The sequence below is a fragment of the Bufo gargarizans genome, chromosome 2 (genome assembly GCF_014858855.1).
Source record: "Bufo gargarizans isolate SCDJY-AF-19 chromosome 2, ASM1485885v1, whole genome shotgun sequence".
NCBI lineage: Eukaryota > Metazoa > Chordata > Amphibia > Anura > Bufonidae > Bufo > Bufo gargarizans.
This window is the reverse complement of record NC_058081.1, coordinates 194800432-195076738: the sequence shown is the minus strand read 5'-3', so window position 1 is coordinate 195076738 and position 276307 is coordinate 194800432. Positions and strand designations below refer to the sequence as shown.

Sequence of the window (276307 nt, the reverse complement as noted above, 5' to 3'; positions counted from 1 at the left end):
TCAAATAATAATCCCCAGTACCAGCTAGACTTAAGTCTCCTTTACACTGCCTGATGTTCCGAGCGATAATCTGCCAATGAAAAAGTGTCGCCGACTACCCTAAGAATGAGCAAACCGCTCATGCATCGGGTAATAGGATTTTTGGTGCGGACAACTAAATCATTGTTCACCGACAGCACATTGGCAAACAATGAATCTGTATGGGAACACGCAATGGAACTAGCGATCTCTCCGACCCATACTGTGGAGGGGATTGCTGCATATAAATGCAGTGGTCTCCTCCACTGATGAGCAAGCGATTGCCAGGAAGGAACGCTTCCTTCCTGACAATCGTTTGCTTTATCAGGCCATGTACAGGGGCCTTTATACATGTATGTAAATGTATGTGATGTTTTACACTTCTGCATTAAAATGGACAATGTATTATAGCAGTGATACTTTTATTGGCTAACCATAAAAAATATATTTGAAAGCTTTCAGAGCACAAGGCATCTTCCTCAGGCAATATGCAAATGAATAACCCAAGAGAAAATGACAGCTTTTAAAAGATGTTACAGATATGTGTATATGGAGTGATACATCATTAATATAAGCCAGAGCAATAAAACAGAGGTTTTAATTTCATATAGACAGACAGTAGGGGTAAAGACTAAAGGCTCCTATACCCAGGCCAATGATCAGGACAATTATAGGCAATGAGCGTTCCTAGGAACTGTCCCGTGTAAAGGTGTCGCCGATAAACCGGCACATGCATGTTCATAGGTTGAAAGTATTGCTGATGCTGTCACCTAAAGACCTCTTTACAAAAGCCAACACAGGCAATTATCTGGAACAATCCACTTATTCCTGATAATTGCATACTCCGTCAGAGGAGGTGAGAACTGCATTTATACGCACCAGTCACCCCTACTGTATGTGGATGAGGAACAGCTGTTTAGACAGCACAATCTGCTACCCAGAAAGGATGATTTAGGTGACTGATTCAGTGATGCTGTCACCTGATCTACAATCGCTTGCTTGTTCATCAGGTGATAAGCGGCACCTTTACACAAAGCAATTATTGTTGTTTCTGGGTAGTAGAATGTGATATCTAAACAGCACTGCTCAGAAGCAATGATTCTCTACAGAGATGACCAACTGAACTGCAACAGCTATCCCTTGCCACCATACAGTGGAGATGATTACTGTATGTTACTGCAGCTCTCACCTCCTCTGATGAGCAGGCAATTATTGGGAACAAACGGAACATGCTTGATAATTGCCCGCTTTGTTGGCTGATGTAAAGGGGCCTTTAGGAACTTAGGAGATCGGAGTCTAATGAGGAAGGCCAGGTGTTAGAGTGATTCCTTGTGTCCATGACTGGCATGTTATCGGGCTGAATACCCATTTTTTCTCTCCCTGCTGTTCTTAAAATTGCTTTACAGTATTTAGACTTTTAAGTCTGCCCCCTCCTACCCTATTAGACTGACTCTAGATCTCGTAAATTCCTAATGGCCCCTTTACAGATGTTCATAGGAAAGCTTGTTCCTGATAATTGCCCTGTGTAATTGTGCCACCTTTTGCTCATTCATTGGGAGAAAGCAGTACTGATGTCTGATGCATCAAACTAAATAGTGTTTTCTGAGCAACCGGTTGTCTTATGTAAACAGGGATATGCCGCCCAGAAACATTGAATCTATATGTTATACATTGTGAAAGTATTCACCTACAGATGTAGCAGGGTTAGAACTCAAGCTCTTAATTCAAATTCCTTAACTCATCACGTTATCTTGATATAAAAGCCATTGAAAAGCAATTGAAGGTGTTTGCTTAACGCATTTAGTTTAGATAACACGTCTCATAAAGCATGTGTGTTAACTTCATTACAGGTTTTGCTTGTTTTGTTGCATTACAACCTGGAATTAAAATGGATTTTTTAGAGCTTTGCACCATTTCATTTCAAGGTGCAGTTTTTTTTTTTTTACGGTCACACAAACAATAATTAAAACAAAAAGAAATGAAAGTCATTTGTGCAGCTACCTTTTACTGCACTTACAGATGCAGTTCTCTTGGGGTTGATTTCTGTAAGCTTAGCACATCTAGACACTGGGATTTTCATCTTTTGTTCCTGGTAAAACTGTTCCAACTCCTTCGCGTTACATGGGTTACATTGGTGACAGCAGTCTTTAAGTCGTGGTACAGATTCTCAATTAAATTGAGGTCTGGGTTTAAACTAGGCCTTAAGACATCTATAGATACTTCCATCTCCTCTTTGGTTCTTTGAAGACACTTATGTGTTATTGTAAACAGTTGAATCACTGATTAATTCTCTCCTTGCCCGGTCTGTGAGTTTTGGTGGGCGGCCTTCTCCTGTCAGGTTTGTAGTTGTGCCATATTCTTTGTATATTGTTATAATGGATTTAAAAGGGTTTTCCAAGATTTTTTTACTGATGACCTATCCATTTGAATGGGGCTGAGCTGCTCCTAGGCCATGTGATCGATGACCGTGTCGCCACTCGGCCTAGGAAAAGCAAAGAGAAGGCTGCGGCACTCACAGGAGCTGATCGGCTGGGGTCTCGGGTGTCAACCCCCATCAATCAGATACTGATGACCTATCCAGAAGATAAATCATCAGGAAAAAAAAATAATCTTGGAAAACCCCTTTAAATTTTCTCTTTTTTTTTAATTAGCCATCCCTTATCTGTACTTCTCCACAACTTTGTCTTTGACATGTCTGGAGAGCTCCTCGGTCTTCATGTTGCTAGCTTAGTAGTGTTGCAGACTCTTGCAGAACTTTCAGGGTGGATTTGTACTCATATTATGTGACAGATCATGTGACACTGCATGCACACAGGTGGGCTTTATTATGTGACTTCTGATTGGTTGACCTTTAGTGATTTCATAGCAAAGGGGACGAATACACATGCACTTAAAACTTTTCAGATTTTATTTATTTTTTAAACAAGGTAGTTTTTATCAATCCACTGTAATAATTTGGACTATTTTACTAGTTCCATTTCATAAAATCTAATTTAAAATTAATTTTATTTTTAGATTCTAATACAACAAAGCAGGAAAAACAGAAATAGAGGGGTGAATGCTTTTGAAAGGCACTGTACAGTACATGTTGGCTTCATGTCTTCTTCCATCTTGACAACCAGGTTAACAATATTAGGATGAATGGCAGACAGGGGCTATCAATACATGTAGGTTGAATTTCCATATTACTTTTTCAATACAGTTTTTCAATACAGTGAGTTCTAAAAGAGGAGACGATTCAGTCTTTCCTTTATCCATTTTGTTTATAATCCGTCAATGGCTTTGGTTTCGAACACTGCATAAAAAAACCTGAAAGTGGAAACTCAGTCATACAAACCAAAGAATTTTAGAAGTAACTGTGATTGGAGACACCTGCCTTCTAAACCAAATACCACTGCCTCAGGATTTAAGCATCTTCTATAGTATACAGTAGATATGTTTCAAAATGCTTCACAGAGGTAGTGCAAAGTGAAATATTCTGACAACTAAAATTAAAATAACACCTGGATACAAGAAAGCTACACTTATCATTATCAGTGAAAAGTTCATTAGCTATATATTAAAGGGAACTATCATGTTGGCCATGCTGTCTGAACTGAAGGCAGCATGCTGCCAAAGAAGAAAAGCCGAGCAGATTGTGGGAAATTATTTAGTATAACTTGGATTTTATTTATTTGAATTATTTATTCTTCTAGGCTGAGGAGTCCAGTGGGCAGTCCTGCCAGTGATTGCCGATCTTCCTTGTATAAGTGTACATATAAGGATATGAGAAATTTTACAGAATCTTTTCCCAGAACACTGTATATCAATCTGCTGAGCTCCTCCTGAATGACTGGGACTTTGCTCACTTGGACAAAAATTGCTGCCCATTACGCATCCAAGTTGCCACCAACATCTTCCCAAAGATTTCATTAGTTTTACGTAGATGTTTTAAAAAACTCAGCAGAAGTTTCATGTCACTTCTTAGAAGTTTATTTTATTTTGAAGTCAATTGGAAAGGGGTTAAATACATTGAGTAGGAGGCATACAGTATATGGAATATATTTGGTGGAATTTATGCCATTAAAAATACAAGCAATCAGAGGCAAATTTCCATTCCCATCTGCCACTGATTGTTCAGCTTTGTTTTTTAGTTCAATCATATTTTATTGAGACAAAAATGAAAATGAGACACATTATCACAAAGCAAGTGAGGGAAAGGACAATAAAACCTGTGCCCAGTTATAAAGAAAACATGGCTATTATATTAAATAAGTGTGATGAGTCTGAACATATAAGACTAAGACAAGGGGCTGGAAAACGGGGGGAAGGAAATACGGTGGGGGGGAGGGGATCTGTAAATAAAAAAAAAAACTAAAAAAAAAAACTGAACTTCACCAGGTACAACTACCAGTCCCTAGCCAAGTGTCAAATCGGGGAGAGCTCCTGAATTGCAGCCAGGGGTCCCATGTTTGCGAGTAGGAACGCGTCTGATTGTGGGCCTCAGCTCTTCCATCCGGACCAGGGTGTCCAGTGCGTGGACCCAAGTAAGTCTCCTCAGGCTCTCTGCTGATTTCCACTGGCGCGGTATGATCTGTCTCACAGCCTGCACAAATAGCCTCTCTTGACATGCTGAATTCTACCCGGATAGATAGAAAGCAGAGCTATCTGAGGAGACGGTGGTATAGAAGTCCGGTACAGAGCGTTATAGAGTGCAAAAACATCCTGCCACAGAGGGGCAACCCCAGGACAGTCCCACCAGATGTGGAGCATGGAGCCCACTGCAGCGTGGCATCGCCAGCATGTGTTGGGAAAAGAGGGATAAAACTGATGTAGCTTGACCGGAGTCCTATACCACCGTGTAAGGATTTTATAGTTTAACTCTTGCAGGCGGCAAGATACCGTCGACTTATGAGTGAACAGAAGGGAGCGATTCCAATGTTTAGCGGAAACGGTTAACGTGCCATCCCCTACCTCCCCGGCACCAATCAGACCGTAGATCAAGGATATGCCATGACAAGGGCCTGACGCTGCTGTGCAGAGTTTTTAAAAGTTAATCAGAGGGGCGGATAGTTGCGATCCAGGAGCCAGGGAGCTTATGAAATTGCGGAGTTGGCAGTATCTGAACCAGCGACCTGGGGAGTCGGGAGAGATATGCGATAGATCACCGGGTTGTAAAAAGGTTGAATCCCTGAATATGTCTTTAATTAAGATCTGTGAAGGGGAGGAAGCCTAGAAGACCGGTAAGGACCCAATATAAGAAGGTGGTCCATGGTGTATGGCAATAACCGTGAGAGGGCCTGGTACCGTGGCTAGGGCGGTTTTAGAGGCAAATCTCCCCCAGGAATTCACCAATGTTTGGAGTAACGGTGATTGCAGGGTGTGCGTGACAGTACCACTCGCGCCGCTAGGGAGCCAAAAGATCCCAGGTAGAAGGTGTGGAGCCAGGGTATGCTCAATGTCAACCCACAACTTTGGTGCCCGGTTGTGGATTAGGTCTAGTATACCATTTGCTATAGACGCCCTGTAATAGGACAGGAAATTGGGAAGGCCCGTCCCCCCCCCCTCCCCCCCCAGGTGTTTTGCCCTAGAGAGAATTTTATAACTAATCCTGGCTCTGGGGCCGTTCAAAATAAAACGGGATGCTATGGATCGAAGTTGAGAGAAAAATCTATTAGGAATATTGCACGGGGCCGTCTGGAACAGATAAAGTATTTTGGGTAAAGTATCTACAGTCATGTGAAAAAATTAGGACACCCTTTGAAAGCATGTAGTTTTTTGTAACATTTTTAATAAAAGGTTATTTCATCTCCGTTTCAACAATACAGAGAGATTAAAGTAATCCAACTAAACAAAGAAAACTGAAGAAAAGTCTTTTCAAGATCTTCTGTAAATGTCATTCTACAAAAATGCCTATTCTAACTGAGGAAAAAGATAGGACACCCTTGCCCCTAATAGCGAGTGTTACCTCCTTTGGCTGAAATAACTGCAGTGAGACGGTTCTTGTAGCCATCTACCAGTCTTCGACATCGGTCTGAGGAAATTTTACCCCACTCCTCAATGCAGAACTTTTTCAGCTGTGAGATGTTTGAGGGGTTTCTTGCACGTACAGCCCTTTTCAAGTCACCCCACAGCATCTCAATGGGATTCAAATCTGGACTTTGACTTGGCCATTCCAGGACTCTCCATTTCTTCTTTTTCAGCCAATCTTTGGTTGATTTACTAGTATGTTTTGGGTCATTGTCATGTTGCATGGTCCAGTTCCGCTTCAGCTTTAATTTTCTAACTGATGGTCTCACATGTTCTTCAAGCACCTTCTGATACACAGTAGAATTCATCGTGGATTCTATGATGGTGAGCTGACCAGGTCCTGCTGCAGCAAAGCAGCCCCAAACCATGACACTTCCACCTCCATGCTTCACAGTTGGTATGAGGTTCTTTTCTTGGAATGCTGTGTTTGGTTTACGCCAAACATGTCCTCTGCTGTTGTGTCCAAATAATTCAATTTTGGACTCATCTGTCCAAAGAACATTATTCCAGAAGTCCTGGTCTTTGTCAACTTTATCTCTGGCAAATGTCAGTCTGGCCTCGATGTTTCTCTTGGAAAGCAAAGGTTTCCTCCTTGCACACCTCCCATGCAAGTTAAACTTGTACAGTCTCTTTCTGATTGTAGAGGCATGTACTTCTACATCAACAGTAGCCAGAGCCTGCTGTAGTTCTCGAGATGACACTTTAGGGTTTTTGGAGACCTCTTTTAGCATCTTGCGGTCTGCTCTTGGGGTGAACTTGCTGGGGCGACCAGTCCTGGGCATGTTGGCAGTTGTTTTGAAAGCCCTCCACTTGTAGACTATCTTCCGGACAGTGGAATGGCTGATTTCAAAATCTTTTGAGATCTTTTTAAATCCCTTCCCAGACTCATAGGCTGCTACAATCTTTTTTCTGAAGTCCTCTGACAGCTCTTTTGCTCTCACCATGGTGCTCACTCTCACTTCAACAGTCAGGAGCACACCAAACTAAATGTCTGAGGTTTAAATAGGGCAAGCCTCATTCAACATGCAGAGTAACGATCTACTAATTATGTGCACCTGGTGTGATATACCTGTGTGAGATCTGAGCCAATTTAAGAGGGAATACATGTGAGGGTGTCCTATCTTTTTCCTCAGTTAGAATAGGCATTTTTGTAGAATGACATTTACAGAAGATCTTGAAAAGACTTTTCTTCAGTTTTCTTTGTTTAGTTGGATTACTTTAATCTCTCTGTATTGTTGAAACGGAGATGAAATAACCTTTTATTAAAAATGTTACAAAAAACCACATGCTTTCAAAGGGTGTCCTAATTTTTTCACATGACTGTATCTTTAGGGCGTTTATCTTGCCGAACCAGGATATGTGGAGAGGAGACCACTTCCGGAGGTCCGACTTGTTCAGATTTGTTTTTGCCATGGTATTATACAAGTACAGTGAATAATCCACTCTTAGGCCACATGCATACGGCTGTAGCCATTGTTGTGTTCCGCATATTGTAAACCCGCAAAATATGGATACTCGCCATATGCATTCCACATTTTGCAGATCGGTACTTCCCGTCCTCTATTATAAATGCCTATTCTTGTCCGCAGCACGGACAAAAATAAAACATGTTCCACTTTTTTGCACGGTCATGGAATGGAAATATAGATTCGGACAGCACACAGTGTGCTGTCCGCATTTTTTGTGGTCCCATTTAAATTAATGGGTCCGCATCCGATCCCATATTCTGTTTTAAATTGCGACTTGCGACTTGCAACAAAATGTACGACTTTTCTAAGGGCGTAGAGTCATAATAACTCTCCCTATATTTGTTTAGGTACTGTAAATAATGCTAAAATAACAAAGCACCTATAGAGGTTTCATCTGCAAATATAGATGGCACTAACATTGTGTCCCTGAATAAGAACCTGCCACATGGATCTGGGAAATATATGGCCATTTTAAGGATTGGAAAAAAATCCATACCATGTGTAAGGCAGAAGATAGGGTGAAAACTGTGGCAAATCTGCATTCAAAGTGGAATAGCCACAAAATCAGCAGAGGATTTTCCACTACAGAATATCCACCTCACGTGGTCCTATCCTACAGAATATCGCTTGGATTTGATTTTAGTCTTATAGGTGGAGGTCCAACCACTTGGTTGTGTTTCCAGCAGAAAAGTGGCCATGCATCACAATGTACATTACTTGTATCTGTTGCATGTATGGAACCAGGTACCTCATTCTCGAGATGGGTGGGGGATGATGGTCTCTTTTTTTTTTTTGGGGGGGGGGGGGGATTGGTTTAAGTGTTACATGAAATGTTACACCATTATCTGGATGTAATTGATATATTTTATATATGTAGTGACTGAACAGGTTTTATCTACTCTTGATTTCTTTTATATGCAGTTGTGAATATATAAGAGACTGTTGATGGTTTACAAGATCTAGAAGCAGTATGTTTTTTTTTTTTTTTGGTTGTTTTTTTTATTTATTTTCATTGAAACCTAAAAAGCTTTCTTTCCAGAGAGTGCTAAAGGCTTGGACCTTTGGGAGTCTGTCATCAGACGTCAAACTAAAGGATGTTATTCCAGTCTTTAGAGGTGTGAACCCAGTTCCCTGACAATCTGAGAAGAATGAGTCTCTTTCCTTTTGCAGAGCACCTGAAGATGACACCATTGTGCACCACCTAAGAGCATGCACATAGAGCTATGAACATTTTTAGATCACATGAAATAGAACACTATCGTCATGGGTTAGGGAGCCTGTAAGGTAAGTGAACCCTGTCACAAGTACAGTACATGACATTTCCATACCCCCGAGAGCTGCAGGTATAAAAGTTATTATATTCCCGTGAGATACAGTACAAGGCAACATCATGACAGATGAGCGACAGTAAATGCGATATCAAGGGATGGGATACAAGGCAGCCACAGCAAAGTGAGACACCAGGTAACACCAGCACAGGTAGGTGGCATTTGACAAAAGATTGGATAAAGATCAAAGGAGGAACTATCATAAGCTAAAAGAAGGTTACCAGAACAGGTGGTTGGCAGAATAATGGATACCATAAAATGGGGTGGCTTTTCGTAGATAGGTAAATCAGAGGAAAAGCTCTCATAGCTGGATAAAATAAAAATGCTTGTATAACTGGGTGCAATCTGGGACACTGGGAATATTGGTTAGCGTGGGTGAGGTGTAAGGAAATGCAACTATAGCTTTTTAAGATGCGATATTACTGTCATAGTTAGTGGAAGGCGAAGACACACTAGCAGAGCTTGATGAGATAACTGAATATTATTAAAAAACGGTTAAGACACAGGGGAAGATGCTTGCAGAGCAGGAGAAGATTCAAGGGATAGTATCACATGAGATAAGAGGCAATGTAATTATAGCTAGGGGACACTCATGGGAAAAACATCATACTTTGGTGAAATGCATAGGCAGTGAATTAAGGTGGAATTGTTTGGCTCGGTAAGAAGAAATGGTATTTTGTCTGTAGTAACAGGAAAAGACATAGATTCTCTTTCAGGTAAGATTTATAACAATGTTGTCATTAATGGATAAGTTAGAAAAGAACTATGTAAGACAAATTAGATAAAAAGCTTTCTTACTACCTAAGATGGGAAATCTTTTTACTACTAAGAAGAGAAAAGAAGGAAAATCTTGTGTAGATACTTTCACACCTCCGGCACGGCTGTTCCCAGCAGACAACCGGAGATTTTACAGGACACAAATCGGAGCATGCATCGGTTTGTGTCCAGCCCATTCTCCACTTGTCTACCGGAATGCGTACAGATCTCTGCCGGACCCCATTATACTTAATGAGACCGGCGGACATTCCGGCAGTGCCGGATCCAGTGAATTTCGGCAGTGCCGGATCCAGTGAATTTCGGCAGGCTGTTCTCTGCCGAAACAGCCTGCTTGAGTTCACACCAGAGGTGTGAAAGTGGCCTAAGACAGGAGAGCACTATTGCATACAAAGATGAAACTTGAACAAGATGTGATAAAAGAAAAAATGTCTTGTGTGACATATGGGAAGGAAGGTAACCAGGGGTAAGCCATGAAGGTGCGAAGGAGCAGAATTCTGTAATAACTGGGAAAGACAGGAAGAAATATGCTTGTATGTGTAAATGGTTTTCACACAGTCAGTGTTTGGTCAGTGATTTTCATCAGTGATTCAGAGCCAGGTGCAGGTCCAAAACATGGAACAGGAACAAATCTTTTCATTATACCTTATCTCTGTGTGGACTCCACTTCTGGTTTTGGCTGACGATCACTGATAGGAATCACTGATCATTGAAACAATGACTGTGTGAAAGTGGCCTATAGGTGGATTTACACGAGCAAATTATCGGGCAGATTATCAGGAAAGACCTTTCATACGAACGCTCGTCCCCGACAATCTGCCCATGTAAATGCGCCGCCGATCACCCGATGAACGAGCAAAATGCTCATTAATCGGGTGATCCTATCATTCGTGCAGGCACACCAATCATCAAGGGATAATTTGCACAGTTTTTCTCATGGAGCTTTGGCCGTAAGTCTCCATACACCACCAGGATCTTTTTTGAGTAATTTATACCAGTACCCCCTTAGTTAAGAAAGAAGAAAACATACCTTTGTGAATTATCTATTATTGTCTATAACTGGGATCACCTTCAATGTGTATTCCAGTGGCAACAATCCACTGGATAGGAGCTGTTAGATCAGTAGGGTCTGACTTCTGGAAATAGCACCAATTACAAGAACGGGAGTCATCCAGTCCCCCCAATTCAATAGAGTGGCAGTGACGCATGTGCACTGCTGCTCCATTCAGATTTTATGGGACTGCTGGAGGTTGATGAGCTCTGTATATAACTCCTATTTTTCTGTAGAAAATGTAAGTGCACCGCTTACATTTTTGTAAATATTTTATTATATTTTTTCACGAGACAACACTGATGATATGACACTTTGATACAATGTAAAGTCACAGCTTATATAACAGTGTTAATTTGGTGTGCCCTGAAAATAACTCAACACACAGCCATTAATGTCTCAACCGCTGGCAACAAAATTGAGTACACCGCTAAGTGAAAATCCTCAGAGTGTGCCCAATTAGCCATTGTCTCTCCCCGGTGTCATGTGACTCATTAGTGTTACAAGGTCTGAGGTGTGAATGGGGAGAAGGTGTGTTAAATTTGGTGTTATCGCTCTCTCGCTCTCTTACTGGTCACTGGAACTTCAACATGGCACCTCATGGCAAAGAACTCTCTGAGGATCTGAAAAAAAGAATTGTTGCTCTACATAAAGATGGCTTAGGCCAGTGGTGGTGAACCTATGGCACCAGTGCCAGAGGCGGCACTCAGAGCCCTCTCTGTGTGCTCCTGCACCGGTAAAAAGTCTATGGTGTACCAATATGCCTTAGACTTTTCCTGCCATTCATCAGCGCAGGGCGCACTATGAACGGTCCACGCAGCGCATTGAATGTAGGCAGCTGTTATAGCTAAATGATGAAGTACATGGAAGATACACTGTATTGGACTGTAGTATTCAGGTTAAATTGCCGTGTTGGCACTTTGCGATAAATAAGTAGGTTTTGGGTTGCAGTTTGGGCACTCGGTCTCTGAAAGGTTCGCCATCACTGGCCTAGGCCATAAGAATATTGCTAACACCCTGAAACTGAGCTGCAGCACAGTGGCCAAGACCATACAGCGGTTTAGCAAGACAGGTTCCACTTAGAACAGTCCTCACCAAAGAAGCTGAGTGCACGTCCTCAGCGTCCTATGCAGAGGTTGTTTGCAAATAGATGTATGAGTGCTGCCAGCATTTTTGCAGAGGTTAAAGAGGTGGGGAGGGGGGTCAGCCTGTCAGTTCTCAGACTATACACTGCATCAAATTGGTCTGCATGGCTGCCGTCCCAGAAGGAAGCCTCTTCTAAAGGTGATGCACAAGAAGGCAAGCAGTTTGCTGAAGACAAGCAGACTAAGGACATGGATTACTGGAACCATGTCCTTTGGTCTGATGAGACCAAGATAAACTTATTTGTTTAAGATGGTATCAAGCGGCAACCAGGTGAGGAGTACAAAGACAAGTGTGTGTTTGTGTGTGCAAAGCATGTCAAGCATGGTGGTTGGAGTGTCATGGTTTAGGGCTACATGAGTGCTGCATTGGGGGAACCATGGCATGATCCCCTCCCTTCAGAAACTGGACCACAGGGCATTATTCCAACATGATGACAACACCAAACACACCTCCCAGACGACCACTTGCTAAGGAAACTCAGGGTAAAGGTGCTGGACTGGCCAAGCCTGTCGTCAGACCTAAACCCTATTAAGCATCTGTGGGGCTTCCTCAAATGGAAGGTGGAGGAGAACAAGGTCTCTAACATCCAGCTCCGTGATGTCATCATAGAGGAGTGGAAGAGGATTCCAGTGGCAAGCTGTGACGCTCAAGTGAACTCTATACCCAAGAGAGTTCAGGCAGTGCTGGAAAATAATGCTGGCCACACAATATATTGACACTTTGGGCACAGTTTGGCCATTTTTACTTAGCAGTGTACTCACTTTTGTTGCCAGCAGTTTAGCCAGTTATTTTGAGGGCACACCAAATTTACACTGTTATACAAGCTGTACACCGACTACTTTACATTGTATCAAAGTGTCATATCTTCAGTGTTGTCCCATGAAAACATATAAAAAATATTTACAAACATTTCCTGGGTGTACTCACTTTTGTGAGATACTGTCAGGGGCGGACTGGGAGCTTAAAGTGGCCCTGGAAAAAATACTGAAAAGGGCCCCGTTTTGTAGTCTGGTCCAAACTGATGGGCGGCAGGGCCAGCAGTAGCATATTGTGGCACATTATACCATCCCAACGGAGCCAAATACCACAGTACATCACAAAATACTGGCAGCAGCACAAAATACACCCCCAAAAACTTCCGCCGGCCATGAGGAGGGCCCAGGCGGCCCCCTGTGCATCAGCCCTCCGGAAAATTTCCCTGTAAGGTATTTGGCCAATCCGCCCCTGGATACTGTACATGTGCAACTGAATGATGCCTCTGAACGAATCTTTTAAAGGGAGATCAGCATGCTGCCTCCATATGAAACAAAAGATAAAAAGTGAGAGTCCTCAGTAAATAGCTTGTAATGGCTAACTAAAAGGATGAGACTACTTAGGTATTTTTATTATTAACCATGCCTGATGAAGACACCTAAGTAGTCTGAAAGTTTATTATTTGTCATCAGTTTTTCAGCTAGCCAATAAAAGGTATCCACAACTGAGAACTTTTACTTTTTATCTTTTCTATCTAAGATGCAAACATAGTTTTTCCTATAAAAGAATATGCTACAAAATGCCATCGATGTCAGATAGGACCAGACTCAGAGGTGGGACCCGCACCTATCTAAGTGAAGACGAGCATGCCATGAATGCAAGGTTTGTTCTCCATTCAGTGGTGTGGAATTTACTAAAATAGCTGAGCGAGTGCACTCGCCTATCTTTAGAAGTCCCATAATGGTAAATGGGGAGTGCAAGGCGCATGTGCGGCCCTCTCTCCATTCACCACTATGATACTGCCAGAGTAAGCCGAGCCAGAGCTCTGCCATTTCTGCAACTCCCATAGCAGTGGATGTAGGATGGCCATATTTGTACAGTGCACTCTCCTTCACTTTGGCAGCCCAGTTCTGGAGATAGGAGCAAGTCCCAGAGGTGGGACTTGCACCTATCCGAAATTGATTGCATATCCTAACAATATGCCATCAATCTCTGAGATGGGAATACATTTGAAAAGAAGCATCCATAGTTACAGTATGATTGAGAAGGCTTCACTACATAAAACTTGGAGCTTGTACGGAGACACAATACAGCTATGTGCATGAGGCCTTACACCGTACAAACTTCAGCGTATCAGCTACTCATTTTTTTATAACTAGAAATATAGGTAACAGAGACATAACTTGCGCCCCATTTAAAGTCTGAAACAGGACAACCTGCTATTACACATGTTTATAGGGCACAAGGTTTTTTGTCCCCCTCAATATCCAAAAGCTCAGTTATGACTGCAACCTCTGCACCCTTTACAGTTACACCTCTGCTATCTTATCTAACCTATCTTGTGAATGGGTCGTAAGTATCTGATTGGTAAAAGTCTGACTGTTGGCAGTGCCGATTTTGCACAAAATGTGGTCCTGGGAAAAATCAAAAGTGGTGCCCCAAATCTTGTAATAATGTACTAACAACACAGTTACATTCTGTTGATTCTGGCCCTCCCTCACAGATTTACACCCCATAAACCTCCTCACACAGTTCTTCACCCTCATGGCCCCAGAATACGCCACATGCTCCCTCCCCTCACAGCAATGAGTTACTCACGGCATTTAAGAGTGTTAAAAACCGGAAGCGTGGGATTCCTCTTTAGCAGCGCTTTCCCCCCCGCAGAGATCAGGGAAAGCACCCTGTTCTAAAAATGAGCCGCAGCCTGTACTAGGCTTCCAGGCTCATTGTTAGTATATCCCAGTTCAGGCCACTAGATGGCAGCACTGAACTGTGATAGAGTGATTTATATACAGAACAATGGAGCAATTTACAAAAAGTAAAAAAAAACAGTTTTGAAAATATATTAAAAAAATATATATTAAAATCACCCCCCATTCCCCAAATAACATTATGGGCATCACGGCTTGCGAAAACGCCCAAACTATTAAAATATATAAAAAAGTTAGCCCATATAGTGAATGGCGTAACAGAAAAAAAAAAAAAAAGTAATTAGCATTTTTTTTCATCACTTTATCTTCCAAGAAAATTGAATAAAAAGTGATCAAGTCATGCACAACCCAAAATGGTATTTTCAAAAACGACAGATCGTCCCGCAAAAAATGAGCCCCCACACATCTCCGTGGACATAACTATAAAAAGTTATGAGGGTCAGAATATTGCGATGAAAAGAAAAAAAACATTTTTTATAAAGTGAGTCCTGATGAGGCTTAGCTTGCTGCAGTGATCAGGCCTATAGAGGTCCTGACTGGGGGTGCTGTTAGGGTTGCCACCTTTCCAAACAAAAAATACTGGTTACACAAGTTAAAAAAGTTTGTGTGGGTTAATAAGGGTGTTATTTGATCATATTTTACGTTTTGATTTTTTCTCTCTTTAATACAATCAAACTTTTTATTGTTGGGGACACCTTGTGTATTTAAGTTTTATTTAGCCTCTATTTTAAAAAAAATTCTGTGGGGATTCGTACGCGCAACCTTTTACATTAAAAGCAAAAACCTTAACCGCTGGGCTGTAGAGCTCAATGCTAAGTCCTTGCTGAAAAACCTTATAGAAGTTTCCCTTGTATTATACAAGAGAAACTTCTATGAGGTTTTTCAGCAATAACAGCATTGAGCTCTATAGCTCAGTGGTTAAGGTTTTACCTGTAATATAGAAGGTTGTGAGTTTGAATACCCACAGAAACATTTTAAAAATACTGATACACAAGTTAAAATGGTAGGTCTGGGTTAATACGGGTGTTATTTGATCATATTTTACGTTTTACTCCTTTTTTTTCAATAAAATAAAAATTTTAACTGTTGGAAACAACCTGTGTATTTAAGTTTTATTTAGCGTCTATTTTTAAAAGGTTTCTGTGATGATTTGAACTCACAACCTTCTAGATTAACCCTTTAAGGACTCGCACCGTACATGTACAGCGCTGGTGGACGTGACTAAAAGGCCAAGCTCCGTACATGTAAAACAGCCTGATCGGGCGGGTGCAGGAGCTGCACCCGCCCAATCAGCGGCAGAGGTCTAGCAGTCACTGATAGCTGGACCCCTGCTGTATGTATAAAGAAGTAAATAAATGACGTTTTACAAAAAAAGTTAAAGTTTCAAGTAAATAAAAAAAAGTCCTTTTCCTAAAATAAAGTTTAAAAAAAATTGTAAAAAATAGGGAAAAAAAGAAAAGTAGGTATCGCCGCGTCCCTATAAACCGGCTCTATAAAAAAAAATCACATGACCTAACCCCTGAGGTGAACATAATAAAAAATAAAAACTGTGCTAAAAAAAACTTTTTGGTCACCTTACATCACTAAAAGTGCAACACCAAGCGATCAAAAAGGCGTGTGCCCCCCAAAATAGTACCAATCTAGCAGTCACCTCACCCTGCAAAAAATGAGCCCCTACCTAAGACAATCGCCAAAAAAATAAAAAAAAAACTGGCTCTCAAACTATTGAGACACTGAAACATGATATTTTTTTTTTCAAAAATGCTTTTATTGTGTTAAATGTAAAAAAAAAAAGTTTACATATTAGGTATCGTCGCATCCGTAACAACCTGCTCTATAAAAATACCACATGACCTAACCCCACAGGTGAACACCGTAAAAAAGATATCAAACAGTCTTCTCATCCTGCAAAAATAACACCCTACCTAAGACAATCACCTAAAAAAATAAAAATAATATGGCTCTCAGACTATGGAGACACTAAAACATTTTTTTTTGTTTAAAAAATATTATCGTGTAAAACTTATATAAATAAAAAAAGTATACATATTAGGTATTGCCATGTCCATAACGACCTGCTTTATAAAAATATCACATGACCTACCCCCATAAGTGAACACCGTAAAAAATAAAAACGGTGTCAAAAAAGCCATTGTTGTTACCTTAAATCACAAAAACTGTAATAGCAAGCAATCAAAAAGTCATATACACCCCCAAAATAGTGCCAATCAAACCGTCATCTCATTCTGCAAAAATGACACCCTACCTTAGACAATCTCCCCAAAAATATAAAATCTATGGCTCTCAGACTATGGAGACACTAAAACATGATTCTTTTTGTTTCAAAAATTATATTATTGTGTAAAACCTAAATAAATAAAAAAAAGTATTCATATTATGTATTGCCAAGTCCGTAAGGACCTGCTCTATAAAAATATCACATGACCTAACCGCTCAGGTGAACACCGTAAAAAAAAAAGTAAAAAAAGCAATTTTTTGTCAACTTACATCACTAAAAATTTAATACCAAGCAATCAAAAAGTCATACACACTCTAAAATTATACCAATCAAACCGTCATCTCATACCTTAAAAAATTGAGCCCCTACATAAGAAAGTCGCCCAAAAAAAAAAAAAAACTATGGCTTTCAGAGTATGAAGACACTAAAAAATATTTTTTTTCAACAATGCTTTATTATGTAAAACTGAAACAAACAACCAAAAAAAGTATTCATATTTGGTATTGTCGCGTCCATAACAACCTGCTCTGTAAAAATACCACATGATCTAACTTGTCAGATGAACATTGTAAATAACAAAAAATAAAAACGGTGCCAAAACAGCTATTTTTTGTTACCTTGCCTCACAAAAAGTGTAATATAGAGCAACCAAAAACCATATGCCCAATAAAATATTACCAACAAAACTGCCACCTTATCCTGTAGTTTCCAAAATGGGGTCCCTTTTTTGGAGTTTCTACTCTAGGGGTGCATCAGGGGATCTTCAAATGTGACATGAAAACTTAAAATTATCCCAGTGAAATCTGCCCTCCAAAAAACATATTGCGTTCCTTTCCTTCTGCGCCCTGCCGTGTACCCGTACAGAAGTTTACGACCACATATGGGGGTTTTCTGTAAACTACAGAATCAGGGCAATAAATATTGAGTTTTGTTTGGCTGCTAACCCTTGCTTTGTTACTGGAAAAAATGGATTAAAATGGAAAATCTGCCAAAAAGTGAAATTCTGAAATTTCATCTACATTTTCCTTTAATTCTTGTGGAACACCTAAAGGGTTACCAAAGTTTCTAAAATCATCTTTGAATACCTTAAGGGGTCTATTTTCCAAAATGGGGTCACCTTTTTGGAGTTTCTACTCTAGGGGGTGCATCAGGTGGTCTTCAAATATGACATAGCAACTTAAAATTATCCCAGTGAAATCTGCCTTCCAAAAACCATATGGCATTCCTTTCCTTCTGCGCCCTGCTGTGTGCCTGTACAGCAGTTTACAACCACATATGGGGTGTTTCTGTAAACTACAGAATCAGGGTAATAAATATTGAGTTTTGTTTGACAGTTAACACTTGCTTTGTTAGCATAAAAAAATGGATTAAGATGGAAAATCTGCCAAAAAAGTGAAATTCAGAAATTTCATCTACATTTTCCTTTAATTTTTGTGGAACATCTAAAGTTTTAAGAAAGTTTGTAAAATCAGTTTGGAATACCTTGAGGGGTGTATTTTCCAAAATGGTGTAACTTTTTGGGAGTTTCTACTCTAGGTGTGCATCAGAGGGTCTTCAAATATGACATGGCAACTTAAAGGGATTCTGTCATTTTACCCCTATAACCTAAGCATATGCTCGTGTCCGGAGTAATAAGAATAATCCTAAACTGGCCTTATTAAACTTCACTGTGGCTCTATTTGGCCAAAAAACAGGTTTTTATAACCTGTCAATCAGTCACTTAAGGTGCCCAAGGGGAGGTCCGTTAATACAGGGTGCCCGGTCGCACTCCTCGGTGTCCGTTGCCCAGCTCCGCCTCCGCAATTCTACCCGACCTTCTGCCGGATCCTGCGCACTAGGCTCAGCCTGATGTGCCACGGACTCCTGGCAGCGGCTTCATTGAGCGAAGTGCGCATGCGCATCAGGCCGGTGTATGGAAGGGGAGGGAGCTCCCTCCCTCTCCCATCGGGGGGCTGCTGTGCCTTTGCAGCCCCCGGACAGGATGGGGTCACAGAGGGAGCCTCCCTCTCTCCCCTTCCCCGTCTGCTCAGTTGTGGCAGATGGGGAAGGTTCCCCGTCTGCCACAAGGTTCCCATGGCAACAGGATGCCTTCTCAGGCATCCTGCTGTCCATGGTGCTGAACAGATCTGTACTAAAGGCAGAGATCTGTTCAGACAAAGTGTAAGTGAAATACAGTACAGTACCCTATATATGTACTGTACTGTATTATATTATACAGACATCAGACCCACTGGATCTTCAAGAACCAAGTGGGTGTGGGTAAAAAAAAAAAGTAAAAAAACATTTATCCCTGATTAAAAATTAAAAAAATAAAATTCCCTACACATGTTATATATTACCGCGTCCGTAGCGACCTGATCTATAAAACAGTCATGTTACATTCCCTGCACGGTGAACGCCATGAAAAAATAAAAATTAGGATGAAATTTTAATTTTGCCCACCTTACTTCCCAGAAAAGGTAATAAAAGTGATAAAAATAAGTCGTATGTACGCCGAAATAGTACCATTCAAACCGTCGCCTCATCCCGCAAAAAATGAGCCCCTTCTTGAGACAATGGTCCAAAAAAAAAAAAAAAAATATGGCTCTCAGACTATAGAGACACTTAACCCCTTAAGGACTCAGCCCTATTTCACCTTAAAGGGAGTCTCTCACGCCGATACAGGCGCGTGCGCATTGAATGACCACAGTCTAGCCGGGGCATCACAGTTTACTGTGTGCATGCGCCGGCCCCGGCCTAATTTACGTTCTTGCCGTGATGCGCTGTGATCACGGCAAGAACGTAAGTTAGGGCGGCGCATGCGCACGGTAAACTGTGATGCCCCGGCCAGACTGTGGTCATTCAATGCGCACGAGCCGATTTTGCGGTCATCGGCGCATGCGCAGGATTACAGACGGGAGGAGGGAGGTTAGAGCAGACACCAAGGGCGGGCAGACGCGGTGGAGGGGGAGTGGATTCGTATGAAAATGACCCAGGGGCCTGGGCACCTTCACAGCCTAATTTGCATATGGATTAAAAGTGTTTTTTGGCAGAACGATGATAGCAAGCAACATACGGTAAGCACAGTTTTAATAGGGGGGTGCCGTGGACATAAGTATGTTGTTAGGTTAATACGGTGAATCGGCATTGAAAGACACCCTTAAAGGACATTTTTTGCAAATCTGACCAGTGTCACTTTAAGTGCTGATAACGTTAAAACACTTAAAACTTATCCAGGCCATTCTGAGATTACTTTTTCGTCACATATTGTACTTCATGACAATCGTATAATGAAGTAAAAAAAAATCCCTTCTTTTTAATTAAAAAATACCAAATTTGCCAAAAAAATGTAAAAAATTCCAAATTTTCAAGTTTCAATTTCTCTACTTCTATAATACATAGTAATACCCCCAAAAATAGTTATTAATTTGCATTCCCCATATGTCTACTTCATGTTTGGATCATTTTGGGAATTATATTTTATTTTTTGGGGCTTAGAAGTTTAGAAGCAGATCTTTTTTCTGAAATTTTCAAAAAACCCATTATTAAGGACCAGTTCAGGTCTGAAGTCACTTTGCGAGGCTTACATAATAGAAACTGATTTTACAAACTTTGTTAACCCTTTAGGTGTTTCACAAGAATTAATGGAAAATTGGCAGATTTTCCATTTTAATAATTTTTTTCCAGTTACAAAGCAAGGGTTAACAGCCAAACCAAACTCAAGGAAAGGAATGCCATATGGATTTTGGAAGGCAGTTTTTGCAGGACTTGTTTTTTGACACCATGTCCCATTTGAAGCCCCTCCGATGCACCACTAGAGTAAAAACTCCAAAAAGTGACCCCATTTAAGAAACTACACTCTTCAAGGTATTCAAAACTGATTTTACAAATTTTGTTAACCCTTTAAGTGTTCCACAAGAGTCAATGGCAAATGGAGATGAAATTTCAGAATTTCTATTTTTTGTTACTTTGCTTTACAAAAAGTGTAATATAGAGCAACCAAAAATGTACCCTAAAATAGTACCCAAAAAACTTCCAGCTTATCCCGTAGTTTCCAAAATGGGGTCACTTTTATGGAGTTTCTACTCTAGGGGTGCATCAGGGGGCTTCAAATGGGACATGGTGTAAATAGACTAGTCCAGCGAAATCTGCCTTCCAAAAACCACACGGCGCTCCTTTCCCTCTACACCCTGACGTGGGGCCGTACAGTGGTGTACGACAACATATCGGGTGTTTCTGTACACTACTGAATCAGTGCAATAAGTATTGAGTTTTGTTTGGCTGTTAACCGTTGCTTTTTTAGCGTAATTTTTTTTTATTAAAATGGAAAATCTGCCAAAAAGTAAAATTCTGAAATTTCATCTACATTTTCCTTTAATTCTTGTGGAACACCTAAAGGGTTAAAAATGTGGTCACTTTTTTGGAGTTTCTACTCTATGTGTGCATCAGAGGGTCTTCTAATGTGACATGGAAACCTAAAATTATTCCAGTGAAATCTGCCTTCCAAAAACCATATGGCATTCCTTTCCTTCTGCGCCCTGCCGTGTGCCCATACAGCAGTTTACGACCACATATGGGGTGTTTCTGTAAACTGCAGAATCAGTGCAATAAGTATTGAGTTTTGTTTGGCTGTTAATCCGTGCTTTGTTACTGGGAAAATTGATTAAAATGGAAAATCTGCCCAAAAAGTGAAATTCGGAAATTTCACCTACATTTTCCTAAAGGGTTAACATAGTTTGTAAAATCAGTTTTGAATACCTTGAGGGGTGTAGTTTCTAAAATGGTGCCATTTATGGGTGGTTTATATTATAGAAGATTCACAAAGTGACTTCAGACCTGAACTGGTCCTTAAAAAGTGGGTTTTGGAAATTTTCGGAAAAATTTCAAGATTTGCTTCTAAACTTCTAAATCTTCTAAAGTCCCAAAAAAATAAAATGTAATTTACAAAATAATCCAAACATGAAGTAGACATGGGAAATGTAAAGTAATGACTATTTTAGGAGGTATCACTATCTGTTTTAAAAGCATAGAAATTAAAATTTTGAAAAGTGCGAATTTTTTATAAATAAAAATGAAATATTTTGACTCAAATTTAAAACTGTCATGAAGTACATTATGTGACGAGAAAACAATCTCAGAATGGCATGGATAAGTAAAAGCGTTTTAAAGTTATCACCACATAAAATGACACATGTCAGAATTGCAAAACAAATGGCCTGGTCCTTAAGGTGGAAAATGGCAGGGTCCTAAAGGGGTTAAAGGCGAGAACCTTAACGAAGAGCTTAATTCTTTAAAGGGAACCTGTCACTTGCAAAAACGCATATTAAAACGACCACAGTACCTTACAGTATCCCACAGTGTGTTGCTAATCATGTTTTTCTTTCCTCTTTGTGTTTCTTCGAACTTGGCGCTCTCTTCGAGTCAGGCTTGAAGTCAAGGGGGCAGAGAGCGCCAACCGTCATTAAAACAGCGTTTTTAACAAGTATGAAGAAACACAAAGAGGAAAGAAAAACATGATTAGCAACACACTGGGGGATTCTGTAAGGTACTGTGGTCGGTTTAATATGCGTTTTGCAGGTGACAGGTTCCCTTTAAGTCGTTGCTGAAACACCTCAGAAGTTTTTCTTGTTGTATTATACTAGAAAAACTTCTATGAGGTTTTATAGCAATGACCTAGCATTGAGGTCTATAACCCAGAGGTTAATGTTCTTGCCTTTAACCTCCTCAGGACTGCCGAACGCAGGATTGCCTCCTGGCGGCGGCCCTGTTATTCCTCCTGGACGCATCAGCGCGTCCTCTAGCGAGAGGCGAGATTTCCTATGAACGCGCGTTCACAGGATCGGGAGGTAAACGAGTGGATCTACAGCCTGCCAGCGGCGATCATTCGCTGGCAGGCTGTAGATGCGATTTTTTTAACTCCACAAAGGTATATTAGACGCTGTTTTGATAACAGCGTCTAATATACCTGCTACCTGGTCCTCTGGTGGTCCCTTTTACTTGGCTTGACCACCAGAGGACCAGGCAGCTCTGTAAGTAGCACCAAACACCACTACACTACACCCCCCCTGTCACTTATTAACCCCACAGTGTGTTGGGGTTAATATAGACTCCCTGATCACCCCCCTGTCATTGATCACCCCCCTGTAAGGCTCCATTCAGACGTCCGTATGTGTTTTGCAGATCCATCTGCAAAACACATACGGACGTCTGAATGGAGCCTAACAGGGGGGTGATCACCCCATATAGACTCCCTGATCACCCCCCCTGTCATTGATCACCCCCCTGTAAGACTCCATTCAGATGTCCGTATGTGTTTTGCGGATCCAAGGATCCGTGGATCCGCAAAACACATACGGACGTCTGAATGGAGCCTTACAGGCTGGTGATCAATGACAGGGGGTGATCACCCCATATAGACTCCCTGATCACCCCCCTGTAAGGCCCCATTCAGACGTCCGTATGTGTTTTGTCCGCAAAACACATACGGACATCTGAATGGAGCCTAACAGGGGGGTGATCACCCCATATAGACTCCCTGATCACCCCCCTGTCATTGATCACCCCCCTGTAAGGCTCCATTCAGACGTCCGTATGTGTTTCGCGGATCCGCAAAACACATACGGACATCTGAATGGAGCCCTACAGGGGGGTGATCACCCCCTATAGACTCCCTGATCACCCCCCTGTCATTGATCAGCCCCCTGTAAGGCTCCATTCAGACGTCCGTATATGTTTTGCGGATCCGCAAAACACGGACACCGCGGATCCGCAAAACACGGACACCGGCAATGTGCTTTCCGCATTTTGCGGATCCGCACATTGCCAGAACTATATAGAAAATGCCTTTTCTTGTCCGCAATTGCAGACAAGAATAGGACATGTTCTATAGGCCCTACAAAAAACGCAGTGTTCCCCCGTTCAGACCTGATCTTGTGCGCACACTTGCGTTCAGTCCACCCCACCGCAGTGACAGAAATATATTTTTTCTGATCACTGCAAAAACACCGTAAAATCGCTGCGCCGCTATAAAGATCACTTTTGAAAGGCATGGCCATAGAACAAGTTAGCGGAAATTGATTTGTTTTTTTGTTTTTTTCCTTACAAAGTCTCATATTCCACTAACTTGTGACAAAAAATAAAATCTCACATGAACTCACCATACCCCTCACGGAATCCAAATGCGAATTTTTTTTTAGACATTTATATTCCAGACTTCATCTCACGCTTTAGGACCCCTAAAATGCCAGGGCAGTATAAATACCCCACAAATGACCCCATTTCAGAAAGTAAACACCCCAACGTATTCGCTGAGGGGCATATTGAGTCCATGAAAGATTGAAATTTTGAGACTTTGTGATAAAAAAATTAAAAAATCATTTTCCGCTAACTTGTGCCCAAAAAAATAAAAAATTCTAGAGACTTGCCATGCCCCTCACGGAATACCTTGGGGTGTCTTCTTTCCAAAATCGGGTCACATGTGGGGTATTTATACTGCCCTGGCATTTTAGGGGACCTAAAGCGTGAGAAGTAATTTGGAATCCAAATGCGTAAAAAATGCCCTGTGAAATCCTCAAGATACTCATTGGAATTTTGGCCCCTTTGTGCACCTAGGCTGCAAAAAAGTGTCACACATGTGGTATCGCCGTACTCAGGAGAAGTAGGGCAATGTGTTTTGGGGTGTATTTGTACATCTCCCATACTACTAACAAATTCCTACTTACATTGCTATGTAGCCCTATAGCCCTAACCAGGGTGGATTTGATTTAAATCAAACTGATTTAAATCACAATTTAAATCACTAGTCAGTAGGGCTTGATTTAAATCATAGTTTTCTACATAAAGACTCATTCTTGCTGGTATAACTTATAATATGCAAGTAGATGAAGATTTTTAGAATAACAACTTTTCATATTAGTTTGATTAGGTTGATTCTGTATTCATAGATTTGTAGAAGTTAGGATTAAGGTCTTTTTCTCAACTCTGTTCATGTTATAACATTTTTGCCGTGAAGAAGAGGCATGTGATCTCTGCTGAGTCAAATTCAGTTTTGAGAACTGCAAAAGTAAACCAAGCATCTGTGATAATATCTTGTAGGCAGAGAAACTGCCCAATAATCTTACAAATACCTCTGAAAGAGCATGACATTGTGAATGGATTAATGGAATGTATTTACCAAAACAATTAAACATTTACAGCCTTATTCTACATAATAAAAAAACTAATCTTTATTTCATGATGGAATAACCTTTGAATGGTAATATATTTTCCTCAAAAAGCATTTTATATAAAAAAAAATCTGATTTAAATAAAAAAAATCTGATTTTAATATAATGCATACTGTTGGATTGTTAATTCTGTTATGAGGCTACAATGCTCACTGCACTCCGGGAACGCCCAGAGCCGCTTACCAAAACCTCGACGTGAGACACGCAGACTGGTTACTCAAGAGTAAACCCCGGCGTCCGTAGACTTTATCAACTCCGGACTTAACAATGTTAGTACATAACTGACTGCACTTCTCACTGCACTTGAGGAACGCCCAAGCCGCTTACTAAAACACAGTCATGAGACAAAATACCAGTTGCCCGTGACAAACCCTGGTCTGTGGAGACTGTCTCAACTCCACATTGGCAGCTTAATGTTAAACCAACATCACATCAATATCACAGTTCTTTGGACAGGACAATAATAACATGTAAGACTCACCCAGATCTTAGCAGTCAACACAGGAAGGGACAGAGGGTCATTTTATAAGAATAACAATTCTTACCATGCAGCTGCGTTATGGTCTGTCCATCCTGGTGGAGCACATGCCGTTGTTGATCCGAATGGCCTTACTAGATGTCCTGCCTCTGTTCGGGCACCATTTTCTGTGGTCGCATACCAACCTTCTGACGTGATGCGGTGTCTTAATAGTTCTGAAGTTTAGTGAGCTGGCTCAAGGTCACGACAGAGACACAGCAACATGTGTTTCTCATAATGGCCTCTTTATTGTAATGAGCAGTGCAAGTATTTATATACAGACAGACGCAATAAAAACTGTCCTAGTGTAGACAAGCTTCGAGTTTGGTTTGAGATAAGAAAATGAATGGTCAGCATGGATGGATTAGGGGCCCACCATGGACTTTGTAGTTCTGCCGTCCAAGGCTAAATCCCCCTCTTATGTAAGTGCAGGTTATACATAGATATAAAATGCATACAAAATAACACCAAAGACAGAACCCTTTTGCCATTCTCAGCCCTCTAAGAGTCCAGACACAAGATAGTATTGGCTTCGTCCTTAAAGAGAGTCTGCCTCTTCCCTAAAGCACTATTAAGGGGGTTTTCCAGGACTTAGATGGCCTATTTCAAGGATATGTCATAAGTATCAGATTGGTGTGGTCTGACATTTAAAAGGTATTCATATAAACCAATCCTACCTGACCCACAAAAATGGTGGCTAGAATCTCATGAGGTGTTATGAACAGAATAGCTGCTTGTTTTTTGCCATGTGTCTTCCTCCTAGCATGGCTATATGTTGCGTAGCCGAATAGGATATTTGATCTGTCCAAAAGTTAAAAATCCGTGAAAAACAGGGAACAAAGACAGGCAGGAGGAATAGAGAGCAGAATGGTTTAATGTTATCAAAGCCTAATATGAGTAGCAAGTGTTCCATAGCCAGGTAATGTGAATGAAGTGCTCCAGTGCCTGACAGTATGTGAAAACCGTCTACCTGTAGCGTTCTGAAGAGTGAGAGGCATTGTCACTGCAGGCGATAATCTGGTAAAAAAAAATGCAGAATGCTGTGACTCAACACTGTGATCAACATTTCTCTTCCGTAAAGCTGCAAAAGATGCTCTGGACATTATTTAGGGTAATTATTAGATGAAGATGTTGAATGTCTTTAATTGGGCTCCTCCATACAATAATAAGGCATCAGAAGAGATTGTGTGAAATAATTGCAGTTTATTGAATGAGTTACTATAAGGTGTGTGGTTCTTCTGTCACATTCCCAAGAGAGATGATAAACGGCTTGCTGACAGATAAGCGTCTCACTTCATTACTTCCAGATGGTAAACAGGTCAGTCTGCTAATTGTGGGTGTGACTAAGGAAGAGCCGCTATCGAATGCTACCTGCTCGGCAGCATGGACGAGGGGACGGGCCACTTGAACTAATCAATAGGAAATAAGTGCCACTAATTAAGCAAGAGGAATGCTAACGAGGTGAAAAGAAGATTCATATTTTATGAGAATCCCTCCCATGGATGTGCTAAACGCAGAGGCCTGAAACAAAGACTGTATCACTAGGCACAATCTAGTCTACCATTTGGCACAACGACTCCGCATCTCCCTATCTGCAGCGCTGCTGTTACCGGTTATTATCCATATGTAAGGTTCAATGCTGCGTCTTAAAGGTGTTTAGCATAAGCAGCTAACATCTCCTAATGTAATTGAGTTCTTATCTTATCTCCGAGCAGACAGCTCTGATCCTTGTTAGTGACAGATCACAAATGACTGTCTGGCATCTTTTAGCAGAGCTTAGTGACAGCCACACTTGAGCAGTAGGGGTGGCTGAGGTGCGTCTTATGTAACGTGACATATGGGGATGTAGGTGCAGATATAGTATACTGAAAAAGGAGTAAAGTAAGTAGGTATATAAGTGGTAGCTCAGAAATGTCTCTTGTAAAGCTGGCCATAAATTCACAGTAGATTTCAAAGTTGAAGGAGTTACTTCATGAGTATATTTTAATGTACTCTGTTGAATAATCCAAAACATAAGTTTTTAATTGGATTTATTTTTTTCAATTTGTCTAGGAAGTGCTGATATATACTTGTTTTGGCATCCCCTAGTGTCCCCTTCTCCACCTAATGCTGATGAAAAGCAGCTGCTTCTAGTGCAGTTCTTACTGCCTGGTCACACACAAGAGGATGTGAGTGGTGGGACTGAGCCACTGGGCATGTGTGACCTCATGCACTGGACACATTTGGTGGACATTGTGAGAAGACATCAAGAGAACACCAGGGGACAGTGTTATAAGTATGCAGCAGCTGTATCTATTGCTTAATTATGAAAGATTGTTAAGTTGTAAATAGTTTACTCTTTGGATATCCCTTTAACCACTGTGGCCACAGTGTTTGTGATCAATCAGTTGCGTAAAAGATTAGAAAAAAACTCTACTGATGTCCATGGGCTGTGTCTGCTTTTAAAGCTCATCAACACTTAAAGGAGTTATGCCATGAGTGAGATAAAAATAATGAAAATCGGATATCATATAGTACATGACAATCTATTTCTTCTAAAGCTAAAACCAGCCCTCCACCTCACATGGATCCAGAACTCCCTACATTCATTACTCCGGTTGCTCCCCTACATTGGCAGCTTAGAGGTTGTGAAGTTTATCAGGGGGCAGGTCATTTGTGCTGCAGCTCTCTCCCTATCACAGCTCAGGGGGCTGTAACCTCCCTGTAACCTTCACAGTGTCTAACAGAAGATATGGCTAAGTCGAAGGATGGAACTGAGCATGTGTGACCACCTCAGTAGATGGACTTGCACATTGCTATACTGATTAAACACAACATGGAACCAGTCTTATGAAGTAAACAGAACATCTCGTAATTGGAGCATTTTTGTAACAAAGTAAATTACAAAAGAAACACATTTTTATAATTATATAAAAATAACATTTAATGGTGGCACAACAGAAAAGGAACATTTTTCTTTCACTGAAGTTTACCACACAGCAGTTAATATTCCTAGGCTTCTTAGCCATGGACTACATATCACGTTTTAATAGCAGCGCAGCTGACAAGGTGGCTGCTGTTGCTAAGGTGCTGCTGACAAATCATAAATACCATGCCAGAGAAAAGAGGCTCCGATGCAATGAAAAAACAAAACCAAAGTAGATATGTTCTAACACCAATAAGAGAAGACATATCCTACCCCGGCAACACAATTGTGGCTATTTTATACACTCCTTCTGATACCATGGTCTGAATAAGAAGGGTCATCTGAAGATTAATGGCCTCTCAAAATTCAATCAGGGCATCCTTGAACTACTTCTACTCTGTTATTGATGGCAATTCACAAAGGATCATCCTGAAGGCCACAACAGAGTTGCCACCTAGTCTCTGCTGCTTCCCCTTAGACCTCCAGCAGGTAAGAAGGCTATCTACTATGTCTGCAAATATAAAAACCTACAACACCAGGACAAGCACAAAATATACAATGTGTACATCCCTTCCAAGACAAAAACATAACCACATTAAGTCACATATTTCTTATAAAACTTTCTATGGCCAACTGCATATTACTCTCCCTTTAACAGCGTGCCAGCGGTGATAACTATCAAAAGATACATATTTTAATAACATATGAGCTAGCATACATCACAAACAGCTGACCAAAATGTAAATCAGTGGTACAAGTAATCCAAGGATACAATGATAAAGTACTGAAATCACAGAGCTAATTTTATGAGGTTAACTTTTATACCACACCAAGCAACATTTCCTCTAAAATCCTTATATATGGCACTAGCTATGCATCTATGACCTTGATCGCATAGTTATAAGAGATATGTCTGACCACTTAAAATATACTTTCATTATTTGATCTGTATCACACTCTGCAAAGCAGCTTTTTTTTTTTTTGGGTTATTTATATAGCGGCAACATATTCCACAGTGCTGTACAGAGATTCTCATCACCCACTCTCCCCATTGGGGCTCACAATCTAAATGCCAAGTGCACCTATCAGTATGCCTTTGGAGTATGGCAGGAAACCAGAGTGCCCGGAGAAAACTCACACAAACACAGGGAGAACATACAAACTCCATGAGATGTTGTCCTTGGTTGGATTATTAGAACCTAGCACCTAACCACTGTTCTGCCTGCCATGAGGTGCACAGCATGTAGGACATATTTTAATAAATCAGAGTTCGTTTTATTCTAATCACTTTACTTTAAGTAAACTCTGTCTTATCAATAGGGGGAGACAGGGAAGAAGGCAAGAAGAAGACAAAAAATATTAGCAAAATTCTGTGTAATTAACATCATGGCAATTCATCAATAAGCACTGAAAATGCCAAAGGGAATATGTAGAGTAAGAGAGTGTACATGACAAACATGTCCCTAAAGGGTTATTATTGCTGACAATTTGTAGCAGAACTCACACAGACTGTATTAAACAGGACCTGTCCCCTTTTTTCCCCTGAAAGTGAATACACAGTTAACAACGGCATAGCAGAGTTGCTTCGTGTCAGGGTATGGCTAGATAGCACAGCTGGCTGCATGTGACCAAGCCAAGTCCATCTTACTGCTAAGTCATGCAGTCCCTGTCTGCTGCAAGTGGACATGTGTGGCCAGCCACGCCGTCTGGCCATACCCTAAGGCTTTAAGGCTGAAATCACTGCAACCAGTCTCTTGAAGCTACACTGCAGGGGGACTGCAACCGTAACTAAAGGATGCGCATCTGGAGGCTAAGTGCCTTTTGGAGTCCTGCTACACACGTATGCTGCAAGTTTGTCATAGCAAATTTTCTGAATATGGAAACATAAGTGGATTCTTTTTGGCCAGGGACCTTAGAAGGCAATTATGTCAATGACATATCCCTAGTCTAAAAACTTCCTCTGCCAGAGTGGTCCATACAACCCAAGAAATTGTTGCTGTTTTCCACTCTTTGTATTCCAACCTGTATAATTTGTCTGCTCCCACTCCTCCCAGGGGTAGTCAGGTACTAAGTCCTTACCTCCCAAACACTTCTCTAGAATCTATGTGGAGAATTCCTCTGAGTTCAAAGACACTTTTACAGAAGCTGTATTATGGCTGGCTATTAAGACCTTACCATAAGGGAAGAGCCCCAGACCCAATGAGTTCACTGCAACGTTATACAAAACTTTCTTCCCCCACATTGCCCCATTACTGATTTACATGCTTAACATTGTCTTTTCTAACCTTCCCAGCCTAATCCACTATCGCACATGTTGCAGTCCTTCCTAAACTCTCTAAAACCCTCCAGTGTGCACTAGTTATCGACCAATCTCTTTCAAGATCAGGTGGGCTTTGTGCCATGCAGGGACATTCCTGATAACAATCTTTAGATGTTAAACATTATCTAGTAGGCTAAGACACACATTTCCCTTATGATCTCCTCACTCTCCTCCTCACTGTGCACCACTCATAGGTTTCCTGGTTCTCTTCCAAAATTATGAGTCTCCCTTTGATCTCCTAAAAGGCTATGTACACCTTTGGGCTGATTTTTTTATTATTGCATTCTACTCATTTTGAACAAAAAAAAAAAATCTTTTTTCAATTGGTCTTTGTTAAAAATTTTGAACCATGGTCTTTCTGCACCTTTAAGTTTCTCTAGTAGCAGGATCAGAATTTTCACTCTGTTCTATCAGGGAGCTCAGCTGAGAGGCTCCTTATCTCTGATCTCTGACTCTATAAACACTCATTATAGCTCAATTGTTATCTTACATAAAATACTATGAATGTGGCTTAAATAGGTGTTTATGTATACCTTTTAGTCATTTAGCGATACGGTTTATTAGATGACGGCACAAAGTAAAAGTAGGGATTTACACAGCTAGAAAAACAGCTAACCCTTTGTGACAGAATGGCTCAATATTTTTAATGAAGACCAATTTAAAAAAATGATTTTTAACCCAAAATGAGTAAAATGTGATCATAAAAAAACTCCCCCGAAGGTCTACATAGCCTTTAAAGTCAATGGCTCACTTTCTCCCCCATTTTGCACCTCTACTGCACTTCCCAGGGGTGCCCTCTCTAAACTTTGTTTTATGTTTTGGTCATGTAACATCTTATGTCCGCTATATGGGCTAACTCAGAAATTGGGGGGCGGGGGGGGGGGGGGGTCACCATTAGTGGATAAGAATATAAATGCTCTGCCTTTTTGGATGATCTCCTAGTATACATTACCAATCTTTCTTTGCCTTCAAATTTTAAGATGAATATGGCCAAATCTGAGGCTTTGAATGTTTCTCTCCCCCTGTCTATGGCAACTACGCTTGTTGTAGGGGCATATCAAAAGTTTAGATCGGTGGGGGTCTGTGTGCTGAGACTCCCACCGATCTATAGAACAAGGGGAGAGAAGCACACGTATCAAGTTTGTCTAAAGTACAGTGCCACTTTAAAGGGTTTCTGTCACCAGAATTAACCCTATTAAACTAGCTGACAATAGCGATGTGCTAATGTCAGCTGAATCTAACTAGTCTAATTCTACTTTTATCTATGCCTCCGTTACTCCAGAAATATAACTATTATAATATGCTAATTAACCTCTAGGAGCATAGGGGCTTTCCCTCTGCTCCTGGAGGCTCCTTTCCCCCACTAGATTGATAGGGCCAGGCAGCCTTCACCTCCAACTGCCGGGCCTGTGGAAATCTTGCGCCGTTCAGTATTTGGCGCAGGTGCAGTGAGGAACGGTGCAAGATTTCCACAGGCCCGGCAGTTGGGGAAACAGTTTTATTCTTGGGGAAACTGAGTTGGGGAAACAGTTTTATTCTTCTCAGTGGGCCAAATGCCTTTACCCATTTCATAAGGCGGTGATTGCGACCAAATCACAGGACACTTGCTATAAAGTGCTATCCCATTGGTAAAGGGTTCCAACCCTTCTCCACCAGTGGTTTCCCTCTATCTCTGACCAGTGTTGGCACTGTGGCTTAGCGGAAGGCACTATGAACCACATTTGGTGGGAGTCCAGATTGATGCTCCACTTTTGGGATGCTGTCCTCTGAATCATCTTAGAGGTGACGGACATCTCGGTTCCAAAGTCTCCGGAATCAGTTTTGATATTTATGTTTGAATTGCCCCAGGCAGCCTATAAAAAATCTCTGCTTAGACATCTTCTTCAGGCTTCAAAGATGGTCATTCCATCTCACTGGAAATCTACTAATCCCCTTCTTTAGATGAATGGTTTGAGGAGATGGCATTGATAAAGATAATGAAAGTGATATTTTCTTCTTCATTCTACAAGGAATATAAAGAGGAAAATAGTGAGGTTAGACTCACATATACCAAAAGAACTAAATGATGTATTTTTGTAAGTATTTATTTGATTGAGTGGCAAATAAAGGTGTTTATGGCAGTGAGAATTATGATAATTAAAAGTATTGTATTATATTTTTGATGTGATGTTATTAGATCTATTGTAATGTGTATATATACTTTGCTATAAATACCTAACCTTCTCTTCCTCACGCACGCATGAGTAAGTAGGCAGATTCTCTCTAAGGGTACATGCACACGTTCAGGATTCATGTGCGGAGAATTCGCACTGAAATCCACAGGTGTTCACAGGCAAATCCGTGCGGTCAATCCGCATCAATTGGTGCGGATTTTCCGCATGAGGATTTTACTAAGTGAATAAAATAAATTAACATGCTGTGAATTTTAAAATCCGCACCGCAGGTCAAAATCCGCGTGGAAAAAATCTGTGCATTGAGAATTTTGAATTCTCATAGAATACAATATACATGACCTACGGTGCAGATTTTCCGCGCGCAAATCTGCACGCAATCCTTATCGTGTGCATTTAGCTTAAAACTGCATGGTAAGGGAGGATGTCACAGTGGTGTTGGACTCCACATCCCTTGTGTCTTGTTATACTTCTCTGTGAATATGGAATTTTCTACAAATTAATAAAATGAGTTGTGAGTATAAAACTGATTGCTCACTGGAAAACATAGAAGTAACTTTTTATACGAATCTACACATATTGAGAGTCTGTGATTGCCAGGAGAAGTGGAGCTCCCAGCGTGGACCCAGTGTTGTGTGTACAGGTGGCTGATTGCTGCATTTTGTATTAAGAGTTCCCCACATAACACATTTAAGAGCTTCCCATGGAATACGGGGAGGGGTGGATTCCCCTGCATGATCAGAGTAGAAGTACTTGATAGTTTGAATGACATCTGCTACACAGACAGGATCAAGAATAAGGGATCTGTTCAGTCCCCTAGTCCATTGCTCTTTAGAAAGGGAGCTGGAGGATGCAGTAAACATGGGCATGGTCCAACCACAGGATAATTCCAATTTAAGAGGACACTAGGTGAGGGAGGGCATGGTGTTATAGCATAATGTCCAAGTGACTATATGAAGTATGGGTAGAAGGTATAGTTTTTGTCCTAGGGATGCTGAAGCCGTCAAGCATCACATAACTGCAGTCGCAAGAAGGCCCACTTAATCCCCCTAATGGCAGAGTAAGCCAAGCTGGTGCACCCAGAGGAGTTATCAAAGAGTGATTGAGGTTCAAGTCCCCATAGAGGAGCACAGTCCCACGAATAAGAGGTAGGGCATGATCTACCACAGGGATCAGCAACCTCTGGCACTCCAGCTGTTGTGAAACTACAATTCCCAGCATGCTTCATTCATTTCTATGTGAGTTCTTAGAAGAGCAGAGCAAGTGTGCATGCTGGGAGTTGTAGTTTCACAACAGCTGGAGTGTCGGAGGTTGCTTACCCCTGATCTACCAAGTCTAGGAGTAAGAGAACCTGGCCCTGATTTAGGACATGCACATTAATAATGGAAAAGTCATGGCCACTGATATCTAAAACAATAAGGTAGCGAGTGTCGGCATCATACAACTGAGCACTTGCTGTGTAATGGATTTATTATGTGGGTTATTTCCAAAATACCAAGTTGTGTAATTTTGTGTCAGACTAATATATGTGTAAAAGATAAAAGAGGATCACCAATCCTGTGTGGGAACCGCAAACTTATAGGGGGAGGTGACAACTAGGAGAGCAAGCCAACCAAACTCCTTCCAAGGTGATAACCTGCTAGGAAGGATTTTCTTAATCGGACCCCCCAAAAAACGTGAATAGGGGGAAAACTGGATCTAATTAGCATAAATATAATGCAAAGTAATAGATATACAAGGTCACAATATTAATGAAGGTGACAAAAACAGTGAACCAATCTTTACGTCAGGTCAAACAATGCGGATCAACACAGTCATAGAGCATCCCCAGCTGGACGAATTGCGGTGTGGAAAGAGGAGAATGTCCAGAAGAGTTTCTGTTCTGTTTACGGGGACCTCAAGGAGGGAAACCAGAGGTAGAATCTATAGAAGCTCGAGGAGGCGGAGACCATTGAGGCAGGCTATAAGAAGGGGGCAATAATGAGGACCAAAGCTCCCATGGAAACAAAAGGCAGGTTTAAGTCCTGTAGACAGGGGCAGACTAGCCATAGACCCTATAGGAAAATTTCCCAATGGGCCAATGTCCAAAGGGCTGCCCGAGCTCTCCTCAAGAGCACTGGTCAGGTACATAATCTGATGCTCTCAGCATTAAATAATACTAGGAGCATCAGGTACTTATGCACCTGACCTGCAGCTGCAGGTGCCCTCCTGACTTCCACTGAATCACCATCTTCAGTATGGTAATAGGGCAGTATTTTATGCTGCACTGTGGTATTTGGTTTTTCTGGTGAGGTATTTTGTGCTGCACTATGGTATTGCTGGCCCCACCTACTGCTGTTGTCTCTGTCCGCTTGTGGCTTGTGTTGGCCCTGCCTATTTGTGTTGCCCTGCCTTCTGTCAATTTGGACTTGCCTACAACATGGGGCCACTTTTAGTTTTTTTCCAGGGCCACTTTAAGTTCCCAGCCTGCCCCTGGGGGCAGGAGTAGGTGGCCTCTCACATAGATTATATCATCCATATTGCTTCCTTTACTGTATTATTTCATTTTTCCATCACATTATACACAGCTTGTTTTCATGGTTACGACCACCCTGCAATCCAGCAGTGGTGGTCATGCTTGCACAACATATGAAAAAGTGCAGGCCTAAGCTTGCTCCTGCTGTCAGGCCAACAGAGGGGTCAGAACTTTTTCCTGTAGTGTATAAGCACGGCCACTGCTGATGGATTGCAGGGTGGTCGTAACCATGGAAACAAGCAGTGTATAATGTGGTGGAAAAATGAATGAAGCCAGCAAAGGAGGCAATATGAACAATCACAATACATTAGTAAGTGCCTTGTATTAACTTTGTCTACATGATAAATGCTATTTGCTGAAGTGAGACAACCCCTTTAAGACCGGGCATGTAAAACGCTGTTCTTGATAAAAACTTCCTTATAACGCGTACTACAAACAGTGTAGTATTTCTGTGCCATGTTAAATTTATTTTCTTTTTTTTTTGCTCGTATATTTTTTTAAACATGTTTTCTTTTCCATCCACACACCAAAAATTTTAATCTCGTTTTTCAGCAGGCCACAAAACAAAAAATTATGGGGCAGATTAAGTAAGATTAGCATTTTATATACCAGTCTTAGTAAAAGTTAGCTGGAGTAAGATGCACCAAATTTATTAAGAGGCATCTTAAACAATTTGACCCTTCATTTGTCTGCTCCAACATTTAATACTATGCTATGAACTTTAACCTTTTTGCCTGGAGATGTTACAATTTTTCTATGCCACCACCCACTAAAGTGAGACTGAGACTTTGTGCCTAATTAACATAGCTAATCACACCTAATTAACCTCCCCCATTTTTCAAAAGATGCAAAAGTGATGCAAAACAAACATAGCATGCACCAAAAATTGCAAAAGGAATAATACATTTGCCCCTGTAAATTGGACACCAAAAAGATCTTTCAGTAGTGTCCTTATACCGCTGCATTCATAAAGAGAGATTATGCATTTGCATCTATGATTAAATTTTTCAAACTTGGAAAACTGTCCCTAATAGAAAATCAACCTAGACCGAGCATCATGATTGAAGAATCTCCCCCCTGCTGGGAATATTTCATTTTAATTGCTTAAAGGGGTTCTCTGCGAAGTAAGAAAATAAAAATACTTAAATATAACCTTATTATAAATATATTCCCAAATACCTTTCATTAGTTATAATGGCTCGTTTTGTCTGAGAAGAAATCAGCAGGAGAAATAAAGTGGCCGTCATCCTATTAGTACACACAAAACCTGTCCTAATCACACAGCAAGACAAGTTACTTCACAACACTGAGGTAAAGAGCTGCCTCGTCCTCCTCTCTGCTCTACTTGTCAGGAATTATGATAAGATCTTTAGCTGAATCTCTGTGGAAATGGAGGTCATGAGGAGACATCAGGTACAGAGAGGACGGACAAGACAGACTGTGGTAATGTGGGGCTGTGGTAATGGAGACTGCATACAAGTGCTGCTGCTCATTATCCACATCCCCACCACCTCTATGTACTTCATGTCTCCTAATGACCTCCATTCCTACAGAGATTCAGCTGAAGAGCTTATTAAACTGTGTTGAGGAGCATAATATCTGACAAGTAGAGCAGAGAAGAGGGTAAGGCAGCTCTTTACATCAGTGTCCTGAAGTAACTTGCCATCTTGTGTAATTAGGACAGGTTTTGTGTGTACTAATAGGACGGCGGCCATTTTATTTCTTCTAATGATTTCTCCCTTGGCAAAATGAGCCATTATAACTAATGAAAGGTATTTAGGAATATATTTATAATAAAGTAATATTTAAGTATTTTTATTCTATTAATTCCTGGAGAACCCATTTAATAATCCATACCCATATGGAACAAGTCTGTTTGTGAATGTTCCCTAAGATTACTTCCATAGAAATTGGCATAAATCATCTGTAGATCTAAGGCCTTTTTCACACGAGCGTGACGGATTGGCTCCGGATGCGTTCAGGGTGCATTCAGTGAAACTCTCACCATTTTGCAAGCGAGTTCAGTCAGTTTTGTCTGCAATTGCGTTAGTTGTTCAGTTTTTTCCGAACATGTGCAATGCATTTTGATGCATTTTTCATGCACGTAATAAAAAATTTAAGGTTTACAAGCAACATCTCTTAGCAGCCATCAGTGAAAAACGCATTGCAACCAAACGTTTTTCACTGAAGCCCCATTCACTTCTATGAGGCCAGGGCTGTGTAAAAAACACAGAATATAGAACATGCTGCATTTTTTCACGCAACGCAGAACTGATGCTCCCCAAAAAACACTCATGTACACAGACCCATTGAAATTAATAGGTCAGTATTCAGTGCGGGTACTATGCGTTTATGTAACGCATTACACCCGCGCAGAAAACTCGCTCATGTGAAAAGGGCCTAAGAGTGGAGGAGCGCCCCTTTGGTCTTGCAAAGAGAACAAAGGTTAACCTAAAAAATAAGGGATCCTGAGTCACAGTGTAAGCAGGGGCGTTGCTAGGTCAAAACATTCGGGCCTGGGCTCCTGATGTTTTGTCCCATGCCCCAAATGTCCGCCTGCCAGCTAGATACAACTGTATTGCCGTCCTCAGAGAGGCAAAACAATTGAATCTAATGCAGTGGAAGAGCTGAAGGACCTGTGGTGACATCACAAGTCATGTGACCAGTAAAACAGGCAGTGGTTGAGAAGGACCTGTGATGATGTTACCATCATGTGACCAGTGCAGGAGAGGACGGCAGTGAAGAGGAGAAGACCTGGGGGAAGAAGCTGTGGTAATGTCTGCTACATGAAGAGAGGTAAATGAAGGGAGAGGCAGAGCAATGCTGGGAGTTGTAGTTATTTAACTGGGACTGTATGTGAGGGCTGAAGGGAGGGATGTTATTTACATGGAACTGTGTGTTGGAGGTGGCTGGGGAGGGGGTCATGTAATTTACATTGGACTGTATGTTGATAGTGGCTGTAGGAGAAAATGATGCTATTTACAGGGGACTGTATGTTGGAGGGGGCTGTGGGAGGGAGTGATGTTATTTACATGTAACTGAATGTTGGAGGGGGCTGTGGGAGGGAGTAATGTTATTTACATGGGGCTGAATGTTGGAGGGGACTGGGGCAGGGTGATGTTATTTACATGGGACTGTTTGTTAAAAGCGGCTGTGGGAAGGGATTATGTTATTTACATGGGACTGTATGTTGATGGCGGCTGTGGGAAGGAGTGATGTTATTTACATGGGACTAAATGGTGGAGGGGGCTGGGCAGGGTGATGTTATTTACATGGGACTGTATGTTGAAGGCGACTGTGGGAGGGGATTATGGTATTTGCATGGGACTGTATGTTGAAGGCAGCTGTGGGAGGGAGTGATGTTATTAACATGGGACTGAATATTGTAGGGGGCTGGGGCAGGGTGATGTTATTTACATGGGACTGCATGTTGAAGGCGGCTGTGGAAGGGATTATGTTATTTACATGGGACTGCATGTTGAAGGCGGATGTGGGAGGGAGTGATGTTATTTACATGGGACTGTATGTTGATGGCAGCTGTGGGAGGAAGTGATGTTATTTACATGGAGCTGAATGTTGGAGGGGGCTGGGGCAGGGTGATCTTATTTACATGGACTGTATGTTGAAGGCAGCTGTGGGAGGGATTATGTTATTTACATGGGACTGCATGTTGAATGTGGCTGTGGGAGGGAGTAATGTTATTTACATGGGACTGTATGTCGGAGGGGGCTGGGGGAGGCAGTGATGTTATTTACATGGGACTGTATGTTGATGGCAGCTGTGGGAGGGAGTGATGTTATTTACATGGAGCTGAATGTTGGAGGGGGCTGGGGCAGGGTGATTTATTTACATGGACTGTATGTTGAAGGCAGCTGTGGGAGGGGACTATGTTATTTACATGGGACTGCATGTTGAAGGTGGCTGTGGGAGGGAGTGATGTTATTTACATGGGACTGTATGTCGGAGGAGGCTGGGGAGGCAGTGATGTTATTTACATGGGACTGTATGTTTATGGTGGCTGTGGGAGGGAGTGATGTTATTTACATGGGACTGAATGTTACAGGGGTCTGAGGGAGGGAGTGATGTTATTTACATGGGACTGAATGTTGAGGGGGTGATGTTATTTACATGGGACCGTATGTTAAAGGTGGCTGGTGGGGGGAATGATGTTATTTACATGGGACTGAATGTTGAGGGGATTGCATGTTGGAGGAGGCTGGTGAGGGGGTTATATTATTTACTTGGGACTGTAGGTTGAATGCGGCTGGGGAGGAGGTGACATTATTTACATGGGACTGTATTTTGGAGGGGCTGTAAATAGAGAGGGATGTTATTTACATGGGACTTTATATTGGAGGGGGCTGGAGAGATGGTGTGATGTTATTTACATGGGACTCAATGGCGGAGGGAGGGAAATAGTGTTATTTACATGGGCCTTATTACTACTGAGGGGTCTGTAGAGAGCTTTATTACCACTGAGGAAACAATAGGGGGGCCTTATTTCTACTGGGGGCTCTGTGAGGGTATTATCAATACTGGAGGGCTCTTCTACTAATGGGGGCACTTTTGGGAGCAGTCTTTTTTCATCAGGATAGTATTTGGGGGTATTGGGGGGCACAGCGAGCAGCAGGATGACACAGTTGGGACTCCAGGTTAGGAGATGATGATAGAAAAGTGAGGAAGCTAAGATGTCTGTGTCACACTCTGCAGAGACGATGCGCGGCTGAAAGAAGCTGTACGGACTAAATGGAGAAGATGATGAAAGAGAAAATCTACATCAGAGGAGACGTCACCTGGAGGCCCTGGATGTGAGAGGTATGTGCTGCTGTATAGCAAGTACAGCAAAATGAGGTGTGTGGGGGAAGGGGAATGGCGACTTAGAGAACTGGGCCATATTCATTGGGGCTTGGCCCTGGATATTTTGAGACTCCAGCTACGCCCCTGGTGTAAGGGCTCATTAAGACGACCGTATCCATTTTTGCGGGTCCACAAATAGCAGGCCAGTAAAACACAGCGGCCGTGTGTTTTCCGCATTTTGCGGAACAGAACGGCCAGCCCTATTATAGAAATGCCTATTCATGTCTGCAACTACGGACAAGAATAGGACATGTTCTATCTTTTTTGTGGGGCCATGGAATGTATGGATGCAGACAGCACACGGTGTGCTGTCTGCATCTTTTGCGCCTCCATTGAAATGAATGGCCCTGCATCCATTCTGCAAAAGTGCAGAATGGATGCGGACACAAATATATGGCTGTGTAAAAGGGTCCTAAGTCCAGGAGCGTTCATTATACGAGAGGGATCCTTCACAGCATAAAAATGGATTGGACAAATGACATCTTGTGGTCTAAAGCCTTCTGGGTTGGGAGCTCTGTGGGCTCTATCCAATGTATCTCTATGTGTGTAGAAGCAGGATGTCCTAGGATATTATTGAATCTTAGAGGTGATAGTAGAACATGGCAGGTCCTGAATGCAATGTTTTTACATCTGCATCTGTTCTCGGTATCATCTAGATATTGCTGTAAGGTGAGTTTTTGAGTATGTTGGGTACTAGTCGTCTCTTGTAGGGCAGCAATGCTAAAGGTGGTAGCGGTGTGATCCTGTGTCAAAGTGTTCACTTTACCAGTAAGTTAAGATAAATCCATGTGCAGGCAAGTGAATTCCTGTTTGCATTCTTGAAGGCTATCCTAAGTCTTCCCTGGCGGGTAGAGCTTTGATCAAATAATGAAGTTCTGCCATAATAGGTGGCCTAGTATCCTCTACGGCTTGAAAAGCCTGCATAAACTGAAGTGGTATTGTGAATGCAGAAAGTGGTAAGGCATCCCCGTTATATGGCGCTGGGATCATAGGCACAGTGTGCTCCAATGCAGAACTTTCCTGGGGAAAGGAGAATCTGGGACTGTCCAAAGAGGGTCTGTAGGGGAGTGGGGGTCATATCACAGGGGGCCCTTGGAGATCCAGGAAGCTGAGGGAGTTTCAAAGGAAGGACTTGAGGAGAGGGTGATGTCATGCCCTCCCATCCCTCTAGGGTGCTACTAGATAGTATGGGACTCCTATGAATATCTAGAGAAATAGAGGGACTTTAGGTGGAACCATTGTTGATGTGTCAGCTTCTCCAGAAAATCCCTGCTGACCAAAAGATGATCGGGCCACCAGGGAGGAAGGCGCTGTTGAGTTTGGAGAGGGAGCCCAATGAGGATGTTGGCTGTAGACTAGTTCCCTGTCGAATTGGCTGATGATCAGGAAATGGAACCAGGGAAACATCCAGAATATTGCCACCATATGATACTGGTACTTCCACTTTGCGTAAAATGGCATTGGGAACACACAGAGATTTTTTGTAAGATGACAAAAAGAAGTCTAGATCTAGTCATGTGATCATCGTGTGACCAGGACAGATTTTTATCTTCAAGAAGTGAACGATGAAGGTGCCCACTGAATGACTAAATTGAAAAGTATATTAGTAAACTGTTTAACTTTTCATTATACAATGAGAATATCCCTCAAACTCTTATACTCTTTGAACTGCCAGTCCCAGCCACCTGCATCATAGCAGCAGAGTTCTATCACATAGACATTAGGAGTCAACACTTTCACCTCTGGTCACCTAAAAACCAAAAGGATTCAGGTAATGGAAAGGAACCTCTGATTTTTTATAAATGCTGACTTGCACAGATACCAAGTGAACCATACACTTTCATACTAATTTTACCTTGTACAGAGTGGCCCACGAAGAAAAGTGCCCCCCCCCCCCCCCCCTCCAATTTCCCCAAATCAAACTGCCTAATAGTAAATCTGTGTTAGTTGGCCATGGCAACCAATCAGAGCTGAGCTTTGAGTTCCTACAGGGCTCTGAAAAAGAAAGCTTAGTTCTGATTGGTTGCTATGGACAACTAGGAAAGATTTTCTATTAGGCAGTTTGATTTGGAGATATTGGAGGTGGGCTACTTTTTCATGGGCCAACCTGGTACTATACTTTGTTAATACTTTTCTAAAGAAATCAGCATGTTCTTGGCACCATCTCTAGGCTTTGAATTTAAGGGTACCTTCACACGCTGCAGATTTTGTTGCAGAAATTTCCACGATTGAAAATCAATACAATTCATTTGAATGAGGTGGTAAGCACATGGATTTCTGCAAATCCCATTCAGATGAATGTAGCTGATTTTCAGTCACAGAAATTTCTGCAACAAAATCCACAGCATGTGAAGTTCTGAAGGGAATAAGTATCTGATTCATGGGGACCCAGAAGTTGGTTCTGAACAGATCCCAAGAATGCGGGTCCCATTCCACTAATCGGAGGGAGCTGCAGGTCTCTGTGGGACTGACGAAGATAGGTGAGTACAGCACTCTGGTGTCTCTGGGCAATCCCATAGAAAATGAATGGAGTGGCAGGGCACATGGTCAACCTGCCTCTCCATGAAATCAGGAGAACCGGATTCCCATTCACAGGATCATGGGGGTGCCAGTGGTTGGACCCCCACCAATCAGTTCCTATCCCATATCCTTCTTGGAGGATCCATTCTGCGCTTCTGTCACAGAAAAGAAAGTATAAAAACAGGTTTCCGAATAGACTCCACTGTACTCAGATGATTCAGCTCTGTTCATAGGTATGTTTAGAATCCGCCATTTTTGGTTTTCTTTTCATACAGCAGAAAAATTGAGTTAAAGAGTTATTCCAGTAGGTAAAAGTTATTTAGGATAGGTGATAACTATCAGATTGGTGGGGGTCCTACCGCTGGGACCCCCACCGATCACGAATATGGGGGCATCGTACCCCCTGCAGGCCCCCTCTGTTTCTCCCCTGAAATGACCGCAGTGGTGGGTCGCTCATGCACGCTGTTGCTCCATTAATTTCCAGGGGAGTTCTGGAAACAGCCGAGTACAGTTCTCACCTATCTTCAGAACTTCCATAGAAATTAATGGTGCTGCTGTGCGCATGTGCAACCAGCCGCTTCGGTCATTTCAGTGGCGCAGCAGGGGGCTTGCAGGGGGTATGGTGCCCCCGTTCTTGTGATCGGTGGGGGTCACAGTGGTAGGAACCCAACTGATCTGATAGTTATCCCTTTTCCTGTGCACAGGGGATAACTTTTACCTACCAGAATACCCTTTAAACTAGTGGTGGTGTGAACTCACCCTAATTACATTTTTCTATTCCACCATGGAACAGAAAAACAAAAATGACAGAGAGCCACATTCGGCCCATAAAAGACACCAACAGCACCCAGCAGAGCACGCTGACTTACAATGGAGTCCATTGTGGTGACCAACGTATTCATGGAAAGAATAGTGCTACTAGCTATGCGATTCTTCCAGCCAAGTAGGTCAAGATCTGTGATGAAAGCTCATAACAGATCCTCCGACGCAGATGTGAACTGTCACCAGTACACAGAGCAACTGGCACAGGGATCTGTGTCTACTTTGTATGACTGAGTTGTACATTGCTGGTAATCCAGGACTCGGGCAAGTGACTGGATTCTACAGGATCCTGATAATATGTTTTGTCACTGCATAAGAAGCTCTATATATGCAAATGTAAGCTATCCTTCAGGTAGGAGTTTTGTATTTCTGAAATACTCTCTAGAAGACTAATGGTTAACAGGAACATATTTGAGAAGAGAAAATAAAACCATGATGAAAATAGATAATTGTGATTACAGTATTTGTTTCCATCAGATCTGTGGTTTGCTAAATAGAGTTAATGCTTATAATCTAGCATGGTGGAATAATTTCCTGTTACTTGTTTGTTAGCATTCTGCATAACTTAAGTGTTTGATGCCACCGGCGCTTAGCATTAATTAGCATCTTCATACATATTAAATTAGGTGGTCACCATTGCTAGTCACAGACAGAACAAAACAGTGAAAAAAGGGGTAATATAGGGTTACCATTTTTTAAGGATACAAAATGTTATTAATATACTCGTGTTCCTGCAGTTTGATGGGGCCAAGTTGCTTGTAGTGATTATGCCTGTACTTCTACAAAGGAACCCATTGTCCATGATAGAAAAGAAACATACCTTCATAGAAATCCAAATGAACTGAGCAGGTGTGGAACCACAACTTTGACTTTGGGCTACTCCTAAGGTTTTTATCCTGGAAGTCCCCTGGTGTGACGACCGCTCAAAGCGGGACTGCAGAGTAGGCTAGATAGGACTTGGTTCTTGAGTGGTCGTCACGTTGCCCTCCACGTGCACCGGGTTGTACTTAGCGCAACAGATACAGTACCCGAGTGCAGCGCGGTTGGAGAGAGCACGCATACTATACTGTTAATGCATCTGGGCCTCTTAGGGATGATGATAGAGCCCTGAGTCTCTGATACACATTACCATGTGCACGTTGATACTTTAGTGCAGGGATGGCCAACCTGAGGCTCTCCAGCTGTTGCAAAACTACAACTCCCACCATGCCCACACAGCCTACAGCTATCAGCCTACAGTAGGGCATGGTGGGAGTTGTAATTTCACAACAGCTGGAGAGCCGCAGGTTGGCCATCCCTGCTTTAGTGCAACAGTTCTAGTGCTATATATAATAATAATAGAACTGCTACACTCTGTTACCATTTTATTGGTTTGATACTTTTTAGGTGTATAAATTGAATATTGGAATGTCTTAAAATATATCTTTAATAATATCAATTAAAATGATAGGCTCAACAAAAATATCAAAAAATCTCACTAGGAGGTGAAAAATCCCTGCCAACCACAGTGAACTGGTAGGAGAAGAAAAAATATGGAGCCAGGAGGTGTGTACACTGGCCGACTCAGAGGAGTGAGTTGGGAAGAAAACAGGGATAGCAAAAAGAAGAGGGAGACAGATGCTGGGTCTCAACCCCTAAACATATCCCTGTGTTCTATCAGTAGATGAAGACTCCATCTGTCTGACCCTAGATGGCCCTCAGACCTATCTTTTGACTGCCCAGCTTCGTCGGAAGCAAAAAGACCAGTCACTACTTGAGAAGTCAGATGAGAAAGAAAAATAATAAAAATAATAAACTATGACCCTACGCGTTTCACTGGCATTCGCCAGATCATCAGGGGACCTGAATATCACCAGGACCATAGGCAGACAGTGACAAGCAGTGTGTGCCTATCACAGCCTAAAATAGAAAGCTGAGGCAATTATAAACACAATCCGATCAATATGTGAGGATGTACTTAGCTTGCCCAGTAGTCTGCTCGGGTCCAGGGTCCGCACCTATCCTGCGTATGGCAGTGGGAGCGGATCATTCGCGCTGGCGTCCTTTTTAAACCACGCGCGTTACTTAGACTCCTCCCCCCGTAACATGTGATCGGTCACATGACGTGTGACGTGTAGGGTAACGTCACAAACTACCGTCATGTGATCGAGGGCGGCCCTAGGCCGTCCATGCTAATGCGGCCAAATCCCTCTAAGAGGTGATTGGTCTCGCAGCTGGGCAGTCAAAAGATAGGTCTGAGGGCCATCTAGGGTCAGACAGATGGAGTCTTCATCTACTGATAGAACACAGGGATATGTTTAGGGGTTGAGACCCAGCATCTGTCTCCCTCTTCTTTTTGCTATCCCTGTTTTCTTCACAACTCACTCCTCTGAGTGGGCCAGTGTACACACCTCCTGGCTCCATATTTTTTCTTCTCCTACCAGTTCACTGTGGTTGGCAGGGATTTTTCACCTCCTAGTGATATTTTTTGATATTTTTGTTGAGCCTATCATTTTAATTGATATTATTAAAGATATATTTTAAGACATTCCAATATTCAATTTATGCGATTATATACTTTGGGCGTCATTGTATTTAGTGTGACCAGCTTTCTACTTAGGTTGTGTTCATATACATACTTTTTAGGCTACTTTCACACTTGCGCTTGATCGGATCCGTTCTGAACGGATCCGATCATATTAATGCAGACGGAGGCTCCGTTCAGTACGGATCCGTCTGCATTAATAACTTAGAAAAATTTCTAAGTGCGCAAGTAGCCTGAGCGGATCCGTTCAGACTTTCAATGTAAAGTCAATGGGGGACGGATCCGCTTGAAGATTGAGCCATATGGTGTCATCTTCAAGCGGATCCGTTCCCATTGACTTACATTGTAAGTCTGAACGGATCCGCTCGCCTCCGCACGGCCAGGCGGACAGCTGAACGCTGCAAGCAGCGTTCAGCTGTCCGCCTGGCCGTGCGGAGGCGAGCGGAGGCTGAACGCCGCCAGACTGATGCAGTCTGAGCGGATCCGCTCCATTCAGACTGCATCAGGGCTGGACGGAGGCGTTCGGGTCCGCTCGTGAGCTCCTTCAAACGGAGCTCACGAGCGGACCGACGAACGCAAGTGTGAAAGTAGCCTTAGGTGCTATAATTTATTTAGCTCACTAGTATCGAACTCCTCATTGGTGAGTAGCATCTTAGCAAAGTGTATGCCACTGTTCAGATGAGGATCTTTAACGGTCTACTAACATATACTATAGGGGACAGCCCTTCTTTTCTCTTTTTTTTATTTTTATGAATAACAATCAATAAAGCATTTTTTGTTTTCTTTTACCCGTCCTGAATTAGACAGTGAGCTTACAATGATTAAGTACCCAATTTTTTTTTTTGCAAGGGATAAAAGGAGAAAAAGCATACGGAAATACCCCAAATGGTGCCATAAACGCCATATTATCAAAAGACTAATAGGTTTTGATTCAAAGAAATAGACAGTAGTGGCACTGTAGTGTCTCCAAAGCCAGCTGCAAATGTTTTGTTTACTCCTGGACCTTTGGCGCTCACTATGGTATCAGAGCCTGGGCCCACAGGAGGAGCCTCTGGTACTCTGGTGGACCAGTCTGACACTGATTTTAGGGAACTTCTACATATTATTCATTGCAGAATAATAACTTAAAGGGGTTGTCCCATTAAAAAATATTCTACAGTTTTCAAACCAGCACCTGGATCTGAATACTTTTGTAATTAAATGTAATTTAAAAATTAGCATAGCCACTGAGTTATTCAATACAATGTATCTGTATAGCGCCACCTGCTGTCTGTTTTTTTTCTTTCTTATTTCTTTGTCCGGCTCACTGAGATGGCCGCACATGATCAGTTTCATCCTTCAGATTTCATCCTCCAGCAAAAAGGACACGCCCCCTGAGCTGTGATAGGGAGAGCTGAGACACGCCCCCTTAGCTGCAGCAGAAAAGACCCTCCCCTTGAGCTTCCAGCTTGATATAAATCTAGCAGAGCAATGAATGTGGAGATCTCTGGATCCATGTGAGATACAGGGCTGGTTCTAGCTTTGTTATAAAGAGATTAGTGTTTACTAAGGGCTCATGCACACGACTGTTGGTTGTTTTGTGGTCCACAAATTGTGGATGAACAAAACACAGATAACGGCCGTGTGCATTCCGTATTTTGCGGAACTGAATGTCTGGAACATAATAGAACTGTCCTATCCTTGTCTGTAATCCGGATAATAATAGGACATGGTCTGTTTTTTTTTTGCAGCATGGCCATGTGGACATATGGAAACGGAATTGACACAAAATCATTTCTGCTGTTTTTGCAGCCCCATTAAAGTGAATTGTTCCGCATGTGGGCTAGAAAAAACGGACACATAAAATAAAACATTGTGTGCATTAGCCCTTAGGCTAAGGTGCAGAAAAGTCTGATCTGATCCAACTACTGTCATACCAGACACTAAAATACATGAAACTGCTTGCTCCATTACCAACAGGGATGTAATTATAGAGAGCTCTGGTGTTTGATGGGCCCCTCTACTGAAAAGCTAAAAATGATTCTTTATATTTGAAGGATTATTTTTCAGGTTTTGGAAGTGTATCAACTTAAAGGATAACTGTCATATATTTTTTTATTTGCTAGTTTATTAGAGCTAGGCATGTCTACTTCAGTAAGTCTGTCAATGATTGCGAAAAGATCTGTAATTACCTTATAATAACAGCTTTCATTAATGTCCTCTGTCCCTTTCCACTGCTCCCTTAAAAGACCGTTACTAGGGCTCATCTGTCTCTGGCTAGGAAGACAGAGGGGCGGTCCTTCACGCTGCATGCCTGCATTAGGCTTCAGAGTGAGGAGGCGTGTCTTTCAGTAATCCAATCTGATTGGCTGGCAGGAAGCTGCTGGCTACAGCAAGTTTGTATGTGACCTGAGGGAATACAGTTTTGGCCTCAGACAACTGGCAGAGGAGCCATCTTGAGAAGATCCTCATAATGTAGGATTCAAAACAGCTGTAACTAAGGGGGAAACTCAAGGAAAGCAATAGTATGTGAAGAAACTAAAGATTGCTGTATGCATAATGCTGCTGTAGCAGTAACATATGCTAAAATTGATTTTTTTAAATGAAAATATTACAGTTATCCTTTAAATTTCAAGCCAGTCATTACTCAGAATGTACCTTATGCGTATTCTATGTAAGTTTTTTGTTCACTTTAACTGGCAGCAAATGTTTATACTATTGTTGTACTCCTTGTATAAAGAAAATGTAAATGGAGTTAATCGGCAGTTTTGACCATAGGTAGGGCAGTACAAATACATATTTTGTGGAGCTTTATTATCAGGAGTAGTGTGAATATTAAGTTTTATTCTGCCAGATTCTGGTTCTGCACGTGCACAGAAGACTGAGGTTCACTGGGACTGCTCTCTGCATTGAGCTGCTTCATAACGCCTCTCTGATCTGAGTGACAACTGTACTGGTCTCCTGGTTGGATGCTACAGCTGTCACTCAGAGCAGAGGGGAAGGGCTGTGAAGCAAATCAATGCAATGAGCACTTCACAGTGAAGCTCCTCTTCCTGTGCACATGCTGGACAAATTCTGGCTTAATAAAAGTTCATATTCACACTACTCCTAATGATAAAAGTGCCACAAAAAGTATGTTTGTACTTTTCTCCCCATCCCCTACCTAGTTCTGTCAGCAGGTTATCATTGTTTATTCTGCTGACAGACTCCCTTTAATAAGATATTTTTTTTGGGGGGGGGGGACACAAAACACAATCCAAAGCATTATAGCTGAGGCCAAAATAAAGATATCAAGCAAAACTGGGATTTGTGGAAAAGCAGCAAATTAGTAGCCACTGCTATCCAGAGTAACAGTGCTAATTTCACAACTTGGTGATCTTTTTATCTCTTAAAACTTGCAATGTAGGAGATTTGATTTGATGAAACTGTTCCCAAATAATTTGACAGTAGAGACAAGAATATAAATAAAAAATTGACTATCCCAGTCACCTGATGATGTAAAACCATGTCTATCAAGAAGTCACTTTATAGAAAACAGCCAAGGGAGGTTCTAGACAAAAAAATCTAAAAAGTGATATTTTTAAGTGAAATATGTCATTTTATAATTTGGGAATGAGGCCTTTTCTGCACAGCCAGGCCCCCTTCCTCAATGGGCCTCTAGGAGTTGCATGGCCTGCCCCTATTGGAGATACGCTAGTGCTTTCGACCCTTGAGAGCTCTGGTATTGAGGGATGGAATATGGAAAAATATTAATGGCTCCCTTTTCACATGAAATAATAGAACATTTTTAACCAAATCAAGCCTAGTCTCTATCTTGAAGGATAAAAGGTCACACAAAACATAACAAAGAAATACTATTCATATGTTGACCAGTAGAGGAAATTGACATGATGGTACATGAGGTTTTCATGGTTTCTGTCAGTGCTGCACATGAAGAACTACATACTGAATGTTTTTTTTTTTTCAATGTCATAATTATGTTGCAAGAAAATACAATTAAGAATACTTATGATCTATCTGGTACTATACTTATTCCCATAATAATGCATCACTGCAAGAATGTAGTTGCTTCTACATTGCCATGGGACACCAAGTTAAAATAGTTAGCAGACACTATATTGACAAACTTGAACTATTATGATTATTCTGTCAATGTATATCCACTTAGTTGGTTGAGATTCAAGAAGTGTGCTTATAAATGTTGGATAATAATACAGTTTTGCCTAAGGCATTTGTCAAAGCCCTAAACTAAGAATTTCAATGAAATGTTGAACCAAGGGAGAAGCTTTTCTGGTATTTAATTGCTTACACCATTGGGGGAATACATTATGAACTCCTATACAAACTGGTTGTTAATGGTTTTCAGGAGATCAGTTGTGTATTGATCACTTGCTCTGAGAAGCCAATCCTGTTAACATTGGCTAGAATACTTCTTGTGCCACACGAGACATTGAAGAAAGCCATAGTTTATTTTGATTGCTGGACAATGATAATAGTCACTGATACTTGACGCCAGCATTTAAATGGTCAACTCAGTCATGGGAATGTAAAATTGAAATGGTACACATACACAGTGCCACTAAAAATATTTATCCCCCTGTTAGTGTCGTAGTGTAGGTGGAGGAGAGGAACACCAGAATAACAACAGAAGGAAAATGACCAGGAACTAGGCCTCAAGGCTAGGGAAAGGGAAATGGTGACCACCTAAGAAAACCCTAAACCTAGCCCTGACTCCTGTCAGTATGAATAGACCCTGAAGGTAGAAATATTCTTACACCATAAACCTAGGCCCTAGTAACCCTGAAAATCCCTAGGATTAGTGACAGGGTCTGAGACTACTGGTTCCTTCCCAGATGAACGAAACAGCGTCTCCCTGAGGCCTAGTATACAATGAGCAAATGGAAGTAACAAAATACCAAGATAAGTACACTTATCTTCAATAGAAAATGGATGAGCAGGAACTCAGATGAGGACCACACACCAGCTCTTCCAACTCCAGGCAGAGAATATCAACCGCATGGTATGAAGTGTGAGTCCAGACTAAATAGAGGAGCAGTAATGACCACAAGCTACACCTGAGACAAGAGGTGTGGCCATTACCAACAACAACACTGCAACAAGTGAAAACAGGCTTTCAGGTGACCTATTGTGCAGCCAGCCTCTCAGATCTTCTAACCTCTGTCACTGGAGGGACAATGACAGTACCCCCCTTCTACAGGTGACCTACGGACACCCAGGACCAACCTTTTCCGGATGGGGCCTATGAAAGTTTATCACAAGGCGACTAGCATTAACGTCGGCCGCTGGAACCCACATTCTCTCCTCTGGACTATAGCCCTTCCAGTGAACGAGGTACTGAAGGGATCTACAGAGAATTCGTGAGTCCACTATCCTGGCGATCTGAAATTCAAGATTACCGTCCACCATGACAGGAGCGGGAGGCAAGGGGGACAGTTTAGAAGGTTCGACATATCTCTTCATCAATGATTTGTGGAAAACATTAATTTTTAAAGCCTGTGGAAGTTCAAGACGAATGGCTACCAGGTTAATAATGTCAGAGATCTTATATGGACCAATGAACCTTGGACCAAACTTTCAAGAAGGTACCTTCAACTTAATGTTTCTTGTGGACAGCCACACAGAATCAACCACTCTCAGGTCCGGACCACTCATACGTCTCTTGTCAGCCATCCATTTATACTTGTTGCCAATTTTTTAAAATTATTTTGAATTTTCTGCCAAATAGATGACAAAGAAGAGGAAAATCTTTCTTCTTCAGGTATACCAGAAGTCTCAGTACCAGAAAATGTGCCATACTGCGGATGGAACCCATATGCCCCAAAAAACGTTGACTTATCAGTGGACTCCTGCCTACGGTTATTTATGGCAAACTCAGCCAAAGACAAAAATGAAGACCACACCTCCTGATTCTCTGAGACAAAACATCTCAAATAAGTCTCCAGATTCTGGTTAGTGTGTTCAGTCTCTCCGATTGACTGAGGACGAAAGGGCGAAGAGAAGGACAATTGTACCCCCAGGCGAGTACAGAACGGCATCTAGAATATGGAAACAAACTGAGTCCCCATCAGACACGATATCAGAAGGAATACCATGTAGCTTCATGATGTTATCGACAATCACTTGTGTGAGAGTTTTAGCATTAGGTAGACCTGATAATGCTATAAAGTGCGACATCTTGCTGAAGCGATCAACAACCACCAGAATCACAGTTTTTCCTGAGGAATTCGGCAAATCTGTGATTAAGTCCAAGGTCAGGACGGTATGTTTCACCTTAGCACGTGCACAAGTACCACAAGCTGACACATAGCCCTCAACACATTTACGCAACCCCGGACACCAGAATCTACGAGAAATGAGATCGACCATGGATCTGCTCCCAGGGTGTCCTGTAAGAACTGTACAGTGATGTTCCTCGAACACCTTATGTCATAATTCGGAAAGAACCAACAACTTCCCCGGTGGACAAGACTCCGATGCATCTCCCTGGGCCTCCCACACCTCTGCCTCAAGGTCGGGAGAAAGGGCGGATATTACCACCCCTTTAGCCATTAACGTACCAGGATCTTCCGAATCACCCCCCAAGGAAAACTACGCGACAAAGTGTCCGCCTTGACATTTTTAACCCCAGAGCGATAGGGGACAACGAAATTAAATCTGGTAAAAAACAACGACCATCTGGCCTGGGCGCCATTTACTAGGTGAAGGGCCCTGCAACAAGACTGCTCCTACCCCTACCTCGGATAGGTCAACTTCCACAATGAATAGCTGTGACACATCTGGTTGCACCAGTATAGGAGCAGAAGCAAAACATTCCTTCACCGCTGAAAAGGCTTGTAATGCCTCATTAGACCAGACTGAGACATCCGAACCTTTCCTAGAGTCATGTCCGTTAAAGGCTTAATCACAGTCGAGTAGTTTAAAATGAATTTACGGTAGTAGTTGGTGAACCCCAAAAACCGCATAAACGTTTTCAGTTTTTCGGGTTGATCCCATTCCAACACAGCACGGACCTTCTCTGGATCCATATGAAAACCTAAAGATGAGAGTAAGTAACACAGAAATTGCACTTCCTGAACTGCAAATACACACTTTTCCAACTTAGCATACAATTTATTCTCTCTTAGGATCTGTAACATTTGTCTCACATGATCCTGATGCGTCTCCATGTCAGGAGAATAAATTTGAATATCATCCAGATACACCACCATAACCTGCCCACTAGATGATGAATGATGTCATTGATGAAATGTTGACAAACCGCAGAGGCATTGGTTAACCCAAAAGGCATGACCATATTCTCAAAATTACCTTCAGGGGTATTAAAGGCTATCTTCCATTCGTCCTCCTCCTTGATCCTTACCAGATTATATGCCCCCTCAATTCCAACTTAGAGCACACCTTGGCACCAACAATCTGATAGAACAAATTTGGGATCAAAGGAAGGGGATAAGGATTACGGACAGTAATGCAATTACGCTCACAGAAGTTCAAACATGGCCTAAGAGTTCTGTCCTTTTTCGTAACAAAGAAGAACCCTGTGGCCACTGGGGATTTGGATGGTCTTATATGACCTTTAGCCAAACTCTCGGTGATATATTCTCGCATGGCTGCTCTTTCGGGTTCAGAAAGATTATACAACCTAGACTTGGAACTCCAGGAACAAGGTTGACGGGGCAATCATAATCTCGATTTGGAGGTAACTCCTGATTTCCACTTTCAGAGAATACATCAGAAAAATCTGAAATAAACGAAGGTACAACTTTAGTGGTTACAAAAGAAAGCGATGTGCTAAGACAGTTGTCTATGCAATAATCAATCCAATCAAGAATCTGTCTCGCTTGCCAATTGACGGTTACCATTGCTTAACCATGGTAACCGTAAAATGGATTCTTGATGACAATCACCCACGGATGTCCTGCACCATTTGTGACAAACATTTTTGTGTGAGTGAAGCGGAATCAATTGTAAACACCAAAATATTTTTGTCTAATGCACTTGTTGTCAACTAGAGATGCCTTGCGGTTCGCCTGGCGGTCGTTTCGCAATGAACATTGCTCGTTCGCGATTCGCCGAACATGCGAACATATGGCGATATTCGCATGCGCCATATTTTTTTTTGCATAGCGCCGAACTTTGACCCATGACACATCCATCAGGTGGGACAGGACAGCCAATTGAGACGTTTCAGCACACGGAAACACCCCCAACCCTATAACAGAACCCGATCTGGCAGCCATTTTATATTATGTGTTTTGCCAGTGTAGGGAGAGGTTGCATTTTGGAGCAGGGACAGTTAGGGAAACCAAACGCTAGCTAATAGGGCCACAAAAGTCCTTTTAAGGACTGGTATAGGTGTGCTATTGATAGGTGTGATATACTTATAATATACTTTCTAACATAGAAATTATATTATAGTGTATTTGTATTGTGAAGCAATTGTGTGCGGTTCTGCTGGGATACCGCAGCTAGATAGAGGGACAAACGCTATTGGAGTAACTAATTGCAACAGGTACGATATACCTGTTGCCCCCCAAAATACTGGTTGAGGTCTGCGATATACCTTCTTCCACAAAATCCTGATTGATGGGTGCAATACAACATTTTACGCCAAATACTGATTGAGAGGTGTCATATACCTTCTACCACTAAATACTGATTGAGGGGTGCTATTGCTATATATCTTATTCTACCAAATACTGATTGAGCTGTGCAATACACCTACTTCCACAAAATACCGATTGAAGGGTGCCATATTCCTGTTTCCGTCAAATACTGATTGAGGCGTGCTATATACCTTTTTTCGCCAAATACTGATTGAGGGGTGCCATATACCTTCTTCCACTAAATACTGATTGAGGGGTGCTATTGCTATATACCTTCTTCCAACAAATACTGATTGAGGGGTGCAATACACCTGCTTCCACAAAATACTGATTGAGGGGTGCCATATACAGTGCCTTGCAAAAGTATTCACCCCCCTTGACTTTTTTCATATTTTGTTACATTACAGCCTTTAGTTCAATGTTTTGTTAATCAGAATTTTATGTGATGGATCAGAACACAATAGTCTAAGTTGGTGAAGTGAAATGAGAAAAATATATAAATAAAACTATTGTTTAGAAATAGAAAAAAAGAAAATTGGCACGTGCATATGTATTCTCCCCCTTTGCTAGGTAGCCCATAAAAAGCTCTGGGTTAGGTTATAAAAAAAATCCAAATCTTTGATGATCCCCAAGAGCACCATCAAATCTATCTTAACCAAATGGAAAGAACATGGCACAACAGCAAACCTGCCAAGAGACGGCCACCCACCAAAACTCACGGACCGAGCAGAGAGGGCAATAGTCAGAGAGGCAGCACAGAGACCTAAGGTAACCCTGGAGGAGCTGCAGAGTTCCACAGCAGAGACTGGAGTATCTGTACATAGGACGACAATAAGCCGTACGCTCCAGAGAGTTGGGCTTTATGGCAGAGTGGCCAGGAGAAAGCCATTACTTTCAGCTAAAAACAAAAAGGCACATTGTGAGTTTGCGAAAAGGCACGTGGGAGACTCCCAAAATGTATGGAGGAAGGTGCTCTGGTCTGAGGAGACTAAAATTTAACTTTTCGGCTATCAAAGAAAACGCTGTCTGGCGCAAACCCAACACATCACATCACCCAAAGAACACCATCCCCACAGTGAAACATGGTGGTGGCAGCATCATGCTGTGGGGATGTTTTTCAGAAGTCGGGACTGGGAAACTGGTCAGAGTTGAGGGAAAGATGGAAGGTGCTAAATACAGGGATATTCTTGAGCAAAACCTGTACCACTCTGTGCCTGATTTGAGGCTAGGATGGAGGTTCACCTTCCAGCAGGACAATGACCCCAAACACACTGCTAAAGCAATACTTGAGTGGTTTAAGGGGAAACATGTAAATGTGTTGGAATGGCCTAGTCAAAGCCCAGATCTCAATCCAATAGAAAATCTGTGGTCAGACTTAAAAATTGCTGTTCACAAGTGCAAACATCCAACTTGAAGGAGCTGGAGCAGTTTTGCAGGGAGGAATGGGCAAAAATCCCAGTGGTAAGATGTGGCAAGCTCATAGAGACTTATCCAAAGTGACTTGGAGCTCTGATTGCCGCAAAAGGTGGCTCAACAAAGTATTGACTTTAGGGGGGTGAATAGTTATGCACATTGACTTTTTCTGTTAGTTTGTCCTATTTGTTGTTTGCTTCACAATAAAAAAATATATATCTTCAAAGTTGTAGGCATGTTCTGTAAATTAAATGATGCAAATCCTCAAACAATCCATGTTAATTCCAGGTTGTGAGGCACCAAAATACGAAAAAAGTCAAGGGGGTGAATACTTTTGCAAGGCACTGTACCTGTTTCCGCCAAATACTGATTGAGGGGTGCTATATACCTGTTTCCGCCAATTATCGATTGAGGGGTGCCATACACTTGTTTCCGCCAAATACTGATTGAGGGGTGCTAAATACCTGTTTCCGCCAAATACTGATTGAGGGGTGCCATATGCAGTAAGCCGGATTGGGACTAATGAACACTGGCACAAGATTAATAGTTTTTAGTTTGTGACGCCAATTGCAATGTGTGCAGGTTATAGTCTCAGGGCCCTTTAAGGTGTTATAGCTCATGTACCAGGTGAGGAATGCCAGAGAGGGATAATGTCTCTGTATAGCAGATATGGTAGTGTCAACGGTGTCTCCTACCTTGGTACGGCTGGACTCCTGGATCCTGGCTCACTTGCAATCAAATAAGTGTTGTTAATAGGAGTAATTGAGGAACTTTGGTAGCAGTAAATAAGATCCAAACAGGTAATATGATCCAACTTGTCTTTACTGAATGGCAGCTTTAAATCCATATAAGTTACAGCAATAGTCTTGGGTCCCAGCAGGTATAGGCAATGTATGACAGGGATTAATATCTCTTCTGCTCCTATACTATGTGCCTGGAGAATCTGGCAGGTATTTATCTTCTGCTCTGTCTGTCTTCTGCTTTCTAAGGACCTGACTAGCTGAGGAGAAATTTGGCTTATCCTGGACTCTGGATATGTACTCACAGGACTGCTCGCAGGGAATGACTCTTCCTGGAGATCTGTAGTTCTGGAGGTGTTGCTTGGTTGTCCACAGTCGAGGCTGAAGGGCTCAGACTGGGAGGAGGGATCATTGGCCTCAGCCAAGGCTGGATCCTAGGTTGGGATCCCTGTAGCTGGGAACTCCTACTAACACAGCCTGCCCCTGGCAGGGGGGGCTGGTACACTAACTGAACTTCCTTCTCCTACTCATGAGAACGGACATGGGAACAGCCCACTTCTGCTCACACAGGGGAGACTAGACTGGAATGAACTATTCCAGCCTAGATATACTAAACTGGCTAAGGTATGCTGAATACATTGCTGCCACCTGCTGGTGCACATGGAAATTACAGGATAATATATCAAATAGGCCTGAAAGTATATATACAGGGAAATGCAATGTTAGATTACACAAGATGACAATAAATATACACCTGACATGTAGTGGGGAATCAAAGTTTAGTAACATACTCTGGGATATTACATACCCCCTTACTTTAAGTTAAGCCATCCTCGGCTTACGCTAGGAGGGTGAAGGAATCAGCTCTGGGTACCCAATAAATACAAAGTGCTGCATGAGTTACATATAATGACATAGACAAAACATTTAACGGCTTTCCCCAGGTTCCTGCCCGCTAGAGTAAGGTGTCCAACACACAGTTTCCTTCTCTTGGTATAACCAGGTAACCTAATACTGCACAAAGCATACATCACTGACTGACTTCGTATGTTCTGGATCCTTTAAACACCAATGAAAGCATGGGGGTGTCTTTACTCCGTAATCCCACCATTATGTAATGAAATACTGGCAAACGGAAGGGTGGCATTATCCTGTATTCCCTTTCCTGCACCATAGCCTTTGGCTTGTAGCACGATCACTATGATGACTGAGGGGAAGCTAAAATATGCCTCTAACGCTTGAGGTACCATACCTTAGGCAAAGGCTCAGAAGGGGAGGTAGCTATCGTCTTCGTATACTTCTGGCAATGTCACAGGAGGAGGGTAGCATAATCCCGTCGCTCTCTCGGAAGTGAGACACCTCAGGATGGGAACAATCCTGAACATTTAACAAGCGGGAAGGAGCAGCCTAGGGCTTCTAACGATTCCCGAAGCAGCAGGGGTACCTGTGAAGTTACTGGATCTGCCTGGACTTACCACTTGGTCCTACCCGGGTGTAGGCCATTAGTATTAAGCTTCCAGATAGGCAGTCCGTACAAGGGGGGAGAGAACAAGAGCTGTAAAAAGGCACACTTTAAGTAAGTTGCTACAATTTTGTTAAGTGCTATGGTTAAGTGCAATCATTGGAAACAGTGCATAAATTCACATTGTGGCATCCAGAGAGAGAATACACACAATGGGCAGGTTATCTTGAACGTTACCAAATTTGTAAACTGGTACAATAGTACAAAATTATTACAGTATGAAATCACAAAGAGCTCAGGTACACGTTTGAGTCCTTTCTTTGGGTGCAAGCTTGTAACATTGCAATAAAACATTTTATAAAATAGTGCAAGTTTTAATACGGGGATAGGCTCAACAATAACTTGAGTCCTTTTTCCTGGAAGTGCTTAAAGTTGTAGAATCCTCTGGAAACTGATAAAAGTCAATTTGTAATCCACAGGGTAAAAGTTAATTGTAATACAAAGGGTTAAAATGTCATATAATAGCAAACAGACTATCAAGTAACCTGAGAAAGGGGATAAAACACTGAACTTGTACATGAGGGGTTAAGTGCTGATGGGGGGAGTCCTAACTGACATGACCATCTGGATGAGGACTAAAACAGGCAACCTGTAACAAAAACTTTAAAAGCACACAAAAACTGCCAACAGTGGTCGTGCCCGGTGGTGAGCTCCTTCTGGACAGAAATTCAAAAACACATAAATGCACTTATGCCGTCGATAACTAAATTGTCGGCTGAGTTGGTATTACTAGCTCTCCCCACACCGCAATTTAGACCATCTAAGAAATCATTGATAACCCACCTAGTGGCAGCGGCTAAGTGTCTTATTCCGCTGCTTTGGCTGCAACCGCAACCACCATCAACACAGCAGTGGTTCCAAAAGGGGCATCAGGTATGCCGGATGGAGGAGCTGACCAGCTGGCAAATGAACAAATATGAGTCCTATAGGAAAATTTGGGATCCGTGGTTGAAATACACTGATATGCTACATGTTTGACGGCCTTGTAAAGGCTTATCTAACTGATTTCAATGCAAATGTGTATCCTATACTGTGCAAGCTAGTTGTGCAAGACCTTATCATCATCATTATTATTATTATTTACTCTTATTATTTATTATATGTTACTTATCTTCACTTTTGGGGTCATTTCGCCTCTTATTGATGTCCGTAGTGATATTCCGAAATTGTAATTGGCTGATTGTAATGGTCATTGATCATAACTTAATGAAGGTACAGACAAGGTAACAGTTTGTATGTTTTTGTACTTTATTTTTGTACTTTACTTATATACGTTGTTTATTTGTTTTAAACCAACAAGCAATGTAATGGATATGTCAGAATGTAAAAGATTTTATTACATGATTTCCATATCTACTATATGACATATGAAACGCTAATATGTTGTATTGTTGGAAATTAATAATAAAAACATATTTGATAAAATAAAACTGCCAACAGGTCCTCACCCGTCAGGAAATCAGTCCATGGAGTGGCTCCCAAACGTCACTGATGATTATGTTTCTTTACTTTTAAAGGGGACACCTTTTACAGGTAGGTGTCCAGCTCCTCATCGCTGCTGGAGCTGCTGAAATGCATAAGAGGTTGTTCCTGCCTCTGGTAGTAGCTCATTGGAGCTGCCGTAGTGGTACGCCACTGCCCTCTGCTGGTGGCTGCAGGTACTGGCTGTGCTGACAGCCTGGAAAACGCGGCAGTAACACGCCGTAGCCCGGAATCTCCAGCCGGCACAGAGGGAGATAGGACCTCTGGCTGAAGGGGCTCAGGAAGGGTTGGAGCGGCTGCCTGGGGCTTAAATGTAAGGACCAAATTGTTTATCTGTCCTACCCTCAGGGTTGGTGGTGCAGCCAAACCTGGTATAAGAGGTGCCGGCTAAGGTTGGGGCTGCTCCCTAAATCGCATACTGCCATCCGGGGTTTCCTGGAGGCACCGCACTTTGGGATTGAAAGTCAGGACAGAATTATTTATTTGCCCCACCTGTAGAGTTGGAGCCGCAGGGATTTCAGGGCTCACTATGGAGACCTCAGGATTGAGGCGTCCCGCTCTGGCAGTAGTAGCACTGGGCGGCGGAGTGGAAGTTCCGGCCGCCTCCGCCACACCAGTAAGTGTCGTTCCAAAAAATAAGTAGATGCACCTGAGCTACCATCCTCTGTTTTTCAGCATGGGCCCGGGTCAGATGATATCCCCGCCCCAACATGTGCTGCAAGATAAAGATGTAAGTTTTTTAAATACTAGTATTGAAAATAATGTCCTCAACAAAACAGCAAAAAGTATTTAAGTCTTTGAAGGGGAAATATTAGATTTACTGTTACGGTTAGATCGGATTGTATTGCGATTATATGTGTGTGGGGTCTTAGTGAGCAATCGGATATTGTCTAGCTGAGCAGAGATGTACCTGTCTGGGTAACTCAAAATCAGGCATGCTCAACCTGCGGCCCTCCAGCTGTTGCAAAACTACAACTCCCATCATTCCCAGACAGCCTACAGCTATTAGCCTACAGAAGGGCATGGTGAGAGTTTTAGTTTTACAACAGCTGGAGGGCCGCAAGTTGAGCATCCCTGCTCTAAATGAACGAGCAAATACTGGCAGTCTGACAAATAAAGCTTCTCCTCAGTCCTGACCAACAGGACACAAACTATAATCTATAGACTGTGTGTGTGGTATATAGTGTGCGGCAAGAAAACAGATGTGCAATGTGCCTGTGAGAGATATTTCTCTGCTGTCCATTAATATATGCTACAGACATAGTGCTGTGATGTTATAACAATAATTAGTGCATCAATCATTAATATCTACTGAGACCTTATAAAATGTAAAGTTGTGTGTACTGCGGGGAAAAAAAATTGCATCAAGGATTTTCACAATGGCACATTTTTTTAAACACTCTATCTGCATATAAAGCGATTTTTCTGACATGCATGTGAAATGTAATCAAATACACTGCTTTAATGTCAAATTACTTACAGTGATCAGGAGTCCTTCCTCAATGTCGCAAAAATTGCTGCCAACCATCTTTTCTGATCGCATCCAACTTCGGGTAAGTGGAAACCAGTTGCTGTAGTAGGCCACCCCTTTTTTGCGCATGCGCATATGCGGAAATTACATTGCCGATATTTCGCAATGAAATAAATTATAAATGATGATCGCAAATTTGCTTAATACATCTGGTATGTCACTGTCCATATTGTGGGACAATTTGTGCACTTCTAGTAAGTATTTGGTGGCTGCAAATATGACCTGAAGGTTTTTCAGGTTCGCCTGCCATTAAAGTCATTAAGGCCCGCCGCGAACTTGAGGTTCGCGAACATTTGATCGCGTTCGCGAATCGTCCCAGCCAATGTTTGTACACACTATTGTCAACCCATGCATACGGACAAACTGACCATCAACTAGGTTAACCTCTGCCCCACTGTCAATAAACACTTCAATTCCCACAGTTTTGGAATCTACCTCGGCAGACAGGAGAAATCGGGTACTACCGGCAAATGACAAAAGTAGATTCTCAGATTCCCCACCCACACCACCAAGAGTGAGATTATGATTAAACATTTTTTTTTCTTTTTCACCTTACCGCTGAACATAAGGACATACGTTAACAAAATGTCCCCTTTTTCCACAGAAAAAGCAGAGTCTCTTCCTAAACCTAAAGTTCTTATCACCAGGTCCAGGAGTTGCTCCTCCCAGCTGCATTGGTTCGTCACCAGACATGAACTCAAGTGTCTCTCTACCCAAAGTGTCGGAGGAGGCCACCACCTTATATGTACGTCCTGAGAGTGAGGAACCTTAGGTCTCTCCCTCAGGCTTCTATCAATACGTACAGCAAGAGACATGGCCGCTTTTAATGACTCAGGATATTAGTGAAACGTTAACGCGTCCTTCAGGCTTTCAGATAACCCTTGACAGAATTTACTACGGAGAGCTGGATCATTCCACTCCATATCCGTAGCCCATCTCCAAAATTCAGAGCAATAGGTCTCTGCAGAGTGCTCTCCCTGCCGTAAGCCACACAACTTAGTCTCAGCCAGGGAGATCCGATCCGGATCATCATAGATAAGACCTAGAGCTCTGAAAAATTCATCTACAGACCGGAGGGACTGTGATCCAGTCGGCAACGAAAAAGCCTAAGTAACAAAATTATTATACCCACTCTTTGACTCTCGTCCCCAGAAGAGTTAGGATGTAGTCTAAAATATAATTTGCATGACTCTGAACCGAATAAAGTTGTCACTTCCCCCGGAAAATCTTTCCATGAGAGCAACCTTAGGTTCAAGGCAGGCCTGGTTCCCGCTGCCTGAACCAGCTGCTTGTGGTCTCTGGATATGTGAGACGGTCGTGCGAAGGTCAGCTACCGCCAAAGACAGCCCCTGCAGTTGTCCGACCAGTGCAGAAATCGTATCCATCGCTGTACTGACACAAACAAAATGATGTTTTTTTGGCGATTGATGATGTCACAGTATAGGGGAAGGGGAGGAACACCAGAAAGGCCTCAAGGCTAATGAAAGAGAAATGGTGACCAATTAAGGAAACCCTAAACCTAGCCCTGACTCCTGTCAGTATGAATAGACACTGAAGGTGGGAATATTCATACACCGGAAACCTAGGCCCTGAATCCTGAAAATCCCAAGGATTAGTGTCTGAGACTACTGGTTTCTTCCCAGAAGAACAAAACAGCGTCTCCCTAAGGCCTAGTAAACAACGAGCAAATGGGAGCAACAAAATACCAAGTGAAGTACACTTATCTTCAATAGAAAATAGATGAGCAGGAACTCAGATGAGGACCACACACCAGCTCTTCCAACTCCAGGCAGAGAATATTAACGCATGGTATGAAGTTTGAGTCCAGACTAAATAGAGGAGCAGTAATGACCACAAGCTACACCTGAGACAAGAGGTGTGGTCATTACCAACAACAACACCGCAACAAGTGAAAACACATAGGCTGTCAGATGACCTAACATGCAGCCAGTCTCTCAGATCTTCTAACCTCTGTCACTGGAGGGACCGTGACAGTTAGGCAATATATGTTTTGAGCGTCTTTGGCTACCAGGACAAAGAAGGGAGGGTGGACTCTTCCCAGAGGGAGGGAGAGGAGTGACCGACTAGAGGTGAAAAGCCTCATGCAGGCCAGCGTCTTTCTCTGAAGGGGGTCACATCGAGTAATGTGTTTGGAGGGATCGTGGACAAACTGCTGACATCACTGCCCCCACGTGACTACAGCCCAGGATTACAGCAACCCAGAATTCATCATAACCCAAAGGACTACTCATCCACCTGGTAAATGACTCTTGCTCTGTTTAACTCTGTTGTTTCATACCACCTGTATTTGCACATCCGACCACTGTATATATTCTCTGTTTATTGTGTTTTGTCTAGTGGGCCCTTAAGGCAATTAAATATATAATTTAATCTTGGGCTGTTCTGGTATCTCGATCACGAATCCCCACGTCTGTGTTTCTGCAGAGTCATAGCTCCTGGGGTGGTTTCTTCACCGATATAATCCCGCTAGTGGACCGGGCTTATACATTTGCGTTCAAAATAATAGCAGTCAGACATCACTAACCTGATCAATCACAGTTTTTGGTAGAAATAATATTTCTACATGGCAAATTATTTACTAGCAGGTGTAGTAGAGTAATAGAAATCTAACAGACCCAACAGTCATGACATGCATGCTGCTGATTCTGTGTAATTGAATCACTCATTAAAAGGGGCATGTTCAAAATAATAGCAGTGTGGAGTTCAATGAGTGAGGTCATTCATTCTTTGAAAAACAGGTGCCAATTATTTCCCTTATTTAAGGAAGGAAGGCAGCAAATGTTGTACATGCTGGTTACAGTGCATTTCTCTCAGAAAGAGGAAAATGGGTAATTCCAGACAATGTTCATAAGAACAGTGTACAAATGCTTTAAAATGGCAACAAAAACCTGAAAGACGTGGAAGAAAGCGAAAAACCACCATTCGAATGGATAGAAGAATAGCCAAAATGGCAAGGACTCAGCCAACAATCATCTCCAGGAAGATCAAAGAAGGTCTAAAGTTACCTGTGAGTACTGTTACAATTAGAAGACGCCTATGTAAAGTCAAGCTATCTGCAAGAAGCCCCCGCAAAGTCCCACTGTTGAAAAAAAGACATGCTGAAGAGGTTACAATTTGCCAAATAGCACATTGACTGGCCTAAAGAGAAATTTTGTGGACTGATGAAAGTAAGATTGTTCTTTTTTTGGTCTAGTGGCCGGTTTGTCAGACGACCCCCAAACACTGAATTCAAGCCACAGTACACTGTGAAGACAGTGAAGCATGGTGGCGCAAGCACCATGATATGGGGATGTTCCTCATACTATGGTGTTGGGCCTATTCATCGCATACCAGGGATCATGGATCAGTTTGAATGCATCAGAATACTTGGAGGTTATGCTGCCTTATGCTGAAGAGGAAATGCCCTTGAAATGGGTGTTCCAACAAGACAATGACCCAAAACACACCAGTAAACGTGCAACATCTTGGTTCCAGACCAACAAGATTGATGTTATGGAGTGGTCAGCCCAATCCCGGGATCTTAATCAAATAGAAAACTTGTGGGGTGACAAAAAATGCAGTTTCTGAGGCAAAACCAAGAAATAGAGAAGAACTGTGGAATGTAGTCCAATCATTCTGAGCAGGAATACCTGTTCACAGGGGCCAGAAGTTGGTTGACTCCATGCAACACAGATGTACAGCAGTTCTCAGAAACAGTGGTTAGACAACTAAATATGAGTTAAGTGATTCAAAGGAAAGCAGTCTTCAAACATTTTTCAGTTTATATAGTGAAGAGTTTGTAAAGAAGAATACAAACACTATTTTTTTAACATAATATTCACTTTTCTTCAATTTTTTTAGAGGAACACCACAAATTGTATATATTTTTCTTCATGTTTTGATTTGGAATAGAATGCGTAGTGTTCCCAATGCATTTGTGTGTATGGAAATAAAAGCTATTAGAAGGATTTTGAGCTTTATTAGCTTTTTAAACAAACTGCTATTATTTTGAACACAACTGTATCTAACGAAGAACTGGTGTCAGTCTACCGGGCTGGCAGAGTGCTTCCCGGTACTACAGGTAGCCAACTTCACGTGAAAGTTTATAGTACCGACCGACACCAGTGATTTTGGCCTGAGTGTCATACTTGGTAAGTTCAACCCTATGGGTCAGGAACGAATGGGAGGTTGTTACGCTGGAGCCTCGTGATCCAGCTGTACCACTTTGCCATTCGCCACAGGAAGGGTGATGAAGGGTTATCTCGGCAAGGAGGGGGAGGTGGATGGGTGCACGGGGAAACACAGGAATGTGCTACCTCTAGCACCCTCTGAAGGGGGGGAGATGTGAGGAATGTGGAGTTATGAACTAATTCCAGTCATGGTCTAATTCCAGCCATTTGCTGTCAGATAGCAGGGGGAATAAACTCCACAGGGGGCCTGGATTCAAAGCAGACCACATGTTTGCAGTTCACACCTCAATGGCAACTCAAGCCTTTCTGGCTGACGTCACAGGCATAAACCAGTTAAATATCTGCGACCCTGTGTGGAGTTATGCCGGAGGGCAGCGTGGTCCACCCTCTCTCACTTAACGTGCTTCCCTGTGTCTGCATGGACAGGAGGTGTCTGTGTAAACTGTACCAAGCTGACCTTACGTGCTCCCAGAGAGGGCGTAACGTCATGTCTTGGTAACCAGTGACCAAACCGTATCTCATGAGCTCGACGTAGTTGACATCAAGCGGGGCTGTGAGTTGCGGGATTCGTCACACTTTTTGCCTAATTATAGTCTATAGGTACATCAAGTAAAACGTTTCTATACATTTTTTCTTTTTACAAAAGTATCCGCTTGATGTACAGCAAAAACGAAATGTTAACAGCCCATAACAATGAGTTACAGGAATCAAAGCAAATGGATTAGGCCACAAATTAGAGTTTTTTTTCTCTAGAAAAAGGTGAATTTTAGAGATGTTTTTGATGTGTAGGCAGCATGAGCGGGCAAGCAATTGAACATAGGGGACCAAGGAATGATCAGTGCCACACACTGAGATGGAGATATCAGGTTTTGGTAGGATAGTAGATGGAGAAAACACCAGTAGTTCTGTTTTTGAAAGATTCAGTTTCAGATAAAGAGAGGACATGATGCTGGAGACAGCGGACAGACAGTTACTGGTGTTCTGTAGTATAGCAGGTGTGATGTCACTGAATGTAGTGTATAGTTGGGTGTCATCAGGATAGAGATAGCACTGGAAACCAAATCTATCGATAGTCTGTCCAATAGAAGCTGTGTATTGAGAAAAGAGGAGAGGACCTAAGACTGAACCCTGATGAACCCAAACAGCAAGACAGAGGGGAGGTAGAGCCAGCAAATGATACACTAAAAGAGGGGTCAGAGGGATAGGAAGAAAACCAAGAGAGAGCAGTGTCCTCAAATGGGTTGTCTCACTTCAGCAAATGGCATTTATCATGTAGACAAAGTTAATACAAGGCACTTACTAATGTATTGTGATTGTCCATATTGCTTCCATTGCTGCTTGATTAATTTTTCTATCACATTATATACTGCTCGTTTCCAGGGGTTATGACCATCCTGCAATCCAGCAGTGGTGGCCCAGGGGTTATGACCATACTGCAATCCAGCAGCAGTGGCTGCGCTTTTACACTATAGGAAAAAGCATTGGCCTCTCTGGTGGCTGGGACTGTAGGAGCACACAGCAGCAGCTCGTTTCCCAAACTTGTATCTGCTCTGCAGTGGTGGCCATAACGCCTGGAAATGAGCAGTGTATAATGCGACTGAAAAATGAATCAAGCCAGCAAAGGAAACAATGTGGATGTCACGACCATGTTTATGGCCGTGACTCCTTGGGAGCCGCATACAGTTGCCCGCGGTTTTGGGTTGTGTCAACCGCAGCGGGAGGCATTTTGCTGTTTGCCTCAGGTGCGGTTGCCGCGGACAACAGGTATGTGTGCGGTTGCCTTGGAGTTGTGTGCGTGTATGTATGCACTTTTGTATGTCTGTGTGCACTCTGTTGTAGGTTTGGTGTGCACTGACATCTTCCCTTCACTGTGGTTGTCCGTGGCAACGTTTGGTTGTATTGTGTACATGTGGTGGCAGTGTCCCGGCCTTCGGGCTGACTCCCAGGATATGGTTGCCACCCATGTCGTTGCCTGTGGCAACAGCCACAGTGTGCTCTTGGTTTGGACACTTCCCCTTTTAGTTGTGTTTTCCCTTCTTTGGTATTGGAAGGGTTAACTCCCTTTCTGTGTGTGTGAGTCACGGGGTGTGTCTGACTGTTGGGTGTGGCTTCTTGGCCCTATAAAGCCTCAGTTGAAGGCAGTAGTCAGAGAGGGTGCTTCAGCCATGCTTGCTGGAGACAGCCTCCTGGTTATTTATCAACTGCCAGTGGGGGCCACCCTTCTGGTCATAAAATAATGTCGTTTGGTGTTTAGAAGATGTGTTTATCTTTATGCTTCTTTATTGCAGCTTATGGATCTGGGTTCCTGTGCGTGGATGTGTGGTTGCTGGGTTCATCTCAGGTTGTGTGGACATCAGCTTGCCAGCACAGAGATCCAGTCAGCAAGGCTGTGGCAGGTAGGTGGAACTAGTACAGTTCACCTGCCATATCCATAAGACTGTTAGTGTTCCCCTTTTCACTGCAGCTTGGCCAGTGAGACCCCTGTTCCTCCGTGTCCAGAAGGAACAGGCCGTCTTACCCTGACTCCTAGTCCAGGGACCGGTCGGAGGGTGAGTTAGGGATCCGAGGTTCCTGAGCATGGGTCCTCCTACCTTAAAGGTCGGCCCATGCAGCTAGGAGTTGGGGTCAGGTTAGGGACGCTTTAGGAGGTGACCTGCTTCCTAATCCTGTCGTCCTAGCCGAGCAGCGACCATCTTCCGCCATCGCACGGCTGAGGGTTTTCCCCATCCTCAGCCGTGACAGTATGACCAGATGGCTCCTCACGTGGCCTTCCCTCGAAAGAGGGTGAAGCATGTACCGTCATCTGCAGATGGGGTGCATGGGCGTTCTCCGGAGGGAGAGCGTTATGGGGGTTTCGCCGCTGACGGCGCGGTGACCTGGCTTTTCCCCGCCATTCCTTCACTGTGTTCGTTTGGCGTCCCCTGATTTTTTATATTGCACCGTTTGTGTTTTTTTGGTGTGCGGGTGCACACCTTCGAAAGAGGGTGCAGCATGCAGTGCCATCCTCTTTTGGACTGCATGCGCGTTCTCCGGAGGGAGAGCGTTCCGGGGGGATCACCGTTAACGGCACGGTTGGTGGCTTATTCCCCGCCACCTTACCTTCCGTGTCCGTGTTGGTGATCCCTCGTCCCTCTCCATGTTCCCATCTCTGGTCGTTTGCTGGCAGCATTCCGTTAGCGGTCCAGCTGCGTGCTGGTTAGGAGTGTCTGCTGCCAGCGACTGGAGTGGGGACGTGAGTGGAGAGTCCCCTCGTCCATTCTCAGTGGTTCTCTTCCCGTGTCGCTGTGGCGGGCTGCAGGCCTCGTTGGACTGGCTTAGTGTGTGCTGGGAGAGGATGCAGCTGGCAGCGACTTTCTGGGAACCATTTCCTGAGAGTGAACGTTCCCTTCTCCCATCCCCTTGTGTGAGTCCCTCACTAGTTTTCTTTTTTTTGGTGGGGGGGGGCTTTGAGGGGTGGGAGTGTCACGACCATGTTTATGGCCGTGACTCCTTGGGAGCCGCATACAGTTGCCCGCGGTTTTGGGTTGTTGTGTCAACCGCAGCGGGAGGCATTTTGCTGTTTGCCTCAGGTGCAGTTGCCGCGGACAACAGGTATGTGTGCGGTTGCCTTGGAGTTGTGTGCATGTATGTATGCACTTTTGTATGTCTGTGTGCACTCTGTTGTAGGTTTGGTGTGCACTGACATCTTCCGTTCACTGTGGTTGTCCGTGGCAACGTTTGGTTGTAATGTGTACATGTGGTGGCAGTGTCCCGGCCTTCGGGCTGACTCCCAGGACATGGTTGCCACCCATGTCGTTGCCTGTGGCAACAGCCACAGTGTGTTCTTGGTTTGGACACTTCCTCTTTTAGTTGTGTTTTCCCTTCTTTGGTATTGGAAGGGTTAACTCCCTTTCTGTGTGTGTGAGTCACGGGTGTGTCTGACTGTTGGGTGTGGCTTCTTGGCCCTATAAATCCTCAGTTGAAGGCAGTAGTCAGAGAGGGTGCTTCAGCCACGCTTGCTGGAGACATCCTCCTGGTTATTTACCAACTGCCAGTGGGGGCCACCCTTCTGGTCATACAATAATGTTGTTTGGTGTTTAGAAGATGTGTTTGTCATCCTAGTCCAGGGACCGGTCGGAGGGTGAGTTAGGGATCCGAGGTTCCTGAGCATGGGTCCTCCTACCTTAAAGGTCGGCCCATGCAGCTAGGAGTTAGGGTCAGGTTAGGGACGCTTTAGGAGGTGACCTGCTCCCTAATCCTGTCGTCCTGGCCGAGTAGCGACCATCTTCCGCCATCGCACGGCTGAGGGTTTTCCCCATCCTCAGCCGTGACAGTGGACAATCACAATACATTAGTAAGTGCCTTGAATTGAGTTTCTCTATATGATAAATGCCATTTGCTGAAGTGAAACAAGCCCTTAGAGACCAATAGGTTGGAGCATGCTGAGTAGGATTTGTTGGTCTACAGTGTTAAATACTGTAGAGAGGAGAATTAGTACAGAGTAGTTACCATTGCATTTGGCTGTCATGAGGTCACTTTGGTAAAGGTAGTTTCTGTACCATGTGGAGGGTGGAAACTAGATTGTAAGGGATTAAGGACAGAGTAAGCCGAGAGATAGTGGATGATGCGAGAATGCAGAACGTTCAGAACGGATCCGTCTGCATTATAGTTTAGAAAAAATTCTAAGTGTGAAAGTTGCTCAGACGGATCCATCCAGACTTTACATTGAAAGTCAATGGAGGACGGATCTGTTTGAAATTGAGCCATATTACATAGTAACATAGTACATAAGGCCGAAAAAAGACATTTGTCCATCCAGTTCGGCCTGAAATCCAGTTGATCCAGAGGAAGGCAAAAAAAAAAAACCCTGTGAGGTAGAAGCCAATTTTCCCCACTTTAGGGGAATAAAAAATTCCTTCCCGACTACAATCAAGCAATGAGAATAACTCCCTGGATCAACGACCCCTCTCTAGTAGCTATATCCTGTAATATTATTATTACGCTCCAGAAATACATCCAGGCCCCTCTTGAATTCCTTTATTGTACTCACCATCACCACCTCCTCAGGCAGAGAGTTCCATAGTCTCACTGCTCTTACCGTAAAGAATCCTCTTCTATGTTTGTGTACAAACCTTCTTTCCTCCAGACGCAGAGGATGTCCCCTCGTCACAGTCACGGTCCTGGGGATAAATAGATGATGGGATAGATCTCTGTACTGACCCCTGATACATTTATACATAGTTATTAGATCTCCCCTCAGTCGTCTTTTTTCTAAAGTGAATAGCCCTAATTTTAATAATCTTTCAGGGTACTGTGTCAACTTCAAACGGATCTGTCCCCATTGACTTACATTTTAAGTCTGGACGGATCCGTTTGCCTCCGCACGGCCAGACGGACACCTGAACGCTGCAAGCAGCGTTCAGGTGTCCGCCTGCTGAGCGGAGCGGAGGACAAATGGTGCCAGACTGAGGCATTCTGAGCGGATCCGCATCCACTCAGAATGCATTAGAGCAGTACGGATGCATTCGGGGCCGCTTGTCAGAGCCTTCAAACGGAACTCACAAGCGGAGCCCCGAACGCTAGTGTGAAAGTAGCCTAAGTTTGCTTCCATGAGGCTGATCACATTCTATGTACCCATGTGAGCGCTGAAGCTGTATGTAGAGCACAACAGAAAATAAAAAACTAAATAAGAGGTGAATGTATTGAAAGCAGAGCGCTCATAAAAGCATATCCAGGAATTCAAGTGATGATTAATGAAGTACATTTTGTAATTCTGCACCATTTTCAAGATCTTTGTTCACCGTCTTTGGCTACTTTCACACTTGCAGCAGAGTGATCCGGCAAGCAGTTACATCGCCTTAACTGCCTGCCTGCATGCAAACGGACAGCATTTGTAGACAGATCCGGATGCGGATCCGTCTCACACATGCATTGCAAGAACAGATCCGTCTCTCCGTTTGTCATATGGACAAACGGATCCGGCATTGCGGAATTTTGAATCCCATATCCGGCACTAACACATTTCAATGTAAATTAATGCTGGATCCGGCGTTCTGGCAACTGATCAGGAATTTTGGACGGAGAAAATACCGCATGCTGCGGTATTTCCTCCATCCAAATAGCTGTTCAGTGACTGAACTGATGACATCCTGATGCATACTGATTTCTCTCCATTCAGAATGCATGCGGATAAAACTGATCAGTTCTTTTCTGGTATTGAGCCCCTAGGATGGAACTCAGCGCCGGAAAAGAAAAACGCTAGTGTGAAAGTACCCTTTGAATAGGAATATTATTGTTTACAACTGAGCATTTACTTCAATTACGTCCAATCTAGCCAATCTTGTGAACTGTGTGGAGAGCACTTCCGAGGTCATGTTGCATGCATTGGGCATGTAATCCTAGTCCAGTTTCAATCCACAATGTACGGGGGTTGCACCTGCTCAGTCAGGCAGAAACAGCTCATCATCATACTACAATTCTTGTAAGCCTCGCCACTGTGGGAGAGATGAGATTAAAAAAAAACTAAAACTCCTTTAATGGCTACAAAATTTTGTTGCTAAACAGTTGTTTCACCCACAAAACCGCACAAAAGTCTCTGTGGCTTGCGGTCACTACATGTAGCCATACCCTTAGTGTGTTTATTATACTTAACTCCTCCATCATGAATGAAGCAACCACACAGATAGCCATGTATGTGAACTTCTCCTCTCCCAGGTAATGTGCTGCCACACAGTGGATATAACATATCTAAAATAGAATTTGCACAAGAAATACAAGTTGCAGATTACTGAAATGAATAAGTTTTATGACATATTACTATTCTTGAAATAAGTTGTTAGTACATATACAGTACCGTGCAAACGTTTGTGGCAGGTGTGGAATAAATGGCGCAAAGTAGGATGCTTTAAAAAAAATAGAAGTGTTAGGCTACTTTCACACTAGCGTTCGTCGGTCCGCTCGTGAGCTCCGTTTGAAGGGGCTCACGAGCGGACCCGAACGCAGCCGTCCAGCCCTGATGCAGTCTGAATGGAGCGGATCCGCTCAGACTGCATCAGTCTGGCGGCGTTCAGCCTCCGCTCCGCTCGCCTCCGCACGGACAGGCGGACAGCTGAACGCTGCTTGCAGCGTTCGGGTGTCCGCCTGGCCGTGCGAAGGCGTGCGGATCCGTCCAGACTTACAATGTAAGTCAATGGGGACGGATCCGTTTGAAGATGCCACAATATGGCTCAATCTTCAGGCGGATCCGTCCCCCATTGACTTTACATTGAAAGTCTGGACGGATCCGTACGAGGCTATTTTCACACTTAGCTGTTATATGCTAAAATAATGCAGACGGATCCGTTCTGAACGGAGCCTCCGTCTGCATTATTATGATCGGATCCGTTCAGAACGGATCCGATCGAACGCTAGTGTGAAAGTAGCCTTAATAGTTAAAATTTATTCTGCAGTAGGACAACGCCAAACATACAGCCAATGTCATTAAGAACTATCTACAGCACAAAGAAGAACACTGAGTCCTGGAAGTGATGATATGGTCCCTACAGTGCTCTGATCTCAACATCATCGGCTCTGTCTGAGATTACAATAAGAAGCGGAAGGATTTGAGCAAACCTACATCAACAGAAGATCTGTGGTTAGTTCTCCAAGATGTTTGGAACAATCCCTGCCGAGATCCTTTAAAAACTGTGTACAAGTGTACCTAGAAGAATTCATGCTGTTCTGAAGGCAAAGTGAGGTCACACCAAACATTGATTTGATTTAGACTTCTCTTTTGTTCATTCACTTTGCAATGTGTTAATTGATAAAAACAAACTATTAGCACTTCTATTTTTGAAAGGATTTTTACTTTGCAGCATTTTTTCCAGACCTAAAAGTGTTTTGCCCATTACTGTGTACACTCCCTAGTTCATACTAAGCTGCTGGTCTAGTGGCAATGCATCGGCAGGTGTAGCAGATACTGTCCTTAGGATACATTACTAGCAAATATTACATCATAGTATATTAAGAAAAATAACCCATGCACACAAAACAGATCGCTGCACTGCTCATAGAGCATGTGACAACTTCTCAAGCCCTACCGTTTGCGGTTATGTTACAGTTGAATGGACAAACCACATGTGCGGTTTTTCAGATAAGCAGTTCTAGGAACACAGGCAGTAACACCGGCAGCAATTCCCTGCACTTCTGTTACATGTAACTGTATCAAATGGATGACGTATTTCGTGTGTGTCCCAGAGGATGTAGTATTAACAAAGAACAACAAGTAACCTAACCTAACTGGTGCAGGATGGAAGGGTTTAGGTTCATGGATAGCTGGGCAGATTTCTGTGTCAGCTGCAGCCTCTATAGCAGGGACAGGCTGCTCATTAGAGCTCATGCCCATGAACGTATAGGCACCATGCCCGTATTGCTGACCGCAAATGGTGGGTCCACAATATACGAGCACCTACCTTGTGCACTCCGTGCTGCGGATGCAGACCCATTGACTTTCGGGTCTATACCTCCGCACTGCAAAAGATAAGACATGTCCTATCATTTACTGTATCTTATCTTGCGGCCCGTGGACCCATTCAAGTCAACGGGTCAGCATCTGCAGCATAGAGTGCACATGGCCAGTTGCTGTGCATTGCGTACCGATATTTGCGGTCCGCAAAACACGCACGGAGTCCTTATGTTCGTGGAATGAGCCCTTAAAGAGGACCTTTCACCGATTATTACACTATGAACTAAGTATACAGACATGTAGAGCGGCGCCCGGGGATCTCACTGCACTTACTATTATCCCCAGGCGCCGCTCCGTTCTCCTGCTATGCCCTCCGGTATCTCCGCTCACTACGTTATAGTAGGCGGAGTCTGCCCTTGTTCTGCTGTAGCGCTGGCCAATCGCATTGCAGAGCTCACAGCCTGGGAGAAAATAACAGCACTAGAGCAGAACAAGGGCAGACTCCGCCTACCATAACTTAGTGACTGAAATCTCTGCCTACTATAACTTAGTGAGTGGAGATACCGGAGGGCATAGCAGGAGAACGGAGAGGCGCCCAGGGATAATAGTAAGTGCAGTGAGATCCCCAGGCGCCGCTCTACATGTCTGTATACTTAGTTCACATTGTCATAATCGGTGAAAGGTCCTCTTGAAAGTAGTTCTACCGTAAATAAGAAAATGAAAATACTAAAATATTCAGGATCATAAAAGCTCAGACATGAAAAACAGGTATTGGGGGCATATGTATGCATGGTGAGGGGTGTTAGAAGCACATAAAAAGAATTTAGATTTTGGGACCAGACAACCTCTTTAACACTGCAAATATCTCAGGTGTAATTGCACCAATACATTACTCAGTGACAGTACATTTAGAATAGAAATATGATGCGCTAACCTTTCACAACATCGAGGTTGTAATATGGCCAAATACGTTTAATAGGACACCAGTAGATGCGTCCCTGTGCAATTCTATGGTGAATGAGGGCAGGTAATAAATACAGATTTACTCTGACAATATCTTCCAACTCAGGCCTTCATACATAATGCACTAGTGAATAAGTCATGTAGCAGCTTCCAGAACAGAATGTTATAAAGGTTTGTATGACTTCAAAATAAAGTAACATGCAAACAGCTGCATAATATGGAAATACAAGGGCAACGTTCATGAAATGTGTGTTACTCCAGAGGATATGCAGCTGAAGGAAGGGTTGACGCGCAGAAAAACAACTTAATAGGCATTGGCATGGAGGTGAATTCATTAACCGCAGAGTGCTGATAGGATTTGCAATTTTAGCATAACAGCATGTTTGACAGAGTTATTGGTATACTATACCTGTTTGCACGGCTATGTGTGTCAGCTGCTGTTCTATGACAGCTAACACATTAATAAGCAACATAAAAAGCAATAGTCATATAATGACAGTAATATCTGCACAAAATCTAAATATACACCTACACGTGAAGGTTAAATAAATACCGCATACGTCGCTCTGTAGTGTGGATGCTCATGGCGTTAGCTCTCACTGCATACAACCACTTTAAATTAACAAAGTGATTAATAGCTTAGCTATTGCTGGAGTGACAGTGGCTCCTGGGTCTCTTTAAGATGGCTTCAAAGAAGTTCATTATATGGTAGATCTAACCTTGTTAGCAAGGAATGAAAAGTGCTATTGATCTGGCACTGATTGGTTTAACTAACTCTCAGGCTGGTAATTAAGGAAAGAATGCCCTGAAAATGGGATTTCTTTAAATAATTCCATCATCAAGATGCACTGGGTTCACACTGGTGTTTCTGTTAAAGGAAAAAAAAGGAGACTAGGATAGGTGCCATTCATGCCAAAATGCAGCAGTTTGCATCAGCTGTCACAAATCTATATATTTTATCCCCAGGACCTACTTACCTTAGCCCTTTGCATCCACCATCTTTATACATATATCCTATTGTTGATACACCTAGGATGTAAGCTTATATACTGTATGTACACCACTTTAACCATAGATATTCATCTATAGCTCTTCGTATATCACTCAGGAGGAATGGGTTAATTTCTATTACATCACTGAGCATAGGTAGTTAGGACTCATGAACGGATTTTCTTTCCACGTCCATTCCATTTTTCTTGCGGACCATATACGGAACGATTCATTTAAATAGGTCAGCAAAAAAAAAAAAACACACAAGTTACTCCGTGTGCATTCCTTTTCCTTATGTCCGTTCCGCAAAACCACAGAACATGTCCATAATGTGGACGATAATAGGACAAGGATAGGACTGTTCTATTAGGGGCCAGCTGTTCAATTCCGCAAAATACGGAATGCACACGGACATCATCTGTATTTTTTTCGGATCAGTGTTTTGCGGACGGCAGAATACATACAGTTGTGTGCATGAGCCCTTAGGCCCCTTTCACACGGGCGAGTTTTCCGTGCGGGTGCGATGCGTGCGGTGAACGCATTGCACCCGCACCGAATCCTGACCCATTCATTTCTATGGGACTGTGCACACGAGCGGTGATTTTCACGCATCACTTGTGCGTTGCGTGAAAATCGCAGCATGCTCCTCTTTGTGCGTTTTTCACGTAACGCAGGCTCTATAGAAATGAATGGGGTTGCGTGAAAATCGCATGCATCCGCAAGCAAGTGCGGATGCGGTGCAATTTTCACGCATGGGTTCTAGGTGACTAGAGTGTCTATTCACTGTATTATTTTCCCTTATAACATGGTTATAAGGGAAAATAATAGCATTCTGAATACAGAATGCTTAGTATAATAGTGCTGGAAGGGTTAAAAATAATAAAAAAGTTAACTCACCTTCTCCTCTTGTTCGCGTAGAGGCCGGTCTGTTCTTTAGCTGTGGGCTGAAGGACCTTTGATGACGTCAGATCACATGCTCCATCACCATGGTGATGGACCATGTGATTGGAGCATGTGATCTGACATCACCTCAGGTCATTCAGTCCACAGCTAAAGAACAGACCGGAATCTACGCGAACAAGAGGAGAAGGTGAGTTAACTTTTTTATTATTTTTAACCCTTCCAGCACTATTATACTAAGCATTCTGTATTCAGAATGCTATTATTTTCCCTTATAACCATGTTATAAGGGAAAATAATACAATCTTCAGAACATCAATCCCAAAAATCGCGCATTTTCCCGCAACGCACCCGCCTCTTATCCGGGCAAAAAACATGACGCCCGTGTGAAAGAGGCCTTAATGTCAGTGCCATAATAGTACATCATGGCTCAGGGTCTAGACCATTGCTTACTGGTGCCAACTGTATTATACAGCTGGCAGCCGACTCATTGTCAAGATTAGAGACAACTCTACTACAACATATAAAAAGTTAGAGTAAGGGGAGCTCTCTTTCCTCTGTTTGGCAGCCCAGGAACTCAATCGGGTGCAAAGTATTTGGCATGGCAGTCATGGACCTTCAGATGGGCCCCAGGCCTGCCATGTTCTGGACATCATTACACTACGTGCAGAATTATTATCATCATCCTCTTTATGCATGTTGTCTTACTCCAAGCTGTATAGGCTCGAAAGCCTACTACCAATTAAGCATATTAGGTGATGTGCATCTCTGTAATGAGAAGGGGTGTGGTCTAATGACATCAACACCCTATATCAGGTGTGCATAATTATTAGGCAACTTCCTTTCCTTTGGCAAAATGGGTCAAAAGAAGGACTTGACAGGCTCAGAAAAGTCAAAAATAGTGAGATATCTTGCAGAGGGATGCAGCACTCTTAAAATTGCAAAGCTTCTGAAGCGTGATCATCGAACAATCAATCGTTTCATTCAAAATAGTCAACAGGGTCGCAAGAAGAGTGTGGAAAAACCAAGGCGCAAAATAACTGCCCATGAACTGAGAAAAGTCAAGCGTGCAGCTGCCAAGCTGCCACTTGCCACCAGTTTGGCCATATTTCAGAGCTGCAACATCACTGGAGTGCCCAAAAGCACAAGGTGTGCAATACTCAGAGACATGGCCAAGGTAAGAAAGGCTGAAAGACGACCACCACTGAACAAGACACACAAGCTAAAAAGTCAAGACTGGGCCAAGAAATATCTCAAGACTGATTTTTCTAAGGTTTTATGGACTGATGAAATGAGTGAGTCTTGATGGGCCAGATGGCTGGATTGGTAAAGGGCAGAGAGCTCCAGTCCGACTCAGACGCCAGCAAGGTGGAGGTGGAGTACTGGTTTGGGCTGGTATCATCAAAGATGAGCTTGTGGGGCCTTTTTGGGTTGAGGATGGAGTCAAGCTCAACTCCCAGTCCTACTGCCAGTTTCTGGAAGACACCTTCTTCAAGCAGTGGTACAGGAAGAAGTCTGCAAGGTAAGAAAAACATGATTTTCATGCAGGACAATGCTCCATCACACGCGTCCAAGTACTCCACAACGTGGCTGGCAAGAAAGGGTATAAAAGAAGAAAATCTAATGACATGGCCTCCTTGTTCACCTGATCTGAACCCCATTGAGAACCTGTGGTCCATCATCAAATGTGAGATTTACAAGGAGGGAAAACAGTACACCTCTCTGAACAGTGTCTGGGAGGCTGTGGTTGCTGCTGCACGCAATGTTGATGGTGAACAGATCAAAACACTGACAGAATCCATGGATGGCAGGCTTTTGAGTGTCCTTGCAAAGAAAGGTGGCTATATTGGTCACTGATTTGTTTTTGAATGTCAGAAATGTATATTTGTGAATGTTGAGATGTTATATTGGTTTCACTGGTAAAAATAAATAATTGAAATGGGTATATATTTGTTTTTTGTTAAGTTGCCTAATAATTATGTACAGTAATAGTCACCTGCACACACAGATATCCCCCTAAAATAGCTAAAACTAAAAACAAACTAAAAACTACTTCCAAAAATATTCAGCTTTGATATTAATGAGTTTTTTGGGTTCATTGAGAACATGGTTGTTGTTCAATAATAAAATTAATCCTCAAAAATACAACTTGCCTAATAATTCTGCACTCCCTGTATAGTCAGAATGACTAGACAATGTAAGGCCTCCTGCACACAACTGTATGGCTTTTTCAGTGTTTTGCGGTCCTTTTTTCACAGATCCGTTGTTCCGTTTTTTGTTTCCGTTTCTGTACGGCATATACAGTAATTACATACAAACCGGATTCCAAAAAAGTTGGGACACTATACAAATCGTAAAAAAAAAAAACTGAATGCAATGATGTGGAGGTGCCAACTTCTAATATTTTATTCAGAATAGAACATAAATCACGGAACAAAAGTTTAAACTGAGAAAATGTACCATTTTAAAAGGGAAAAATATGTTGAATCAGAATTTCATGGTGTCAACAAATCCCCCAAAAGTTGGGACAAGGCCATTTTCACCACTGTGTGGCATCTCCCCTTCTTACAACACTCAACAGACATCTGGGGACCGAGGAGACCAGTTTCTCAAGTTTAGAAATAGGAATGCTTTCCCATTCTTGTCTAATACAGGCCTCTAACTGTTCAATCGTCTTGGGCCTTCTTTGTTGCACCTTCCTCTTTATGATGCGCCAAATGTTCTCTATAGGTGAAAGATCTGGACTGCAGACTGGCCATTTCAGATCCTTCTCCTACGCAGCCATGATGTTGTGATTGATGCAGAATGTGGTCTGGCATTATCTTGTTGAAAAATGCAGGGTCTTCCCTGAAAGAGATGACGTCTGGATGGGAGCATATGTTGTTCTAGAACCTGAATATATTTTTCTGCATTGATGGTGCCTTTCCAGACATGCAAGCTGCCCATGCCACACGCACTCATGCAACCCCATACCATCAGAGATGCAGGCTTCTGAACTGAGTGCTGATAACAACTTGGGTTGTCCTTGTCCTCTTTGGTCCGGATGACATGGCGTCCCAGATTTCCAAAAAGAACTTCGAATCGTGACTCGTCTGACCACAGAACAGTCTTCCATTTTGCCACACTCCATTTTAAATGATCCCTGGCCCAGTGAAAACGCCTGAGCTTGTGGATCTTGCTTAGAAATGACTTCTTCTTTGCACTGTAGAGTTTCAGCTGGCAACGGCGGATGGCACGGTGGATTGCGTTCACTGACAATGGTTTCTGGAAGTATTCCTGAGCCCATTCTGTGATTTCCTTTACAGTAGCATTCCTGTTTGTGGTGCAGTGTCGTTTAAGGGCCCGGAGATCACGGGCATCCAGTATGGTTTTACGGCCTTGACCCTTACGCACAGAGATTGTTCCAGTTTCTCTGAATCTTCGGATGATGTTATGCACAGTTGATGATGATAGATGCAAAGTCTTTGCAATTTTTTGCTGGGTAACACCTTTCTGATATTGCTCCACTATCTTTCTGCGCAACATTGTGGGAATTGGTGATCCTCTACCCATCTTGGCTTCTGAGAGACACTGCCACTCTGAGAAGCTCTTTTTATACCCAATCATGTTGCCAATTGACCTAATTAGTGTTAATTGGTCTTCCAGCTCTTCGTTATGCTCAAATTTACTTTTTCCAGCCTCTTATTGCTACTTGTCCCAACTTTTTGGGGATTTGTTGACACCGTGAAAATTTGAATCAACGTATTTTTCCTTTAAAATGATACATTTACTCTGATTAAACGTTTGATCTGTCATCTACGTTCTATTACAAATAAAATATTGACATTTGCCATCTCCACATCATTGCATTCAGTTTTTATTCACAATTTGTTTAGTGTCCCAACTTTTTTGGAATCCGGTTTATAGAAAAAAATTGGGCTGGGCATAACAATTTCAGTAGATGGTTCCGCAAAAAACAGAACGGATACGGAAAACATACGGATGCATTTCCATATGTGTTCAATTTTTTTTGCCGCAAAAAATCCATTCGAAATTGATTTTTCTGCGACTGTCGTGTTGCAGTATGTCGCAGTGCCACACTATAGACCATCATTCTAAAAATTGTTGCACGACAATGTTGCAGTGTAGTTGTGCCCTATGTGTCGCGCGACTTATTGACACATGTCATCGACTAGACCTAGCCTTACTCTCTCCTGCAAAAATAAAAAAAATATAAGAGTGACCACAGACAGGATCTCTACATAGTTACTCTACATAGCACACTGTTACTCCTGCCTATGCCAGATCCGCTCAGCTAAAAGCTGTGCGCCGACCCCCCCTTCCCATTTTAAGCTATTCTTGAAAATAATCAGTGGGTCTTAGCAAAAGAGACGTGATGTCCTATGCACAGCAGACTTGCTATAATTTGACATAAATAGTCATAAATTAAGGCACAAATCTATGCCAGCTCACAGCCTATACATATACATGCAAGTACATTGGCCTGTGTGCTGTAATAGCAGCCCCAGGGTGCCTAAAGTGCAATCTGTGGGCTGTCTACCCAAAGAACGTATGGGTATGGATCAGGTCATAGGATACCCCAGTGACGAAATCAAAAGGGATCCCTCCTTTTCTCTTGTATGCCACAATAATGCTAAACAATTAAAATCAGTGGTTTCTCTGAAATGTTCGAACAGGTCCAGTACAATGAATTACAGCCCTGATCTTAAGTGTGGACACAATAAGCAGCATCAACATAATAAACGAGCCAAAACAGTACAGCGCATACTCCTGCCTGTGCTGGAAGATTACGTCATGGATAGTCAAGAGCTTAAACTCTGCAACAGGCCTATGATATCAGCAACACAGCAATAGTTGAATAGAGTTACATGAGTGAGTAAAACTACACCCTGTAAACAGTCCTAGTGTTAAAGAGGACTTGTCACCACTCCTGACAGGCCTGTTTTAATAACTCCATGCATTCCCACTGTAATAACAATTCTGGAACATCTATTCTCATGGCTGTATGTTGTGCCATTCCTTTATTACTAGAAGTTATTAATGAACTGCTAGCAGTCTGCAGTAAGGGTACAGAGTTGGGGGGGTGTACCTGCACAGACTCACTCTATCCAATCAGTGTGCCATTTTCAGACTATGCAGGTACACCCCCCCCAACTGGTTACCTCCCCTCTGAACCCTTACTGCTGACTGCTAGCAATTCATTCATAACTTCTAGTAGAAATAATAAAGGAATGGCACAACATAGAGCATAAGAATAGATGGTCCAGAATTGTTATTACATGGGGAATGCATGAAGCTATTAAGGCTAGTTTTACACTAGTGGCAGAGGACTCCGGCAGGCTGTTCCAGCGGGTGAACAGCCTGTCGGATCTGTCCTGCCTCTAGTTCACGTGTGCCCACGGACTGCCACTGCCATTGACTATAATGGGGGCAGAGTTCTGACGGCAGCACAGCGAGAGGCAGCTGGCCTAAGAGTACTGCCACCAATGTGAAAGTACCCTAATACAGGCATGTCAGGAGTGGTGACAACTGCCACATGGGGTTGGATATTGGATGTTGTTTTTGTAATTACCATTTAGAAATGTTTGGCTGAGCAGAACTTTATTGGTATTTCTGTCATGCCACTTAGTGACCAGATGGTGATCAGGAGGGGGAACAAACCAATGCCGATATGGCACTATTTCTAACTCTTAACTGCCTATTTTTAAAAATGTAGATTTCCTCAGAAAACACCTTTAAATATTGCGGTTGGTTGCTGTGGGCATGAGGCTCACACTAGGCACTTACGTCACTCACAATTTGAAGATGTGTAAGCCAGTGTGAAAGATTTGAGAGGCAACACTGGGTATTAAAAGCAATTAAAATTAGAAAGAAAAACAAATAATAATAATTACAAAAAGGGTAATGTGTAACACGACACGTTTGGTTTCCACTAAAAAGGGATGTTTACTTTGAATAGTGTTAAGACAGCATACACCAAGCGAAAACAGCAATCATTATTTATTCACATACTGCATGCAGTGCTGCAAACCGTTAGCGGCACAGGGGAAGAAGGACTAGATTACATCTGCTCCAGTCCTCAGAGTTCCCTCAACAGTTTTGCACCACTGTGGCTAGACACCTTCTTTCTGCAGAGGAGGTCACCAGAAGGTCCTCAAAGTGTCAAGGATGTGAGATTCCTCTTCAACCTTCCAGCTGACTTAACACTTCTCGGACGCCAGAGATTAGCGCCTCGCTTTCCTTGGGATGCGTAAGCATAGCACTTTGCAGGCGGCTCATGTAAGAGTCAATAGTCTCCTGGGTTGGGGTCTCATTAGTACCTGGGCAAGGGAGGGAGAACAAGGACAATTTCCTATTAATGTACATTACATTAGACTGGCTTCACCTACCTTGCCAAACTTTAGATACAAATATTAGCAATTTCACCAGGTGTTAATGCTCTATTCATGTCCATCTTTTCCTCCATTTACTGCAACATTAAAGGGGTTGTCTCACGTCAGCAAATGGCATTTACCATGTAGAGAAAGTTAATACAAGGTACTTTCACACTAGCGTTTTTAGAATCCTCCAGGCAGTTCCGGCAACAGAACTGCCTGCCGGATCCGTTAATCCGTATACAAACAGAAATAAATTTGTTGCGGATCCGTTAGATGTATCCGGCGAAATATCGGATCAGTCTCATCCGGTATCATCTGGAATAACGGATCCGGTATTCAATTTTTTTTCAAAGATCAAAAGAGAAACCCGCTCCTCCTATGTCCCGCCCATGTGCAGACTGGAAAACCGGATGAGGCGATTTCTGGAACACTTTGTACTGGATCTGGCATTAATACATCTCTATGGGGATTTTGGCCGGCAAAAAAAAAAAACACAGCATGCTGCGGCATTTTGACAGGTCAAATACCGTACAAGGGAAGGAGCAGAAGACATCATGATGCATACTGAACGGATTGCTTTCAATTAAGAATGCATTAGGACAAAACTGATGCGTTTGTTTCCAGTATTGAGACCCTTTACCGGATTTCAATACCGGAAAAGAATAACGCTAGTGTGAAAGTACCTTAACTAATGTATTGTGATTGAAGTCCGCAATGGAGGCAATATGGACATTTATTTTTCATCACATTATACACTGCTCGTTTCCAGGAGTTACAACCACCCTGCAATTCAGCTGCGGTAGTCTTGCTTGCACACTATAGGGAAAAAATGCTGGCCTCTCTAGTGGCCGGAACCATCCCGGTTACCTCGTATCTGCACTGCAGCAGTGGCCAAAACCCCTGGATTTGAGCAGTGTATAATGAGATGGAGACAATATGGACAATCACAATACATTAGTAAGTGCCATGTATTACAGTTCTCTACATGATAAATGCCATTTGCTGAAGTGAGACAACCCCTTTAAAAAGGGACAAACAGGAATGTTTGCGAAAAAAACAAACAAAAAAACCCCCTCACTTCTTGAAAGCAGTTCCGTCCCATTCCTAAGGGTCCCGTCCCTGCTGCTACTGAGTTTCTGTAGTCAGATGCCACTTGTGAACACGTCACCACTGAGGATAATGAATGGCTGTAGCAGTGTACGAGACCACAAACAGGGCGTCACACTTATCTGCCAGGGACGGGAGACTCGTTGCTGTGGCATGAAATCTTTTTTTCGCAGTGTGTGGATGAGAATGCTTATAATCTCAACCACACTGTTGGTTCTTAGAGGAATATTTCACATGTAGCAATTGAGGTGCAGTTTCCACATTGGGGAAATAAATACATATGGTTTTGCTGTGATTTCTATGCAGATGCGGCTTTTAAAGATGGAACACATTTAGGCCTCATGCACACAACAGTTTTTTTGAGTCCGAAAATTGTGCATCTGCCCAAAAAAACGGATGCGGCATCAGTTTTTTTTTTGTAGGATCAGTTTTTTCCCACAGATCCCTTTGTAATAAATGCCTATCCTTGTCCGCAAATGTGAAAAAAAGTAGGACATCCACCTTTTTATCTTTTGCTGAAGGGAAACACGGACAACGGACACGAAACACAAACGGATGAACTATCAGCATTTTTTTGCTGACCCATTGAAATGAATGGGTCCCCTCCCCATCCTATCCGCAAAAAAAAACAAAAAAACGGAATGGAGGCCGAGAAAAACAATTATCGTGTGCATGAGGCCTTAATTACATGTTTCACCTGTAAAAAACCTCATCACAAACAGTGCCGAAACCACATGTTTTTTTCCTCAATAGGGGTTTAACCACCACTTAACAGCAGCATATGAATATACCCTTAAAAGGAGTTTTCCACCTTTTGGATACTGATGACCTATCCTCTGAATATATCAGATGGTGGGGTCAAACACAGAAGGAGACAGAAACGGAACCAGAAGACTCGGCAGCGGCTGTGCCAGCGTACTGCAGCTAGGCGCCCATTCACATTTTACAGCCATATTTTTCATAAACACAGATCCTATTCACCTGAATGGGAGCCAAGCTACAGTACGTCGACACTGCTTTTATCTGAGTATAGGTGATCAGTATCCAAGAGGTGGAAAACCCCTTTAACTGCCGTCTACATACACACACAAATTGTGTCTGGCCTTGTTTTTGCTCACTTGCCTTTTATTAGGAAAAAAAAAAAATGGCACTAGGAAAAAAAAAAAAAAAAAAAAAATGATTGTGTCCTGTATTTCATATTTCCCACAGGCTTTCAGTTAACACCTGGAGATGGCATTTTTTTTTAGCAAAAAACATGTGTCAATCCTGCCAACTTTTTTGTTGCTTTTGTTTTCTGGCTTGTAACTAACGTCATGAATGTCATGTGTTTATTCAGAGATTTTTTTCTTTTTTCTTTCTTAAGGATAAATCTATGGGAAGTCTAATCAAAAGATCACGGTCGGTACCACTACATGTCACATGGAGCAGTAGAGCAGTGTTTGATTTTCACTCTGGTGGTGCACAGCGGAACAAAGAAAAAACGTTTACCGACTGGTGAGTGCCGTGGATCTAATTTTCTCTTTCTATTGGATAAATCTATAGGAAAACACCTGAAAACAATGCAATAGCTAAGCCCCAGTGTGCTTCCTAATTTCATACTGTCTTACAGCTAACATCTGAGTGCACTTTTTTTTTTGTGGGAAACAAATGAAAAGAAAAGACATTTTTTTTCCCCCCTAAAAATGCTATGTGGGAAACCACCCTATGGTCACCTGCACATGTTGCAGATGCAGAATACGCATGTTTTTTTCATACAGACAGGCATGCTCAACCTGCGTGCCTCCAGCTGTTGCAGAACTACAACTACCATCATTCTCTGACAGCCTACAGAAGGGCATCGTGGGAGTTGTAGTTTTACAGCAGCTGGAGGGCTGCAGGTTGAGCTTCCCTGGTATAGACTAACGTGTGGAAAAACCGCAGGGTAGTACAACACCAAAGTGTATGAGATTAGACAAATCTCATGAACACTTTGCTTCTATTTATCCGTTAAAAAAATTGACCTGCCATGCAGATTTAATAAATCTGCAGCATGTCAATTATGTTTACGGATCTTTTGTCTAGATTTCACTCTTTTCAAGGTTCAAATCTATGGAAAAACCACATCAAATACCGCAATTATGTAGTGAGGTTTTTGGTGCAGAAATGCACAGATATCTACACGAAATCCAGATGTGAGATGTGAGTCTGGACTCGCACAGGTTTTTTCTTGCAGCCAGGTACTACTATAGTGAAACATAATATGTGGTGCATAAAAAGGGATTTTGCTGTCGAAGTTGCAGGGTGTCGGCCCCCCCCCCCCCCAAAAAAAAGGCATGTTCTGGCATGGATTTTTATTTCCTTGTCAGCTTCTCTATAGGACCTGAAAAGTGCATATTTTCATAATTTTTATTTTTAACAGAAGTGAATTGGAAGGGAATGAGAAACGTCACCTTCCTGATGGATCCACCTCTGGCTTTGAATAAATCAGGATTTTTTTTTTCCTTAGCCCTCATCTCTGTTCATATTCTTTAAAGAGGTACTATACTATTAGGGACATTTATGGCAGATCGCTAGGCTATGGAATAAAAGTTATATAGGTACAGGTCCCACAGAGTCCCACTCCCATCTCCAGAGAGAAGGGAGAGCAAGCTGCGCATGCGCAGTCGCCCTTCAAACACCCTTTCAAAAATGGTAGTGCTATTTTCAGAAGCCTCACAGTTGTGAATGGAAGGTGGCCGCACTTGCTCTCTATTCACTAATATGGGAGTTTCAAAAATAGCCGAGCGCGTTTGCTGGCTATTTTCGGAAGTTCCATAGCAGAGAATGGAGAACCATGTATAACAGGTGCTCTCCAATCACTTCAGGGCAACATTCTGAAGATAGCAGCCAATTCAAAGGTGGGGCCCTCACCTATGGTACAGAATAGTGTAAAGCAAAGCTTATAGAAAACACAGTACATGGCATAAAACAAATGAATTGCCACACCTGGAATAGGGACAGTCCGTAAGTAATGTGTAAGTGTCTGGCGGACATTTTGTAGGTGTTGCTGCAGCAGAGTGTTTCTCCCCTGTTCTTGGTTGAACTCGGCCTCTAGTCTCTGAACGGCAGATCTCATGCTTTCCACATGTTTCTGTAATGCGGCATTTCGTTCCTCAAACTCCATGTTTGATTTTCGGAGCTGTCTTAGCTCTGCTTCTCGCGCTAAAGATGGGATGATGAACAACACCAGAATAAGAGCACAACATGTGAAGCCTGCTTCTACCAAAAGAGAATCGCCAAGATATTAATCCCCCCAAATAAATCCTACCTTTGCTGTGATTCAGGAATTCCTCAGTGAAGATTGGAATTTCAAACATTGGCCTTTCCTTCAGAACCACGTCTTTCTGAAAGCACATGAGAATAAGATGATGGAGAGAAGAGTGTATGAGGAGGTGGGCTAAGTATGGAGGTGGTCATCCACGCACCAGACAGAAATGTGCTGCAGAACGGAGAGACATGATAAGAAGTGGGGTGAAACATGGGGAGGAAAGGTCTGCACACACAAACGCAATAACGGCATTAAGTGGGATTACTGGAAAACAATACGGCACAAGGTGAGAAATGAAATCATGTGACAAGAGCGCTGAATATATGAGAAAAACCTTATGGGTAGATTTATTAAAACCGGTGTAAAGTGAAACTGGCTTAGTTGCCCATAGAAACCAATCAGATTCCTCCTTTCATTTTCCAAAGGAGCTCTGAAAAGTAGTGGAATCTGATTGGTTAATGTTGGGCAACTAAGACTAAGTTTCCCTTTCACTAATTTTGATAAATCTACCCTTAAGAATTTAGAAAATAGATAACTAAGACTAGGGAGTATTGCCTTAAGAATGGGAATAAGTGTATGTTATCCTTTAAACACAACTGTACACTTTATATATGAAACCATTATCTAAAAAGGTGAATAAAATACATTGTCATGCACTGATCATTCACTACAGCCTTTATGAGGGTGGGATCCCATGTTGCAGTCACAGTCTGGCTAAAAGCCTAGGGCTGGTGCAGGTTGCAAAGGAATTGACTGTTAAAGCAGGGTACCGACTAATTTCATCATTTGCCCACCACTAGAAAATGGGATAAAACAACAAGGACGCCGTAGTCACCAGTTGAATCCCCAGATGCTTCCCTCCTTGAGTCCAGAGATCAGGATCCTTCAGCACTCCAGCTGCTGTGAAACTACAACTCCCAGCATGCACACTTAGTCAGCTATTCTTGTAACTACCTTACAAGTGAAAGAAGGATTCTGGGAGTTGCAGTTTCAGAACCGCTGGCGTGTCGGAGGTTGCTGAACCCTGTGCTAGTCCTTCAGAACAGTCTTGGGTTTACATGGTTGTAAACCACTGTATTAGATAAAAGGCCAGGGAGGCCAGTGATTAGCTGCAGCAGTCATGTGGGGTATACGGGCCTCTTTAATTGGTTGTTGATTGTTCATAGCTGGGATGGCCAACCTAAGGCTCTCCAGCTGTTGTAAAACTACAACTCCCAGCATGCCCAGACTGCCTACAGCAGGGCATGGTGGAAGTTGTAGTTTTACAACAGCTGGAGAGCCGCCAGATGGCCATCCCTGGTTTAAAGTGTGTGGCCATTTAAGGGGTAATTCAGTTTCATGAAACAGATTACCTATTCTCAGAAGAGCTTATCGATTTCCGATTGGCAGGAGTGCCGAGAGTCTGACCTTCACCAATCAGCTGTCTGAAGGAGCTGCGCTCTCTCCAGTGTTTACCTGCACAATATCTACTCTGTAGTGGTGGTGCAGGGTAATTACAGCTGCTCATCTCACTGAAGCAAACAGGGGCGGAAGCTGTAATTACCCTGAACTACCTTGCAGACCCCGGAGAGAATGCAGCTCTTGCACTAGCGCTGCAGCCGCTCCAAACAGCAGATTGGTGGAGGTGTCAAGAGTCAGGTCCCCATCGATCTGATACCGATATTGAAGATAGGCCATCAATAACAAAATCTCAGACAATCCCTTTATCAATCAACAGATTACCACTCAATTCCTTTGCAAACTGCACTGATTTAAAGTTCTGAGCTAAACCATGACTCAGCAGTTGAAGGGGATCTCCCACTGGGACCCCAACCAAACACTAGGCAGGGAGTCATAAGTCCTGTGCTCTGCCTCCCTGGAGGAGCTTGAATGGAGGGGCTATGCAGCATGCACACTGCTGCTCCAGTCAAAGACTATGGGGCTGATGGAAACAGCCATACACATTTGTTTGATGGTAACACTGCAGCTCCCATATTACATGGGTTGTCTATGATAACACAAGGGGGTATTCCGCTCCATGCTTGGCTTTGGGAGTTCTGAAAATAGCCTCTGGCATTCTCATGGCAGCGAAACAGAGAGATGGCCACTCTCCCTTCACGTTGGGGGGGGGGGGGGGGGGGGGGGGGTCTTCTTTTGGAGACAGGCGTGGAATCTACCTCTGGGACCCGCTCCTATCTGACATTGAAAGCCTATTCTAGTGATATGTCATCAATGCCCCAGTGGGATTACCCCTTTAAAGTAGACATTGGGTCAGCTGAGAATGCTTAGAGATTTCAGCTATGTGGCCCTAAACTACAATACAGGCTGCAACTATAAAACTATGGAGTATGTATCATGTAAATTCATTCTATTGAACTGTTAAATGGTGTTAAAAGGCAGTTATATACGTTACATGTGTCAAGTATTCTGCTAACCATCGGTGTACAGACTGAATTTGTACCTTTTTGCATGGGATAATAAGCATTGTAATGGTACCAAATATTCAACACTCCTACTCTTTACTCCTTTTATTTGAAGCATGTCTTACCTACCGAAAACACACATTATATATATTATATTATATACTACTTTACACTACCCAGCTCACCTGCAACTCTACTTTTACTATCTATAATGCTCAGTCACTTGCATGACTTGATCCATTTTTTAGATGTGCAGTACATTTGACTCCCATCATTTTGCTGTTATGTTCTTCTGACGTTTCCTTATACATAATGAAAGGAATGGTCAGAAAACTGGCCTAAAAAAAGTTGCAAACTTTGGTTCCTGGTTTGTGCAAAGATTTGCAACTCTCGGCTGTTTTCCGGTCATGGGACTTTCCTGCTAGGTGGATGGGGCCTTCCACAACCCAACAAATCTACTATAATTCAGGCAAGAAACTGGTGCAAATTAGAAATTTAATCTATACCAGTACATTAGTTGGTGAAGATTTGATTGGCACACGGACAGCTGGAAGATATGACAAACTTACTAGAGTACACATTTTAATAAACAGGACCTAGCACCTCTGCTGACATGGCAGTTTTAACAACTACAGGCATCCCGTATGTATAAAAAAATTCTAGAGTATCTATTCTTATGACTGTGATATGCCATTTATTATTCCTACTAGAAGTTATATATGAATTGTGAGCCGTCTGCCACAAAGATCTAACTTGGTGTTACCAGTTGAGGTGTCCCTCTACACAGTCTGCAACTATCCAATCAGTGCTGCCAGTTTCAGCCTGTGCAGGGACAAACTCCCCCAACCTGTGAAACCCAGTTTAACCTTTGAGGACTGTTGGCAATCCATATGTAACTTCCAGCAAGATAAAGGAATGGCACAACACAGTAATAACAGAGGCTCCAGAATGATTATATAGTTACTAAAACAGATGCCAAGTCCTCTGCAAGACTGGTATGAATTGCCAGTCTTCATAGTTTGCCCCTAATGTGGTCTGAGATTTTTGAACTATCTTGATAGGTCATCAATATGTGATCAGTGGCAGGACCTCTGCTCATCAGCTGTTTGAGAAGGAACCGGAGCTCGCAGTAGCAACATGGCCTTCTCGCAGCTTTGCCCAAGCCACATGACGTCATGTTCACATGGTCTAGGAGCAACTCAGCCCCATTGAAGTGTATAGGCCTGAGCTGCGATACCAAGCACAGCTGCTATCAAATGGATGGCACTGCGCATGGTGATACTGCAAGCGCCGGTGGCTTCTCAAACAGCTGATCTGCGGGGGTCTCTGGTGTCAGATCTCCACCGATCAGATACTGAAGTCCTATCCAGAGGAGAACAAAAAAAAAAAAAACTCGGAAAACCCCTTCAACTTTCTTCCCTTTGATTAAGTAACCAGTTGCGGGTCATTATTTTAGAATCTTCATATTGTCAGAGTTCATAAGCCCATGTTTTCCATTCTTTAACAATCCTTAACCCAGGAAAGGACTTTCTGCAGGTCAGAGTTAAGGTCAGTCAGAAAATCACAGTTGTAAAAAACATGTATACGGGGCTTCATTATGGAGAAGAATCCTCACCTCAGGGTCACTGGAGATTGTACGGGATCCTTCTAAAAATAGAGAGAGGAATCATGAAGGAAATTCTCTCTTTTGAGCCATTGAACATATACTGAATCTAACTGATAATACTCAAATCAACTATCCATCTCATAAAAGCAGCTCCATGTCAAACTAGACACACACCACCTGGCATTCTAGCCCTTCACCAAAAGCCATCTGCCTTTCTTCACCCCCTGCCTTTCAGACACACCAGCCCTTCACCCAATCTGTGTGAGCGCTCAACCCCAACTTCTTTCTCACCACACCTCACCCTGCCTCTGCTGCCTCCCCTTCTGACGACTCTGTGCCTTGCGGCTGTAAGATCGGTAGGCCTCTGTTTTCTGATACTGCTGCAGTTCCTTTGTATACCGTTCCTTGTCTCTTTCCGCTTCATCCAGGTAACGCTAGAACAACACATATAGCTCAGTGCTGGTGGAGGCGGAGAGAGTTTACGGGGATAGGGCAGACAGAAAAGTCTATGAACAGGTAGGTGAAATAGAGAACAAGGAGATTCAAGACTGGATGCAGATGGAAAGATTAGACACAGACGAGGTCGTGAATAGGGCATGTAAAGAAACAGTCATTTTAGGCTTGAAGGGATTAGAAAATTAAATTCAGAAGAAAAACAATGTTGTTGAAGAGAGCAAATTAATTTTAATGATAGAAAATCTAAAAAACAAACAACTAACTCAACAATGAGATGCTTACAAGACTGTAAACATAAAACCCTTAGGACACTTACCATCTTCTTCATGGTCCTGATAAGTTGTCATTTACGCTTTGGTTGCATTATTACACATGAATGGAAGAACATAATCTATTTACACATTGGTATTTTTGTCAGTGCTGTGCGATGTTACATACTCTGCATGCAGGGGACACAACAGTAAACCAGAACTGCTGCCCCTTCATCCTCAGGATGGGTATAGGTCCCAGAGGTTGGATGCCCACTGATCACAAAGTGATTGCATATCCTAGCCGTATACCCTACCCTCCCATGGGAATACTACTTTAAAAGGGGAGACTTATACCATCTGGTCAGTGGGGGTTTGACACCCAGGACGATCAGCTGCTTGAGAAGGCACCAATACTTGCAGTAGAGCCACGGTCTTCTCTCAGCTCACCAAGCACAATGCTGTACATTGTGTAGAGTTTGTGCTTGGTATCACTTTTGTGGGACTGAGCTGTGCCAAGGACATGTGACCGATGAACGCGACATCATATAGCCTTGGCTAAGCTGCGAGAAGGCCACGGTACTGCTGCAAGCACCTGTGCTTTCTGAAACAGTTAAACGGCAGGGGTCCCAGGTGTCTGACCCCCACCGATCAGATAATGACGACCTATCCTGCGGATTCTTCATCTGTATAAAAGTCTTGGAAAGGGTCAACTACTTTTACCGGTAACTGGATTTTCCAATAGCCTCCACAACGGAACTCTTAGGAGGGTGCCTCCCCAGGACAGGAAACAACGTAGAAGCTAAAGTTTAAAAGGCTCCCTCCCTTTACCCGATTCAGTTAATGACATAGGACTCGTTAGTAATGCAAGAAGTGTATTCAAATATTCAACAATATAATCCAACATAAATCATGTTATAAGAAACACAAAAAGGGGTAGGGAAAGCTCCAGTGCCGTTCTGGAGGCTATTGGAAAATCCACTTACCGGTAAGAGTAATTAACCCTTTTCCCCGGCACCTCCACAATGGCACTCTCAGGAGGAGTAACAGAGAAACAAATAATTTTAGGGTGGGACTACCGCAGATAACACTTCTGCCAACTGCTAAATCATAGTTATGGAGCACATCCAACTTGTAATGTTTGAAAAAAGTATTCGGGTTTGCCCATGTGGCTGCCCTGCATATGTGTTGCACAGACGCCAAGGCAGATACGCTCTGATAAGAGTGAGATTTTATCCCCCTAGGGGGAGTCAAGTTCTTCTGCAGATATGCAATGGTATTCTTGCTTGCTGCCAATCCTTTATGCTGGCCTTGATATTGAAGAAGATGGTCTGAGTTCCTGAATTCCTTGGAGACATCCAGGCAAGTTAGTATGCATCGTCTTACATCCAGATTATGATATCTTTTATCTATTTAGGAGGATGGCTTTGGGCAAAAGGATGGTAAGCATACCTCTGGCGATGGAACCTGGAAACAACCTTAGGTAGAAACATAGGGGTATGCCTGAGAACAATACTATCTTCCAAAACCGTGAGGTTAGGTGATCTACAGGAAAAGGCCTTCTGGCCGATGCGATTGCCAATAAAAAGGTGGTTTTGTACGTTAAAAGTTTTAGTGGAATATCCTGTAAGGGTTCAAATGGTACATCCATCAGAACTTCAAGCGCCAGGTTTAAATCCCAAGGAGGTATAATGGAATGAACAAACGGAAACCGCCTTGTCGTGCCTTTTAGGAATCATTTTATCAGGGGCAGGTCTGCCAACTTTATTTATAGAAAGTTACTAAATGCTGATATTTGCACTTTAAGGGTGCTTGGTCTGAGTCTCTTATCTAGGCCGGATTAAAAGTAAATCCAATATAAGAGGAACATCAGGGTCTCGACTATTATACCATCTATTCCCTGCAAATTTTAAGAAGGCTTTCCGTGTTCTTGAAAAGATCTTGGAAGTTGTGTCCTTTTTAACTTAGTGGAAATTACTGGCTCTGACAGACCTTTTTGTTTTAATATAAACTTGCTCAGTTTCCAAGCTGTTAGATGTAACTGAGATACACTTGGATGAGATACTGGTCCCTGATGCAGTAGACCTGGATACGAGGGGAGAGACCAGAATTTCCCCACCGCAAGATCGAATAGGAGAGGAAACCAGGATCTTTTCGGCCAGAAGGGTGCCATCAGAATCAATTGCGCTCTTTCCTCCACTACCTCCATCAATACTCTTGGAATTAAACTGAAGGGCGGAAAAGCATAAAGTAGACCTACTGAGCAAGGGGCAAACAGAGCGTCTACAATCAGAGGTTGATCCCAAACGGAGAGGGAACAGAATTTTTCTACTTGTCTGTTTTTCCGATCCGCAAAAAAGGTCAACGGTCCGGGTATCCCATTTTTTTTAGATCTGTTTGAAAATGTTGGGGTCTAGTGACCATTTCTATATACAAACCAACAGAAAAAAAATGACGTGTTGTTAAACAAGCAGGAAGTGCTCAAACCCATATGCAGTTGTGCATGTGTATACAGGGGAACAAATCCTGCACTTGTAGCCCGTTGCTAATGGAAATCCCCAGCAAAAATGCATACAGTGGAGGATGCCCGCAGCAGACCACAAGTACCACAATAGACATCCTACAAATGATAGCAATTATGTGGCTGTTATAACCAATATAATAACATTTGCAAAACCAGGTGCACTCTGCGGTCTTACTAAACCCTCATACTGATGTTAAAATTGAGAGATTAGCCAAGATATCCTACTGTGGAGGACATGTCTGAGCCCGAGCCAAGGTTTCTCAAATAGCTAAGGACCTAAGACTCGCCTACCTGTGCCGTATGGGCAATACCAGGAGCCAGTGGTATCAGCCAGCCAGTCTTGAATGTAGGACTCGCAGACTCCTCCCATTGCAAGCATGGCTACATGCTGGAGGTAACTGGTGAGTCAGACCTTACGCTCCTATAATTTGCCCACTGGCCCCTGGTATTGCCCATACGGCACAGGTAAGTGAGTGTTAGGTCCCAAGCTATTTGAGAAACCTTGGCGCGGTGCTCAGCCTCCACAGTAGGATATGTTGGCTAATCTCTCAATTTTAACATCAGTATGAGGGTTTAGTAAGGCCACAGAGTGCACCTGTCTTTACAAATGTTATTATATTGTCTAGTGACCATTCTCCTTCTTTCAAACATACCCTGCTGAGAGAGTGTGTCTCTGTTTTCTATTTGCCTTTTAGATGGACAGCAGTCAAAGAATTCAGTTTTTGTCCGCCCAAGGAAAAAAAATAAAAAATTCCCTGAAAGATCTCGCAGTTTTGCTTTTTGTCCCTCCTTGCCTGTTTAGATAGGCCACAGTGGTGGAGTTGTTGGGACAGAATCTTTACATGTTGGGATCTTACAGTCGACTGTAGAGAGAGAAGTACCTTGAAGACTGCCATCAGCTCTATTAAATTGGAGGATGCTGCCTCCATCTTTTGACTCCAAATACCTTGTACTACTTGATCTTTGGTGTGTACCCTCTCATCCTTGACTGTTGGCGTCGGTTGTAATAACAACTTTATTTGTATGTCGCCAGAATACTCCTCTTTGAAGATTTTTTCTGATCTTCCACCAAAGGATAGGCTGTTTTATTCAGGGCTGTGGAGTCGGTACATAAATGCTCCGACTCCTCAGTTTTTTGTACTTCCGACTCCCCGACTCCTCTGTATTTAATATGCGAATGTATTTTATACATTCCTTGAAGGAAAGAAAGAAGTTCTTCTAAGCTCTTCTAGCACAGAGAGGTAGTTGGGCAGAAGCTGCTGCCTTCTCCTTTGTGTGCTGATCTTCTGCTGAAGACAGAGCAGTGGGAGGATCCAAGAAGGGACATTTATTTTAAAACATGATTTCCCTAGAAGAATCCCATAGTCATGTTTAAAGTTTAAGATAACATTCTGAGTTTACACGTTTTATAGCCTTAGCTGAATGACAGCAGTTTTTCCAATGGTTTACAGCAGGGATGTCAAACTCGTGGCCCTCCAGCTGTTGCAAAACTACAACTCCCATCATGCCTGGGCATACTACAGCTATCATGGAATGATGGGAGTTGTAGTTTTGCAACATCTGGAGGGCCATGAGTTTGACATCCATGGTTTACAACTTCAGTCTTGAACTATTGACCCTCCATTCCCTTCACTTATACAAGTGTCTCTAGTCCTGCAAAACACACATTTACTTAATCCCTTATCAGTGAGAGGCGAGGCTAACAACACAATGGAAAGTATATGTATTGCCACTCCTAATTGTGCATTGCGTGCCATATAGTGAAGCATATGAAAAGCATGCTTCTTCACATCACTGAACGCGTTTGTTTTGCGGTTACGTGAGGCACTGCATGCATTGGCCTTTATTCTTACAGTAGAGAAGTCATTAATTATAACTGTTTATGAATTCGGACATTTAAACTTGCTTTTTTATTTTTTTATTCCAATTTAAATTTAGTAGGAGTCGGAGTCGGTTCATTTTTTGCCGACTCCGACTCCAGGTACCCAAAATTGACTCCGACTCCGAGACTCCGACTCCACAGCCCTGGTTTTATTTTTAGAGGAACCTTTATTCTTTTTTCTAGGGTGTTTTGATTTCCAACAAAGGTTTTTAAGAGAAACGTTTGTAGTGTCCTTGTGTGATGCTGGGCCCACCTGACTGCTGGAATTGAGGAAGTTAAATGGCCCAATAGCGTCATGATGTCCCTGATGGGCACTATTCTGGACTCGCAAAATAGCAGGAACTTTTGAGAGAGGGAAGTCTGTTTCTCTTGAGGGAGGAAAGACATAAGATTGTGGGAGTCCAACATGACACGCAATTTTTTTTTCTGCTGACTGGGAGCTAGGTCTGATTTTTCTTTGTTTATCAACCAGACCAAATCTAACAACATCCTTTGTACAATCTGCAGATAAACCTGGAGATCTTGAAGGGATGGGGCTGCCACCAAAAAAATTGTCCAGATATGGGACGATCAATATTCCTCAAAGATGAAAAAAACTCATTACTTCGGCCATAATTTTTAAAAAAATTCTGGGGCCTAGAATTGGAAGTGACATTTTTTTCCCCTTCAGAAATATCGCAATCCTGATAAATTTTTGATAGTTCCTGTGAATGGGTACTTGATAGTATGCATCGGAGAGATCCAGGGTTACCATGTAGCAATCGTGAATCAAAAGATTCACCGTTGACTTGGTTGTCTCCATCTTGAATAGGTCGGATAGGTCTTTGATAATAAAACTAAAGTTTAACAATGTGAAAGACTTGTTCAGTTTTTGGATTAAAAAGATGGTGAATAAAACCCTGTTCCCTCATAATCCTTTGGAACCGGAATTATACCTCCCTTCTGCAGAAGAGTCAGTATTTCTGATTCTAGAGCTCACTATTTTTTATGCAAAGGCCTGTTGTAATTGTAGAAATCTCGAGGAGCTGCAATGAATTCTAGTTTGTAACCTTCACTTATGGTACTCCAGGAGAGGTTGAAATATTTTCCCAGGCCAAGGAAAATCTGTTTAGTCTGACTGCTACCTAAAATTTGGCGTCATTGTAAGGATTTTGCAGTAGCTTCTGGAGTGAACAGAAAACCTCTCCCCTTTCCTTTAGGGGGTTGCCATTCCCAGAGTCCTCTTTTCTCTTTTGGTCTGATCTGGTTCTTTTCCGATTCCAAAAGGACAGTCTTTGTTGGTAGAACTTAGAGTCCGAAGGAAAGCCTTTTATCTTGTCTGATGCCTTTTCCAGAATATCATCTAAAACTGACCCGAACAACTTATGCTCCATTCCGTGTGAGGGGGATAAGTCGACTATTTGAGCTGGCGTCTTCAGACCAGGATCTGAGCCATATAGCTCTACGTGTGGCATTTGAGAGGGCTGAGGATCTAGCGGAGAGCTTTACCAGATCCGCAGAGGCATCAGACCCAAAAATTTGAGGCCTGCTTCAGAATAGGGATGGAGGCTAGGATTTCCTCTCTGGGAGTACCTGCCAATTGAGTTAAGCAGACAGATAATGATCTGGAAGTACAGGTTGCCACTATACTGGGTCTTAGCATAGCAGTGTTTGTCTCCCATGCCCGTTTGAGAAGACCCTCACATTTTTTTGTCCATCGGGTCTTTTAAAAAGGCCCATATCTTCAAAGGCCAGAGAACTGGGGCATCAATTTTGGGAGTTTTATCCCACAAAGCTGAATCCGATTCTGAAAAAGGGATATTTACTCTTAACGGCATTTGGAATTGTATTTCTCTTTTTGGGATCTTTACATTCCTTCGCGATTAACATTTTTATGTTATTATGGATGGGAAACACTTTTCTCCTAGCCCCTGAAACATATGGTCTTGAATCGTTTGAGGTTCTTTTACAACCTCAATTTTCATAGCGGCTCTTATGGTTTTTAATAATTTTTCCGTATCTTCAGGGATACAGAAAAGGTTTACTCCGAACCGTCCTCAGAGAATTCATAATTTGTGTCTAAGAATATTTCCCCATCATCATCTGGTTCATATTGAAAATCCGACATCTGTGATCTTTGTGAGGTTGATGGTTGGGGGGGAATATGGTGGTAATCTTGAGTCTATTACCGCTTTTACTTCTTCCTTAAATCATATTTTTAATGGATTCTAGGAAGGGTGGGAATTCTTCGGTCACTACTTTGTCCATGCACCTGGAACAAAGCGCCTTTTTAGTTTTAGACAGCAGAGTTTTCTTGCAAACTGCACACTTTTTCCACCCTGATTCTCCAGCAGAGGTAATGGTAATAATAGCAATCAGGGCAATAGCAAAAAAGGGCTAATTTAGGGTCCAGCACCAACACCAGTGGGGGAATGCTATACTGAAATATTGTGCCACTCCCACTCTAATAGCAACACATAAGGCACAATACTGGAAGGAGGCTTTGGGCGGCAGAAAGATCTACAGTGATGAATGGAAAAGGTGTCCACACTTACACGGTTTGCTCTCCGTACACCGCTATACGACTTCTGAAAACAGCACAGCCAACTTGCTCGGCTACACTCGAAAGTCCCATAGTAGTGAAAGGGGAGCCAGCTGCGCATGCGCGGTGCATTCTCCTTCATTTCAGGGTCCTTGTTCTGGAGATAGGAGGGGGTCTGAGAGGTGGACCCCCACCTATCTGACACTTATGGCATATCTTAGCGACCTGCCATCAATGCCTCAAATAATGAAGTATTTTTAATGCATGGAGGAAAAAGTTTTTTTTGGGCTCTTTTCTTTAATACTTTTAAACATTTTAATTAACTTTTATTTATATTTTAGTGCCACTAGTGGACTTGAACATCCGATCTTCTGATCGTGGATATCATACACTGCAATACTTTTGTACTGTGTTATGCCTGTCTGGCAAGACCTAATAGGTGTACTTCGGTAATGGACACAGGGGCCAAATTTGCGGACGATGGGGTGACAGAAGGAACCTGTCCCTCTTTCTAATCACTAAGAAGCCGTGGTCGCCACTAAGGGATTTAACTACTGGGTTAGTGGTAATCACACGGACAGAGCTTCTGTGCTTGGGTTATCACAATGGATTATATTAATGGCATTGTGTGGGCAATACACCCCCGCAGATCATGTATGGCATTTTGTACTAAGGGATTACTAGAGGGTGTCCTGAGCAGGGGTCCTCTTCCCTCTGCTGTCCACACGCTCTAATAGACCATATGGAAAAAGGTTGTGATGACAGAACAACCCATGTAAATGGTTTACCATCCAAATGAAAAAGAGTTACAGCTGCTATGACAAATACATAAGTGTGCACCATTGTATAGAATATGTAATTTAGTGGTAGAGAGATGTTGCTGAAGTTTGTTAGTGTGGCACTGAAGACTGACAAGACTATGGTAGACTGTAAAATTTGATCACCTGTTTCTCTTCAGCAGGCAACTTGCTCCATTCACTACCAACAATCCTGGTAATTTCTGGAAATGGGACGTCTGGACGCTCCGTTCTTAGCTGTTCCCTTCTTTCATTCATGAAGCGTACATATCCCGTCAGTGGAGCTTTAGGAGCATTGTTATCACGTGGGCTTCTTTTCCTCTTGCGTCCTTTAGTCCACCCTCCACGCCGAGGTCTTGGTTGCTGACAGCAGAAGATTATATGCATCAGGCATACAATATCCCTTACATGCTCACCTTCAATACAATTTATAGATAAAGATAGAAGCTATGCACAGTATCTATATTATCTTAAAGGGGTTCTCTGGGCTGGTAATGTAGATTACCTATCTTCAAGATAGGTCATCAATATCAGATCGGCGGGGGTCCGACACCCCCACCGATCAGCTGTATGAGGAGATGGTGCGCGAAGTGCACATGCCGTCTCTCTTCCTGCTGCTGCTGCTACGTCTAAGGCAAAGCAGAGATGAGAGAAGGCACGTGCAGACTGTCCGTGCCATCTCCTCATACAGCTGATCGTCTGGGATGCCGGGTGTAGGACCCCCGCCGATCTGATATTGATTACCTATTCCGAGGATAGGTCATCAATATAAAAAGCCTGGAGAACCTCTTTAAGGTTTACTTACATTAGCAATACCTAGCATTAGCATTCAGCCCCCCCCCCCCCCACTTTTTACCCCACTCACCTCTTCAACTGGAAGTTCCCCACTGTCTAACAATTGCTGCTCCACACGCTGAGTCTGGTTATCTTGCACTTCTTTTTGAGAGGTAGGACCATGAAGTCCTCCATGACTTTTTGAGGAATCTCCACTTAGGATCCTGAGAGACAGAAAGCATTACTTTCATAACCATCAGTCATATAAAATTTAAAGGAAACTTGTCAGTAACTTATGCACTAAAGCACCATCACTGGCTTATATTGTAGTTGATTCGTTTTCCAACCATGTCCCTATATGTATTGCTTCTTGCTGCTTCACACCACATACATTGTATGTGGTACATATAGCACAGTAAGGGTTCATTGCCACGTCCGTAAGTGTTTTGCGTTTAGCAAAACACGGACACCGGCCATGTGCAGTCCGCACATGGCCGGCCACGTGCTAGAAATGCCTATTCTTGTCCGTGGCTGCGAACCAGAACAGGACACGCTCCATCTTTTTTTGTGGGTCAGCGGAATGGAACTACAGATGCAGACAGCACACTGTGTGCTGTCCGCATCTTTTGCGGGCCTATTGAAATTAACGGGTCCACACCTGTTCCACAAAATTGCATACGGACGTGTGAATGGACCCTAAATCTGAGCAATCTTTTTTCCTTATGCTGAGCCAGAAGCAGATTCAGCCCAGTAAGAGCTCAAGCACATGAGTCATGACGTTACCGTTTTTTGCAGTCCGCAAATGGCAGATCTGCAAAACGCAGATGTCGGCTGCGTGCATTTTGTGGAACGAAACATCCTTGCCTCTACAGAATTGTCCCATCCTTGTCTGTAAAAACGGACAATAATAGGACAAGTTCTATTATTTTGCGGGGCCACAGAACAGAGATACTTTTGCGTTCCCAGTAAAGTGAATGGGTTTGTGTGCATGAGCCCTAATTGAATACTGCTTCTGACTGCACAAGTTCAGGCTGCAAGACTGTCTGTGATAATAACAAGGCTGGCAATGTGATGAGATGTTGGATTCATACATTACTGTGTCTGTACCATTTGAACTATGTATCACCCAATGGTGATATCACCCAGTTCGGTGCAGGCTGCCTCATATGTGACAGAGCAATTATGTTCTGACTGATGGAAGAACGGATTACATGTTGGGTTTCGCCCACATCTGTACTGAAAGATCCGTCAGGAGATTCAGTTGCAGATTGTGTAAGAAATACAGGACAGAATAGCGTGACATACTGCGTCTTTCTGCTCGTTAAAAGTCAGGTTTTCTAATAGAAACCAGATCCTGTTACAGTCAGTGCAGTATGTCAGAGGGCGTACATTTCTGACATTTGATGGAAATGCCTCTTCCATTATTTTAATTGTTCTCTTTCTATAATGGATGGTTTTGTGATTATTGTAATTTATTTTGTGCCAGGGCAATTTTGCATTTTTATTTTCCACTTCCAGCCTTCCCAGAGCCATACCATTTTTATTTTTCCATTCACATAGCCATAAGAGGGCTTGTTTTTTACAGGACAAAAGCTGTACTTTCTAATGTCTCCCAAAAAAACACAACACACCACCACCACAGTAAATCTGATTTGTTAGCTTCATTCTCTGGGTCAGTACAATTACAATGATACCACATTTATATAGTTTTTCTTGTGTTTTAATACTGATTAAAAAAACTAATAGGATGCTTACATATAAAATCATTTTCTCTCAGAGTTCATTGGGGAACACAGATGACCATGTGTATATCTGCTGCCACTCGGAGGAGACACCAAGCAAAAAAGTGTACTTACGGGGTGGAAGCTGTGTCCTCCAATGAACTTAACGAGAGAAGGATTTTACAGGTAAGCACAAAAAATCCTATTTTCTCGCTCGTATCGTTGGGGGACACAGAAGACCATGGGAAGAGAACAAGACCAGAATGAATCCAAAACCTTTCATAAGGCCCCGCACAGAATTGCAGGGGAAGGACACACCAAAAACCCTGGAAAAAAAAAAATGGGCAGGAAGAGCCATTCCCAGGAAGGCTAGCCAGAGAGTGGCTGAATACACAAAGGCCTGGCTGGGCAGAAGAAGAACAGCACAGGGGATACAAGCAACAGCTTAGGAAACTTCGGAAGAAGAGGAGAGCATACAGAATATCCACAGATGGACCAGAAAGAAACAAGTCAGTCACCAGAACAAAACAAAAACAAAACCTGGGCCCAGAAAACTTGTAATAAAGTGATACCCTAGGATCAGTACCCCAGGAAAAAAACACCCTAGAGTGATCAACAGACACAACATGGCATGAGAAAAAAAAAAAACTAACTGGAAAATGGTGTCTGGAAACCGAGGGACAAAATTGCAGACGTGACAAATCTTGCCCAACATGAGGGAAGAAGTAGGGGTGCCAGAAGGCAACAACCCTGAATTGCATCCCAGGCTGCAAGAGGAGAACACCACTTCAGCAAGACCATGAACAAGTCAGGGCTAGAGAACCTGGATGTCTGACATGACCATGGCCCACAAGAAAAAGATCTTGTGGGAGAGAAGAGACAATGGAACAAGGCAGTAGAAGAGGCCGATGCGGCTCAGTAGAGAACCAGTATTAGTGATGACAATAAAGACAGTAAGACCGCTCTATCCGGCGAGGGAAGAATTGCAGACAACTCACATATGCAACTGGATAAGTGCATACCCAAACTCCACCAGAAAATAACGCTGGTGCCGTCACAGTAGCAGGCGCTAAGCCAGCACCATATAAATCGGTAGGTTATACCAGGTACAGAAAACCGTACTACTGCCCACCAGGAGTGAGGAAACCCATCATCTGCAGCATGGTTTGGTATGGGCATTTGACCAGCACCATAAGGAATAAGTATCCATCAGCCCTCATCTCAGGAACACCATACATACCATGCTTGGTGGAGCTAGCACACAGTGATGGCAGAACAGGAGCACAGTGCCAACTGCGGGAGAAGGAAAAGTAGACAAGCACAGCAACAATGAGCGAGAACGTTCCACCCCCAAAAAGGAGAAATGTTTTGTAGAAACTACACTAAAAGCTAGGGCCTATACTCCATAAGGAGGAAGGGTGTGTGGCAAGAATCCCCTGTGCCGTGCCCACTGACAATGCATCCTGTAGCCAGAACACAGTAACTGCCGCCATTTGGAGTAGGAAGGAATGCAAACACTCTCCCCGGGAAGGGGGATCACACAGTAGCCCAAAAATCTACAGCCATCCCAAGACTGCCTCATAGGGGAGGCCATACCAGCACCCATGGCCTGACCAGAGGACATCCTCCACCTGAAAAATGAGGTCAAACAGCAGTAGCCACCAGGGGCGTAGCTAAAGGATCACGGGCCCTGCTGCAAGAGTTCAGTGCTTTATGGCCAGGGAAGCACATTGCCTTCATGCTGCCTAAGGCAAACATTGAAACGGCACCCCCCTGTCCAAATTCTTGACATTACCCCTTTTCCTCCAGCCAGAGGTGTAACTTGAACAGCATGCACTTTCTATAATACTGGTGTCTTAGGTGGCACAAGGGTCTATCGGCCCCCTCAGGCTCCTGGGCCCGGTAGTGACTGCTACCTCTGCACCCCCTATAGCTACACCCCTGGTAGCCACCATGAACTGGTGCTAGTGTATACTCCACCTCAGAAGGAAGATAACTGGCAGGAGTGTGGAGGCTGAGCGTGCCAAGAAGCAGCAACAAAATGAGAATGCTTTACATAGGAACTCAAGGCACGAGGAAAGGTATGTTCTGGGTCAACACCCTGGGAAGACAGGTCACCACGCAGGCGCCCGACACCAATCCGTACAATGACTACCTGAGGAAGGGGATACTGTGAAAGTAGTCAAAGTATCCAGTGGTAGTGCCAAGATACCACGTAAAATGGGGGATAAGGAGATTGTAGGAACCGTGAGCAGCAAATAGACCACCCCTGTAACGGGATGCAATGCGACAAGAGAGAAGTGAGAGTAGTCGCGGTAGTCAATGTGCAAGCAATCACTCCACTTAAAAAAGACGGATAATGCGATAGAGCGGAAGCTTCCAGAGGTAGGGGAATTACTCCACCTATAATAAGAGGGGGACCCCCCGACATGATGTACAGTATCCACTGGTAGTGCCGGTACTACTGGTTGTGCAACTAATTCGCTGATGGAAGGAGGGTAATGCTACAGGAACTACAGTAAGCGGTTGTACTGTCCTGCTCCACCTATAGAAGGGGGAAACCAACAGGACAGATGATATCCAGTATTAGTGCAATTACTCCGCCTACGAAGAGGGTTATGCGACAAAACATATGGTATCAGGTGGAAGTGCAATTACTCCGCCTAAGGAAGGAGGGTAATTGCGAAAGTCTGAAAAGGATCCAGTGGTAGTGCAAATACTTCCATGGAATAAGGATAATGCTACAGACTGTACAGCACCCCATGGAAGACCAAATACACCCACTATGGAAGGGGGCAATGCTACTGGAAATATAGGATCCCGTGGTATTGCTAATACTCCGCCTATGAAAACGAGAGTATTGTTACAGGCTGTACAGTATCCAGTGGTGATGTAAACACTCCTCCTATGGAAAGATGGCAATGCTACCAGATGTATAGGATCCCATGGGGCGTGCAAATACCCTGCCTATGAAAAGAGAGTAATCATACAGAATGAATAGGATCCAGTGGTAAGTGCAAATACTCCGCCTATGTAAGAAGGGTAATGTTACAGGCTGTACAGTATCCAGTGGAAGTGGAGTTACTCCACCCATGAAAGGAGGGTAATGCTACAGGCTGTACCGTATACAGGGCTAGTGCAAGAACTCCACCTCTGGAAGGAGGGTAATGCCACAGGATGAAAGTATTCAATGGAATTCCAATTAATCCACCTATGACAGGAGGCAATGCTACAGGACGGACATGGTCCAGTGGTAAATGCCCGTATACTCGGAGGTATGCGACCGCTGTGAATGCACCGCAGGGCCTGGAGGACGGTGAATCATGGGCTACAGGAACAGGGCCAAGGTTCTGAGGAAAAAAACTATTTTCCCGTGTTCATGAGAGAACACAGGAGAAGGGGATCCAGCAGGGAAGATTAACCCCCTAGAACCCAGTAAAATGAGGGGGGGGGGGGCTCAGGCAAAGGGTGGCCAGCAGGGAAGGGTAGGTAATATCCTTACCTAGACGTTTTTCTGCCCATCCTGATTCCAGCAGTGTCACATTCCTAAAATTTGCTGCCCCTTGGGGAGGACGGCTACACTGGTAACAGGGGACGGACGGACGGGACTTCTAGAAGTAGGTGACAAGGTGGCATTCTTGCTGGCAGGTGACAGTGGATTTGAGATCCACTGTTCCTCTGTCTTTTAGAGGTGGGAACGAGCAGCAGGCTTGAGGACCCACTGGTCTTCCCCCCTCAAGTGTGGAGAAAACAGGTGGTTAGAGCCCACCTGTAGTCCGGAACTGAAAAAAAAAAAAATCTAAGAATTGCTTTGGCAGAGCAGCAGGAAAACATGTCTGCCTCCTATGGACTCTAAGCTACAAAAACTGATTAGCTCAGGCTCTGCAGGAGAGGAGTGGCAGCAGCTATACCCATGGCCTTCTGTGTCCCCCAATGATACGAGCAAGAAATTAATTTTCTTTTCATCACCATACTGTGACCCCCATAACTTTTTTTTTTATATTTACCCCTACAGAGCGGTGTGAGGGCTCATTTTCTGAGAGGCAATCTGCAGTTTGTATTGATATCATTTTGGACTGTGTATGACTTTTTGATTACTTTTAATACAATTTTTTGGGGTAGCAGATGTGACGAAAACCTGGCGAATCTGCCATTTGGATTTTTTTTTCCCCCCGTTAAGGCGTTCACTGTACGGGATAAATATGTTTAGATTTTATTCGTTTGGGCCTCCATAAGAATTGTAATAGCATGTGGCTACTCAGAGACCCAGTATATAGCAGGCATTGAACAAATCCCTTGATCTCCACCCAGGAGGAGAAGGAAGGTTAAATGTCTGCAATCGGGGTTTAGCTAATCACAGACATTAAGCTCAGGTGTCTGCTATCTAAAACAGCAGAAACCCGGTGGCTATAATCTAGTAGTATTTCACGAAGAATGCGCCGAGATGCAGAAAAATACTTATTCATACACAGCTATAATAGTTGCTGTCCGCAAGGACCACCCAGCAAGCAATGCCAGATCAGTTCAGTTGATTGTTCTGTTAATCTGGATTATGACTCATTTTTGTTTCAGTCCTGTTTACTGGAATATCCAGATCATCGCACGGCAAACTATTGCAATAACAAGCTTATACATAAATGAGAATTTCCTCAGAATTGATTAAATGTAGTAATTTATTTAGATTTGATAAAACATTTAATATGTAAAATTAAGGGTACATATTCCAGACAGGGGATAAATGGCGCAGATTTGCGATTTACACATTCTTATCCAGGTCAGTTTATGCTGCAGATTTTCATTGTGGATTTCACCTTAGTCATGCATAAGGTAAAAACCACAAATTGCAGTGGAAATTCCACTGCAGAAATAAATCAAAATCCAACCTGTGTGGCTGTACTCTTAATATATTCCATAATAACAAAAAGAACTAAAAAAAAAAAAACATAAACAACAACAAAAACAAAAAACACACAATCGATAAAGTACTTACTCTGAGAATGGCGGGTCTACATTTTCTCTGGCTTCCTCAATCTCCACACTGGATGGTGGAACAGCGGAAGCAGCGCCTTCCATCTAGGAACGATAAAAAGTTACAAAGAGGTAAGCTCTACAGCATCTTGGACTGAGGAGCATCCTCCCCTCTACCTAGCCAGAAACACATATCTTACATAAGAACACAGACGTGTGAGCTCGTCCGTTTCAATAACCTTATTCTGGGTTACTTAGCATGGCTGGTGTCCTGGAAAATGGGAATACAAGCACCTCTCTACAGTAGATGCTAGACAAAATATGTTGAACACTGCACAATCCTAGATAGGGTGGGTCACAATTTTTATTTTTTAAGACAAGTGTTTAAATGGCTCGTTCCCATCCCCACCCTTATTCTAAACCTGGCGTGAGCGGGAAAAAGTCACAGATTGCAACAGATATATACAAAAAAAAATAAAAAATATATAACCCCTATAACCTTACAGATCAAACCGAGAATAAAAAATCTACAACCATCATTCAGTCATTTCCTACAGGGTGCAGTTGGGCGCTGCAGCTGCACTATACCACATGCAGGAAGCAGAACAATTAGAGGTGAAACTCAAAAGGATGCACAATGACCCCGGAACATGTGTTCCAAAAGAACAGTCTCATGGATGGTAGGGTATCAAGTATCCAACGGACTAGGGCAGGGGGTCATTTATAAAACTGGTGTAAAGTAGAACTGACCGAACTTGCCCTTTCATTTTTCAGAACTCCTTTGGAAAACGAAAGGTGGAATCTGATTGGTTACTATGGGCAACTAAGCTAGTTCTATTTTACACCAGTTTGATAAATGACCCCACAAGTATACATTTTTAGTTTCCCATGAACTACAACCCATCACAGTGGACACCTCGAGAAAAACTCAGAAGAAATTGAACTGTTTGCCCGATCCTTGATGATTAGCCGATTCCAGGGGTTTATGGGGTCTTTACAGGGCAGCAGCAGACTTCATTTTCCCCATGTCACATTACTATGCGCCCACTACACTCGATGTAATGTGGCGTATACAAGTACAAACCAGTACAGGAGGCGTGCCCGATAACAATGACCATTTCTTGGAGCTCTGATCTACTCTCCAACTCTAAGCACTTACCTTCTGCAAATCCACCAATTGTTGCTCCTTTCCACCCAACCTGAGATATAAAGAAGGGATGTAATGTTAGTCAATGCCCACACAGATCTGTTTAGCTGACAAGTTTCTTCTGCTTAGACATAATCCATGGCGTAGTGTCCATACGAGCCTCTATTGCTGTTCCAGCATTCTCCTTTCTGTCATTGATGGGTCACACTAGAGCTGGGCGGAAATACGTTACTCCCCGTCCCTGTACAGACCTCTGTTTCGTCATCAGCAAAACCTGAGGGCCTGGTACAGGATCAAGCCTTCAACCAAAGGAGTCCAACGAGTAACCATGCCTATGTTACCTTACAGCTTGGGCCGCGTTCACATTCTGTGTCTTACCCTGGGTTCACACCTGAGCGTTTCTGAGACGTGCGTTTTACGCGCGTATTTGTCGCGCGTTTTTATGCACGTTCTTTTTTTAGTAAACGCGCGTTTGCAGTGTTGTCCAATGAGTCTATGGCCAAAACGCGCGACAAACGCCCCAAAAAAAGCTCAAGAACTTGTTTATGCGTCGGGCGTTTTACAGCGCGTTCAAACGCGAAAACGCTCAAGTGTGAACCAGGGCCATAGGGATGCATTAGTTTTCACGTGTTGAGCGTTTTACTGCGCGTTTGAACGCGCTGTAAAACGGTCAGGTGTGAACTTAGGGTCAGGGTCTGTTAGGGGATTTGGAGAAAGGAGTGGGGGGTCCAGCTACCAGCACCCATGCTGAACAGCATTTTTAAAGGAGAACAGCTGAGCAGCAGGGGTGCCCGGGGTCTGGAATAACCCTTTAAGGATGGTTTCGACCAGTCATATCATACTAAAGACATAAGAATACAGATTCCCTCAATAGTTCATTTTTACCGATCAGTGCCTACCACTAAAAGTGCTGCCACCCTGATATACATAAACGCTTGCCATGCTCTGTTCAGAAGCACTTTGTCTCGCCCAGCTTCTTCTCTAGTACACTCAGTCAGTGCAGACAGGGCAATACCACAAGATTGACCAAATCACACTTAGGCCTCATGCAGATGACCGTTGTGTGTTGTGCAGTCCGCAATTTGCGGAACAACGTGGACAGCCATTAATATAACTGCCTATTCTTGTCCGCAAAAAACAGACAAGAATAGGACAGGTTATATATTTTTTTGCGGACCACGGAATGGAGCAACGGATGCGGACAGCACAGAGTGCAGTCCGCATCTTTTGTGGCCCCGTTGAAGTGAATGGGTCCACATTCGAGCCGCAAATACTGCGGCTCGGTGCGGACCAAAACGACGGTCGTGTGCATGAGGCCTTAGGCTGCCTTACTGGAATATGTAGGTAGGAGAAAAGTGGCGCAGTAACCATTATTTCCCTGCTGTTTATCAAAGGCCAGTTTCACACACGGGTGTTAGATCGGGAAACACGCTCCATGTGATGGCTGCATTTCCCGGACAGAAACATTGTTCCTCTGAGCCGACGAGTTCCTGCCAGACCACAGGTCTTATGGTACTGTAGTCACGTAATGCCGGGATTACAGTACAGCAGACCCGCAGCCGGCAGGAACCCACAGCATTATAAATCATCATGATGCTGCGAGTTCAGCTCAGAAGAGCAACCATCACAGTATTTTTCCAGGACCGCTCATGTGAAACTGGCCTAAGCGTAGGTTCACACTTACTAACTTTGCTGCTGGAAACGTCTTTGGTATTGCATTATTTTGCAGAATTACCTGCAGAAAATAGCCAAATGTGTAAAATAAAAAACTAGTATAAAAAACCCACACTATGTTCGCGTACCCTGGTTTGTTTTGTTGTGGATCTTGACTTCTCCTTGAATTCGGTGTGGAAAAAAATAAAAAAATAAATCTGTGGCCCTTTAGGAACAGACAGGATATGGATTTAAAAACCTGCACCACGGGTCAGTTTCTGCTGCTGATTTTTTTCCCCTGTGTGTGATTCAGGCTACTTTCACACTAGCGTTCGATCGGATCCGTTCTGAACGGATCCGCTCATATTAATGCAGACGGAGGCTCCGTTCAGAACGGATCCGTCTGCATTATATTGGCAAAAAAAAGCTAAGTGTGAAATTAGCCTGAGCGGATCCGTCCAGACTTTTACATTGAAAGTCAATGGGGGACGGATCCGCTTGAAGATTGAGCCATATTGTGGCATCTTCAAACGGATCCGTCCCCATTGACTTACATTGTAAGTCTGGACGGATCCGCACGGCCAGGCGGACAACCGAACGCTGCAAGCAGCGTTCAGGTGTCCGCCTGCTGAGCGGAGCGGAGGCTGAACGCCGCCAGACTGATGCAGTCTGAGCGGATCCGCCTCCATTCAGACTGCATCGGGGCTGGACAGAAGCGTTCGGGTCTGCTCGTGAGCCCCTTCAAATGGAGCTCACGAGCGGACAGCCGAACGCTAGTGTGAAAGTAGCCTCAGAACTGCTTAAAACTCATCCACTTTGCTGGTACTGCACAACACTCAGCGAGGGCAAATCTGCAGGATTTCAGTCACACGTGGAGATTGACCCCGCTCATCTGAAGCTAGGCTCTCCGGGAAACGTGCTCCATGTAGCGCCAGGTCACGGCCTCAATGCTGCTCCTGTAATGTGATCTCACAACATTAGAATGGTTTGTGAATTCCACTCTCACCATGGGTCTACTGAACTGTAGTCATTACAAAGTGTGACAACAGTTCAGTAGATCGGCAGAGACTGGAATTCACATCACAAATCGTTATAATGTTGCAAGATCACAGGAGGGGCGTTCAGACCGGGAAATAGCATTAACACGCACAGCATGTTTCCTGGAGCGAACACACTTGCTTGAAACTAGCCTGAGGGTATGTTTATGGCAGATTCTGTGGCAGATACTCAAGGCTGGCTCTCAGATTTACCCCTATTCAATGCTACTAATCTGTCAATTGTTCCTTTGTACGGTGCAGATTTCAGATCACGTGTCACGAGACCTACGGCACAGACAGGGCCGGCGCCACCTGTAAGGCGACTTAGGCAGCCGCCTAGGGCGCAATTTAGCAGCACAGATTCCTAAAAAGAAACAAGGGGAGGTGGAATACACATTTTTACAGCAGATTACGATGCGGATCATAGCCCTGGCGGCTCGATACTGGTGTGACAATTAGCCTTGAGCGAATTTCAGGTTATGAAATCCGTTCACGCTTCGTTTACTGGTAAAAGGTGAATTGTGTTATCGATTCCGTTACCACGGACCATAACGCAATTCTATAACTGAATGCCTTTAGAGGCATTCAGTCATAATAGTCCTCTCCTGCATAACAGAAGCCGGACGGACCAGTTTTGCAGCCCGTAGACTTCTATTATGACGGAATGAATAACAGAATGCCTCTAAAGGCAGAAAATTGCGTTATAGTCCGTTGTAACGGAATCCATAACACAATTCACCTTTTACCAGTAAACAAAGTGTGAACGGATTTCATAACCGGAAATTCGCTCATCTCTAGTTACAATACAAACAAACACATATATAAAAAATGTCAGATTTCTCACAAGGCCTGTGGTGGTCAACCGACCATATTACCTTACATCTCATCCCAGGACAAGGTGCAGTCTGGGCATTAATGCTTTAGATCCTTAAAGGGGTTGTCCAGAATAATTAATAATGTGCATAATAAGAAATATACCGGTTTATACACACACATATAGTCCTAGACAACAGGAGGAGCCTATGGTGAGTCTATATACAAAGAGCTGGGAGTACAACCACTTCCGGCCCAGTGTATGTTAGGTCTCTGGAGAGTCCATTGTACCGAGCGCACTGACACGTACACACAGGTCTCACGGAGAGAATACACAGTACATGACAACATATAAGCGTTTTACCAGCTGCTCCGCTTCTCTAGCCGCACCGGCTCCTTGGCAACCAGCGAACACGTAAAGGAGCACGTCGTGCGTAATAAAGATGTCTGCCCTGCTCCGAGTCCGTATCACTCCACCACTGTTAGCAGCCGTAAAGCGCGCCGTTACAGCAAAACAATGCTGCGCTCAGCCGCAGCCACATGCTTGAGCTCTCATTGGCTGAAAAGGACCTCCAGCCTCTCTTTGGATGGGAAGGTGAGCACGGCTGTGATTGGTGGACGGCGGGGAATGTTCAGTCGGAGGCGATGACGTAGCCCCGTCTGGATGGGCGTGGTAAGGGTTCTATGTACAGGAATGACTGGACGTGACGTCAGGTAGGTGATTCGTCACCGTTGTTACCACAGGTTCATTTGCATAAAATGTGCACACCTGATTTAGTGAATGAACGTGACGAGAGAGTGGTGTAGTGGGGATCAGGTGAAGGATCCGGAGTGGCAGTGTGGAGCCCAGAGGAGCCGGTGAGTGAAGGGGGAGTGGCAGGCACGTCTGCCTTCTGTTCTCCCATAGCCACCATTCACATGCACCACCCATCACCGGGCATATGTGACCTGGCACTGCCACCCCTTCTGCTCTATGTGTGTGACAGCATGGCATGGGGATCCATTGTTGTCTCTCCCTCCAGTCCCCTTGCCAGCAAATGTAGATGCAGTGCCATAAGAATGCTACACCATGGGTGATCAGATGTGTGCCTGGTAGCCCTGTCTCTAGGCTGCTTTCACAGTCAGTGTTTGATCAGTGATTGATCAGTGTTTGGGAGCCATAGGCTTTCTCCTGTTCTGTGTTTCTGACAATCACTGACTAGGTAAAAGCAGCCTTCCACTTGGCGAATTTCCTTATCATCAAGGTGAACACAATAGCTCCAGAAGATAAATGGTTAATCATGAATCTGACATTACCTAGACCTTAGATATTTGTACCCGTGTCCCCCATCACATTTGGCCCATTTGTTTGCCGTGTATACTGTACCTAGAGGTTCTGGCTCCAGATGTCTAGGGGAGCCTGCCTGGCCCACAAGATGTCTCCTCTTAGGGAAAGGCAGGTTAGATTCAATCTGGTCTTCAGCTCCCAGGAGATAAGCAGACTGAGAGTTGTCTGGTAGCCGCTTATCTCCTTCCTGTATGAAATCATTGCTATCTCTTTCATTAAAGGGGTTCTCCAGGAATAATTTATTTTTATTTTAGTTTTTGCAAGTGCCCCTTACCTGCTCCGCTCCTCCACATTGCCTCCCGCATGTCCATGTTTTGGTCCCCGTACGGTGTTTACAGGGTCACATGCCTCTCTATACAGACCCCCAGGTTATAATGATCTGCGTGGTGGGGGAGGTGATCACGTGTCTCATCTTTGGTACATCTACAAACCTCACATGATTTTGTCTATATTCACAGTTAACCGTTTGCAGACTGCCTGTATTCCGGCTGTTAAACGTTATGTGGATAGGGGGATAACTATTAGATCGGTGGGGATGCTACTGCTGGGTCCTCCATTGATCATGACAATGGGTACCTCATACCCCGAAATGAACGGAGCAGCAGGTTGGGCATTTAAACTGCCACTCCATTCATTGCTATAGGACAGTGATGGCTAACCTTGGCACTCCAGCTGTGGTGAAACTACGACTCCCAGTATGCTCCATTTATTTCTATAGAGTTCTGAGAGCAGCCAAGCAAGTGGGGCATCTTGGGAGTTGTAGTTTTACCACAGCTGGAGTGCCAAGGTTAGCCATCACTGCTATAGGAGTTCTGGAGATAGCTGAGCGCTGTACTTGGTTGTCTCCAGAACTCCCTTAGGGCTCATGCACACAGCCTTAACCGTTCTTGTGAGCCGCAAAACACGGATACCGTCTGTGTGCATTCTGCATTTTATGGAATGTCCTGCCCTCTATAGAACTGTCCCACAAAACGGACAAGAATAGGACACGTTCTATTTTGTTTTGTGGGGCTGCAGACAAGACTTACGGATGCAGATGGAACACTGTGTGCTGTCCACATCTTTTGTGGCCCCATTGACACGAATGGGTCTGCATCCAACCCACAAAAAAGTGGATCGGATGTGGAGAAAAAAAACACAATCCTTTAGAGATGAATGGAGCAATGCCGCTCCATTCATTTCGGGTGCTCTGAGGGGTAAGGGGTACCCGTTCCCTGTGATCAGTGGTGGTCCCAGCGGTAGGACCTCCACCGGTCTAATATTTATCCCCTATCCTGTCAACAGAAGATAATTTTTAACAACCGGAATACCCCTTTAAGGCTCCATTCACACGTCCGCCTCAGTTCCGCAAATTGCAGTACGGGTGCGGACCCGTTCATTCTCTATGGGGACGGAATGGATGCGGAGAGCACACTACGTGCTCTCTGCATCCACAATTCTGGAGCGCGCCCCCGATCTTCCAGTCCGCGGCTCCGGAAAAAAACATGTCCTATTATTGTCCGCAATTGCGGACAAGAATAGGCACTTCTATGGGGGTGCCAGCCGGGTGTATTGAGGAGCCGCAATGCACTACGGACATCTGAATGGAGCCTAAGTCTGCAATGACGTCCAGCAGACCATGAAGCTGCAGGTTCGGGGAGTGTGGAGAAGGCACCAGGAGGAGACTTCATTTTTTTTTTTACTTTCCCTGCTTTCCCCATCGCTGTATAAACACTGCTCAGTGAGCCCTATGTATACAGATCAGGAAGCCTCTTCCTGCTCTGGTCCTACTGATCACGTGATTGACAGCTTCTGGGTAACTGTACGAGCAATAGCAAAATAAAAATAAAAAATAAAATAGAAAACACCACAATTTCCTGGGGTCTAAAATATAAAAAATAAAGTTCCATATATATAAAAAAAAAAAAAAAAAGTTAGTTATTTAAATAACTGAATGGGAAAAACGTATGACTTTTAAAGCCGCAATCAAAAGAAAAAAAGAATTCCTGGTCAGGAAGGGGGGGGGAGGGGTGTTAATGGCGTGGTCTAGAACTGGTTGATGCAGTGTGCTGATGTTCTGACATGGCTGGGGGTTGAATATGAGACGTGAATGCACTTGTTGTGGGCAGAGTGGAGCTTTGGCCCGAGTACAAGAATGAGGGTTAGGCCTCTTGCACACGACCATATGCCTTCCGAGATATACCGTCCGTGAGAGGGCCATATGTCCCGGAGCTGCATTGATCGTGCACACAGGAGCGCACAGCATCATAGGTTACAAAGATGCTGTGCGTATCGGGCCACCCGTAGGGCTATTGTCCCGCACTCATAATAACATATGAGTGCCGGACAATAGCCCCATGGGTGGCCCGACGCCTACAGCATCATTTTAATCTATGATGCTGTGCGCTCCCTGGCGCACGATCAATGCTGCTCCGGGACATATGACCCGCTCACGGACGGTATATCTCGGAAGGCATACGGTTGTGGGCAAGAGACCCTTAAGGGATTTTCCAGGAGTACAATAATGATGACTTCTTCTCAGGATAGGTCACCAATACCTGATCTTTCATGCTGACTCCCAGTACTCCTGCCATTCAGCTGTTTGAAGAGGCCATGGCACTCGGGTGAGCACGGCAGCTTCATGTGCAGTGAATGAGCCTGGGCTGCAGTGCCAAGCACAGCCACTATACAATGTGCAGCACTGTGCTTGGTGTGCTGCGAGAAGGTCACATCTTCAAACAGCTGATTGGCGGGGTTACTGGAAGTCTGACCCCCACAACCAGAAATTCATGACTTATCCTGAGGATAGGTCCTCAATATTGTACTCCTGGAAAACTTTAAGAAATGTCCTTAATGGCCTTCCTTAAAGATTTCATACTATTTTGTTTCTGCAGATCACATGTAAGTTCTTTCCCTAGCTGATGGTGCTTCCTAATCTGGTATAAATCATTTGGATAAACACTGAAAGTTCACTTTGCTGTTCTGCTCTCTCAGTGTTTGAGATAGCAGCAGGGAGGGGGAGAAGGTTGTAAATGGCAGTGCAGAGTATGGAGAGGGGAGAACTTCCATGGAGAGTAGCTCACACATTCTCTGTTGATAGGAGGGAAGCATAAACAAGGCCGTTTGTAATAGGAGAAGAATCTTATAGACTTTGTACAAGCTTGGAGGGAAAGAGCAGCACCGATAGCAAACTTTGTAGGGGGAGGGTGAAATGGTATCATTCTCAGCATTAGTAATACTTCAGCATCCGATCCCTCATTGGCCGTAGAAGGAGAAATTAGTACATGGGTGAAGCTGTGCTGATGGAAGACAGCAGAATCCTGGACACATAGGACATTGGGAGGAACACGTTCACAGAGAAAAGTCTAAAACTAGAAGCAGATTACAAGTTGCACATCAGGGGCCTGAAAATGAGTGAAGGGATTTAGATAGCCGATTGAAATATTAGCAACTTTTTGAATTTATGGTAATAGCTAATAAATGTAACATTTTATTTCTCTATGTGCTTACAACCTGACTGTTCATATTTGAGCGTAATGTTAATTGATAATGAATGATCTAATAAATACCTTATTATGTTTGAGGAAACAAAGATTTGATAAAGACTTATAAGTAAGGAGTTGTAAGGATTGAGAGTGGGTGCAGAGTAAGGGTGCCTTCCTATATTTTTATAGTTCTTCCAGGGGTGAGGGGTTGCCTGCTAACATGACTGGCAGCCCAAGGGAGGGAATTGACCTGTGCCGCCAGTCATGTTAGCAGGCTACCCAACCTCCCCCAGAGCATCAGAAGTCTGGGCTCCAGAGGCTGCTAATGATGCAATAGCAGCCTCGGTCCGCTCAGCAGAACAATAGCAGTCTGGGTACAACACTGTGGCAGATCCATAGGACATACGAGGTGGCCAGCGAAAGGCGCTTCAGATACAGGCAATAAGAGATGGCCGGGGATGAGAGCTAATGCGCATGCACGGGAGACTATGCATGCTCGCTCTTGCTATACCGGGCAACAGAAAAGCCAGCTTTGTTTCCTTTCACAGTACAAGCATGGCCACCGCTGATGCATTGCTGTGGTGGCCATTTCCCCTAGAGACAAGAACAGGAGGCATTATGGTAACATAGATTCTATTAGTAAGTTACTTGTATCAGGTTATAACACAACATAAGTATCACTTTATGGGATGAGACAACCCCTTTAAAGGGATTCTGTCACCTCGTTTTAGCCTATAAGGTTGGTAAGGAGCCCACTGGGCTGTACTAACCGTTCTGGAGCCCAGCCATGCACCCTGTGAAGGAGCCCAGCACCGCCTGTATCCACGAATCTCCTACTTGCTCACAAAGTCAGATTGCTGTAATCTCGCGTTGCGCGAGCTTGCACATGCGCAGTGCCGGCATAGTGTTCCTTCCCTGTGCTGGCATCAGCCTCAGGGACGGAACTGCGATCTAGCCGTGCATGTCCGCATCTCTATAGGGTAAAAAGAGGTGACAGAAACCCTTTAAGCAGAGAAGCAATATAAGGCCAATTTCACACAAGCATATTCAGTCCGGGAAGCACGCTTTGTGTGGGAGCTGTACCTCCCGGTCTGAACACTGAACTATAGTTAAAACATCATAATGATTTATGGTGCTGTGAATTCCCGTCTCGTCTTGAGTCTACTGAACAGTATTTGCGGCTTGGATGCAGACTCATTCACTTCAATGGGGCTCCAAAAGATGCAGACAACACTCCGTGTGCTGTCTGCATCCGTTGCTCCGTTCCGTGGTCTTCCCAACAAATATAATCTGTCCTATTCTTGTCCGTTTTGCGGATAAGAATAGGCAGTTATATTAATGGTTGTCCGCGCCTTTCTGCAAATTTCGGAACACACACGGATGCCATACGTGTTTTGCGGATCAGCAATTTGCGGACCGCAAAACGCACAACGGTCGTGTGCATGTAGCCTAATGCTGTGACTACAATTCAGTAGCAGATGGGAATTCACAACATAATAAATCATTATGATGCTGCGAGTTCACTTCACAGGAGCAATGTTCAGTCTGGGAAATACAGCTCCCACACAGATCGTGTTTCCTGGACAGAATTCCTAAGGGCTCTATGCACACGAACGCATTTTCTTTCCATGTCCGTTCAGGTATTTTTTTTGTAGACCGTATGCAAAACATTTCAATGGGTCCGCAAAAAAAAAACTGAATTTACTCCATGTCCATTCCGCAGAAGAATAGAACATGTCCTATTATTGTCCGCATTACAGACAAGGATAGTGCTGCTCTTATATGGGCCAGCTGTTTCGTTCCGCAAAATACAGATGACGTCTGTGTGCATTCCGTATCTTTTGGGGTCGTGTGTATGAGCCCTAAGGAAAATTGTATGTTATATTCAAGGATAATGTTTTCCTTTTTCTTGCGATTTGTACTATGTAAGCCTGCTGTTATATTTTTGGGGGTTTTGATGCTAGAATTGCGCTGTGACATTGCAGAATTGTGATCTGACAAAATGTTGACGGTCTTGGGTGACTCCCCAGTTGTTAGGGAATTAAGGTGAAGGAGTGACAAGATGTGTAGACATCAGGACTGTCATGTTCCCGAGGAGAAGGTGTAGCCGTCTATATAAGAAGAAATGCAGTGCAACCGGCACTACGCCGCCCAATGCCTCACATTCCTTGTGGGCATGTTAGCTAATACTTGGGTTACATGTCAGTGGGCAGTTCACTTTATGAATATATTGCGGTATTTGGTTTACAGATTCTTTCCCCTTCAACATTCCGTTATCCTATGTTCTCCGCTTGATTTTTCCTTTTTGTTTCATACCCGATATTCTCAGTCTATCCCTTTCTTTCCCCTCTGCCCCCCTCCCAGTTCCTCCCTCAAGAAGTTTCCATTTCCATATCTAGAATTCTGGCCTTGCTTTTTGCAGACTAAGCTTTATGTCTCAGTAACCATTTCCCGCCCAGCATAAATACAGTTGCTTAGGTGCTAGCCATTGAGTATGGGAAAGAGACCTGCGAGGCTGCGACTGAGCAGGAGCTGACAGCAACTTAGATCACTATGATGCACTGAGTTCTGTCAGGGAAATGCAGGCAGAAAAACGGACCTCATTTCATGGCCCGCACGTGGAAATGCGAATACAGCCTAAAAATGTGATGATGCATTTTTGAAATGTCAACCAAAGGGCTCATACGGCTGTAAACCGACCAGAAGGAGTGGGTCAATAGAGTACAAAAAACACTTATAGTACCGAGGTAATCCAAAAATAACATAATTTTATTAGAAAATCACAACAAGACATGATTGACACAAGTCACAAACAGACATTTAACACAGTCACAATACATGAACGTATTAAAAACCAAGAGGACCGATGGTGGACTGCTGGTATATAGTAATAAAGTGCATGTGCAATAATCTTGATCGGTCATCAGTAAAACGGTGTATTACACCTAACCACTATGGATCCAAATTACATAATACAACCCATATGCATATATTGTACAACAGATACCAGAATTTGGGGGTGAAAATACACACCACAAAGGCTAACTGAGGCAATATGGTGACTAGAATTATAATAGGCACATAGAAAATACTGACCAACCAGCTTTAGTATACCACACTGTAACACCACCGGTCCGCTCCCCAACGCACGTTTCGTGTTTAGCTTTTTCAAGGGATACTGGCTGGTGTGGTAATGAGGATAATCTCTTAAATAGGTGGAGCTGCTATGTCATGTTTGCTGATAGGCTGACGTTAATCAACTCGCTTGTGTCATTGGCTGGCCTGTCATCCATTTGTTTTAGCTCACCTGGATCGTATCACATGGTGGGTGCTCGTTACATGGCGCCCGACACTCCGCCGCACTCGAAGCCCCACCCAGCCAGTTCGGAGGAGGAGAGTCACGCAATTACTGAGCGACGATTGTCATCCAGGAGCGGCGGGCGGCGCCCCAGCCCGGCGCTTGCGCAGACCGTCGGGCGCACCGCAACCACCATATTAGACGAGGGCATCTGGATCGGCCGCTGTTCCAATTATATACCACAGGATTTTACTGTCAATACTCAATACAATTAAAACCCAAGTTGGCATCTTGTATATATGTACAATGACACCAATAGGCATATTTCAAATCCAATTTCAGATGTGGATACAACACCCGCAGAGCATGAATAAAAACACATATAGACTATTGTTATGAAGAGAAGGTCACACATACGGCTGTAGTTTTGGTCCTCATTTTTTTTGCAGATCAGATGCGGAACAATTTATCTCAGTGGCACCATAAAACATGCGGACAGCACACCTGTGTGCCACCCGGATCTGTAAGTCCGTTACGCAGCCCCGCAGAAAAATAGAACATGTCCTATTCTTGTCCTAAATATAGGAGATTTGTAAAGCAATAAAAAAATAAAAAAAATAAAGGTGGCAGGCTCTATGCATTTGTCCTAAGGCTACCTAGACATGAGTTTGGGCTTCAGAACACAAATTCGGCACGTTTTTTCATGCGGATTTCTGTGCGTTTCCGCAGCAAATCCTGACCAAATTTTATCAATGCATTGAAAAGGGTGATGTCCGCACAAAGAACTGAAACGCTGCAGATTTCAAAATCTCCACAGCAGGTCAATTTCCACTCGGAAAACAAAAAAGCAAAGTACACCAGATTTCTCTAATCTCATTCACTTTGTAGGTACTGCATTTTTCTTCCCTATAATCCGCGCTGAAAAAACGTGCGCATTCTGCAATGTGTGCGGGTACCAAATGTGGCGTTTTTGGGTGCAACTTTCGTTGTAGAGATGCTGCAGATTTAGCACAGATTTTACTCTTTGATTTCAAAGATGAAAGTCTACAAACTTGGACCCCAAGTCAATTTCACTGCAGACTCATTCACTTTGCTGGTACTTTAAAATGATTCAGATTTTCTGCACACAATTCTACAGACATTAACGGAACAGCGTCTGACTGATCCCACTGACTATAATGGGATCCATCCGGTTTCCGCATCCGTATTTCCACATCCGTGTGTCCGTTCGTAGTCCTGTTAAAAAAAAAAAAAAAAAGTGTCCTTTTTGGGGACAAGGATAGGCGTTGTTACAGTGGATGTCACACAGATTTCATCTGTTTTTTTTTGCGGATAACACATTACACCGTGTGCTGCCTGCACCTGTATGTCCGTTCTGCAGCTCCTGCAAAAAAAAATAAAAAAAAATTAGAACATATCCTATTTTAACATAGGGCCGATTGTGCAGTACCGGAAAATGCGGGATGCACACGGCCGGTATCCATGTTTTGCGGATTGACAGTTTGCGGACCCCAGAACGGATAAGGTCGTGTGAATGGGAAGAGGAAATAACATTTTCTCCATCACCCAATGAACTCTCCATATTGAAGCTCGCTGGACCACCCCTGTGAGCATGAGGTGGAAAGTGGCATATTGAGAAGGGCACTTACATGAGGATTTTTTGTAGATTTAGGGACTTTTTGCAGTACTGTTGGGTAATACGTTTATAAGAAGACCAGACTGGTCGATGTCATAGTGTCTTGTGTGGTAATGAGTGACAGTGGAAATATTAGAAGGAAAGTAGTACGGTTGTGTCATGGAGGACTGGTATGTTAGGAGTTAATGTTCTTTGACATAATGCCTAAAATGGATAATGTTATTATTATGGGCACAGCCGTCAGGAAGGGGTTAGTCTAGCAGACTGTACTGTCACAATGGAAAGGGGTCGCCTGATTCTGGACATGGGCCCAGCTCTGATCCCACACAGGGACTGAGTCAGGATGCGTGAGAGAGCGGACAGCTGTTGTTGGCTATTCCCTTGTGTTTCTCATGGCATGCACAGTGAAGCGTGTTCATTATCAGTACACGGATAGCACATAGAAAGGGAATTTCCAAAAATAGTAACAAATTTAAAATGATAACTGGAGCATGGCACAGTCGATGGGTGTGTGTGTTCATGATAGCGACGCATACATGTGCGGAGTAAACGTAACATTATATAGGAGTGAGTCAGGTGTGGAGCATCGATGGATGGTGGACATTCGAGTTGTAAAACTAGTGGGTGAGGGACATTCAGGCCACAGGACAGACACAGTGGCAGCTGAGAAGTATGGGTAATCGAGTAGAAGCAGAGCAGGCAATAAAACGCGTTGTTTTACATTAAAAGTGCCCCCATAGATGGCAGGGAAGATGTGTCAAAAAACTGTCTTTGTCACTTCTAGCAACCAATCACGGCACAGCATGCATTTCTTATGGTGCTCTGAAAAAATGAAAGCTGCGCTGTGATTGGTTCCTGAGGCAGTTTTTGTCTCAGACCATTTCATAATTCTTTGGACCACAATGACAATTTGATTAAAGTATAAATGTATTTCCTTCTGCATTCATTATTCATTTCCTTCTGTACTGCTACACTTTATCTAACGCGGACCTCTAGAATGGCTGACTGAATCATGACTTCCTGTCTCAGGAATATAATTCTAGTCAGTCACTTCAGCTGACTGTTCGTTAACATTATTTTTTTAACAATCCAATTTACTGACCTTCAATGGAGTTCTCCCAGATTATGATATTGATGGGCTGTCCTCAGGATGGGTCATCAGTATCAAATTGGGGGGGGTCCGACTCCTGGGTTTCCTTGCAGTTTACCAAGCACAGCTCCGTCCATTGCATAGTGGCTGTGCTTGGTATTGCAGCCTAGACTCATTCACTTGACTGGAAATGAGCTGCTCCTAGGCCACGTGACCGATAAACGCAATGTTACTGGCCTAGGGAGAGGCCGCAGCGCTCACTGGACCCTCGCCAGTCTGATATTGATGACCTATCCTGAGAATAGATTATTAATATCAAAATCTCACAACTACTTTAAAGGGATTATCCCACAAATGTAAAACTCTTCTGGAGGAATTGCTTCCCTTTTTTGTGGGTGGGGAGTAGCTCATCAAGCACCTGCATCTCCCAGGATGCATTGCAATAAATTCTTGTTGACCCCTTTGTACCCTGCATAGAAAATAGTCTCTCGCATATGGACCTGGGGATACATATGGTTTGTAATGCCCCCACATCTTTTTTCGCCACTGTCTAGAGAGACCATTATGTGAATTTAGAAGTAGTATGTCTGGACCACTTCACTATAGGATCACTACACCAACACTTAGGCCCCTTTCACACGGGTGAGTTTTCCGCGCAGGTGCAATGCGTGGGGTGAACGCATTGCACCCGCACTGAATCCGGACCCATTCATTTCTATGGGGCTGTGCACATGAGCGGTGATTTTCACGCATCACTTGTGCGTTGCGTGAAAATTGCAGCATGCTCAATATTGTGCATTTTTTCATGCAACGCAGGCCCCATAGAAGTGAATGGGGCTGCGTGAAAATCGCAAGCAAGTGCGGATGCGGTGCGATTTATACGCATGGTTGCTAGGTGACGATCCGGATGGGGACCCGATCTTTATTATTTTCTTTATTAATATTATTATTCTTAATACAGAATGCTTAGTAAAATGTCCATTGAGGGGTTAAAAATAATAAACAAATTTAACTCCCCCCATCCACTTGGTCGCGTAGCGGATCTCCTCTTATTTCTTCAGGACCTGGCTAAAGGACCTTCGACGTCATTGCGCATATCACATGATCCATCACCATTCTGTATTAAGAATGCTATTATTTTCCCTTATGACCATGTTATAAGGGAAAATAATAAAATCTACACAACACTGATCCCAAACCCGAATTTCTGTGAAGAAGTCCGGGTTCGGGTCTCGGTACCAAACATGCCGATTTTCTCACGCGCGCGCAAAACACATTAAAACGCTTTTCACTCGCATGGAAAAATCGTGCATGTTCCCGCAACGCACCCGCATCTTTTCTTGCAACGCCTGTGTGAACCCAGCCTTAGAGGAATGGGATGGAGCAAGGAAGCTACTGAGCATGTTAGTCCACCTCTGAATGTAGGGGAAGGTCGACCAAAAGGATAAACAGCAGGGGGCTCTACCTGAGAGGAAATGTAATGTACATATAAAATATTGAAAACTTTTCGTTGCTTGTATATTGTAATAATACTTCATTTGTAATGCCCTAGTCATTGCCTAGTAATACTTTTAATGGGATAACCCATTTAAAGGATTTTTCTGCTTTTCCCATATTGATGACCTATCTTCAGGTAAACAGGGAAAAGAATGTAGTGCTCGCACAAGCGCTGCGTTGTTTTCAAACAGGTTATCGGTGATGGTGCCGGGATCCTGAGGATTGGTCATCAACATGAGAAAAGTGGGAAACCCCATCTATATTTTGTATGAAAACTAACCTGTCTGACCAGTCTACCACCATGGTTGGCACTAATATTGTTTTTTTTTCCCGTTGGTCATTAGTGCTGATTGCTCCAGATGGTGACAAAATTTGTCGCCAAAGAGACTGAAAGATTGCAAATGGCAACAAGACTTTTTAGTCTTGTTTCCATTTGTGACTAGACCCTCCACCACACTGCAGTTGAATACTGAGGCTGGCACCGAAGCCGATAGTTCCCTGCCACGCCGATCATCTTCATAGGCCTCAGGCTTCAGACCAGGTAGTAAATCCTGATGCAGGCGGGCGTGATAACCTCATCTTGCCCGCTTTTGCCAGGATGCACCTCAGTGATGTGTATGGATCTGGCCGCCTGCGTCCCACCATCCCAGGTTGTAGACTAGAAGAGGTTGCGTCCTGCGTCGTGAATGCCGGCAAATAGGACACAGGTGAGTATTAGTTTGTTTTTTAAGACCCACTTGGGGGACATTACTAGCAGAAAGGAGTATTGCATGGGGCACTGGGGGACATTACTACTAGAGGGGCAATGTGGGTGAAATTACTATTGGAGAGGCACTGTGGGGGACATTACAACTGGTGAGGCACTGAGGTGGGGGCATTACAACCGGTGAGGAACTGGGGGGGCTATTACAACTGGAAGAGCACTGTGGGGGACATTGCTATTGGGCATGGTGGGGAACATTACTACTGGAGGGGCACTGTGGGGGACATAACTGGCAGCATTATTGGGGGCACTTTAGGGGACATTACTAATGGAGAGGCACTGTGGGGGACATAACTGGCAGCATTATTGGGGGGCACTCTAGGGGAATTTTTAATGCTGAGAAACTCAATGGGGGATTACTGGGGCATTCTTTAATATGAGGGCATTACTGAACACACAGGGTGCATTTTAATACTGGGGCACTATAGCAGGATTTTTTGTACAGGGTATTATTGCTGGGAGCACTATAGGGGGCATTATTAATATTGGGGGCACTATAATGGCATTTGTACTGGAGGGTAATATAGGGGATATTAATGCTGGAGGCACTGTAGGGGCATTTCTATTACAGGGATATACCGGTATTTGGTTTCCCATGGAAAAAAAAAAAAAAACATTCATGTTTTTGGAATTATCCATTGTTTGCAAAAATATATTGAAATGGTTATAGTATTGGAGAAAACTTTTAGGTGTTTGCTTCCTTTTCGAGGTAGAAAGATGAGTATTCATTGCATCAGTACAGATTTCTACGCTATTAGGCCTCTTGCACACAAACGTGTGCGCCCCGTGGCCCGTGCTGCACCCACCGTGGGGCAGCCTCAGCGGATCGCGGACCCATTCACTTTATTGGGTCAGCGATCCGGCCGTTCCGCAAAAAGATGGGACATGTTCTATTGTTTTGCGGAACGGAAGTACGGGACAAACCCCACAGAAGCACTCCGTAGATGTTCCGTGCTTCCATTCCGCATCTCCAGATTTGCGGACCCATTGAATGATGCGGAATGCACACAGAACGATGCCCGTGTATTGTTGATCCGAAAATGCGGTCCGCAATACGGCCACGGAGCGCACACGACCGTATGGCTTTGGCCTTATGCACACGGCCGTTGTTTTGGTCCGCATTCGAGCCACAGTTTTGGCGGCTCGGATGCGGACCCATTCACTTCAATAGGGCCGGAAAAGATGTGGACAGCACTCCGCGTGCCGTCCGCATCCGTTGCTCTGGTCCGAAAAAATAAATAAAATAAATATCCTATTCTTGTCCGTGCTTTGCGGACAAGAATAGGCAGTTATGTTAAAGGCTGTCCGTGCTGTTCAGCAAATTGCGGAACGCACACGGAAGCCATCTGTGTTTTGCGGAGCTGCGATTTGTGGACTGCAAAACACACAACGTCATGAGCATGTAGCCTTTTTCAGTATTTTGTGGTCCGCAAAAAACAGATCTGCAAAAAATACGGATGACGTGTACATTCAGTTTTTTGCGGAACGGAACAGCTGGCCCCTGATAGAACAGTACTATCCTTGTCCGTTATGCGGACAATAATAGGACATGTCCTATCTTTGAACGGAAAAAACTGAAATACGGAGTACCTTCTGTTTTTTTTTTTTTTGCGGATCCATTGAAATGAATAGTTCTGTATACGGAACGCAAAAAACAGAACATAAACCTAAATAAAACGTTCATGTGCAAGAGGCCTTAGGCCTTCTGCACACGAATGTGTGCTTCCCGTTGCCGTATTGCGGACCGCATTTGCGGATCCGCAATACATGGGCGCCGTTCTGTGGCCATTCCGCATCACTGATGCGAATCCATTCACTTCAGTGGGTCCGCAAATCCGGAGATCGGAACAGAAGCACGGAACGCAACTTACGGGAGCACTACGGAGTGCGTCCGTGGGGTTTCGTCCCGTACTTCCTTTCCACAAAAAGATGGAACATGTCCTATCTTTTGTGCGGAACGGCCGGATCGCGGACGCGTTTGTGTGCAGGAGGCCTTAGGGTCAGTGGTTATCGGTGGGCTCTGAGCGGCTGCCATTATTGTCTTCCTAGATCTGTAATATCTTGGTTGGTGTCCTCCAATATCAACATCTGTAAAACTGGTTCAGACCAAGGCAGCACAGGAGAGCAGCTCAGGCATGATATATTACTATTCAGAGCATTGGAAAACAGGATTTTGTGGCGATTTCCTGTCTTTATATGTCTAGAATAGAACCTGCAGTCCTACAAACCAACCCGAGTACACTTCATCTTTTCCTGTAGATAAGAAGACTGGCATTAGCAGGCTCGACCGGTGTGCAGGAGGCTGAACCCCAGTAGAACGTGCAGAGAAATGGTCGCTGGTTATAGAATAGGGATATGAAAGAAAGTCTCCACAAAATGTTAAAGGGCATCTGTCAGCAGATTTGTACCTATGGCACTGGCTGACCTGTTACATGTGCACTGGGCAGCTGAAGACGTCTGTGTTGGTCCCATGTTCATATCTGCCTGATTTGCTGAGAAAAATTATGTTTTATTATATGCAAATGAGCCTGTAGGAGCAACGGGGGCGTTTCCATTACACCTAGAGGCTCAGCTCTCTCTGCAACTGGCACGCCCACTGCACTTTGCATTTTTATTGACTCCTAGAGGCTCATTTGCATATATTAAAACATCATCTTTCTCAGCAATACAGGCACATATGAACATGGGACCAACACAGATGCCTTCATCTGCGAAGCGCACATGTAGCAGGTCAGACAGATTCAGATGTACAAATCTGCTGACAGATGCCGTTAAATTCCAGCTTTATTCGTACTTCAATTTTTGATAAACTTTTTTTTTTTTCCCTAAAATGAGTGCATTCTACAGGTACATTTCCCCTGTGTTTGCAGTGCATGTCTGGTGTATAAAGCTCTCTGCATATACATTTAATGTATCTGTTTGCCTCTATCACGCTATGGGAGCCAAAAGAATGTCCTATTGGCCTCCATTCAGGCTGGTATACAGAGGCATTTAGTAACAAATACAGTAAAACATTTTTTTTGCACGGAAATCTTAGGGGCAATGTATGCCAACACAGTGGCATATGTTTGAGGCACGGGGCAGAGGTATACATCAGAAAATCCTCCAAATGTACAGTGTAATTTTGATGCTCCCTAATAAATCTGGCAGATTTATCACATACTGGGGACATTCATTATCCACTATATGCAAAAAAATGTGCATCAAAAAGTAGCAAAATTTGGCACATGCCTTGCTTCCACAAAATTTTTTGTGACTTTTTGGGGGGTTTCATCCCTACCAGTTAGGCCCCTTTCACACGAGCGAGTTTTCCGTGAGGGTGCAATGCGTAACTTGAACGCATAGCACCCGCACTGAATCCTGACCCATTCATTTCTATGGGGCTGTGCAAATGAGCGGTGATTTTCATGCATCTATTCTGCGTTGCGTGAAAAGCGCAGCATGTTCTATATTCTGCGTTTTTCACGCAGCTCTGGCCCCATAGAAGTAAATGGGGCTTCAGTAAAAAACACATTTCACAGTTCGAGTGCACTGCGTTTTTCACTGATGGTTGCTAGGAGATGTTGTTGGTAGACCTTCAGGTTTTTTTTTCACGAGTGTGAAAAACGCATCAAGACGCATTGCACCAGCACAGTAAAAAACTGAACCACTGAACGCAATCGCAGACAAAACTGACTGAACTTGCTTGCAAAATGGTGCGGGTTTCACTGAACGCACCCTGAACGCATCCAGAGCCAATCCGTATCGTGTGAAAGGGGACTTATTGTGAGCCAAAATCAGCCGTAGAGCTTCCACAGACATGAGGTATACGGGAAAGATCTGCACCTGTTCTATGTTATGAGCTGCAGCTGGTTTTGGCTCACAATCACTGATGGAAATCACTGAACAAACACTGATGTGTGAATGAGGTAAAATGCTGCAGCAGTGCAGCAGTTCCTCCAGCATCCCTCGCATATCCGTTAAGCGTGTGACCACACTGCATGGATGGTTTTGTTGGGTTTTAAGCCGTGATAGGATGTAATGTCTCTGTAAGCCAGGGATTGCCAACCTGAGGCTCTCCAGCTGTTGCAAAACTACAACTCCCAGCATGCCCAGACTACCTACAGTTATCAGCCTACAGCAGAGCATGGTGGGAGTTGTAGTTTTACAACAGCTGGAGATCCGCAGGTTGGACATGCCTGCCGTAAGCCAACACGTTGTCTGCTGTGGCCTATGCAGCCACCTAGCCCAAGCCAAACCCAGCTAACGCACTGCCTAAGGCCTCTTTCACACGGACATCGTGTGTGAGGGCCGAACAAGATGCGGGTGCGTTGTGGGAAAATGCGTGATTTTTCAGTGCAAGTGCAAAGCGTTTTTAATGCGTTTTGCACACGTGTTAGAAAAATCGACATGTTTGGTACCCAGACCCGAACCCGGACTTCTTCACAGAAGTTCGGGTTTGGGTTAGGCGTTCTGTAGATTTTGTTATTTTTCCTTATAACATGGTTATAAGGGAAAATAATAGCATTCCTAATACAGAATGCTAAGTAACATGTCCATTGAGGGGTTAAAAATAATAAAAAAATTAACTCACTCCAGCCACTTGGTTGCGTAGCGAATCTCCTCTTCTTTCTACTTTTCTTCAGGACCTGGCTAAAGGACCTGTGGTGATGTCACTCCGCTCATCACATGGTCTGTCACATGATCCATCACAATATGAAGAAAGAAGAGGAGATCCGCCAAGCGACCAAGTGGATGGGATGAGTTAAATTTTTTTTATTATTTTTAACCCCTCAATGGACATTGTACTATGCATTCTGTATTAAGAATGCTATTATTTTCCCTTATAACCATGGTATAAGGGAAAATAATAATGATCGGATCCCCATCCCGATCGTCTCCTAGCAACCATGCTTGAAAATTGCACTTGCTTGCGATTTTCACGCAGCCCCATTCACTTCTATGGGGCCTGCGTTGCGTGAAAAAACGCACAGTATAGAGCATGCTACAATTTTCACCCAACGCACAAGTGATGCATGAAAATCACCGCTCATGTGCACAGCCCCATTGAAGTGAATGGGTCCGGATTCAGTGTGGGTGCAATGCGTTCAAGTTACGCATTGCACCCGCGCGGAATTCTCGCCCGCGTGAAAGGGGCCTATGTAAAGCTAGGGCAGATCATAGACCTTTCAAGTGAATAAACAGCTTAAAGGGGAAATCTCGATTCTAAAGCTTCTGACCGGTCATAGACGCATGTGAGAAGATAGCATTGCACTCTACAGGGAAAGATGCGACCAGGCATGCATATGGACAGCTGCTGCATCAGTTGCTCTTCAGCCCGGACTCGACCCTACCGCATGCTGCTGCTGGCTTCAGGCTAGCTCCTACACCCAGTCAAGATGTGTTAGGACCTGGTCCGCGACATACTAGAAGATCATTTTGGCAGGATTTCCAATTGAAAACATTTATTTAGATGTTACTTAGTCCTGGGGCAAAAGAAAAAAATAATGTGCTGATGTATATCAAGGCCATTTTAAAGAGCACTTGTTAGCAGGACCAACCCTATTAAACCAGGCATAGTGGTAGGGTTGGTAAAATGATACCTGCCTCATCGTTGTCTTCCCAAGAGAAAAAAAAAATACTATAAGGCCCCCTCTATGGTTTCTGTTTGTTTTTCATTCCGTTTTTTGGGTCCGAGCTGCATCCTGAGTGTATTCAGTTTTTCATTGGTCCGATTGACTTTAATGGGTGGCTGGGTTCAGTGAAAATGGACATGAATAGGACATGTTCTAAAAATATTGGAGCAGATACGCAAATCCGTTAAATAACTGAAGTCTACATTATGCCATTGATATGTATCGGTTCTATTGCTATCCAAGTGACATCCGGATGCCTCTCGAAAAAAAATCGGTTGTGTGCAAGTTGTCTTACTCTTTATGCAAATAAGGCCTCTTGCACACAAACTTATTTTCATTCCGTTTCCGTTCCATTTCTTTTTACCGACCATATACGAAAAAATTCATTTCAATGGGTCCGCCCAAAAAAAGGAAGGTACTCCATGTGCATTCCGTTTCCATATTTCCGTTTTGCAAAAAAATAGAACTTGTCCTATTATTGTCCGCATTATGGACAAGGATAGTACTGTTCTATCAGGGGCCAGCTATTCTGTTCCGCAAAATACGGAATGCACACGGACGTCATCCGTATTTTTTGGGGACCGCAAAATACATACAGTCGTGTGTAAGTGGCCTAAGGGCTTCAGTGCACCAAGGGGCGTGGTCAGCCCTAGAAAGCGGAGACTAGGCTCCACCCCTCGTTGCATTGCAGCCTTCATCTGTATACAGAACAAAAGTTTTTTTCTAAGGAACACCATAACTGATTTTAACAAGACTGTACCATTTTAAAAATAAAGATCAACCCTACCAGGCAATATGCACGGTCTAATAGGGTTGAGCCTACTGACAGAACAATAGATCTGATGACGGGTTGGTGTGAACCGGGCCTTAACCGGTTATTGAATAGCTAGAATACTGAAGATCTGGCCTGAACAGGTTCCTCTATGGATTAGTGGCAGACTCTAAGGATATTACATGCTAAAAATACCAGGTTGTTACCGCATTCCAGGAGTCTGAGACATGTTGCCATCTCAAGGAGAATCCGAGGAGGTTCACCTGCTCTTATGTATGTGGATTTGCTATGTCAATCCTAGCATTAATAGGATCATGTGTTCAGTAGGCCATGGAGGATTCTGAGCATTCATACACCGTTCAGAGCAGAAACCACAGTTGTAAGGGTACGTTCACACAGTCAGGTTTCCTGATGCAGTTTTGGAAGCTAAAATCAGGAGTTCTTTCATCATAGAAAGGGAGAAAGTATTTAGGGTCTCCTTAACGGTACTGTGAAATTAGGCCCATTAAAAACAGCAAATGTTTGCTTTTAACGGCCATTTGTCTTTCTTAAAAAACATCCCCCTTCAATTGTATGGGGGCTGTCAAGCCGTAAACTGTTATTCAAGACCCGTTAAAAAAAGGCTATGGGAATAGAACCCTAGACTACAATTGTTCTGAAAACAGCCCTGAGATAGTTGTTAAATGCTGTGATGGCCATTTTTCCCTGTCATGTGAATGTAGCCTAAGGGTATCTGAAACAAACAATGGGAGGGTGCTGGGAGAATATGGAATTTTTAGTGGAGGATTGCACCTACCTTTCCCCTGGGGGATAGTTAACAGTCCATGCAACTTATGTTAGCCGAATACCTCATTGGAAAAAGCAGCCATAAGGGTATATTCACACTTGCGTTGTTTGTTTGATTCTGGCAGGCAGTTCCATTGCCTGAACTGCCTGATCAGGCAAACTGTATGCAAACGCATGTCATTTTTTTTTTTTTCTGACGATCAGGCATTTTTCAGACTTATCAGGATCCTGATCAGTCAGAAAAATGCATTGCAATACTGGATCTGTTTTTTTCCGGTGTCATCAGGCAAAACGGATCCGGTATTAATTTTTTTTCTGCAATTTTTAAAGGTCTGCGCATGCGTCAATTTGAATGCCGGATCCGGCACTAATACATTCCTATGGAAAAAATGCCAGATCTGGCATTCAGGAAAGTGTTCAGTTTTTTGGGCCGGAGATAAAATGGCAGCATGCTGTGATATTATCTCTGTACTGAAAAGTCAAAAAGACTGAACTGAAGACATCCTGATGCATCCTGAACAGATGGCTCTCTATTCAGAATGCATTAGGATAAAACTAATCAGTTCTTTTCCGGATTTGAGCCCCTAGGACGGAACTCCGTGCCGGAAAAGAAAAACGCTAGTGTGAAACTACCCAGTCAACATGTCACTGCTATGGCCAATTGATATTGTACGAGCCAACCGGTTGACCCCGTGGACTTTTTACCTTGCCATAGGAGGGTGAGACACAGAGATATCAGCCTCCTATTAAAGCATTGAAACTCAAATTGCCGAGTGTTTGGATGTGTGTTTCTCTGCCAAAAGGTACTGTCTTCTCCTCTACCAACCCCCTTAATAAACACTTTCATTCCACTGATGTCCTCCCTGACACCTTCACCCCCACTGGACCCCCATTCGCTACAATCTCTCCATTACTCCTAGAGGTCCATCCTATCCCACCTCTCCCAGAAGTAGGTATATAAGAGGATATAACCATGGGAGGCAAGGTCCTTTCCCTACAAAGGTCCTAGTTAGTCCTCAGCCCGGAGGCATCCCCTGATGGTGGGAATCCTCTGTCCCCGTGCCTACCCTAGATTACCCTAAAACGCACTAAAAAAACACAATAAGTACTCTGTTACCCCAACGCGGGGGTACATACACAGGGTAAAGAAAGAGCTAATCAAAGGCCGTAACTGTCCCACCCTCCACTTCTCCAAACCTGTGGGGGAAAGGAACAAGTAACACCTGAAGGTGGGGCTGGTTGATACCTAGATATCCGATGTGGACATATAATCCAATGTAGAAATGACTGGGTTCCTCCTAAAAGATAAATGGAGGAAACCAGAGTCAAATGCCTCTAGGCTGAGGACTTTGTAGGGAAAGGACCTTGCCTCCCATGGTGATATCCTCTTTTATATACCTAATTCTGGACCCATTGTGTATCTGAATAAGTTATTTTTTCTCTCTTTTTCATTATCTAGTTAAACTGACCAAAAAGGATCGTTTTAAGGGTTCTATGTTTATTTTTTCAGTTTACAGTTTCAGTTTATGTGAAGGATATTAGCAACACTTTCTATAAGTTGTAGTTTAGGTTTTGTCTGCCTTTAAAAATAGCATTAGGGTACTTTCACACTAGCGTTATTCTTTTCCGGTATTGAGTTCCGTCCTAGGGGCTCAATGCCAGAAAAAAACTGATCAGTTTTATCCTAATGCATTCTGATTGGAGAGCATTCCTTTCAGTATGCATCAGGATGCATCAGTTCAGTCCCTCTTACGGTATTTGGCCGAAGAAAATACCGCAGCACGCTGCTGTATTTTCTCCGTCCAAAATTCTGGAGTTCTGGATCACTTGCCGAAATGATGGAGCCGGCATTATTTTCCATCGAAATGCATTAATGTGGATCCGGCACATGCGCAGACCTTTATAAATGCAAAAAAATTATAATTCCGGATCCGTTTTTCCGGATGACACCGGAGAGACTGATCCGTCTACAAATGCTATCTGTTTACACACGGATTTCTGGATCCGGCAGGCAGTTCCAGCAACGGAACTGCCTGCTGGATCTTCACAATGCAAGTGTAAGGCCTCTTTCACACGAGCATGTCCGGATAAGGTCCGGATGCGTTGCGGCAAACCCGCGCGAGTAGGTACCCAATTGCAGTCAGTTATGATTGCGTTCCGTTGTTCAGTTTTTATCGCGCGGGTGCAATGTGTTTTGCACGCGCGTGATAAAAAACTGAATGTGGTACCCAGACCCGAACTTCTTCACAGAAGTTCAGGTTTGGGTTAGGTGTTGTGTAGATTGTATTATTTTCCCTTATAACATGGTTATAAGGGAAAATAATAGCATTCTGAATACAGAATGCAAAATAATTTAACTCCCCTTAATCCACTTGTTCGCGCATCTCTTCTGTCTTCTTCTTTGAGGAATAGGACTTTTTGATGACATCACTGCGCTCATCACATGGTCCATCACATTATCCTTTACCATGGTGATGGATTATGTGACGGACCATGTGATGAGTGTAGTGACGTCATCAAAGGTCCTATTTCTCAAAGAAGAAGACAGAAGAGATGCCGGCTGCGTGAACAAGTAGATTAAGGTGAGTTAAATTATTATTATTATTTTTTTTTTTCTAACCCCTCCATCACTATTTTACTTTGCATTCTGTATTCAGAATGCTATTATTTTACCTTATAACCATGTAAGGGAAAATAATAAAGATCGGGTCCCCATCCCGATCGTCTCCTAGCAACCGTGCGTGAAAATCGCACTGCATCTGCACTTGCTTGCGGATGCTTGCGATTTTCACGCAGCCCCATTGACTTCTATGGGGCCTGCGTTGCGTGAAAAAACGCACAATATAGAACATGCTGCGATTTTTCACAGTACGCAAAAGTGATGCGTGAAAATCACCGCTCATGTGCACAGCCCTATAGAAATGAATGGGTCCGGATGCAATGCGTTCACCTCACGCATTGCACCCGCGCGGAAATCTCGCCCGTCTGAAAGAGGCCTAAAAGTACCCTTAGCCAATTGAGCTTCGATTGGTTCCTGAGCCACTGGGTGTGAAATGTAGAGAAGTTGCATGGTTTCTAAACTTGCAGCATGATCTGTAATCCATCTCGTGTTCAGAGACTAGGGATTTTACTACATACACAGCTTCATGACATTTGGCAATATCTAAATAGTTTTTGTCTTAGAGCTTTTTTCTATAGTCATATTTACCCTGTCGCTATAAATTGATATTTTTTTTTGAGAAATAATCATTATTTTGTAAAATGAAATGATGATATTGCACATTTCAAGTGAGTTGACCTCTAGTGGCAAACAGGCAGTCTGGATCTAAAAAAAAAAAACAACCTAATTTTGAAGCCAACAGTGAAAATGAATGTTATTGAGAGCATGACATATCCATTGTACTGATGAGGCCCAAAAATAAGAGCGCGAACACAAATTTTTTTAGGGGGCAGGGTAATGTGCTTGGGCAGGAGATGCCAGTTCTTATCTTGTGTTTTTGACTCCAACCAGGGACGGACTGGCCATAGACCTCACAGGGACATTTCCTGGTGGGCCGCTGCCGAGAGGGCCGCCCGAGCCCTCCTCATGGCTGCCAGTCAAGTACATAACGATCTGATGGTCTAAGCATTAATTTCCTGGATGTTACCCTCTGTCCTCCTCCCCTTTCTCCTGTTTTTTCTGTCGGTAAAAACGACTAATTGGAAAAATTTGTGATACCTTTTAGTGTAGTGTGTATTCATATGCTGTGGTTGAGCCACGTTTTTTTTTGTTTCTGCAACTGAGCTTGCTTTTTAAAACCACAAAACTGCAGCAAATTGTGATAACAATGAATGCAGCTCTGCGGCACAAAAGATGTAAAAACTGCAGGCAGCGTGTTATATATGTGACTGACAGCTCTCTCTGTATACACCATTTACACAGAGAATACTATCAATCACTGATAACACCTCCTCCCCCGTGTACAGCTATCAGTGACTGACAGCTATGTCTGTATGCACACTTACACATAGAATGCTATCAATCACTGATAACACCTCCTCCCCCGTGTACAGCTATCAGTGACTGACAGTTATCTCTGTATACACACTTACACAGAGAATGCTATCATTTCATTGATTAATTTCTTATAAAACTATATACAATCTGCTCAGCTCCTCCTGCTCTATAACATGCTGCCTGCAGATTGCACTGCATTTGTTTGTGACAGGTGCTCTTTAAGGCTCTTCACCCTATTAATTCCAGCAGTTCATTGCTGCCATAGTGAAATTGTGTTGATCTAAATCACCATCTACATCAATGTACACATATTATGGAGGACCTGTCACCATGAAAATACAGTGCAATATGCAGGCAGTATATTATAGAGAAAGAGGAGCTGAGCAGATATATATTTTATATGTTTTATAGGAAAAGAGTCAGAAAACTTGTATTTATATATTTATTTCTGTGCTTTTTCTGGGGTTAGGAGTCAAGTGGGAGGTCCTGTGCAGTGATTGACAGCCTTCCTTGTAATAGTGTGTATACGGAAATAGCTGTTAATTACTGATAGGACTGGCCCCACACAACTCCTAAGCCCAGCATGAGCAGAAATCTAAATTAATAACTTTTTCTATAAAATGTAGATCAATCTGCTCATCTTCTGCTCCATAACCTGCTTCCTGCACGGCATTTACAAGGTCCTCAAGACAAGGTTTGCCTTATTCCTACATGACCCAGCTGGTGTTTAGAACTTGCGATCGTAAAAATGGTTCTTACAAGTATTTTCATGCACACAGAATTCTTCCTGTGCAGTGAATGACATTGCAGCCTGCAATAACTGATGGAACAATACTTGGCCCTCACTTGCACAGTAAAACGTGTTTGTCCCTAATACCGGTAATTTTATATTGTGTCATAAGCACCATGTGCAGTGTCTTGTGTTTGTGGGTGTAACTACCAGGTAAGTCGGCAAAGCAGCTGCTATGGGGCCCAACAACTAAGGCTACTTTCACACTAGCGTTCGGCTGTCCGCTCGTGAGCTCCGTTTGAAGGGGCTCACGAGCGGACCCGAACGCTTCTGTCCAGCCCCGATGCAGTCTGAATGGATGCGGATCCGCTCAGACTGCATCAGTCTGGCGGCGTTCAGCCTCCGCTCCGCTCAGCAGGCGGACACCTGAACGCTGCTTGCAGCGTTCGGGTGTCCGCCTGGCCGTGCGGATCCGTCCAGACTTACAATGTAAGTCAATGGGGACGGATCCGTTTGAAGATGCCACAATATGGCTCAATCTTCAAGCGGATCCTTCCCCCATTGACTTTCAATGTAAAAGTCTGGACGGATCCGCTCAGGCTAATTTCACACTTAGCTTTTTTTTGCCAATTTAATGCAGATGGATCCGTTCTGAACGGAGCCTCCGTCTGCATTAATATGATCGGATCCGTTCAGAACGGATCCGATCGAACGCTAGTGTGAAAGTAGCCTAAGAAGGGCCATTTTCACTTCTACATAAGGTGCATTTGTTGACGACTATGAAAGATGCAAGATGGTGTGGAAAATGGAATCGTACGTATTTCTTGCATCCCATGGTCACCACGGCTGTGCATTATGCCTTCTCTGCAGTATTGCTTATTATATTTATTTCTGTACTGCCTCATCACTGCATTATCCCTGTACTGTGAGATCATGTGTGCATTATAGCTCCGTGTGACATCATTACATTTTTCCCGTGCTGTGATACTATGTTGTGCATTATCCCTGTACTGAGACATGCATTTTCCCACTACTGTAACTTTGTTTGTGCATTAGATCTCCTTGTGACATCATTTTTTATTTTTTTACCAGGCTGTGATGTCACAATGTGCTGTGATAGCATGATGTGCATTATCCATGTATAACACCACTATGTACATTTTGCCACTTCTGTGACATCATGGTGTGCTTTATCACTGCGAGGAAGGGCTGTATTAAGACATGCAGAGGGTTGACCAGATCATTGCTATCAAGCATTCGTAGGTAGCGATGATCTGCCTGTGTAAAAGTCCCGCCAATTACCTGATTAACGAGTAGTTGAGCAATCACATCTTTTATGCAGGCACCAAAAATCGTTGTTTGCCGGCAGCAGATTGTGCCATCTAATCACCACCTGCAGCCGGCAAATAATGATTCTGTATGGGGACGAGCAATGGCATTAGCATACTGTGGAGGAGATCGGTGCATGTAATTGCAGAGGTCCCCCTCACTGACGAGCAGGTGATTGTGGGAAGGAACGCTTCTTCATCTGCAGGTCTAATACAGCCCTAAGGAAGATCAAAGTAATCCTAAGCTTTACATGTTTTGAACATGCTGCTAAAGGTGGTCTTGGTGGACTGGGCCCTATTACAGGTTTTGCTATGGGGCTCCATGGTTACTGTAGTGTATAACATGCAGAACAAGAGGTTGTCCAGTTTATCAAAATAAAGGGTTAACAGTTGTTATGTAAAAGGTTTTCCAATTTTTGAATATTCTTTTGTTTCAACTGGTTACCATTTTCAAGATCTCTGTTGTCAGTGTCAGAAGCTTAAAACCTATACATATCAAATACTTCACAAGCTCTGTCTATCAGTGTAGGTAATATATATCATTGCTTAGCTTGGAGGATTGTCTTGACTGGATATAGTTGCAGAAGACCTTTGTTCAGTATGTCCACATTGGGTTGTAAACGAAAATGTTCCATTCAGTCAAAGCAAACAGATCTAGAAAGTCGTAAATTAGTACTATAAGTTACATTTATATAAGTTACAATGTTATAGAGACCTTTTGAAATAATTGTTATTGTGATAACCATCTTGCACAGTCCCTTGCCATAAGAAGGGTCCCTAACCGTTATGTTAATCACTTGGCCTTTTGTCGCGTGATCAGCTGTAATCTATGGGGGAACCTGGCATCAGTTCCACCACAGGGCAAATTAAGCATTACATAGTTCATAGCGAAATGAAAGGACCTTAATGCATGGATGTGTCAGATCCTTCAGGGCAAGGAACCTTCTTTGTATCCACTCTCGTGAGCTGGGTACTTTTCTCTAATAGGGTATTTGAAAATGACTCTGTAAATCAGAAAATCCCTTTAATGTGGGTCATCCATGTTAGTTATCTGCAAACAAAACTAATCTCCCTAATCTAACTTGGTCCAGTGATCATCGTTAATGAAAACACTTAATTATTGATCGGAAAACAAGGTCTCTCAAGGGCTCAGCTAATTATCTTTATGATCTATCTCTTCCTCTGTGGCCTGGGGACACACATGGATTTACATGGCAACTATTCTACTGGTTTGCAGCTTGACTTTTAGAATAGTTATAAGTAAAGTTCCCGTTCTTAAAGGTATGGTGGTGTAAATAAACTGTAAAATTACTCTTCAGAATCATTTGTTCTGCCCAAAATACAATACCATTTGAAGGTTCTCAAGAATGTCCCGCTGTCTGCAGAATAGTATTTCAGCAGGTCTGTGCTCTAGAGCAGGGCTGGCCAACCTGCGGCCCTCCATCTGTTGCAAAACTACAACTCCCAGCATGCCCAGTCTGCCTTCAGCAGGCCATTGTGGGAGTTGTAGTTTTACAACAGTTGGAGAGCCGCAGGTTGGCCATCCCTACTCTAGAGTGTTCACATGAGGTTCCTACACCATAAGTAACTGCATTCTCCTCTATGCTAATGTACACGCAACTACCGTATTTGTTTTCTCCTCCCATGTGTCACTATAATGTAGTTTCCTTCAGTAGTCACACCATTGTGCCATCTAGTTGCCTGTCAGGTACCTCTGGAACTCCCATAGAAGCTAATGTAGAGCGTGCTGCACAAGAGCGGCCACCTGTCTATTCACCTCTATGAGAGTTCTGGAAATAGCCAAGCCAGTGCTCGCTTGCGAGCTGTACCCTCGATCACTTTGGGGGTACCATTCTAGAGATAGGTGTGGGACATGCCACCAATGTGTGAGATTGGCTAATCCCTTTAAAAAAACTAAATTTAAATTTGTGGGATAACCCCTATAAATAGCCATCCTCCATTCACTGTAATATGCTGAGAGTTGTAGATTACATATTCAGATGAAGATTACAGAAAAATATGCCATATGTCATTGTAATTGTTGTTGTGATGGTTGCAGATGGCCGACTATGCTGTCTGGACCATGCATTCTGTGTGATTACCATTTCCTATGAATATAAATGGGAGCTGTGAACGGTAGGGAATGGCACTGTCACCCTTTTGATTTGAGCCCATCGCTACAAACTCATATTTTCTGATTCAGCGGTGCATAGATTTGTCACTTCTCACTGTAGTCAGTTATTGGAGGATATACGGCTTATTCTTTCATATTGTTATGTTCTCCTGGTTGGAAAGGTTTGTGACATTGCCCCTTTGGCTTCTTCAGTTGTGCTTGGAAGCATTGTCATTATAGATATTAAGATTCCATGGTCTGGCAAGAGAAGAAAATAATATTCAATGTTTTAGATGAGTTGTGTTTTTTTTTCTGGCAGACGCCTCCTATGATATGTGGTGTTTCTGGATTTTCGGGTTTGATTCACACCCTTCTTTTATTTTGACAGGATATATTGTGTTGTTCCTGAGTTTGCAGAAGCATTCAGGACTTAGGTATGATGTTTTCGCATTTTTTGACTATCATTTGTAGACCTATGTCCTCTCCCCCCATAAAACTGTATAGCATTGCAGAGTAAATCCGACCAGAATGTTATATATTGGGGCAATAATTAGACCGGCATTTCAATTATGTCATTTCAGTATCCTTGTATTGTAGTGTTTGGAGAGTTGTTTGGGGGAAAGGGTGGATAATAGGGTATTTATTTGCCCTGCAGTGGTGCAGAACATGGAGAAGTCAGCAACAGCTCTGAAGTACCCTACCAAACGGGTCCCTAACAGCTCTACAGTAGCTTACTAAACGGGTCCCCAACAGCTCTACAGTAGCCCACCAAGCAGGTCCGCAACAGCTCTACAATACCCTACCAAACAGTGCCCCAACAGCTCTACAGTACCCCAACAAACAGGTCCCCATAGCTCAGCTTCCCGGAGACCCGTGATCATGATGTTGGGATGGGATTGCTTTAAACAGTTCATGTGGATACCCTCATTCCAGCATTCTAGACTTGAGAAAATATGTAGAAAGTTGTTGTGTCTGGATGATCTTTCTATCTCCCTGAGATCATTCATACAGTACGCCTCCTCTGTTGTGTTTGGGATCAGTAGTGTTGTTTAATTTGTCTTAAGGTACTCTTACACTAGCAGATGTCCTGCAGGTGACGATAAATGATCGAAGATGTAGCAACTCATTAGCAACAGAACTTTCACTTGATTATACGCTTCTGCAATCTTCATACCTGAGATCGTCCCTTGTTCGCTTTTAAATAGTTTTTTGTTATTACATGTAAAGATGGCGGACAGATGCTTGGTCAAAAGGTTGGTCTTCAGGTGGAATAAAAGGTGTGACAGTGGATGACATCGTGGTGATGGGTGTACTCCACCTGATAACCACCTACTGTACCACCCATTGTATGTCCCACTCCCCATTCGGTAACATATTTCCGTTTCAAGGTAGCCAATGGCCTCGTTAGCAACTAGATGACAACATATTATACAAACAGATCTAATGACAAATGATAATTTTATAGCGTGCTGAAAGATCACGATGGACGAGAAACATCACACGATTGCTCGCATGCACAAGAATCTGTACGAGATTCGCTTGTGTAATAGTACCCTTAGGCTAGGTTCACATCTGTGTCAGATGGTCCATTAGGAGCCTGGTGTAGATTGTACCATAAATGGTGGAAAAATTAGCTTCTCATGCAGCACTATTTTGTCCAGCAAATTGACAGACACTTTGGCGGAAACTAAGTGGAGCTCATGCACACAACTGTATCCAAATTTTGGTCTGCAAAATACGGACACCCTCCAGATGCATTCCACATTTTTCCCACTCCGTGCAATACAAAGAACTATTCTCGTCTTCTATAAGGACCAGAATAGAGCATGTTCTGTGCGTCATCTGTAGCACTGTTGTAAAAATATCTATTCTTGTCCACTACACGAACAAGAATAGGACGTGTTCTATCTTATTTTGCAGCCCTATAGAAATTAACGGGTTCATGTTCGACATCCCCCCCCCCCCCCCCCCGACCAAATGTACAGTTATATGCAAGGCCTATTTTTATTTTTTCAGTTTTTGCAGCATGTGAGTTTTCTTAAAATCTCATCCATATTGCTGCTACTGTGAAACACTATAGATTGGCTGCACACAGCGTATCCATCCCACTTGGACGTACCCTTATAGTTCTCATTAGTCATATGATTCAGCATTGGCACCAAATGCCAAATTTGATTTTAGCTCATCAGGAATGCAAAAATATCTGTTCTCACGGAGGCACATATTTGGAACATTTCTGAGGAGTATTTTGCATGTAGCATTATGTAATATTTCACCAGATTCTGCAGTATACGCTTTGTAGCCAGATACAGTGTATGCACTTGTAAGTGTGTCTTCATCTGCTGCCCCACTTTTGGAATGTGACTGTAGGAAAAACAGATGGTCACAGAGAGATCATTGATTTCAGAGTAGAAGGACACTGTCTGTGCATGCAGGGTTTTAAATGAAATACAAGTGGTGACAAGGACCAAGGAAAGTAGTATAGAGGAAGTATGTGGATTCCCCCTATCTGTGCTCCCTACTTATGTGGTCTCTCATATCTTCTCTGTAGACCCATGTTTATATGAACCTGCCCATGTGAGCTCAGTGAGACATGTATAGATTGTTTTATCCCTATTTGGATCTAGGGGTACTTTCACACTAGCGTTTTTCTTTTCTGGCGCTGAGTTCCGTCCTAGGGGCTCAAATCTGGAAAAGAACTGATCAGTTTTATCCCCATGCATTCTGAATGGAGAGTAATCCGTTCAGGATGTCTTCAGTTCAGTCTTTTTGACTGATCAGGCTTTTCAGAAAACCGTAGCATGTTATATTTACCTCCGGCCAAAAATCCTGAACACTTTCACTGAACGCCGGATCAGGCCTTTTTCCCATTGACTTGCATTAACGCCGGATCCGGTGCCGTGTGTTTAGTCAAACCGGATTAGGCTTTTGCATGTTAAACCCGAAAAATGTGAAAAAAAAGTTAAAGTCCATAAATGGCGGATCCGTTTTTTCCAATGCATTTTTTCATTGTGATCAAAATCCTGATCAGGATTTAAATGTAATCCGTTTTCACACGTTTTTCCGGATTCCGGCGGGCAGTTCCGGTGTCGGAAATTGAACGCCGGATTTAAACAACGCTAGTGTGAAAGTAGCCTTAATCTTGATCATTATTTGAATGTCCGCCTGAGCCCTGAATTTACTTACTGAGAATTTGCCTAAGAATACTAATGTCTCTCTCTAAAGTTGGCTGTACAGATTGGGTATATGTCAACCCAACACTCATTCAGCTATCTCCTCTGACTCATGAACATACACACTCAGCCAAGCTTGCATGCTTATTTCAGTCGAGAGTGGGATTTATCCACTGCCAGTTGGGAACAAAGATGACCCAGCCTAAGTTCTATATGGCCAGCAATTCAATGATATATGGCCACCTAAATCTCAGGGGTTTCTGAAGCTGAGCTGGTGGCGGTCGGCTGAACGTTGGGCTGGCTTGCCTTCAGATTAAAAAGGGTTTGTTGTGATGATGGGTTGTCTAAGGCTGGGTTCACACCTGAGCGTTTTACAGCGCGTTCCTACGCGCTGTAAAACGCTCAACAAGGAGAAACCAATGATTCCCTATGGGAATGGTTCACACTTGGGCGTTTTACAGCGCGTACGATCGCGCTGTAAAACGCCCGACGCTCCAAAAAGTACATGAGCGACTTTTGGGGCGTTTGTGGCCATAGGACACTGTAGTGAATCACACAAACGCGCGTCAAACGCGCGTTTACTATTACAAAAACGCGCATAAAAATGCGCGTCAAAAACGCGCGTAAAACTGCGCGTTTGCGCAACGCTCAAGTGTGAACCCAGCCTTATATAGACTGCTGTATTAGGGCAAGAGGGTGATGTTCCTTGCTCAGTACCTCCCTCTGTGAGTCCAAACTGCTGCCTGGAGCCAGACCACCTAAACTTGTATTAAAAACCTGGTCATCTAGGTCAGTGTTCCTCAACTCCAGTCCTCAGGACCCACCTGCCAGCCATGATTTGAGAATATACCTGTGACACTAATTATATCACCCTATCAATACTAAGGAAATCCTGGATACATGACTGGCAGGTGGGCCCTGAGGAGATGTGGAACACTGATCTAGGTGGTGGGCTTCTCAAAGAAGATGACCAGTATGCATAATATTTGGTGGATCAGTGACAGGAAATCTGGTCTGGATAAGTGATTGGTCTTCTCAAAGAGGTGGCCTTTTGTAAAGGGTACATTGTACTTGAAAATTATGTTCAGCTATTACGTTAAGCCCAAAGCTGATAACCACGACTGTTTTAGCTCCCACAGAGGTTGTCAACCAGCTTTTGTTAAGCAGCAGAAAGGTCACTTTGCTTGGCCATACAACAGAATAGGAGATATGAGTAGAGTGGACATTTCAGTGCTTTCTAATCTCCTTTATGTGTTTATGATAATAACCACTATATATTATACACTGAACTGTAAAACTATACTTCTTTTTAATTACTTTTTTTTATTTTTTTTGTAGCCCAAGAAATAGCAATTTCGGATTTCTTTGCTTGTATTGGTGTTTAGTTTTTATAATATGATTGTTAAAGTCAATTACTAGCACAAGGGTTTTCAACTCTGCCTTGAAGCTCTGGTATTATTTATAAGTTGCTTGCTCCTCTGTTTCCTTTAAATGGCACAATGTAATGGTATAATGTATCCTTGAACGAGCCGTCCATTAGCTGGGGAAGAAAATATGCCTGTAATGGGATGGGGATCCCTCAGGGATCCCTTGATCGCTTGGAATAATATCCACCCATGGGAATCCCTCTTTATGGCGTACACACCATTACAGACTATAATACATTTAAGACACTGGCCAGCTAAATTACCCGTCTTTGTGTTCTTGTTATATTGTAATGTGTAGATCTTCTTTCTCCGATTTATAATATTGTTTTAAAAATGTACATTGTACGAGTCTTTAACTGAATGTATGTCATATATCTAAATAATCTGCATTGCTTAAAGGGAACCGTTAACCAGGAAAATGCAATGTAATCTGCCGGCAACAAGTTATAGATCAGGAGGAGCAGAGCAGATTGATATATAGTTTTATAGGAAAAGATTCAGTAAAATTTGTCATGTTTTTCATCTAAATCACTGCTGCTTCTATGCTTAGGGGTCATGTGGGCGGTCTTATCATTGATTTGGAAGGCTGTCAGTCATGGAGTAGGTCCACCCACATGACTCCTAAGCATAGAAGAAGCAGAGATTTCATAGAATTAATTTGAAGTTTTGCTGAATCACCCATAAAACTATATGGCCCCTTGCAGACGAGCGTGTCTGGATTAGGTCCGGATGCATTGCGTCTGCGGTCAGGGAAAATCGTGCAAGTAGGTACGTAATTGCAGTCAGTTTTGACTGCGATTTGCGTTCCGATGTTCAGTTTTTATCGTGCAGGTGCAATGCGTTTTACACACGCGTGATAAAAAACTGACTGTGGTACCCAGACCCGAACCCGGACTTCTTCACTGAAGTTCGGGTTTGGGTTAGGTGTTCTGTATATTTTTATTATTTTCCCTTATAACATGGTTATAAAGGAAAATATTAGCATTCTTTATACAGAATCCTTAGTAAAATGTAGATTGAGGTGTTAAAAAAATAAAATAAAAATAACTTACCTGTTCCAATTGATCGCGCAGCCACATCCTCTTCTTGCTTCTTCTTTCAGGACCTGCAAAAGGACCTTTGGAGACATAATCGCGCTCACCACGTGGTGAGCGCGGTGATGTCAGCGCAGGTCCTGCTGAATGAAGGAACCTTTTGCAGGTCCTGAAAGAAGAAGCAAGAAGAGGATGCCGGCTGCGCGATCAAGTGGATGAGGTGAGTTAATTTTATTTTTTTACACCTGAATCTACATTTTACTATGCATTCTGTATTAAGAATGCTATTATTTTCCCTTAGAACCATGTTATAAGGGAAAATAATACAGGGAATACACTTTAAAGGGCTTCTGTCACTCCACTAAACTCATATTTTTTTTTTTTTTTGGTCTCCCTAAAATCCTTATGCTGCGATTTCTCAATATATATAGCTATTACTCTGTTTGGTTCAGTAGTTCTATAAAGAAACTGACTTTTATATTATGCAAATTACCTCTCTAGCAGCAGGTAGGGCGGCTACCTGCTGCTAGCAGCCGCATCCTCCATTCATAATGACGCCCCCTCCTCATGTTGATTGACAGGGCCAGCGGACACGCTCGTCCTCTGACTGGCCCTGTCTGCATTTTAAATCTCGCGCCGGTCTTCAGCGGCCGAGCGAGTGTCCTCCACTCAGTGCGCCTGCGCCAACTGAAGACCGGCGCAAGATTTAAAACGCAGACAGGGCCAGTCGGAGGACGAGCGTGCGTTTTAAATCTCGCGCCGGTCTTCAGTTGGCGCAGGCGCACTGAGTGGAGGACACTCGCTCGGCCGCTCCATCCTCAGTACACCTGCGCCGATGACGTCACATGTACACCCGGCGCAGGCGCACTGAGGATGGAGCGGCCGAGCGAGTGTCCTCCACTCAGTGCGTCTGCGACAACTGAAGACCGGCGCAAGATTTAAAACGCAGACAGGGCCAGTCAGAGGACCAGCGCGTCCGCTGGCCCTGTCAATCAACATGAGGAGGGGGCGTCATTATGAATGGAGGATGCGGCTGCTAGCAGCAGGTAGCCGCCCTACCTGCTGCTAGAGAGGTAATTTGCATAATATAAAAGTCAGTTTTTTTTATAGAACTACTGAACCAAACAGAGTAATAGCCATATATATTGAGAAATCGCAGCATAAGGATTTTAGGGAGACCAAACCAAAAAAAAAAAAAAAAGAGTTTAGTGGAGTGACAGAAGCCCTTTAATGGGGTCCGAGGTTGCTTTCATCCCTATCATCTCCTAGCCACCATGCTTGAAAATCGCACCGCATCCACACTTGCTTGCGATTTTCACGCATACCCATTTATTTCTATGGGGCCTGCGTTGCGTGAAAAGTGCAGAATATAGAGCATGCTGCGATTTTCACCCAATGCACAGCCCCATTGAAGTGAATGTGTCCGGATTCAGTGCAGGTGCAATGCGTTCACATCACACATTGCACCCGCGCGGAATTCTCGCCTGTGTGAAAGTGGCCTATATCTAACTGCTCAGCTTCTTCTCTGTAACATGTTGTCTGCAGATTACACTGCATTTTCCCTTTTAATAGACGGCCACAAGTAGTCATAAAGAGTAGTATTAGGGTCCATTCACACATCCGCAATTTTGTTCCGCATTTTGCGGAACGGAATTGTGGACCCATTGATTTCTATGGGGCAGCACGATGTGCTGCCCGGATCCGGCATTGCGGATCCGCACTTCTGGGTCCGCAATTCCGATGCCGAAAAAAATAGAACATGTCCTATTCTTATCTGCAATTGAGGACAAGAATAGGCATTTTCTATTAAGTGCCGGCGATGTGCGGTCCGCGAAATGCGGTACGCACATGTCCGTGTTTTGCCGATCAATGGACCCGTGGATCCGCAAAACACACACGGACGTGTAAATGGACCCTTAGTGTTTAGTAAGAGTGTTGAGTTTGTGATTTTGTAATACCTGTTTGCCTTTCTTGGTAGAGAGAGTGATTTTGGTACCATGGGGTTATACCGACTAATAAGCTATTGATTTTCAAGCCACTGTCCAGTCAGGAGCTCAAAACTTATATGCAAAGACATCTCACCAGGAGATTTATTGTTTGAGATTTATTATAGGGAATATGTATCATGAGCTATTTATAATCATCAGATCTTGATTATTTTTAGCTCTGTTCCATCAGGACAGAGCTTTGATCTGTGACTACAGTTTCTCTACAGTTCCTGGAGGGAGTTTGATTTAGTCTGAGACACACCTCCTGCCTGATTATTGGTTGAGGCTGGTGTTCTCTCCGCCCCCCTGGAGCCCTGCTTCTTCAGATTGGCTGCATCGCAAGTCACCAGGAAGTCAGTGTGAGGAGAGCTGACATACCGATTTAATATGTAAAGATTACTGAGGTCTGTGATGCTCCACTGGGCTCCCTGGATGTCAACATCCAGTTTGATATTGCCGCAGCAGTCACTGGCCACTGCAGTTAGCGGCTCGCCTTATGTCATAACAAATGGTCACAGTGCTAGAGAAAACGGTCTCTGGTCGGGGTGATGTCAAATCGGATGTTGACATCCAGGGATCCTAGCTGAGCATCGCAGGCCTGGAGAATAAGGAGTGGGGAGCTGGTGTCAGGAAGCTGGTAAGTCATCTTTCGTTTACAAGTTCAGCTTAGTGCCTCCCATTCTCTCACAACCCCTTTAAGGCCCTATTCACAGGACCTCACACGTTTTTAGGTCTGCAAATCGCGAATCTGCAAAATACAGATGCGGTCTGTATGCTGTCCGTATTTTATTTGCGGTCCATGGGGCAGATAATCTTTCAGTGGAGCAGACATACGAAATGAAGAAAGCACACTGATTATCTGTGTGATTTCCGCATCCGTATATACATTCTGCAAAAACATAGATTATGTACTATACTTGTCCACAAAAAATGCAGATGCAACACGGACCCCATCCATATTTTGTCTATCCGTGATTTGGGACTGCAAACTACATACGGTTATGTGCATGGGGCCTAAGGCACTATGGGGGTCATTTACGAACAGATATACACCACTTTTATGGCGTATATCTGGCGCAGATTCTGTCACCTACCATGTTGCAGCAGAACCTGTGACTTATTCCCCGCTCACACCTGGTCTAAAAAAGGGGGCGTGGGTGGGAAATGGGGACAGGCCGGCAAGCCTGTCTTATTCATCATTTTCTATGCCTGGTTTAGGCCTCTTGCACACAAACGTATTTTCTTTCTTTGTCCGTTCCGTTTTTGTTTTCTTCGCGGACTGTATGTGGAACAATTCATTTCAATGGTTCCGCAAAAAAAATGGAAGGTACTCTGTGTACATTCAGTTTCCGTATATCTGTTGCGCTAAAGGATAGAACTTGTTCTATGATCGTCCGCATAACGGACAAGGATAGTACTGTTCTATTAGGGGCCAGCTGTTCCGTTCCGCAAAATATGGAATGCACACGGACATCAACTGTCATTTTTGCAGATCTGTTTTTTGCGGACCGCAAAATACATACAGTCGTGTGCAAGGGGCCTTAGGCGTAGAAAATTGTTTAAGGATCCATTCGAACATCCGCGTGAATGGGTCCGCAACCGTTCTGCAATTTTGCGGAACAGGTGCTGACCCATTCATTTCAATAGGTAGTTCCGTTCTGCGGCCCCGCAAAAAAGATACGTACAAGAATAATCATTTGTATCATAGTGACGGCCATGTGCGGTCCGCAAAATGCGAAATTCACATGGTCGGTGTCCGTATTTTGCGGGTCCACAATCTGCGGACCGCAACACACTTTCAGACGTTTGAATGGACCCTAAATGTAAGACAGCGAGGAAGCTATCCATCGCCAGCGCAGGGGCTTATTAACATCGGCGTTCTAAAACGCCAGCCTTAACAAATGTGCCCCTATATTCCTGGACAGAAGACCTGTGCAGGTGTGTGACGTGGGCCAGAATCTTCATCTTTCGGTTCTGGTCTTGTAAAATGCAGTACAGATTTTCCATATTTGTTGTATGGCCTATGGCAGGTGTCGCCATTGCAGTCCTGAAAATATGGTACCATTTGGTTTTGGGCTTGGATTTTTGCAGATGAATGGCGCTTGTATTTGTATATGCGGGGGAAGCGTATTTATGTGTGTGTGAGAGTGAAAAAAAAAAGATGTGTGCCTTCCTCCTTCAGGAAATGATTTGCTTGCTGCTCCTAACAGTCCCTGCAGGGGGAGAAGCAGATAGACAGCCAGAGAAGGAGGCAGACACACTGGCTGAGAGACACACAGAGGCACAGGCCGGCCGCCGTGACACACACCTCACACACCTCACACGCTGACACCGCTCTTGTAAATACCATGTATGTGAGCTGTCACACTAATGGCCGGCACATCCTGACAGCTCAGATTGCTGTGACACACAGACACACATACAAAGGCTGTTCTGTCACAGACATATTCAGCTGATCAGCGCAGTGTGACCGTCGTTCCCCGCAGGGACAGATCAGCGTAACGCCTGTTCTGGTGAGTGCTGGAATTGCTTTGGCTTGATATGAATCTGTGCGGTTGGCATGCAGCGTTCTGTGGGAGAGATTGTGCTGGTTTTCTTGTGAGATAAGGGTTAAATCAAGTCTCTGTGTAGCATGGTAACCTGCTATTCTGCATGATGAGGGTCGGGGAGGGGGGGGGTTAGAATCTGTCCGCCTGCAGCAGTATTGGTGCCATTGACATACGTGATTACGTGATTTTTGATCTTTAGCAAGTCGCTGGGTTAATCCTGTATTGTGTCAGTGGCTGGCAGTTACATGGTTAAAGAATAGATGAGCACTTAGCCTGGTTGGGGTTGAGTTTTTACGTTGATGCTCTTTGGGGCATTTGACTGGGTGGCGAGCCTCCTCCCCCATATTGTCCTGTAAATAGCACATACTTTCCCTGCTCCCAGACTGACCCCCCCCCCCCCCAGACATACCGAGCATTCCTGTAACTCTTCCCAGGCCTGGGAGGCAGGGACGCCAGACCTATATGCACATGTATACATGCATGTAGCCTGCGCCGTCGCAGTTCTATACCGCCTAGGTGCTGTCATATATGCACATGCTGTGTCCTGTCAGTCTTGGGAGCACCTGCTGTGGAGACGTGCTGAGACAGGGATGAAGAATACAACTTTCTGGCACATGCCGGACATATGTGGCCTCGTATTCCGCCTAGGTCTAGGTGCATTGTGCTTCTCCACGCGAAACACGGCTGTATAACCGCAGCATTGCCTAATGGGCGATGTAGCAAAATCCGATCCCTTTACCTTTTTAATAGAGGAGCCCTGTCAGTGGAAGGAATGCTTCCAGAAAGGGTTAAAAGAGCAATAGTCTGCGGAGCTCTGACAGAGGAGCCCTGACAGTGGAAGGAATGCTTCCAGAAAGGGTTAAAAGAGCGATGGTCTGCAGAGCTCTGACAGAGGAGGTGTCCTCCCTCACACCCATGTGTGATTCAGAGGCAGGACGCTGAGGTGGGCTGTAAGAGGTGGAGGGGGGGAAGTTATTCTCAGTATCCGACCCTTAATGTCTTCCTTCCTTACCAAACGGAAACCCGCATTGGAGAACAGCTGATGCTGCAAGGGCTGGAAGTGTAGGGAGGCCTGGCCTGGGAAGGGTGCAGAGGGGTCAGCGGATTATTAGAAACTTCTGCCAGGATGGAAACATACTCGGAGTATCTTAGCTGGAAGCTTCTGGAGAAGTTCGCAAAATGTCAAGAAATAAATGGCCGATTATAAGGTCACGACAAAAATAGTTGTCAGAATGGGACTTGTATAGTCCTTAAAGAGGACCTGTCACTTCTTCTGACATGTCTGTTTTAGTAACTACTTGAGTTCCCCATAAGATAACAATTCTGGAACATTTATTCCTATTACTCTGATTTATTATTCCTGCTAGAATTTTTTTATGAATTACTAGCAGTCTGCCGTGAAGGTCCAGATGGGTGTTACCAGTTGGGAAGTGGGGGGCGGGGTCCCTGCACAGTCTGACACTATATCCAATCAGTGCTGGCAGTATCCCCAAATGGTAACACCCAGTTGGACCTTTACTGCAGACTGCTGGCAGTTCACAGGAGGAATGGCACGACACAAAGTCATAAGAATAGACGCTCCAGAATTGGTATTACATGAGGAATGTAATTACTATGGGTACTTTCACACTTGTGTTATTCTTTCCCAGCATAGAGTTCCGGCAAAAGGGCTCTATGCTGGAAAAGAACTGATCAGGCATATCTGAATGGATAGAAATCCGTTCAGTCACTGTCAGGTGTTTTGGCCGGACATAATACCGCAGCATGCTGCGGTATTATGTCCATCCAAAATGCCTGATCAGTCGCCGGAATGCCGGATCCGGCATTAATTCCCATTGACTTGCATTCATGCCGGATCTGGCATTGCAAAGTCGGGAAAACTGTGAAAGACTGCAAGACAGATCCATCCATCCGCATGACAAGCGGAGAAACGGATCCGTTCTTGCAATGCATTTGTAGACGGATCCGCACCCCGAATCCGTCTACAAATGCTGTCAGTTGTCACGACGGAACTGCCTGCTGGATTACACTAACGCTAGTGTGAAAATAGCCTAAGGCTACTTTCACACTGGCGTTTTGGTTTCAGTTTGTGAGATCCGTTCAGGGCTCTCACAAGCGGTCCAAAACGGATCAGTTTTGCCCTAATGCATTCTGAATGGAAAAGGATCCGCTCAGAATGCATCAGTTTGCCTCCGATCAGTCTCCATTCCGCTCTGGATGCGGACACCAAAACACTGCTTGCAGCGTTTTGGTGTCCGCCTGACGAAACTGAGCCAAAATGATCCGTCCTTACACACAATGTAAGTCAATGAGGACGGATCCGTTTTCTATGACGCAATCTGGCACAAAAGAAAATGGATCCGTCCTCCATTGACTTTTAATGGTGTTCAAGACGGATCCGTCTTGGCTATGTTACAGGTAATACAAATGGATCCGTTTTGAACGGATGCAGACAGTTTTAGGCTACTTTCACACTAGCGTTCGGGCGGATCCGTTCTGAACGGATCCGCTCATAATAATGCAGACGGAGGCTCCGTTCAGAACGGATCCGTCTGCATTATTTTTAGCATAGAACAGCTAAGTGTGAAAATAGCCTAGTACGGATCCGTCCAGACTTTCAATGTAAAGTCAATGGGGGACGGATCCGCTTGAAGATTGAGCCACATTGTGGCATCTTCAAACGGATCCATCCCCATTGACTTACATTGAAAGTCTGGACAGATCCGCACGGATCCGCACGCCTCCGCACGGCCAGGCGGACACCCGAACGCTGCAAGCAGCGTTAAGCTGTCCGCCTGTCCGTGCGGAGGCGAGCGGAGCGGAGGCTGAACGCCGCCAGACTGATGCAGTCTGAGCGGATCCGCCTCCATTCAGACTGCGTCAGGGCTGGACGGCTGCGTTCGGGTCCGCTCGTGAGCTCCTTCAAACGGAGCTCACGAGCGGAAACCCGAACGCTAGTGTGAAAGTAGCCTTAGTATCTGAACGGATCCGTCCATGACAGAGCCACACAAAACGCGAGTGTTAAACTGACACGTCAGGAGAGGCGACAGGCCCTCCTTAGGAACCATCATTAGTAGTCTCTGATCCAACCTTCATGGGTCACATATCGCAGTCGCAGCAGTAGGTGAATCTGAGTGGGTTTAGGGCCATCTTATTGTATATACTTGACAGCTACTGAGGGGGAGACTGGTGACGCAGCGCTATATATATGTATATACACACTTTCTACGAAACCATTAGATTGGCAGAGCTTGCTCAGAGTGGGAGTTTGGCACCGCCAATATACATGGTACAGTCAACTTGAACAGTGTATAATGGAGGCGCTGTCTTTATGGCATTGCTGTAACGCAGCAGTGTGCTGGAGCTGCTGCAGTGTGGTATGTATTTTTATCATGTGCATACATTAGAAATCATGTGACATTGCCGCGTACTGTGGGGCAATTGTGTTCTTGTGCATAATTGTAATTGTGCTATGATGCCTACTGCGTTTTTCAGGAGAGCTGTGAAAGCAGCATACTAGAGCATTGCAGGATTAACCCTCGCCGTTTTATAATTCTATCCAATGTTACTGATGTTGTATTAGGGCCAAATGACACAATTCAGACTTAATTTACAACAGTGCTTATAGCTCCCTCGTAGCGCCAGACCAAATGAACTGTTACAGGGCATCTGTCAGCAGATTTGTACCTATGAAACTGGCTGACCTGTTACATGTGCACTTGGCAGCTGAAGGCATCTGTGTTGGTCCCATGTTCACATGTGCCTGCATTGCTGAGAAAAATCATGTTTTAATATATGCAAGTTAGCCTCTAGGAGCAACGGGGGCGTTGCCGTTACACCTAGAGGCTCTGCTGTCTCAGCATCTATCGCACCCTCTCCACTTTGATTGAAAGGGCCAGAGAGGTGTGAGGGTGCGGCAGCTGTGGAGAGAGCTGAGCCTCTAGGAGTAATGGCAACACCCCTGTTGCTCCTAGAGGCTCATTTGCATATATTAAAACATATTTATTCTCAGCAATGAGGGCACATATGAACATGGGACCAACACAGACACCTTCAACTGCACATGTAACAGGTCAGCCAGTGTCATAGGTACAAATGCCCTTTAATCCTGTGCACACTATATGGTAGTTACCCCTGCATAGTCAGGGGAATAATCATGCAGTGCCGTGCCCTTCGTGGCTCGATTGAGATCCCCTAAATTGGAATATGTCTGAACAAGCCAGCTCCAGGGGGCAACTGGCGCTTACGCAATGAACCCTCTAGACTCCACTTTTCTGAGGCTTTGATCATCTTTTCCTCACTAGTGGTTTCGTAATCTGTATTTTTTGATCAGGTTGCCCTTGCTGTAGTCTGGGATAGACTAGTAGTTTAGTTTATACACAACAGCCAGCCTGAACCAATGATGAGTCAGGAGGCGTGTCTCAGACTATCTCAAACTCCCCATAGTCACTGCAGCTATCCTGTAATAGAGCTGGGCTAAAATGCAGTCAAGTAGCAAGATCTCATTAAAATTAACTAGCAGGTAATTATTCCATGTAGATACTGACTTACATATATTTTTTTTACGTTTCTGACTGGACAACCAACTTTAATATATAGTGTGTTACTCTTGGCTAAAATAATAGCTTTTCTTAATTGTCCATGTTGCATACTTTGTGCTCACTGTTTTCTATTGTTTCCTTAGGTACATGAACAAATTATGCTGCCCGTTACATTACCAACTCCAATGAATTTCTAACTGAAGTTCCACTTTGTGCCCTGGTGCCATGCTCTGCAGTACCTGCAATCATGTCGGCTTGTGGCTCATTTACAGAGCATGTTTGGAAACCAGGGGAATGCAAGAACTGCTTTCAGCCAAAAGGTCAGCATCAGTTATCAGCTCTTGGCAGAGGCAACCCTGGTCAACCACCTCCTCCTCCACCACCACCTCCTCCTTATCGAGCAAATCATACCAAAGTCATTTCCAACCAGCGACCACGTGCAACCACTGGTTTCAAGCCACCTGTAGCCAAGAAACCTACGATTGCTGTGAAGCCTACAATGATGGCTGTAGATGGAGCAGTGTGCCATCCTATTCAGAGTCATTCTAGGTCACCACTGCCCACACAAAACACTCGAAGACCAGCCCAGAACGTAGTATCTAATGATGATCGAGCAAATAACAACACAGGATCGGAACAAACAGTCACTAATAACAATCATGTGAGTAGCAGTGGACTCACAGAAGTACTGAAAGAGATAGCAGGCTTGAGTCTAGTAGAACCTGTACCTCCCTCAGAAGTTACACCTCGAGAAAACTTTCTATATAGGATCAACCAATGTTATCGCCGCTCTTTAGAGAGGAAGCCATCTGCTAGCTGTTTATCTGGAAGTCGTCATGAAGGAGAAGAGCCCAAAAAAGGTGTTAGAAGAGTAGCATTAAGTGGAGAAGAAGGTGCAGTTATTGGAGTGGATGGTGGACGCTTCTGCTATCCAGAGTTTTCCAGTAGTGATGACAGCTGGGATGAAGAAGATGAAGAAGAGCAAGGGGAACAAGACAGCTGGGAAGAAAGTGATGAAGAGCTTCTGGCAATGGAGATTCGTATGCGGGGACAACCTCGGTTTGCAAATCTTCAAAGTGGTAGTCTGTCTCCTGTGCCAGGAAGACTTGGGAAACGACAGAAGTGGAATACTGTGCCATTACGCCAGAGGTCCTTACAAAGGGTGTGTGCTGTGGACTATGATGATAGCTATGATGAGATCCTTAATGGCTGTGAAGTGGGTGGACAGGGTGACTGCAACATTGTGTCTCCTTCACCTGATACGTCAATGGTTGATACCTTATCTTGTCCTCCCTCCTCTTCTTCATCCTCCACATCATCATCATCATCATCCTCTTCTTCTGGGGGACTTTTTTGCAATGGAAATGCAGTCACAGAGAAAGCTTCAGCAGTTGGGCCAGATAGTACAACGCAAGATATAAACCAAGATAATGGTATAGCACAAGCCAAGCCATATCGTGTGGTCAACTTGGAGCAACCAGTCTGTAAACCATACACAGTAGTTGATGTTTCTGCTGCTATGGCTGGGGAATGCCCATCTCGTCTAAACACAAAGCAGAAGAAGTCAAGCTCTACACGTTACCAGGAGGTTTGGACATCAAGCACTAGCCCTCGGCAGAAGCTTGCAAAAACCGAAAATGTGGAAGCTCCTAAACGAAGCTGCTATAAGTCTGCTCCAACATCTCCCACTGCTGGTTTAAGTGCCCATACCGTACCTGTTCGTTCTCCCAACTTATCTGAAATCAAATTCAACAGCTATAACAATGCAGGAATGCCACCTTTTCCTATTATTATTCATGATGAACCTGAATATGCCCACAGCTGTAAAAGTGCTGATAAAGTGCCCATCCTAATTAATCCTAGTGCTTATGATAATTTAGCTATTTACAGAAGTTTTGTTGGTTCTGGTGGTGCCTTCCCCCCACCTCCAGACAAGGAAAAGCGTCAGACTGGAAGTGTAGCAAGCCACACATATGAGGAAATAGAAACCCCTGCTAAAGCACCAAAAAAAGAGGAGTCTGCTGGTGGGGTCTCTCAGGAAACAGGTAGTTGTGCACGTGAAAGTGCCACCCGTGTTCTATCTCAGATAGTGGCATCTATCCAACCCCCCCGGTCTCCACCAGAAGCTTTGACTCCGGAATCAGGCAGTAGTGATGATCATCGTCCACCAGAGATCCATTCTGATCCAGAGCATCATACTGGTTCTTTAGGAAGACCAAAAACTCTGTTTTCCTCCCAAAGTGAAAATTTTGGAACTGTGAGTTTAACCAAGAACTCTCCTGCACTTTCCAGTGATGACAGCCCGACTGTATCTGCCACAACAGAACCTCTTCCCCCTTTCCCACCTCCACGTTCTACTTCGTCACCCTACCATGCAACTATGTTGCACAAACACTTTGCAACCCGTGGAAAACCAGTTGGAACTAACCGACCTTCAGCAATTGATTCTGCAACACAGCCACGCCGGCCAGCAGATGGCAAGCCACGTCGATGGATATCCTTCAAAAGTTTTTTCAGGAGGAAGAAGGAGGGAAGTGGACAAGGAGGATGTGAGGACAGAGGTGATGAAGGAAAGCTAGTAGGGCTAGATGGCACTGTTATTCACATGCTTCCACCTCCACCAGTTCAAAGACATAATTGGTTCAGTGAAAGCCGAGTAGAGCCCGGAGAGAAACCATCCATTGTGTTCATGTATCGGTCAGAGGAAGAGCAAGCTGCAGGAAGTCCACAGGACAGCATTGGCACTGAGACCAGGTCTAGCAGGTACATTTTATCACTAAGAAGTCTTATGTTACAATGAATTAAAAAAATAAAGCCTTGAAGCTTTGAACCTGTAACATGCAGGTTAATCTGCCAGCATCTTGCTGTAGGGCAGGAAAAGCTGAGCAGATTATTTTATGGGAAAAGATTCAGTAAAACTTGTAATTTATCCAAAGCTCTCTTTCATGTTAGCCTTGAGTTCAGTGGGCATGACAGCCTTCGTTGTAACAGTGTGCATAGACATAGCTGTCAATCACTTATAGGACTGCCCACTGGACTCCTAAGCCCAAAATGAGCAGAGATTTAGATCAATGAATTACAATTCATACTGAATCTCCTTACAAAACTATATATCGATTTTTCTCAGCCCCAATTGCTCTATAACATGCTGCGGGCAGATCAGACTCCATGTTCATTGACAGGTACCCTTTAAATAGTTGGATAGATATAAGATGACAAAAAAAGATTAAGATGACATAAAAAGGGAGTCTTTTAGCAGTTTTGACTATGTTAAATTGTTGACAGTACTAAGTAGGAACTTGGGAGAGTAGTATAAACAGTACCATTTGTGGGAGCTTTTCTCATCAGAAGTAGTGTGAATATGAAGTTTTATTCAGTTTGTTCTAGTTTATAAATGTGTTCGATGGGATTGAGGTCAGGGCTCTGTGCAGGCCATTCACGTTATTCTACACTAAGCTCACCCACCCATGCTTCTATGCACCTTGTTTTGTGCACTGGGGCTCAGTCATGCTGGAAGAGTTCCCACAAAGTTGATAGCATACAGTTGTCCAAAATGTCTTGGTATGCTAAAGCTTTAAAATTTCCCTTCACTGAAAAACAACCCCACAGCATTATCCCTCCTCCACCAAACTTTCTCATGAAGCTCCCTGGCACAGTTTTTGTGTTGCTGTTAAAGGGGTTGTGCAGTGTCAGGATATTGATGACCTATCATGACCCATCCTCTGGGTAGGTCATCAATCCCAGATTTGCAGAGATCCAACTCCAGGCACCATCACCAATTAGCTATTTGAAAAGGCCAGCTCTGCACCCTCTTTAATATTTACTTTCACGCCGTCTAGAGTGTAGTGGTGGTACAGTGTAATTACACCTTCTACTCTCATTCATTTGAATGCTTACCACTCCAGATGATCCTCACACAAAATGATGATGCAGGGAGGACAACAATCCTGGATCGGTAGCAGGGGTAAACATGGTTTCAAAAGATAGATGAAGAATTCTCCAGCACTCAATAAAACTCCAATATTTATTGTTGCATCTTTCAAAAAATTGCAGGCTACAGCCAACAGACGCTTTCATGTTTCAAATAGAGAAACAAGTGTTCTTAATTATGTATTTGTATATTGGAGTTTTATTGCGTGCTGGAGAATCCTTCATGTGTTTTTCAAAACCTATGTTTGCTCCTGCTACCGATCCAGGATTATTGTCCTCCTAAGGCTAATTTCACACTAGCGTTGTTTGAATCCGGCGTTCAATTCAGTCAACGGAACTGCCCGCCAGATCCTGAAAAAACGTGTGAAAACTGATTACATTTTAATCCTGATCAGGATTTTAATAACAATGAAAAAATGCATTGGAAAGAACGGATCCGCCATTTATGGACTTAAACTTTTTTTTTCACATTTTTCGGGTTTAACATGCAAAAGCCGGATCCGTTTTGAAGGAACACACGGCACCGGATCCAGCGTTAATGCAAGTCAATGGGAAAAAGGCTGGATCCGGCGTTCAGTCAAAGTGTTCCGGATTTTTGGCCGGAGGTAAAAATACAACATACTACGGTTTTCTGAAAAGCCTGATCAGTCAAAAAGACTGAACTAAAGACATCCTGATGCATCCTGAACGGATTTCTCTCCATTCAGAATACATTAGGATAAAACTTATCAGTTCTTTTCCAGATTTGAGCCCCTAGGACGGAACTCAGCGCCGGAAAAGAAAAACGTTAGTGTGAAAGTAGCCTTACAGTAGAAATAAATTCCGAAGTTATTACACAAAGTCTTGCAAAACTTTGCGATGTGATAACATCAGCTCATCTGAGCCAATACGTTCTAATACTGTACAGAGCGCCTGCTCCGTACAGTATTTAAACAAAGTTTTATGCGACTCGTCTTTGGATGAAGGATCTGAAGTCGATTCCCTCATCCCTAGTTGTCTTCATGCAGAAAATTATGTATTAAATGGATAACTTTTCCTTTGACTGGCCACCTTATAATACTACATTCCCCTGGCTGGCTTGACCCAGCAAACAGCTGATTTTTCAAGGGGTGCCTGGGGTGAGACATAAGGTGACGCCTTTTGGAAGGGGTTATCTTTGATGTGAGAACCCCTTGAACAATCTTTTGTCCTACTACAGACATGACATAAGAAGGAGGCTCATGCTTAAGCCACTTGTCTTACAACCAGACAGACACAGGACAGTGAGGAAAAGGAGGAGGGCATGGCTAATCCCCTGGGACACAGAAAACCTTTATTTCTATATTTCTCAATTTTCCTTGTAATATGAGATAAAACAAGTTGAAAAAGGATGAAAGGAAAGGAGGAAATGAAGGAAGTTGCTGGGATATTTTTGTGCATTTTTTTTATATTTAGTGTTCTTTTAAATAATTTTAATAAATCCTTTAGATCCTTAAAATTCTAAGGCTACTTTCACACTAGCGTTTTGGCTTTCCGTTTGTGAGATCCGTTCAGGGCTCTCACAAGCAGTCCAAAACGAATCAGTTCTGCCCTAATGCATTATGAATGGAAAAGGATCCGCTCAGAATGCATCAGTTTGCCTCCGTTTAGTCTCTATTCCGCTCTGGAGGTGGACACCAAAACGCTGCCTGACGCGTTTTGCTGTCCGCCGGACGAAGCTGAGCAAGACGTATCCGTCCTGGCACACAATGTAAGTCAGTGGGGATGGATCCGTTTTCTCTGACACAATCTGGCACAATAGAAAACAGATCCGTCCCCCATTGACTTTCAGTGGTGTTCATGACGGATGCATGCGGTTGTATTATTGTAACAGAAGCGTTTTTGCAGATCCGCAAAAAACGCTAGTGTGAAAGTAGCCTTACAAACTGGAGTAACCTGAGTTCTCTATGGGTTTCTTCTCGTCCCTAGCTCTGAGCTTATATTGTCCTGTGGATAGTGCCAGGACACATTTGCATTTAGGAAGCAAGTGATCAATAGAGTAACAGTTAGGGAGCAGGGTGTTGGTGATCTCCAGAAACTGAGATTTTATCTAGTCTTTATCTTATGTGGGGTTCTCCTTTTCTTTTCTTTTTTTGTAAGAAAGTAAACATGCTACAGGATTGCTGATTCTACACATTCAGTATCTGTCAGCTGACAGCCATCTCTCCCGACTCCCTCCAGACTATCCAATAAACATACGTGTTCGGTTTAGTCTAACATCTTTGTGTAGTTCATTGGTGAGAGGAGAGAAAGGTGCTGCCAGACAACTCTAGCAGCAGCTTATCTCCCAGGACAGCAAAAGTATTGGGATATTCACTTCACCCAATCCTGTGCCCTTGACCCAATCCCATCCCACCTCATCCCTAACCTCACCACAATAGTTATCCCTGCCCTAACCCACCTCTTCAACCTATCGCTAACCACTGGCCTCTTCCCTTCCTCTTTTGAACATGCAACTGTCACACCCATCCTGGAGCCATCCTCTTTATCCATCTATTGTCCCATGTCACTGCTCCCATTTGCATGAAAACGCCTAGAACAACTTGTCCATCACCTTTCATCCCACTCACACGCAATCCGGCTTCAGACCCAGTCACTGCACTGGAACTGAAGTCGCCAACTATCTGCTAGCTGCCAAAGCTAAACGTCACTACTCTGTGCTCCTCTTTCTTGACGTTCCTCTGCCTTTGACACTGTTGACCCCTCTCTCTCTTCCTACAAATCCTCCCTTTACTCAACATCAAAGACTTGGCCCTCTCCTGGATCTCCTTGTACCTCACCAACAGAACCTTCAGCTTTTCCCATTCATACACTACCTCCTAATAACGCCCCCTCTCTGTTGGTGTCCCTTAAGTCTTTGTCCTGGGACCCCTACTTTTCTCCATTTATACATTCGACCTAGGACAACTGATGTAGTCCCATGGCTTCCAATACCACTTCTATGCTAACAACACTCAGATCTACTTCTGTAGCCCAGATGTCACTTCCCTGCTATCCAGAATCCCAGCGTAACTGTTGGCAATATCTTTATCCTTCTCCTCCCGCTTCCTAAAACTCAACATGGAGAAAACTGAATTCATTGTCTTTCCCCATGTCACTCAGCCCCCCTACCTGACCTGTCCTTTAAGGCTACATGCACACAAACGTATTTTGTTTCCGTGTGTGCTCAGTTTTTGTTTTTTTTTGCGGATAGAATGCGGACCCATTAATTTTAATAGGCACGTAAAAATGTGGACAGCACATTGTGTGCTGTCCCCATCAGTATGTCCGTTTTGTAGCCCCGCAAACAAATAGAAAATGTCCTATTCTTGTCAGTTTTAGGCATTGTTACAATGGATCCTCCAAAAAAAAAAAACGGATGGCATATGGCTGTCTTTTTTTTTTTTTTTTTTTTGCGAATCCGCATTTTGCGGACCGCAAAACAAATACAGTCGTGTGCATGTAGCCTAAAGTTAATAACACAAAGCTTTCTCCAGTCTCACAGGCCCGCTGCCTGGGGGTAACATTGGATTTTTGTTCTTTAAGCCACACATCCAAACCCTCAACTCCACCTGTCATTTTCAACTTAAGAACATCTCTTGTATTTGCGCCTTCCTCACCCCTGAGTCAACTAATACTAGTGCATGCTCCTGTCTGGACTACTGCAACATCCTCCTGTGTGGCCTCCCATCCAGCACTATCACCCCCTCCAATCTATTCCCAACTCCGCTGCCCAGTTAATCCACCTCTCACCCTGTTACTCCTCTGCCTCACCCCAATCCCTTCACTGGCTCCCTATTGCCCAGCGAATTCAGTTTAAAATACTTACAACTACATATAAGGCTGTCCACAAAGTGTCCCTTCCTTATATCTCTGACCTGCTTTCTTGATACATTCCCAAACGTAACCTCAAATGCTCACAGGACCTCTTCCTCAGTTCTCTTCTCATCTGTTCTTCACACAATCGACTACAAGATTTCTCACGTGCCTCTCCCATACTCTGGAACTCACTACCCCAACACATCAGACTCTCCCCCAACATCCAAACTTTCAAGAGTAACCTGAAAATCCACCTTTTCAGGAAAGCCTACCACCTGCAATGAGCATGCTGCCACCACACAGCCACATGAGTAGCCTATACTCTCACCTAATGTGTTCTCCCCTTCCCTTTTAGATGGTAAGCACTTGCTGGCAGGGTCCTCTACCCCTCTGTACCAGTCTTTTTAATAGTTTCTTGCATTTTATATTTATGTAACCCCGGCTGAATGTACAGCGCCATGGAATTAGGAATTATAATAATATTAATAATACCCTGAAATCATCTGTTCATCTTGGAGTGTTCGGCTGACAATACACTAATGTATATGGGGGCCTTAAAGCCTCATGCAGACGTCCGTGGAACACGGTCCGTGAGATACCGGACTGGCATTGCAGGAGCGCACGGCGTCATTGGTTGCTATGATGCCGTGCGCTCCTGCAATGCCAGTCCGGTATCCCACAGACCGTGTTCCATGGACATCTGCATGAGGTTTAAGTGTTACATTTAAAGGGCTTTTATTTTTTTTAAGATATCAGAATGCTTTAAAAAATAAAGATGTCATATCTGCCCCTCCTGCTTCAATGCGTTCCGGGTCGCTTGTCAATCTCTACTTCCCGGGCCCTGCTTACCCGTCTCAGCCAGTGACTAGGAGGGCGGGAACATTTCCATGTCAAGAGGTAACAGGAATTAGAGATCGGCAGGGGACCCAGAAATTGCTGTAATGGGAGTGGTGGGCGATTGGTGAGTCTGACTTTTATAGTTTTTTAAGCCATAAAAAAAATTCTAAATTTAATACTGTACCATTGGACAACAGTTTTATTATAACAGCTGTAAGGAAAACAAAAAGTGGATAAAAAGTAAAGGCCTTCCCTTAGAGCCTCTCCACCTTGTTGGATCTTCTCTTGGATTTGGCTAAAAAAAAGTGTCAAAGAAATCCTGTCCGCTGTGACTTCAGACAGGCTCCATTGAGTTGTAAATTGGCGAATGGAAACAAATGATGAAGGATGGCAGTTTGTTTCATTATTATTATTATTATTATTTTCTTCTTCGAAGATGAATAACAGCAAAACAGAATGTGGAATTGTAACTTTAGAAGAGTTTGATACCTTCTGATACCGGAAGATTTATCGATTACTTTTCTTTCTTTAGTAGAGTTCTGGCCAGAGCTAAGCACTGCACACCAGAATGGCGTTTGGTGGCAGACGGTACAGACATGTGAGCATTTAGCAGCGTACTGTACATGTCCCACTGTGCATACTTATCACACTTCCTGGTATTTCCCATCTCCTTCCTCTTCTGTCATTCTGCCCTCTGTGGTTTCACAGTGTGTATGTGCCGCACTTTCACTGCTAGGATCTCCGTTATTGTTCTTGTACCACTCATTGTATTATTTCTCTTGCTAAAACTCAAGATCCTTTTTATCCTCGAGGGTCTTGTCACTCCTCTGCTTCCATGTGCAGGTATGATTAGAAGGGGTGTTTCTACAGTTTTGGTTCTGGAGTTTCTTATCGGAGTTGAGAAGGGGGGTGGGGAGTGGTGTGTCAGTGCTGAGCTGTCGTAGGGGAGGGTTACTGGTGACACTCCCTCGCAGGTAAACACACAGGTTGGGTCAGATCACAGGACAGTCTGGTCAAGACTCTCCAGTCGATGAGTTGGTGTCCTTTATGTTAGAGAATGGGGAACTGTGTCAGTAGCAGAAGATGGTGAGTCTGTAGCTGTTTTCACCTGTATTTCCAGTTTGTCTTGTTTTTGCTGCTATATTTCTTAAACCTGCAGACTTGTTTCTGCCGTTTACATCCACAGACATATATGTATTTTCCTTCTATATTCTGTGCATACTGTTTTTCGCTTTTTGACATCTGAATGGTTATTCTACTTCTAACTGCATTTATGGATCTCTTAATGCAGCACTCCTGACGATATGCCTGTGCAAGACTCTACTTCACTTGGCCCCACGATGCTCCAAAGTCCTGATGAGCAGAATCGGGCAGACAGTTCACCACCACCTGCCGTTGCTGAGGTCCAGACACGTGAAGAACCTGCTCCTATCTCTGGTGCAGCCTCTGACTGCTCATCTGACCTAAGTCCGGGGGGAGCCACCTACACTAACTTAGGTGAGATCTATAGGTCCTATTTCTGTAAGCATTTCGAGGGAGATTTATCCAACTGGAGTAAAGTGGAACTGGCTTAGTTGTCCATAACAACCAATCAGATTCCACCTTTAATTTTCCAAAGGAGCTGTCAAAAATGTTTGCTGTTTGCTAAATCTCCTCCTTCAACCAGTGTTGCTCCTTAAAGAAGTTGGCCTGGATCTTACAAGTTTTTCATCAAACCTATAAAAAAATAAATAATACAAGCAGAGACTTTGGATCTATACTGCTATAAGTAATATGTCCATACCGTCCTGTTGCTATAGACAGCAGTAACATTGCATTCATAGTTACATAATGTTGCATGCAAACGTTAGAGATGGTTATGCTTCATCACTATGGAAATTCTGTCATTGTGGTCCCGTTGACACACTGAAAGGCAGGGCACAGACAGCAAGGGTCAGAAAGATTCACTTATTAAGTTCAGATGTACAGTATCTCACAAAAGTGAGTACACCCCTCACATTTTTGTAAATATTTTATTATATCTTTTCATGGGACAACACTGAAGATGTGACACTTTGATACAATGTAAAGTAGTCTGTGTACAGCCATTAATGTCTAAACAACTGGCAACAAAAGTGAGTACCCCTAAGTGAAAATGGCCAAATTGTACCCAAAGTGTCAATATTTTGTGTGGCCACCATTATTTTCCAGCACTGCCTTAACTCTCTTGGGCATGGAGTTCACTAAAGCTTTACAGGTTGCCACTGGAATCCTCATGTCCTAACCCCTCGTTCTTCACAGTAGCCCTGATGGTGGGGATAGACTTTCCCGAGGGGAACACCAGATCGCTACCTCTCTATGAAGATTGGCACACAAGGCAGCTGGTCCAGGCGGACCAGGATATACCAGAGGTATAGACTTAGTCAGCCGGCCGAGTCGTAACCAGGAGCAATAGTGCAGGACCGAAGGATGAGGCAGAGTCTAAGTCAAATAAGCAATAGATCAGGGCAAGCGACACAGGTACAAGTCAAGCAATCCGGGTTGGCAACAGGAGATTGAAGGGAAGAAGGCATGGATCAAGCAGGTAGCAGAGTCCAGGAACACAAACATAGGTCAGATACACAGGAACGCAAGCAGAGATATCAGTAACCTTAACAAGACACTAGGACCTTGATGCTCATCTGGGAAGGGAGCTGAGCCACTTATATATGTGTAGGAGGGCTAGGATTGATCAGCAAGGTCACATGATCTAATCCATAAAGCACAGGAAGCGACACTCGCCGGCCCTTAAAAAAGTGCTGCAGGGAACAAGCAGCAAGCATGCTGTGGCCAGCGCTGAAAGGAAATTGGAGCGGATCCCAGAACAAACAGTACCTACAAGGACAGAGCCTAGAACTGCAGCGGTGAATGGGGAAGCACTGGCAGCAGAACCCGGTGCCCGGGAACGCAGCGGTACGCAGGAACAGTGGCGCTGTTACAAACCCCTTTCATGATGACATCACGCACGGAGCTGGTGGATGTTAGAGACCTTGTGCTCTTTCACCTTCCGTTTGAGGATTCCCCACAGATGCTCAATAGGCTTTAGGTCTGGAGACAGGCTTGGCCAGTCCAGCACCTTTACCCTCAGTTTCTTTGGCAAGGCAGTGGTCGTCTTGGAGGTGTGTTTTTGAGGTCATTATCATGTTGGAATAATGCCCTGCGGCCCAGTTTCCGAAGGGAGGGGATCATGTTCTGCTTCGGTATGTCATAGTACATGTTGGCATTCCCTCAATGAACCGTAGCTCCCCACAGCCGGCAGCACTCATGCAGCCCCCAACCATAACACTCCTACCACCATGCTTGACTGTAAGCAAGACACACTTGTCTTTGTACTCCTCACCTGGTTGTCACCACACATGCTTGACACCAGCTGAACCAAATAAGTTTATCTTTGTCTCATCAGACCACAGGACATGGTTCCAGTAATCCATGTCCTTAGTCTGCTTGTCTTCAGCAAACTGTTTTTCGGTCTTTCTTGTTCATCATCTTCAGAAGAGGCTTCCTTCTGGGACGAAAGCCATGCAGACCAATTTGATGCAGTGTATAGTCTGAGAACTGACAGGCTGACCCCCCACCCCTTTATTCCAGTGACCAGTAAGAGAGTGGGAGAGCGATAACACCAAATTTCACACACCTGCTCCCCATTCACACCTGAGACCTTGTAACACTAACGAGTCACATGACACCGGGGAGGGAAAATGGCTAAGTGGGCAGAATTTGACCATTTTTACTTAGGTGTACTCACTTTTGTTGCCAGCGGTTTAGACATTAATGGCTGTGTTGAGTTATTTTGAGGCCACACCAAATTTACTGTTGTACAAGCCGTACACCGACTACATTGTATCAAATCTTCTGTGTCAGATCTTCAGTGTTGTCTCATGAAAAAATATAATAAAATATTAACAAAAATGTGAGGGGTGTACTCGCAATTGTGAGATACTGTATAAGGCACTTGTGTTATGATACACAACATGCAATCTACGTTCTCTTTTGCTCTTATGGGTACATTTTATATAGGCAAAACTATTTGGTGCCTGTGTTTTGGGTTCAGGGAACATTACATGTCGATATCAATGGGTGAAGTTTTACCTTGGCTTTTTAAACATATGAGACAATTTTAGGTGTTTTGTTTCTCTAAAGCACTTTCCAGAATAGAACAAGGAATTGTACAGTCTAACGCTATGTGTGCTTTAGGCCGAATGCACACGGCCGTGTTCCGCGGCTGAGAGCGGTCCGTGGTATGCCGGGCTGGATTCCTGCTACCGCTGCAGTACAGTTATACACTGGTACTGGTGTGCATTCGGCCTTAGGCTTTAATGGTAAAAATGAATTTGGTTGGCTTCCACACTTTTAGTTTTGTGATATATACAATAATGTTAATTCTTTTATGCTATGTTGAGTCTAAAGAGGGTTTCCAACCTTCTATACGGCTATCACTAGCTCATCGGTGGATGTCCAACACCTCGCTTTTTTAGTGGACTGCGCATATCACTGCACTGCTGCTCCCATTGAAGTGAACGGGAGCAGCGCTGCAGTGACTAGCCCTTTCCACTACAAGTTTGACGGTGCTTTATAGTTCCTGCGTGGACTCCCGACAATGGAGCTACACCAGAACAGCAGGGGTGTGGGGTGTTGGTCACCCACCAATGAGCTACTAATGGCCTGACCTGAGGATAGCCCATCATTTAGAAGAGGCTGAGCAACCCTTTTAAGATTGTTTATGGCTATTATGTCAATGTTATGTCTGTACCACTGGAATGCAGAGATGCCAGAGGGAAAACTGACCACAAAACTCGCTAGTTTGTATGTGAGCAGTTTTTACATCAGTTTTGACGTGCATGCCAGATCGTAATGCAACTGATGTGTGTGAACACACTCAGCCAAAGTCTCTTAAAGGGAGTCTGTCACCTAATCTGAGCCTATTAGACCGCTCAGATCAGGTTATAAGTAGTAGAATGGAGAACCGCACTCAATTCGGTAGACTCTGGTGCCAATCAAGGGCTGAGAACAGCCAATGTACATATAGCGAAGATGGAGGCACACAGATTTAAAGTGTTGCAATCAAACTTTTTATTTTTAAGTTTTGCAGTAGTTTCATCCAATAGACCAATATTTATCCTTGGTACAAAGTATTTCGACCAGACGTTTCGGTAATTTCAGACCTTCATCAGTGGTCACATCCGAGCCCTGATGACTGAATCTCGCCACCAGAACAGATAAAAAATGTGACCACTGATGAAGGTCTGAAATGACCGAAATGTCTGGTCGAAATACTCTGTTTGTACCAAGGATACATATTGTGCTATTGGATGAAACTACTGCAAAACCTAAAAATAAAAAGATGGATTGCAAAACTTTAAATCTGTGTGCCTCAATTTTTGCTATATATACAGATCAGGTTATAGACTCCTGTGCCCTCATTACAATGGTACCTTTATTTGTTCTGTCCCTCACAGAGATCTTTAAAAAAAAAAACTTAAAGGGGTTGTCTGAGTTATGAAAAAAAATAATATAGCACTGAAAATCTGATATATAACTGAGCTAAGCAAGTTTTATGCAAAAAAAAAAAAATATATATATATATTTCCTAATTTCCCTGGTTGTTTTCTGGCCCCATGCAATAAAAACAACCTCTGCCCCTCCCCCTGCACTGCTAAGGGAATGGATACAAGAGCTGCCCTGAGTGACATGTCTGCCTGCTGGGAGACTCTGCAGCATGTTGTATGTGTAGGACTACAAGTCCCAGCTGTATAATGACACTGCTAAGGGAGTGGATACAAGAGCTGCCCTGAGTGCTGGGAGAAAACGGCAACTTGTAAGTGTAGAACTACATGTCCCACTTGTATAATGACACTGCTAATACACACAGGATCTTCCCCCTACCTTCTTGTGCAATGCTCTCTCTAGTCTGTCAGATCCTGTGTCCAGAATTGTCACTGCTGCAGAGCTGTGCAGCTGAAGGGGTTAGGAATTTAGGAGAGAGAGCAGACGGCAGTGAAGGGGGGCGTGGCCAGCACAGTGATGTCTTGTTTACCGACCTTTATCAGAGCAGGGAGAGAAGCTGACATCACAGGTCATGTGACCCTCAGTGACATCTGAGAAACCAGCCACTGGAGATAAAGTGAGTTAATTGGAAAGCTGTTACATTTGCTTAGTTAGGAACATAGAAAGAACAAAAAAAAACTTGGATAACCCCTTTAAACTTATACTAATGAGGTTCGGCAAGTGTCCGGGGGCGGCACATGCGCAGTCCAACTACGGTACCTGTTCCTCTCCCCATAATGGGCACAGCAGTGCGCAGGTGCAGGATAAGTGTGGAGCGGCGCGCGATCTAGGAGGGAGAGGAGGAGGAGGAGGTAATAGTAGGAAACAAGGGCGGGCCAGAGGGGTGAAAGAGGTGTTGTTTTCTGGGCACATCACCGAGGGGCCTGGGCACTTGCTGCAGTAACGCCATCCTTGGGCACTTGCCAAACCTCACTAGCATAAGTTTAAAAAGTATTTTTTTGAAGATCTCTGCGAGGGACAGAATAAATAAAGGTACCAGTCTAATGAGGGCACAGGAGTCTATAAACTGATCTGAGCGGTCTAAGTTTCAAGGCTCTCACAAGCGTCCCAAAACTGATTAGTTGAGCCCCAATGCATTCTGAATGGATAAGGATCCATTCAGAATGCATCAGTTTGGCTCCGTTCAGCCTCCATTCCGCTCTGGAGGCAGACACCTGAACGCTGCTTGCAGCGTTTTGATGTCCGCCTGACGAAACTGCAATGTAAGTCCATGGGGACGGATCTGTTTTTACTGACACAATATGGTGCAATTGAAAACGGATCCGCCTCCTATTGACTTTCAATGTAAGTCAAAACGGATCCGTTTGCATTATCATGAACAAACGGTGGTAATGGTTATGCAAACGGATCCGTTCTGAACGGATACAAGCGTTTGCATTATTGGTGCGGATCCGTCTGTGCAGATACCAGACGGATCCTCACCTAAACGCGGTGTGAAAGTAGCCTAAAAGGCTCAGATTAGGGGACAGACTCCCTTTTAATTTAGTAATTGTTACAGGTTCCAGCAGGTTTTGAAAAATGTCCAGATACTAGATAGAATTTCTAAGCTATTTACCTGAAATAAGTATAGACAATTTTACACTCTTAGGCCTCATGCACACAAACTTATTTTCTTTCAGTGTCCATTCCCTTCTTTTTGCGGTCCGCCAATAAAAACGGAAGTTACTCCGTGTGCGTTCCTTTTTTGTATGTCCGTATTTCCGTTCCGCAAAAAAATAGAACGTGTCCTATTATTGTCCGTATTACGGACAAGGATAGTACTGTTCTATTAGGGGCCAGCTGTTCCGTTCTGCAAAATACGGAATGCACATGGACAGCATCCGTATGTTTTGAGGACCGCAAAATACATACATACACGGTCGTGTGCATGAGGCATAGAGCTGACACTCTGATGATTGCCGCGGCTCAGGAATGGAGCCGCCGCCATCAAACAGCAGGGGGGCAGACGGGGGTCAGCGCTGGAAGGGGGAGGGGGGGGAGGGAGGTATGACAAGGCAGCAGGGGGCGGACTCAAGGAGGGGGCAGTGCTGCAGCAATAGAACAGACGGAGGGGGCACAGATGGGCCTGCACAGATCGGGGCAGGGGGGTAAGTGTCTGCACGCACAGATCCGGGGCGGGGGGCTTCACAGATGGGGGGCTGCAAGGACACTGATTTCAGGCTCTGATCTGCAGAGCGCAGATCAGAGCCTGAAACCGGCATTTTAACACTGCCGCGATCTGATTGGTTAGTCTGCACAGACTAACCAATCGGATCGATTGCTGGCAAGGGGCCACTCTGATTGGTCCCTTGCCGGCATTACTGCACTGTATGCTGTCCGTGACAGCATACAGGGCAGGGGCAGAAGCTTTAATCCAAGCGCTTTGCAGCGCTTGGATTAAAGAGCTGCCAGAACGTATATATACGTGGTAGCTGCACGGGGTATGTGCAGCTATCACGTATATATACAGATTGCGGTCGGGAAGGGGTTAAGAAAACACGTCGAAACGCGTGGACTGTTTTGTGGTTCCTTTCTGCTATATGGATTTTAAGTTACTAATAAACAAGGATGGATTTTACTACGGCCTGGATGCCGGAAGTCTGTTTGCTTGTAGAGTAATAATATTGCATAATATGTAATTATGAACTAAGGCTACTTTCACACTAGCGTTTTAGGGAAAAAAACGCTTCAGTTTTGTCCCCATTCATTGTCAATGGGGACAAAACTGAACAGAACAGAACGAAATACTCCAAAATGCATTCCGTTCCGTTTAGTTGCGTTCCCATACCGGAGAGCAAACCGCAACTTGTTGTAGTTTGCTTTCCGTCCTGGGATGCGGAGCAAGACTGATCCGGCATGACTCCCAATGCAAGTCAATGGGGACAGATCCGTTTTCTCTGCCACAATAGAAAACTGATCCATCCCCCATTGACTTTCAATGGAGTTTATGATGGATCAATCATGATGAAAATACAACCGGATCAGTTCATAACGGATGCAGATGGTTGTATTATCAGTAAGGGTACTTTCACACTAGCGTTTTTGTTTTCCGGCATAGAGTTCCGTCCTAGGAGCTCAATATCGGAAAAAAACTGATCAGTTTTATCCTAATGCTTTCTGAACGGAGAGCAACCTGTTCAGGATGAATCAGTTCAGTCCCCCTTCCGTTTTTTGGCCGGAGAAAATACCAAAAATCCTGAACACTTGCCGGAATGCTGGATCCGGCATTAATTTTCAATAAAATGTATTAGTGCATTAAAATTGCCGCATTGACGGATCTGTTCTTCCGGTCCGCGGATGCGCAGACCTTTAAATCTGTGAAAAAAATTAATACCGGCATTTGCAGATCCGGATCCGTCTGACAAATGCCATCCGTTTGCGTTCGGATTGCCGGCTCCGGCACCGGAATCCACCCTAACGGAAGCGTTTTTGCTGAACCCTGCCAGATCCAGTAAAAATGCTAGTGTGAAAGTAGCCTAATATGTATAATATAATAATATAGAATAATAATATGTAATAATGTACTAATAAGAAAATATGATATAATATTGCATAATACTATGTATTAGGATCTCCTTCACATCCTCCATGTTGGATGACAACTGTATATCTACATACAGTGAAAAGCAAGAGAAACTTCCAATGGCAGAAAATGAGTTAATTCGTTTACTGAATTGTATCTACCACTGTAAATATCCAGTCCTTTTTGAGATGATCCCACAAATACTGCTTTATATTACAAAATCTAACTCTGATAACTGTATCCACAGGTCAGTGTCGAGCAAATATGATCCCATATAAACAGCCTCGCCAGACCCATGGCGGAAGTCCGCCTAATGAACCAGAGCCCCATCCAACCCCTCCTCCTCTTCCAAAGAAAAATCTGACCCCTCGACAGTCCACCCCAGAGAAATCGCATGGGACATCGCTAAGCCTGGGTAACCCCACATATGATACAGACCGCAGCTGGGAGACTGGGGTCAATGAGTCGGGAGACTCCATGGAGCGACCCAAAGCTGGTGGAGGGAAGATTGCTGAATTACAGGTAGAAGCCCTGCGCCGCTTCTATGCTCGCTGTGAGGACATCTTCATGGCAGGACAAAGAGAGCCAATTAGCTTTGGACTAGAAAGTTGGCCAGACTTCAGGCTAACGAGCCCCACGCCATGCTCCCGAGCTGGAGATTCAGTATATTACCGAGCATCATACGCACGTGACCCTGGAAATCTCTATGCTGTGAAGGTAATCTACATTTTTTTTTTTTCCTTTTACTTTTCACACTTTGGGTGAGATTTATGAAAACTGATTAAAAGGAAAACTGGCTTAGTTGCCCACAGCAACCAATCAAATTGAGCCTTTCATTTTCCAAAGGAGCTCTGTAAAATGAAAGGTGGAATCTTAGGCAACTAAGCCACTTTCCTTTTCACCAGTTTTGTCTCCCATAGTTGCCCATACCAGCCAATCAGATTCCACCTTTTATTTTTCAGCGCTACTTTGGAAAATGAAAGATGGAATCTGATTGTTATTTTCCTTTATACCAGCTTAAATGAATCTCCCCCATGGAGTATACTTACTGTATACTATAATTTTTCTCTGTCGGTTGTTCTCTGTTACTCTCTTGCGTTTCTTTGATCTCCGTAGCTTAATGCCGCACATTTAGTTGTTTAGGGTCCTGTTACACCTGCAGATGAATCAAGCGATTGTCAGGAAGGAAGCGTTCCTTCCCGGCAATCACCTGCTCTCTAGCAGAGGATACCGCTGCTATTGCATGCAGCGATCTTCTCCTCAGTATGGGGACGAGCGATCGCTAATGCCATCGCTTGTCCCCATACTGAATCATTGTTTGCTGGCGGCAGAGCGTGATCGCACAACACAATCTGCCGCCAACAAAGCAGGATTTTTAAAACTGCTAAAAGATTTCAATTACCTGATGAAGGAGCGTTTGCTCATTCATCAGGTAATCGGCGGGAGTATTACACTGCCGGATCATCGCTAACGAGTGTTCATATGAATGCTTATTAGCGATGATCTTCACGAATATCTTCAGTTGTAATAGGGCCTTAAGTTCTATGTAGCACCAACATATTCCACAGAGCTGTACAGAGATTTTCAGGATCAGACAATCTCTAACTTAACAAATTCCAATCTTCAGTAGAAATCTTTCATCAACCACTTGCCTTTTAAGACCTCCATAGACATTAGATTATGGTTAACTGAACCCACCAATTCCAGTGTGGCCAGGCAGCTATCTAACCTGCATGGGGACCTCCCATCTCTCCCCCAGTGGATGATGCTGGAGGAAAGAAGGAATGCACAAGTTGAATTCCTGTGCCCGATCCTTTTATTCTGGCAAGGGATAAGCTGCCATCAGAAGTATGGTGTTACCTTCTTTTGCCATTGGAAATACATGCATGCTTGGCTGAACAGAGTATGTTTGCCTATAGGGGAGTTGGTTGGAATAGCTATTGGTGAAACGAGTATTTGGCCAACAGCTATTCATGGTGTTCAGTCACCTTTATTTTTGTTGAACATTGCCTTTTCTTTATTTCCAGATTTGCCGCAGCAAATCTAAGCAAGCCCAGCAGGAATACTACCACTGCCTGGCTGTACGACAGGGCCTCACTGAACATTTCAATATCCAGCAGGATTGTGGGCAGTTTCTGGCTGAGGTACCTGCACGTTTACTACCCTGGGAAGATCCTAATGTATCTGAAGAGGAGGAGGAGGCAGAAGAAGAGCAAAAAGAGAATATAGATATGGCCCAAAAACGGAAAGAGCCCCCAAACAAAGATCAAAAGCAAAGCTCTCCTAATAATCAAGGTTCATTGGGCAAACGGAGGAGTAGAGTGGTAGTCATTACCCGAGAACCCCCCAGACAGACACTTGCAGATTTTGTACGGGAGGGTGAAATGCAACATCGTAGAGAGCCAGAGCTGTATGAACGCCACGTGTGTCTATTACTGCTTCAGCTCTGTGGCGCTCTGGAGCATTTGAAGGCGCAAGGTATTACTCACTGTGATCTTCGTCTAGACAACCTTTTGCTTGCCAGCTGCCGTCCTGGTGAGTCAGGATGTAGTTGTTGTCATAGGTCTGGCACAGAGGAGCCAAAAGAGCATGCCAAGGAAACTAGTCCTTCTGAGCAGAGAGCATTCCCAACCTGTGCTGGCCGATTGCTTCTCACCAACTTTAGCCAAGCTAAACTTAAGAGCCAAAGAGTTTGGCGTCCACAGGGCCTTGGCGATCCTTCACGTATGGCTCCTGAGATTGTGGGAGCAGCACAGTACCGACGGAGTGATGAGTTTCAGACTGGAATCCTCATCTATGAAATGTTGCACTTACCCAACCCTTTCCTTGATGGGGGTTTAAAAGAAAGAGAATATGGGCCCTGTGACTTACCAGCTGTGCCACGACGCTCTCCATATTCACGAGGCTTGGGGCGTCTGGCAGGGCTTCTCTTGCAGCATAGCCCTTCAGATAGGCTTCAGGTGGGACAAGCCAAAGCTGCTCTACGCTGCTTAATTTGGGGCCCTCGAGAAGAAGTTCTGCAAGGATCAGGATCTCTACATAGCTGGTTGGAGGTGAAGAGGACATTGCTACTAATAAGACTAGCAGAGCGAGCTTTGGAGAAAGAGGGTGGAGTGACTCTGGAGGACTGGTTGTGCTGTCAGTACCTGGCATTTGGCACAGCTCAGGGACTGGCACAGACACTACGCCTACTGGAACAAAACTGAAAGGCATAGTCCTCCTCTACTTTTTCCCGACAGTCTGTGTGCAATAGCTGGGATACCCCAGAAGGCTCCGTTTAAGAAGCTTGAACGTCCAGTGTTATACCACTCCTTCCTGCACAGTCAGGCAGATACCTAAGCAGATATTACTACACTCACAAGTGGGTTCTCATATACATTTGCATGCCTCAAACAATGGACTTAGTATAGACATTGTAATAAGCGTATTTACAGGCAAGTATATTTCATTTTATTAACACATTTTACAATGTCGCCCCCTTTTCATACAACCATATAAATGCTGCCAGCAACCACTTTTTTACCATTTCCATTTTCTTTATGTGTAAGTCTACTGCTTACAGGTATAGCTAGATTGATTCTATTTATCACTGACATAATCAGCCATCGTTACAAGCCGTCTGATGGACACACCATGCAAGTATTGATGCATCCGGTCCGCATACCTGTAAGAGAGGGATACACAAACTGAAGCCATGACACATACAGAGCACTGCTGATACACTAAACATACACACAATCTGCCAGGCTGTGGGGGAGAGATTACCAGAACTAGTATTAATATGAAATGTTTTATTCTTAAGGCTTTTAATACCATAAATTCATATTTATATTTATATGCAACTACACATGCAGTATCCTTCAAGAACCACACCCATAGTGTTAATTCATATATAGAACTATATACAGTATACACGATGTGAAGACAGAAGCGTCCTTGACGCTTCACGTTCCTAATCTTATGGGGAGTCGGCGGCAGATGTGCCCCACTGCTCAGTAATTCCTCTGTTATAGGAGGCGAGGGGAGCAGAGGTGGTCATCTGGTATAGGTGTCCCATGCTCCGATGCCTCCATTCTTTTTTGTTTTTGTTGTGGTACTTTTTCCATCTTTACTGCTGATGTTCCTACTGTTGCTGTGTTAATAAATCTGTTTTATGGCATTTGTATTTCTGTGTGCACTTACATGAAGGATATGGATCCTGCCACTGTTGGTAAACTTTACATGCTTGCATCACACGCTGACTAAGGTGTTACGCATAGATTCTTGGGGTAGTGCTTTTGAAGCCAAAGCCTGAAATGGGTTGGAAGGGAACTAATCTTCCTTTTTTCCATGAATCAGTAGCACAAGTGAAGATAAGAAACTTTGTAATATATGTGATTACAGAAAAATGCTTTATTTCTCTTACTTATCAGGTTTCTCTATTCTTCCCCATTCACTCCTCCATTGATCACTAAATGTAAGTTACTGATAAAAATCCATACACTGAGAGATCAGGTTACAGCTGCTGTGAATAAAAGTCTATGGAGAGGGGAAGAGGAGGGAGGGAGAAACTGCTGCAAGAGAGGGACAGAGTTGCTGGATTCACAACAACAGTCCATGCTGCTGCTTCTGTAATGGTTGCTACAGAGAGATAGAGGAGCAGGATCTCCTTTGTGTGCTGTGTATGGAGACATCATAGCAGTTAGTCTTGACCCGCTTCAGAGCTGTGCTCAAGGACCAGCTCACAGAGATGGAACCTACAAAAAGGATATAATGGTCAAATATAGTGTTAGTCATTTACACACAGATGACAGTTTATTCTGAAACATCTGAAAGGTTACTTACGCTTAACCCACCTTAATACTAACTTGCCTACAAAAGGAAGTTTCAAATATACTCGCTGTCTAAAAGGTTGCATGACATTTGCCGATGTCATGTCCATCAGTCAGAATACCTTGTTTCTGATCTGGTCTATGGATGGGCCGGTCACTTCCTCAGCCTAGGACAGGTGAAGTGATATGGATGGGACCAGAAGTATTTGTCTAGTGAATCCACCTTATTGCACATGTGCCAGGGAGACCAGTGGTCAATCCACACAACCTTAGGAAGGAATGTATAGTGGAACTTTCATCTGGGGGCAAGTTATGATTAAGTAAGTTGGGTTGATGGGTCCTGAAAAGCCCCTTTTAGTATGCTATAATAGGTCTGTACCAATTTTGTAGATACTCTTAAGAATTTCATTTTGGTAAATCTTGCTCATTACTGCTTATAAAAGCTGGATATACCTACCGATGAAATTTAGGTTTACAGCAATGATCTCAAACTGTACAGGGTCCCCATAACTGATACAGTAGGATGTAAGCAGTCATTCTGATAATGATTTTCAGTTGTGAAACCAGCACGTTTCAAATCCACTGGTCAGCATTGGAGACTGGAGCAGATTCAGAACAGCAGTGACAGGGGATCAGCAGAGGTGAGCAATGCTTCTTTTCTTTTGACCAGGTAATAAAATGTTAGACACATCTGAGTGAAAATATTTCCTTGAATTACATGTTGCACAACCATGGCAAGATTTTATATGCAGCCAGGCTGCTGTATTTATTTTTTATTAAAGGAGTTTTCTGGATTCATGCAAATACAGTTAAGTCACTGTAAAATTAAACATTCTGTAATGAATATGCTTTGTGTTCAAATTCCACTGTTTGCATACTGTTACGGGCAGGGGATATGGACCCTCTGTTCCAACTAAATGGTTTAGCTTTTGGCTAATTCTAAGGGCATTTTACTGGTAGTCCTCCGGTATTCACCCTTTAACCCCTATGCAGGAAATGTACTTCACTGGGGAGGAACCACCTGGCCGCTACCTCCTGCAATAGTCCTGGAGTGACCAGTGTGAAGCACTGAAGGATAAGGCTATATGCATAGTGTGGAGTCAGGCTAGAGTCAGGACAGGCAGTGTACTAACGTATCTGTAAGACAAGTCTGAGGCCAGGGCAGGTTGCAGTAGGGTAATCAGCAAAACAGGCTAAGGTGGCTAGAAGTCAGAGTCCAGTAGTCAAGCTGGAGTATAGCGCATGGGTAGACAGACTGGGAAAACACCTTTGCTGGTTACTAGAGATTAGGAAACCAAAAGCTCAGGCACCTTCCAACTGGAGAGGGTGACTAAAATACCTTGGGAATTCCGGCTAGCGAAGAATTTTGATGTAAACGTTGGCTCTTAAGGAGGCCTAAAGCAAACGTGTGCGCACCTTAGAGGCCACAGCCTGCAGAGAACACTGCCACCATAACACTTACACAGCATGAGACTTATTTTTTTTATGGAGAGTGCAGTTGGTGTCATAGATGTCTTTTGCCTTCTTCTGGATCAACACTGTAGGATAATAGGTTGAACTTAATGGACCTGTGTGATTATTCAGTCTTTACACTGGCCATTTGTGCGCTCATTCCTGATAATTGTTCAATATAAATGTGCTGCAGATTACCCAATGATTGTTCTGTGTAAACAGGGAATAGCTACCCAAAACCGATGAATCTGTATGGGGAGATGATTGCTGCCTGTAAATGCAGCTTTCACCTCCTCCGACTAGCAGGCATTTATCAGGAGAGAACAGCTTGTTCCGAATAATTGATTGCAAAAGTGGCCCATGTATAGGGGCCTTTTATAGAGGCTGAAAACTGATTAGAAATGTATCTAGGCAATGCTCTGTGGAAGCAAGCTCTTCTGAAGGCTCAGCTATACAGCACGTCAAAAAATAAAATAAAATCATGCAGCGAGGATCAGAAGGCCATTCCAATGTGGACAATAAATTGCTCCTGGGGGTTGCATTGTTGCCTGTCTTAAGAGGAATGCATTAGGGTGCATTCACACAACCACATGTATTTTGCGATCCGCAAAATTTACGGTTGATGTCCATATTGCATCCATTTTTTTGAGGACCCATAGAGCATGTCCCATTCTCGCACACTCAATCTTTTTTTTATAAGGCTGTGTAACAGACATACTGATGCAGACAGCATACCATGTGCTGTCCCCATTGAAAAGAATGGGTTCTTGTGGCTGATGCAAAGCAAAATTACAGTCGTGTGAATGGGGCCTTAGGCAGTGATGTCTATTATAAATGTCGCTACATATACAGTTACATATTCTGCCAATGGTTGTTATCGTGTGAATAGTTTTATTACTTCTAGCCAAAGTTTTCTTTTTATTCACATTTGTAAATCATTTTTTTTTTTATAAGTGGGGAAATATACCCCTTCTCTCCTGAAAATACTGTAAACCGATAACTATCCTTCCAAGCATAATAATATTTTTGAAATGGAGTGTTCACATTTCAGAGACCGCTTCCTCCATTAGCATGATTAATAAATGAATATGCATAACAGGCTAATTTACAAATGAATTTTTATGACAAGCATTGAAATATGACGTTTCTGTGTCGAAATGATTAGGAATTGTAGGATGCATTTACACTTAGTATTATGAGGTGATCAAAAATGAAAATGTCTCCCTGATGGACGGCTTAAGGCTGTAAAGTAGCTGCCAAAGTACCGAACAATGAAAGATCCGCAGAACCGAATTGACACAACAGCCTGAACAAAAGCATGTAAATATGTACTTCAAAGTAAACCTTCTGACTTCCTTCAGGAGTTTGAGTTGCTGTGTCCTAAAATTGAAAATGTGTCAATAGAATATTAAAGGGGTTGTGCCACGAAAAATATTCAGCATTTTTCAACCCAGAACCAGGATCTGAGTACTTTTGTAATTGCGCTATTCAACATAAGCTATCTATAGCTCCACCTGCTGTTTGTTCTTTTCCTCATTTCTTGTCCATCTCACTGAGGTGGTCGTACGCCCTCAATTTAAATTTTCAAATGCCACCATACTTCTCTTCTGTTAGAAGCTCTGGCTGTTACAGGGGAATAGATACAGCCGAAAGGACCCCTCCCTCCCTTACCTGACAGCCTGAAATAAATCACACAGAGCACTGGGAACAATGAATGGGGAGATCTTTGGTTCCCTGTGAGGTGCAGGGATGGCCCTAGCTTTGTTACATGTCTGACTTTTTTATATCAATTATGGCATAACCCCTATAAGAAGTCCTAGTTTACGAACCTATTCGATAACTAAACAAAAGTGGAAAAAAAAAAAAAGTTATAACTTAAATATATCCACCATGGATCCCTCAAAAACAGAAATAATGATGTCTGATCTGCTTATCCAAGCCTATGGGAAGCGCTTGGCATTACAATGACACTCCCATGAAGAACAATAACGTTCCAGGTAAACAACTCCGCAGGACACATTCTGGGAAACTGTATAGCTAATCACTGGATGAAGCCTATAGTACTCTGTCTGTTGGAACCAAATAATTAATGGTGCCCAACCAGGGGCATAGCTATACTGGTTTCCTGAGGCAGCCGTACAGCTCTGGAAACAGGCCGGAAGAGGCTCGCACCACTTTTATTTGGCACCATGCTATTAAGTCACCATGAGGAGTAGGGGGAGCACTATGGGGGGCATCTTCTGGAGGCACTAAATAGGTGCACTTTGCAATTGCACACATAAGGGGGAATTTTCTTGTACTGGCACACATTATGGGGGCGCTATGGGGACCTTGGCTCTACTGGGGGCATTAAGAGGGGGAATTTTTTTGTACTGGCACACATAAGGAGAATTATTATTTCTGGGGGACTATGGGGAACATGATTACTAGTATGGGGGCATTATTACTATTTGGGGCACTGAAGTGCACTCTGGCAAATAATTATTTCTATTGGGGACACCCCTTTGCTCGGTTTTCCTTCCTTTGAGGGAAAAACCTTTGAGGGATAACTGGGGCTCCACGGTTATTTTGTATATTACTGTTTCCCAGGGAGCTTTGCACTTTGGATTGCTGTGTCGAGACTCTTAAATGAGGCTCCACAGTGTTTTCTGTAGCTGGTCTCCCTAAGATCAGCCAATTTTTTTTTTTAATTTCTATTGGTGGGACTTTGGGGAGCTCTATTACTGAGGGGGGCACCCAGGCACAGAATCGCATAGCACAATCATTTTTGAAGGACATTACGTTTACACGATTTGTGTCAGGGATACTATTTGCTGGGTGCAGTTATTTTTTAGGGCACTGTGTGCCAATAATTATTGAAGGGGGCACTAGCGGCGTTGTACTGGTATTGGGGGTACTGGGGGACCGTTTCTACAATATAGTATAGAGGAGCACAGTATGGGGGTGGCAGGATGAAGTGTTGTGAAGGTGGGGGAGAGGGTGATGGAAAAGTAGGAAACTAAGATGTCTGTCAAAATGCAGAGACAAGAGAAATGGCTGAAAGAAATCATCATGGCGGTCTGGTCTGAATAGAAAAGATGAGGAAAGAGAAACGTCTACATCAAAAAAGGTGTCACTGGTTGTAAGAGGTATGTGTCCATGTATGAGGTATGTGACCATGTATGTTTTCTAGCGCTGTATGTAATGTACACCAAGTATGTCTTTAACAGCAGGGCTGGGGGGGAAGGGGTTAGGTTGTGAATTTGGTATGGGGGGTACCGTTTGAATTTTTGCCTCAGGTAGTAGAAAGGCTAGGTGCTCATCTGCCCCCTGCCACAAGGGATAGGGGGGACCAAGCTGAACTTTTGCACCAGGGCCTATAAACCTTCTCCCCTCTTTGTACACAGTGGGATGCCGCAAAAAAGTTATAAAATCTGTGGAATTTGGTCAGACAATCCAAAAGTGCCACTAGACGTGATAAGACTGAGGCAACTAAACTAGGGTTGTTTCGGGTATCAAATTTTCGATACCCAATCGATACTTTTGTCCCGGTATCGTATTTGCCTTTTATCGATACTAGGCTGTGCTACTGCATGGATCGCGCTGCTCTTAGCGCAGCCATGTTCCCTCAGCAGCACAGGGGAGAAGGAAGCAGTCTCTCCCTCCCCCCCTGTGCCACTGCCACCGATGGGAACGAAGAGGGCGCACTGTGCCATCAATTTTAACTAATGTTTAATACATTACAAATACAGCCGGCGGCAGAAACATATTGCTGTCACCTGACCTCTGACAGGGAGCTGCGTTCACGGCAATTAACCCCTCAGGTGCCGCTGATCGCAGCTCCCTGTCATAGAGGTCGGGTGCCGTTAAGCGTTAATTATCATTGGTGGCGCAGTGCGCCCTCCCCCCCCCCTGCTGAAGCCCTGGCTACCGTAGTCAGCTCCCTGCTGCTGTGTGTACTATGCACAGGGCAGCAGGGAGAGTGTGAAGTCCTATTCACCCTAATAGAGCTCTATCAGGGTGAATAGGACAAGGGATTAAAAGATCCCAGGTTATGACCCCTAAGAGGGAAAATAGTTATATAATAAACAGTAAAAAAAATATATATAAGAGTAAAAAAAAAAAAAAACACACCAAAATATTAAGTATAAATCACCCCCTTTCCCAATTTTACATATATTAAACAATAAATAAACAAACATATTACATATCGCCACGTCCGAAAAGTCAAAACTATTAAAATAAATCTTGTATGCGGTAAACGCCGTAAAAGAAAAACTGCGCGATTCAACATTTTTTAGTTACCTTGTCCCCCCCCCCCCCCCCCCCCCCCCAAAAAAATAGGATACGACTGTTTGATTATAGGCCGGACGTTCCATAAAATGCAGTATGCACGCAGCTTTTTTTGCGTGGTATCGAATGGTATAGAGTATCGCAATACTTTTTTATGGTATCGAAACCAAATCAAAATTTTGGTATTGAAACAACCCTAAATTAAACACTGAGCCACTGGCACTGATATTTTGAAGACTTACTGGATTAGGGTTTTCTGGCACTGACATTTTGAAGATTTTCATTCACTATAAAGGGATCTGACAGTTATCCGGCTGGTTTCCTACATAAATGCTATCTTTCGGCCAGAGAAAAGCCTAAGGGCTCATGCACACGACCGTATGCCCTACATGCGGTCCGTGAGGGGGCCATATGTCCTGGAGCAGCATACATCGTGCGCACGGGAGCGCCTGCATCATAGGTTACTATGATACTGTGTGTGTCGGGCCGCCTGCGGGACTACTGTCCTGCACTCATATGATCATACGGTCGTGTGTATGAGCCCTAACATTCCTAGGCTAGGCAAGGTTTGGGGGAGGAGGGGGCTGCTTGTCATATGTTAAGTGTCAGATATATGCAGTTTTTATTTATTTATTAAGGCTACTTTCACACTAGCGGCACGGACCTCCGGCAGGCTGTTCCGTCGGGTGAACAGCCTGTCGGATCCGTCCTGCCGCTAGTAAACGTGTGCCCCCAGACTGCCGCTCCGTCCCCATTAATTGTAATGGTGGCGGGCGGAGTTTCGGCAGCGCACGGCGAGAGGCTCCCGGAATAATTGTCGGACATGTTATAGTTTTATTCCGGCAGCCTCTCGCCGTGCCTTCGCCCCCATTATAGTGAATGGGGACAGAGTGGCTGTCCGGCGGCACACGTGAACTAGCGGCAGGACAGATCCGACCGGCTGTTCACCCAACGGAACAGCCTGCCGGAGGTCCGTGCCGCTAGTGTGAAACTAGCCTATATTTTTTTTAAATATGTTGAACTATCTTGAATAGACATATTTCCCTTTTAATAATCGAGCACAAAAGGGCACAACATACCTACCTGGGCACTGTGTTGCAATGACAGGTGAATGTACACAGCACTGCTATCTCAGTAGACAAACAAAACTCTCTGTGCAAAGTCTGAGAACTGAAACAGCTTGTTCACAGAATGAGGCAGTCATCCGCACGTCTGAAAAAAAAACGGTCCATGCTTCATATGTTTTTTGGCCAACGTAAGGTTGCCCATTTGTGTGCTGTCCTTGTCTTCCTCCACAGACTTGAATAGGAATGTTTAAACTTTCACTTAACATCTGGATCCACCCAAAACCTCCACCAAATAAGACAATTTACTTGTGTTTTTTATTTGGCTCCCTTGGTATTTCCCTATACTCCCACCTCCCACCATGCCCTGCTGTAGGCTTTTCAGGCATGCTAGGAGTTGTAGTTTTGCAACAGCTGGAGGGTCGCAGGTTGAGCATGTTTGCTTTATGACAAAAAAGGTCTATAAAAAAAAAGCCACCACAAAAAATACATTAATTTCATGGCATAAAAAAATGCTGGAAAAATTGTAGGCTGACAGCACCCTAAGGCCCTTTTATATGGGCTGATGCACAGTCCACTCCCAATGATTCCCTGATAATATAGAGTGGAGGGGATGAACAATCAGCTGGGACCGTCTAGCTTAGGGTGCCTTGACACCCACAGATGTGGTAAATTATCGTGACCGAATGAGGCTTGCAGAAATCCATGTCCTTGCCGCCAAAACAACTCCATTCAGATAAATGGCACAGATTTTCAGTTGCAGAAATTTTCTGCAAGAAAATCTGCCACCTGTGAAGATGGCCTAGGCTATTTTCACACTTGCGGCAGAGTGATCCGGCAAGCAGTTCTGTTGCCGCAACTGCCTGTCAGATCAGGCAATCTGCATGCAAATGGATGCGGATTCGTCTCACAAATACATTGCAAGAACGTATCCGTCTCTCAGTTTGTCATACGGACAAGCGGATCCGTTTCTATTTTTTTTTTTACATTTTTCTGTCTGCGCACATTCCGGTATGTTTAATGCTGGATCTAGCACTAATACATTTTAATGTAAATTAATGCCGGCAACTGATCCGGAATTTTGGACGGAGATAATACCGCAGCATTTCCTCTGTCCAAAACGCTGTTCAGTGACTGAACTGAAGACATCCTGATGCATCCTGAACGGATTTCTCTCTATTCAGAATGCATTAGGATAAAACTGATCCGTTCTTTCCCGGTATTAAGCCCCTAGGACAGAACTCAGTGCCGGAAAAGAAAAACAGTAGTGTGAAAGTACCCTTACTTTGTCCAGAATTTTGCCACACATTGGCGTATTGTAATCCATGTTCCCTTTCTCACAAAGCCACTTCCCCTTTTTCGACTGAAGAGTTAAGTGTCCAAGAAATGTGGTGCAAGGCATGGGCGCCAGGATTCTGACATCTTTATTAGTAGATCTGCCAATTGAGTTGTATGTATCCGTATGGACGGCAGATGTCACTGGATAGCTAAAAATCAATCAGTAGCAACCCAAAATGTCAGCGTAGCCGTATTGTAAGACTAATTTGTGCTGATTGTATAGCACATAAAACTCATGTCCTCCCGCTTCTGAAAGTAACACTAGAACTGCTGGACGCGAGCTTCACGGTGTGTGGATTCTTCATGACATATCATGCGCAATGCTAGCGGTTGGCTGACTCTGTATAATGCACACCACCATTAGGGTCAGCGCCAGCCCTAATTTATTAAGAGGCATATATGTCTCCTAATAAATTGGGCATATCACACTCAGGCGCACAGGAGATCAAGACTGGCGTGTGGGAATGCCTGGATCAGAGGACAGTCACCTCCATCTGTCTAACCACTAAGATGCGACAATTGCTATTGCCTGTGGCATTTGAGAGGTTAAATGACTGGGATCAGTGTTATCTGTGATATCAGTCAATGTGGGTGGGTTAGTATTATGCAGCTGGCATCCTCTGCATATGGAGCAAGCTCAGATCATGTGCATGCATACCCCTAAGGCCTCATGCACACGACCGTAGTTTGGGTCCGCATCCGAGCCGCAGTATTTGGACCCATTCACTTCAACAGGGCCGCAAAAGATGCGGACAGCACACCGTGTGCTGTCCGCATCCTTTGCTCCGTTCCGTGGCCCCGCAAAAAAAAATATAGCATGTCCTATTCTTGTCCGTTTTGCGGACAAGAATAGGCATTTCTACAATGGGCCACCTGTTCTGTTCCACAAATTGCAGAAGGGACACAGGCGGCTTCCGCATTTTTGCAGATCCGCGGTTTGCGGATCGCAAAAAACGGAACGGTCATGTGCATGAGGCCAAACACAAATCACATACTTGTTCATCATTGTGCCTTAACACCAAGCCAGCATTAGTAATGGCTTGGTGGGTATATAAGGTGTGTGATAGGCTGTCTGCACACATCCCTTGCTGGCATGGGTAAATGGGAGGAAAAAAGGGGTGAATATTGGCTTTTTGGCCAAGGATGGCAGTATTTCTGAAACTGCGTAGTTTGTGAACTGTTCTCGTGCTGCATTGGTAGGAGTGTATGGTGAGCGGACTATAGCAACACGGAAACTTTAGCGCACCATGTGTCTTTGATGTGAGAGGTGAACATCTCCAAAGTGTGCAGTGGCGGGCTGACACCCTACAGTGGAGCAGCTCCCCACCAAAATGAACCAGGGGCTACCAGACATGTGTCTAAAACAACAGTGCAGTGAACCTTACTGCGCAGGGGGCTCCGAAGTAGAAGGAAGGTCACTGCACTTTTTCTAATGAAGTTGCATCAGCAGAAAAGGCTTCAATCTTCACGCAGTATCAGAGTTGGACCTCTGCTGATTGGAAAATGGTTTCCTTCTCCGACGAGTCACATTTTCTGCTTCATCGAATGGATGGCATGTCAGGTGAGAAACATCAGAGAACGAACACCCTGCACCCATTGCTGGAAGAACATAAGGTGGTGGCAGTGTTATGGTCTGGGGAATGTTTTCGTGCCATTCATCCATGTGGAAGGCACTCTCAACCGATTTGAGTAGGAGTCCATCCTTGCAGATCATATACACCCATACATGCTGACTGTCTTCTCTGGGGCAGATAAGATCTTCCAGCAAGAAAAAACATGTCACGCTGCTAGAAAAAAAAAAAAAAAGTACAACTGTACTACCCCAGCGCCCCCAACCCAATTGAGCAATCTTCAGCGTAAGGCCTCATGCACATGACTGTTGTGTGTTTTCTGGTCCGCAATTTGTGGAACGACGCGGACAGGCATTAATATAACTGCCTATTCTTGTCCGCAAAACGGACAAGGACCACAGAACGGAGCAACGAATGCGTAAAGCACATGGAGTGCTGTCTGCATCTTTTGCGGCCCCAATGAAGTGAATGGGTCCGCATCCAAGCCGCAAAAACTGCGGGTCAGATGCGGACCAAAACAACAGTGCATGAGGCCTAAAACACACGGAGCCCTTATCCAGCAATAATGAGAGGAACATCTAATATTTGTGACAGATAGAGAAGGTTTCCATCATTCAGAATAGACACGTTCTCTCATTGACTGTCGCCATAAACAATCCTTTTCAATTAACTTTACAAAATAAACCAGTATGACAAACCAGGGCCAACTGGGCTTCTGCATAGGGCTGCGCCTTTCAGGGACAGCAGTGAACTAGATGCAGGGGGTGGACTTTTCCTGGCTTTGTGGTTATGTGCTTCTCCATAAGAGTATGTATTATGTGTGGAAAGTCTGCAGTGTAATACAGCACCAGCTAAGTAGATGTACGTGGTGCGGATCTTGAAATCTGCAGCATGCCAGTTGTTTGTGTAGATTTCACCCTTCGCAATGCAAACGGTGGGATCCGGGACAAATCCGCGTCTAAATCCTTGACAGGATCCACAAGTAACACATGCAGATTTTGGTATGGGAATGTACCAAAAACGCATGAATATCTGTGTGGAAAATAGGCATAAGGGTTCATTCACACGACCGTATTTTTGGTTCCGCAATTTTGCCGAACCCATTCATTTCAATGGGGCCGCAAAAGATGCAGACAGCACACAATGTGCTGTCCGCATCCGTAGTTCCGTTCCACGGCCCCGCAAAAAATGATAGAGCATGTCCTATTCTTGTCCGTAAGGGCAGACAAGAATAGGCATTTATATCATAGGGCCGGCTACATTCACATGGCCGATATCCCTGTTTTGCTGATCCGCAATTTGCGGACTGCAAAACACATACAGTCGTATGTAGCCTAAACCACACTGCCATGTGCATATAGCCTAGGAGCTCATTCACATCATGCCTTTGCATCATTTCTTGATACAGTGTATATTAAAAAGTGGTGAAAAAAAATCTTATATTTTTTTTTAAATGCAGCAAAACTCAATATATCATCAAACCATAACACCCCATGTCACAATCACAATCTCTTTTCACCTGTGTAAACCAGGCCGGTATTTTTGAGAAATGTGGCAACCGTAGACACTGCATGAGATGCGTGGGGGCCACAGGAAGAGCCATGAGCACGCCTCGCTGGTTCAGGAGGATGACTGTACATGAGGTGTCACCTCTGCGCCATATTAGCGCTCTCTGCTACCGTGCTCGCCTGGGGCATGAGGCGCTGCTTTCCTAGGTGCACATATGGCTCCACTTCACTCTGGGGGAGATTTATTAATACTTGTGAAAATTAGAGATGAGCAAATTTTATATTTTGAAATTCGTTCACACTTCGTTTGTTGGTAAAAGCAGAATTGCGTTATGGATTCCGTTACCATGGACCATAACGCAATTCTATGACGGAATGCCTTTAGAGGCATTCCATTATAATTGAAGTCTATGGCCTACATAACAGATCCGTCCCATTTCCGTCATGCTGGAGTCCTCTACTGAATAACGGAAACAGGACGGATCCGTTATGCAGCCCATAGACTTCCATTATGATGAAATGAATAACAGAATGCCTCTAAAGGCATCCCGTCATAGATTTGCCTTAGTGTCCGTGGTAATGGAATCCATAACACAATTCACCTTTTAACAACAAACACGAATGAATTTCAAAATATGAAATCTGCTCATCTTTAGTGAAAAATCAAACGTGTAATGGTTGCCCATGGGCAACCAATCAGATTCTACCTCTCATTTTCAGAAGCCCTTTCGAAAATGAAAGCAGTGACCTGACTGATTGCCATGGGCAACTGCACCATTTTGAAGACGTTACGACTCGAGAGCTGGCTTATGAGCGTTTACACAGGATAAGCACATCTTCCATTTAGGCCTCATGCACACGACCGTAGTTCTGGTCCACATCCGAGCCGCAGTTTTTGCGGCTTGGATGCGGACCCATTCGGTTCAATGGGGCCGCACTCTGTGTGCTGTCCGCATCCGTTGCTCCGTTCCGTGCCCCCGCAAAAAAATATAACCTGTCCTATTCTTGTCCGTTTTGCAGACAAGAATAGGCATTTCTACAATGGGCTGCTCGTTCCGTTAATTGCGGAAGGCACAGGGGTGGCTTTCTGTTTTTTGCGGATCCGCGGTCGTGTGCATATAGCCTAAAGCTGGATGATGGCCTAGTGCAGGATGAATGTCTACAACGTGCAGCTGCCCGACTCCTGATTATTTAGGAATGAAGCGCTAAAGTATATTCATAATTTAATCATACATTCAAATGAGCCATTTGTCAGTGCGCCTGGTGAATCATCCGCTGAATAACACGGTCGCCATTTACAGAGACTCAATCTATTTCACCTCTTCTAGACAGCACCATATACAACGTTCCGCATTGGTTAGAAACACACGTAGTGCCTAGCGGTAAGAAACACAGCAAAGTAGTGCCTAGCGGTAAGTTCAGATACAAGTACGTGATGTCATTGGCCCACGCCATCTAGTGGAATGTTGGGATTTGGGGCCACAGAGGAGGCAAAACTGCCATGTGGCAGGGGTACTAAGGAAGCAAAACCGCCTTGTGGAGGGGGTACTAAGGAGGCAAAACCGCCTTGTGGAGGGGGTACTAAGGAGGCAAAGCCGCCTTGTGGAGGGGGTACTAAGGAGGCAGAGCCGCCTTGTGGAGGGGGTACTAAGGAGGCAAAGCCGCCTTGTGGAGGGGGTACTAAGGAGGCAAAGCCGCCTTGTGGAGGGGGTACTAAGGAGGCAAAGCCGCCTTGTGGAGGGGGTACTAAGGAGGCAAAGCCGCCTTGTGGAGGGGGTACTAAGGAGGCAAAGCCGCCTTGTGGAGGGGGTACTAAGGAGGCAAAGCCGCCTTGTGGAGGGGGTACTAAGGAGGCAAAGCCGCCTTGTGGAGGGGGTACTAAGGAGGCAAAGCCGCCTTGTGGAGGGGGTACTAAGGAGGCAAAGCCGCCTTGTGGAGGGGGTACTAAGGAGGCAAAGCCGCCTTGTGGAGGGGGTACTAAGGAGGCAAAGCCGCCTTGTGGAGGGGGTACTAAGGAGGCAAAGCCGCCTTGTGGAGGGGGTACTAAGGAGGCAAAGCCGCCTTGTGGAGGGGGTACTAAGGAGGCAAAGCCGCCTTGTGGAGGGGGTACTAAGGAGGCAAAGCCGCCTTGTGGAGGGGGTACTAAGGAGGCAAAGCCGCCTTGTGGAGGGGGTACTAAGGAGGCAAAGCCGCCTTGTGGAGGGGGTACTAAGGAGGCAAAGCCGCCTTGTGGAGGGGGTACTAAGGAGGCAAAGCCGCCTTGTGGAGGGGGTACTAAGGAGGCAAAGCCGCCTTGTGGAGGGGGTACTAAGGAGGCAAAGCCGCCTTGTGGAGGGGGTACTAAGGAGGCAAAGCCGCCTTGTGGAGGGGGTACTAAGGAGGCAAAGCCGCCTTGTGGAGGGGGTACTAAGGAGGCAAAGCCGCCTTGTGGAGGGGGTACTAAGGAGGCAAAGCCGCCTTGTGGAGGGGGTACTAAGGAGGCAAAGCCGCCTTGTGGAGGGGGTACTAAGGAGGCAAAGCCGCCTTGTGGAGGGGGTACTAAGGAGGCAAAGCCGCCTTGTGGAGGGGGTACTAAGGAGGCAAAGCCGCCTTGTGGAGGGGGTACTAAGGAGGCAAAGCCGCCTTGTGGAGGGGGTACTAAGGAGGCAAAGCCGCCTTGTGGAGGGGGTACTAAGGAGGCAAGCCGCCTTGTGGAGGGGGTACTAAGGAGGCAAAGCCGCCTTGTGGAGGGGGTACTAAGGAGGCAAAGCCGCCTTGTGGAGGGGGTACTAAGGAGGCAAAGCCGCCTTGTGGAGGGGGTACTAAGGAGGCAAAGCCGCCGTGTGGAGGGGGTACTAAGGAGGCAAAGCCGCCGTGTGGAGGGGGTACTAAGGAGGCAAAGCCGCCGTGTGGAGGGGGTACTAAGGAGGCAAAGCCGCCGTGTGGAGGGGGTACTAAGGAGGCAAAGCCGCCGTGTGGAGGGGGTACTAAGGAGGCAAAGCCGCCGTGTGGAGGGGGTACTAAGGAGGCAAAGCCGCCGTGTGGAGGGGGTACTAAGGAGGCAAAGCCGCCGTGTGGAGGGGGTACTAAGGAGGCAAAGCCGCCGTGTGGAGGGGGTACTAAGGAGGCAAAGCCGCCGTGTGGAGGGGGTACTAAGGAGGCAAAGCCGCCGTGTGGAGGGGGTACTAAGGAGGCAAAGCCGCCTTGTGGAGGGGGTACTAAGGAGGCAAAGCCGCCTTGTGGAGGGGGTACTAAGGAGGCAAAGCCGCCTTGTGGAGGGGGTACTAAGGAGGCAAAGCCGCCTTGTGGAGGGGGTACTAAGGAGGCAAAGCCGCCTTGTGGAGGGGGTACTAAGGAGGCAAAGCCGCCTTGTGGAGGGGGTACTAAGGAGGCAAAGCCGCCTTGTGGAGGGGGTACTAAGGAGGCAAAGCCGCCTTGTGGAGGGGGTACTAAGGAGGCAAAACCGCCGTGTGGAGGGGGTACTAAGGAGGCAAAACCGCCTCAAGGAGTTAATATACCTTGTAAGGGGATGAGGGGTGAGCAATGTAACTGTGCAGCTCCCACAGCCCTTATATATTTCACTACAAACTACATAAAAGTACAGCCCCCTCACCAGAAATCACTGACCACAGCATAAGTGCCTGCACTCTCCCTGCTCTGCACTCTCCTTACAGCTCTTTTCCTGCATCTGGCACAGTCTGTAAGGGGCGGGACGAAGCGGTCACATGATCTCATGACGTCATGCCCTCAAAGAAGCCAATACATTCTAGGCTTTACCTTACGTTAGACGTAGTCATTTCCGAGTGGATTGTAAACAAAAGGGACCTCGGCAGGTATGTTGTGTGTGCAGGGCTCTGTATGTCGCCTCGTCATGCCATCGCTGCCCTGCAGTGGTGTACCGTACAGGGAGTCATGTGTAAGCCTAGTGGCATTCAGCTAGAAGCAGCTCATAAAACCTCAGTGACAATACAGGCGACATACTAAAGGGGTGCTTTCTTCCAAAAACAGCCCCCACACCCGTCCATCAGCCCCATTCACTTAAGTGGAAGTTGGCTTTCAAATCCTGGGTAACCCCTTTAAAGGGGCTGTTCAGGCTTTTTACTACTGATGACCTATCCTCAGGATAGGTCATCCATATCAGACCAGCAGGGGCCCGACACCCAGCACCCCCTCCAGTCAGCCAGCAGGAAGAGAGACAAGAGGTGACAATAATAAAAGCCTGGAAAACCCCTTAAAGGACTGGGTTATGTGACAGGGCCATAGAAAAGCGGTGCGTCACATAACACGCCAGAGAGTACCCCTGAGAATCTTGCCAACCCCCAAATGAACTGCACAACCCATGCCTACCACCCCAGAAACCCTAACACAAGAGAACAGCCCTTTAAAAAAGCCCCCCAGGCCCCAAAATGCAGCTCTGCCCTCCTTAGCTTCCATGAATGGTCCAAAGTTCGGGTTCGTGTTATCGAAGAATCCCTTTATGGATTCCTAATTACTTTATGGTCCGTGGTAGCGGAATCCATAACGGGATTCTCCGATAACCCAAACTTTGGACGCAGAACTTAAGACACAAGTTCGCTCAACACTACCCAGGACCCATACACTCCAGGTTTACTCTTCTTATATATGGCATGGATAGGGTGACCGTAACTGCACGAAACGCCAGCTCCTTTTTATGCCAGTGGTCATAAATTGTATATGGTAAAAATCCAATAAGGCTACTTTCACACTAGCGTTTTTGATGGATCAGTCATAGATTCGCAAAAACGCTTCCGTCATGGTAATACAATAAAATGTAAAAAAAAAAAAGTGAATAAAAACAGAATGCGTTGCTGCCATCAAGCTCTAAATTAGTTTTTATTATTTTTATTAAATGATAAAATGTCAACATCTAATATGTGGTCTATGAGATTTGTAAGTCATGGCATTCTGTTTTTATGTACATTTATTCACATTTTAGGCCGAATGCACATGACCGTGAACGATCCGTGGTATCCCGGCCTGGCATCCTGCTGAGAGTGTGAGCGCACGGCGTTATTGGTTGCTATGACGCCGTGCGCTTTGTGCCGCCGCTGCAGTACAGTAATACACTCGTATGATCTATATGAGTGTACTACTGTAGTGCAGTGGCGGCACGAAGTGCACGGCGTTATAGTAACCAATCAGGCCTTGCGCTCCTGCTGTCAGTAGAATGCCAGGCCGGGATACCACGGACCGCTCACGTGTTCCACGGTCGTGTACGTTCGGCCTTACACAGCGTCCCAACTTTTTGGGCTGGGGGTTGTAGGACTATACCACTACTGTGGATCTTGAAGGCCTAGCGCCTACATTCCCATGATGACACCTTAATTAGGTCCTCGTAATTACTATGTATATAAAGTAGTTATTACTAGATCAATAATGTATATTTTACTTGATAATCCAACAAGGGACTCTTTATGTTGCAGACTAAATTGTCACTAGTTCTGACCCATCTGGTGCTGAATTAATGGACTTTTATTCTATTTCCATCTCTGCCTCAGTGACTTTTTCTTTTTTGTTATCGCCCTTCTTTTTCCCATCCTCCTCCAATTCAGAATTTACACTCTGTCATGTCTGAGCTCCATATATGCGTCCAGCTGGCGGATCAGCCTCTCTCTCCTAAATCCATTGTCCACCTCCCGGTTCATTCCACTGGTGATGGGGATTCTTCTTGTGGTCACCGAGTGTCCGTGGTCAAACAGCTGATCACTGCCACGTTGCCAGAGTCACTACCAGACCCAGAGCTGATAGGTGAGCATTTATTGTCACGTGAGGTGGGGGTTAAAGGACGGATCTTATGTCTTCTTTATGTTTCTGTACAGACCTTGTCCACTGTGGTCGACGTCTCAGAGATGATCAGACCCTGGAATTTTACGGAGTACAGTCAGGAAGCACTGTCCATATTCTGCGGAGAGCCTGGCCGGAGCCCCCACCTCGACCTGGTAAGTCATTGCATTACTAATCGCTGCAACTTTGAAGTTATTGTACATGTGGATGGATTGGGCATGTGGCGGTATTTTGTCCTATTCTCCTTCTTGTGGACTCTCCACCACTTTGCAGGACATCATTGAGAATGTGCACAACAGCAAGCGTTGTTTTTCTTGATCACCACGATGTATCTGTGCATTTTTGATCATGATGAAAGGCTGAATGTAAGAGGGAAGGTGTGGGTGGGATGGATATGGCCCGTGTTCAAGCACTTTTGTTTTCTATAGAGCCTGCCGTGAACAGGATGTATGTCATCCTATAGGTTTTCATTCAGATAATGGAGCACAAACGCACGTGATCTCTAAGGGAGAGGCCACATGTAGTGGTTGAAGCAAGGCTGAATCCTGCAGCTGCATTAGATTTTAAATGCAAATTTTTTATTTTATTTTTTTTTAGATTTTTTTTTCTGTTAAAAATCTGCTAAAGGCTACATGCACATGAACGTATTTTGTTTCCGTGTCCATTCCGTTTTTTTTTTGTTGTTTTTTTGCGGATAGGATGCAGAGCCATTCATTTCAATGGTTCCGCAAAAAATGCAGACTGGACGCCCCGCAAAAAAAATAGAACATGTCTTAGTCTTGTCCGTTTTAGACATTGTTACAATGGATCCGCAAAAAAAAGCTAAAACGGATAGCATGTGGATGTCATCCCTTTTTTTGCGGACCGCAAAACACATACGGTCGTGTGCATGTAGCCTAAATGTAACAAAAAACAAACAAACATGCTAATATATTTCAATTCTCCCGTCCAACCTCAGCTCTGCCCTCTGGGCGAGGGTCCCGGGTGCTTCCTTTTTGTGCTTGTGCTCTGTGCAGCATATGCTGCGTCCGATGTGACAAGTGCAGTATGTGGAGGGGTCAGATGTCATGTCAGTAGCTAAGCCATTACAAACTCATATGTGTCCTGTGGTTAGAAAAAAATTCTTATATTTTGTTTTTTCGTCTTAGAACCTGTAGATAAAATTGCTGCTAGCCGTGAGTTCCGTGCTCTGCATACAGCTCTGCATACTAGTTCTACCTACCGTGATGCAGTAAGTATCAAGTATTTTGGGGGTTTTATTAAAGGGTTTGTGGACAGACCTGCGATGGGTGGCCTACTTATCTGCTCCGCGGTGCTGGCTCACCACTTCTTCTGTCCCCAGCTGCTCCACTGTAATCCCAGGATGTCAACTTCCGTTATGACGCTGCTGCAGCCAATCAATGGCCACTGTGGTGACCTGCTCCCTTTGCATCACGTGACCATTTGACACGACACAATAGAAGCAAGTCACAGCTGTGGCCAGTGATTGGCTGTAGCAGCGTGAAATAGGAAGTTTACATCCTGGGAGCCGAGCAGAGAAGGAGTGGGGAGCAAACACTAGGAAGCAGGTAAGGCTACTTTCACATCTGCGCTTTCCCTTTCCGCTATTGAGATCCTTCATAGGATCTCAGTGGGGGGGGACACTTTCGTTTTGTCCCCATTCATTATCATTGGGGACAAAACTGAACTCAAGGGAACGGAGTGCACCAGAATGCATTCCGTTCCGTTTCATTGTGTTCCCATAACGCACACAAAAGCATTGGAAGCAGCGTTTTTGAGTGCGTCCTTGGATGCGGAACAAGATGGATCCGTCATGACTCACAATGTAAGTCAATGGTGACAGATCCGTTTTCTCTGACACAATAGAAAACGGATCCGTCCCCCATTGACTTACAATGGTTTTAGAGAGGGATCTGTCATGGCTATTTTAGAGATAATACAACAGGATCCATTTTATAACGGATGCAGACAGTTGTATTCTCTTCCAAAAGAAGACAGTCAGCACTCCGTGTTTCCACGTGTCAGCGTCCCCGGAACAAATGTGAAGAGAAGAAAGGCACTCACTGGTGAGTGCCGATCTTGTCTTCACGGTTGTATTATCTTGACGGAATCGTTTTTGCGGATCGAAGACAGATGCATCAAAAACACTGATGTAAAAGTAGCCTAAGTAGGTCTCCCTTTACAAATCTGCCTAAGGCCCCTTTCACACGAATGGGCCGGATGCATTCAGAGTGCGTTCAGGAAAACTCGCACCATTTCAATATAAGATCTGGGCGGGGTCCGGCACCCCTGCCGATCAGCTGTTTGAAGAGGAGACGTGCGCCGTGCCAGCGCTGCCTCCTCTTCACTGTTTACCTTCTCGCCGGCGGGGGTCCGACACCCGGCGATCTGATATTGATGACCTATCCTGAAGATAGGTCATGGATATTAAAAGCCCCTTTAATTTTGTTTACATCAGGGATCAGCAACCTCCGGCACTACAGCTGTTCTGAAACTACAACTCTCTGAATTCTCCGTTCACTTCTGTGGGAGTTACAAATACAGCCGAGTAAGTATGCATGTTGGGAGTTGTAGTGCCGAAGGTTGCTGATCCCTGATCTACATTATAAATGTAATTTGCTGAAGTGAGACCACCGCTTTAAGGAATTCAAACATGTTTGCTATTGTAAGTAAGAACTTCCAGTTTAAAATGTCAGCAGGGCATCAACTTAGAGGAAACATAAGCATCTGATAGATATGAAATGTGGGAACTGACGGCTAAAAATCCAACCTCTTGGATCCTGGGTTTCCCTGACTGCATAGTCTCATAGATGTTAGATTGAAGGCAGATTCTGTGAATTTTGACCGTATCTGCTGCATGAAGTTGTATTTCCATTTGACATTAGTAACTGGGAGCACTAAGCCTTGTCATTGTCACCCAGGTGTTCAAGCTTCTTGGCAGTCGAGAGTCCTTGGAGCAGATCGTTGTGGCAACCCCTGGCCTTAGCTCTGATCCCGTAGCCATGGGTGAGTGTAAAAGTCATTGCTTGGTCTTTAGGACAGACGCTCTGATAGCGGGCCATTTACTCAGGGGACATGATAAGATTTGGCTGGGGATCTGTGGCTTGGATGTACGTAGCCGTATATTATACTATGAATTTGTACAGTACAAAAATCCACTGATGACCTGTCTTCACAGGAGTTCTGCAGGATAAAGACCTGTTCACAGTCTTCACTGATCCCAGCATGCTGGACACGTAAGTGTTAATATCCATCATCCGTGAAGCATTGCACACGCTGAACATAAAATCTATATAATGTAATATTGGATGTTGTGCAGGGCCTCAGAAGCTCCCTTCTACCATTATTGCCAGTAGCCTGCAGTATTATCAGCTTAATGTATATTTTGTTGGCAAAAATTAATTTGAATTGAATGTTCTCCTCTCTCCAGATTGAATCTCATTATATAATGATTGCAGCATCCACCGTCGTATTAATAATGAGAGCAGTAATAGCAGCTGAGTGTATCAGCGAAAAGCAGCTTGTTCACAGCCGCTAATGCTTCTTATCTATGATCCAACAACGCTATATGTAAAGTGTATTTGTTTGTGTCATTATTAAAAGAGTTGTCCGAGAAAGAAAAAAAATGCAAAGAAAAAAATATAAAAAAGCAATAATCAACTGTTCAGTCCCTCTACAGTGATGACATAACATACATTCACATGATTGCTGCAGCCAGTCACTGGCCTCAGCAGGCACGTGTCGTGTGTGCTAGAATTTCTGCTTGGGGCATGCCATTGGCTGCAGTGGCCACATTCATGAACCCTGGGACCACCAAAGAGGCAGGGGATTAACCAGATAATGGGGTCTTTTATTTAAATCCAGGACAACCCACTACATTATTATATAGAACTAGGGTTTGCTTCCTTTCTCTTTTTGATTTCTATTGAGGTTGCAGTTCTGGAAGTACAGTTTCCAAGGCATCTGTAAGGTTTGACTTAAAGGGCTTCTGTCACCCCACTAAAGTCATATTTTTTTTTTTGGGCTAGTTACATTCCTTATAGTGCGATATATGAAAATATAATGGTGTTACTTGCTTTCATTCAGCCGTTTCTTTTAAAAACCAAGTTTTATAATATGTAAATCAGGTCTCTACCAGCAAGTAGGGCGTCTACTTGCTGGTAGCCGCCGCAAAAAACCGCCCCCTCGTCGTGTTGATTGACAGGGCCAGCCGTGATCTCCTCCTCCGGCCGGCCCTGTCAGCATTTTAAAAATCGCGCGCCTCTGTTCATTCGGCGCAGGCGCTCTGAGATGAGGAGGCTCGTCTCCTCAGAACTCCCTCAGTGCGCCTGCGCCGATGACGTCTTCTATTTCGGTGATGTCATCGGCGCAGGCGCACTGAGGGAGTTCTGGGGAGACGAGCCTCCTCATCTCAGAGCGCCTGCGCTGAATGAACAGACTACTGCCAATTACAAACACTCGTTCATCGGGTAATTGGGATCTTTTAGTAGGTTTAAAAATTATTTGGGATCTTTTAGCAAGTTTATCATGCTGTGTAACCACGATCTGCTGCCGGCAAACAATGATTCAGTATGGGGACGAGCGATGGCATTAGCGATCACTCCTTTCCATACTGAGGAGGAGATCGCTGCATGTAATGGCTTCCCTCCCGACAATCGCCTGCAAAATCTGTAAGGGTCCATTCACACGTCCGCAAAATGGATCCACATCCGTTCCGCAATTTTGTGGAACGGGTGCAGACACATTCATTTTCACTGGGGCCGGAATGTTTTGTCCGCATCCGCATTTGCGCTTCCGTTTCCGCAAAAAAATAGAACATGTCCTATTCTTGTCCGCAATTGCGGACAAGATTAGGCATTTTCTATTATAGTGCCGGCGATGTGCGGTACGCAAATTGCACAATGCACATTGCCAGTGTCTGTGTTTTGCGGATCCGCAGAACACTTATGGACGTGTGAATGGACCCTTAGTGTAATATAAGCTTCAGTTATCTGGAAGTTTTGTGACTTCTGCTCATGTCTAAGGTTTGTTTTAAAATCCCAATTTCCTCTGAATTCTTCCAGGCTAGTGTCTTCCCACCCCGCCCTAGTAAATGCTATAATACTAATCCTGCATTCAGTGACTGGAAGTTCTTCGCTCCCTCCAACAGATGGCGCTGCTCACACAGTTCCTCCTGCAACCCTACATATGCCAGGTTAGAACATCATTATAGTGGGGCCTGATTATTTGGTTTGCCTCTCGGTGTATTTGCGCTCTGTCTCTGCGTTCGTCACTAATTACCTTATCGTAAAATAAAGGGCATTTTTTGTATGATGAAAAGTTAGACAATTTTCCGGTGTACTTTCTGCATGAAATCCTCACAGTTTTCAAGATCTCTGCTTGCAGTCTGTCTTCATCCTATGATGGGCACACAGGCATTGGACTTGTTGCAATTCCTATCTCTGATAACTGCATTGTAACTGTAATGAGACGGGTGCGATCTTCACTCGACCTGACCAAGACTGCTTTGCGATCTTCACCTGACCAGGTATTCTTGAAGTAAACAATGAAGGTTTCAATTAAATGGAAGCAAGCAGAGGTCTTAATAAACATGAAAAATGGATACAGAAAGAATAATGGGAAATTGTATAATTTTATACAAAGAATAATCTGTAACCGTGCCGCCCTTGTGTTGCGTTTTGTGTTCCGTTGACTTTTTCTGCTGACAGTTGTGTGCCTTCTGTCAGGTGGGTTCCTATTTGATGGACTGTCAGATGAAGAGGATGAGTATCCACAGGTGAGACGGTACTGGAGTATATGTACAAAATGAATAACATTTCCAAGACAAATCTTCATTGTTAAAACAATGTTCTCTTTCATTCACAAGAGCTCTCGCTCAGGATCCTCTAGTAACACATCTGGTCCCCGTCCTGCTTCTCTTGGCTATACTGGAGCTTCAGGTCCTCGTCCTATCACTCAGAGTGAACTGGCTACGGCTCTGGCTCTTGCAAGTACCCCAGAGAGCAGCTCTCACACCCCAACACCTGGAACACAGGTCAGAACACCTCTTTAAACCTCTGATATACTGTAGATTATGCCTTGGCTTGGGTTTATTCTGATTGGAATGAAATATTTCTGCATGTTGGCTTACTAAGGAAATGTAAATGTATTGGTTATATATTCTGTAGGGTCATTCTTCAGGAACATCCCCCATGTCCTCTAGCGTTCAGTCAGGAACACCCATCACCAATGACTTGTTCAGCCAAGCTTTGCAACATGCACTACAAGCTTCCAGCCAAACAACACAACAGGTGAGTTATACGTCATGTAACATTAACCCCGCCAAACCCCATGCAAATTAATGGGCTAATGGCATGGTTCCTGTGCCAGAACTCCATTAGTTGACATGCTGTGTTTGCTGACACTGCACTCTCCTGCATGTAGTGCCATCACCAGGATCGGGCTGTCACCGTCACCAGTGATGCTGCACTGTGGTTGAGGACAGAAGTAATTGGTTCCCTTTGACTAAAAGCCTGAAAACATCACTGTATTTCCTAATGCAGAAGATGCTACTGATGTCACAGGGATTTCCTGCACAGAGGGGGCTCAGAGGGATACAGATGCATCTTCTCTGCATATCTCAATATACAGATCACTAGTAACATTGGTTACTATTAGAGCACTGTTATGTGTTCCCGACTGTCCCCCTGCTAACCTGAGCCCCACAGAGTAAAAAATATTATAATAAATACATACATATAGTGAATTGGGGAAATAAATGCACCAGGTGCTCTAGTATCATATGTTAATGTATTTTACCCAAAATGTGCATTAATTCTCCAAGGCCAAATTTATTTCTCTCCTCCCTGACCCGAACTACACTGACTAAAAATATAAACGCAACACTTTCGGTTTTGCTCTCATTTTGCAAAGATCTGAAACATTTTCTACATACACAAAAGACCCATTACTATTATTGTTCACAAATCGGTCTAAATCTGTGTTAGTGAGAACTTTGCCGAGATAATCCATCCCACATCACAGGTGTGGCATATAAAGGTGCTGATTAGACTGCATGAATATTGCACAGGTGTGCCTTAGACTGCCCACAATAAAAGACCACTCTGAAATGTGCAGTTTGATCACACAGCACAATGCCACAGATGTTGCATCATTTGAGGGAGCGTGCAATTGGCATCTGCCTGCAGGAATGTCTACCAGAGCTGTTCCAGTGCAATCAATGTTTATTTCTTTACCATAAGCCGTCTCCAAAGGCGTTTCAGAGAATTTGGCAGTACATCCAACCGGCCTCACAACCGCAGACCACGTGTAACCACACCAGCCCAGGACCTCCACATCCAGCATGTTCACCTCCATGATCGTCTGAGACCAGCCACCCGGACAGCTGCAGCAACAATCGGTTTGCATAACCAAAGAATTTCTGCACAAACTGCCAGAAACCATCTCAGGGAAGCTCATCTGCGTGCTCGTCATCCTCATCGGGGTCTGGACCTGACTGCAGTTCGTCGTCGTAACCGACTTAACTGTGCAAATGCTCACATTCGATGGCGTCTGGCAAGTTGAAGAGGCGTTCTGTTCACAGATGAGTCCCGGTTTTTACTGTTCAGGGCAGGTGGCAGACAGCGTATGTGGCATCGTGTGGGTGAGCAGTTTGCTGACGTCAACATTGTGGATCGAGTGGCCCATGGTGGCGGTGGTGTTATGGTATGGGCAGGTTTATGTTATGGACAACGAACACAGGTGCATTTCATGGATGGCATTTTGAATGCACAGAGATACCGTCACGAAATCCTGAGGCCCATTGTTGTGCCATTCATCCACGACCATCACCTAATGCTGCAGCATGATAATGCACAGCCCCATATTGCAAGGATCTGTACACAATTCCTGGAAGCTGAAAACATCTTAGTTCTTGCATGGCCAGCATAGTCACCGGACATGTCACCTATTGAGCATGTTTGGGATGATCTGGATCTGCGTTTACGACAGCTTGTTCCAGTTCCTGCCAATATTCTGCAACTTCGCACAGCTATTGGAGTGGAGTGGACCAACATTCCACAGGCCACGATCAACAACCTGATCAACTCTATGCAACGGAGATGTGTTGTACTGCGTGAGGCAAATGGTGGCCAGACCAGATACTGACTGCTTTTCTGATTTCCCCCCCCCCCCCCCAGTAAGGCAAAGCTGTGCATATTTCAGAGTGGCCTTTATTGTGGGGAGTCTAAGGCACACCTGTGCAATATTCATGCTGTCTAATCAGCACCTTGATATGCCACACCTGTGAGGTGGGATGGATTATCTCGGCAAAGGAGAAGTGCTCACTAACACAGATTTAGACAGATTTGTGAACAATATTTGAGAGTAATGGGTCTTTTGTGTATGTAGAAAATGTTTCAGATATTTGAGTTCAGCTAATGCAAAATGGAGCAAAACCGAAAGTGTTGCGTTTATATTTTGGTCAGTGTAGTTTTGCTTTTCACTACAAAACTTTTGTACCTCGATAATTACCATCCACATTTACATGCGGTGTGTCTAAAGCTATTGGATGGAGATACATTTGAAACTAAACTGGGGTCTTCATTCTTAACACTTTAGTGATATTGTATGTTAACACCTTATTGACCAGCCTGTTTTTGGCCTTAATGATCTAGCGTTTTTTTCTTCCTTTTTTCAGCTTCACCTATCGTTAGCTATAACTTTTTTATTTTTACATCTATGTATCTGTATGAGTGCTTGTTTTTACGGGACAAGTTGTAGTTTTTAATGCCGTCATTTTGGGGTACACATAACTTCCTGATTAACTTTTATTAATTCTTTTCTGGGAGGGAGATGTGAAAAACAGCAATTCTGCAACTGAGTTTTTACATTATAAATTTTACGCCATTCATTTTTCATTATAAATATCATAATATCTTTATTCTCTGGGTCAGTACAATTACAGCATTACCAAATACATATATATTTAATTTTAATTTTTTTCTTAAACTTTTTTTTTCCAACTTTTGTGCAATAAAACGATCTTCCTTTTTTTTTTAAGTAAGAAAAACATTTTGCATCTCCGCATCCCAAGACCCAAAACTTTTTTCTTTTTCTTTCTATGGAGTTGTGTGAGGGCTTGATTTTTGCGGGACGACTTTTAGTTTTCATTAGTATCATTTTGAAGTAAATTACATTTTTTGATCGCTTGTTATTAGGTTTTTCCGGAGGCAACTAAGAATCAATTAGCAATTGTCATTTTATTTTAATTTTTTACGGTTTTCACTGTAGGGGAAAATTTACATGACATTTATGTAGTGTGGGTTGTTACGGACACGGTGATATCCAAACATATGGGGGAGATTTTATTTTTGCAATTTTTTTAAATTTAAAAGCATATTTTTCAATGATAAAAAATGCATTTTTTTTATAAACTTTTTTTTTTCTTTACTACTTAATAGTCCCACAAGGGGACTATAACAGACAATATTTTGATTGCTTTTTGAAATACAATGCTCTATCGCTATAGTGCGTAGCATTTTAATGTCAGTGATATACTGACATTGAACAGCAGGCTGCGCCAGAGAGGCGCAGCCTGCTGGAAAACACTCAAAGCTGGCTTGGAGTGTATACCATACCATTCCTATACCAGGAAATAACTTTTAAGGTACAGTATCTCACAATTGTGAGTACACACCTCACATTTTTGTAAATATTTTATCATATTTTTTCATGGGACAACACTGAAGATCTGACACTTTTTTACAATGTAAAGTAGTCAGTGTACGGCTTGTATAACAGCATACATTTGGTGTGTCCTCAAAATGACTCAACACACAGCCATTAATGTCTAAACCGCTGGCAACAAAAGTGAGTACACCGCTAAGTGAAAATGGCCAAAGTGTGGTCACCATTATTTTCCAGCACTGCCTTAACTCTCTTGGGCATGGAGTTCACTAGAGCTTCATAGGTTGCCACTGGAATCCTCTTCCACTCCTTCAAGACGACATCAGGGAGCTTGTGGATGTTAGGCCCCTTTCACACGGACGAGAATTCCACACGGGTGCAATGCGTGAGGTGAACGCACTGAATCTGGACCCATTCACTTCAATGGGGCTGTGCAGATGAGCGGTGATTTTCACACATCACTTGTGTGTTGCGTGAAAATCGCAGCATGTTCTATATTCTGCATTTTTCACGCAACGCAGGCCCCATAGAAATGAATGGGGATGCGTGAAAATTGCAGAGCTTCCGCAAGCAAGTGCAGATGCGGTGTGATTTTCATGCATGGTGGCTAGAAGATGATGTTATTAAAATGATAAAAGTCAATTTACTGTATTGTTTTCCCTTATAACATGGTTACAACTTACAAAGGAAAATAATAGCATTCTTAATACAGAATGCTTACAAAAATGTTGCTTGAGGGGTTAAAAAATAAAATAAATTAACTTACTTCATCCTCTTCTTCGCGCAGCCGGCATCGTCTTCTTTCTTCATCTTTCAGGACCTGCAAAAGGACCTTTGATTGCCTAATCGCGCTCCTCACGTTGTGAGCGTGGTGACGTCAGTGCAGGTCCTGCAGAATGAAGATAGAAAATGATTCCGGCAGCAAACAAGTGGATGAGGTGAGTTAATTATTATTATTTTTTTTAACCTTTCAAGCAACATTTTAGTAAGCATTCTGTATAAAGAATGCTATTATTTTCCTTTATAACCATGTTATAAGGGAAAATAATAAAATATACAGAACACCTAACCCAAACCCGAACTTCAGTGAAGAAGTTTGGGTCTGAGTACCACATTAAGTTTTTTTTCATTTCACTCGCGCGGAAAAAACTGAACAAAACTAAAATTGAGTGCGCACTCGCGCGGGTTTCCTGCAATGCACACGCGACGCATCCGGAGCAAATCCGGGATGCCCGTGTGAAAGAGGCGTTAGAGACCTTGCGCTCCTCTACCTTCCGTTTGAGGATGCTCCACAGATAATAGGGTTTAGGTCTGGAGACAGGCATGGCCAGTGCAGCACATTTACCCTCAGTTTCTTTAGCAAGGCAGTGGTCGTCTTGGAGGTGTGTTTTTGAGGTCGTTATCATGTTGGAATAATGCCCTGCGGCCCAGTTTCCGAAGGGAGGGAATGATGTTCTGCTTCAGTGTGTCATAGTACATGTTGGCATTCCCTCAATGAACCGTAGCTCCCCACAGCCGGCAGCACTCATGCAGCCCCCAACCATAACACTCCCACCACCATGCTTAACTGTAAGCAGGACACACTTGTCTTTGTACTCCTCACCTGGTTGCCACCACACATGCTTGACACCATTTGAACCAAATAAGTTTATCTTGGTCTCATCAGACCACAGGACATGGTTCCAGTAATCCATGTCCTTAGTCTGCTTGTCTTCAGCAAACTCTTTGCGGGCCTCCTTGTGCATCACCTTTAGAAGAGGCTTCCTTCTGGGATGAAAGCCATGCAGACCAATTTGATGCAGTGTGCGGTGTATGGTCTGAGCACTGACAGGCTGACCCACCTCTTTAACCTCTGCAGCAATGTGTGGCAGCACTGATACGTCTATTTTGAAAAGACAACCTGTGGATATGACACTGAGCACTTGCACCCAACTTCTATGGTTGACCATGACGAGGCTTGTTCTGAGTGCAACCTGTCTTGTTAAATCGCTGTATGGTCTTGGCCACTGTGCTGCAGCTAAATCTCAGGGTGGTGACAATCTTCTTATAGCCTGGGCCATGTTTATGTAGAGCAACAATTCTTTTTTTTCAGATCCTCAGAGAGTTCTTTGCCATGAGGTGTAATGTAGAACTTCCAGTAACCAGTATGAGAACGATATAACCACACTGAACACACGTGTTCCCCACTCACACCTGAGACCTTGTAACACTAACTAGTCGCATGACACCGGGGAGATAAAATGGCTAATTGGGCACAATTTGGCCATTTTCACTTAGGGGTACTCACTTTTGTTGCCAGTGGTTTAGACATTAATGGCTGTGTGTTGAGTTATTTTGAGGGCACACCAAATTTATACTGTTATATAAGCTGTACACCGACTACTTTACATTGTATCAAAGTGTCAGATCTTCGGCGTTGTCTCATGAAAAGATATAATAAAATATTCACAGAAATGTGAGGGGTGCACTTACTTTTGTGAGATACTGTACTTTCAGGTCCTCATTCTAAATTAAGGTACAAATCCAGATAGTGAGGGCAGATTAAGTAGGTTTCAGAGAAGGGGTAGAGAATAATGCAGCTCGGTTCTTTAAAATACACTCTATCGTTCCTGATTCATTGTTATTTTTCTCTTGTCTTCTAGAATCAGTGGCAGCCTCAGCTGCAACAGCTGCGAGATATGGGCATCCGAGATGAAGAACTCAGTCTGCGAGCGTTACAGGCCACAGGGGGAGATATCCAGGCTGCGCTGGAGCTCATCTTTGCTGGGGGTGCTTTGTAATTAATTTTTTAATTCTGTGATATCACGGCAACATTGATTAATCTAAATTCTTCATCTTTTCAAAATAGATGGAATTTACTTCAACCATTCTCAGCGTGGTTTGTAGACCCAGAGGCGTATTTATTGCACCACTTTCCTGAATACAGTATTTTGCCGTAATATTCTTCTTTGCATGTATATATGAATATTGTGTTATATGACATTTATTAAACTTTTTTTTTCTCTGAAACAGATTGGTGTGCATTAAGTCTGCCTACAAACTAACTAGGACATATTAAAAATAAATTAGTCAGTCATCAAGTTCCAGTTCAGCATCTGCATGGCTATCTCTGGGTGTACAATTACCTTTTATGTAGAAGGTGGAAATGTTTCTTAGTAGTGAATGGACTTTGCATCCTGGTAATCATTGCCACAGCTATTGTGCTACATTACTCCTATAAAATACTGAAACATTATTTCAAAAGTTTCTTTATTATAGAATTGTGAGTAAAATACTTTGTATTATTGTGTAGTCATTCTGTCAAATTAAAAAAAGAAAGCTGCCCTCTTTTGATATTTCGTGTTTCTTAGAAATGTTGCCCAGCTGATCACTGCTGTAAACTTGCTACCTCTTAGTTTGTACAGGTGGAGGGACAGCGCTTCTATAAAGGGCCAAAATAAAATAAAGACACAACCATGAAATCTCCATGGCTGAACATGGGTAGTAGTATGGGTACTGAAGACCTTGTGACTTTAAATAGGGCACTGTCATAGGATGCCACCTTTAGCACAAGTGAGTTTGTGACCATGCAAACTCGCCAAGCTCTGAAGCATCTGGTAAGAATCACCTCTCTACGGGTGCCAGACAGCCTCTGAAAGTGACATCAGCACAAGAACGGTGCATCAGGGGCTTCATCAAATGGGTATCTGATCGAGCAGCTCTTATGCCCCTTTCACACGAGTGGATTTTCCACGCGGGTGCAATGCGTGACATGAACACATAGCACCCGCACTGAATCCTGACCCATTCATTTCAATGGGGCTGTGTACATGAGCAATGATTTTCACGCATCAGTTCTATATTGTGTGAAAATGACAGCTTGTTCTATATTCAGCGTTTTTGACGCAGCCCTGACCCTATAGAAGTGAATGGGGCTGAGTGAAAAACGCATTGCATCCGCAAGCAAGTGCGGGTGCGATGTGTTTTTCACTGATGGTTGCTAAGAGACTTTGTTTGTAAACCTTCAGTTTTTTATCACGCGCGTGAAAAACGCATCAAAACGTATTGTACCCACGCGGAAAAAACTGAACGCAACCGCAGACAAAACTGACTGAACGTGCTTGCAAAATGGTACGAGTTTCACTGAACGCATCCGGAGCCAATCAGTCAGGCTCGCTGTGAAAGAGGCCTTAGGGTTCATTCAGATAAGCAATGTTCATGTCCAGTCTCGTAAAGGACAGCACACAGACTGAACTAGTCAATGGGCCAAATTGCATGTCCGGTTTTCCACAGTGGCCATTGGTCTATACACTGTTTTGGTCCAATTCTCGTGCAAGACTCATCCATTAAGTCAATAGGTGCATACTAAAAATGGACAGCACACGGAAGTCAACTGTTTGCATTTGGTTTAAAAATCGTCCATTTTTTTTGCAGCTTAAACACAGACGAGTTTAACATTGATAGTCTATATCCAGCCTTAGGTCACCATGCACAATGCCAAGCCTCAGCTGGAGTAGTGTAGTACACTGCCAATGGATTCTGGAACTGTATTTTTTGGGGGAGCAATGAATCATATTTACTATTTGGCAGCCTGGTGGTCAATTCTGAGTTTGGATGCTATCTACCAGAATGCATAGCACCTACTGAAAAATTTGATGGTGGAGGCTTAAGGTATAAGACTGTACTCCGGTATTTCGGCTAGGCTTCTTATTTCCAGTAAATGGAGAAACTGCATAGAACTCTTACCTCCCCCCATCACACACCTTTGGGATGCCAGTTGAGAGTCCTTCTCCTTAACCAGTGCCTCAATTTATAAATGCTCTTTTGGCTGAGTCCCACAATTTCCTTCATACATACTTCAAAAGTAGTAGAAAGCCTTCTAAGTGGAGCCTGTTTGGCCGCAGAAGTGTGCCCAACCTTATATTGATGCTCCTGGTTTTGAAATGGCATGGTCATCAAGCTCACCTAGGTGTGATAGTTGTCTAGTACATACAAACATAAAATTGTTAATTCTAGTATAAGCCCATAGTAATGTATAATGAAACATCTTTTTTGTCATACCACTCTTTTAACCCTATGCTGCTTCCCTCTCGGAGGACTATAATATGGCAAGGTAACTTCATCAAACATCACTCAGCTACTTAGAGATGAGCGAATTTCATATTTTGAAATTCGTTCACGCTTCATTTACTGGTAAAAGGTGAATAACGGAAATGGGGCGGATCCGTTATGTAGCCCATAGACTTCTATTATGACGGTATGAATAACAGAATGCCTTTAAAGTCCGTGGTAACGGAATCCATAACACAATTCACCTTTTACCAGTAAACGAATCGCGAACAAATTTCATAACTGGAAATTTGCTCATCTCTACAGCTCCTTAAAAAAGGGAAGACCTTTGAAATTGCTCACAAAGTATTTTATCCCTTGATGAGCAGACATCCTCCCTCCAGGGAATGGGTGCAGAAACTGGTCAATGATAAATGCCAATTAGTTAAGAAAGAAAGACATGGATCACTCATCCACATGCCATGCACTCATACATAAGAGGCCACCTTGACATGGTGAGAGGGCCTAGTAAAACATATACTAATGCTTCAACGGAGATGTTTATAAATGATGTTGAGAAGCAATAGATCAGTGCATGGTATATAGATGTGCGACCAATGTCATTTTTTTTTTTTTTTTTAACAGATTAGCATTGTCAGTGATACATACCTCTCTCTTTGGGTGAAATTATGAGCATTTACGTATATGTGTAAAATCTAGATTGGCACTGTTCAATACAAGACCACAATACCAATGTGATCCAGGCTTATAAAACATTTTTTAATGTGCACTTTTTAAAAAAAAAAAATGAAATGTCCTTGAATGTCTCTAAACCAGGACCCTAAACCTACAGATTAATTAGATGGCACTTTTTGCTTTTTCCAATGGAATGCGGGAATTTGACGAGTGAGAGGTGGCCATCAAATGCACAACCCCCATCTTTTAAAAATTTAAGATATGCCTTTCCTAACACTAGTCTAGAGATAAGGGGTGTCATTTATCAAACTGGTGTAAAGTGGCCTATCTCAGGGGTGTCTGTTTGTGGATACATACCACTTAAATTTACGCTAGCGACCCCCCTCCTCTATGAATCCATCACCCCAGGCATGGCCAACCTGCGGATCTCCAGCTGTTGTGAAACTACAACTCCCACAATGCTCTTCTGTAGGCTGATAGCTGTAGGCAGTCTGTGAATGCTGGGAGTTGTAGTTTTGCAACAGCTGGAGAGCCACAGGTTGGCCATCCCTGCATTCCCCTAATCTCTTTCCTAGTCAACTCTGCTAGTTGACTTTGCTACTCCAACTCCCCTTCCTTCTTGTAATATGACTATTTGCTTTCTTCGTCCCAATTGTATTTATAGAGTTTAATTATCCATCCTTGTAGATGCAATACACTCACTGTACTCTATAGTCTATTGCTCTATGTGACTAATCATGACTTCAGGATGAAATGGTCTGAAATGGCTTCCTAAAGGATGTTGCTAAATGCAAAGCTTTTGTGCCGAGTCACTGACTATATACATAACAGGAAAACAACTACAAGATTTTCTCTTCTACCCAATCATTTTGTCTCTGTCTGACACATGTTGGCTCCATGACAGCCTTTTTAAAACCCCCTTTAAAGGGCATCTGTCAGCAGATTTGTACTTATGAAGCTGGCTGACCCCTTTAATGTACATGTAGGAACTCATGGCCGACTGCTCTGACCAAGATAGGTTTTTGACCATTTGGTCTACTTTTAATCATTCATGGAGAATCCCTTTAATGTTTGTAGTGTTTTTTGGCCGTTTTGTGCACAGTTAAAAGAAATTGCACACTTACAATTTACAGGATACCATTCATGTGTTAATTAAGATAATGTTTTTTTCTTTTTGATTTGAGTTTTCAATTTTGTTCTTTTATTTGTGGATCATTTTGTGAGCTGTTCACTTTGGCCTGGTTCATATGGACTACATACACCCTGAACTTTTACACATATACATGTTTTATCCAAGTTTGGTACTTTTTATTATTCTAACCGGTGTGGCAGGCGCAGCACTATGAAGTGCCTTTTGCGCTGTGGCTTTAGAAGAATTCTGAAATCTCTGACTATATAGTCTAACTAGACTGTCTATTACTCTGTAATTCCTCTAGCACCGTTCTATGGAAACAGTAGGTTTAAAGAGCACACAAATGCTTGAAATAACTTCTTTATTAACTTCAACTTTTCTTCATATATAACACTGCCGCCTCTGCAGCAGATAGTCCATGTACATAACACGTGTTGAAAAGATATCACAAAATGGAGGTATGCATAAGATGGTGGTTCAACTGTTCAAACTTGTCATTCAACATAAAATGGTGGATATATTTCTCTCTTGAGTATCTGTACTCTCACTTTGTTATTTAGGCAGTTTATGATCTCTCTGAGAGATATATCTGAGATGTAACTAATAGTTCACCTGCGGAATTTGGTTGCAATTTGCAATAGTCAGTTAGCAGTAACTATTTGCAGATTGGTTGAGTATGATCTGATATGGTTGTATGCAATTTGGATCGCAATATGGAATTTGAATGGTTGCAATTGTTTGTATGGTATTTGTAGCTTGCAATTGGTGGAACTGTAAGTAAACACACATATAACTGGTTAAGTATACAGTTCTAATCACTATATTAACATTAGAAACATTATATAACTGTTTTAAATACCTATTTTAGCCTCTGTGCTTCCATAAAACACAGCTCTTAGTGGAGTGAATGTTCAGCTTCTCTTCTCTGGTGTAATGATTCTAGCAACTCCTGCTAGGGGAATTTCCCACACAGGCTGTGTGTGAGGCTGGCTGTGATTGGTCAAAACTCTTGCTGTGTGTGAGGCTGTCTGTGATTGGTCAAGACTCCTGCCCAGCAACAACAGTTTAACTCTATTTTTTCTGTTGTTTCTGCTGTGTCATTGAGCTTACCTTACATTATATAATGAATCTTAAAAGCACATTATCTTTTCTGCTTCTGTGAACACAATATACAGTCAGGTCCATAAATATTGGGACATCGACACAAGTCTAACATTTTTGGCTCTATACACCACCACAATGGATTTGAAATGAAACAAACAATGTGTACTTTAACTGCAGACTGTCAGCTTTAATTTGAGGGTATTTACATCCAAATCAGGTGACCGGTGTAGGAATTACAAGTTTGCATATGTGCCTCCCACTTGTTAAGGTCCCAAAAGTAATGGGTTCTCAGCTTCTCAGCTGTTCCATGGCCAGGTGTGTGTTATTCCCTCATTATTCCAATTACAATTAGCAGATAAAAGGTCCAGAGTTCATTTCAAGTGTGCTATTTGCATTTGGAATCTGTTGCTGTCAACTCTCAAGATGAGATCCAAAGAGCTGTCACGATCAGTGAAGCAAGCCATCATTAGGCTGAAAAAACACAACAAACCCATCAGAGAGATAGCAAAAACATTAGGCGTGGCCATAACAACTGTTTGGAACATTCTTAAAAAGAAGGAACGCATCGGTGAGCTCAGCAACACCAAAAGACCTGGAAGACCACGGAAAACAACTGTGGTGGATGACCGAATAATTCTTTCCCTGGTGAAGAAAACACCCTTCACAACAGTTGGCCAGATCAAGAACACTCTCCAGGAGGTAGGTGTATGTGTGTCAAAGTTAACAATCAAGAGAAGACTTCACCAGAGTTAATACAGAGGGTTCACGACAGGATGTAAACCATTGGTGAGCCTCAAAAACAGGAAGGCCAGATTAGAGTTTGCCAAACGACATCTAAAAATGCTTTCACAGTTCTGGAACAACATCCTATGGACAGATGAGACCAATATCAACTTGTACCAGAGTGATGGAAAGAGAAGAGTATGGAGAAGGAAAGGAACTGCTCATGATCCTAAGCATACCACCTCATCAGTGAAGCATGGTGGTGGTAGTGTCATGGCGTGGGCATGTATGGCTGGTTCTCTTGTATTTATTGATGATGTGACTGCTGACAAAAGCATTTCGGGCAATATTATCTGTTCATATTCCACCAAATGCTTCCAAACTCATTGGACGGCGCTTCACAGTGCAGATGGACAATGACCCAATGCATACTGCAAAAGCAATCAAAGAGTTTTTTAAGGGAAAGAAGTGGAATGTTATGCAATGGCCAAGTCAATCACCTGACCTGAATCTGATTGAGCATGCATTTCACTTGCTGAAGACAAAACTGAAGGGAAAATGCCCCAAGAACAACATATAAGCTATGTTAGCAACCTAGGACAGGTCTTAGCTGGCCAGCTACAGACGGCACACCACACTGCAGATCTGAGCATGGGAAGGGGATGGCCGGCAGCTCTGTGTATCCTGCTGCTGCTGTTGCTGCTGGGAAACGAGGTATTTGTTTTTTTTTTACTGCCTGTGAAGGGGGCACAATCCTAGGCATATCATTGTGAGGGGGAACAGCTGGGCATATTAATTTGAGAGGGCACAACTGGGCATACTACTGTGAGGGGGCACATATCTGAGCATAACTTCTGTAAGGGGCACATATCTGGCCATTGCTACTGTGAGGGGATACATATCTGGGCATTGCTATGCATTGTCCTGAAACACACTGCTTAATACTGTGATTGTGTTTCATGTAAATTGTGCTTTTATATGAGTTCCTATAAAATTGCACTCCGCCCTGCTAACTGGGGAAAATAAGGAGAAGGAGGTCAGTGTGTGTGATGTCTGAGGACAAAGCTGCACCTCAGCAGCCATCTTGGAGAGTTACAAAAACTCCAAAGTTAGTTCCATGTACCAGCCCATAGAAGGGAAAGATTACAGAAGAACCAAGCAACTCAGAGAGGGAGTGAGAATATTGGCAAAGGAAGGTAACTGTTGTTTATCAGGCTCTAGTCTCCTTTGCATTAGGTGGAGAGATTCTAAGCTACAAACTGCCCACCATAACCAAGGACAGAAAAGCCACCTGTCAGAATATAGTATTCCTAGAGAGGATACAGAAGTATATGATTAAACAGTACAGCAGAGATAGTACATCCCTCCAGCCTGGAGAAACAAGGCAGAAAGATTGATTGTCGTAGAAAACTGCCCCTTATGCAACTTCTGGGAACTAATCTGAATCACTGTAAAAGCTGCTTTGCTGTGAATAACTTTGGATACATTGATGACCTTTGGATCAGCTTCAGTAAAGTACTGGGAGTTTGTTAAGAAATTTGGTCTCCTTATTCCACATCATCTCCTAATTGCACCTCACGGTGCTGGCGTCACGAACACAGGGGCCCAGCCACCAAAGCACCCTAAGCATGCCCATTACCATCAAGGAAACCTCAACTTCCATCTGGCTAGTGTTCCCTGCAATAGAGAGTGCCCCGGAGGATTTTTTGCTGTCTTCCTAATATCTGCATACCGACCCAGGGAGCTGCAAAACTGTGAGTACAACTACTACCCCTATCTGCCCACCGTGCACTCACATACTGCCCCTGCGGTACGGTCCACTGCAGCTACTGTGAGCAGCACATATGTGGGCATAACTACTGTGAAGGGGCACAATGCTGGCATAACTACTGTATGGTGGCATAACATAGAATGTGTCGGCAGATAAGAACCATTTGGCCCATCTAGTCTGCCCAATATACTAAATACTATGAATAGTCCCTGGCCCTATCTTATATGAAGGATAGCCTTATGCCTATCCCATGCATGCTTAAACTCCTTCACTGTATTTGCAGCTACCACTTCTGCAGGAAGGCTATTCCATGCATCCACTACTCTCTCAGTAAAGTAATACTTCCTGATATTACTAAAGGGGGAATAATTGCTACGTGGGGGCATTTAGTGGACTGGGTTGGATTAGGTGTTTTGTTCTTTTTGGGCGGAGTTAGAGGTGTGGCCTAGTGCGGAAACAATTTTCCGCTTATATTGTTCCTCTTCTTTCTTTTCAAAAGTTGGGAGGTATGCTCTTACTAGTCATCAGAGGTATAGAATGTACACAAACAGCTGGCAGGGTACATTCTATACCTCAATGGAATGCATGACATTTTGATTGCAGTGATATTTATTGCCCAAACACAATGTCAGGAAGTGTTTTGGCTGTTTTTTATGTCTTGTTCTATTTTTATTCAGACTAAATATAAAATAACATTCAAGTTGGCTGCAGTAAACCCACTGTAAGATCGTCATCTACTTCAGGCAGAATATACAGCAGTAGGGATTTTTTATGTACTTCAGTACTTGTAATTCATGCAATAATAACTTAAAATCACATGGCTAGAAAACCACAAATCATTGGAAAAGGTGTTAGCAGGCCTCCATAAATGTGGATTTTGACAAGAATATTATTGGTTTTAATGGATTTTCTGTTCATTGCTTGTATAATTACAATAAAGCATTTCCCTTTCTTTCACAGTAATGCTTAAATAAAATATGCAACTAAATTTTAACTCTCATTATATATACTTGTACTGAAAGGAGTGTTAGAGCAAGAAATGTTAAAATAGCTCCACGCAACAGGTTCCTAAAGAGGTAATCCATCCACTCACAGTGATTACCTATTTACTGGATGAGTGCTAAATGTTAGATTGGTTTAGATTTGATCCAGCCACCTCACACACACGCTCACACACATACATACACACACATGCCAATTGCAACGCTTCTTCTATTGCAACATTTGACTTTTTCTGTGGCGGTCTATCTTTGACCGTCTCTCATTTTTTAATTTTTGTTACAATTGGCAAGCAGGTTTACCAGCGGTCAGAGCCCCCACTAAACTTTTTGTTAATATTGACCAGCAGGTTTGCCAGTTGTCAGGACCCCTCTAATCACCCTTCCATCTGTGTTTGGCTGGAGTATGTGTATTGACCATGATACATCACCTGCGAATAATATAAAGATGGCACATGATGATAAATAGTTGGAGCAAAACCACTTTGCATGGCAGGTATGAAGATGTGTTTCAAAATGTGAATTCAAAAGATTTGAGAATGAATAAGTTTACACCAATGAAGTTAACTCACTCATTAATTCAAATACAGGAGGCGGGTACTGGCTGCAGAATCATATAGCCGGCCCCCGACCTCTATGAGAGGTAGCTGTGATCCCCGGAAGTTAACCCCTCAGGTGCCGCTCCCTGCTGCTGTGTGCACTATGCAGAGGACAGCAGGGAGAGTTTGAGATCCTATTCACCCTAATAGAGCTCTATTAGGGTGAATAGGATAGGACAAGGGTTCTAGCCCCTAAGGGGGCTAATAGTTAGTAAATAAAAAGTAAAAAAAAAAAAAAAAAATACACCAAAATATTAAGTATAACTCACCTCCTTTCTCAATTTTACATATAAAATATATAAACAATAAATAAACATATTTATTACATATTGCCACTTCCAAAAAGTCCAAACTATTAAAATATAAAAAAAATACCTCCTATGCGGTGAACGTCGTAAAACAAAAAACACGCAATTTGCCATTTTTTTTTGTCACCTTGTCCCCCCAAAAAATAGGATAGGACTGTTCTATTATGGGCCGGACGTTCCATAAAATGCAGAATGCACCACTATCAGAATAGCAGAGCCGATGTTCGGCGATTTTCTCAGAAAACCTGCCAAAGGACCTGTAACAAGCGTGAAGGTGGCATCATCAGTGCTGATGTCTTCATGCTCGCCGCAGGTCCTTTGGCAGGTTTTCTTCAGTCAAGATGGAGCGGACAGCTTCTCCACGATCAAGTGGATTAGGTGAGTATAAATTTTATTTTTAACCCCCTGGGCACCTGAATCCACATCTCCGATGCCATGATCAGCATTGAACGCGACATATGAGGGGTTAAATGATTGGGGGGGGGGGGGGGGGCGTGATGACCATTCCCCATCACTGCGCCTGCTCCATACAATGAAAAGTGATTTATGACAGTCATTCATAGTAAATCGGATTTCCTAAGTTCGGTAAAGGTGCCAATCAAATTTTTCTTCTTTTGCTTCTTGTTACCTGTGTGTGCAGTCAAGCAACCAATGAGAGGAAGAGCATGCACGGCTATATGTACCACCTAATCAAGGTCACCTGTGGGATAGGCGGAGCAAAAGTGCACCAAAATGCTACTCCCAAGATAAAATAGAAGCGCATTCACACTTGAAGGTGCCACTACTTCAATTGTATACCACAGACAAGGGGCATTGCTAGGTAAAAACATTTGGGGCCCGGGCCCCTGATGTTTTGTCCCAGGCCCCGAATGTACTGCCTACCAGATAAATACAACTGTATTGCCGTCCTAAGGACCGCAATACAATTGAATCTAATGCACTGCAAAAGCTGAAGGAACTGTCATGAAATCACAGTCATGTGATCAGTACTAAAGGCAGTGGTTGAGAAAGACCTGCAATTATGTCACCATCATGTGACCAGTGCAGGATAGCGCTCAGCAGTGAAGAGGAGAAGTCCTGGGGAAGAAGCTGTGGTGAGGTCTGCTACATGAGGAGAGGTAAGTGAAGGGACAGATTTGAGTGACAGAGGCACAGTAATGCTGGGAGTTGTGGTTATTTAACTGGGGCTGTATGTTAGGGCTGAAGGGAGGGATGTTATGTACATTGGACTGTATGTTGAAGTGGGGTGGAGTGATGTGATTTACATGGGACTGCATGTTGGAAGTGGCTGGGGAGGGGGTGATGTTATTTACATGGGAATGTATGTTGAAGGTGGCTGGGGGAGGGAGTGATGTTATTTACATAGCACTGTATGTTGAAATAGGCTGGGGAGGGGGTGATGTTATTTACATGGGACTGTATGGTGGAGGAATGTAACGGCATACAAGGGAATGCTCCAAACTCCGAACGGAACCTCACGAATAGCTGCTAGAAGACGAATAGAAAATGCACCCAATCGGCTTGCACTCCTAGCAATCAGTCTCTAACAGCATACAGTGAATCCCCCCCAAGAACGAGACCAAGCTCTGTGTTAAGGGTAAAGCAGTGGACACCCAGAGCTGTGTGTTTATTGTTGTTATATAACATTGTTACACATTACACTACGTGCAGAATTATTAGGCAAATGAGTATTTTGACCACATCATCCTCTTTATGCATGTTGTCTTACTCCAAGCTGTATAGGCTCGAAAGCCTACTACCAATTAAGCATATTAGGTGATGTGCATCTCTGTAATGAGAAGGGGTGTGGTCTAATGACATCAACACCCTATATCAGGTGTGCATAATTATTAGGCAACTTCCTTTCCTTTGGCAAAATGGGTTAAAAGAAGGACTTGACAGGCTCAGAAAAGTCAAAAATAGTGAGATATCTTGCAGAGGGATGCAGCACTCTTAAAATTGCAAAGCTTCTGAAGCGTGATCATCGAACAATCAAGCGTTTCATTCAAAATAGTCAACAGGGTCGCAAGAAGCGTGTGGAAAAACCAAGGCGCAAAATAACTGCCCATGAACTGAGAAAAGTCAAGCGTGCAGCTGCCAAGATGCCACTTGCCACCAGTTTGGCCATATTTCAGAGCTGCAACATCACTGGAGTGCCCAAAAGCACAAGGTGTGCAATACTCAGAGACATGGCCAAGGTAAGAAAGACTGAAAGACGACCACCACTGAACAAGACACACAAGCTGAAACGTCAAGACTGGGCCAAGAAATATCTCAAGACTGATTTTTCTAAGGTTTTATGGACTGATGAAATGAGAGTGAGTCTTGATGGGCCAGATGGCTGGATTGGTAAAGGGCAGAGAGCTCCAGTCCGACTCAGACGCCAGCAAGGTGGAGGTGGAGTACTGGTTTGGGCTGGTATCATCAAAGATGAGCTTGTGGGGCCTTTTTGGGTTGAGGATGGAGTCAAGCTAAACTCACAGTCCTACTGCCAGTTTCTGGAAGACACCTTCTTCAAGCAGTGGTACAGGAAGAAGTCTGCAAGGTAAGAAAAACATGATTTTCATGCAGGGAATGCTCCATCACACGCGTCCAAGTACTCCACAACGTGGCTGGCAAGAAAGGGTATAAAAGAAGAAAATCTAATGACATGGCCTCCTTGTTCACCTGATCTGAACTCCATTGAGAACCTGTGGTCCATCATCAAATGTGAGATTTACAAGGAGGGGAAACAGTACACCTCTCTGAACAGTGTCTGGGAGGCTGTGGTTGCTGCTGCACGCAATGTTGATGGTGAACAGATCAAAACACTGACAGAATTCATGGATGGCAGGCTTTTGAGTGTCCTTGCAAAGAAAGGTGGCTATATTGGTCACTGATTTGTTTTTGTTTTGTTTTTGAATGTCAGAAATGTATATTTGTGAATGTTGAGATGTTATATTGGTTTCACTGGTAAAAATAAAAAAATGAAATTGGTATATATTTGTTTTTTGTTAAGTTGCCTAATAATTATGTACAGTAATAGTCACCTGCACACACAGATATCCCCCTAAAATAGCTAAAACTAAAAACAAACTAAAAACTACTTCCAAAAATATTCAGCTTTGATATTAATGAGTTTTTTGGGTTCATTGAGAACATGGTTGTTGTTCAATAATAAAATTTGTCCTCAAAAATACAACTTGCCTAATAATTCTGCACTCCCTGTAGTACCACCCACAGGGTTTTGTAAAAACAATTAATAAACACGTACAATACAGTAAAACACTCCCATACAAAATCTTCCCCTCTGCCTGTGATTCTCCTGCCTGTGATAATTACATCAACCCATTGTGTAAGGTAATTAATTACCTTACACAATGGGTTGATGTAATTATCACAGGCAGGAGAATACACAGTTTACACAATGTCTTCTGTCCTGGAGACAACCAAGGAGTAATTCAATTATCTCTCAGGACAAACGGAAATCGCCAATACACACGTGGAGACAATAGGACAGAAATCACTTATTCAAATATACAATGTCCCAACCATTACAGTAAACAGACATTTTACATATCCAAAAATGGCACGAATTAGACCAGGGGTTCAAAAGTTAGTAAAAGACCTTTATGAACAAAGGAAGCATGGCTTTTCTGCCCAAAATCAGTTTTTACAGAGTTAGGCTGTGTGAGATAATTGGCTTAACTGGGCGTGGTAAGCCAACTAGGTACAGAAAATACCTCTATTCACAATAGCAAAACTACACAAAAATACATAACTCCTATCAAACTGAACAGAACCCCCACATTCAACTTATCCCCAGATGGCTTGGATCTGAGCACTCAACATATCCGAACAGCGCTCAGATGCCACAAATACAGTTAAATCGCCATGGGGTTTAAGTTTAGCATGGGCTGATGAGAGGGCCCATAATCCTGGGGCAAGAGGCTGGCAACCAGGCCTCTCCAGCACCCAGTGGCGAGGTTGGTTTCGCCACAGAGGGACTGAGGAATTATAATTTCTGAGGGCACTAAAGGGAGTAATATAACCACAGGGGGCACTGCAGGAGGGCATTATGAATACTGGGGGCACTTCAAGGTGAGCATTATAATAGTAAAGGGCGATATAAATACTGGGGGACTTTAGGGGCACTTTTAAATACAGGGGACATTCTAGTTTTTATTACTACTGGAGACTAAATAGGAGTGACTTATAGATCTGCCTTATTTCTACTGACAGCACTATGGGGGCCTTATTACTACTGAGGGTCTGTAGAGAGTTTTATTACCACTGAGGGAACAATATGGGAGGCCTTATTTCTACTGGGGGCTCTGTGAGGGAATTATTAATACTGGATGGCTCTTCTACTAATATGGAGGCACTGTTGTGAAACATTATAACTGTTGGGGGCTTTGTAGGCAGCAATATTACTATTGGCGGGACTTGGAGGAGCACTATTACTATAGGGGGAACAGATTTTTCTTCAGGATAGCATTTGGGGGTATTGGAAAGCACAGCAAGCAGCAGGACTGTTGGGGGGCACTGGATGTGAAAAGTATGTGCTACTGTATAGTTGTATACCGGGGCGTAGCTAAAGGCTCATGGGCCCTGGTGCAAGAGTTCATCTTGGGCCCCCCTTCCCTCAAATCTCGAACCTTTGTGCTGCCTGAGGTAAAAATTGAAAATGCACCCCCCCTCCTCCATGCCAAATTCTTGACCTAACCCCTTCTGTCCAGCCAGAGGTGTAACTTGCATACACTTTCTATAATACCAGTGTTTTCTTATGTGGCACAAGGGTTTTTGGGCCCCTCAGGCTCCTGGGCCCAGTAGCGACCGATACCTCTGCCCCCACTGTAGCTACGGCCCTGGCTGTATAGCAAGTACAGTAAAATGTCTTTAGTGCTACATTGTGCAGGGAGAGGGTCAGGGTGTTGACTTACAGAATTGGGCCATAGGCATTGGGGCTTGGGCCCTGGATCTTTTGAGACCCTAGCAGCCCCTGCTACAGACTAAGCGAAAAACACAGAAAAAGATACAAAAAACATCCTGCACTATGTAATAAATGAATATGCGGATGTGCATGGCTAATTTTATAAAATACAAATCATGGAAAATAATGCATACAATAGATGCAAACATTACATATGGACTACTAAGCCCTCATTCTGATATGATAAAATCTGAGACTCTCATCCAATATATTTTGATCAAAACACATCTGTGCCGCGCCAAGGTGGTCTCAGGCAGGCAGGTCCTACTCTAAACCTACCTATGCCATACGGCATCTACAGTACATTCAGGAGAGCAGACATGCACATATAGTGTGCTTGTCACGGACGGGGGTAGGGAAGCGTGCACCCCTGACTGCCACCCACGCCTCTGCCCCTACCTACTTGCATGATAGGTAACGGGGAGCAGTCACTAACTTAAGTAAGTGCAGGGGAAAACAAATAACAGGACTAACCGAACACAAAGCAAGTCAAACTAGCCGAAGTCAAATACCAGGAAGTCAAACCATTACAAGGGAGCAACAAGAGCGAGTCCAAACACAAGCCGGAAGTCAGTACCAGGAGATCACGACAAGCAATAGGGGGATGAGCAGAAGCGAGATCAAACGAGCAGAGCTGAGGTCAGGATTCAGGAACACAATGCCAGGAATACAGGAGAGTATAAAGACCTTAATCACAGTAACCTGTGGCCAGCAGGCTGCCTGTTTAAATAGGCCTGGCTGGTGAGTCACATGACGTGGCCAGCGTCACGTGACTCACAGCAGCCCAACTCAGCCGAGCACCGATCATCATTATCGACGCTTGGCTCCCCTGCTGCTCGCCTGCTGCCATGGAGATGAGGACGCAGGCTACGTCCTTGCCCCTCTCCTTGCTGGCGGTGCTGCGAAGGAAGCACATGCCACCTGCCCCTAGTTACAGTGCTGCTCTTAGTCACCTCTGTGTCCATCAAGCAACCGATGAGAGGAGGAGCAAGGAGGGCCTGAGCAACTGACATATGGGGGGGCTGAATAAATAAACAACTGATATTGGGTGGTGGGGGTCTTCCTGAGCAACTGATATGGGGGGTCTTGGGCAACTGACATATGGGGGGCCTAAATAAGCAACTGATATGGGAGGTGGGTCCCCCTGAGCAACTGATATGGGTGGGGGTCCTGAGCAAGTGACATATGGGGGGGGGGGGGCCTGAATGAGCAACTGATATGGGGGTCTGAGCAACTGATATGGGGGCGTAAATGGGCATCTGATATGTGGAGGGTCCTCAGCAACAGATATGGGGGCCTGTCATGGTCTTACCTTCTTGCTGTTCTCCTTCGTTTGACATGTGCTGGCGGCCATCTTGGTTTCTGGGTTTCTTGTAGCCTCCCACCCTGCGGCTTCTCCTTCCCACTGGGAGGAGCTGGATGCCTAGCTCATATATATAGGAGGTCTGTGGCTTCAGTTCCTTGCTTGGTCCTCCTGTGTTCACATGCTTCTAAGACTGCTGCTGCTTCTGGTTCCTGATCCTGGCTTCGTCTGACTACCCTGCTGGTTCCTGATCCAGGCTTCGTCTGACTACCCTGCTGGTTCCTGATCCAGGCTTCGTCTGACTACCCTTCTGGTTCCTGACCTCTGGCTTCGCAAGACCCTGCTTCGGTTTAGCCATCCGTTTGGACTTTTGCCTTACAGCTTGATTTTCAATAAAGCCTTCTTATTTCCACTTATGTCTTGTTGTACGTCTGGTTCATGGTTCCTTGACATTAGGACCAAGCCATGAATTCTGACGGTACAGGGCCATCCTCGCTACCTACGCTGGTTGCCAGACTTGATCAGCAGGATCACCTGTTGGGTTGGTTCGCTGTGGCGTTGCAAACCCTGCTTGAACGCACGGCTCATTTAGCTTCCGTTGCCGATGGGTCGGATGTCGCTCCTGGGCCCGCTCCTACTGCCGCTCCGGTTGTTGCGCCAGAGTCTACCCCGACACCTGTTGCTGCGCCTGCGGTGTTTCGGGGTATGACCGGTTCTGCCCCCCTTCCACAGCGCTTTGGGGGAGAGCCAACTCAGTGCCCAGGTTTCCTTAACCAGGTGGGCATTTATTTCGAGTTGCTGCCACATGCCTTTCCTACTGAGAGATCAAAGGTGGGCTTCTTGATCTCGCTGCTCTCGGACAAGGCCTTGGCCTGGGCCAGCCCTTTATGGGAGAACAACAATCCGGTGGTTCCCGAGTTTTCCGGTTTTGTTGCTTCTCTTCGGAAGGTATTCGATGTGCCGGCTCGTGCTGCCTCTGCTGCGAAGCTCCTTATGTCCATCAGACAGGGTTCACGATCCGTAGCTGAATACGCCATTGAATTTCGTACCCTGGCAGCAGAGGTGGGCTGGAATAATGAGGCTCTGGTCGCTGCTTTCTCTCATGGTCTCTCGGATGCCTTGAAGGATGAGGTTGCAGCTAAGGACCTACCAGTGGAGCTCGAGTCTCTTATTTCTTTCCTGATTTTGATTGACACCAGACTCAGGGAGAGACCTTCCTTTAAGGAGAGCCTGCGGAGGCCTTCTAACAGATTGGCGCCTACGTTTGCTGTCCCACCCGTGCCTCCCTCTCCTCCCACGCCTCCTGGGGATGACTTGTTTGGGGGTGAACCCATGCAGCTGGGGTTTGCTCGCCTGTCCGAGGGGGAGAGGGCACTCCGGAGACGCGAGGGCCGGTGCATGTACTGTGGTCTCGGTGGGCATTTTCGGTTGGCATGCCCGAACCGTCCGGGAAACGCTCGCACCTGAGATCCTGTAGGGGGCAGATCTTGGGTGGAGTCTCCTCGTCCCCGGTTTCCCGTGTTGACAAACCACTGATTACTGTTGTCCTCTCCTGGGTCGGGGGCTCGGTGACGACCCAGGCGTTGGTGGACTCTGGTGCTGGTGGTTTGTTCATTGATAGTGTGTTCGCTGCCGCCAATTCCATTCCTCTGCAGCCTCGAGGTTCCCCACTGGCTCTTGAGGCGATAGACGGCAGACCCCTTCTGCCGCCACACGTGACTCATGAGACCCTTCCAGTGGGGATGGCCATTGGTGCCGTTCACAGAGAGTCGGTCTGTCTCCAGGTTATTTCGTCTCCACACTACTCGGTGGTCTTGGGGTACCCCTGGCTCCAGAAGCATAATCCGACTTTCGATTGGAGATCGGCCGAGATCCTCTCGTGGTCACCGCAGTGTGGGGCTAGTTGCATCCATGGGTCTGTCAAGTTGCTGTGTACTTCCTCGGACTCTCTGTTGCCTCCTGAATACGAGGAGTACCGGGATGTATTCGATAAGGTGTGTGCGGTTGCCCTACCTCCGCACCGCCCATACGATTGTGCCATAGAGTTACAATCTGGTGCCGTTCCTCCTCGTGGCAAAGTCTATCTACTGTCGGTAGCGGAGAATGAGGCCATGGAGGAGTACGTGAGGGAGGCGCTTTCACGCGGACACATTCGCAAATCCTCGTCCCCGGCAGGGGCTGGATTTTTCTTTGTGAAAAAGAAGGGAGGTGAGTTGAGGCCTTGCATCGATTACAGGGGTCTCAATCGCATCACGATCAAGAACGCTTACCCGATACCCTTGATTTCCGAGCTGTTCGATCGCCTCAAAGGGGCCACGGTCTTTACCAAACTCGACCTGAGGGCGGCATATAACCTGGTAAGGATCAAGGCGGGCGATGAGTGGAAGACCGCGTTTAACACCAGGACCGGTCATTATGAATCCTTGGTTATGCCCTTTGGGTTGTGCAATGCGCCCGCAGTCTTCCAGGAATTCATCAACGATGTTTTCCGTGACCTGTTGCAGCAGTGTGTGGTGGTCTATTTGGATGACATCTTGGTATATTCTGAATCCATGGAGGCCCACATTCTGGATGTCAGACGAGTGTTGCAACGGTTGCGAGAGAACAAGCTGTTCGGTAAGCTTGAGAAATGCGAATTTCACCGATCCCAGGTAACCTTTTTAGGTTACATCATTTCCGCTGAGGGGTTCTCCATGGATCCTGAGAAGGTTTCGGCTGTCTTACAGTGGCCCCAGCCCAGTGGTCTTCGTGCCCTGCAGCGCTTTTTGGGCTTCGCCAATTATTGTCGGAAGTTCATCAGGGACTTTTCCATGCTAGCCAAGCCTCTCACGGATCTGACCAGGAAGGGCAGTAATCCCCAGGTCTGGCCGCTCGAGGCCATCCGAGCTTTTGAGGCTCTAAAGTCCGCTTTTGTGTCGGCTCCGATTCTGTCGCATCCCAACCCTGGGTTGCCTTTTGTCCTCGAGGTGAACGCGTCTGAGACGGGAGTAGGCGCCCTTCTGTCTCAGCGTAGAACACCAGAGGGTCCTCTGCTTCCTTGTGGGTTTTACTCCCGGAAACTGTCTTCCGCGGAGTGCAACTATCAGATTGGTGACAGGGAGTTATTGGCCATCGTGCAGGCCCTTAAAGAATGGAGGCACTTGCATGAGGGCTCGGTGGTTCCGGTTCTCATCCTGACGGACCACAAGAATCTGACCTACCTCTCTGAGGCCAAGAGATTGACACCACGTCAGGCCAGATGGGCTCTGTTCTTGTCACGTTTTAATTACGTGGTCTCCTACCTACCCGGTTCCAAGAACATCAGAGCGGATGCCTTATCACGGCAGTACTCCGAGCTGTCCGGGGAGGAGTCGATTCCGACTTCGGTCATACCTCCGAATCAGATCCTGGCCGCCATTCGCACCAGCCTGACCTCTCCCCTGGGTGAGCAGATTTTGGCGGCTCAATCTGGTGCTCCCTCTGGGAGACCCAACGGCAGATGTTTTGTGCCTGAGGAGTTGCGCACTCGGTTGTTGCGAACCTACCATAACTCCAAGGCCGCGGGGCATCCTGGAAAGAATCAGCTGTCCTGGGCTGTTTCACGTCTGTTCTGGTGGCCTTCTCTACGTTCCGACATCGCCGCATATGTAGCGGCATGCTCCGTTTGTGCCCAGAGTAAGTCCCCTCGGCACCTTCCGTTGGGCCTTTTGCAACCCATAGCCACCGGGGAGCGTCCATGGTCACACCTGGGGATGGATTTCATTGTGGACCTCCCTGCATCCCGAGGCCATAGGGTCATTCTCATGATTGTGGATCGGTTTTCCAAAATGTGCCACTGTGTTCCTCTCAAGAAGTTACCCTCTGCACAAGAGTTGGCCACGATTTTTGCCAGGGAGGTCTTCCGGTTGCACGGTTTGCCCAAGGAGATTGTGTCGGATCGGGGGAGTCAGTTTGTGTCCAGGTTCTGGCGCTCCTTTTGCTCCCAGTTGGGGATTCATCTCTCTTTCTCCTCGGCCTACCACCCTCAGTCCAATGGGGCCGCAGAACGATCCAATCAGGCCTTGGAGCAATTCCTTCGTTGCTATGTCTCCGATCACCAAGACAATTGGGTTGACCTCCTGCCTTGGGCTGAGTTTGCCAGGAACACGGTGGTGAACTCTTCCTCTGGGACGTCTCCCTTCATGGTCAATTATGGGTTCCAACCTGCCGTGTTACCGGAGGTATTCTCTCCCCAGGATATTCCGGCTGTGGAGGATCACCTTTCCGTCCTACGTGCTTCTTGGGTACAGATCCAGAGGTCCCTTGAGGTCTCTGTGCAGCGCCAGAGACTCCAGGCTGATCGCAGACGAGCGCCCGCTCCTTCCTACTAGGTCGGAGACCGCGTATGGTTGTCCACCCGCAACCTCAACCTTTGAGTGCCCACTCCCAAGCTGGCGCCTCGCTTTGTTGGTCCCTTCCGAGTGCTTCGCAGGGTAAACCCGGTAGCCTATGCCCTTGCGCTTCCTCCTGGCATGCGGATCTCCAACGTGTTTCATGTCTCCCTGTTGAAGCCACTGGTGTGTAATCGTTTCACTTCCTCGGTTCCTCGGCCTCGTCCGGTCCAAGTGGGCAATCGTGAGGAGTATGAGGTGAGCAATATCCTGGACTCACGCCTGGTCCGCGGTCGGGTGCAGTTTTTGGTCCATTGGCGTGGTTATGGTCCAGAGGAGCGTTCCTGGGTTCCCTCCGCAGATGTCCATGCTCCTGCCTTGCTCCGAGCCTTCCACGCACGCTTCCCTCAGAAACCGTCCTTTACTCCGCGGAGGAGGGGCCCTTGAGGGGGAGGTACTGTCATGGTCTTACCTTCTTGCTGTTCTCCTTCGTTTGACATGTGCTGGCGGCCATCTTGGTTTCTGGGTTTCTTGTAGCCTCCCACCCTGCGGCTTCTCCTTCCCACTGGGAGGAGCTGGATGCCTAGCTCATATATATAGGAGGTCTGTGGCTTCAGTTCCTTGCTTGGTCCTCCTGTGTTCACATGCTTCTAAGACTGCTGCTGCTTCTGGTTCCTGATCCTGGCTTCGTCTGACTACCCTGCTGGTTCCTGATCCAGGCTTCGTCTGACTACCCTGCTGGTTCCTGATCCAGGCTTCGTCTGACTACCCTTCTGGTTCCTGACCTCTGGCTTCGCAAGACCCTGCTTCGGTTTAGCCATCCGTTTGGACTTTTGCCTTACAGCTTGATTTTCAATAAAGCCTTCTTATTTCCACTTATCTCTTGTTGTACGTCTGGTTCATGGTTCCTTGACAGGGCCTATCTGAGCAATTGACGTATGGGATGCTTGAATAAGCAACTGATATGGGGGGTCCTGGGAAACTGACATATGGGGGGCCTAAATAAGCAACTGATATGGGAGGTGAGTCCCCCTGAGCGACTGATATGGGTAGGGGTCCTGAGCAAGTGACATATGGGGGGGGGGGCCTGAATGAGCAACTGATATGGGGGGTGTCTGAGCAACTGATATGGGGGTGTGAATGGGCATCTGTTATGGGGGGGCACCCGAGCAACAGATATGGGGGCCTATCTGAGCAATTGATGTATGAGGGGCTTGAATAAGCAACTAATATGGGAGGGGGGAGCAATATGGGGCCCTATCTTCTATACTGGCACACATGGGGGGGCACTATGGAGAGGGAGGAGCACTATGGGGACCCTATCTTATATACTGGCACACATGGGGGGGCACTATGGAGAAGGGGGAAAGGAGCACTATGGGGGCATCTTCTGGGGCCCTATCTTATATACTGGCAAAAATTGGGGGCACTATGGAGGGGAGGAGCACTTTAAAGGCCCTATCTTATATACTGGCACACATAGTTGGCACTATGGAGAAGGGGAAGAGGAGCACTATTGGGGTCATTATATAGGAGAATTATACTGGCACACATTATGGGGGAATTTTATACTGGCACATTGCCTGGCACCAGGAGTATCTTATACTGGCGCAAATTATAGGGCACTATGGGGACCTTGCCTCAACCAGGGGCACTAAGAGGGTTTTTTGGGAACACAGTAGGGGGCATTAGCACACATTATGAGGGTACTATGGGGACATTGGCTCTACAGGGGGCACTGAGAGGGGGTATTTTTATTTTTACTGTAACACATTATAAAGAGAATTATTACTACCGGGGCATTATGGTGGACTTTATTACAGTTGAGGGACTATGAGGAACATAAATACTAGTATGAGGACTATAGGAGCATTATTACTTCCGGGACACAGTGGGAAATTATTACTGTAGGGGCACTATTACTACTACGTGTTTTCTGGTAGATAATTATTTCTAATGGTGGGGAGCAGTATTACTGTGTGTGGGGGGGGGGGGGGGGGACCCTGGCACAGTATCAGCTTAGCACAATTATTTTTGGGGAACATTATGTTTACACTATTAGTGTCAGGGACACTGTTTCCTGGGTACAGGTAAATTTTAGGACACTGTGTGCCAATATTGAAGGGGAACTATCTGTGTGTAACTTGTATAGGGAGCACAGCAGGGACAGTATTGGGGGTGGCAGGATGGGGTGTTCAGAAGGTGTGAGGATGATGGAAAAGTAGGAAACTAAGATGTCAAACTCTGCAGAGAGAAGAGGTGGCTGAAAGAAATCATCATGGCGGTCTGGTCTGAAAGGAGAAGATGAGGACAGAGAACATCTACATCAAAGGAGACATCACTGGATGGAAGAGGTATGTGGTGCTGTATTAGGCTACATTCACATCTGCGTTGGTGATTCTGGCAGGCTGTTCCAGCAGAGAACAGCCTGCTAGAATTCACTGGATCCGGCACTGCTGGATGCAGCCAGAATGTCCGCTGGCAGAGATCCGGCCACAATCTGTCAAAAATGCAGAGAATTAGCAGGACACAAACCCCTGCATGCTGCGATCAGGAGCGTAGTGCCGCAGGTGTGAAAGTAGCCTTACCCTGTATGTTTTGTATTGCTATAAGTAATGTTAGGACGGAATAGGTTAGGTTGCAAATTTGGCTTGGGGGTTGGGGGGCAGGCACATTCTTTGCACAGGGGCCTTCTGCTGTCTGTGTCCGCCCCTGTGCAGAACAAATGATATCCAGACCCTTAGACGAAGTTCAAACATTGCTTTACTTGGAATAACTTGCATTCAAACAGTATACAGCTTTGGTCTCTTGGTCCCATCAGGTTTTGGCAATGATTGGCAGGAATAAGTACTTCTGCTTTAAATGTGGAGCTTGCAGGATAAACGTCTGCTTGATAGCTCTGTAACTGTGGCAGGATTAGCTTCTGCACTTATCTGTAACTTCTGCTATGTGGGGACAGACCAGCTGAGGAGGAATAGGCTTCTCCTAGGAACTGGACTTGTTTCACAGATGTATTCTCAGGGTATGCTTTCTTCCTGGAACTCTGGAGTTGGTCTGTAGTTTCTGCTCCCTTCATCCAGCAGAGCTGAAGGTGCTCTAGCCTGGATATGCATGGACATGTCTCAGCCGAGACTATGTCCTTGCTGTCCTCCCTAAGAAGGGGTTCTCCTGGACACTATCACACAGCCTTCCCCTAGCAGGGGTGACTGTCACTCTCTCACTAACTTCCTTCTCCACCCATACTGCAGGGTCGAGCCCACCTCTCCACAGAGGGGGAGCCAAGCTGGAATAAACCATTCCAGCTCAGCAGGGGCGTAGCGTGGGGGGGGGGGCCAGGGGGGCCGTTGCCCCGGGCGCCAAATTGTAGGGGGCGCCAGGCAGAAGGCAGTAAAATGAGGGTGATGGAAGCCTATGGCTCCCATCCCCTCCGTTCCGCCTGGCATGAAGCTTTAAAACGCAGTAGAGCGGCGCAGGAGTCCAGGAGATCGTGATTATATGACCGTGACCTCCTGCGCCGGGTCTCGCGAGATGACGCGATGACGCGGCGCAGGAGGCCACGGTGATGTGTTCCTGACTGCCTGCGCCGGGACGCCCAAGCAAAGACTGCAAGAGGTGATGAAGAGAGGTGAGTACTTTTTATTTTTTTTATGTAAGTACTGGGGGCCATACTGGGGGCACTATGGAGGTGGCCAGTATATTTAAAGAATGGGTACCGTTTTATATTATACAGAGGGGCCATGATACATTATACAGAAGGCCATTATATATTATAGTTATACAGAGGGGGCCATAATAAATAATAATTATACAAAGGAGCCATTATATATTATACCGAGGGGCCATTATAATAATACAGAGGGGCCATTATATATTATAATAATACAGAGGGGCCATTATATATTAGAATTATACAGAGGGGCCATTATATATTAGAATTATACACGGGGGCCATAATATATAATAATTATACAGAGGGCCCATTATTAATAGCCTCTCTGTATAACTATAATATATAATGGCCCCTCTGTAATATTAGGATATATAATGGCCCCTCTGTATTATTATAATATATAATGGCCCCTCTGTATAATATATAATGGCTCCTTTGTATAATTATTATTTATTATGGCCCCTTCTGTATAACTATAATATATAATGGCCTCTCTGTATATTATATATAGTGACCCCTCTGTAATATTAGGATATATAATGGCCCCCTCTGTATTAATATTATATATATATAATGCCCCTCTGTATAATTATTATATATAATGACCCCTCTGTAATATTAGGATATATAATGGACCCTCTGGATAATTATTATATATAATGGCCCCCTCTGTATTATTAGGATATATAATGGCCCATTATATATCCTAATATTACAGAGGGGTCATTATACAGAGTGGGGCATTATATATAATAATAATAACTAATATTAATAAAACTCTGCAGAGATGTGACGTGGCTGAAAGAAGGTGTCATGGCGGTCTAATCTCTGAATGAAGACGCTGAGGAAAGTCTACATCACAGGAGACGTCACTGGATGGATGAGGTATGTGGTGCTGTATTATACTGTATATTTTGTAGTGATGTATGCAATGTCCAAACACATATTTGTTATACGGTAGGGTTGGGGGGGGGGGGGGGGTGGATTGAGAATTTGGCGCATCCCTGCTGCATCCTGGCCCCAGACTTCAGGTCACACTGTGCGTGTTCTGAATTCTGGGGCCTTATACCCATCTACTACATCATCTGTACTTAGAGCGTTGTCACCATGTTATCTGTGGTGTTACATAGGACTGCTACATTAGCTGTAAAAGGGGCGTGTCCACAGGTTGGGAGGGGGGGGGGGGGCGCAATACATGGCTCGCCCCGGGTGCTGGCAACCCACGCTACGCCACTGCAGCTCAGATACATTAAACTGTAACTTGTACCTGCCAATGAGTTGCTGCCATCTACTGGTAACCAGGCTAATTACATGAACAATTGCATTTAACGTTTTATATGCACATTTCTGGAAGACATGAGCAAAATCATATCTGATGACAGTATAAAGGCTCCTAGGAGATAGTAGCGGGGTAGAGGTGTGTAGTAACACAACTGTGGGGTGTTACACATGGCAACATTTGGTATGATAAAATCTGAGACTCTCAGCCAATATATTTTGATCAAAACACATCTATGCCCGCCTATCAGAGCAATGAATATAGTTAACTTATTACTTATACTGCACAGTGAATACCGTAAAAGCAAAAACAAAAAAAAAGCAATGGCAAAATTATAAAACATATTTAATAAATTATATGTACCCTAAAAATGGTGGAACTTGTGCTGCAAAACACAAGCCCTCATATAGCCATGTCAACATGGTTAAACATTATTAGTGTCATCATATACAGTATACTGTATATTCAATGAACACTAGAGGGAGTTTTAACCCAAATGACAGTCAGGCTTACCTTCCTTGTTCATCCATTCAGCTCTTCACCATGAAGCTGTTCAGACACATACTTCTGAATGTCTCTCTTTTGATTCCTATAAGCCTGGCAAACATGAGGATGGATCCAAGATTGACCCATCCTGTGAAAGGTGAGTGCAGCCTATACATCACACTGCCTGCAGATTCCGTCTGTGACCCAGGGGCTGTCACAGTCCCTGGAAATACACTACAGGGCAGGATACAATAATGTGACAGCTATATAAGATGAAATGACGCAAATGATACAGAATGCTTCATGTTTTTAGTGATTTACATTAATCTGTAGCTCTGTAGTTTAGAAAATGTAATAGCAGGCACTGCTGTGCTGGTACAGTGGCGTCTTTAAAAGGATTACCCTGAATGTACTGTGCGCCGTACCTGCTACGAAAGGCATAGCGACCAGATGGCTGTGATATAGTAATCTTGTATGGGATTAACACGACATATGTTTGTGACCCTATCTGAATTGGTGGCTGAATACTGTTAATTTGTGGTCCGTCATGAAGCCCATGTGTACTAGTAAGTTCACGCCTCCACTGTATGTGGTACCTGAAACAAAAAATGTGCCTCTTAAAAGTTTCAGTTCCGCGTTACTGGGATTTTTTTTTACTATTTTTCATTATGGGGTAATGGTTATATTTTGTGGAACTTACAAACTTTCATAATGTTTCATTGGAAAATGCAAGTAATATCTACATAACACATATTTGCATATTTAATTCTCTTTAATTTCCCAAAATATGATATCACCATGTGCTGTACAAGTATATCTCGATGCATAAATGTGAATGCTTTTTTTTTTGCATTTGTGAGCTTAATATCAATTTCTGTTGGCAAAAATGTGGGAAATTTGCATTTAAAGCTTTGGAATACTCTGTTTATTTTTCAGTATGCTGTTTGAACGTAGCATTGCACATTATAAAACTGTCAGCCACAAATAAAGCATGCAAAAAATGGCAGCTGCATGGTTCATACAGGGTTTGTCGCATTTAAAGAATCGCTTTCTACGCGGGCATATGGTTCTAATAGGAGGGAGGCGATTGGGACCCTCCTTTATGAGTCAGGGGAAAAAAATGGTTTCAACTGTGGTGGACTCAATATGATCTTATTGCATAGTAGTGCACTATATTTCTCCTACATAACTGCAGCCAGAAATAAGAAAAAAGGAAAAATGTAAAAAGAAATTTTATATACCTACAGAACTTTGTTGTGTTCTAGCATCACTGTCTTCTAGTCCTTTGTATACATGTAAACGCGATGAAATGACGATAATAACTGTAGCATGTAATGTCAATACAATCAAAATGTCGCTGCGGTGGGCATGACACTTCATGTTTGGGTTCAAACCGTTGGCATCTATGTCAGACAATGCTGTCAATATATGCACATGCATGTCTGTTAGATACTGGTGGTTAGAGATGTCGCGAACATATAATTTTCCGTTCGCGAACGGCCAACGCGAATTTCCGCAAATGTTCGCGAACGGGCGAACCGCCATAGACTTCAATAGGCAGGCGAATTTTAAAACCCACAGGGACTCTTTCTGGCCACAATAGTGATGGAAAGGTTGTTTCAAGGGGACTAACACCTGGACTGTGGCATGCCGGAGGTGGATCCATGGCAAAACTCCCATGGAAAATTACGTAGTTGACGCAGAGTCGGGTTTTAATTCATAAAGGGCATAAATCACCTAACATTCCTAGATTGTTTGGAATAACGTGCTTTAAAACACCAGGTATGATGCTGTATCGATCAGGTAGTGTAGCGGTTACGCCCGCTTCACAGTGAGAGACCAAACTCTGACAGACCAAACTCCCTGTTTAACGCACCGCAAACAACCGCAAACAGTCCATTTGCACAACCGCAAGCTCCCCATTTGCATAAGGTTGGATACCAAGCTAGCCATGTCCCGTTCCTTGTCCTCACTGATGTCATTGAAGGTCTCTTCCTCCACTCAGCCACGTACAACACCAAGGGTCCCCGAAAGGTGACAACAAGCCCCCTGGGACGCCTGCTGTGTTTGGTCTTCCACCTCCTCAAAGCCACCTTCCTCCTCTGACTCCTCTTCTTAAGACTCCTCTCTCTGCGTTATTATAAGGTGTGTTAAGTAGTACTATTCCTATCAGTTTAATCCCTGTTACGTCCCCTATCAGGGGACGTGTATATTGAATCGATTTTAGGAACCGGGAGATGGAAAAAGATGCTTGGTCAGTCCTCCTACTTCCAATTTGGGGCACTGCGCGTGCAATCTAATGTGCCACCAGATATGAGTGGTGTGTTAAGTAGTACTATTCCTATCAGTTTCATCCCTGTTACATCCCCTATCAGGGGACGTGTATATGGCATCGATTTTAGGAACCGGGAGATGGAAAAAGATGCTTGGTCGGTCCTCTTAATTCCAATTTGGGGCACTGCGCGTGCGCCGTGTAATGTACTGTGCAATCCCAATATGTGTGGTGTGTTAAGTAGTACTATTCCTATCAGTTTAATCCCAGTTACGTCCCCTATCAGGGGACATGTATGAAATAGATTTTAGACAACCGCAAAGAGTTGTCAATAGTTGACACACTCATGACATAAATTTTATACCTCTATGCGTCATTCTTGGTGTAGTGATGACTGTGCTCGTGCGCACGTTTGGGAGATTGCAGGCAATGTTTTTTTTTTCAAAGCCTATGGACGTGCTGAGGTAGTTCAGTGACAGTTAAGTGACCAAGTGACCCAGAAGACAATGATTCTGCAGTGTGGGCCCATTGTTGGCCTAGTAGGCTTTAATGATCACCTTAGATGATCACAGAGAAAATTCATGTTTTTTCTATGCAAAATGATCCAGCCGATCGCTTTTGGTCTGTTCACAATGAAGCAACGACCTTATCATCTGGGGTGTGCCAACATTGCCATTGCCAACACACTCATAAAGGTGGTCGATTCATTGTGATACGCAAGCCCCTTCACCACAACAGGGTAACGTTCACGAAGGGGAATTGACACATGCATGTGCCTTTTTTTTGTTTGGTTTTTGAAGCCACAGTGCAGCACCAGAGGCCAGAAAAATTAGGCATGTACACATGCCTGAATAAATTAGGTATTGTTGCAGCCGCTGCTGTAGCAGCGGCCAGAAAAGTTGATGTTTCCCAAGCAGAAAGTGCCCTAAACATTGCGGCTTGAACCCTAGTTGGTGGCAGAAAAGTCACACAAGTCATCCGGCATTCAGAGATAAAATACAGCAGCATGTGGACCATTTTTAGCCCAAGGCAGCTCATCTCATCAGGCCTTTTTTAGTCGAATGTATCGCCCACTGTCAGTCCCTTCGGGATCCATCCCTCATTCATCTTAATAAAGGTGAGGTAATCTAGACTTTTTTGACCTAGGCGACTTCTCTTCTCAGTGACAATACCTCCTGCTGCACTGAAGGTCCTTTCTGACAGGACACTTGAAGCGGGGCAGGCCAGAAGTTCTATCGCAAATTGGGATAGCTCAGGCCACAGGTCAAGCCTGCACACCCAGTAGTCAAGGGGTTCATCGCTCCTCAGAGTGTCGATATCTGCAGTTAAGGCGAGGTAGTCTGCTACCTGTCGGCCGATTCGTTCTCTGAGGGTGGACCCCGAAGGGCTGTGGCGATGCGTAGGACTTAAAAAGCTCTGCATGTCCTCCATCAACAACACGTCTGTAAAGCGTCCTGTGCTTGCCGGCGTGGTCGTGGGAGGAGGAGGAGGATTACTTTCACCTCTTCCCCTGTTAGATTCCCGTTGTGCTGTGACATTACCCTTATACGCTGTGTAAAGCATACTTTTTAATTTATTTTGGAACTGCTGCATCCTTTCCTACTTCCGGTAATTCGGTAACATTTCAGGCACTTTCTGCTTATACCGGGGGTCTAGTAGCGTGGCCACCCAGTACAGGTCGTTCTCCTTCAGCCTTTTTATACGAGGGTCCCTCAACAGGCACGACAGCATGAAAGACCCCATTTGCACAAGGTTGGATCCCGAGCTACTCATGTCCCGTTCCTCATCCTCAGTGATCTCACTGAAGGTATGTTCTTCCCCCCAGCCACGTACAACACCACGGATACCAGATAGGTGACAACGAGCACCCTGGGATGCCTGTTGTGGTTGGTCTTCCTCCTCCTCCTCAAAGCCACATTCCTCCTCTGACTCCTCTTCCTCACACTCCTCTTCCAGCGTTGCCGCAGGTCCAGCAAGCGATGCTGATAAGGCTGTTTCTGGTGGTGATGGTGACCACAACTCTTCTTCTTCACGCTCATCTACGGCCTGATCAAGCACTCTTTGCAGGTCACGCTCCAGGAAGAAAACAAATGGGATGATGTCGCTGATGGTGCCTTCAGTGCGACTGACTAGGTTCGTCACCTCCTCAAAAGGGCGCATGAGCCTACAGGCATTGCGCATGAGCGTCCAGTAACGTGGCAAAAAAATTCCCAGCTCCGCAGAGGCTGTCCTAGCACCCCCGGTCATACAAATACTCGTTGACGGATTTTTCTTGTTGGAGCAGGCGGTCGAACATTAGGAGTGTTGAATTCCAACGTGTCGGGCTTTCGCAAATCAAGCGCCTCACTGGCATGTTGTTTCGGCGCTGAATGTCTGAAAAGTGCGCCATGGCCGTGTAGGAAAGCCTGAAATGGCCACACACCTTCCTGGCCTGCTTGAGGACGTCCTGTAAGCCTGGGTACTTATGCAGAAAGCGTTGTACGATCAGATTACACACATGTGCCATGCACGGCACATGTGTCAACTTGCCCAAATTCAATGCCACCAACAAATTGCTTCCGTTGTCACACACCACTTTGCCGATCTCCAGTTGGTGCGGAGTCAGCCACTGATCCACCTGTGCATTCAGGGCGGACAGGAGTGCTGGTCCGGTGTGACTCTCTGCTTTCAGGGAAGTCAACCCCAAGGCGGAGTGACACTGTCGTATCTGGGATGTGGAATAGCCCCTGGGGAGCTGGGGGGTTGCCGTTGATGTGGAGCAAGACGCAGCAGCAAAAGAGGAGGTTATGGAAGAGGATGGAGTAGGAGGAGTAGAAGAGGTGGCAGCAGGCCTGCCTGCAAGTCGTGGCGGTGTCACCAACTCCTCTGCAGAGCCACGCATTCCATGCTTGGCAGCCGTGAGCAGGTTTACCCAATGCGCAGTGTAGATGATATACCAGCCCTGATCGTGCTTTGCAGACCAGGTATCAGTGGTCAGATGGACCCTTGCCCCAACACTGTGTGCCAGACATGCCATGACTTCCTTTTGCACAATCGAGTACAGGTTGGGGATTGCCTTTTGTGCAAAGAAATTTCGGCCGGGTACCTTCCACTGCGGTGTCCCAATAGCTACAAATTTTTTGAAGGCCTCAGACTCCACCAGCTTGTATGGTAAAAGCTGGCGGGCTAAGAGTTCAGACAAGCCAGCTGTCAGACGCCGGGCAAGGGGGTGACTTTGTGACATTGGCTTCTTACACTCAAACATGTCCTTCACAGACACCTGACTGTGGGCAGATGAGCAGGAACTGCTCAAGGCGAGAGATGGAGTGGCGGATGGTTGAGAGGGGGCAAGGAGGACAGCAGTGGTTGACGTGGCTGAAGATGCTGGACCAGGAGGAGGATGGCGGCTTTGAGTTTGTGTGCTGCTTGTACTCATGTGTTGATCCCATTGGCGTTTGTGATGTGCGATCATGTGCCTTCGCAAAGCAGTTGTACCTAGGTGGGTGTTGGACTTCCCACGACTCAGTTTCTTTTGGCACAGGTTGCAAATGGCATCGCTGTTGTCAGAGGCAGACACACAAAAAAAATGCCACACTGCTGAGCTCTGCAATGATGGCATTCTGGTGGTGGCAACAGCATGTGTTGATTGGCGTGCTGTCTAGCTGACCTCGGGTGCCGATGCATGCTGTGTGACTGTGCCACTAGCTCCTTGCGATGACCTCCCCCTGCCTCCAACTCGTCTCCTCCTCCTCTCTGTCTCCCCATCAATACTTTCCACCTGTTCTTCTTCTCTTCGAGCGGGCACCCACGTGACATCCACGGACACATCGTCATCATCAACCGCTTCACTTGTATCTGACAACTCAGTAAAGGAAGCAGCAGCGGGTACAACAACATCATCATTACACCGTACGTCCATGTGTGTAATGCTGCCTGACTGAGACATATCCCTGTTATCTACATCCTCTGGCAATAATGGTTGCACATCACTCATTTCTTCCAACTGATGTGTAAATAACTCCTCTAACGGATCAAGTGAAGCGGCTGTGGTGCTAGTGTTGGTGGTGGCGGCAGGCGGGCGAGTGGTAACTTGAGAGGTGCCCGAAGCTGAGCTGGAGGTGGATGGTGCGTCAAGGTTCCGAGTGGAAGCTGTAGAAGATTGGGTGTCCTGTGTTAGCCAGTCAACTATGTCCTCAGAACTTTTCGAGTTCAGGGTACGTGGCCTCTGAACACTGGGCATTATTCTAGGGCCAAAGGGAATCACAGCACGACGGCCCCTGCGGGGTGGCCTGCCTGTCATTTTTTTTAGATTAGTTAAGTTGTACTATGCGTGCAAGCTACTGTGACACCAGATATGAGTTGCGCTGCAGTGACACTATGGACTTGCAGCTGGGCCTTAAACACACAAACACATGTGTGCAACTGACTGCTAGTAATTCACAGTCAAAATTGTTGTTTTTCTTTAAATGTAATCGACTGTGACACCAGATATGAGTTGCGCTGGTGACACTATGCACTTGCAGGGCAGATATGAGTGGTGGCACTGGGCAAGTGGGCACAGTATACGCTGTGAGCCTGACACACATGCTGTCAGGCAGGCAACTGCAATTTGATTACACAGGAAAAAAAAAAAAAAAAGCAGACTGATGTTCTAGCACTAGTCTTTTGGGTGCTGTCCTTACAGCAGAGATCTGATTAGTCTTTCAGGACTGTAGTGGACACTTAATACACTTGCCTAGCTATCGATTTCCCTATTAAATTAGCAGCTTCCCTCCTCTCACTAAGAATGCAGCTTCCGAATGAATCTAAAATGGATGCTGTCCAGGAGGTGGGAGGGTCTGGGAGGGAGGGTCTGCTGCTGATTGGCTGGAATGTGTCTGCTGACTGTGAGGTACAGGGTCAAAGTTTATTCAATGATGATGAATAGGGGACGGACTGAATATCGCATATGTTCGCCCGCCGCGGCGAATGCGAACAAGCTATGTTCGCCGGTGAATAGTTCGGGACATCTCTACTGGTGGTCACTGGAACCTAAAGCCTGACTACCCTGTAATGCCCTGAGGTAGTGATAGGGTCCAAAGACGACCCATTCCTTAAGCTGAAGAAACAGGGGTCTTGGCTCAGATCAGATACCAGAAGGCAGGGGAAACAAAACAAATACAAAGGAATGAGGCACTTAACTCCTGAAGTAGAAGAAAGAGCAGGAACACCAGAGGAGACAACACACATCAGCTCTTCCACTTGCAAATTAAGCTATACACCTCAAGGAGTGAAGGGAGTAGCCAGACTTAAATAGTAATGACCACTATGCTGCACCTGACTAAAGGTGTGGTCATTACCATCAACAACAAAGTGAAATTAAAAGATGCTGTCAGATCACGTGCAGGCAGCCTCTCCAACCTTCTAACACCTAGCCTGGGAGTGACCGTGACAGATGTATTTTGGCAGTGGAGTCAATGGCAGACAGTGTGGAAAATGCTGTTGATATAAAGGTGACTTGATCAATGATAGTAAGTCATGTCCTCTGAAAGGATCTACTTTCAGCATGGTATGTCAGTGTTTAGCTCTGTTGCCTCTTGGACAGTATGGTGGATCAGTGGCACTCTTGCCTGTTGGGTAGTATGGTGGGTCAGTGGCACTGTTACCTGTTGGATAGTATGGTAGGTCAGTTGCACTGTTGCCTGTTGGGTAGTATGGTGGGTCAGTTGCACTGTTTCCTGTTGGGTAGTATGGTGGGTCAGTGGCACTGTTACATGTTGTGCAGTATGGTAGGTCAGTGGCACTGTTACCTGTTGGGCAGTATGATAGGTCAGTGGCACTGTTGCCTGTTGGGCAGTGTGGTGGGTTAGTGGAACTGTTACTTGTTGGTCAGTATGGTGGGTCAGTGGCACTGTTGCCTGTTGGGCAGTATGGTAGGTCAGTGGCACTGTTGCCTGTTGGCCAGTTTGGTGGATCAGTGGCACTGTTGCCTGTTGGGTAGTATGGTGGGTCAGTGACACTGTTGCCTGTTGGGTAGTATGGTGGGTCAGTGGCACTGTTACCTGTTGGATAGTATGGTAGGTCAGTTACTCTGTTGCCTGTTGGGTAGTATGATGGGTCAGTTGCACTGTTGCCTGTTGGGTAGTATGGTGGGTCAGTGGCACTGTTACATGTTGTGCAGTATGGTAGGTCAGTGGCACTGTTACCTGTTGGGCAGTATGATAGATCAGTGGCACTGTTGCCTGTTGGGCAGTGTGGTGGGTTAGTGGAACTGTTACTTGTTGGTCAGTATGGTGGGTCAGTGGCACTGTTGCCTGTTGGGCAGTATGGTAGGTCAGTGGCACTGTTGCCTGTTGGGTAGTATGGTTGGTCAGTGGCACTGTTGCCTGTTGGGTAGTATGGTGGGTCAATGGCACTGTTACCTGTTGGGCAGTATGGTACATCAGTGGCACTGTTACCTGGTGGGCAGTATGGTGGGAAAGTGGCACGGTTGCCTGTTTGGCATTATGGTGGGTCAGTGCCACTGTTACCTGTTGGGCAGTATGGTAGGCCAGTGGCACTGTTGCCTGTTGGCCAGTATGGTGGATCAGTGGCACTGTTGCCTCTTGGCCAGTATGGTGGATCAGTGGCACTGTTGCCTTTTGGGCAGTATGGTGGGTCAGTGGCACTTTTGCCTTTTGGGCAGTATGGTGGATTAGTGGCACTGTTGCCTGTTGGGCAGTATGGTGGATCAGTGGCACTGTTGCCTGTTGGGCAGTATGGTGAGTCAGGGTTAGCATTGTTGCCTTGCAGCACCTGGGTCCAGGGTTTGAATTCGAACAAGGACCAGAACTGTATGGAGTTTGTATTTTCTTTCTGTGTTTGTGTACGTTTTTACTAGTTTCCTCCCACACCCTAGAAACATACTGATTAGCTTCCTACGAAACGGGCCTATTCTGTATGTGTGTGAATGTAGATAAGGGATATGGACTGATGTGAGTGATGATAATCTCTGTGGAACATGTCGGTATAAGCAACTGCGGTACAAGCAGCTTTAGTTACATGCCTAGAGCATATACTCTGTAGTAAGTTTTCTAACCTTTGTGTCATTTATATGTTTGTGCAAAAGCCAATTACAGGTTTGTGATCTTGATGACCTATCCTCAGGACAGAGTTCACACAAGAAAGCGATGGCAGCATTTCCAATCCAAAAGGCTTTAGTCACACGTGGTGCATAGAACAGTACACAAAGTCTACAAACCGCAACGTTTCGGCTACATAGTACCCTTTATCAGGATAGGTCATAAATATGTGATCGTTGAGGACCTGACACCCCACACCCCCTTGATCAACGTTTCTCTTCAGCTTCCAGCGGTAGAACTGGCAATGTGACTGGAAACACAGGAAACAGAGCTTTATTCAAAGTGTAGTGTTCATGCCATGTTTCTGCAGGTTAACTCCCATTCAATTCAGTGGCAGATGAGCTGCAGTAACCCAGCACAGCCACTACACTTTGAACGGCGCTATGCTTCCTGATCCACTCAAAGTGTATGTTCCTTGGCAACCATGTAGTTTCTTTAAAAAAATTACAGTCTTGGATCTATATTATTGGTAAACAGAAAGTTCAACCAAGGAGATCGAAAGTCTCATAGACTGTGTTAGCATTTTAGTTTTCCCTTCCATTTGATGTATACATCAGGAGTGCTTCCTAACACAGTGATCAGCAGTCTAACTACGACTCCCAGCATACGCACTTACACATGACTCTATTGTTCAGTCGGATTACTGATGGGTCAAGAAAATTGTCTGCCCCTATAAATACTTTTGGGGTCATTTATCAAACTGGTGTAAAGTAGATCTGGCTTAGTTGCCCATAGCAACCAATCAGATTCCACCTTTCATTTTCAAAAGGAGCTGTCAAAAATGAAAGGTGGAATCTGATTGGTTGCTAGGGGCAAGTTATACTTTACACCAATTTGATAAATGACCAACTTTATCTCACATATATCCAGTTCGGAGACCTGCCAGAAACATTCACAATGGATCAGGTGGACTCATTACCTCATGATTAAGCTATTAAGATGCAATCGTAGCAGGAATGAGGATGTGATGAGGACGGAAATGGAGCAGGTTGATTAATGATTCATCCATATAAGACTACGCTACCTCACTATTCAAATAAATACTTCCTTTTAATAGACTATATACTCCCTGCAACAGGATATCCTCTCATACAACGCATCACATGTGGACTTCAAACTACACAACACCTGGTTCACAAAGCCGGATGCTTTATATTATTCTCTTTTTAGCTTTCTGGGGAGGGACACAGGAGGTGTAGAGGCTGCAGTCACACCTGGTGTCTTTAGGGGTAGGGGGCCCTTCTGACAAATAGGGGGATATCGCCATTGTAAATGGCACATGGTAGGTGGGAGCCTTTTTAGAGATTTTGCATTTGATCAACCAGGTAGCTGAAATATGGTAGAGTGGCACATTATTATAGGTTCCTGCTTTGTAGATTAAATAATTGCCCATGTAGTATACTAGTGTTTGCTACTACAGACAGATTGCTATGACATTGGGTTTTTTGGCTACTTTCACTCTAGCGTTTTGGTTTTCCGTTTGTGAGATCCGTTCAGGGCTCTCACAAGCGGTCCAAAACGGATCAGTTTTGCCCTCATGTATTCTGAATGGAAAAGGATCCGCTCAGAATGCATCAGTTCCGTCTCCATTCTGCTTTGGAGGGGGACACCAAAACACTGCTTGCAGCGTTTTGATGTCCGTCTGACGAAACTGAGCCAAACGGATCCGTTCTGACACACTATGTAAGTCAATGGGGACGGATCCGTTTTCTCTGACACAATCTGGCACAATAGAAAACCGATCCGTCCTCCATTGACTTTCAATGGCGTTCAAAATGGATCCGTCTTCGCTATGTTAAAGATAATACGAAAGGATGCAGACGTTTGTATTATCTGAACGGATCCGTCTGTGCAGATCCATGATGGATCCGCACCAAATGCGAGTGTGAAAGTAGCCTTAGGTAAAATATCCACCCTCCTTGTGTACAAAGCTGGTTGTTCAGTCACAGACTCCAAGGTCACTCAGACAGGGTGATGTTTTTATATAAAAATCACAGAGAAAATAATGCACTCACACAACAGATGCAAACCTTATATATGGACTAAGACAGGGATGGAAAACCTTTTACAGAACGAGTGCCCAAACTGCAACCCAAAACCCATTTATTTATTGCAAAGTGCCAACACGGCAATTTACCCTGAATACTACAGTCCAATGTAGTACCGTATATGTTCCATGTACTTTATCATTTAGCTATAATAGCCGCCTACATTCAGTGCGCTGCCTGTGCTGTACATAGTGCGCCCTGCGCTGATGAATGGCAGTAAAAGTCCAAGGCATATTGGTACACCATATACTTTTTCCATGGTGCGGGTGCCCACAGAGAGGGCTCTGAGTGACTCCTTTGGCACCTGTGCCATAGGTTCTCCAGCACTGGACTAAGCCCTCACTATGATAGAATAAAATCCGAGACTCTCAGCCAATATATTTTGACCAAAAATACATTTGTGCCTGCCTACCAGCGCCAAGGTTGTCATTTGTTGTGTTAGTGCATTATTTTGTGTTGTTTTCTGTGATTTTTTTCATGAATGTAGCCATGGACATCCGCATATTTTTTATCATATCGTGCAGGATGTTTTTATCTTTGTTTTATTTATTTTTCTCTGTGATTTTTGCTTAGTTTGTAGTATACACTTGAGGGAGTGGCACCTTCAAGTATGAATGCGCTTCTATTTTATCCTAGGAGTTGCATTCTTGTGCACTTTTTCCCCAACCTTGATTAGGTGGTACATATAGGTGTGTGTGCTCCTCCTCTCATTGGTTGCTTCATGCGAATAGGAGCAGCACACTATATGGGCAGGGGCTTCTCTCCTAAGTGTAGATCCCGTACGGCATAGGTAGGTTTAGACCACCTTGGCATTGGTAGGCGTTGTGGGGTTTGACTCTGGCATATAGGGTAAGCGGGCGCAGTGCAGAGGCAAAATACAAGTTCCAGTGTGAAGGAGTCCAGCATGAAGGAGCCCAGCACCGCCCTGCATACTCCGAATCTTCTTCTTGCGCCCCGACGTCACAAAGCTAGAGTGGGCGCAGTACAGAGGCAAAATACAAGTTCTTAAAGGGAACCTGTCACCTGGAATTTGCCAATAGAGCTGAGGACATGGGCTGCTAGATCGCCGCTAGCACGTCCACAATATCCAGTCCCCATAGCTCTCTGTTTTTATTGGGTAAAAAATACAATTTGATAGATATGAAAATTAACATGAGATAAGTCCTGTCCCTGAGATTAGTCCAGCGTGAAGGAGCCCAGCACCGCCCTGCATCCTCGGAATCACCTTCTTGCTCCCCGACGTCACAAAGCTAGAGCGCCGTAATCGCGCGATGCGTGAGCGCAGTGTCGGCATAGTGTTCCTTCCCTGTGCTAGCATCATCCTCGCATTGTGAGATTACGGCACTCTAGCTTTGTGACGTCGGGGAGCAAGAAGGGGATTCAGAGGATGCGGGGCGGTGCTGGGCTCCTTCACATTGGACTCATCTCAGGTTAATTTGCATATCTATCAAATAATTTTTTGACACAATAAAAACACAGAGAGTTATGAAAACTGGATATTGCGGACGTGCTAGCCCATGTCCTCAGCTCTATTGCCAAACTCCAGGTGACAGGTTTCCTTTAACTCAAAACGTCAGTGTTTATTCACACTTGAGGCAATTGCACAAAACAGCATGTAACTTTGCAGTCTTGGTGTTAATTCCACACAATGGAAAGTTAATATAACACTAGTCACCTTGCTGGCAGTTCTGCCTCCAGTAGTCCATAGCAGGCTTTAGGGGGCCTGTTTCCCCAGTGTGCGGCTCACAGCCCTCCATCACGGCACAAAGTTTTAGATCCCAAAAACAAAGACATCGCTGCTGAGCCCAGCTGCCTATTTAAGGACACTTAAACTCCGGTCCGGTTTTGACCTCACCTGGCTGGAAACCAGCCGCACATGCTGGGAGGAAAATACCTCCCTCACTGTGTCACAGCGGGCACAGATGTGTTTTGATCAAAATATATTGGCTGAGAGTCTCAGACTTTATCATATTAGAGTGAGGGCTTAGTCCATAAATAATGCTTGCCTCTGTTGTGCTAGTGCATTGTTTTCAGCGATTTTTTTTGTAGTAACTGATAGATTGACCGCTCCATGTTCTATGGATTGTACTGAAAACCGGTTTATTTTGATCATGTGCAACACATATCTTTTGCTTGCCCACTCTCAAAAAGAAAAAAACATGCTCTTTGACAATACTTTCTAAGCTGCCCCGGGGTCTCTGCTATTTTTGCATATTATCATTTGCTTAGGGATTATTTTTGGTCATTATGGTAAACATCCTTTGATGTAGCCATCTTGGGGTATACAACTCTATGAGATTAGCCTGTGAAATAGAAAACTTGCTACTAAGCTTCCTAGGACAATTGCTAAACAACAAGACCTATTGGTCCACCATGAAGATGTAACATTATGTTTCTTTTTAAGGGGAACTAACCTGTTTATCTCCTTATTCAGGAAACGTTTCATAAACCTAGTGCAACATTTTTGGAATGTACCAACACAAAATTGCAAGAATGTGTTAGCAAAGCATTATGAGAATGTCCTAACACAACATTTCGAGAATGTATGGACAAAGCATTATGAGAACTTAAAGCGAATGAGATGGCAGAAAATTAAATAATAAGGTTTTATGTTAAACATAGTTATTTAGAATTTTCTGTGATTATTAAAAAAAAATTCCTATCACTGTCTTTCTTTAAAAAACATCTTATCTTATATCTCTAAATGCAGCTCAGATGGCAGCCCCCATAATCATGTTCAGTAAATAGAATAAATTACATTGTATATCATGGAACTAGTTTCTTCTGTAAAGTCCTTCTTCAAGGATATAATACATGTATTATACACATACAGTACAGACCAAAAGTTTGGACACACCTTCTCATTCAAAGAATTTTCTTTATTTTCATGACTATGAAAATTGTAGATTCACACTGAAGGCATCAAAACTATGAATTAACACATGTGGAATTATATACATAACAGAAAAAGTGTGAAACAACAGAAAATATGTCATATTCTAGGTTCTTCAAAGTAGCCACCTTTTGCTTTGATTACTGCTTTGCACGCTCTTGGCATTCTCTTGATGAGCTTCAAGTCATCTGTAGTCACCTGAAATGGTCTTCCAACAGTCTTGAAGGAGTTCCCAGAGATACTTAGCACTTGTTGGTCCTTTTGCCTTCAATCTGTGGTCCAGCTCACCCCAAACCATCTCGATTGGGTTTAGGTCCGGTGACTGTGGAGGCCAGGTCATCTGGTGCAGCACCCCATCACTCTCCTTAATGGTCAAATAGCCCTTACACAGCCTGGAGGTGTGTTTGGGGTCATTGTCCTGTTAAAAATTAATGATGGTCCAACTAAACACAAACCGGATGGAATAGCATGCTGCTGCAAGATGCTGTGGTAGCCATGCTGGTTCAGTAGGCCTTCAATTTTGAATAAAACAGTGTCACCAGCAAAGCACCCCCACACCATCGCACCTCCTCCTCCATGCTTCACGGTGGGAACCAGGCATGTAGAGTCCATCCGTTTACCTTTTCTGCGTCGCACAAAGACACGGTGGTTGGAACCAAAGATCTCAAATTTGGACTCATTAGACCAAAGCACAGATTTCCACTGGTCTAATGTCCATTCCTTGTGTTCTTTAGCCCAAACAAGTCTCTTCTGCTTGTTGCCTGTCCTTAGGAGTGGTTTCCTAGCAGATATTCTACCATGAAGGCCTGATTCACACAGTCTCCTCTTAACAGTTGTTGTATAGATGTGTTTGCTGCTAGAACTCTGTGTGGCATTGACCTGGTCTCTAATCTGAGCTGCTGTTAACCTGAGCTGCGATTTCTAAAGGCTGGTGACTCGGAAGAACTTATCCTCCGCAGCAGAGGTGACTCTTGGTCTTCCTTTCCTGGGCGGTCCGCATGTGAGCCAGTTTCTTTGTAGCGCTTGATGGTTTTTGTGACTGCACTTGGGGACACTTTTAAAGTTTTCCCAATTTTTCGGACTGACTGACGTTCATTTCTTAAAGTAATGATGGCCACTCGTTTTTCTTTACTTAGCTGCTTTTTTCTTGCCATAATACAAATTCTAACAGTCTATTCAGTAGGACTATCAGCTGTGTATCCACCTGACTTCTCCACAAGGCAACTGATGGTCCCAACCTAATTTATAAGGGAAGAAATCCCACTTATTAAACCTGACAGGGCACACCTGTGAAGTGAAAACCATTTCAGGTGACTACCTCTTGAAGCTCAACAAGAGAATGCCAAGAGTGTGCAAAGCAGTAATCAAAGCAAAAGGTGGCTACTTTGAAGAACCTAGAATATGACATATTTTAAGTTGTTTCACAATTTTTTGTTATGTATATAATTCCACATGTGTTAATTCATAGTTCTGATGCCTTCAGTGTGAATCTACAATTTTCATAGTCATGAAAATAAAGAAAACTCTTTGAATGAGAAGGTGTGTCCAAACTTTTGGTCTGTACTGTATATGATCTCAGAACAATATGTCCTAGGGATGCAGCTTGGGGCATTTGTTAATCATCTGTGTGCCCGCTAACCAATATCATCGCAGTTCAGTCCATTTACTGTTTCTTAAAGGAGATATCCCATGATTAATGTGAGAAATGAAAATCAGACATCATACAGTACACGACAATCTCTTTCTAACCAACTTAGAACCAGCCCTGTACCTCACATGAGTCTGCACATCTAACCATTCATCGCTCTAGCTGCTCTGCTAGATTTATTTCAAACTGGCAGCTCAGGGGACATTTATTTATCTATTATTTATTTTATGCACTTATATAGCGCTACAATATTCTGCAGAGCTATATAGACATTATCATCCAACTGTCCCCAATGAGGCTCACAATCTAAGGTCCCTATCAGTATGTCTTTTTAGTGTGGGAGGAAACCAGAGTATCCGGAGGAAACCCACGCAAACACGGGGAGAACATACAAACTCCATGCAGATGTTATCCTTGGTTGGATTCGAACCTAGGACCGCAGCGCTGCTGCAGTCCTAGGTTCGAATGCGGTCCTAGGGACATGTACATTCTCAGGGAGCGTGCACTTTCCCAGGGGACTGTCCCTTCTGTTGCAGCTGGTGGCAGTTAAAGGATGGACCTGAGCATTTATGTCAACCTCAGTCAGCTGGACGGAGAATTTATAAAAAAGAGCAAGCAGCAGTTGGCGCTATATGGATACATTTCAGTGGATAACACAGTAGCTATATTACATTTTTAATTACATGCAGTTATAAAATTATTCAGATACAAGTGCTGATTTGAAAAATGTAGAATATTTTTCATGGTACAGCCCCTTTAATAGTGTTCATTTTCTCCAACAGGTAAATGGTCTTTTTCTCTACCCAAAGAGGAGGCAAATGCTGTCTTCTACCTATCAGAAAATCATTCTTTGTACATTGGAGGAGAACAGATTTTGTATAATTTTAACTTTGAGAGGATGAAGAATTACACGGTATACATCTCTTCTTACTGGTAAACAACACTAGATGCATGGGATATATGTATACATTGAACTAAAGGCTTATTCATCTCCATTATTTTCCTAGATGGAAGCTGATTCAGAATATTGTCAAGAGAAGGTAAGTTATAAGTCTTCACTAAGATACACTACATACTCATTATATCCCAAAACATGGATCTACAGTGTACAGTGTCATTTTTTTTTCCAAAATGCAACAAATTGAAGATATAATTAGGCACAGGTTTATGGGCTATAGAGAATATATATATATATTTACAGTACAGACCAAAAGTTTGGACACGCCTTCTCTTTTAAAGAGTTTTCTTTATTTTCATGACTATGAAAATTGTAGATTCACACTGAAGGCATCAAAACTATGAATTAACACATGTGGAATTATATACATAAAAAAGTGTGAAACAACTGAAAATATGTCATATTCTAGGTTCTTCAAAGTAGCCACCTTTTGCTTTGATTACTGCTTTGCACACTCTTGGCATTCTCTTGATGAGCTTCAAGAGGTAGTCACCTGAAATGGTTTTCACTTCACAGATGTGCCCTGTCAGGTTTAATACGTGGGATTTCTTGCCTTATAAATGGGGGTTGGAACCATCAGTTGCGTTGTGGAGAAGTCAGGTGGATACACAGCTGATAGTCCTACTGAATAGACTGTTAGAATTTGTATTATGGCAAAAAAAAAAAGCAGCTAAGTAAAGAAAAACTAGTGGCCATCATTACTTTAAGAAATGAAGGTCAGTCAGTCCGAAAAATTGGGAAAACTTTTTTCGGACTGATAACTTTTTTCGGACTGATATTTTTGCGGAGGATAAGTTCATCCGAGTCACCAGCCTCAGAAATCACAGGTTAACGGCAGCTCAGATTAGAGACCAGCTCAATGCCACACAGAGTTCTAGCAGCAAACACATCTATACAACAACTGTTAAGAGGAGACTGTGTGAATCAGGCCTTCATGGTAGAATATCTGCTAGGAAACCACTCCTAAGGACAGGCAACAAGCAGAAGAGACTTGTTTGGGCTAAAGAACACAAGGAATGGACATTAGACCAGTAGAAATCTGTGCTTTGGTTTGATGAGTCCAAATTTGAGATCTTTGGTTCCAACCACTGTGTCTTTGTGCGATGCAGAAAAGGTGAACGGATGGACTCTACATGCCTGGTTCCCACTGTGAAGCATGAAGGAGGAGGTGTGATGGTGTGGGGGTGCTTTGCTGGTGACACTGTTGGGGATTTTTTCAAAATTGAAGGCATACTGAACCAGCATGGCTACCACAGCATCTTGCAGCGGCATGCTATTCCATCCGGTTTGCGTTTAGTTGGACCATCATTTATTTTTCAACAGGACAATGACCCCAAACACACCTCCAGGCTGTGTAAGGGCTATTTGACTATGAAGGAGAGTGATGGGGTGCTGCGCCAGATGACCTGGCCTCCACAGTCACCGGACCTGAACCCAATCGAGATGGTTTGGGTTGAGCTGGACCGCAGAGTGAAGGCAAAAGGGCCAACAAGTGCTAAGCATCTCTGGGAATTCCTTCAAGACTGTTGGAAGACCATTTCAGGTGACTACCTCTTGAAGCTCATCAAGAGAATGCCAAGAGTGTGCAAAACAGTAATCAAAGCAAAAGGTGGCTACTTTGAAGAACCTAGAATATGACATATTTTCTGTTGTTTCACACTTTTTTGTTATGTATATAATTCCACATGTGTTAATTCATAGTTTTGATGCCTTCAGTGTGAATCTACAATTTTCATAGTCATGAAAATAAAGAAAACTCTTTGAATGAGAAGGTGTGTCCAAACTTTTGGTCTGTACTGTATATGTGTATGCCATATTTTTTGCCCTATAAGACACCCTTTTTATCCGCCCCCTCATGCTCTGGCGGCGGTGTCCGGAGCTGTAGAGGTAAGTTAATTGTTAATTGTTTTTTAATGTCTTCTCTGAGCTTGGGGATATGATCTGAGGTTTGCTTGGGGGATAATTTACTTTGGGGCTCTGATGTGAGGTCTGCTTGGAGGGATCATTCACACTGGGACACAGATCCAAGGTCTGCTTGGGGGTCATATTCACATTGGGGTCTGAATGGGGATTCTTATTCACATTGGGGCTGTGATCTGAACTGATCGGGGTCTGATTAACATTGGGGGTCTGATTGGGACACTGAGGTCTGATGAAAAATATTTTTTTCTTATTTTCCTGCTCTAAAATCTAGGTCTTATAGGGTGAAAAACTTTTGTCAAGCCTAATAAAATATATATATATATATATAGTTTTTTTAATATTTTTTATCCCCCCCCCCCGAGAAGTGCACACTGGTCACTGAGCCTCACAATGGGCTAACACCCCCATAATACACAGAGATAACTTCTAAGCAGTTTTCCTATTATCAATAGAGGCAAGATGATGATGAAAGGTAACACTTCTATAATAAAGCTGGAGGCAGATTACACAGGATTATATGATGGGGACAACTCTGTGACTTCCTCACACAGGTTACAGAGCATGCCCACAACATTTTCTCATAGTCAAGTCAATTGGGCATTTTCTGACTGAGCTTTCCTTTTTAGCGCATGTGGCTGCAGTAATATAATCATGCACAAAAAAGTTGTAAAAACGTATAAAATAAGAACATCCTGCTAGGTTAGAATAAAAGAATATGTTTCAGTATCTAGTGTTCATTTGGAAAATGAAATAGAGGTGATACAGTCCCATTAACTGAACCTCACATTTTGTACCTAACCTTTTACAAGTTGTCATTCTTTCATTGTCCTAAAGTATTGAACGTCCCTTTAGGAACAATTACTGGTCAGTTTTATTTGCCTCACACTTCCCAAATTGTTAAACTAATTCTCTCTTCCTTGCAGTGCAAAAATGATGTAACATTTGTGGGACAACTATCAGGAAAGCTTACAGTCTGTGGTACCAATGCGGACGATCCTGGCTGCTGGGCCATGGTACGTAACATCTGAAGTTTTCTATGACATATAAGCAGTACAATACAAGCTTGATGGTGCCATAGGGTTTTTTCAGTAATGTCTCAATGGCTCTGTACTAGATTAATATACACAACAGCATACAACAGCATTTATTTTTAATGGCTACTGCACCCTACATCCAAGAACCAAGAGTGACCACAGATTAACCCCTTCCCAACATCAGCTATACATATACAATGAATGTCAGGTGTTTATACATGACGCCCACTCAGCAGCTGAGCTGGTGCCATAGCTGGTGGGTGCCTACTGTTTTATACAGCAGACATCCACTGGCAGTCTCTGTGTTTGCAGACAACTCTGATCATGGACTTTTCACCCCTCTGATGGTATGGTCAGTTGTAACCATGGCATTTTATATGTCATTTAAAGGTGGTGGGATTTTCCCGGTGACTCAGTGCCCCCATAAGATAAGATCATGGGAACTGTTTGGTTGCTATGGCAGTATTGCAATTTGGGGCCTTCGGAAGGCTTACATAGTTAAGCTGCTATTATCTCCTGCTTGTGGAAGGACTTAAAGGAAAACAGCAATTTTACCACAAACTACAATGGTAAACCAATGCAGTGTATGATATAAGAGATCTAATCACGCATATTCAAATATCTCCTGGTGGGCTAAAAAATTAGAAAAAATTAAAATGTAAAAAAGTAGAATTTGTTTTCCAGCTTGGTGCCATTAGAAAATACAACTCGTCCCACAAAAATACAAGCCTATGTGAACAAAAAAATAAAAGTGTCATGGCTCTTGGAAGTCAGGCTTTTGAAAACATGCATTTAGAATGTGTATCCACATAACTGTGTACACCCACAGTAATTCCTCCGGACAGACAGACATTGTTTTCATCAGACGTCAAATTAAAAGTATTTCACTATTTATATCAAGCATCCAAGACACAAGGATTTTATTTTTGGAGAGAATCATGCCTATGTTTTTTTTTTATGTTTCCTATCAGAAAGGAAATTCAATGTACATAAAAAATTAACAATATTTTTATTGCATGTACATTGTAATGACACTTCATTCTGTTCATTGCATAGGAATACTTTTTGTAGGACAACCCCTTTTAATGCACTTTTATTTGCGGACACTGTTTATAAAATGCCTGGGTATGTGCATCTATGGGTATTTGTGTATTATGCCTAGCCATTGAGAAAACTGGCCATTATCAGTATTAAAAATAATGTTTGTGTTTAAAAATGTGCGGATCTATTCTATATCCCTAATGTTCTCTAGTGAAGTAGTATCTGGGAGGTCTGGGAGGTTGTACATTGATAGGATTTGACAATTGTCCAACAAATGTTCATTGAGATTTCACCTCTTTATTTAGATTTGTATACATTAATTCTGAAGAGATGAACCCTGAAAATATTGTAAATTAATCTTGTATTTCAGGATGGTGAAAAATTTCTGAAGCTTAAATATCCATGGGCTGAACAAATGGCTCCTCGCACCCCAGTGGCCAATTATAACATTTTAATTTCAGGTGACTAATGGCATTTTACCATTTATATTTTCTTGTACATATATGGCTGATTTGAATGCCCTTGTTACAAAGTCAGTGTTGTCTTCCAACAAATATACGCCATACACTGTAAAATGTTTAACAAAACTTAATGAAGATCCTAAGGGAGAAGAGCCGGGGCAGACCCAGAAATTTAATGCGGTTGTCTGGGCTACAGATATGGATGACTTATCGTCAGGATAGCAAATGAAGAGAAGTAGCGGCAGCATCTCCAGTGAACCCTTTATTGGACGGACTTTACAGAAAGTGTGCCATAAAATTAAGCAGCAATGTTTCGGTTGTATCCCAGCTTTTGTCAAGCCTAATACAGAGTGATAATGTCAACCCTTTTAAAGGGCATGCAGCTCCACCCACAAGACGGGGGAACCAATACAATATATAGCAGCCTTTTACAACTAACATCACACCCAATGAATGGTGTCTTATAATCAAACTAAAATACATCCACCGGCAGGTGCATGACATGTGCTCACCTTAAACAGTGCACCACAGTATTGTCCATTCATCATGGTCAGCGGGACTCACATTGCGCGTCTTTAGAGGAGCATTGTGCATGTCAGTGTTACTACCCATAGGTGTTCAGGACCTGCGGAGCGCGCCAGTCACATGACCCTAGTCATATGATGGTCATGTGAACATCACGTGATCACACAATCTTCCCCTAGTCTCCTCCTATTCATCCATACTTAAATATTTTGGTCTCCCTGTCAACCAAACCCACCTTAACTCTGGTACACTGCCATAATTTTCTCGGATAGCCTCTTTCAGCAAATTTCTCCCTTCAAATGTGTCATCCTCTGATACCACCTGATACCACTCCTTACCTGTAACATCTGGCTTCAAGGGAGCGAATCAAGCATATGCCGGGGATGTTTACTGTCATATCTTCACAAATGATTTCTAGCTGTTGGTTTCTGAAAGAGGTCTGTCTTCAATCTACCCTCCTCCTCATATACCCTAACGTCTAGAAATTTTAACTCCTTTTGAGAAGATGTCACAAAAAATTGTAATCCTGGGATCCCACCGTCCAGTTGCTGATGGAACTCATCTAACGCTTCCATGGTACCGCTCCAAATCATAAAAATGTCATTGATGTAGCGCCACCAGCACAGGACTCCCCCAAGATATGCTGAACGATAAACCAGTCTGTCCTCCACCTCCGCCATGAAGATGTTGGCATTATCCTCAGGATAGGTCATCAATATCAGATTGGTGGGCATCTGACACCTGACACTCCACCGATCAGATTTTTTTCACGGGCCGCCAGTGCTGGAAACTATACATTGTACAGAGCTGGAAGCAGACAGCTCTTTACACTGTGTAGTGGGCAAGATGGGTACTGCAGCTCAGCTCCCATTCATGGCAGCTATGATGAAGTATGCTGGCCCAGAAACTACACAGTGTATGGAACTTTCTGTTTCTGCTCCCTTCACTGTATACTTTCTGGTGCTGAGGTTGTACGAAACTGCTGATGGGTAGGGTGCTGACTGTTGGACCTGAGGATCGATATATGTAACCTGGATAACTTGGGAGGGTCTGCGGGTTTTAAAGACAATCGATGTACACAATTTAATGTATTAGGCTGGTTCAGTGTGCAAATAAGAACAGTGTGAGTAATTAAATCATTACATTGTTGACAGATTTTATTTCCATACCAAACCACTGTGTCATGTATCAGGCCAAACTTTCATCTGGTACCATGTTTGTCAACTTAAAGGGGTTGTCTCACTTCAGCAAATGGCATTTACCATGTAGAGAAAGTTAATACAAGGCACTTACTAATGTATTGTGATTGTCCATATCGTCTCCTTTGCTGGCTGGATTCATTTTTACATCATATTATACACTACTCATATCCAGGGGTTATGGCCACCCTGTAATCCAGCAGCGGTGGCTTTGCTTGCACACTATAGGAAAAACCGCCAGCCTAGGTGCATTTCCATGGTCCTGGCCACCAGAGAGACTGACACTTTTTTCTATAATGTGCAAGCGCGGCCACCACAGCTGGATTGCAGGGTGGTCAAAACCATGGAAACGAGCAGATATCTATCTATCTACCTATCTATTTCTGTACAGATATATTTATATCTGCAAATATGTATTCTTTCAGGAAACCAGGTATACTCTACATTGCCCCGAATAACCAACAATGGAGGGAGTATGAAGAAAGTCTTATTTCGCAAAATCCATGGTGAAAAACCATTACTGTACACAGGAGATAAATTTTTCAGATGTAAGTGATAAATAAAATACAGACCAGCACTATGTGTATACTGATTATGTGGATGAGGACGGCTGTAATGTATTCCATTTACTTCTTGCATTTTGTTGCTAATTATCTGTTCGTAAAATTCAAGCTTCACAATAAAAACATTTTCACATTGCAGCTTACATTTAACCTATAAGCTGGGAAGGCTCCTGGCCCATACTTTAAATGGACCCATAAAGCCCCCATTATACCAACAGAGTCCAAAAGAGTGATCTTTTGCCCTCTTTTGCTCAGTATAGTTAGGGGATACTGTGTTTTTTACAGATTATAAAAAGGTATTTACCTAAGGTTACCTATGGGTATTGGATGGCATCTTTTAAACGTATTCACCAAAGGTTTCTGTTGGGAAATCATTCTGATGCAAGCCTTGGATGCAGAGTGCTTACATAGTGTGACAAGAGCCTAATATGAACCAAAAAGTTCCTGGTACTTGCCCCACCGTACTGTTAACTTTCGGTTCTCTTTCTGTGTTCATTCATGGTATCAAAGTTTTATTTGGTTGATTTGATCTTTGCAGGGGGAATCCAGTTAGAAAAGGGTCACATTAGGGAAGTCCCTTTGTTCAGACCATTACTGAATTCCTGAACTAGGGGGCTGCAAATAAAGGATACCTTCATGGTCTTCTGACACTTTTGACTTGACAGAAGATCCTTTATGAGTGGATTCCCCCTTGAAATGTACTACATGTATATTCTACATATGTGTTTAATATACATGTGTATTATTCAGTATGTTATGGTACTTGGATAATGTGAAAAAGAGGGGCAGTGGTAAAATACACATTTACATTCAATATGCATTATTATGCTGTGTGCTTTATATTAGATCCAGAGTTTGTGAAGTCTCTAGTTGTGGAGAAAGAAGACAAAGTGCAAAATAAGATTCTTCTCTTCTTCACTGAGGATAATGATGAAACCAGAACAGTAGAGAAGAGACTGGCTATGGTGGCTCAGCTTTGTAAGGTGAGTTAGTTAACCAAGTATAGCAGGGGCTGCTGTGCGCCGCTGTTCCCCTGCTTACCACCACGGTCCCGGGCGTCATGCTCAGCGGTGATCTGTGGCCAGAGCTTCCCATTCACCGCAGCAGCTGTGGGCTCTAATTGTGTAGGTGCTGTGGTTCTGAGGATCCGCTCCACAGTTTCATCACAGCCCTGGCCACAACATGCTTGCTGCTGTTTTTTTTGCAGCACTTCCTTAAGGGCCGGCGCACGTTTTATGAGTTAAGTCATGTGACGACGCTGACCAATCCTAGCCCTCATGCGCATATTAAAGTGGCTCAGCCCCCTTCCCAGATGCCTTAGTGTCAAGGTCCTTGTGTTTTGCTAAAGATCCTGATACTCATGTGTGTTCCTGACTTGTACTTCGTTTCTGGATTCTGCTAACCGTCTGATCCCTGCCTGCTTGCCTTGACTCTCCTGTTGCCGATCCGGATTGCCTGTCCTGTACTTGTGCCGCCTGCCTTGACCTTTTGCCTGTCTGACTACTCCTCTGCCTCATTCTTCGGTCCTGCACTGTTGTTCCTGGTTACGACTCTGCCTGTCTGACTACACTTGTACTTCTGGTACCTTTCTCAGGTACCTCCTGGTATGCATGAACCAGCTGCCTCATGTGCCTACCCTCCTCAAGGGGCATCGAAGTCTATCCCCACCATCAGGGGTACTGTGAAGAATCGAGGGGTTCACTTAGACAACTACCTTAGGGGAGGTAGGACACGTGGCACACCCGCTAGTTCATGGCACCAAGTCCCATGCACAGTGTGCTCTGTGAATATCAGAAGACTTTTGGTATATTTTTTTTTATCGGGAGCCCATTTAGAACCTGCGTTAAAGAGAAGGTACTAAAGTATACAGCAATCCCTTACTTTCTTGCATAAAATAACTACATTCCCAGCACTGCTAGATCATTTCTGATTATTTCTTCTCCACAGTTTGCGGTGTCAGCCAGAAATAAGTATTTCTCTGCAAGTCTTTTAGAGCTGTAATATGAGCGTCTAGACTTGCATCTTACTTCCTGCTGACACAGCAGACACTGTAGTCCATTTGTCAGACTGCGGGTTACATGATCCAACAGCATCCGGAACAGCTACATTTACATTTGCCCCATTATTTATATCCTACATAAAAAATGAATAATGTGATAAATTCCCTTTAAATGGGTTGTCTCATTAAAGAGGTTATCCCATGACTTATGTAAAAAATGAAAATCAGACATCATATAGTACATGACAATATCTTTCTAAGAAAGCTAGAACCAGCCCTGTACATGGATCCAGAGATCTCCACATTCATTGCTCTACTAGATTTATATCAAGCTGGCAGTTCAAGGGGAGTGTCCTTTCTGCTGCAGCTAAGGGGGCGTGTCCATGCTCTCCCTATCACAGCTCAGGAGGCATGTCTCAGCTCTCCCTATCACAACTCAGGAGGCATTTAAAGGCTGAAACTGAGCATGTGCGGCCTTCTCAGTGAGCCAAAGAAGAAACAAAAACAAACAAACAGCAGGTGGCGCTATACAGATACATTTTATTGAATGACATACATTTACAAAAGTATTCAGGTGCTAGTTTGAAAACTGTAGAATATTATTCGTGGGACAGCCCCTTGAAAGCAACGTATACCCTCCTCACAACATAAGTGATAAGTGTCTTTTTGGCAGGGGTCCGATTGGTGGGGCCCTCGCTGATCATGAGAAAGGAGGGCCATGCTTCTGGTGTGTATGGAACAGCAGACACTCTTAAGTGTCCACCTCTCCATTCAATTCGATGGGACTGCCGGAGGTATCTGGCATCTCCATTGAGCTGAATGGAGCTCCAGCACGCATACTGTCAGCCACTCCATTCAAATGGTACATCACAGGTCCTCATTTTTGTGATCGGTGGGGTCACAGCAGTCGAACCCCTGCCAGACAACCCTTTTAAGCATTCCACATGGTGGTATACTGCCTTTTTTGGAAATATGGTATTTCTACTGTTTTCTTCATTGTTTCTTTACATGTTTGCTATTTTCTTTTACAGTGTGCCACGGGCCAGTGTTATCATTTGTGGTTTACTATGTTTCACTTCTTATTCCACTTTCATTTTTGATAAAGGCACAATAACAACATTTTTATCCAAATTTTGCTTCTTCAGGAAGAGAGCGGATCAGCAAAACCCAATACCCGCAACGTATTTAGTACGGCACTGAAATCACATATGATATGTGGAAACCAATTAACTGGGCAATATTATCCACACCTACAAGACATCTACTATGTGCAAAGAAAATCAAAGAATGTGATTTATGGACTTTTCAAAAATGCCTGGTGAGATACCCGACAACAGCATTTGATTCTGCCCTATCTTTCAGACTATACATCCAAACCCTTACCAACTCCTGCCACTTCCAATGCAAAACATTTCTAGTCCCTCCTTAAAGTTCCAGTAAAAACGCTTATAGATGCCCTCACCATCTCCCACACACTACTGCAATATCCTTCTCTTTTGCCTCCCCTGTCATTCACTCAACTATGCTGCCAAGTTATCGGTAATTCACAGCACTCTACAGAAAAATGCAAGGAAGAGAAGTGTTCTTTATTGTGATTTTCACATAAGGTTTTAGAAGTTTATTATTTCCAATATTAGGTGGAGGAGATGTATGACAGAAGTGTAGTCCTTGATGAATGTAGCTTACTTCATGACAATCTGTCCTGGAACCTAATCTAAATGCTGCTGAGGATGCTGGAAATGATGCGCTTTCCAGCGTTAATATTTACGTTTGGTCTCCAATACTAGTTCTGGAAAGCTCTCCATTTCCAGCATCCACAGCGGCACTTAAGATTAAAATTGGGGACAGACTAAAGCAGGCATCCTCAAACTGCGGCCCTCCAGCTGTTGCAAAACTACAACTCCCAGCATGCCCGAACAGCCTACAGGTATCAACCTACAGCAGGGCATTGTGGGAGTTGTAGTTTTACAACATCTGGAGGGCCGCAGTTTGAGGATGCCTGGACTAAAGCATCATGAAGTAAGCCGCATACATTATGGACTACACTTCTGTCGTATATCTTCTCTGTCTACTATTGGAAATATTACACTTCTGAGACCTTATGCAAACTTCACTAAAATTTTAATACGGGGAAAAACTTTGAAGGGGCCACAGCGCTAAAGCCCTTTCCTTCTCAGTTTCTTTGAGTTTTTTTACTAGTCCCCCAATTGATTTGAAAGTCATGACAAATCCTAGCAATATCTCATCATTTTCTGTGAATGGAATAACCATTTAAGTATACATTATACACAGAGAACAGGAAACCACTCAACTCAAAATCTCAAACATGTCCCCAGCAACCAACCAGCCACTTTCCAGTGTGGTTTAGGAAAAAGACAACGCTGTTTTCTTTTCTTCTGTGACATGCCATGCTTGACTATGCTTTTCACATTGCTTTAGGAATCACAGTGCGGTGTGCTCTTATGAGGTTGAGCATATTGAACATCTTTTCAATACTTCAAGCTTGTTGGGTTCCTCTCAAAAAGACCTAAGGATTCGACCAGGAACGGTAATACTTCATTGCTGTTATCCTCAAAATACATACTGGACTGTAAAAAGTGTAAAGAGAGTGCAAGTTCATCAGGTTCTATCAGAATGTAACCTTTTATTGTAGACCTACAAGGTGGTCTCATTTTATATCCACATTTATTTATACGAAGGCAATAGCAAAGAAGAACTGGTCACACAAATTCTTGATGTTTGCTAGTTATACTGTACAGTGGAAGTCTCGATAAACATGCTCTTATGACCATGAATAAGACATCTATTCCCATACATTATAAGTTTTGATGAATACTCAAATATAAAATCAGTATAAAGGTGTTACACTCTGCATTAAATATAAAAAAAGTATTTCACAAAGTAAATGCATAATTCTAGTTGTGATATAAGATTATATACAGTAGTTACCTCTTTGCTCTACTTTTTTATGCCTGTTTTGCTATCTTTATTGGTCTACTTTTAGTTTTAGTGTTCATCATAATCTTATTGTACCCTCCAAATCCAGTGCCTTGAAACTCTCACCCCTGAGGAGACCTCAGAAGAGGCATCCAGCTATCCAGAACTAACAGACTGGTTGTGGCCATCAGCAAATAGGACTGTTTTCCAAAATCTTGAAAACTACAGAAAAATAGTAGTGGATGTGATAACCACAGTGAACCAGGAAACCTACAGTGTTATCATATTAGCCACAGGTAAATGCACCCAACTGAGATCCAGTTTTAAATCCATGAGTCACATCCAGTGAAACTGAATTATTTTAGATTCACCTACATCATGACCTTTAAAGAAGATTGTCAATAAGAATTATCAGTGCTCTTAAATCAAAGCAATTACCAGCAGGCACTAGAGTTCTGGGGTGCAGATGTTTGGGTGGTGCAGCAGAAAGAGCTCTCAAGGTTGATAAACTCTCAGGACAGCTGTTGGCCAAAGAGCAACTGACAGACAGAGGTTATCTTTACTGTTATGTTGCCCAAATGGCCACTTTACCTAAATGGTTAAAGCAAAGTAGACCAATTACATTAGAGTGCACACTGTTTTCATTCCAGGGACATCATTCCTAAAGGGTTTGTCCAGGATTAGACATTGAAAAGAATGGGGGTGAGCTACCTTACCTCACACAACAGGTGTGGCATTGTTTTTGCAAGACAGCAGCCTTATTTTTCTAATCCCTTGCAACCACTTTAATTTAAAGGGTAACTGTCTTGTGTTCATCAAAAAATAAATTTTAGCATATGTTACTGCTGCAGCAGCATTATGAATAAAGCAATCTTTAGTTTCTTCACATACCACTGTTTTCCTTGAGTTTTCCCTTCGTTTTAGGCTGTTTAAACATTTACAATATGATGGCTCCTCTGCCAGTTCTCAGTTCTCTGAAGCCAAAACTGCTTTCCCTCACTTCCCATACACACTTGCTAACTCAGGTATACATGCCTAGCTCTAATAAACTAGCAAATAAAATAAAAAGACAGTTACCCTTTAAAAGGGGATATATTTAACCTCAAGCTAAAGAAAGTTTCAGAATTCAATATGTATCCTTAAAATATATTGTGCCACTTCATTTCTCACCCCCTGCCCTGGTATATAACACAACCATATAGGAACAGTGCTACCCCAGTTATGTGCTGTCCAATATTACATCGGCAACAAAATGAGGTAATTGAAGATGGGGTCATGTGACCACAGTATAACACAGTTGATTGGATGGAATGTGACCGTAGCTGCTCTGTTTATATGGTACCATGTTATTTGGTGTCAAGGGATAGTGTGAAGTGACTTGTCCCCTGCTTAAAGCTTCCCGCACTCATTTTGTTGTCATTGGCCATTTGATATTAAGAGTACACTTTAACATCCAAAAGGTATTCAAGTTACAAATAAAATAGTTAACATAACCTTTCAATCTTATTGTCAAAGATGATGGAACTGTACACAAGGTGGTAGAGCTGAAAGATGGGGCTTTAAATATTCTTAAAGTGATCCCCTTTAAACATAAAGGAAGACTACAGTTCATGGAATTGGATCCAAAGGAGGTAAGAAGTGCGGCATGTAAGGTGCAACCTTCACTGACTATTTTGTGTGTGACTTTATAACTTATAGTTATTTTTTTCCCCTTTTACTTTGATCTTTAGAATTGCTGCATAGCACCCAACGTTTAAAAAAACGGAAAGAGGGACAACTCAATTTTTTGTACATTAAGACACACCTCAAGCCCACCCAATCTCTATCCATGCACACCCAATGGTGCTCAGTCACTTTTGTGTCCTCACACAGTAATAGCAGCTATTTGTGCCCCCTACTCACTAATGGCTCTTTCACATCTGCGTTCTTGTCTTCAGGCATAGAGTTCCGTCGTTGGGGCTCTATGCCGGAAGAATCCTGATCAGTTTTATCCTAATGCATTCTGAATGGAGTGAAATCCGTTCAGGATGCATCAGGATGTCCTCAGTTCCGGAACGTAACGTTTTTTGGCCGGAGAAAATACCGCAGCATGCTGCGCTTTTTGCTGCGGCCAAAAATCCTGAAGACTTGCCGCAAGGCCGGATCCAGAATTAATGCCCATTGAAAGGCATTGATCCGGATCCGGCCTTAAGCTAAACGTCGTTTCGGCGCATTGCCGGATCCGACGTTTAGCTTTTTCTGAATGGTTACCATGGCTGCCGGGACGCTAAAGTCCTGGCAGCCATGGTAAAGTGTAGCGGGGAGCGGGGGAGCAGCATACTTACCGTCCGTGCGGCTCCCGGGGCGCTCCAGAGTGACGTCAGGGCGCCCCACGCACATGGATGACGTGATCGCATGGCACGTCATCCATGCTCATGGGGCGCTCTGACGTCACTCTGGAGCGCCCCGGGAGCCGCGCGGACTGTAAGTATACCGCTCCCCACTACTACTATGGCAACCAGGACTTTAATAGCGTCCTGGCTGCCATAGTAACACTGAAAGCATTTTGAAGACGGATCAGTCTTCAAATGCTTTCAGTACACTTGCGTTTTTCCGGATCCGGCGTGTAATTCCGGCAAGTGGAGTACACGCCGGATCCGGACAACGCAAGTGTGAAAGAGGCCTAAGGATTTCCCCTTAATGCCCCAAGAATGTCAAACAGTTTTGATGCCACTTAATGCCTCTCAGGCAGTATGATGTCCCTTTAGTATCTCTGACAAAGTGTAATCCCCACCCCCCACACAGTATGATGCCCCTTTCGCGCCCTTGACATAGTGTTATGGCCCAATAAGTGCCCTCACACAGTATAATGTTCCTCACACAGTGTGATGCCACCTTAAGTGGTCCTACACATTATGATGCTCGATGCGTACCCCACGAAGTACTCATTTAAGTGGTCCCCACACAGTATGATGCGTCCATAAGTGCCCCCACAGAATAATACCTCTTTAATACTTCCAAATTGGATGTTCACCTTCCCCATGTTCCTATTCCAAAGTCTGCTCTGTCTCCTGTCTGTTGCTAGACATAGCAGGTGTGATGACATCACTGTATCATGCCTGCTGTGCTGAACCATTGTCAGCAGGTAGCTGATCGCTCCCTACTCTATTATTATATTCAACTGTATCTGCATCCTGAAGATGTAGTCACAGTTGTAGTCAGGACATACAGCAGCTGGGACAATGGCAGGCTTGTGGGCGTGGGAGATTGGAGTAAGTTAAAGGTAGTTATATAGTGGCCAATGAGGAACCATGGAGGCACAAAGTGGTTCCCTCTAAAGTGACTAGTGAACCCCTACAAGGGTCTATAGTCAAGACAGGCTGTGGCAGAGGGTTACCCCTCAAACAGCGACACTGTACGACATACTGCCTGTCCTACAGTTACTTTGGTACAATCTGACCTAGTTGGATCAGCTAGAGATTTGAGATCCCCAACTACAAGGACTGCAATGTAAAATTGAGACTTTAGTCAGGGATGTTACAGGAATGACGAATTTTGTGTTAGTAGGATTTATGTGAGTCACATTAAAATGATATCAACTCATGCGTTTCATACAATACTGTAATGACTGGGTCCTAGTGGAGCATAGGTAGACCATGTCATACAGTTACATTAATTTATTACCCAAGCCTGACTTACTGTATCAATCTAAATTTACTTTAGAATATGACTATGGCTTATGTTTCATAATGAAGCATCACATTGCTGGATTCTGTAGTTTCATCTGCTTTGTTGTCTATAGATATGTCAGCAGTAGTGGGTTTATCGTCTCCTTGAGATATCATTTAACAGTGATTCATAGTCTGGTGGGATGTGTGATACATTCACACTGGAAGGATGCGTGGTTAGTTAAATGTTTGCTGGGTTACTCACATCTTTGTGATTTTTGTGTAGCACATGTTGTATATGGGAACTACTCGAGAAATTTCCAGACTATCACTTGATGACTGTTCGGCCTATAGCACAAGCTGCATGGACTGTATTCAGGCAAGAGACCCCTTCTGTGGTTGGATTGATGGAAAATGTGACTCAGTCCTAAAGCATAACAGGTATGTCATACAATTAACCATACCAAACACTCATTCATTTTGCATCAAGCCTTTTCTGCAGCCCTATGAATTGAACATGAATGAGGCCACTGTTTAGTCTGTTCAGATGTTTCTTCACTATCTAACAGATGCTAGGTTTACAAGGGCAGCGGCTAAGGTGTCCATATGGGTTGTAAATTAGATTCCATAGTAGTAGTTCCATGGAGTAGTTTCATAGCAAGCTCCCAGACTGTGGAAATATGTAGAGGATGAAACGGTTAACAGAAATTGTCACTCTTGGGCACCAGGTCCTAGGTGTGTGTGCCACCTCTTGCCTCCCCCATAACCACTTCCCTGCTTTCGGAGCAGATAAGATCAGACATAAGCTTTTCTGACATTTATAAGTTCAGCTTGTTACTTTTTTAGAGTGTTTCCGCAAAAACTATTTCTATTTTATTACTTCCTCAAAATGTCATCATGCCGATTCTCGTCACGTATTTAAAGGGACTCTATCAGCAGATTTGTACCTATGACACTGGCTGACCTGTTACATTTGCACTTGGCAGCTGAAGGCATCTGTGTTGGTCCCATCTTCATATGTGCCTGTATTGCTGAGAAAAATAATGTTTTAATAAATGCAAATGAGCCTCTAGGAGCAACGCTGGGGGGGAAGGGGACATCCTTTCCACTTAGATTGACAGGGCCAGGTAGTGTAAACATCAATTAAAGTTGTAAACATCAATTAAAGTGCAGAGGGCACGGCAGTTGCAGAGAGATCCTGTAGGTGTAATGGCAACGTCTCCCGTTGCTCCTAGAGGCTCATTTGCCTATATTACAACCTAATTTTTCTCAGCAGTGCAGACACATATAAACATGGGACCAACACAGATGTCTTCAGCTGCCCAGTGCACATGTAACAGGTCATCCAGTTTCATATGTACAAATCTGCTGACAGATGCCCTTTAAGGTTTTTTGACTGGAATTACTTTTTGGTTTTAATTGGAAGTAGACAAAAAGATATTTCATACAATACAAACTTTTCTCTCATTCATATTTTGTGAAATATTGTGCATTTGCATTGCCCAAAATGATGATAATAAGCTACTCGCATGATTGTACCTTTTACTAGTGAAAGAGCTTATCTATTGTAAACCTATCCTCACGATAGGTCTTCAACATGATATCCTTGGGGGTCCAACTTTTGGTAACCCCCCATTTACTCTTTAAAGGGGCCATGGCACTTTTATCATGTATATCACGCACAGCACCATACATTGGAATGCACTGCAGAAAGGCCATGTGACTGACGTCACTTGCAGTCAGGTCCATAAATATTGGGACATTGGCACAATTCTAACATTTGTGGCTCTATACACCACCACAATGGATTTGAAATTAAACGAACAAGATGTGCTTTAACTGCAGACTGTCAGCTTTAATTTGAGGGCATCATGCCAAATCAGGTAAACGGTGTAGGAATTACAACAGTGTGAATATGTGCCTCCCACTTGTTAAGGGACCAAAAGTAATGGGGCAGAATAATAATCATAAATTAAACTTTCACTTTTTAATACTTGGTTGCAAATCCTTTGCAGTCAATTACAGCCTGAAGTCTGGAACACATAGACATCACCAGACGCTGGGTTTCATCCCTGGTGATGCTCTGCCAGGCCTCTACTGCAACTGTCTTCAGTTCCTGCTTGTTCTTGGGGCATTTTCCCTTCAGTTTTGTCTTCAGCAAGTGAAATGCATGCTCAATCGGATTCAGGTCAGGTGATTGACTTGGCCATTGCATAACATTCCACTTCTTTCCCTTAAAAGCTCTTCGGTTGCTTTTGCAGTATGATTTGGGTCATTGTCCATCTGCACTGTGAAGCGCCGTCCAATGAGTTCTGAAGCATTTGGCTTAATATGAGCAGATAATATTGCCCGAAACACTTCAGAATTCATCCTGCTGCTTTTGTAAGCAGTCACATCATCAATAAATACAAGAGAACCAGTTCCATTGGCAGCCAGACATGCCCACGTCATGGCACTACCACCACCATACTTCACTGATGAGGTGGTATGCTTAGGATCATGAGCAGTTCCTTTCCTTCTCCATACTCTTCTCTTCCCATCACTCTCGTACAAGTTGATCTTGGTCTCATCTGTCCATAGGATGTTGTTCCAGAACTGTGAAGGCTTTTTTAGATGTCGTTTGGCAAACTCTAATCTGGCCTTCCTGTTTTTGAGGCTCACCAATGGTTTACATCTTGTGGCGAACCCTCTGTATTCACTCTGGTGAAGTCTTCTCTTGATTGTTGACTTTGACACACAAACACCTACCTCCTGGAGAGTGTTCTTGATCTGGCCAACTGTTGTGAAGGGTGTTTTCTTCACCAGGGAAAGAATTCTTCGGTCATCCACCACAGTTGTTTCCCGTGGTCTTCCGGGTCTTTTAGTGTTGCTGAGCTCACCGGTGTGTTCCTTCTTTTTAAGAATGTTCCAAACAGTTGTTTTGGCCACGTCTAATGTTTTTGCTATCTCTCTGATGGATTTGTTTTGTTTTTTCAGCCTAATGATGGCTTGCTTCACTGATAGTGACAGCTCTTTGGATCTCATCTTGAGAGTTGACAGCAACAGATTCCAAATGCAAATAGCACACTTGAAATTAACTCTGGACCTTTTATCTGCTCATTGTAATTGGGATAATGAGGGAATAACACATACCTGGCCATTGAACAACTGAGAAGCCAATTGTCCCATTATTTTTGGTCCCTTCAAAATATGCAAACTGTTGTAATTCCTACACCGTTCACCTGATTTGGATGTAAATACCCTCAAATTAAAGCTAACTTTCTGCAGTTAAAGCACATCTTGTTTGTTTCATTTCAAATCCATTGTGGTGGTGTACAGAGCCCAAAATGTTAGAATTGTGTTGATGTCCCAATATTTATGGACCCGACTGTAAGTGACGTCAAAGGTCTAAAGAAGAGGCTACCGTGGTACCTTCAAACAGCTGAGAGTTGGACTCTCACCAATCTGATATTGACAACCTATCCTAAGGAAAGGTCATCAATATTTCGGTTCTGGAAAACCCTTTAATGGCCATGAAAATTCTAAAGTAGAAACGATAAATGTTCCTTCCAGTGGAGCAGATTTTTTTTCATCCAGAACCAATTGTTTTGGGTAGAAATAACAATCATAACATACTTGGATAAGGCATATTCACACGTCATATGATATAATGCTTGCTGCTATATGACTACAACATGTGAATGCACTCACTCAAAATCTAGTCTTTACCTCTATGGCTAGCATTAGGCATGATTCCTCAGAGCAGCTAAGTCTGTGCTACAAATGGTCAATTGAAACTGAAAAGTACACTGCACATACCTAGTGATGTGGGATTAACTAGAACGTGGTAAAAAAAAAAATCTGGTCTATCATTATACTGCAAAAAATAGCTTCCTTTATGGCTAGTCTAAGCCGAAGTTTAACTTCCTACATTTAACATGTTCATTCTCTCTTAACAGCTCCATGTTACTTCAGAACCTGAAACAGAATGCTTATATGCAACCAGGAAAAGGGTGAGTATATCCATACATATATTGGATATATGCACAAATGTTACAGGAACAATATAAAAGCATAAATCAGCACAGACAGAATGTTCATGAGAGGTCATTGAGGGGGCTGGTGAACATGTGGTCAGACTGAAAGTCTGATGGATTTATCACACAATAGCTTTTTTCAGCTCCTATTTACTGTGAAACACAGAAGTCACAGAACTAGTGTAAAAATGTTAATAAAACCCTATTGCAGCATTTTTAGCCAAAATACACATACATCAGTAGTTAAAAAATATGGCTCCAAAGGTGTCCATAGCCTCTAAGACCTGTTATTAGACAGGTGTAATATGGTGATCGCAGTTTTCTAGTTTGTAGTGTTGGGTGGTTTCAAAACAAGTTGAAAACAAGATGTCTTACAAAAATCTGTCAGACAATGCAGAGAATGTAATCTTCTTTTGGATCCTTCTATGTTTAGCCTAATAATAATAGCATAGTAATAAAAATACAATGATAATAGATCTGAAGAGGCCAGGCCTATAAAAGGGGTGGGGGATTTGCCTCCATGGTCTTGTTCCGCAGACAGAATGCTACCTGAGTCAACACAGAGACAACACAGCTTGAGCCTCAGAGGTTCTCTTTTAGGCAATCAGCCAGATACATTCCAAAACTTTAAAGGGGTTTTACATGTTTGGGTAGGGGGGGAGGTGGAAAACCCATTTTCCTGATTAGCCCTGTGAAAAAAAGCATACTCACCTGTTTCTTGGCCCTGGCTCCTGGCACCTTCACTCCACGGCCTCCACTGCGCTCTCTGGATGTAAACTGGCTGCAGCAGTGTCAAACAGGAAGTTTACACCCAGAGAGCCGCTGAGACCATTGTGCAAAGGAGCTGAGAGGTGCACAAACCCTTTAGAAGTGTAGAGGGTCTGTATCTGCTGTGGGGGTTAGCTCTTCTCCGGGGGTCATTCACACAAGTATCGTTGCCAGACACCAAGTTTCAGGTCCAAACATCGCTTTATTTGGCACCTCAGCAAACCAAACATAAATTATACAAAATAAACACCTGCCCGGCTGGGCTCTAACTAAACATATAATAATCTGACTCACCTAAAGGACCGTTCACACACGGTCATAACATGCAGCTTTTTCAGCCCAATAGTCCAACAGCCTCCAGGCCGTAGCAAATGCAAGTCCCTTTGGGGGATTGTGGTCCAGCGGTCCTCCCGACTCTGACCTTGTGGCCCTTGTGCCACAGGCATCACTGCGTTGCCCAAGTTCCAGGCTGTCACTTAGCCCACACACACAGAGCCTCAACAGGCCTCTGTTTCTGGAAAACACACTCTCCTTCCCCAGACTGGGAACCACACCCAAGTCCAGCAACAGGATTAAATACCATCCCTGGACATGGGAATATTCCAAAATTCTGGACTGGAGCATGGGGAACAGGCACCCACCCAACACATTGCCTGTTCCCAGTAAAAGCCCGCCCTGGACTAGCTAGGAGCCAGCTCAGCAAAGTAGCTTGGTGTCCACCAGCTAGCTTAGTGGCCACCTATATCTAGGGCCTTTACTCCACCAAGGCCAGGACTCTTGGTGACACGCTCCTGGTGAAAACACCCCTTTTTCATGCTTCCCCGGGACTTTACTGCACTCATCACTATTCACATTGCCACACTGCTGAAATGTATTTTATGTTATGGTCATACAAGATTGTTAATTTACTTCTAGTTTTATATTTAAATGAGTTAATTAAATCCAGATCTGCTATTTTTTCTTTTTCTTAGAGTCATCAATAATGTACCTAAAAGGAAATCGGCCTCTATCCACAGAGACACAGGCGTTTGAAACACAGTATTTTTTGACATGTCCAACCATGTCTAAGCATGCCAGTTACACCTGGAAAAACGGTGACACGGAAATGGAAAAATGTAACTCCAGTCGTGACATCTGTGAACTGATCATCAATAAAGTCGCCTACCCTGGGGAATACAAATGTATAGTGAAGGAATTGGACACAGAACGTGCAGTATTAAGCTATAAATTTGAGGAATTTAACATCGCCACCCAGATTCAGTGTATCTGGCTTCTGCTATTGCCTATTCAGTTACTGTTGTTAATGTGATACATCTAGCTGCTTTGCTAGTGATTAGTTAGTTACTTACTGTAGGTCATCTCTGATTGACAGTTTCCAACTGATAAGTAAACTTGCAGAGAAGCTACACCAGCATTCTACTGGAGCCCATGCCTGTCAGATACTAGCTGACCAAAAAGGTTAAAATCAAATACTCAATTAGGCTGGCTCACAGTATCTTTGCATACATATGCATTTATTAAACCAATAAAAGAGTCAAATTAAAAACACGTTGATGCATAACCATATTCCCATTAACATACAAATATGTACTTAAATGACCTCTTTGCTCTCCAAACTTGTCTTGTATACCAATAATTCCCTGGTATATATAGCACTTCTGGTATTTATAACGTACAGCCAGTTACTTGAATCAGGCTGGTTCTATCAATGTCATGTAACTCAGAGATAACGTTACCGGTAGTTGGAACCCTCCTGGTTCAGAGGATTATGCCCTAGTACGATGACATTTTTGTATGTTAGAAATTCCGCGCTCAAGCAGCGCTTGTTCCTGCCTCGCTTCCCGATGAGCAAACTGTGAGTCACTGTGGCGTCCCACGTGACCAGCCAAGGGCATGGGTGCGGCGATTCGTATTGGTGTGGCGCACTGCAGGCCGCAGTGATGCAGGACGTAGCTGGTATAGCAGAGTTCTGTGAGTATAACAAACTTCTGTGGATGTAACGGATGCCTTTGGTCTATCCCGATCTTGTTTGGCCGTGCTCGAGATTCAATTCACACAGGCCCAAAACAAAAAATATCAGCGTAATTTCTCTGCAGCAGACAAAAAAAAACATTCAGAGAGCTGGGTACGCATACACACTAATAAATGCATAGATATTCAAAGATACTGTGAGCCAGCCTAATTGAGTATTTGAGTTTCCAACTTATAGCTATGTTCTTACACAGCGTAGGACAACATATGGGTTATGTGGATTCTTTTACATACACAAGGGGTCATATATGAAGTGTCGGCAAGGTAAAACGATCTTTAATTCAACAGAAAATACCTGTATTTTTCGCCGTATAAGACGCACTTTTTCTCCCCCCAAAATGTGTCTTATATGGCGAATGCAGTCAGTTTTACATCGCAAGAGCAAGCGGGGACTCGGGGAGGGACTGGGAGGAGGAGCTGGGGGCCGGCAATAGCGGCGGGGCGGTGCAGTCACTGTACTATAGCTCCGGTGTACTAATATAATATGTCTTATTCAATTAATAGTTATTAAATATGCCCCTTTATTCCTAATAGTACCTTAAATCCTAAGCGCTTCAGTACAATGCAGGCCGGGCGGGCGGCAGCGTAACTCCCTGATGTCACGTGCCTGCGCCGCCTACTTTATGAATGAAGCAGGCGGCGCTGGCAAGTGACGTCAGTGAGTGACGCGCCGGCCGCCCGGCCTGCCTGCCAGCATTGTACTGAAGCGGTTAGGATTTAACGTACTATTAGGAATAAAGGGGCATATTTAATAACGATTAATTGAATAAGACATATTATATTTGTATACTGGAGCGGCGGGGGATCTGTGGATGGCACAGTTATGGGCTGGGAGGGTTTGTGGATGGCACAGTTATGGGCTGGGAGGGTCTGTGGATGACACATGTATAACAGTGGCATCCACAGATCTCCCCCTGTAACAGTGCCAGCCACAGATCCCCCCATAACAGTGTCCATCATCCACAGATCCCCCATAACAGTGTCTGTCATTCACAGATCCCCCATAACAGTGTCCATCATCCACAGATCCCCCCATAACAGTGTCCGTCATCCACAGATCCCCCATAACAGTGTCCGTCATCCACAGATCCCCCCATAACAGTGTCCGTCATCCACAGATCCCCCCATAACAGTGTCCGTCATCCACAGATCCCCCCATAACAGTGTCCGTCATCCACAGATACCCCCATAACAGTGTCCGTCATCCACAGATCCCCCCATAACAGTGTCCGTCATCCACAGATCCCCCCATAACAGTGTCCGTCATCCACAGATCCCCAGTAATAGTGCCATCCACAGACCACCATTAGTTCCAAACCCACCAAACACACAGCACACCTTTTGATGAAAAATATATTTTGTCTTATTTTCCCCCCAAAAACCTAGGTGCGTCTTATACGGCGAAAAATACGGTATATAATAATTATTATTATTTTACTCAATCAGTATGTCTCTGTAGCAGACAGTTGCTTATATAGATCCAACAAATCCTGCAGCACTGGAGTGTAATCACTGACTTCTATGTTCAGTTTAACCCTTTCAGGACCAAAGGTGTTTTGTTTTTGTTTGTTTTTTGAGTTTTTGTTTTGCGCTCCCTGCCTTCACAGAGCCATAACTTTTTTATTTGTCTGTTCACATAGCCATATGAGGGTTTTGTTTTTTGCGGCACAAGTTGTACTTTTCAACGCCACCATTTAATATTGCATATGATGTAGTGAGAAGCTGGAAAAAATGAGGTTAAATTGCAAAAACAAAGCAATTCCACCACAGTTTTACAGTTTTTTTAATTAAGACGTTTGGTGTACGATAAAACTGACTAGTTACTTTTATTCTACAGGTCAGTACAATACCTTATATGTATAGTTTTTCTTACGTTTTAATAGTGATATAAAAATTAAATTACAAATTTTTGTTGCCATATTTTGACCCCTATAACTTTTTGGTAATTATTTGTACGGCGCTGTAATGGAGGCTCATATTTTTGCGGGGCAATCTGATCTTTTCATTGATACCATTCTGGGGTGTGTATGACTTTTTGATCACTTTTAATTTAATTCTTTGTAGAAAATGAAGCGACCAAAACGGCAAATCGGCCATTTGGACGCTTTTTTCCTTTTCGCTGTTTATATTTTTATACTATGGGCGTTTTCGCACATTGCGACACCCATGATGTGTATTTTGTATTTTTTTTATTTTACTTTATTTTTATTTGGGGAAAAAGGGGGTGATTTGAATTTTTATGTTTTTTTTCATTTATTTATTTTTTTTAAACTTTTCTTTTTACACTTTTTTATAGTTCCCATAGGGAACTATAACATTCAATCATCTGATTACTATTATCATAGACTCCAGTGCACTTGCATTGAAGTCTATAATGATTTCACTACTTTCCTATGGAGCCCTATTACAGGCAAGGGCTCCATAGGAAATACTATGCAGCACGGGCTGCTGAATACATGCTCCAGCTCCTCCTATCGCCTCACGGTGGAGCTGGAGCACAACCGAAAGTGCGCACTTTCAGTTTCAACACGCTCTCATGCCGTGGTCACGATTGACCACAGCATCTGAGGGGTTAAATGTCCACGATCGACATTATTGCCGGTTGCGGAGATGAGCCGCGGATGTGTGCTAAAAGAAGCAGACGGTCACCCGCGGCTATGGCGCCCGCAGCAGACAGGAGCGGGTGCCATCTTTAAACACCCGCCCAGCGCCGTACATGTACAGCGCTGGGCGTGAAAGGGTTAATTTCCCTACACTTTTTTTTAGTAGGTCAGTTTTTATAGAAAGTGAATTAAACTTTTTCTTTGTGAGATTCTTATATTGATGACATCTCCTCAGGATAGGTCACCAATATTAGATTGGTGGAGTCTGGTTCTCAGCACCTTACGCCGATCAGCTGTTTGAGGAGGCTACGGCGCTCTGGTGAGCGCCATGGCCTCCTCGCAGCTTACCAAGCATAGTGCTTTCTATTGGATAGCAGCTGTGCTTTGTATTGCAGTTCAGTGCCAATCACCTGAATGGTACCGAGCTGCTTGTAGGCCACGTGATCGATGAACATGACGTCACTGGCCTGCGAGGGGATGCCAGGTATCGGACCCCCTCCAATCAGATATTGATTACCTATTCCAAGGATAAGTCATTAATATCAGAATATCGGAAAACCCTTTTCTGACATGATGATTTTCCATTTTTGCATTTTCATTTTCACTCCCTGCCTTTCCAGAGCCATAACCTTTTTATTTTTCCGTTCACATAACTGTATGATGTCTTGTTTAATGTGGTTCAAGTTGGACTTTATATTGGCACCATTTTACCCTCATATTAGGAAGATGAAAAAAAATTCCAAATGAGGTGTAATTGGAAAAAAAAAACAACGCAATTCTGCCATAGTTTCCCTATGTGGTAAAACTGACCAGTTCCCTTCATTCTCTGGGTCAGTATGATGATACCAAATTTATATAGTATTTCCTGAATTTTAATGCTGAAAAAAAAAAACTTTAGAATTTTTTTTTTTTTTTATTGCATCACCGTGTTCTGACCCTCATACTATTTTATATTTATGGCTATGGAGCTGTGTGAGAGCGCAATATGTAGTTTTCAGTGATGCTATTTTGGAGTGTGCATGCCATTTTCTTCATTTTTTGGGGGGAGGTGAAGCGAAGTAAAAATAGCAAATTGGGCAGTTTGATATTTTTTTTTTCCATTACGGTGTTCACTGGGATACATCTTTTTATTTTAGTAGCAAAATCATTTTGGGGCACATTAGTGCAACTCATCTTTCTTTTTTATTGTTAATTTATTTATACTTCTATTATGGGAAAAGGGAGTGATTTAAATTTTTATATTTTTTTTATTTTATTTTCCCTTTTTTTACACATATTTTAGGTCCTCTTGGGAAGTGAATGAATTACCATTGCAGCCTATGGGAGTTGCACTGCGTGCCACCTCCAGGCCTGCATTGGAACTACTGTTGTGGTAGTCTTGGATCATTCATAATGATCAAATCTATCACAAGGAACAAATGACTTCCCCAGATCATTAGCCCCCGGCGTGTGCTGTGTAAAGACCAGCTTTTAGACCCGACATCCGCTGTACATGTACGGTGAATGTCGGTAAAGGGGTTAATCTATGAGTATGCTTTGGATTATGGGAGGAGGACTGGCCACTGTAGTGACAGACATAATTCCTTTAAAGGGAGTCTGTCACCTGCTTTGAGTGTTTTAGACCGCTTATATCGCGTTATAGAACAATTGCCCACCATTAAAATAGTACCTGTATTGTGTATTTCCCACATAGAGATCATGAAAAAACAAAGTTATGCTAATTAGGGCATGCAGGTGCCCAGGCTCGTTGCTGATGTGCCCAGATAACCTCTCCCCTTTCAGTCTTCTGGCCCACCCTAGGACGCACGTGATCTCCGAGCCAGAGGAGGATGAG

General features: G+C 43.9%; 4 protein-coding genes across 8 annotated transcripts; 3 read left to right on the top strand and 1 right to left on the bottom strand.

Moving 5' to 3' along the window:
• Window positions 1-82755: 82755 nt before the first annotated feature.
• HMG20A (high mobility group 20A) lies at window positions 82756-112652 on the bottom strand. Of its 2 annotated transcripts, XM_044279850.1 has the most exons (10): window positions 112513-112648; window positions 108658-108697; window positions 107521-107603; window positions 100901-101033; window positions 100183-100398; window positions 91909-92041; window positions 91617-91648; window positions 87600-87675; window positions 87278-87493; window positions 82756-83149 (listed from the first exon to the last, which is right to left on the bottom strand). In XM_044279850.1, the coding sequence occupies exons 3-10, from the start codon at window positions 107601-107603 to the stop codon at window positions 83013-83015; spliced, it is 1026 nt and encodes a 341-aa protein (XP_044135785.1). In that variant the 5' UTR covers window positions 108658-108697; window positions 112513-112648; the 3' UTR covers window positions 82756-83012. The 2 variants fall into 2 exon arrangements, with proteins under 2 accessions (XP_044135785.1, XP_044135786.1); XM_044279851.1 differs by lacking the exons at window positions 91617-91648; window positions 91909-92041 and having other exon boundaries at window positions 112513-112652.
• Window positions 112653-112768: 116 nt separating this feature from the next.
• On the top strand, window positions 112769-177103 carry PEAK1 (pseudopodium enriched atypical kinase 1). Of its 4 annotated transcripts, none has more exons than XM_044279847.1 (6): window positions 112769-112862; window positions 155420-158039; window positions 164392-164457; window positions 165151-165356; window positions 173192-173661; window positions 174972-177103. In XM_044279847.1, exons 2-6 carry the CDS (start codon window positions 155524-155526, stop codon window positions 176148-176150), a joined length of 4437 nt encoding a protein of 1478 aa, XP_044135782.1. In that variant the 5' UTR covers window positions 112769-112862; window positions 155420-155523; the 3' UTR covers window positions 176151-177103. The 4 variants fall into 4 exon arrangements, with proteins under 4 accessions (XP_044135782.1, XP_044135783.1, XP_044135781.1 ...); XM_044279848.1 differs by lacking the exon at window positions 112769-112862 and adding an exon at window positions 112897-113006; XM_044279846.1 differs by lacking the exon at window positions 112769-112862 and adding an exon at window positions 150416-150699.
• Window positions 177104-192655: 15552 nt separating this feature from the next.
• Window positions 192656-207419, top strand: UBL7 (ubiquitin like 7). The gene is made up of 11 exons (XM_044279845.1): window positions 192656-192772; window positions 194513-194708; window positions 194780-194899; window positions 195893-195975; window positions 197666-197750; window positions 197923-197980; window positions 199808-199938; window positions 200471-200520; window positions 200611-200778; window positions 200912-201034; window positions 207053-207419. Exons 2-11 carry the CDS (start codon window positions 194528-194530, stop codon window positions 207188-207190), a joined length of 1137 nt encoding a protein of 378 aa, XP_044135780.1. The 5' UTR covers window positions 192656-192772; window positions 194513-194527; the 3' UTR covers window positions 207191-207419.
• A 25460-nt stretch (window positions 207420-232879) lies between these two features.
• Window positions 232880-271387, top strand: SEMA7A (semaphorin 7A (John Milton Hagen blood group)). The gene is made up of 14 exons (XM_044279844.1): window positions 232880-232985; window positions 249551-249681; window positions 249776-249808; window positions 252573-252662; window positions 254095-254185; window positions 256335-256457; window positions 257319-257455; window positions 259617-259789; window positions 260911-261019; window positions 261518-261704; window positions 262924-263039; window positions 265342-265496; window positions 268994-269047; window positions 270811-271387. Exons 1-14 carry the CDS (start codon window positions 232886-232888, stop codon window positions 270869-270871), a joined length of 1560 nt encoding a protein of 519 aa, XP_044135779.1. The 5' UTR covers window positions 232880-232885; the 3' UTR covers window positions 270872-271387.
• The last annotated feature ends 4920 nt before the right edge of the window (window positions 271388-276307 follow it).

Excerpts from the sequence above, each read along its gene's own strand:
- HMG20A (XM_044279850.1), bottom strand. The coding sequence starts at position 107,603 with ATGGAAGGCGCTGCTTCCGCTGTTCCACCATCCAGTGTGGAGATTGAG. Across the intron at positions 101,034-107,520 it reads GTAGACCCGCCATTCTCAGA|GATCCTAAGTGGAGATTCCT; the intron begins GTAAGTACTTTA and ends TCTGTCTCTCAG. Across the intron at positions 87,676-91,616 it reads CAATCTCCAGTGACCCTGAG|AAAGACGTGGTTCTGAAGGA; the intron begins GTGAGGATTCTT and ends ATGTGCTTTCAG.
- PEAK1 (XM_044279847.1), top strand. The coding sequence starts at position 155,524 with ATGTCGGCTTGTGGCTCATTTACAGAGCATGTTTGGAAACCAGGGGAA. Across the intron at positions 158,040-164,391 it reads ACTGAGACCAGGTCTAGCAG|TAGAGTTCTGGCCAGAGCTA; the intron begins GTACATTTTATC and ends TTCTTTCTTTAG. Across the intron at positions 173,662-174,971 it reads GAAATCTCTATGCTGTGAAG|ATTTGCCGCAGCAAATCTAA; the intron begins GTAATCTACATT and ends CTTTATTTCCAG.
- UBL7 (XM_044279845.1), top strand. The coding sequence starts at position 194,528 with ATGTCTGAGCTCCATATATGCGTCCAGCTGGCGGATCAGCCTCTCTCT. Across the intron at positions 194,709-194,779 it reads ACCAGACCCAGAGCTGATAG|ACCTTGTCCACTGTGGTCGA; the intron begins GTGAGCATTTAT and ends GTTTCTGTACAG. Across the intron at positions 201,035-207,052 it reads CCAGCCAAACAACACAACAG|AATCAGTGGCAGCCTCAGCT; the intron begins GTGAGTTATACG and ends CTTGTCTTCTAG.
- SEMA7A (XM_044279844.1), top strand. The coding sequence starts at position 232,886 with ATGAAGCTGTTCAGACACATACTTCTGAATGTCTCTCTTTTGATTCCT. Across the intron at positions 249,809-252,572 it reads CAGAATATTGTCAAGAGAAG|TGCAAAAATGATGTAACATT; the intron begins GTAAGTTATAAG and ends TCTTCCTTGCAG. Across the intron at positions 257,456-259,616 it reads TGGTGGCTCAGCTTTGTAAG|GAAGAGAGCGGATCAGCAAA; the intron begins GTGAGTTAGTTA and ends TTGCTTCTTCAG.